Source organism: Corvus moneduloides, chromosome 7 (assembly GCF_009650955.1).
Source record: "Corvus moneduloides isolate bCorMon1 chromosome 7, bCorMon1.pri, whole genome shotgun sequence".
Lineage (NCBI taxonomy): Eukaryota > Metazoa > Chordata > Aves > Passeriformes > Corvidae > Corvus > Corvus moneduloides.
In genome coordinates, this window is record NC_045482.1 from 426982 (window position 1) to 707677 (window position 280696).

Below are 280696 nucleotides of genomic sequence, written 5' to 3' on the forward strand. Positions count from 1 at the left end.
GGTGAGAGCTGCCTGAACACCCCCACCAGTCCTGGCCCCACCGCGCTGACCCGGGGCTGGCAGCCACTAAGAACAAACCCCCCTTAGCCAGGGTGCAGGGGCTCTTCCCTGGGGCAGGACACGAGGCTTTGGGCCTTATCCCAGCCCCTGTGCTGTGTTTGTTCATCCCTCACAGCCGCCTCTCTGGGGCCGGCAGGAGGCTGCAGGAACGCCACCGCACCGCTGTGCGAAATCGCTCTTCTCTCGCGCTGCGCCGCGGCTGAAATTGGTTAAGAGCCTCTGACTGGGAACCAAATTTCCTCTCCATCTCCTCAAGCACCCAGGAAAGATTGCTTGGCAGCCTTTAGCGTGCTTCAAACGCGGGTAAAGAAACGAGGGATGAGTTGTTCGTCGCAGCGCTGGGATCCTGCGATGAGCTTTCCCAAACAGAGCGCAGCCGTGCCGGTGCTGAGCCAGTTTGTCTCGCTGGGCTCCCCGAAGGGCAGCCCTCAGCATGCTGGGCTTTCCCAGCACGCTGGTTCCTGCCTTTTACCAGGGGGTCATCCAAACAGATGTGGGAGAGAAGTGGTTTTGGGACAAAGCTGCGTTCTCCCAGCCGAATCAGTGTCCCTGCAGCGCTCCCGGCCCCTTCTGGTAAGGCGTCCCAGCCGCGGGGCCTGTGGGAGGCTGCAGCATTCCTTGCTCGCAGAGGTTTGGGGCCTGGTTCCACGTGTGCAAAACGAGTTTATTCTTCTGCAGCAGCTCGTGTTCTCCTCCAGCCACACAGGGTTTGTTTGGGTAGGGAACACATCCACCGAGGATGCCGCAGTCGGAGAGCAGGGCAAAGGGAAGAAAAAGCCCTTGTGCGGATGTGGGCAGGCACGGCCCGGCAGCGGGAGCCGAAAGAATTGCGGCACCTGGAGCTGGTAAAACTCCCAGATCCTGTTGTCTTGCCCCAAACCTCTCTCCAGGGGCTTGTGGGCCCCCCTGCCCCACGTTTGGTCCCCCCCTGACAGCATCATTCAGCACAGCAGCACGAGGAGCAGCAAGCTGTAATTTGCCAATGGGCCCATGTCCCTCAATGAACGCTTCCTACGTGTCTCTTGGAAGATTATCCTATCAAATCCCCTCCTGCTCTGAAAGGTACGCATTTAAAGCATGACTAACGCCGAGAGATGCTATTATTCTATTTTATTCTGCAGCTTGTGAGTAATGTCTCATTATAGATGGGGATGCATTCAGAAAAACATCATCTGCCTGCCGGAGCGTGGGCCGCGCGGCACGGGCGGCTTGTGCCGGAGCAGCCAGCGCCCGGCGGCACGTGGACGGCTACGGGACGGGTGGCAGCACCCCGGGAGCCCTGAGCCGGCCTCGGGCTCTGCTTGCTGCCCAGGCTCTGCTTTGGAGTGGTTTTGGCAGCCCACAACATCCCAGTGGCAGCAGGGATAGCGACCCACGAGCCCAGGCTGCGGAGCCAGCGCTGCTGGGAGCTGAGGGCAGTGGCAAAGCCAGCAGAGTCGTGCTGTGGAGGTGTTTGGTGACCTCCATGAGGTCTGTGCTTCCCTGCTAAGTGCTGTTCTCGAAGCACAGCTTTCCCTGTGGCTGAATACCTGGGAAAGTTCACTGTAATGGGATGAATGGGCTCCTGCCAGCTTTCCTGCCTCCCCAGCTGGGGATGTGGGTCTGTGCTGCTCCTCTTGAGGCCACTCAGGTGTAAGACTCCTTGTCTGGGGATGGGCACTGTTACCCGGCTCTAAAGGAATCCTGTGTGTGTGGGAGCCGGCATCCTCTCCCTCATCCCATGGGATATGTCTGCTGTCCTCCACTCGCTGTATTCCCTCTCCTGTGGTGCAAGCCACTTGCATTTTTGGGGTGTTCACCACAAGGTGAATGGCTGGTTCCACTGTGGAGTGGGAAGGTGTCAGGTTCTGCAAGCCCAGCGGGATGTCCCTGGCAGTAGTGCAGCCATCATCACATCCATGGGATCTGCTGGAGCTGCTTGGAACCACCGAGCAGACAAAATGCCTCCTCTCACCCTCACCTGGATAATACGTGTCTGCCTGATTCCCATGCCTGGGCTGGTGTGTCAGCTCTCCAGGGGATACAGTCAGGGAGCAAGCATGCTGCAGGCTGCCCAGGGCAGTGCTGGTGGAGTCACCGTCCTTGGAAGTGCTCAAAAATGAGTGGATGTGGTGCTCTGCAGTTTAGTGGGCATGGTGGTCCTTGGCTGGAAGTCAGACTTGACGACCTTGGAGGTTGTTTCCAACCCTAAGGATTCCCTGCGGCAGAGAGTCTGCCTTTGGAGGTGCCTGTGGGGGTGGGCGCTGCCAGGGCTGGGGGCTGCCACGCTGATGTTGCCCAGCTCTCGGTTCAGCCTCTTCCCAGGTGTCCAACCCTCCTCCTAAAAGGAGCTCCCCAAAGCCCCAGTGCCCGTGGTCAGTGCTGGCTACGTGGCTTGTTTGGTTTAAGTGCCATCCTGCCCACCTCTCTGGGGTTTGGTGGAGTGGGGTGAGGTGGCACTGACCTTCCCCCAGGACTGGTGCAGCCCAATCCCCTTGTCCTGTGCTCAGCATCCCTGGTCCAGGGTCCTACCATCAACCATCTATCCTTAACAAATCGCTTTTTTTAGGAAGGAATCCTTCCCTGGGAGGGTGGGCAGGCCCTGGCACAGGGTGCCCAGAGCAGCTGGGGCTGCCCCTGGATCCCTGGCAGTGCCCAAGGCCAGGCTGGACACTGGGGCTTGGAGCAGCCTGGGACAGTGGGAGGTGTCCCTGCCTGTAGCAGGGGGTAGAACAGGATGAGCTTTCAGCTCCCTCCCAACCCCAACCATTCTGAGATTTATCTGCCTCGTGCAAAAGAAAATGAGATTCAATTATTTATTGATGTATTTTTTTTCCAGGCGTTGTTTTTCCTTCACCTCCTGCTGCGGAGGTTTTGGGGTGGGGTTTTTTGTTGTTTTTTTTTTTTTTTTCTCCCCCTTCCTTTTCAGCTGATATTGTTGGATCATTTATTTCCCCTGCTGTTTTTCTCCGTGCCCCTGAGGTGTTATTAAGCTGAAAGGCTGGGATTTGACTGAGGCACGCTTGCACCTCCCACACCCGTGCAGCCGGTGACGCACGCCAGCATCAATGGAGAGGGGATGAATAAACCCAGCTCTGCTCCCAGAAAGAAGGGGGTGGAGGAGAGAGGGAAAACTGCTCCGGGCACACAGTTTTCAGAGCTGTTTTCCCTACAGCCAAGGGGTGCCAAAGCATCCCCATCCCTTCCCAGGTTCTCTGTCTCATGGGGCTGCTGCAAGTGTGGCTTTGGTGTCCCTCATGCCACCAGGCTCTTTCTGGAGCAGCGGACCCCAAGCCGTGCCAGCCTGGTGCGGGTGGCTTGTGGCTCTCCTCCGCTTCTAGCCGGTGCTGGAAGGATGGGAAAGGGGCTTCCACGTGCTGCACAGCTCCTGGTGATGCCAGCCTGAGAGGCTGAGTTCAATAACTCATCTTTTGGCTGTGCAATGGTCCTCAGCAGCATATCCCAGACTGGAGGGCTCCCCTTCCCTTAATGGGAAGCCAGTCTCAGGGCCCTTGAGGAGTGGAAGTGCACGATCCTGCCTGTGAAAGATGGATGTGCTTAGGCTGGACAGGGTGGAGGTGATGGTCCCACTGATATGAGGGACAGGAGGTGGGGAATGCTGATCTCCAGGATTTGTGCACCTCCTGCCTGCCCCAGAAACAGAACAGGGGACAGGGACCCACCTGGGAGCCTCCATGCTGAATAAATGGCTGAACTGGAATCAGATGCTGGACTCCAGAGGCTTCCCATGGCACTGAGAGGATCAGGCCCTCCTCCTGCTCCTTAGAGTGTTCTCCAGCCCCAGGAGTTCCTCTTTTCTGAGGGGAAAGTAGCTGAAACACTGAATAATTAACCACTGCCACTTGGGTTTTTTTCTTTTTTTCTTTTTTCTTTTTTCTTTTAAATTGTTTTTCTGCCCTGCTCTTGCCTTCCTGCATGTGCATGATTTCCCTGTGTGACCTCGAGCTCTTCCCTGTGGTGCTGGCCCTATAAAATTATGGGCCTGGAGTGGGATGAGAGGAGATCTTTTGCTTCTGGTTCAGATCATGCAATCCACTGTTCAACAGCGCAGCACTTCCCTTTGAAAGATATCAGTCCTTGTTTCTCTCCTCAAGTTCATGGGGATCTGGGCCTAAGGAGGGATGGTGGGATCATCCTCCATCAGCCTTGGATCATGGGCAGGTGATCCAAGAGCTCTGCTGAGGAAACAGAGGGGAGAGTGTGGGATGACCCTGCCTGTAGTCCCCCAGTCAGCTCCTCAGCAGAGTGGGAACGGGCAGCGTGGAGCACGGAAAGTCATCATCTCCAGGCTCGCGTCTCTGCTGGATCTCGCAGCTCCTCATTTCCTGCGGTGTTTGAGCCGGTTTCCAGCTCGTTTGCGTGTGGTTGCTGTCAGGGAAGCTCGTGGGACCACGTGCAGCGCTCTGTTATCCCTTATTGCCAGGTAAGTGATGGCTTCCCTGTCCTGCATCAAACCACAAACATTCTCTGGGCTCCTGCGCTCCCAGCCTTGGCCTCGATCAAACCCTCTGGCAGCGCACCTGGGGCTGGATCTCCTCTGCACTCCGTGGACACCTTCAGGTCGGGCCCTGTTTCCCAGGAGTTCCAGCACTGAAAACACGGTGCTGGCTCCAGCTGAGGCGCTGCCCTCCTTCCACACAGCATCAGTAAGGTTGGGAAAGCCCTCTAAGAACACTGTCCCCCACTAATCCGTGTCCCCAAGCGCCACATCCACGTGGCTCGCTCTGTGCCCTGACCCTTCAACCTGAGGGTTGCTCTTTACCTTGTTCTCCCACCCTATTTCGAGGCATTCCTCTAGAGCTGGGACACCTCTAGGTGTCCATGGCTTTCTCTGTTTGCAGGAATTCTACCCCAAAGCCCACATCTCCAAAGGAATTGTTGCACAGAGTTATCTTTGAGTGTTTCTGTTTTGCTAATCCCCTTCCCACCATGGGCCCAGTAAAGCCCAGCACCCCTGCAGCCCACCCCAGGCTGTTCTCACCACATGGGCTGCCTCAGGTGTATAACCCTGGCGATGGCATCCCACCCCATTCCCTTTGGAAAATACTGCTTTCCATCCCACTCTTGCTTGTAGCCACTTCTGTGTCTACTTCGTGCTCACACCCTCCTGCAGCTTTTGTGGCAATTCTGGGGAACTGGGCTCTCTCTGCTGCTCTTTTCTTCTGGTCCTTTAGCCCCCAGGACTTACAGGTGTGGAAAAGAGGAGCAGAACCTTCATGGACCGCTCTTTGTAGAACCACAGAATGGTTCAGGTTGGAAAAGGCTCCCGGGACCGAGTCCAACCTTTAACCTAACGCAGCGTGTTTTCACAGCCAGAACTGGTGTGCTCTTGGGGAGAAGGGCATCCTGAAGATCCATCTGGGGCCGGGATGCCTCCAGGGACCTGTGGAGACAGCCTCTGCTAGATCACCTCGTGAGAAACCCTTCAGGCAAATGGGGATTCTGACGGGGTTGGGGCAGGAACCCTCTTGTGCTGATACAGAGATGTTTTGTGGGCTCAGTTTGGCAGCAAGGAGCCCAAGGAGGTTTCCCTGGATGCCTACCTGCTTTCTCCCTGCTTTTCTACTCCTGGCTGCCTGTTGGGCAGAGAGGAGGGAAGGGTCCCAGTGTCTGCTTCCTCTGCTGCTGGGCAAGCTGCTTATCCTCAAGCCCACCCTGGCTCAACCCTGGCACTTGCCTGCCTCCCCTTCCACAAAGAAGGTCACAAAAGGAAAATCCAGACCCCAAACCGACCCAAACTCCCTGAAATGAAACTCCATTTCTGGCTGCCCTCTGAAAAGGCAGCGCTTTCCTTTCCATGCAGCTCTCACAATGTCCCTCTTTGCTGTCTGGAGCACTAAACCCTCTCCTCCGATGTCTCGGTGGGTCCCTGCAGGTTTTAGGTACTTTGATGTGTATTTTCAGGCCCTCTCTGCCACCCCCTTGCCAAGGGTATTTTTAAATAGCCGTTCTGTTGGTCGGACACGCAAAAAGCCAAGCTCTCTCTGTTGCTGGCTGTGCCAATGCTGCCCCTGAGGCAGGGCGCGGGCAGCGGTGGGTTTGGCACTGCCCTTGGCAGGGGCAGCCCAGATGTTTGTTTCATCTCTGCTGATGGCGAGGGGCTGGGTGGGAAGGCAGGGATTGGTGTTTGTGACAGGGGGGGCAACAAAAGGAGAAAAATTGACACCATCAGGGTGTTTTGGAGGCACTACAAAGAGCGGGGAGAAACCCTCTGCCACCGACATCTTCTCAACACAGTTCAGCTTCTGCTTCCCTTGGTCTTTCCAGGGACTCCTGCCTTCTCTCCTGAGAACCACAGCAAAATTTCTAGCTGCCTGTGAAGCAGCTGCTGTCCTCACTGTGGAAGAGTGGGTTTATTTAAGGCTGCTGTTGGAACTGGGGAAGGCAACCCGGCTGGTCAGATGGAGAGAGTTTATATCGGGCTCACAGCAAAGTGCGCTTGGCTGTGACAATTTCCTGGGGATGTCGCAGGGGGGTTTTGATTGCAGCTGGAATAACCAGCTGAGAAGTGCCAGTAAGAGGCTGTGGCAACATCCCTGGCAGTGTCCAAGGCCAGGCTGGACGGGGCTTGGCAGCCTGGGATAGTGCAAGGTGTCCCTACCCATGGCAGGGGGGTGGAATGAGATGGATTTTAAGGTTGCTTCCAACCCCAACCATTTCGTGATGGAAGACAGCAGCATTGTGTGATCTGGGTGTTCATAAAGGCCCCATTTCTACCATCTATTTACAAAAACCACCATTACCTGCTGGAAGGTGCTGCGGCTACCACGGACCTGATCAACCGAGCTTGTTTTAAACCATTACAGATGGTTTAACCCCACGTGGTGTCCTAAACACACCCTGAAATGTCAGCATCGCCGATGGCAGCTCCCATCTCCAGGATGTCTTCATGGCAGCCTGCTGGATGTGTTATTTTTCCAAGTGGTTTCAGGTAATAACAGGGTAGGAAGTGTTCTGCTGTCAGTGAAACATCAACACAGGCAGCTCTCAGCAGGTAGCTGGTAATAAAAGAATCAATTGCTGGCAGTTTTAACAATCTACGGATTCAGTGCCGAGCTGCTAAAACCAAAATGCTAATCCTGAACCTGATTTCCCCCCCACCCCCCATATTTTTAGATATCAGTGTATCTCGCTGCAGTTTTAATTAATTTTTTGGGGGGAGGGAGTTCTCAGCAGTAAATTGAATCTTAGGAAATCCGTCTCTTTATTCTTAGCAGGGAGGTCCAGGTCCATCGGGACACGCACAGGTTGTGTCTATTTTCTGCTGTTTGGGCAATCTAGAAATAAATTTATTTTTTCTTTTTTTGAGGTCACAAGTATTTGTGGTCATCAGCTCTGGTAAAGAGCAGCCAGGGCTGGTGGCTACGGGTTAAACAGCTCAGCTGAGCGGGGAGGACAATGCTGCCGTGTGAATCCCCTGATTTATCCCTCTGTTCTTCCCGACTTCCAGAGTGGTGCTGGCCGCACAGGGGACTCCTGTGGCCAAGGCTGCCGTGCAGGCTGCCTGAGGAAGGAGCTGAGCAGCCCTCAGCCCTCTCCTATAATTAACTTGTGAGGGAAAGGCTGTTTCTCAGCCGAGCCGGCTGGGACCGCTGAAGGAGCCCGGTTTCCTATGGCAAGCGGGGAACTGTCAAGGAATAACCGATCACAGGAGAATCCCTCTTAAAAGAAACCAAAAAAACAAAACCAAAACCAACCTGGAAATCAATTAACTGGGAGTGAAGTGCTGCTCTGTAGCTTTCGGCTTTTAAAGAGGTTTCTCTGCCTCGGAGCTCCTGTAGCTCTGAGGGGTGGATTATTTTCCAACCTGGCCTTGGGCACTGCCAGGGATCCAGGGGCAGCCACAGCTGCTCTGGGCACACTGTGCCAGGGCCTCCCTCCCAGGGAACAATTCCTTCCCAAGATCCCATCCAGCCCTGCCCTCTGGCAGTGGGAAGCCATTCCCTGTGTCCTGTCTCTCCATCCCTCATCCCCAGGCCCTCTGCAGCTCTCTTGGAGCCCCTTCAGGCCCTGCAAAATCTCCCTGGATCCTTCCCTTCTCCAGGTGAGCACCCCCAGCTCTCCCAGCCTGTCAAGTTAAAGTCTTGCAGCTCCTTGGTTTTGTCTCAGTCCCATACAAGGGATTGATTTGATTCCTTGTCCCCAAATTCTCAAGCCCTTCTCCCTTCCAGTGTAATTTCCTGAATTCCCACAGGCACTCAGCTGCAGCCACTCTGTGAGGAAATTCTGATTTGAATTAAATTTGGCTTGCTATCTTGCTGAGGATAGAAAGGAGCGATTCTCTCAAGGGTGGATAGCCTTACTTTTAATTTCTGGGATCCTGTGGTTTGTAGAGCAGCATCTCATCCTGTGGGCAGGGATCACAGGGCTCCCTGATAACAGCAATCATCCCATCAGAGCAAAAGGGCTTGGTTTTGGTGTTAGTGCAATGCTATCACCTTTCCATCACCAAGAAATACAGTCCTGTGATTGCTAGCAGAGCCTTCTGGTTGGCAATAACTCAGCTGAGTGCAAACAAATCTCCATAATGCTCCCCAACACGAGGAGTCAGCTCCTTAAGCAGAGCCCAAGGCGCAGCGGTAGATCACCAAAATGTATTGCAGGTATTAGAGCAGCTTCTCACAGGACTCAAACGATCTCCTGGGGCTATTTGGCTCTCTTCAGTTCTTGAGGGAAGTGTTCCCCTAGCTGAGATAATTCCAGCTCTCTGGTCATTGCAGACAAGTGAAGGAATTGCGTTGTGTGGTAAAACATGGAAGGAAAATAATCCAGCCCCTGTGGGAACTTCATACTCGAAGGGGAGAGAGTCTGATCTCGCTCCAGGAAGCTGTGATGCCCCAAAAAGACACAGGTTTTTAAACAGTGCCTGTCCTCTGGAACAGGCTTTTTAGCAAAATCTCTCTTTTGGGCTGAGACTGGTCTGGGGTGGTTGGGCAGGGCTCTGTGTTCCACTCCTGGAGCAGAGACAGAGCCTCCCTGAGCTCAGCCCCAGGGAGTCCCTGAGCCTGCTTCTCCCAAACCCAGGACCCCTCTTTTGCTAAAAGTTCCTCCAGTGCTGGCTGTGATGGCCTTGTCAGAGCACCTCTCCAGCCTGAGACGAGCTGTTTCAGCCTTGCACTTCAGGGCAGGTTTTTCCAAGCTTCCAGTGAGATCTGGGCCTCTTCCCCCGAGAGCTGCTTTCCCAGACGTGCTTTCTGCACTCTCCCAGCTGTGGGCTTGGCAAGGTGCTCTGCTGGTTTTCTGCTCTGCGCATCTCTGAGCGCTGACACGAGCTCTCCCTCTCTCCCTTCAGGTCCCTGTGCAGCCAGGGACTCTGGTTTTGGTCCCCTCTTCCTTGAGCCATGGGCAAGGACCAAAACCTCTGATCCCAAGGCACCTCAGAGCCCCCAGTGAAAAAGACTGGAAATGTTTTTGGAAATCCAGGAAAACCAGAACAACTAATCCAGGTGTCGACTCCTTGACAGGACCACCACGGTTTGGTGAGGGTGGTCCTTTATGGGGATGGGGATGATGCTGATTCTCCAGGGCTGTGCCCCTGTCCATCTGTGTGCCCTCCTTTTTTAAATGTAAAATTTGGGGAGAGGGTGACTGCTTACAAGTTCAATTATTTCATCTTTAATTTCCTTTACAAGGCACAAATGACTTTGTCAATGAGAAGTAATTGATTCCAGTGACTTTATTGTTTGTTTTATCCGTCTAAACTCTTTCCCAGACACTTTAACACACAAGGTTCTCTCCCTGACTGTCCTCCAGCAAGGAAGTCATGGGGGAAAAAAAAAAATCCCCTTGCTCCAAACTGTCCTTTTCCCTACCCTAGCAGCATGCCTTGGAAGTTACATCCATGCCTAAATGGCAGGGTTGGATGGGATATTGGGAAGGAATTGTTCCCTGGGAGGATGGGGAGGCTGTGGCTGCCCCTGGATCCCTGCCAGTGCCCAAAGCCAGGCTGGACAGGGCTTGGAGCAGCCTGGGATAGTGGAAGGCGTCCCTGCCCATAGCAGGGGGTGGCACCGGATGATTTTAGGGTCCCTTCCAGCCCAAACCATTCCATAATTCTGTGAATTCCTTGTGCTCTGTCCATTCCTTTGCTCGCTGCTTGGGAGTGAACTGAGGGTTGCTTTGGATTCTCTCTTTCTTTGGGAATACTGAGGGAGAGGCTGAGGTGAACTCAGCCTGGTTTTGTGTTCCTGCACCTGGGACTCTCTTTTATTGCCATGTCCCACAGTCCTTTGCAGTTTTTTTCTAATTCTCACCAATTTCTGCTGCTTTAAGTCATTATTTTTTTTCTTCTGCAAATGCTCCAATACCCCTTTTCCTGATCCTTTAGGCTCTGAGAACAGCACATGCCACAGCCCAAACTGCTCAGGGATTCCACTGGGATTCCCTCTGCCATGAAAAATCACCATTTATTCCTACCTGTCCCTTTCTGTTTCCTACTGGTTTGGAATTCACCTGAGAACCTTTCTTCTAATCCCAGGGGAGATTAATTTCCAAGGTGCCCCCAGTGAGGGAGCTTTTGAGAAACCAGAGTACATGGTATCAAGTAAATTGCCCCCATTCTGCACACATTGGTGGCCACAAAGGATTCCCCAGGAGCCACGATTCCAGCTACCAAAAGAATGGTTTCCTTCCATCCCAGTTTTCTAATTATCTGTAATGTTGTTGTACAGCCTCAGTGTTGAACTCAGTGATAAGTAGCTCAATTCATTCTTCTTTGGATTTTTTTTTGTGTGGGTTTTTTTTTTTTAATTTGTTTTTGTTGTTGGTTTTATTTAATTTTATTTTTTAAACTGGACACTTCCCTCCTTCTGCAGCTGACAGGCCCAGAGCTGATGCCTCCTTGTTCCTGGGTCATCCCTCGTTTGCCCTGGTGAGGGAAAAGGTGACACCTGGATGTGAAAGTGTGTTTTCTGCAATACTGAGGGAGAATATGTGGGCTACGAATGCTTAAGGTTTACGGGAATCACACAAAACAAGTGCTGGCTACACTTCAAGGTCTCTCAGATGTTTTGGTGTGAGGTGCAGAGGACGAGCACCACGTACACCTGTCCCTCCCTGTGTGTCTGATGCTGCCAAACAATCCTTGATTTTAGGGCTACCTTTGCAGGAAAGCTGGTGCCACCGTAACCAAAGCTGGCTCTGCAGGCCCCAGGAGCTGCACGGAGGTGTTGTCCCAGGATCCCTCCTGCTCCTCTCCCAGCACGAATGGATTTTCAGAGTACACTCCAGCCTGGCTCTGCAAATTCACGTGAAACAGCCCTGTTTAGAGGTGATTTTTTCCCGAGGCAGTGCAGGAATGCTGTTAAGGTTGCTGAGCTATCTCAGCTTGAGGAGCTGAGCTCTCCTTCAGCCTGCAGCGGGCAGCCCGCCAGGCATTTTTCTTATAAATATTTTCAGCATTTCTTTGAAGCCACATATTTTGGGGGGGGGGGGGGGTTTCCACCCCCCTCTCCTCATTCCCATTGTGTCCCCCCCCCCCCCCCCCCAATCTTTTATTTTTCCCCCATGGAGGACATCTTATGGTCTCAGGAGAGATCCCACCGAGGGCTAGAGCCCAGCGTGGAATTCCTGCAGTCCTGAACCACTCTCTCAGTGTTCCCAGGGCTGGATTCAATTGACAAGAGGCTCTGCAGCCAACCCCCTTGGACTGCACATGTGTTTATTTAAATGTCAGTGGCCCACACAAGCTGAATACCTATTAGCTGCAGCATGCCTCAAATCCAAAGCAGAGCTCCAGTTCATATTTATTGTTCAAAGTACAGATCCCTTTATTGTTGTCATTTCAGTCCCCTCGTATTTATGGAATTATTCAGGCAGCTCTGAGAAGTTAACTAGCACTTTGCAGCATTCCTTTACTGCCAGGGTATAATATCTGTCTGTAATAAATATATAGGTAAGGGATTTCAGAAACAAAACAAAACAGCAACAACATACTGCATGTGAAAACTTTACTAAGCAAATAAAACACTCCCTGCCAGAGAGGCAGAAAAAACAACAGCAAGCTGGTACCATCTGAAGCCAGTTAATGCACAGGGGATGGGTAATTCCACTCCATTCTTTTAACTCTGTTGTTTTCTGTCAGTCTCCAGGGTTTCTGTACCCCACTCGCTGCAAAACACCCAGGCAGGCTGGAAATAAATTGCTGAGGGTTGTAACGAGAGGTTTTTTAAGGGCTGGTGGGAGCTGAGGGTTCTGCAACTCCCTGACAGGAGGGGGCAGCCAGGTGGGGGTCGGGCTCTGTTCCCAGGGAACAGGGACAGGAGGAGAGGGAACGGCCCCAAGCTGTGCCAGGGAAGGTTTAGACTGGATTTAAGGGAATATTCCTTCATGGGAAGGGTCGCAAAGAGTTGGCACAGGCTGCCCAAGGCAGTGGTGGAGTCACCAGTCTTGGAAGTGTTCAGCAACTGCGTGGATGTGGTTTGGTGGAGAACGTGGTGGTGGTGCTGGGTTGGCAGCTGGACTCAGCAATCCCAAACGTCTTTTACAACATAAATTATTCTTTTGTGACCTGAAGGCAGCCGGGCTGGGTGTAAGTGTGGCCCTTCTGGCGCTGGGATTTCTGGGCATGAGTAACATTGGAAATGCCACTACCTGGTATGAGCAAAGCAGCAGTGACAGGGAGGGTTTGTTTTTGCCAGCAAAGCTCCTGGTGGCCCTGGGAACGAAGGGAGCACCTGTGGCAAGCGGGGTGTTTTGGGCATGATCACCCCTCCACGACACGAGGAGCTGCAGCATCCTCATTTCTCTAGGCTTGGTTTATCTCTTCTGAAGGAGGAATGCAGACAGAAAACATCTTCTGCACTTGACAGTCTAAAAACCTGCCCCACTTCAGTTCCAACCGTTGGCTCGGTGAAGAGGCATCCAGCAAAAAAAAAAAAAAAAAAAAAAAAAGATGCTTTCTGCTTAAAGCAAAGCTGTCTCAAGACAGTTTTTAATTTCACTGGCAGCATTCACCTGTGATCTTTCTGAGTTTGGAATGAGGAGAATGCTCGCATTTGATTTGAGAGAATAACAGTTTAATTAAAGGGGAAGAAAAAAACAAAAAGAGAGAACTTTGTGTTTGGCTGGGGCTGTTCTGCTGACGTGAATGTGAGTTACTCCAAGCGGGACTTTGGGCTCAAGTCCAGGAGAGCAAAAATGCTCCTTCAAACCCAACTGTCAGGCTGCTGTTCTGCAGCGGGGGCTGTCCCGCTGGCTCATTAAAGCCCACGGAAGATGGGATGCCTCGGGAGCAGGGATGGTTTCTCTGCTGGTTTGAATCCCGTCCAGGCTGGCAGCGAGGGGAAGCTGCGAAGCTCCCGTGTTCCCTGGTGGCCTGGTGCCCGTTCCGGGAGCTCAGGTGTGTGCATCCCAGAAACCAGCACTTCACCTGGCCGTCACACGATTCCGAGAGCTGCAGGTACGTATCCTGCCAAGGGTGTGACCTCACGCTCCGTACAGCTGCATGCTGAAGACTAAGGATGCCTTTGGAGAGGTTTCCAGGTCCGACTTTGTAGGAGAAACCTCAGGAGAGGTTTTTGGAGTGTGACTTCAGAGATGGATTCGTAGACAGTCAGTAACTGAGGCACCCCAAACTGATGGATGCTCTGGGAATTCAGCTTGGGAATATGTAAGAGACCTGCAGAGAACTTCTTTCATGTTGGCACAGGAGTCCACCTTCCAAAATCCTCAGTCCTGTGGCAAGATCCCTGTGGCCAAGCATGGGGGAATGTATCACTGCAGATCCCTGCCACATCCAAACTAGATTCTGGTACCTGTGTTGGACACAGCTCCTTCCTCTGGTCTGGTAATTGCAGTTCCATGAGTTTTCCAACCTTGGGAATCCTTCTTCTGTCATGTGAAGGCTACCCAGCTCCATTTTATTTTTGGCTGGCTGCAGAGCACCAGCATCCGAGCCAAAACTCGATGGTAAATCTGTGACAGTCTCTATCAGGAAAAAGGATAATGATGGCACCCAGGAGTTTTATCAGCCACAGCTGTTGCACTGTTTGCTGGAGAAACTGTTCTTTGAAATATATGACCAAAATAAAGAGCTGAGCATCTGTAGCACTGTGGATAATTTAACAAGTAAACTCCCATGAAAGAGCTGTCTGGGTTTACCGAAAGCAAGGTGATAAAAAGTGTTCTTGTGCCAGAGATGAGACAGGAGACAAGCTGGGAGTGTTCACCTTGGAGAAGGAAGAAGGCTCTGGAGAGAGCTTAGAGCCCATTTTAGTGTCTAAAGGGGCTCCAAGAGAGCGGGAGAGGGACTTTGGGCAAAAGATGGAGGGACAGGACACAGGGAATGGCTTTCACTGAAGTAGGATAGGTTTGGATTAGACATGAGGAAGGAATTGTTCCCTGGCAGGGTGGGCAGGCCCTGGCACAGGGTGCCCAGAGCAGCTGGGGCTGCCCCTGGATCCCTGGCAGTGCCCCAGGCCAGGCTGGACACTGGGGCTTGGAGCAGCCTGGGACAGTGGAAGGTGTCCCTGCCCGTGGCAGGGGGTGGCACTGGATGGGCTTTAAGGTCTCTTCCAACCCAAACCATTTTGGGATTTACGATTCCCTTGACCAGAGAAGCAGGGGAAAAAAGCCCCAACACCTTCTGTCTCCCCAGTTCCACAGAAGCACATCCCAGTTTTGGAGCACTACACTTCCCACCACATGATCGCTGCTCCTTGGGCTCTAGGTATGAGCAGAACACCTCCTGCCCCTCGTCCCGATCCAAGACAAAGGCTCTGCTGATAACCGAGTCTTTAATGTGCAGCAGGCCACCCGATAAGAAGCTCCTGATAAGGATGAATCAAGGTCCATGTGCCTCATCTCCTCGGATCACAGTGTGACCATCCTAAACCAATCCCAGTGCAACGATGCACACACATCCCCTTGGATCTAGTCCAGGCTTCCATGGGTTTTCTGTGATCTGCTGTGTTTCAGAATGGGAAGTCTGCCTTTTTTCTTCCTTTTTTCCCTTGTGGAACCTCCTGGTCTTTCGCAGACCCGATCTTGCCTAGTGATCCTGGAGGAGGGAAGTAGCTCTCCTTTCTGCCCGTGTTTTACAGTCACACACACAGACATTTCCAGGGCTGCAGAGGTTTTGACTCCCCTGACCTCTCATCCCAATACATTCTAAACTTTATTTTTGTCAGTAGTGGGCCAGCACTCACTTCTTACATTTCTATTAAACAACGTATCTGCAAATGAGGGCCGGATTCCAGAGTCCCACCCAGCTCCTTGACAGGGTCTGAGTGCAACCCTTCAATGGCTTTTCAGACATTCCTCTCATGATTTCGATGTCACTGCTGCTATTCCGGACACTTCTGCTGGCACATCCTGCTCTACTGTGATGCTTTTTAAGAACTCGGTGAAGGTGCTCATAAGGAACGTGAGTTTTCAAGATACCACATTTAAGGAGCTTGCATTAGGAAAAAACTCCTTGCTCCTTGATGAGCAGACAGAGAAAATTTGAGGTATTTTAGTGCTTTCTAGTGGATTCCAGTCCAAAGCTGGCTAATTTTGGTTTTGCCATAGGAAAGGGAAAACAGGTCGGCTGAGGTTTTGCCAAATGCAAAGCACAGGTGCCTTTTAATAGATATTGGTATTCAGGAAATGCTGTGACCCACATGAAATGAGATTAAACAGCCCTTAGAGCAACAGAACAGAGGGGAGAAAAACTGGGAAATTGAAAGGTCTGTGCAATTCTGTCCCCACACATCATCTATCAGTGCAACTTCAGTCTCAAGTGCTCAAAACCGTGAGGTCATCTTGGTACCTTATCACGAAGGCAGCAATTCAGTGCTCTCCAGAGCTTGGCTTCTGGAGTGCCGAGCTCTAAACCACCTTGGTGCTCTGCTGCTGGCCCCCTCGAAACCTAAGCTCAGATCATGGGAAGATGATTTAGAAGGAAATTCTTTGTATAAGGGTGGGCAGGCCCTGGCACAGGGTGCCCAGAGCAGCTGGGGCTGCCCCTGGATCCCTGGCAGTGCCCAAGGCCAGGCTGGACAGGGCTCGGAGCAGCCTGGGACAGTGGGAGGTGTCCCCATGGCAGGGGGGTGGGACTGGCTGAGCCTTAGGGTCCCTTCCAACCCAAACCATTCCATGATTCTGTGCTGATACTCCAGAACCCAAACATTCCTCAACCCTCTGTGTATCAGCTAAGCACGTTAACATCCTGCCTGCTCTGTCCTCTCGCGCACCCTGCCCACCCCGCTGCTCAGTGCTCCGTCTCTGCAGCAGGAGGGACACTGTCCTGCTCCACCATGGCCACGGTCCCTCGGGAGGAGGAACCTGTCAGGCAGAAGAGGGATCTTGGCGGGCTTGGGTCCCCCGTTCCGTGGTTGCGTGCTCTGAGCTTGAACGCGCTGCAAGGCCTGGGCATCTCCACAAACAGTGCAGGGACTCTAATTCGGCTCCTGAATAGGAGAGTGGGTGGTGGGTCCCTGGTGGAGGGCAGAACCTCCCCACCCGCAGGCCTTGGTGACAAGCTGTACTGAAGGCTTGCTCCCGTGCCCAGCGCTCCCTGCCTCCGGAACACCCCGAATCCAGGCTGCTCCCTGTGCTGGCCATTGTGGAGCCCATCCTGCCACATCCTGACCGTGCTTGCACGCTCTCCCAGAGAGCCCTGGGCTCCCTTCCGGAGGCTGCCATTGTCGGCTTGGCTTTTTATTCCAGCTTTGGCCCAAAGTGGATTGGACCCGAGACAGGAAAGACTCCAAGCACAAGCTCTGCCAGCTGCTCCTCGTCTGCAAAATCTAAAAGTTGCTGCTCCTTGAAACCAGGCATTTTTATTTGCATGAGAAAGCTGGAGCTGTGTGTAAGATAGTCTGTGATCTGATTTTAAAAGAAAAGGATAAAAATAAGTCTAATTGTGTTCTCGTTCTGCCTCAATTTAGCTGCTGGCCGTTCTCCTTTGTGCTCCCCGCATTTCTGGAGAGCTGGTTGACACTTATTTAGGTTGGCACAAACTAAATATAACCAAGTGTGTGTGAAAGAGCACGGACTGGGTCACAGCTTCCAGAGCAGCAGAAAGAAGCATTTTGCCTTAAAATACGAAAATCCAGCTCTTCCGAGACAGCTCAATGAAACACACACAACCTGAACAAAAAGTAAGCGTTCCATTCAACTCCTGAATGCTGCTGAAATTTTTTTTTTGAATTTTTTTTTTTTTTTTGCCAGCTTTTACAGTCCACAGCCTTCTCATTCAATCTTGAATAATAGCTTTGAATCGAGCTGTAAAAGCTTCCGAAGTTTGAAGTCTTTTGACAAGTTAATTTAGCTGTATGGTAAAAAGTTTTTCCCCCAGATAGAATAAAGCCATCATCTCATGAATGTAGTAGTCAGCCAAGGGAAAGAAAACACCATTAGGATTAGAAATGATGGGCTTTCTGGAGATAGTTTGTGGTTTAGTGTAATCTACTATCAATATTTCAGTAGAAAAATATCCTACTCGTCATTCAGCTGCAAGTCAGAATCTTCATGTAAAACCAACACCCAGGGGCCAGGCTGCAAATATTTTCATTTCTAGCTTGTTTTTTTTTTTTGGTCACGTTTTTCTTACACTTATGTAGATTTTAATTGGTTTTCACCCTGGATGATGTCTTTTTTGGTTGCTTTTTTTTTTTTTTTCTGGGTGAAAGAGACAGAATAGAAAAATGGATCAATATTTCCTCTAAGGTTCCCACTACAGAGAGACACACCCCACATTATTCTCCCAGCAGCTGCCATGGATGAAAATAAATATAATAAATTGATACCCATTTCCCTTGTTTTTACCATTAAGAATAAGAAAATGAGCACTGATAAACGAAGTGTATCCAACAGTTACCCTAGCCTTGACTTCACAAAGATTCCGTATTTATTTTAGACTTACTTCTGCTTTTTATCTAAATTTAAGGCTTAAGCGTGCTACTAAAATTGACTGAACCAAAAAAACAGTTGAGGGGGGAAAAGAGATTTCTGTCATACTCTTAATTCTTCAGTGTAATTTAGAGGGATGATGACACGGTAAGAACTTTTGGGCAGTGGTTTGTAATGGCCCCAGAATAATTTTTCTCTCTGCAGTAGGAATCCTTGTGGATCCCTTCCAAGTCAGGATGTTCCATAACACAGTCGAGAGCATAGCTGCTAAACAAATAGGAAGTTTATACAAATCCAGAAAAATATTAAAAACAAACTTCAGCAAGGAGTTTTATTTTAAAAGCGCATTGCAAAATGACCGCCATAACAACCCAGTGTATCTCCATCAGCAAAAGTAAAGTGTAAATATGGAGAAGAAAGCAAACTTTACATTGTGACCTTCATTTTGAACTTAACTTGCTCTTTTTTCCCCCCAAGTGGGGGACAGGGACTTGCTTTTGCCCAAAACAACAGCAAGAACTTGTTTCTGAGAGTCTGGCTCGTAGTGCTTCAGGATTCCAGCTCTTCAGGCCCTGAGTGCTGCAGACTTGATGAAGTGTCGGGTGTGCAGCCAAGCTGGGGAACGGCTCCTGCAGCCAAACACAGGCGTGGGGGGCTCAGGAGTGGAGGAGAACCCCCTCATTCTGCCTCACAGCTCGCTCTGAGCCACACAGGGCTGCAGCAGGGTAAGGAAGAGGTGTGTATCTCTGAAAGAGTTGTGCAAGGAGAGGAGGAGGAGATCCAGCTGAAGCAAAATTCACCAGGATTAAAAAAACCCCCCAGTAACAACAGAACAAAACTCCACAACAAAAGGTATGTTGGGGCAGAACACAGGAGAGGGGCGATGTAAATGTAACACTGCCTGTCCCATCAGAGCTGCGTTGTGAGTTCGGGGGGCTTGATGGGGTTTTTACTCCAAAAAGGAGTAAAGCAGTGTGCTGTGGGAAAGATGGAGAACAGGGAATGGGAGGTTAAGCACAGAAGGGTGATGGGCGGGGCAGGAAAACCAAGGGAGGTCAGTGATGGCATTTGAATGATCAGGAGGAAGAAGAGGAAGCCATCACCAGGCTGGAAATTGTGTCTAGGCTTGACTTTCTCCACAGAACCAAGTGGCACTGGCACTTCTTTGGTGTCTAGGCTCCAGAGGAAGTTCCTGCTGGCTCTCTTCCTAACTTTATCCTCCTTTTTTTTTAGGCTGTGGAGTGGCAGGATTGGAGTGGAAAGCTGAAGCACCCTATTTTACTTTCACCAGCTCCCTGTGACTAGTGAGGGAAATTAGCTGGAGTGTTGTGATGGCTGTTTCCTGCTTGAGAACAGAAAAAATGGAATCATTCCTGACAAACAAGGAGTTCAGCTAAAGATGAGGTGGAGGTAGGCGGGAAGTTCTGTAATTGCTTTTTATTTAAATCTTTATGAATTAGCTCTGCCAGGGTTGGATTTTTTTTTAGATTTTTATTTTCTGCTTCAACTGGCTTCTGAGTAAGTTCTTCAGCTACAATTACAGTAAAAACAGACTATATACAGCTATAGCCAATATGTTGGGTTTAACTTGTAGCAAGGAGCCTTTCCCTCGTGAATCTCTGAGGTCTAATTCACACGAGCAACGACAAAGGTTTAGTTTTCTGCCATTACGCACAGGTTAGCCTAGACTGGGTATTAACAGAGACATGTACTCACACCCACAGCCACAGGTACGGCATCAATCAAAACCCGAAGGTAAAACTCACACTCCATGGCAACTTTCAGGGCACAGCTTGCTCCTCTCGTTTCCTGTTTCCAAACTGCTCCAGCAGTGCAGAGAGGGAAGGCAGCTGGTGTGGCCAGGAGAGTGCTCTGCACCACAGCCCCCAGCTCGGCTGGGGACACAGGTGGGGCACACCTACAACCTGCAGTGACCACCGGGGCAAAAAAACTGGTTGTAAGCCATGTTTAAAGGGTTTGGGACCAAATCACCCCCCAGCTGCAGCAGAAATGGGGACCACAAGGGAGGGCAGATGCTCACCTGGCTGCTGCAGGCGTGTCCTATGCCAACCTCCAGCAGCAGAGCTGTTGCTGTGGCAAATATTACCTTGCCTTGGTAACCTTCTAACCCCGAAGCCCTTCCACCCACAGGTCTCCTGACACTCAAAAATAATTTGGGAGGTTATTTATACATATATTCCCCCATCCCTCCGAGCACACAAGCTGGCCCCGAATAAAGAGGGCAGAACAACCATGCGAGGAAACCCAAAACCTCACCAGCCAAAGAACAACAAACAAGCCCACGAGCCCAAAGAAGCTGAAAATGAAACAGAAAGGGCTTCAGCTTTAGGCAGAAGTGGCGTTCTTAGTGCCAGTGGTGCTCTCAGGTGTGTATTCCAGGGAAAATAGCCCCAAACTCCCGGCCTGCTCCAGGGCAAGCCATGCTGCTCGTGTGCTCGAGCCTAGACCTGTCAAAGTGTAATGGTGGGAAGCTGGCGGGAATAAATTGTTATCTTAAAATTAAAGTAAGATGGAAAGCTGAAGTTAACGGGATGTTTTTGCTGACGGGACTGTCAGAGTCCACCCCCTGCCACGGGCAGGGACACCTTCCACTATTCCAGGTTGCTCCAAGCCCCAGTGTCCAACCTGGCCTTGGACACTGCCAGGGATGGAGAAATTATTGATGGATCATCCTTGTCCAACCCCCGTCCCTGCACAGACAGCCCACCAATCCCACCCTGGGCATCCCTGAGAGCGGTGTCCAAGCGCTCCTGGAGCTCTGGCAGCCTTGGGGCCGTGCCCATTCCCTGGGGAGCCTGTTCGCTGCATGAAAAAAAAGCAATTTTAAGGGTTGGCTCAATATGCCAGGGATTTTTATAAGGGCAGCCCTTTCAAATGAAAATTTAAATGCTAAATATCTCAAAAAAGGTAAAAGAGAAGAGGAGCGGTGTATATACACTACCACATATATGCAGATTTTGAGAGAGGGACAAAGTTGTTAGCAATTCCCATCAGGTCCCGGAATTTATGTAAATCCAGATGGCTGAACGACACGAGTTCATTTTTTTTTTTTTTTTTTTTGCTTTAAGGAAAATCTGGAAGTTTTAAAAACAATTTAGCCAGAGCCAATTAATCAAGCCCACCAGAAGCGTGCTGGGATGGCTGCCTGCGAATAAGGAATGTCATGTTTCAGCTTGTCTTAGGCAAGGATGGGAAGAAACTCCTTGGAAGCTTAGCAGGAAAGTCTCCTTGCCATCATCCCAGGGTGCTCCAAGCCCCAGTGTCCAGCCTGGCCTCGGACGCTCCCAGGGATGCAGCTCTGGGGATAATGGGATAATGCATCCCAGGCGGGATGTTCCCATCGGATTGTGTCCCACAGGTCCCCCCAGATACACTTGGGCTTCCCCTCATCGGGAATGCTCGGAGCAGGACCCGGGGAGCTCTGGGCAGCGGGCGAATGGAAGGTGAAACAACGAAATATGAGTTTTATGAGACGAAGTGCGTCAGTTCGATGGGGTAATTCCACGTACGGCTGAAAAATCAATTCAATGTTCGATGGTCGCCGCGAAAACACGGCTAGTGGGAAGCGCGCCGGACAACTCCTTTTTGTTTTTATCTGTCTTTATTTATTCCCTCTCGGCAATTCAGGCAAAGACGTTGAGCCGTGCCCTGCCTTTTCTGTCCTTTATCCCTCGCTTCAGCTGTTTGCCGTTGCGGACGACACCTGAGGGATAAAACAAAACAGCCCACTCGGGAGCGGCATCGCGGCTGCGGAAAACCGGAGGGGGGGAAAAAAAAAACCCCGAAGTTTCACGTTTGGCTGCAATACCGTCGACACGGTATGGATCGCATTTGCTGTGGGCTCGCAGCCCGCCTCGGTGGGGCCGGGACCCCGCTCCTGCCACCCCGATCCTCAAGCCCGACCCCGGCGAGGCCGCGGGCTCGGCGCCAACATGGCGGCCCCCGGCCCGCCCCCCGGTCGCCATGGCGACGGGCCGCGCGCCACGGGGCGTGGCCGTGGGCGCGCGGGGCGGGGCCCGATTGGCTCCCTTCCCCCCGCACGGCTATAAATAGCCCGCGCCCGCTGATTGGCCGCGGGGAAAAAATGGTTGCACCATGTGACTCCCCATCTAAAAAAATTTCCAAGATGGCGGAACCCGTCACGGGCTGAGTCCGTCGGTGGCGCGCTCCGCGCCGGGGGGGCCATCGCCGCGCAGCTTCCCCGCCTCGCCCGCCGCTCAGGTCAGTACGCGGCGCTCCGCTGCCCCCGAGCCGCGCCGTCCCCGCCGCCGTGCCCGGGCGGCCCGCGGCGCGGGCCCTTTAAGGCCGCTTGCCTCCCCGCCCGCCGGGCTCGCGGCGCGGCGGGGCCGCTCCCGGGGGCCGCTGGTCCGCGCTGCGCCCCGGCCGTGGGAGGGGGCGATGACGGGCAGCTCCCGCCGCCAATCGGAGGCGCCCGCGCGGCGGTGGCGGGCGGATTTGAGCCGCGCGGCGCCCCAGCCCGCGCGCTGATTGGGCGGCGCGCCGGGCGGGGCGGGGCCGCCGCGCGCCATCAGCCCGGCCCGGGCGTGGCGGGCGGGGTGGGCGGGGCGCGGGGGGCGTGACGGGCAGCGCCGCCGCCCACTCAGCGCGCGGGGCCCGGTTTTTGTGAATGGGGCGGGCGGGGCCGGCGCTGCTTCCAGCCCCGCCCCCTGCGCGCCCGCCCCGCCCCTCCCGGGCGGCCGCGGCTCCGCCTCGTCCCCCCCGGCGGCGGCGGCGGCGCTCGGTCCGTGCGGGGCTCGGCGGGGCGATGCGGGCAGCGGTGAGTGACCGGCGGAGCGAGCGAGCGCCCGGCCGCGGGCAGCGCCGCGCGGGGGCCCGGCCCCGCGGCTCGGCGGGGCGGGCGCGGCCCTGCGGCGGGGGCGACGCCCGCGGCGGGGCCCTGCGGCGCCGGGCGGGCCGCGGCCCGGGGTCGGTTCTTCCATCCTCTCTCCCCCCGTGCCTCCTTCCCTTGTCCTTATCCTGGGAATAACGCGGGACTTGGGGAAAGTTTGTGTCCTCTCGCCGCGCTCCCCGGGGCTGCCGGGCTCGGCCGAGGGCCCCGCGGGACCCATCGCCTCTTAAAAAAAAAAAAAAGCCCCAAAACGGCTTTTTTTTTTTTTGTGCCTGGGAGGAGAAAACAGGGGGTGCTGCCCTCGGCAGCGCGGCGCTCTCGGGGAGCCCGGAGGTGGCGGTGACAGGTCCGAGGCCCAGGGCTGCAGCCTCGCCGCCAGAAGTCCGGTTTTGGGGGGCCGAGGGGGGACAAACCTCGTGTGCCGCCGCGAAACCTCAAGGCTTGGCTCGCACGGGGCGAAACGAAGCAGAAAAAGCTGAGGTTTGGGGCTGGCGGAGGAGCGCGGAGGGAGGTGTTGCCCGGCAGCCGCGTGTGGGTTTTGCTGCAGGGATTTATCAGGGAAGATGCTGCGCGATCCCGGCGCTGCCCCCAAAATGTTGCCCGCGCCCCAGATGTGGTGTGCGGGATGTTGGCCGGCGCCCTGACAGCCCCGCGGAGCAGATGGATTTACATAACAATAATTTGGCGCTGTCAGAGCTCGGCGCTGGGCAGCGTCTGGAGGGGAAGGGAACCTGCCCTTCGCTCAAAGCACTTGCGTAATTGTGTTGTGCGCCCACTCCGCGGTAGTGGAAGGTGCTGCCTTCGGTGGGGTTTTTGCCTGTCAATAGGCTGTTTTGGCAGATTTGCATAAATTAGGCTCGTCACCGCTAACGCCCGTACGAGCGGATTTCATCTTCCAGCCTTGCCTCATATTCCAGGCTGGATTACAGCTCTGAAAACGCTCCCAAGGAGTGGGGATCTGTGTCGGGAAGGTGTGGGTGGATTCAGGGTGTGAAAATGCCTTGTAAAACCCTGGGATGGGGCGTGCGGCGAGGCATTGGCTCTCTCCCGTCTTCCCCACTTCTTTCCCACCAGGCAGCTCGGTGCCGTGCTCGTTTCCCACAGCTGCATCCCGTTGTCCTCATAGCGCTGATTTGAGGCCGGGGAGATGGAGCAAGCATTATTTTGGCCCTGGGAGCCACAGCGAGTGGATAATCCGCTGGCCAACGCGTTTTGATTTACTGGCATTATGCCCTGTCAATAAATGGGACTCGTGCTGCATTATTCCCTGCCCTCAAAGTGCTTCGCTCGGTGCCAAAGCTACCTGGAGTTAATTATCCGAATTGTGCTTTTTTTTTTTTCTTGTTGTTGTTGTAACGGCAATATTTTTTAAAAGCTAAGGAGCTCTGAAGTTTATATAATAATCTGGTTCTTGGCAGGGTTTCGTGGTGGGGTTTTTTCTGTGTGTGTGTGTGTGTGTAATGCTGTCGGTCGCGGCACTGAGTTTTAATCGTTTCTGATGTTTCCAGCACCACTGTTCGGAGTTCTCAGCCTAAAAAGCTGCCGTCGCTGCTCCGCAGCCTCGCTGGAAGAGTTGAGGGCATTGAATTAAAGAAAGCTCAGCTGCTTGTATACAAATATACAGCAATTACAAGGCAACAAAGTTATTGCAGAACCCTGCTGTCGCCATGGCAACACGCTCACTCAATTACATTTGGAAATGTAAAATGCCACCCAGTTAGAAAGAGTAAGTTTTAGCGACTGCAGATTTTCTGGATAAAGTGAAATGTGGAAGATGCAGCTTTCCAGGATTCTCTGCTTTTTCCCTTCGTCCTTGGATGGCATGTTTTAGCATGTGCATCTGACAGATTCCTGGTGTTGATATTAAGCTGTACTCTTGCTGGTCTAAACTTAGGGAAAAAATACATTTAAATTTTCAAAATTTTAACTTTGCCACCCTGGGTTTTTTTTTTTTTTGTTTGTTTGTTTGTTTGTTTTGCTTCAGGACTTAGCTTTAGAAAGGATTAGAAAAAGCATTTTGAAAATCAGCTCAGAAGGCCAGAAGAATTGGTCATTTGCTCAGCGGGATGGAGGCTTGTATTCCCTTGGGAGGAGATGTTTGTTGGGCAGTCTGTGTCTGTGTGCTGCCATCTCCTAAAATCTCCTAAACAGACTATCCTAAAGTAGAGGAACACTACCAGGTGTGAATTACCAAGTTCTTGAGAAGCCCAGGGAGTGTCCAGGGTAGGAGATAACAGGTGGAGGATACCAAGATTCTGCTGTGGGATGCAGGTGAGCTCCTTAGTGTGGAAATTAGTTTCACTTTCTTGCTTGCCTTTTGATAGTGAATCACTAGGAAAATAGAAAAGGGCCAGGTTGGACAAGGCTTGGAGCAACCTGGGATAGGGGAAGGTGTCCCTGCCCATGGCAGGGGGGTGGAACAAGATGGGTTTTAAGGTCCCTTTTCACCCAAACCATTCTATGAGTAGATAAAACCAGTAAAAGTAGTTTCTTGCATAATCTTTGTGCTGGTGAAGATTCAACTCTCTGCTGTGCTTACGTTTCACAGGTAACGTCCTATTAATGCAGGAAAGATAAAAACCAACAGTGCAGTAACAGCAGGAAAAGGTAAATTCAAGAAAAGGTAAATACAAGAATGAGGGACTTTTTAAACTAGCAAGGTGTTTGCCCAAATCTTCAGGGGCTTGAACTCCAGCCTGCCTCCTGAGCCTTGGAGCACCTGGCTGGGGAGGTTTGCAGGTCCCATGGACCTGTGTTAGCTGAGGGATGGTGTTGGGTGGAGGCTTTGCCCAACTGGTGAGGTTGTTCTGCTTGCAGCACCGGCCCGTGATGTGCCAGCCTTGTGGTTTGCCCCCTCCTCGAGAGCAGCAGCTTGAGCACGAGTAACTTCAGCCCCCATGGTCAGTGCCTGTTTTTCTCCCAGCCTTCTGCCATAAAATCATGGAATAGTTGGGGTTGGGAGGGACCTTAAAGCCCATCCAGTGCCACCTCCTGCCATGGGCAGGGACACCTCCCACTGTCCCAGGCTGCTCCCAGCCCCAATGTTAAAACTGCCTGTGGGTTTAGCTGAGTTTGCCCTCTTTATCTCTCTTTCAAATGCTTTGTGCTTTCCAGGGAATAGACCTTTTAAAGCCAGCTTAAGGTGTATCTGTGATCCAGAAACTTGGTGCAGGGACTGAAACTTATCCTCAGGGTTCATTTGCAGGTTTGGAATCAGGGAAGCTGCAGACCAAACACATTGCAGATGAAGTGTTGAGACTAAAACTTGCCCTTAAATACGTAAGATGGGATAGAAGCAAATATTTCAGGACAGTTTTCCTTCATCTTCCAGCGTTCCTCCCATGCTGGTGTGCCACGCTGTACCTCTGTAAGGTCACTGGAACCCGTTGTCCCCACGTTTTGTCGAGGTCACCCTGGGTCTGTGTGGGTTAAGTGATGCTCCCTTCAAGGTTTGAGAACCTGAGTGCTCACTGCCCAGCTGTGCCAGCTTCATCTTGGGGTTAAAGCACTTCTTTGGTGTCCTCCTCCAGCTAAAGAAGTGTTTGTGCGCTCCTTGGCACTGTGTATGTTGTATTTATATATAAAAAATGCAAACCCCAGCCCTCGGGACTGTATTTCCCTCGTCTTGTACCCATGGTTGAGTACACACAGAGGAGTTCATTTGCTCAGTGGGATCTGTTGCTTGCCTGTTCCAAATGGCAGAGCTTGTCCCAAACCACAAGGAAATATTAATTGAAGATGTTATTGGGCCACTGGTAATGACATTTGTTAAATATTTGCCAAGTATTCTTCTTGCTGGCTTCTTTAGCAGTGTCATATTCTACTTTCTTGCTCTGCCAGTTCACCTTTAGCTTGTTTCCAGTTACCCCATCACTTTTCCGTCATCCTTTTCAGTCCTGCTACCTAGTGTACGTGGGTTTAGATTTTATCAGAGTCCTGCTGGAATCCCTTGAGTTTGTGCTTTTGTAAGGCTGTGTTTCACTGGGCAGAGAAGCTGATGGGATGTGTCTTGCCGCTGAATGGACAATTGCTTTTCAGTTTTGAGCCCCCTTCCCTCATGGATAGCTTGTCTTGCATGTACCTTTGCTTCCAGGTTCCCCAGCATGCCAATGCTCCAGAGCAGTGGAAGGAAACAGAGCAGTGCAAGGTTCCCCTCACTTGCTGAGCTTAGAGGTCTGGCTTGGGGGGGAAAAAAAACCCCATGAAAATATGTGTGTTTGCCACAAATAGCTGAAGCTGACAAACAGCAGAAACACGAAAGCTGTCTGCTTTAATAATTAGAAATGTGACAATATTGGAAACCAGTAAAAGGGGTAAATAGTCCTTTAAAATATTAAAGTAAAAGCTGTGTGTGGTGGGGGAGGAAATGGCTGTTAGCATTTTGGTTCGATTTACGTTGCCTCATATATATATATATATAAAACTATATATGTATATATAGCCTATATTGAATCCTTGGATGAGGGAACTCCTCAGAGCCCTCCTGTAATTAATGCCACTTGCATTTTGATTGTGTTATGCACAGCCCCAAAGTGGGCCAGGTTTACTTTCTCCTGCAGTGGACCGTGTTGATAAGGCAATATATAACAGATGATTCATGAAGTGCTGCTTGTCATTGCCAGGGCTGCTTGAATAGCGAGCAGATTTTGGGCAATGCTTCTTCACCGGAAAGATTTGGGCAGTTTAAACTGAGAGGAGGAGGAGGAGGAGAGAAAAATCTGCACTGTATTTCTGGCTGTCTTAAAGGAGCTGCCTCACAGCATTTAGAAGAAGTTTGGGGGGGAGAGAATGGGTGAAATAAAGGGGGGTAGAGAAGCAGGAAAGCACACGGAGGTTGCATAATGATGTTGAAAAAGGGAACAATTAGAAAAAGACTGTAAAAATCTCTTGGAAAGCTTCCGTGGTTTTCCCTTTGCAAGGAATTACAGCTTGGCCTTCCCCTCTGAAAATTCAGGCCTTTTTCATGGCATTCAGTACTGGGCATGTCTTGATCAGCTTCATTTTTTGTAGTTCATTTTCATATTGGATGTTACCTCAGAGAAGTTTGATTAAAATGTGCTTCAAAGAGCCATCTCCCAGTGCAGAGGAATGTGTGTTGGCTCATGGGCCTGGGCACACTCGGCCCTCTGCCCTTCTCCGCAATGGCTGAACCTTTGTTCCTCACATCAGAAGCATTTAAACCCCCAAAAGTTGCAGTTTGAAAACTGGATCTTTGGGTCACGAGAATCTTCTTTTTAGTTTGGCCAAGATTAGGTTGTCTTAATTTAGTTTGGTTTTCTAATAACAAGCCAGTTATATTACCTATTTATCTGTCTATCTGTCTGTATCTGCTGGGTGCAGAATTGTATTTTAAGGGTTTTATTTTCTGCCATCACAGGATAAAATAACGTGCAGAGGCTGAGCATCTCAGCCTGGCTTTTGGCAGCACAGCAGTGTGTTGTTTTAAATGTCTTTTTAAGCATGTCACTCCTTCATTCTGGGGAGCACCGACATCCAGTTGAACTGAACTCCATGTATCTTTCATGAAGAGTGAAAAACCCCGATATTTCACATGTAGGAAATAATTCACTTTATTAATTTTTCTGGAGAAGTGGCGCTTTAATGAGGTGTCTGTCAGCGAGACTTAATTACAGTTAAATTCTGTGAACATTAGCACACTGTGTCTTGTTCCGTGTAAAATGAGCTTCCATTTGTCACGTGAGAGCGTTGGTTTGCTGGTAGAATTGGTGCTGCCTTCACTTTGAGGAATAGTGGTTACTCATAACTGGGCTCTCACCAGTCACTTCACCTCCTTCTCCTGCCTGGAGTTTCCTGATGTGCTGCAACAGCTTATGCTGCCTTTGCTCAGGGAAAATGATGCTCAGGTTAGTTCTGGGGTTCTGCTGGACAAAACTTTATCTCCAAGGGAAGGGTCCTCCTCAATGTGAGCCTGAAGCAAGGAATTCATCCTGGTGTGTGCTGTTCCCAGGAAGTTACATTTTTTTCCCCCGTGGGAGCTACAGTTATCTAGTTCTTGTTACTGTCCGTTGTGGATTCTGGTGAAATCCTCAACGCAGGTGGTTCTCCTGGAGAGCAAAAGTAATTGGGCTGCCTTTTGCTGCAGATTCATGTGCACGTGGAGTGGTGAGATTGGCTTCTCTGCTCAACTAACGTGCACGGAAATGAAGAAGAATGGCATTATTCACAGCTTTATGGCAACGAGGATTCTGCAAACTGGAACAGTGTGTGAGTTTTAGCCTTGGGAGCTCAGGGCAGGGAGAAGGGAGAAGGAACACGGTGGCAGCGGGCAGGTGTTTGAGAACACTGGTTTGGAAGGGGGTGGGATGAGATGGGCTGTTGGTCCCACTTTGGATGCATTGGATCCAACTGCAGACAGATAGGGATGCAAAGATCATGGAGTTCCCAGGGAGCACTGGAAGAGGCAGAGCTGTATGCAGACTATCCCTCAGGAGGGGTCCTGAAGGAAGAATTTGGGAGTAAAACTGAGCTTTCCTGCAGGCTGGGTTATATTCTACAGCTCTGCGTATGTGCAACTCATTTGTTCAAATGAAGAGAGTCGTTTCTCCAGGCAGCAGAGACTTGCAATAAAATAAAATCACTGCCCCTAGTGCTGTGGGTGAGTCAGGAGAGGAGACCTCTCCAAGTCACGGTGTGACCAAGGTCACCAGGACGGTGACACGGAGCTCGGCCTCGTGCGGCACAGCGGGGTGTGCGTCCTGCTGGCAGGCCTGGCTCATTTCTTCAGGCTGCTTGGGGAAAAGGCAGCGCAGAATGCTTTGGAATAACTCAGAGGATACTGGATCATGTTTCTTGGGGAGGTCTTGCTGGAGGGGATGAAGGCTGGCAGCTTTTCTAAAGCTGGAGAGGGCGAGAACACAGTGAAGTGCAGTTTCCTGCTGCCTTCCCGGGGAGATGGCGCAGTCTGAGTGTGGGTTGTGCTGCTGGGGCATCTTCAGGGGCAGGGAAAGAAACAGCTCTGGCTGAGGTAATGGTTGGACTCGATGGTCCTAGAGGGCTTTTCCAACCTTAATGATTCCGTGAATATGAGCAGGATCTCTGTTGGATTGTTGCAAAGCTCAGCCCTTCTTTGCTCCCCGTGCAAAGCAGAAAGCCTGGTCCGACCCTGCTCTTCCTGCTGTTGGTCAGCAAACCAGCCCCTGGATCCTGTGCTCCTGAGCCCTGCTGTGGGTGGGAATTGCTGCATGGATCATCCAAGTTCTCCAGTTTTAGGGCTGCTGCTGCTCCTACTCAGCAGGGCAATGAGGGCCCGGGTGTGTTGGGTGGTGAGAACGCTCAAACTTGGTGTCTTGTCCTTGCTGTGTGCTGAAGAGGAAGGCAAGGCAAGGGAAAGAGGCCACACAGAGTCAGGTGTGTTGGGATGTGGTGTTGGATGTCCTGCTGAGTGACCAGCCCTTCCAGTGGGCTGGGACAGGTACTGGCTACCGTGATCTGCGTTTGCCTCTCCGTTCTTCCTCACCACTTGATGCATGTGAACCTCCCAGAATAAATGACTCTCCATATGGATTCTGTTGTGCATTTCTCCTACCCAAGACAGATTTCCTATTTGAATCAAACAGCAGTGCTTTGGTTGGGAGGAAATGTTCTTTACTTATTTATTTCCACAACTGATACCTGCTGTCAGATCCTGGTGGGGGCTGAAGGGATACATTTGAGTCAGGACTGCCTCTCACAAGATATTGACCTGGAAGCATGATCAAAGGAGGAGGGAGAGGACTAGAAAGGAGTATTTATTCTGATTGTACATGGTAGGTATCTAATGCTTCCTTGGGGGCTGTGTTTGCCTCTCATTGTCAGGCTTTTCTCCATCCCCTTGTTCATCCCTGCTGCCTCATCTGCTCCCTGTGCCTCGGATGGAGCCTTTGAGGATGGGATTAATCATAACAGTGAATGAAATATTCAACATTAGGAAAAACACTTCCTGCTTGAAGCTTTGCAAAAACCACCAGCTCGTGACAGGGAAAAGTAATCTGAGTTTTTATGTTATAAATTATCCAACCTGCAGGAAAGCTGGAGACTTCTGGGTCAGTGGACAAAAAGGCTTGATGTGATTTCAGGGCAAAGTGTGGCTCTGTCCCTGGCTGCTTTATACCTCGGAGAAGATGGCCTTGTCACTGCAGTCTTGTTCACAAGGACATTCCGTGAGCTGTTGAGAGTAGAAAAAACTTTTACTGTGCAATTTTCTGAGCCATGCCTGCAGATTTTGGGTGGATTTGCACAGATTGCACGATCTTGTTCATCTCACTTGCTGTGTCTGGGTGTCTCTGCTGCTGTTGCCTCTACTAGGTTGTGTTGTGTCAACAGGAAAAGGTGGTGGTGGTACCTGGTGGAGCTGATTCTGTTATTCTATAATTGCACCGAAAACAACAAGCTGTAGTAAAAAGAAGGCAAATATTGGTATTTAGAACTCGAAAACCACCTCTGACCCCAGAAAGATGACGATAAAGCTGGGCAGGAGCCTCGCTTTGTATATTGGGGCACTTCTCCTTGTCTGTGTTGGTGGTTAAGGGCTTGTTCCAGCACCTGGTAAAGCCAGCAGGGATCTCCCATTTGCCCTGAGGTGGCTGTGAGTGGTGACCCCAAATTATAAATGTTCACGTGGAGCCAAGGGGGAAGCTCTGGGCTCTCCTGGGCCAGCACAGTTCTCTGTCTGGACTTTCAGGGTGGACATCAGGAGGAATTTCTTCCTTGAAGCAGTTGTCGGGTGTTGGAAGGAGCTGCCCAGGGAGTGGCAGAGTCACCATCCCTGGGGGTGTTCAGGAAACACCTGGATGTGGCACTCGGTGCTCTGAGGTTGGAGTTGATGACCTTGGAGGTCTTTTCCAGCCTCAGTGGTTCTGTAATCTTGCCTGGTTCGTGGCACTGCCGGTGTGAAGAGAGGGGGGATCAGATCCTTCTCCGTGCAGAGGGCTGCACACACACACAGGCAAAAACAGTTCCTTTGCTGGAGAGGGGACTGGTGTGGCAATGCTGGGCTGAGCCTTGTGGCCACCCAGGGCCCGTGGTGCGTGCAGCTGGGAGAGCACTGCAGGAAAAGCCCAGGGGTCAGCAGTGGCCCTGGGTGGCAGCCACGGAGCTGCACCAATATTCTGTGGCCACCAAACCCGAGTGTCCTCCTGTCAGCTGACAGCATTAGAATCGCAGCTGAATTCTGTTTGGCACCGAAAGTGTGCTGCTTCTGGGCTTTGCTCTAAAAATGCTGGTCTAAAAATAAACTGCTGTGCAGGGATGCTGGAAGCAGGGGAGCAAACGGAGAACTTGTGCACGGAACATAAGGCTTGGCTGACTGCAGGGATGGGATCATGGAGCAACACCTGCCCTGGCAGCAGCCAGGCCGAGGCAGGAAAGTTCTGCACGGGGTAGTCATTCCCTGGGAAGGGGAGGAGGAAGTAAGGGAACTGAGAGTGGCAGGTAGACATTGAACTCTTCCATCAGCCCGCCGGTGGCCGGGCTGCCCCACTTCAAAGGGAGCGGGCCATAAAAGCCCAAACAGCAGTTGGGTGAGGAAAATTGCACCTCAGATATGAGATCCTGGAGTTTAACAGCTCAGCCAGGCCGGCCTCATGCTGGTCCTGGTAGAAATGGGAGTTTGGACTGCGCAGGCAGTGCAGCAGGAAAAAGCACTCATGCTGAATGAGGTGGCTACCTGGTCTGGAATGGCAGCAAACCCCAGCAGCCTGAGCCATGGTGGCTACCTGGTCTGGAATGGCAGCAAACCCCAGCAGCCTGAGCCATGGTGGCTACCTGGTCTGGAATGGCAGCAAACCCCAGCAGCCTGAGCCATGGTGGCTACCTGGTCTGGAATGGCAGCAAACCCCAGCAGCCTGAGCCGTGCAGGAATGAGAGCATCTCCTTACCACCCTCCTCGGGACAGGGATATCCAGTCACTGTGCACTCTCCATTCCTCGATCTTCCCAAGTGCCAGTATGAATGACATTCTCCACATTCTTTCCTTAGCTGGAAGGAGCTGCTCAGGCCTGGAGGTTGGGAGTGCTGCTGGAAGCTCTGAGATAGCTCAGGCTTTAGCTGCTGGGCTTCCTCTTCCCTCTGCCGAGGGTATTCCCGGTGTGGGATGCCCCAGTCCAAGGAGTTGGATATGGACATCTGAGCCTCCTTGCTGCCTTTTTGCTCCAGTAAGAAAAATCTTCAGTGTCTGCTTCCGCTAGAGGAATGTCTAAGAGGAGCAACTTAGACTATATTTAAATAAATAAAAAAAAGCAGCATATTCTTGGCAATAATTTAGACTTTTGCTATAAACTGTCTACATTCCCTGGGGGATGAGGTCTCCTTTTGAGAAAATCTGTTCTGGATTCAGCATGTTTGACAATTTCTCTGTGTGACTACCTTCAGGTTTTTGTTTTGGTGGGGTAAATGAGCACAATAACGTGTGTGTGCTTCTAAGTGCTCAGCTTGGGGGTTTCTGTCTAATTTTTTTCTTTTAAATATCAAAACCCTCTCTTTAGGATACCAGGACTGACAAGGTTTGCGTTCCAGTATTGCAACACAAGGTGTTCTCTGTTTCAGACTGTAAATATTTATCTCTTGTCAAAGCAGAGCAGTTACTATTGGGAACTGATCTGGCATGTGAAAAGGTTTTCCTTAAGGAATTTGTTTCCTTTTATTTACAGTGTTATCGTATATTTAAATTCCAGGGCCTCAGCATATAGCTCTGAGGCTCCTTCCTAGCACTGGCAACGAAAATGGGAATTACCGCAGCCTCGGAACAGGGATAAGGGAATTCTGAGCATATGCTGGAGCCAGCCAGCGAGTGTGGCTGTGGATCTGAGGCACACACAGGGACAGCTCCTGGTGTTCTCCTGCCAGGGCGGTGCTGGGGCTGGCTGGGATGGAAGGAGCAGGGATTGAGCTCAGGTGAGCGCAGGTGTTTCCTGGGCTGGGTTATTCCCTCTTCCCGAGGCTCTTCTCTCCTGGAGCAGGCCCTCACAGCCCCTGTCCATGTCTGTGTCTCTCCTCCCTGCCGGCAAACCTGCTTTGTCAGAACCTTCCTGCAGCACTGGGAGCCTTCCCCAGCCATCTCCCATTGGATTGCTCTCTGCTGTGTTTGCCACAGGTTTGGGGATGGGTTCCTGCTCCTGGGAATCCCGGAGGCCTCCCTGCTCCTGGAGAGCTGGAGCCTGCTTTCATGTCCCTGCAGCGCCTGGCATTGCTGGGGAGATCGCTCCTGTTGTAGTCTGCTGCACGTGGGAGGCTTATTCAGCCCCCAGAGGTCTGGTTTTTGTTTTTTACATCTCCCTACCTTCGCTACATGCTTATTTTTTGATGCTGGCGGTTGCTTGAAGTCCTCGATGCTCTTCCCCGCGTGCTGGAATCTCAGAGGAGCGGCCAAGGGCTGTCGAGGAGGGTGCAGGTTGTACTGTTTTCCCTCTGCTAGGGAACAGCCTTGCTGAATGGAGTCAGTTGTGGAGGCCGAGTTCAGTCCCTGCCGTGGCAGGGGGAGAGCTGCTTTTGCTCTTGCTTAGCAGTGTGCAAAGTGTGTGTCTCAGACTGTAGCCAGCACTGGCCTTTGAGCTCATCTCGCTGATTCAGAGGTGGTAGGCAGATAAAATGGAGTGAAAATAAGAAATGCTTTCTTTGCCTCCGGTGCTTGAATATACATCTGTTTATTTCACACGTATATACTTCATATGTATGAAAACAAATCATGTCTATATTTAATATTTTCATCTCTCTCTCTCTCTCTATATATATATATATGTATATATATGTATTTCTGCCCAGTGCGTCTGTCCAAACCCCAGGGGCAACAGATGGATGTCCAGGGAATGCCTTTATCATCTCCTGAGTTTATCATCTCCTATCAGGTCACATCAACTTCAGTTCTTGCTCTGTAATCTCTGTCTCCGGGGATGCACATTCAATCCACCCTTTATTTTCTCCTCTCTGACATCTCGTGTGAAATTTGCTGCTTGTGGCTTCAGGGCAACAAGCCCTTTCCTGGTTTGGGGAAGGATTTGCGGCTGGTACTGGATGCAGCTTTTCCGGGGCGGTTTATGGCTTTGTGGAGAGTTTTTAGTAGTACTTGCAAATCAGACTACGAAAAGGTAAATGGCCAAAGTTATTCATAAACACTGTGATAGTCAGCGTGGAGATTCTTAGAATAGAAAGCTTTGTTCAGGATTCCCTGGAGTGAGAAGTAAAGCTGTCTTGGTCAAAGGGAGCTGCTCTGTGTGGATTCGGTGCTGGGCTTATCTCCCTTGTTTAATGCGATATATTTTAGCAGAATCAAAGTTGGTTCTGAGTGTTACTGGCAGAAATGGCAGCCCATTTGCATATTTACTGGCTTCTGGGAGTCTAGATATGTCAGCAGCCTCTGCTCCTTTTCACTCGATCTTATCTCTCCATTCCATTTCAGGAAAAAATTCCTGCAATCTCCTTCCCCCCCCCCGCCCCAGCCTTGGAGTGTGCTTGGCATGCCGAGTGCTCTGAGGTAATGGGAGTCGCGTTTGCTTTGCAGTGGCCCCGCACTTTGCTTGAATGTAGAACGGGTGCTGAAATGTCAATTTTCAGCCGCCTGACATCCAGAGGAGGTGTCTGTCTGTCGGAGCGTGCCGTGGCTGTGCGTGGTTTCCTTCAGGAAGGGGCTGCACTGGCTGGAGGTGGCTGCAGGCATCGGCTGTCAGGCCATGTTTTTCCCCCTCTGCCATAATGTAACTCGTTCGTCATTATGTTCGCAGAAACACAGGATCGTTTAGGTTGGAGAAGTTCTTTAAGATCATCAAATCCAACCGTTCCCCCCATGTCCCCAGGTGCCGCCTCCACACGGCTTTGGAATCCCTCCATGGACGGGGTCTCCAGCACTGCCCAGGGACTCACAGCTCTCTCCATGCAGAACTTTTTCTAAATATCCCAAGTTAACCTCCCCTGGCACAGCCTGAGGCTGTTTCCTCCTGTCCCGTCACTTGTTACCAGGGAGAAAAGACCAACCCCCACCTCAGTACAGACTCCTGTCAGGTACAAGACGTATCCAGGTTAACGCTTACATGCAAAGCCTTTGGATTTGTTTTGTTTTCACCTTGTATCCTTTCCTGTTCGTTTATTTCAGAGTATCCCAAGCAGCAGGGGATCAGGTGAGAGGGGATTCTGCAGAGCAGAGCTTTGGTGACTAATGGCAGCTTCTCTTGAAAGCCAAGCAATTCCTCCTGGAAGCTGGAGCTGTTAGCGAGAAGTTAAGGGAGGAGATTTAGGAGCATGCAAAGGTGCAAAATCCCAAGCGCCAGGAAAGTGAAAAAAAGACCCCCAAGATTGGGCTTTGATGTTTTAAAAGGCTGAAGAGGGACAAAAGCAGGTGTGAATTACTTTGCTTCATTCCCACCCTGAAAGGGGAGCGAGTTGCAGGGAGGAATATTCTGTCTGTGCTGTGTAGTGTGAAAAGCCATTAAGGGCTTGGAGGTGTTGGTGGATGAGAAGCTCAACATGACCCCAAAGAGCAAAGTGCTCTGCAGCCCAGAAATCCCAAACCCCGTATCCTGAGCTGCATCAAAACAAGTGTGACCAGCAAGGGAGGGGGGATTCTGCCCCTCTGTCCTGCTCAGGTGACATCCCCCTGCAGAGCTGCCCCAGCCCTGGGGCCAAAGCAGAAGGACCTGGAGCTGCTGGAGGGAGTCCAGAGGAGGCACACAGATGCTCCAAGGGCTGGAGCCCCTCTGGATCCAGGCTGGGAGAGCTGGGGAAGAGAAGAGAAGGCTCCAGGAAGACCTCAGAGCCCCTTCCAGAGCCTAAAGGGGCTCCAGGAGAGCTGCAGAGGGACTTGGGGACAAGGGCTGGAGGGACAGGACACAGGGAATGGCTTCCCAGTGCCAGAGGGCAGGGCTAGATGGGATATTGGGAAGGAATTGTTCCCTGTGGCTGCCCCTGGATCCCTGGCAGTGTCCCAGGCCAGGCTGGACACTGGGGCTTGGTGCAGCCTGGGATAGTGGAAGGTGTCCCTGCCCGTGGCAGGGGTGGGATGGGATGGGCTTTGAGGTCCCTCCCAACTCAAACCCTAAGTTAGGGCTCTAAGGCTTCCTTGGGGACACAGAGCTGCAGTCCCTTTCCAGCTGGCGATGAACAGTATTGTAAAACACACCTTAAAAAGCCCCCGTGGCAGGTACTGCGTCAGTCCTTGAAATGTGTCCAGTGTTTTGTGTGGCTTTGCAGTCCAGTTTTCTTATTTCAAAGGACAGTTCCAGTTTGCCTTGCTGTGTTCACGTTGTGCAAACAGGCAGAATGGGCCGCATAAAATGTGGTGTAAATCCTAAAGTAAATGGAGCCCTTCCTTCTCACTGAGTTAAGGAGCCACTGTGGTGTTGGGAGCAGCACCTGGAAAGGAAATTCCCAAAAGTTTGCTGGCATTGTCTATCAGGGTAACCTGCAATTACTTCTTTAAAGGGTTTTGTTCCTTTTTGGCTTTGGTGGTGTTATAAAACATAAATATATAATTAACAACCTGAAACCCCCTGGAGTCTGAGTAGTTCCTTCCTCGCTTTTCTTGCTTGTCAGCTTTTAAGACTGAAATATTTGCCTGAAGATTCTAGATTTTATTAAAGGGTGATGCTGGTCATGAAAAATGTAACCCTGTTCAGAGGGATACAACAGAGGGACTTAGAGGTTTGTGGTGACTGACTTGGTTTTCTATTCTTGCTGTGGATGTGGCTCAAAAATGTTATTTGTGATTTAGAACTGGAAGTCGTGGAACTCCTGTGAATATACAGCCATCTCTTTTATTTCAGCTTCCCGGGGGAATTCCTGCCTGTTCAGTTTTCAGCAGTCTGGGGCTTGGAGTCCCAGCAGCTTTGGCAGAGGAGCTGGGACTGAGCAGGGTGCCTCGACTGCCGTGTGTGCTGAGGGATGATCCTGTGAGTGGGTACAGGTCAGCATGACTTTTTCACATGATGCTGGTGAGAGGAGAACAGGTTTTCCCAACAAATAAAAGCAAATTACGTTGCACTTTAAAGGTGAAGTTGTGATTTCTTGCTTTCTGCTTGGTGCATTATTTATGGTCATATGTAAAATTTGGATTTAGGCGGAGTTCCTTTGAGTAAGGTACACAAATGCACAATGCACCCACTGGCTGTAAGATATTTTTACTGGCTGTAGACCCTTTAAAAGGAGAAGTGGCAGAGTGGCACCACGCGTTGGGGCTGGAATGAGGTGCTCTTTCAGGTCCCTTCCAACCCAAACCATTGTGGTCCATCAGGGCTGGGGTCTGGCCGATGGGGTGGCTGTGGGAAGTGCAGTGTTTTGGTATCGTGACTCGCATGCAGTGCCAGACAGGAGAAATGAAACACACAGAAATGTAAACTTGGGAACCCATGATGGGATCCCAGAGCTTTTGTGGGTGAGGGTGTGCTGTGCCTGAGGAGCTGGGCAGCAGCCAAGGTCGAGGGCGCTCGAGTGAACCGCACATGTTCCTGCAGGGCGGGTTGGGAAGCAGGGCCTGGGTTTGGGGGCAGAGTTAGGGGATACTGGGGGACAGGAGTGACAGAAGCAAAATAGCTTCTTGGAGGTGGACAGTGAGTGAGCCAGTAAGCTCAGTGAGCATGAAGAAATGTAATAAATATCGAGTTCAAGTGGCTCCTCCAGGGAGAGTGGCTGGACCAGGCTCTGTGAGCAGGTGCAGAGAGGGACCCCTCTGCCTGGCAGGAAGGAGAGCTCATGCTGGGGCCAGGAGGTGATCTCAGTGAGCCTCTGAAGCAGGGGGACAGTCCAGGGGCAAGTTGGCATTGCGCTGTGTGGCTCCTGAGTGGTTTTATGTGCTGGCAGCAGATCTGCTGCAGATGAGAACGCACAGACAGCTGTGATCTCTCTGTGTCACTGTTTTGCAGCCGGCAGCAGAGGGCTAAATGTCCACTCCACAGTGATGCAACGTGTTTGTGGAGACCTTGGGGCACGTTTCTTTCCCAGAGCATGGCAAAGGTCAGGACTTCCAGAGCCACGGGGGCAGTAGGTGGGAACGGCATCGTGGTGAGCACGGGGCTCTGGAGAGCAGCACGAAGCTTCTGGATCAAACCGGCCCTTCCAGAAAGGGATTTGGGGAAATGTCTCCTGCACCAGTTATGTGGCAGGGTTGCTTGAGTGTTCAGACTAAGTCATTTTCTCTTGGTAATCAGATAGCATTCAATTAAAAGAAAAAAAAAAAAAAAAAGAACTAGACTGACCTTAAACAATGTTTGTTCTTTAAAAAAAAGTCAATATTCGTTTTCCAAGTTAATGAAGTAATTAACAGTGATTGATGACACATGTACTCAGCTATTTTATGCTGGGAGACCAGATGGGTTAGGCACAGCTAGTGACCAGTAATTCTGATTCTTTGTCAGAAGGAACAAGAAGTTCAGATGTGGCTGGAACAGCTCAAGTACATGAAGAGAAAAGGTAAATGTTTTTCTCTCTGCCTTTGCCTACCTGAGGAGCTGAAAAACAAGAATTGCTTTCAGCCAGTGAGGTGAGCTCCCCGTCTGCTGGCCACACAACCTCTTCCTGGCACTGGAAATGTCGTTGGGGGGATTCTGGATAAAAAGAATATGGAATTACAGGAGGGTTTGGGTCGGAAGGGACCTGAGAGACCATCTAGTCCCACCCCCCTGCCATGGGCAGGGCTGCCCCTCACTGGTTCAGGTTCCAACCCGGCCTCCAGTATTCCATTTTTAATGACTTCTCAGTCAAGCATTTAAAAGGAGTTTTGATTTTTGTGCTCCTGAGTGTGTGTAGTGAGGGTGATCCACAAGGCAGGAATGAAGAATCGGGATAAACTCCCAGTCTGCATTCGCCTTCTGTCAGGCACTACTTTCAGCTATCTGATTTGGACTCCTTCGAATGTGGAAATAGTAGGATGGAGGAAAAACATGGAATCGGGAAAGAAGAGGGCTTCAGAAGAAGCCAAGGCAGTAGATTTTTATAGGTAGCTCTGCCCAATTTGTGCCGACTCCTGCAAGGCTCTGGTAGCAGCTGGAACAGGCTCCCGAGGCAGACTTTTATCCTTTCTCCCTCCCACGCGGATCCATCTGTGAGACTGCTTGTTCTTGCTGCTCTTGCTGAGAAACTGGATCGAGCTCAGAAGCATCCTGCTCTTTCAGACCCTCTGCCAGAGTCTTGCTAGTCAAGGAGGGCTCTGTATTCCTGCAGATTTGCACAGTCCCAGGTTTCAAACAGTCGCCCGTGTTTCTGAATCTGCAGCTCTTCCTGCTTGACTCTGAAAAAATAATTTCCAAGCTGTTGGCCACTCTAAATGGGAGCTCCCACAGAGTGAGCACGAGGTGGTATTTCCAGATTTGCTCGGGGTCTTTTGTTCAGAGTCTTGGGTGATGCACGGGAGGATTTGGGTTCACTCCTCATGCACTCGGTTGTTCCCAAAGTGTTTTTGCTTCTCTGTGTGTCTGGGATACCTGCAGTGGTTTCGACATCAGTACTTGTCGAGGTCTAAAAATGGATGAGAGATCTACCAGTGGTACTGCTGGGAAATCTGTGGAAGAAGAAATCGTGTGGATGCTCTCCTGTACTCCTAGCAAGGAAGGAGAAGGGGCACAAAACTTTCGGGGTTTTGGGTGTCCACCAGAAGATTTTTCTTTTTAGGCTGTGGAGGCACCTTCGGTTTTCAGAGCAGCTCTTGAGTGCTGGTCAGGGTGGTGATTTGCAAAAGTACAAGGTACCATGAGGGATTTCCTCGGTTTCAGACTTAGTGAGGAAAATACTGCCAGGGGCAAGCTCAATAATGTCAGTTTTGTGTTAATTTAACATGGAAATGGGCGTGGGGTGTCTTCACTTCTGCTGAGATACCACATCTTCAGTTTGGGCTGGTGTCTCAGTGCTTGGATTTCCAGAAGTACAGGACTGCCACCAGAGATCAGCGTGAGCACCTGGCTTTGAGACACAGCTGACAAGAGCCTGGGAAAAGCAGCTTTACTCAGGGAACCTGTGTGCCCTGGAAATCAGTTGCGGAGCGTTACTTGACAGTGAGAAGCAAAAGGATGGGAACCTGTAGAAGACGTTTGCCTTGAATTGTTTTTATGGAGAATTTCTGTTGCACGTAGTGAGATTAATAATTTCCATCTAGGTTTGCTGCCTTTAGACAGCTGCGGGTTAGTTCTGCGCTGATGAAGCAGCTCACAGTCAGCTAACAGCGTCCTGCCCTTCGTGGCTCTTGCTCGTTTGGGTTCCTCTGCGAGCCTGACGGTGCCTTCAGCGCAGGGGAAGCACTGCCTGCCCGGGGTACCAGCGGGATCGCTCCAGAGCAGCTCTCGGCGACGGCCCAGGAAGGCACCGCGGCTCCTGGGGGAGCTGTGCAAGTTCACAGCAGGTGCTGGTTACTCCTTGGTTTAGCACAGAGGACGGACATGGCTGGAGGTGCAGTTTGTGTGTGACTGTTCCACCACACAGAGCCTGGCACGGGGTCACAAGAGTGACACAAGCAGTCACTCTTCACCGTGTGTGTGTGCTGGAAGGTTCAGGGGGAGGCGGAAGCACCGTGTTTGCTCGGCTCTGGGCTGTCATGTGAGAGTCTCTTGTGATGGCTGGCGGGGAAATGTCAGCATTTGCTAAACAAATGCACCGGGGGCTGATTCCTTGAAGTGCTGGCTGAACCTTGCTGTGTTTCTGAGGTGCTTCGTGCATTTGAATCACCGTGCTGAGCTTTTGATGTTGAAGGCAGGCACCCCTGGTTCTGGTGCTGCAGGGTTTGGCAAAGATGGGATGTCCTGGCAGAGAGGGCTGGACTGGTCAGTCTGGATCCTCCTCACCCAGGCATGTTTGTACCTGGTATTCCTCTGGAGAGGAGCTGTTGGTAACAGCTGGATTAGGGTGGGTTTCCTGTTTAATTGTTACTTACACAGTTCTAACTGTGGTGAAGGCTTCGGTGGTCACACTGCTTGTGCTCCCTGCCCCTCTTCTGTGAGGATTCCTGAGTTTTGTGTCAGCACTTCCATCTGCCAGTATTTTCCTTTACTTCCTGAGTGCAGGTGTAGAAACTGTAAAGAATCTGATACGTGATTTCAGTGCAATATAGAAAGCTTTGCAGAGCAAACTTTGTGTTTGGTGAGATGAGGCTGTCACTTCTGCATGGGACAAAGCAGAGCTGGGTTGGTTTGGTGACTGTAGGTTGGTGTCCAGGTGAGACTTGAAGGTTTTTCAAGGTCTTTAAAAGTACTTGATTGCCACGTTTGCCAGCAGCATCCAAGAGGGAGGCATTTCACAACAGGATATGCGCTGTCACTGAAGGTGACACTTCTCAAACATGCCTGAGAGCCAGTGACTTGTCCCATGGATTTCCTGGCCTTCCCTGCTGTGTCCACCCAGCTTCCCACCCAGCAAAAGCAGGGGAAAAACTTCTAGCTCTGAAAGAAATAGATGGAAAGCAGAGCGATGAGTGATTTGTCTGTATTAATCATGACTCTGCATCACTGTGATATCTCTAAGTCACCTCTGTCTGGGCCGCAGGTTTATCATCACCTGCATGAGGAATTTGTGCCACACCTCTGGTGGTGTTTTTCTTGCCCTTTTGAAGCTCTTATACAGTGTACTTGGCAAAGGAGGGGGAATGTCCAGGTCTGCACAAAATCTGCGTGGGTTTGGAGGAACTGGGCTAACGCAGCAGCAAATTCGCTGCTCTATTTTTGTTTTCCATTATTCTGTGATATTCTGGTGGCTCTTCTGGCCCCAGCTGAGTGTGAAGCTGATAGTAGATTTTACAGTGTCACCTGTTACTCTCACAGTGTGTGTTTAGAGACAGAAAACTGCTTAGAGACTCCGAACTCTTTGAGGGTCTGATGATATTTGAGGTTTGCAAACGTATTTCCTGGAAGAGGTCTGGTTATTGCTGAAACTGCAGGAAAAGCAGCACGTGTGGAAGTGGGCAGTGCTTGTGAAACCTGCTCTCCTGGGACAGATCCAGTAAAGCTGTATTCTGCTGCAGAGACAGGAATTATGGGGATGCTGTCAGAGGGCTGTGGGGGTCCTGGGGATGGCTGCCACTCTTTTTGTCACCTTGCAAGGTGGTGGCTGGGAGATGTGGTCCCCGGAGGGGAGATCAGCTCGGGAGGCTGTTCCACCCTGGCTCTGCTCTAAACAAAGCAGCCTGGCCTAGTGGAAGGTGTCCCTGCCTGGGTTTGGAATGAGATGGGCTTTGAGGTCCCTTCCAGCCCAAGCCGTTTCATCATTCTAAATAAAGACGCAGTAAATCTTCCTGTGGTCACAGTGAATTGTTTTCAGGCACCTCTAAGCCTCTTCCTTCCCTCTTCTTTTCATGTATGGATCCTGTGCTGGCAGTATTTTATAAACAAACCCTGGAAAGCAAAGGCAGCTTTCCCCTGCTCCGGTTGAAGTGCAGGATCTGTTGTCAGAAGAGAGAGTTAATCAATAAAGCTCTGAGAGAGGCTGTGCCCCCCTTCAGGCTGGCGAGTGCTGAGCACGTGTGTGCTGCAGCGCTGGGCTGTCTGCAGGCTGCCTGCTACGAGCAGGAATCCAAGGAAACATCAGGGTGATGCTGGCATCTTACGTGGAGCACGTGGGATCGAGCTTGGGGCTGTTTGCTTGTGAGTGCAGCGAGGAAGGTAATTTCGGGGGAAAAAATAATGATCTCGCCGTAATCAATCCGTGGCAGGCAGGAGGAGCGGCGCTGACGCCGTCTGGAAGGTGGTGGTGGTGTTTCCATGGCTTTTGGAGAGCAAGCGCCACGGTGCTGGAGTGCTGCTAAAGGAGTGCCAGGATGGGAAGCATCCCTTCTAGCATCGCTTCGTGTCACCCAGGGCTCCGAGGGATCCTGGCTGCTGTGTCTGAGAGAGCCGGGGCATCAGGGCTCCTGGTCCTGGAGCAGCCCGGCTGACTCAGCCCCGAAACCTCAGCCCCAGGCCAAGATTCTTATCTGGGCTGGAGAGCAATTAAAGCTCTGAAAAATGCAGCTCTGTGTAAATAAAGTTCTGTGGTAAGTGTCGTTAGTGGTTCTGCACATCTGGGCTTGTGACTAGCACTGCCAAAGAATCACAGAACCGTGAGGGGGGTTGGAAGGGACCTTAAAGATCATCTTGTTCCACCCCTCTTCCCCTATAGCCAGGTTGCTCCAAGCCCCATCCAGCCTGGCCTTGGACACTTCCAGGGATGGGGCAGCCACAGCTTCTTGGGCAACCTGTGCCAGTGTCTCACCACCCTCACAGTAAAACATTTGTTCCTAATATATAACCTAAACTTCCACTCTTTTCAGTTTGAACCCATTATTCCTTGTCCCCTCACTGCAGTTCCTGGTGCAGAGTCCCTCTCCAGCTTCCTCATAGCCCCTTCAGGCAGTGGAATGTCGCTTTGAGGTCTCCACACAGCCTTCTCTTCTCCAGGCTGAACAGCCCCAGCTTTCTCAGCCTGTCTTTGTAGGGGAGCTGCTCCAGGCCTCCTGTCAACAAACCATCCTTGTGGCAGAACTGTATGATTCTTATGTAAAAGAGAAAAAACCCAAGCTTTCTCTGGGGGTAAGAGGAGAGCTGGAATTACTTTTCATCCAGGGAAGGTGCCTGACAGGAGCTGGTGGTTTGCTGAGACACCAAACCAGTAAGAAACGAGGCGCTTTGGCAGAGGCTGCAGCCCCTCGGTCCTGCTCTGTGCTGGCTGCAGGTAGAGGCTCGCTTGGGGCGGGGACAGGGAGGTGCCAGCGTGCTCAGAGCACGGCCACCCTCTGCTCCAGGGATGTGCTGAGGATGCAGCTGCTGATGCACCAGCCCAGTGGTTTCAGGGAGCCTGCGCTCTCAGGTGTGCCCTGCCAGAAGCAGGCTGAAATAAACAGGTGGTTCCTTGTGCTCCTGTTGCTGAGTTTGTTAAAAATCCAGCAGTGACCAGACTCTGAAAATTCTCCTGCAAGGCAGGAGGCTTGATGATCCCAGTCCTGATCCAATAATGTTTTACACACCTGCTTGTTCGAGCCTGCAGTTGTGCTCGGCAGTGCCCCATGTCCGTGGATGCTCCCCCGAGCCCTCCCTTTGCCCTGTGCCCAGGCAAGTGCCAGCCCTGGCACGGCCACCGTGGCCCCGCGTGCTGTCTGCCAGGACAATTCCCGTAGCCAGCAGTAATCCCGGGGCTCGCGGCGCGCTCCGGTGGCAGCGGCCGTCCGTGCCCGGCTCTGCTCCCAGCAAAGCCTGATGTGCCCCCGACCCCCCAAAACCTGGGGCTGAGCCTTGCTGAGACCCGTCTGGCCAAGGCAGTGGGGTCTGAGGTTCCTCCTGCATGCTGGGATGGCAGCGGGCAGGCGGCCCTGAGCCGGTGCCGGAGGGGAACGTGCCTCTGGAATGATGCTTGGGGTGCACTCGCTGTTCCTCAGGCCAGAGGTGATCGTCCTTGTCCTGGGAGGCACTGGAGTAGAAGTTAAACAAACTCGGGTTTGTTTTTCTTTTTAATCTTTTTTTTTTTTTTTTTTTCCCTACGAGATAATTGGCTTGGAAAACCCTCCAGACCTCCAGAGAGCCGAGGCATAGGGACAGGCAGCGTTTCACTCCTTTCAGTTTAAGGAGCGTGTTCCTTGAGACAGTGGCAAAAGGACACATGTACACGGGAATTGTTGCAGGTGGAGGCCTGGCAGCGGCTCTTTGGTCTGCACTGAGGTCAGTGCAAGGGCTACCTGAAAATTAGAGTTTGGGAGGAGGTCACTTGGGACGTGACTGCTGTGTCCTGGAGAGAATTGTGGAATCACAGAGTGATTGGAAGGGACCTTAAAACCCATCTCATTCCATCTCCTGCCATGGGCAGGGACATTTCCCACTATCCCAGGGTGCTCCAAGCCCCCGGCCTTGAACACTTCCAGGGATGGGGCAGCAGCGGGAATAGATGAAACCATTAAATGGTGCTGTTGAATGGATTTGGTGCTACTGATTGAGTCCATTTCCTTTGGGAAACTTCCCACTGTTCATGCTCACATTTTCATTCTTGTGCTGGGAAAATGAGGACATGGGGATCTGGTAACTCCACTCCAAATCCTTCTTGTCTGCAGCTGAGATGGCTTATGCTACAACAGTACCTGCTGGTTCTAATGGAAATAAATTATGTTAGTGTCTTGCTAATGCCTGGTCTAAGCTGACCCAGCTCTGTTTAGCAGGATGTGCTCATTAATGGGACTGGAACATCTTGAACATTTGGGATGGCAGAGACCTGCAGGGGTTAGAAATGACATTTAAGTGATTTTCTCTTGAATTTGACGCGTACCGTGGAACGCGTTCCAGGTCTCTAAGAATGCAAGATGGGCAGAGAGGAACTTGGAGAGTGGTGATGCTGAGACACTTGGGCTGCAGAGAAACAGCCAATTAAAGAGGGCTTTTAATGAAGCACAGCGAGGAAGGGACTGTGTTCAGCACTGCCTGCCGGGGCGCTTTCCTGCCCTGACCTCAGAAAGCCCATCCTGAGCGACTGTGCTGGTGCTGGAAGGCTCAGACCTGGTTTTGCTTCTTGGAAAGGAGCACACAAACCCGAGCGTGCTAAGAGCTCTTCCAGGAACAGCCAGCACTGCCTGAAACACTGTGGCACAGCCCTGCTGTGGACAGATGCTCCTTGTGCAAGGCAGGAGCAGCTCCCATCGCAGTTCCCATCGCAGTTCCCATCGCAGCCGTCCCCCGCCCCAGCGCTGCTGGAGGGCACCACTCCTTTTGGGATCTGCTGCCAGAGCAGTTTGGGGTGAGCAGAGTCAGCTGGATCCGTAGGGATGGGTTGGAGCTGGCTGCTGACAGCAGGGTGACCTCATCCCAGCGCTGGGTGATGCCTGGCCAGGCAGGAGGAGCTCACCCCGTGCCCCTGGTGCCCAGGAGGGCTGAGCTGCTGGTTCGATGGTGTTTTATGGTGCAAAGAAGGGAAATCACCTGTGGCTGTGGGGTGCTCTGCATGAAGGACACAGCTGGGTTTAAGCTAGGTCAGCTGGCTGGGAGCAGAATCCCTGAGATACTCTGCCTGTGAAACAGGGATGTCCAGGAATCCCAGAATGGTTTGGGTGGAAAGGGATCTCAAAGCCCATCCCACTCCACCCCCTGCCACGGGCAGGGACGCCTTCCACTCGACCAGGTTGCTCCCAGGCCCCTCCATCCTGGCCTGGAACACTTCCTAGGATGGGGAATACTGGATGTAACTTGGTACAGTGCCAAAAAGCCCCTGACCCCACCCAAAACAGAGCTTGAGCAGGTTGTTTCGGTGCAAGGGTGGCTGGCTGGGTCAGCGTGGGTGCGTCAGGTGGGCTTTCTCCAAGCCAGGGTACCTACTGCTTCTACACTTCCAGTTTTTGGGGGGCAGGGGTCAGGGCTTGCTGACTCTGGGGGTTACTTCCCCTCTGTTCTCTCTCCCTCCCTTTAATATACAGCTTCAAAATAATTGGGAATGGTGGATTTTTTTTCCCCTGGGGCAGTATGGAGCTGCTCCTCAGTAATCTGCTGGAGGCTTGGGTAGAGTGGGAGTGGAATTGATTGTGTGGGTTTTTTCCTTCCTGCTCCAAGACCACTTCTTGGCACTGAGGAATTTTTCTTTAGACTTCTTCGGGGAACAGATGCGTGAAGTACAGTTACCACTCATACATATGGCTTTTAAAATATGGAAGCTGTTGGACTGAAGTGGCTTCATATGGTGCTGTTGGAGGATGAGAATTAACATGGAATTTTGGGTTTCTGAGACTTGAATGTGTCGTTGGAAAGTGTTGTTTTTTTTTTATTGTTTTTTTTTCCTAAATAATGTTAAGTATTAATCTGCATCTTTATGGTTATTAATCAAAATAACATTTACAACTCTGAAAATTACTCTCTCTGCAACCCTTAATGCCTAAAATAGCATTGTAGTTTAATCTAGGGGATAAACAGGTTACATAATGTACAATTTAAATGGTTGTTAATCTTAATTTGCTAACGCAGACATCTTTTTCTTTAATTGCAGGTTCCCATTTTAAAAGCCATTGGAAGATACTCTGCCACCCTCTTGGATTACTTCCCATACAACTCAGCATGTCACTGTGCCCTGGATTTTACAAGGTGGCCATGATTTAACCCCCCCTTCCCATTCCTATGTATTGGTGAAGCACTGGAGCTCTTTCGAGCTGCTGTTACTCCCGCGGAAACTGATCCGTCTCGAATCCCTTCTCCCAAGGACTAGACACTGCCAGCAATGAGCTCCCAAAGCCATCCAGGTAAGGGCAGGGCCGCTTGGGATCCCAGCAGCGACCCCAAGGCACAGTTGGCTGCATGGACACGCCTTTTACCGTGCTGAGAGCATCATCCAGCCCCGCTGCCTTCGCTGCTTTTGGTGTGAGGCTGGAAAGCGCTGTTGCTGTTACCACGAGTTAACAGGGAAGCTTTACCATGTCAGGTTTCTATAATCGTGCTAAAATTCGGCTCTCTAATTGTTGCATCAGTGCAAGTTGTTGGTATTTTCTGAGTCATTAGCCAGATGTTTAATTTGTTAAATCAGCGTTAACGATGTGCAGTGTACCTCCCAGGAATGGGCATGGTTCTGCTGCTGCCTTTAGTGATACTTAAGAAAACCCTTTGACTTTTAAAGTACTTTTTAATAGGAAGGAATAGTTTTGCTGGAACAAAAGTCAATTGATCCACCTCAGTGCTGGCTGGGGGATTACCCCTAATGTGTCTTGCAATTGGAGGCGTGATTCATCACTACCAAATGGTGCATTGCTGTCTGTCAGCAGGCTCTGTAGCTACTCGGTTACCTGCTTTTGAGCTTAAAGGTGCCTCATACATTTGTTTTTGGGGAGTTTGGGGCAACTTTTGTGACAGGCAGAGCTTTGTAAGAGGAATTTTAATGGTGCTTGGGCTGTTTGAGTTTATGGTACAGAACTGGCTGCTGGGAAGCAAATAATCCAACAACAACAGGGCACGTGGAAGGACTTACTTAACTCTGCCTCTGAGAGATTACTCTGTGACTTCAGTTTAATCAGGGTTGGGTTAACAAGTAAGGCTGAAGTGCTAAAAGCCGGAGAACAGCTCCTAAGATTTAAGGAACTGCTCATTTGTGGGGGAAGAAATCCTGCAATAAATAGGGGTGCTGGAGTTCACCGGCAGCAGGGGTAGGTCCGACCCTCTCCTCATGGCTGAAAGGAGTTTGTAAGTCTCTAAAATCATCACAATTATCAAAAAGAAAAAAAAGGTGGTCTCTGCTTCCATAATGTAGCAGCCTTAGGTTTTGCAACTTGTTGGCACTATGAGGAATTGGGAAACTGAAGTGTGTTTGCATGAGTTCACCTGGGCCACAAATGCAGAGCGGTGTTTTTCAGGAGCTCTGCTCTTCAGATAGCAGATAATTGTTGTTTCAGTGTTTTCCTGCCTCTGCAGTGAGGCTGGGCAGCTGGGGCCGCCTGCTTTTCTCTCGCCGTGGCGGTGGGACGCCTGAAACATCCACCTGCAGTCCAAACCCAACCATGGCTATTGCTTGGCTCCTTGAGGAGCAGCTCTCCAGAGGTTTGGGAAGTGCTGATGTCCTTCCTGGCTGGGCTGTTACTCAGTGGAAGCCTGCTGCTGGTTTTTCTGGCTTTCCTTTATAATTCATTGCCGAACCCTTGTTTCTCCTGCCTCTTTCTGCTGGGTCTGCTGCTTCGGCTCAGCTCTAAAAACCAATTTGAGCTTCGTTTTCCCAACAACCCTGTCTAGAATGGTGCAGAGAAGGGCGGTCTGACCATAACCCAGGGGTGCAGCAGCTGGGCAGGATGGTGTTGGACATCCGTGTGCCCTTCCTGAGTGCTGGGTTCTGACTCTGGTTGTATTTCCAAGGGCTGGGCTGGAGCTCCGCCGTGTTCCGTGGTGGCTTTTCACCCCCGGTGTTCCTGTCGCTCGTTTCTCTTTCAAGAGTCAGTTGCATAATGAGGAGCAGAAACATTTCCCAACCCTTGCCAAAGATGACATCTGGACTTCTCATGTCAGTTATCGTAGCCACGGTGATTATACAGCTACAGGTAATTATCCCTAATGATGGGCATTGTTTAAGGGAAGGCTCTGGCTTAACTCGAGAGCCTATTAAGCCTTGCTTCAGTGGGTTCAAGCTTTCTTCTCTAATCTTCTCCAAGCCCAGCACTAATGGGATGTTTTAGGAGCTGTGCCATAAAGTTGTTGCGGCGTAGATGAATGGAAGTGGTTTGGGTTGGGTTTCTTTCTGTGCCTTTTTGATTTTTCATTTCACTCTGCAAAGCTTGTGTGAGAAGTGTCGGGCACTGAGGGCTTCTCGCCCTCAGGTGAAAGAATTCGGAGGAGATTTAAGTTGTCTAAGAAAAGTGTGGCTTCTTCCCCCCTCACTGCCTCCTCTCTCGTTGTGGTTTGGAGTAAGATTCCTCAGGGAACAAGAAACAGCTTTTGGAGAAGAATACCCAGGTGGGAGAAAACTTCCAGTGGCTAAATCAGTGTGAGCCCTGGACACAGGGTAAAGACCTCGAGCTTTGTTTTCTGGGCTCTCCCCACGGCCTCCCTTCTTGAGTCTGGGCTTGGGACCAGCAGCTCTTGTGCGCACGCGGAGCAGGAGAAGCCGGTGGGCTGCCGGTGCCCCTCGTGCCGCGGGCACCATGCTGGTGTGGTCCAGAGGAACAAGCAGCTCCCTGCAGCTGGCTGGAGGTGGGGAAGGGGGCTGGATCTGGCTTCTGCCCGCGGTGATGGGAGCAGGAGGCTGTGCAGATCCAGTCAGGACCGAGCTGGGAGGCGTCACGCGCCCTTTGGCTCCTGGCAGAGGAGTCGCCGCCTCTTCCAGCGCTGGAGCAAAGCTGGAGAAAAGCGCTGGGATTGTGCTGCGAAGGCTCAAGTTGCTGTGAAGTATAATTAAGAAAATTAGGCTAATTAAGATAACATTTAGGATTATGACAAAGCTTGGGGGGGCGGGGGAAAGCGTGTTTAGTTTCACTCCTTAGCCTGGTAACGTTGGCCACAATTTAAACTTGCCTCACGTAACCTGTGGTGCTCACCTTACCCAGGCTGACTGCGTTGTGAGTAGTGTGGGGTTTTTTTATAGGGGTTTTTTTGTGTTTTGGGTTTTTTCCCCTCTCTTATTGACCTTAAATGATTCCTTGCAGTCTCCTTCTACCTCCCTCCTTAATATTCAGTGGCTTGAGTTTCACTGTCGTTCGCTTCTTTAATCAGTAAAGATTGTTCTGCTGATACTAGTTATACATAAAGATTAGTTTTAAAAAACCAAAACACTTAAAGTTAATCACTCAACTGATTTGTATTTGTTTAAAGTTCACTTTCCTTTGTAAAAGCTGAAAACCTCCATGTTCAATGAAGCATTTTGTTTATGAAATGTTATCTTGCAGGAATTAACCAGTCTGAATGCAAATGCTCCATCCTTTCTTCAGAGCCACTCTTGCAGAGATGCAAATTTCAGCTACATTTTGCAGGGCTGAATGTTCGATAATTAGGAATATTGAAGTTTTAAGAATGAGCTGCCTGGCTGATAGGGGAAAATCTGCAGCAGGGATCATTAAGGCTGAGAGGAGCTCCTGGAGGAAGCAGAAAGCTCCAGGATCACATGGCACTGGGAGAACGAGTTAGGGAGTCACGTACTGTGATTTGCTGGGCAGATAAGGACTTTTGTACGGGGCTTTATCTGCACCCAGCCACTCTCCTCCCCTACTCCAGGGCTCGGTGAGGCATGGAAAGCCATTTCATGCAGCACACAGAAGAGCTCTCCCCGTGAGCGTCTCCCAGCGTTTTGCACCGCCCAATAAATATTTGATGCGTTCTCTTTTTAAAGATTAAGAAGTTTCTGTGGAGATGCATTTCAAGCCGGCTTTAAATGACACTGACCTACTTTCCGGCAGTAATGAGGCTGTCTGGGGAAGTTATCTGGGGGCAAGAGCATCATTTCAAATAAACACAGGGGCTGTGGGGGTAGATTCCAGCCCGCCTGCAGCAGGGCCAGGGCGGGTATTGGCTGTGGAAGAGCATCCGGACGTGGTGTATCACAGAGTCGTGGAGTGGTGTGGGTGGGAAGGGGCCTTAAAGCCCATCCCATCCCACCCCCTGCCATGGGCAGGGACACCTCCCACTATCCCAGGTTGGCCTGGAACATTTCCAAGGAGCCCTGCTTCCCCTTACCAGTCTGGTGCTCTGCTTTTACTGGATTATTCTAGACTGGGAATTCAGAGGCTGTTCCCCTGAGCAGTCTGGTCCCCCAGTTTTGGGGAGGCCTTCGGGGTTGTCTGTGGAGTAAACTCAGTTAGAAGAGCTGAGAACTCCAGCAGATGGGAACTGGCCATGCCTCCATTCCCTTTTCTTTCCCCAGCCCACAACAGAACACCTATTCCAGCTGCTTTCCTGTTCGTACCTACGTGGGAGCTGAGCCTGTCCTGGATTTCCTCTAGGAACAGTGTTATTCTGAGGTCCTTGAAAGTTTTCAGTCTGCCCACACTAAACCTGTGAAGTTTTTCCTTTCTGGAGCATCAAATAGCTGGGACTTTCTGTGCAAGGGTTTTACTGTACCCTCAAAAGAGAAGAATTGTTTTGTGCTTCAACTTGGGGTTCAAGTTGAAGTTCCTGCTAGGTCAGTGTCCCTGCCAAGTGCATTCCTCTCATTTCTGCTTTTTCTTTAAATGCAGTTCTCACACTTAGGAATTCTTTAAAAGCCTGTTTCTAAAGTAAGTTTTTTAGCCTGTGATGTTTCCTGCAGTGCGAAGATGAGAAGCACGTACTTGTGATGAGAGGCAGAGAACTCTGGATTATTTTGAATGAAGTACAGGGTAGGAAAAGGATATATAAAAAGGTCGTACTTTTAAAGTCAGGAGATTCTGTAATAATGGTTGAGATAGTCCTTGGGATCTTGTGTCTCACTTGGAAAGGAGACAAACCTTTTTCTACGAGGTGTTACTACATTTTTGTTACTCACTTTTGGTCAACCCCTGTTTGCCCTGTTTGCCCATGCTTCCCCAAATTAAGTTAACAAGGAGTGTTTTCTCAGGGTTTGTTTTAAATTATTCAGCTTATCACCTTTGGGGCCAGGCTCTCACAGCAGTGAGGCTTGTTGGGGTGTCCTGGATGTGCATAACTGGGACAGAGCTGATGGCAAAGGACTGTCTCAGTCACCCCGCTGATTCTGAAAGTGATTTGAGAGCAGGGGCAGAAAATCCACTTATTCCCAGAGGGATGTCAGCCAGACAGGGCACTCTGCATCCTTTAAGTCTAGGACTGGCTACCTGTGCTTGGCAGGTGCTGCTCACACTTGCTGCAAAAGGGAAAACAGGGCTTTATTTTTGAGAGCTCTTGGTCAAACTCTTTTGGAGATTTATTTTTATTTGAAGATGTTTCCACGTAGGACCCAAGGGAGTGGCTGGAGCTGTGCCAGGGCAGGCTCAGGCTGAGATCAGGGAAAGGCTCTTCCCCCCGAGGGTGCTGGGCACTGCCCAGGCTCCCCAGGGAGTGGGCACGGCCCCGAGGCTGCCAGAGCTCCAGGAGCGTTTGGACAGCGCTGCCAGGGATGTCCAGGGTGGGATTGGTGGGGTGCAGGGCCTGGAGCTGGATCAGTGATCCCCGTGGGTCCCTTCCAGCTCTGGAGATTCTGTGGTTCTCTGATTCTGTGCTGCTGGGTCAGGAAGAAGAGTGGAGAGACAATTGCAATGACGTTTCTTATTTTAGTGTAGTTTTTAGCATGTTTTTTTCATCCCCTAACAGCTGTAGAAACTGCCTTCACAGTCAGAGGATAGCCAGGAGTGAGGGAACGTGGAGTAGCAGGTGCCTGGCTGGAGAATGAACAATTGTGGAGTTGGTAACTCTCCCATCCTTCAGGAAAGGCTTTGCAAGTCCCTTTCTCCCCGTAGCTTGCCATATACCAGGAATTTCCTCCTTCCCCCTCCCTCCCCTTTATTTATTCATTTTATTATTTCTATTTAGGCCATTAAGCAAGAAAGGCCTTGACACCTGCAAGGTGTCAGGTGGGGTGGTCAAACTACAGGGAAATGGGGCACACAATTTATTCTTCCCTTAAGAAAGCTAAAATTAATACATCAGCAGGTCTTCTAAAGCTTTTGTTTCCATAACCAAAACCAAAATCCTGTTGTTTCATCAGTTCCTGGGAAAATCATTGCTTTACCTGCAGTGCCCTGGTTTGCTTTGAGATGCTCAGCAGCTCTTGGGGTTGCCCCTGGGGATTGCTGTCACCCTTTGGCTTGATGGACTGATTTGCTCAGGTGTGGGAGCAGATTTTTAGCCTCTCAGAAGGATGAGGCTGATATTAAATTTCAGCCCTATTGAAAGCTGAATTCCATGCAGGAATAACCCCAGGGGGGCTTTTCTGAGATCCTCCTCTCTCAGCTCAGTTCTTGCGGGAGTTTTCGGGAGCCCTGGAGTGTGTTTGGGGTTCAGTGGGGCACTGCTGATCCTGCTTTGAACCCTGTTGACCCGGGCTTTTCCAGGGAATCCGCAGGCCAGGCTTAATCAGTGTTTGTAGCTGCCCTGCTGCACTTTGATGTAGCAACATCAGCTTTGTTTTGAAGGCTGGAATTGCCAGGCGTGAGGAGGTTCTGCCAGGATGGCTGGGCAAGGTCAGCCTGGGGAGACGGGAGCCTGACCACAGCCACCTGTGGATGCCTGGGGAAGGGGGGAAGGACAGGCAGGATTGTGCCAACAGCCATTAGCACACCCTCTCAACCTCTGGTCGCGTGTGATGTGGATTTTTGTGGGGGGGCTGATAAAGTGAATTCTACTTTTGTTAGTTGTTTTGTTGTTTTTTGTTGTTTTTTTTTTTCCCCGTCATTTTGGTTGTACCAAGAGCTGAATAATCCCAGCACTGAAAAACAACTTCCTTTGTTGACTTGCCCGTGAACAAGTGGCATTTTGCCAGTGCCACCCTCTCCTCCAGGAGAAACCTCCAGCCATGGAGGCATGGAGCCATGGGCAAGGCAGAGTTGCTTGCAGTGGAGGGGACTGCTGGAAACCCCCTGTGCTCTGTGGCAAGGCTGGCATCAGGGTGCTGGAGAAATTACAGTCGAATTCAAAGAAATCACTTGTTTGGAAAAAAAAAAAAAATCAATCCTGACCCTTTCACTGTCCCGGAATCTGTGGACTCACGTTGTTTGTAGCTGCTGTGCTGCCAAACGGCATAAATAGCTTTATGGGGCAGACTGTAATGGGGGCGAGGTCTGCTGTGGGAGCTCTGAGCTACCAGCCTTGGCTTCAGGTACCCTTTGTGCCCTCCAAGGCGCTGCTGTGGCCGTGTGACCCCACCAGGATCGGAGGCGCGGGGCGAGGGCCGTGGGCCCTGTGCTCGCCGTGCTGGGCCTTGGGACTTCTCCTTCCCCAGCTGCTGCTGTCCCTGAGCTCCTGTGTGATGCCTTTGTGCCGCCAGGCTTCAGCCCGTGATCAATAGCCCCAGATCAATGGGGCTGCGGGGCTGCAGCCAGCCGGCAAATTGGGGGCAGCTGGGAGATGGGGAGCGCTCCCTCGGCTGGGTTATTTGCTCCGAGATCTGAGGGCAGGTGGTTTTTTTGTCTGCTGCTGGAAAAGGTGGCTTCAGTAGTTCTGATCAACGGACAATTCTTCAGGCAGGAAACCCTTAAAGCCTGCTGATGTTAAAATAATCCATTGGGAATTATATTTTGCTCTTCTGTTTCAGCATTCAAAACTTACACTTTCTACTCAAACAGACTTAACCCCCTCTGTTAACTGTGACCTTTATTTTATGCTGCCTATAAAGAGAAACAGTTTTAAACTTTTTTTTCCACTCCTGATCTACAAAATGCTTGAGCTGCTCCTGTGGGAAGACATAAAAGCCTGAACTAGACCAACCATCCCTTCTCTGGTCATAAAATCATCCAAAACAGTAAAAAGACCATACACCAAACTCCACAAGTCCATCCAAGTACTGAATCCTTCACGTCTGTCACTTCAGGAAAAACCTCTGAAACTTCCAAGAACTCGCTTTATTCTAACTAAGGTGCCACTGGTCTCACAGAACCTCTGCCAGGGGGAAGCATGTGATCCTCACAGCTTACCAAACCCAGGAGAAGGGCTCTGGCATCTCTTCCCTGCCAGCAGCAAGAATCTGATTGGCATTAGATGGCTTTTTCCCTTCCTTTTTTTTTTTCCTTTCCAGCAGGTGCAAGGCCTGTTCTGCAGGCTCGTAACTCTTGACAGGTTTATCGTGATGTCTTCTTGGCAGGTAGGGCTGATGCTGTTCCTTCAGTCTGCATTAAGGATTCTTTTCCTTTTTATTTTTTGCCTTCAAAGTGGAGCTCTGTGCAGCAGCTCTTTCAAGGAGGTGATGGGACTGTTGCCTCTGCTTTCCTTCTTTTTGTCCGGAATTGCAGCAGGTAGAGCCAACTCACAGGGTCATCCCACCTCCACCACCACCTCCACCTCCCCCAAATATACTTGAGACCCGTTGATCTGGACAAACACAGCCCCAGGTTGTGTTGACAGAGGTTTGGGAAAGCTCTGATTTATTCCTCTCATGTATTTTCTTTCTCACAAGGAAAGTTACGCAGGGCAGTTCTGCTCAGGCACTGCCTGATTCCTGAGTCTTTCTAAAGAAGCTGCTGGGTGAAAGTTGCCCTTTTAATTTTTTTTTTTTTTTTCTTTCTCTCTCTTTTTGATGGTGTTTGCCATGGGAGACCTCAGCCTGTTGTTTTTAGCAGCTCACCAAAGCGCTTAAAGAGAATTCCTCCTCCTCCACTGATTAATTTCTGGCATGGAGCACAAAATAGCTCTTGCGTCAATAAATCGTCACAACCTTTGCTTGTCTCTGTCAGCGTAAATACAGTTGGACTCTAACATGCCCCAAAGTAGGCCAGAGGTTGCCAATTTTGCAGCTGCAGAGTGGTCAAGTCCAAGAGTGCCTGCTTGGGGCGTCAGAGCTGCTGCAGTTTGTATTGCAAGCCCCTCTGGCCCCCTCCTTAACCCCTCCTTTGGGCTCTGCTCAGGGACTCCCAGCCCTCCTTTCACCGCTTCACCTCCCGGCACCTGAGGGGCTCCTTTTCGAGCTGCTTGCTCAGACTCCTTTTATTTTTATTTTTTATTTTTTACTGGTAGTCCCAGTGTTTGCTTTTGTCGGGGAGACCGCGGATGGCAGTTGCACAAAAGAACGTGATGTTTTGGGAAGGATTGCCCAAACCGTTGGGCAACAGGGACTTGATCTTTAGATGTTCCAGCCGCCAGATGAAAGAAACTTTCTGCAAAAGCCATTTGCTGGAACAACTGTTGTGCAAAGCGGGTGCTGAATGCTGCTGGAAATGGTGGGGGGTGAGAAAACCTGGGAAATGGGTGATCCTTCTGCACTGGGGTTCTTGCAGGGAAGCTTGAGGGAGCTGCTGGCGAGGCTGGGATGATCCACTGGCAGCTTCTGAGTCAGAGAGTGGGATGGAACCTGCTGGTTCTCCCAGGCTCCAGAGGTTTCTCCCTGGAGAATGCCCTGATGAAACTGCTCATCTGGGCTTTCCTGGAGCACGTTCTTCCTCCCACTGGCATCGCTGCCCCCACAGCTGCCCTGCCTCTAAATGGAGCAGTTGAGCAGACTTGAGAATAAGAATGATTTAGAAATGTTTCTAAAATTTAGATTTTTTGTTGTTGTTTATTATTCTCTCAATCTATATCTAAATCCAAACACAAAACTGCTGGTGGAGGGGTGGGGGCAAATTCCTCCATATCCCACCCGTGGATGAAAGTAGCAGTTATTTTGGCCAGTTTTGAGAGACTGGCTGTAGCTGCTCTAAACCAAACTGTTTGTTTCGTCACAAACTTCTGCACGTATTCCTTCTGTCCCTGGAAAAACAGCCAGCCTGTGGATGCCAATGGGTCAACTCTGGAGGCCCCTGGAAGGGCAGGCCTCGATGTGATTTGGGTCTGGAAGTACTTCCAGAGGTAGAACACCTATTTTGACGAGGAAACTGTCTGCTCAGAGTTGACTTGCCTTGCCAGAAAGGAGAGCATGGCTTGCTCTCATCCTGATGCGGGGATTTGATAAACTCTGTATTTTCTAGGGTTTTTCATCTTGTTCCCTTGGCCTTCCCCCTCCTCCTCTCTGGAGCTGTGAGCTAATATTCACTAATAGATGTACGTGTTTTGGCCAAAACGCAGAATGTGTGCAAAGAATACCCCCCCTGCCCTTTGTCCCCCCTCGAGCTCGAGGCGGAGTGAAAATACAGGTTTGGAAATGTTTCCCTGTCGGTGTGTTCACTGCCCGTCCGCGATGCGCGGGGCGGTGCCGGAGGAGCGCGAGGCTGCAGGAAAGGCAGTGCTGGTTGTGTCACCGGGCCTTTCTGGCAGCTGCCTGCCCGTGCCTGTGTCGGGGTGCAGGCTGCGTGGGCTTTTCCCTCTTCTCCCTGCCAGGCAGGCGTTGCTGCTGATGCCAGGGCGGTGTTTTGGCTCTGCAGCGGGCGCACAGCAGCTCCCGCTCCCCTGACGTGGCTGCGCTGCCGCTCAGCCGTGCGTCTGTCCAGGCTCCTCCTGTCTGAACTGGCCAGAGGTTATTCCTTAGGGCCGTGCTTTTCCCCAGCCTGGTGTAGGCTCGGGGTGTTGGAGCCTGCTGATCACACTCGCACACTCATTTCCCCGTCTCTCGGGTGTCTGTTGTGCAGGGAGTGATGTGGGGGTGAAGACAGACCTGCAGCTGCCGAGTGAAGCTGTGCCAGCTCAGGGTGTGCTTGGCTTCTCCTTCTCCCCAGGACCTGGGCGCTGCAGAGCTGGAGATCCCCTACCCCCACTGATCCGGCTGGGGCATGGGGTGCTGAGGGCTGGTTTGGGGAGCTCTCTGGGCTGCCTGTCACACACTGAGGAGTCTTTGACTTCCTTTGTGCCTGAGGTCAAATATTTTCCTTGTAAAGCACTGGAACAGGCTGCTCAATGGAGTCGCCATCCCTGGAAGTGTTTGAAGAAACGTGTGGACTCTAAAATTCCTAACTTCCTTCCCGTTTTGGTTTGTACTTGACTGTTGGAGCTGCTTTCCTCAGGAGAGGCAGGCAGGAGAATCCCTTCAGGAGCCACCAGTCCCTAAAGCTGGGTTCTGTAGTGGCAGCAGCCACAACTGGCTCTGCTGTGGGATGAGCCCTCCCTCCCAGGGAAGGTGAGCTGGGATAAAGGAGCGTGGCTGTGGTGTCTCGTTTGGCTTTTCAGGCTGCTGAAGCCAGGGAGCTCTGCAGAAGGAGTTTGTTTTTATTCAGAAATAGTGATGTAGTGGCTGGTTTAGGCACATCAACATTTCTGGCTTGAGCAGGCAGAGGTATGAGACACACTTGTGCTGGGAGATTAGTCCCATCACGCTAGAAACTCCTTTTCCTCTTGCAAGAAACACCTGGGGGACTCTTTCTTTTGGGCTGCAGTGGGTTTTTCACCACCCCCCCCCCCCCCCCAAAAACCTTCAACTGGTTTTATTTTGCAGTAAGAAGCAGTAGGTAGTGTTTAGGAACCGTTGTTGGTGAGATTGTATCTGGCAAAGATACCATCTCACCGACAGCTTTCAGAGATTCTGAAAGAGGCAGAATGCTCCGTATTCGCTCCTCTAATATTTTTTCTTGCTGTTTCCCACCAAGCCGGTGTTTTCATCGTGTCTGCGAGCTTCACTGCTTTTGTCACATTTGCAAGTTGTTAATAACATCTCGGTTTGTTAATATATTCTCGGTATTGGCAAATTCTCCGTGATTTATCTGCTTAGATCCGCGTTATTTACCGCTCTGCCTCTTCCAAGTTAATGATTCCCCTGACTAAGGATACCTTTGTGCACAGGGGAGATGCAGGGAGGAAAAATTTGCCCGGGATATTTCTCCTCCCAAACCGAAACTAGGGGAGACTGCTGGTCACTTCCACTGAGTCCTTTAATTGGAACATTTCTGACTCGGAGCTTCCACATCTCCTGGCTCAGGCCTTGCATGCAGTCAGAGGCATTTCAGCTGCGCTGTCTCTGGTCTCCAAATTGTAATTTCAGCTCAAGCCCCCTTTTTAGATGCTGGGAAAATGGAATTGAGCTGTGTGAGGTGTTTTACCCCTCTGTCCTGGGCTCAGAAATGCTGCTGTGGGTGCAGGGTGACAAACGCTGCGACGCCTAATGACGGATCACCCCGAGCATGCCATGCCTTGATTCACTGTGCAGCTTCTTGGAGCTGCTGACCTCGGCCGAGTGCCCTTGGCTGTGCCAGCCCAGCCTCGTGCTGGCAGCTGGGTGATGTTTTGTCTGGCAGAAGGGAAAACTTGGTGCTGGTGGGAAGAGCTGAGAGGGCAGAACGAGGGCGTGCGCTGGGTTTGGGATGGCCGGCGGTGCCTGGCGCGGCCGTGGCGGCTCGTCCCTGGTGGCAGCTCGTCCCTGGTGGCCAGAGGTGCCATCAGTGCCAAAAGCTCAGGGGGTGCAGCACACATGGCACCGGGGCTCGCTGGCCACGTGTGGCTCTGGATTGATTGGCCCGTGCTCTGAATGAGTGGTTGTATACGGAGCGGGCGCGTGGCACGGCTCCGCTCTCAGCAGGTGAAGGCACGGCAGGAAAACACCTCCGGCTCGGGAAGACACAATGGCAGAGCGCAGGGAGCTGGGGTGAGGCATGTGAAGGATGTGGGATTTGTGATACCGGAGGCTCAAAGGCAAAAATAGCACCATTTATAATAGTAAAAGAGAAGGCTCCTGCGCTACGCCTTTGCATTCTGCCAGTCTGTAGTGAATGGAGGAGTAGTTTGCTTACAGATGACAAGCAGGGATGAATAAGCACTTAAAATTTTTTGGTGCTGGAGGAACAGCTTTTCCATCTTGGCCTCTGAGCGAGTCGGAGTCTTGCAGTCCCTTTCCTCGCAGTGCTGCTTGCTGCTCCAAAGACAGGCGTTGGGAAGCATGGAACTAAAACTCTTCTCCGCATCCCTCGGCCTCGCCGTGGGGTTCCCTCTTCTGCTCTTGGCATGCTCTGGGACCTGTTCTGACTGCGCTGTGTGCTGATTTTGGAGAGGACCCCTGTGCCACCCGGGTTGCCCCCCAGCAGCTGGAGGAGGTATCTGAAGCACAGTCCACGAACTCCTTCACCAGCTGTGAACATCCCGGCAGCACGGACTAGATAGATCCTGATGTGTTTCAGTGGATGGCCGCCTGAGGATCTCCTGGAGGTGAAATGGCAGAGCAAACACGTTAATTTGGATGCTTGAAGAAGAGCAGCAAAGTGTGGGTAGCTGTAAGGTTACCTCCTGGAGTAAGGAACTGCCCTCCCTTGAGGTGTCAGTGCTGGGGCTGTTGGCTACAGCAACTCTGCCTCTGCTCCTTGCTCTTGTCCTCTGTGCTTAGTTTCCATGGGATTTCCTTGGGACACCTGAAGTATTTTAGTTGTTGGAGTTTTGTAATGGGAGGTGGCATTGTTTGGTTGGAGTTTTTTCCTTTATTTTTTTGCTTTTCCCTTCTTTCTTCCCCTAAGCTGCTCCTTTGTGGGCTTTCTAGGAACCTAGTCCAGGGTGGAAACAGAGGGAAAACCACCTCCTGGTAAGGAAGGGAATGCAGGTAGTGCTGTGTGTTCCTTCTAAGTTAATACTGTTAATTTCTTTCTTGGTGCTTAATTGTTAAGACGTGTCCAGAAGGGGTTCTCTGACCAGGAAAATGTCCTTTTTTTGCTGTTGTGTTCGCCCGAGCTGGCAGCAGAGAGACACGTGTAGTACCTGAGGAGCAGGCCTCCTGAAAACTGGTGTTTTGGAACGTTCTTCCACTTGCCTGTCCATGACTACCACCTGCACCACTTCTGGTGCCGTCCTCACACCACGGCGCGTGGCTGCGTGCAGATTTGTGTGGGGATAATGTGAGGAGAAAAGCCAGCCACAGGCCTTTGGATATCGGCAGGCATTGCAGCAATGTCCATCAGGGCTTTTATTATTTTCATATTTGGCTCCAGCTGAAATGTCAGTGACCTCCTGCTCGGAGAGGTCCCGTCCGCAGGGAGCCTTGGCAGGCGTTTCCCAAACACAGCACGGGGATCTTGCCCCCTCTTACAGGACACATTTTACACCCTTGAGGTGTAGCTGGGAGAGGGTCCCCTGTTTGCTTCCTTCAAAAATAACCTGCAGTGGTGAGGTTGGCAAGTCCCCGTGGGAATTGGTCTCTCCTGAAGGTATAAATCCAGTCCTAGACTGGGCTGTACCTGAGGAAGCTGAATGTTGACCTGGACCAGTGTCCTGCCTGACAGTGACGAGCACGAGGTGTTTATGGCCTCTAAGAAGCAAAACAGGGAGCCCAAAATGAGTATAGAATATAGAGTAATATGTGAAATGAGTTTATAATTCTGGCAGTTTTGGTGCTTGATAATCCGGTGCTTTTGCTGGCCCAAGAAGTGAAGGTAAAGAAGGCCAAGCTGGCAATTAAAGGTGCAAGGAGAAGCTTGGGGGTGACTTAAAGTTTGGGGACACTTGCTGTTTGTGTGAACCATAGAAAATCCTTTGTGAATGAAATTTCCCGTTAATACTGGACTCCAGAATAATTCAGGATTATTCCAGATCGAACTGGAGAGAGAAGCGCTGGAGCATCATGGGCTCCACGATTTTCCAGCTCTTGCTGCGATCATTGCTGCGTGCCGGTGTTTCGGGGAGGGAAGAGGGATTCTGTGGCACCTGTGCTCAGCTGAGTCAGCTTTATTAGCACTGCACGGCTTCCTGAATTGCTGCCGAGGAAGGATGTGCTGTTGACTCAGAAGAAAGCCTGCGATGTCTGGGGACAGGGTCAGTGGAGTGGATGCCTGAGTTCCAGAGCTGGCCACGCACTCTCGAGGCTGTGAATCACCGTGACAGCAGAAGTGAGTGAAAGGTGCCATTTTCTTCAGAAAAAAACCAAACCCCCGGTGAGAAGGTGGAGGAAGGCCCCGGAGGTTGCACTCGGTTAGATAACAGGGCAGGGTGGAATTTGTGTTTGCATCATTAAATTTGGCACTGGCTTCACCCGAGCGTTTCACCCGGCTGTAAGCTCGGTGTGTTCCCTGTGGCTCGCTCCTATAAACTCCGTCTGCACAGCTGCAAGTGCAGACTCAATTCCCGAACTGGATTGGGACAGCGGAGGATTTTCTGCACAGAATCTGCTCTGAAAAACACGCCCACACTCCCCAATCAGCCTCACTTTTCCTCTGCAGGCGCTCGTTTGTCTCCGAGCGCTCTGTCTGCCTCGAACATGCCCATGTGTGTGGCATAGCTTGAATTTTTATGCCGAGGAATGTAAACACCAAATCCGCACAAGACTTGCCGAAGAACTCCGGGGCTCTGGTGCATCATCTGTTTGTTATGTAACCTGATAGAATGGGAGCGAAATAGAAACCAGATGTCAAGGCAGAGCAATTACAATTTTTCATCCGCGAGTGTTACAGTAAATGCACTTTGTGTTCCTTCTCCCCCTCCCCGAATGGGGTGTTTTATTTGGGAAAGTGCTGTGGGGGACCTCGGAGCACTCAGCATGGCTCTTGCTTAAAGACTTTGTTATTCTGTACTTGTGTTCTTTTATGTAATTAGAGCCTGTGTGCTACTCCAGATCCACGAGCCAGCGTGTTCCCAACTTGAAATGAGCTGGACACAAGTGCCGAGTCCCGGGAGAGCCCCTCCGCGTGTCCGGCTCTGTGGGTTACACGGTCAAGCTGCACTAAATTTAGCATTCCAAGGGAAGCTGCTTTGCTTGTCATGTTTAAATTTGGCAAGAGAATCCCGTCAGGACAGGTTTGGTGCGGGCTCTGCCGGGGATTCCGGAGCTGGAGGAACATCTGGGAGGGGAGCAGATGGGAGCTGCAGTTAGCTCGTTTGCTCCGATTCGCCGTGCGACGAGGAGGATAAAAGGGAAAATGGATAATCATTGATTCTCTCTGGTGGGGAAATGGATTCTTCCACCGCTGGTTTATCCCGGAGGTTTATCTCTGCTGTATCCCATTAAATAAGGCAAGCCCTGGGTTGAGAGAGGGATCGATGCACATCTATCTTGGTCTTCATGTGCATCTTCACGAGTCGAGGCGTGTGTGTGATCTCACCGAGTGGGAGCTGACGGGAATTTTCCTCTTCCCTTCCCTCGTGTTTTTCATCCTCCTGCGCTCGTGTTTGTGCTTTTGCTGCTGAAGATGAATTTCCTTCTGTCTGGTGAAGCTCGGAAGCCCAGCAGAACCTTGCTGGTGGAGTTTGGGCTTGGATAAGGCTGCAGGGGCTGGAGATCCAGTTTTTCTGTGGGAGCAGAACCTGTTTCAGGCACCCCCTTGTTAAGTACAGATAACTTCAAGAAACTCTTAAATCAGTTGCACGTTCCAGATGAAGGAAGAATTAAAGATTCTTGCTCCTCCTAAACAGCAAGTTTCTTCCTCTAAAACCAGCAAACAAGTGGAAGAAATCAGTGTGAGCCCTTGCTGCCAGCCATTCCCAACAGCATCCAACCCGTGCCACCTCTCCTTTCACGGACAGCATGGAAAGAGGACTTGGGCTCATTGTATGTGGTCACTGCTCAGCTCTGCTGACACCCAGGAGTGACTTCTGCAAGTTCCCTGTGGAGCCTGAGCTTAAACTGAGGATTTAACTGTTGGAGGCACTTTTCCCCCCACATGAAGCATTTGTAGAATGCTTTACAACTGCAAGGAAGGAGCGGAGCCTCTTGCACCTCTGAAGTCCAGAATCAGGTGTTCCCAGTTGGAATTGCTTCCTTTTCAACTCCCATTCTGGAGAAGAAGAGGCTCAAGGGGGGACCTCATCGCTGTCTACAAGTACCTGACAAGAGGTTGTAGTGAAGTGGAGGTCAGGCTCTTCTGCTGTGCCTCAAGTGAAAGGATGAGAGGAGGTGGCCTCAAGTTGCACCAGGGGAGGTTCAGGTTGGATATTAGAAAAGGAAAAAAAGCCACTGAAAGAGTAGTCAGGCACTGCAATAAGTTGCCCAGGGATGTGGTGGAGTCTCTGGAAGCATTCTGGAAACACTTGGGGATATCACTGGGGGGGATTAGGGTGGTGCTGTGTGGGTGTTTGGACTGGGTGATCTTGAAGGCCTCTTCTAACCTTGAGGATTCTGTGGTTTTCTTCTAAATGGAGACTGTGGAGAGCCCAGACATGGTCACCATGGAGAACATCCCCTCAGGCTGGTCATGGTGGATGTTTGACCAGCTCTCCTGCAAAGGTGTGGGCGCTCCTCTCTCCTCACTGAGCTCTGCAAGGCCTGAAGGTTGGAGCTCTGTGCTGAGCTCTGTGGGAACACTGCCGTGTTACTGACACCGGGCCCTGCTGCAGTGGGCCTTAAAGCCATGGGAATGCAGGATGGGAGTGTTGGCCAGCGGGCAGGAACGACTCCTTTCAGTGTCAGTCACGGAGGACTGGTTTTGAGGAGGAGAACAGGTCCATCGAGGAAGTGCTGGGCTCGGCCTGTGTGCCGTGGCACTGCTGCCTTGGTCCTGAGCAGCCTCCGTGAGCCAGCGGATCCCGGCGTGTGCTGGGACACAAATCCTGGCAATGGCAGTCAAGTGTCACCGGCAGCTCCTACTACAAAAACAGCAGCTCCGCCGAGAGCGACCTTCAGCATGGCTCCCAACGTTCCCCGTGTTATTTTTAACCTGTCTGGGTAAATTTCCAATACAAAGGCCAGTGCCAATCTGATGTGTTCGCTTTCCCAAATCCTTATCTTCTGCTTTCTAGTGCACTGACGCATCAGATGGAACAGCGAGTTTCGGGCTCGGGTCAAGCTTTGCTTGTATGGCCACAGCACGGGAGAGAAAGAAATATTTCAGCTCTGTTTTAGTGCTAAATACATTTATTTTTCAAGGGGGTTTTTTGTTTCTTTTTTTTTTTTTCTAAGATGGGTTTTAACAATATTTCTTTTTTTTTTTTTCTCTTTTTAAAGAAAAATACTTTAACTGGGGTTTAAAAATAGCTGAAGGCTGTACTTTGATTAGGTTGCTGTGGCACTGACGTCAGCGGGTGACATTTATCTCTGTACGGATTTGTCGCCCTGTTGACTAAGGCTGTATTTACACAAATGGGGATATTTCTGTCCCCTGTGGGGGGAGCCAGCAGCAGCTCTGCCCCAGCCATGTCCTTGCCCTCAGTATTCCTGAACTCTGCCTCTCTCCCATGCAGCAGCAGCAGCAGGGGTTTTTTTGAAGTGTTGGAGAGGCCTTTTAGGTATTTACGTTGTCGTGATGGTCCAGGCGTGATGATGATGGTGATGGCTCGGTGGAGAAGGACGCTGGCAGAGAGATGCTGAACTTGACTTGGACTTGGGAAAGCATCAGGTACGAGCCTGGGTGGGTCCTGGCTGGATGGCTTCGTGAATAGACAGGTAATGGATGTTCTCCAACCAGGAATTATAGAAAATAGGCCCTAAACAAGTGAAATAAATGGGAAAAAGGAAGGAAGAGCAGTGAGCAGTTTCAGACCAGCATGGCTTTGAGAGCAGTGTATTTCTCTGTCACTTATCTAATGTTTTCATCCAGCATAGCTGCTGTAATTCACTTTTTTTTTAAGCTTTAATTATTGCTCTTGGGGTTTCCCTGGTCCCAAATCCCACTGTTCCAACAGCAGCAGAGAGCAGTGATAGCTTCCTACAAGCACTCTTGTCTAAAATCCGATTCCTGGAGCATAAGGTTTCCCAAAAGGAGGTTTCCACAGATTCCCAGAATGGTTTGGGCTCCAAAGGACCTCAAAGCCCATCGAGTTCCATGGGCAGGGACACCTTCCGCTATCCCAGAGTGCTCCAGGCCCTGTCCAGCCTGGCCTTGGACACTGCCAGGGATCCAGGGGCAGCCCCAGCTGCTCTGGGTAAGTGCTCTCAAAGCTGTGCCTGTTATTAGGGGGATGCACTTGGAATAACTTTCAAGTTATCCTTGACACCGAGACAGCAAGAAAGGGAAACCTCCAGAAAGGAGCGTAATTAAAGGCTGATACAGATGAACTTGCAGACCTTTTCAATTTATCATACTATTCCAGTCTGCTTTGCAAGGAATCGTGGGTTTCAGTCCTGAGCCTTGTCAGCTCTGCGGGGAGGAGGCAGCTGATGCCGGCTGGCTTCAGGAAGGCATGAAATGTGTTTGTGTCTTCTGGAGCTGTGAATTAACTGTGTGACTCCTCTGTGATGGGCAGCCAATCACAGATTTGGCAGGTTAATCACAGTGACTTGTGCAGAGCTTTTAGCTGGCCCTCATCCCGTGGCAGGAGGGAAAGGAGCACTAATTAACATCCTGGACACAGAGCCTGCTGGCCCAGGAGGAAATTTTGGTGCTGGTTTCAGGCAGCAGGTAGTGTACGTGTGGAATATATTTTCTCCAGATTTCACAGTGGATGAGACCTGCGGGGTGAAATGCCATTATCTCCGCTGCTAAGCCGTCTGTATTTGGGGGCTTTTTTCCCAAACAGCAATTCTTTGGGCTGCACTCACCTGCAGGCTCGCTGCCACTGCTGCAAATGATGTTTTCTCTGCGAGCCGGAGCATGGCACGGAGTCAAGCTGGTTGTTTCACATCTCACCCCAAGGCAGCTGCTGCTTTCTAAACCTTCGTAATCTTCCCTTAAAAAGACAAGGGAGCTCGGGGGAGCTGCTGTCTGGTGGCATCCATGCTGGGAGGGAGGGCTTGCTTCCACCCCCTTGCCACCTTCCCCCCACATTCCAGCTTTTCCAGCGTCTTGCCTTGTAAGTGTCCGGATGCAGACTGCAAGGTCAGTGCAGCATTTTGTGGGCATGAGGAGAATTAGCACCGGGTAAATCTTTACCTTGTTGAAGAAGGGGTTGGGTCCACACATTCCAGACGGCTGTTAGGGATACCAGGCTTCCCATACTGTGGATGGGACCTTAGAGCTCATCCCATCCCACCCCTGCCATGGGCAGGGACACCTTCCACTGTCCCAGGCTGCTCCAAGGCCCAATGTCCAGCCTGGCCTTGGGCACTGCCAGGGATCCAGGGGCAGTCCCAGCTTCTCTGGGCACCCTGTGCCAGGGCCTGCCCACCCTCCCAGGGAACAATTCCTTCCCAATATCCCATCCATCCCTGCCCTCTGGCAGTGGGAAGCCTTTCCCCCTTATCCCAGCTCTCCAGGGAGCTGGGATAAGCACAGGGATCTGTCTGAGTGGAAGCAGCAGCGGTGGCTAATGGGGTTTCCATGATAAATGGGAATTTCTGCTGGGGTGAGATATGCTTGTACGTGCAAAGCACACTTTGGATATGGATACATGCACATCTGTAGCCATGCATATGAGCATCTCCCGTGCAGAAACCAGCATCTGGGTGACGTCCCTGTCCACGGCAGGAGGGTTGGAATGAGGTGATCCTAAAGGTCCCTTCCAACCCAAACCATTCTATGATTCCATGATCTTGTTTTCCATCCCCAGAGAGGGGCAGCAGCCATCAGGGAGGACAACACTGGTTAAACACAACATTTTGCATTCGTTCGGCCAGGGCTGACTTGAGCTTGCCTTTTTAGTGTCTAAAGGAACGAAGAAAGGTCTTCTGGGCCCTTCTTGTTAAGGTGTGAGGAGGGAAATGCCTTCTCACCTGCTGAGGCTGCAGCAGAACGTGTGTGGGGTGTGTTAGCCTGGAGGCCAAAGGGTTTCTGACTCTTTGGGAAGGCTCTTCCAGGCTCGGAGGGTGTAGGAATGGGTGTTTAGGGATTTCTGTCGGGGTGGGTCTGCTGTTTTGGTGCTGGCTGGTCAGCTGAGCTCCTCTGGGTTTCAAAGCAGCTGCTCAGGTGCAACCTTGGGATCCCTAATGTGATGCACTGCTGCCTCAGCTGGAGGAGATGGATTTTCTCCAGCAGGGCTCAGAATTAACTTCTGCAGTTGCGACAGAGGTCGGAGAGCATTGCTCAACAGCCCGGCAGCCCTTCAGGTGAGCGCTGCTTTTGCAATGCACAGCCAGCAGAGTTAACCTGGGCACATCACTGAGGGGAAAACGAAGGCTTGCTGGTGGTTTTTCGCCTCTTTTCCAGTGGCTTCTGCCGTAGATGAAAGCGAGTTTCAGGGCCTCGAGCTCTGAGTGTACAGTAACCAGGCTGCAGCCTTGGCTCTCTGCTCCAGTTTGTCATTAAATTTTAAAATGGAGAAGCGATAAGGAATCTCTGTGCAGGGAACATTCCTCATACCGTGGAGTTAAACTGCAGCTTTTGGGCCCTGCTCTGAAAATCTGATTAACCTGAAAGAGATGAGGTGTGCCCCGGATGATGCCAGATAAAGCAGAGCGCTCACACGGGTGGTTATTGCTTCTCTACCTGTTTATAGCAGCTCCCCAGCCTTTATTTGCTCTGATAGAATCATTGGAGAGTGCTGTGGGGCAGGAGCAAATAACTATTGAAGTAGAAGGAGTAGCCTTCAAAGAAATTGGACTGGCTTTCCCCAAAACAGAAGCTGGATGCGGAGCTTCCCATCGACATCGTCCAAAAGACTCGTGCAGATAGGCTTAAATGAGGATTTATGGTGAGCGAAATGGAGAAAATTGGCTTTGGGGGTTTTTAAACAGCAGCAGAATCGCGTGGAAGGAGATGATGGCTCTCCTCTGCCTGCATCCAGCTTGTGACGTGACGGCTTCGCAGCTGTATTTTTGGAACATCTTTCCCGAACTCACCTAGAGCTCCCGGCTCGAGGCGCCGCAGCTGCTGCCAGCTCTGCTGCCTGCGAGCAGCTGCTGTATTGACAGGCACGTTTTTACCCCGGGAGATGCCGGCGGTGTGGAAATGAGCAAGAAACAACTGTTTATATAATCCGCCCGTGCAGATCAATTCCTGGGAAAACAAGCTGCTCCCTGTCTGCAGCAGCGGCGGCAGCACACACCTTGAGCTGCTATAAATAGCTCCAGAGCCTCTTCCCAGGGCCAGCTCCGGGCCCTTTGTGTTCTTCCCGGGCTGGAAAACTGCTCAGCAAACCGGCAGTGATTCCCACCGCGGGCAAGGCAAAGCAGGGCCTGAGAGTCTCCCTGCTCCTCGGGGGATTCTTTGGGAAAGTGCTCCTTCCTCACCTGCATCTCTGCTCTACTGAATTTCAGGGAATTATGGAATAGCCTGGGTGGGAAGGGACATTGAACCCATCTCATTCCTCACCCTGCTGTGGGCAGGGACACCTCCCACTGTCCCAGGCTGCTCCAAGCCCCAATGTCTAGCCTGGCCTTGGGCACTGCCAGGGATCCAGGGGCAGCCCCAGCTGCTCTGGGCACCCTGTGCCAGGGCCTGCCCACCCTCCCAGGGAACAATTCCTGCCCAATATCCCATCTAAAACTACCCTCTTTCAGCTTAAAGCCATTCCTTGTGTCCTGTCCCTCCATGCCTTGTCCCCAGTCCCTCTGCAGCTCTCCTGGAGCCCCTTTAGGGCCTGGAAGAGGCTCTGAGCTCTCCCTGGATTGTTTTCTTCTCCATGTGAGCACCCCCAGCTCTCCCTCCTTCCCCTAAATGCCAAATTGGTACCCAAGTGATGTAAATGACTGATCAGCCAAAGCTCTTCAGGAATCATGTCCCTGACGTGTCTAGAAAATTCTTTGCAGTTTTACAGTAAATATTTGGAGTTGGTGGTTCTTTGAGTGGCAGTCAAAGCCCCACGTGTCAGGAACATCACTGGGGTCAGCTCTGCAGACAGTTCCTGCTCGCTGGTGGCAATATTTGCTTTATTTGGGTGACTGACACATTTTTAATCAGCCAGAGCAGGCACAAAACAAACAAACCAGTACCGAGGGTTTCAGCCACACGAAGCAGAGCAGAGTCGAGGAACTGCAGCCTTGAGCCACGGCACTTGTGGTGATCTCTGGCTTCTAATGGCTTCACCCTGTGTTCGCCTCGTGGGCTGGTCGCTCACTACGCGGGCAGGGGAGTCCTGTTCGTCGATCGTGCCCTGAGCTGGACTTCCAGGAGAAGCTCCTTGGAGCCAGGGGAAAACGCTGCTGACCACGGCAGGGACTCTGCTCTTGCTGACCTCCTGTAAATTAGGATTTGGGTTTTTTACCATAATGGGTTTTTTCCTGTGAGTGTTTCAGCTGGAGGTGGACTGGGGAGTCCTGGGCAGGGTTTGCTGTGCTGCAGGATCACTTCCTTGGGTAACTTCTCTGTGCAGCAGGGCTCTGACAGCTTAGCAAAACCAAATTTTCTTTCCACAATCATAATTCCTTACCCTTTCTCTCTTCCCTCTCCTTTCTCTTCTCTAATGCTGGACAGAGGGGCTCAAGCAAAATCCTTTTGGTTTGTTTTTTTTCTTTTTTTCTGAAGCTTTTCAACCATTGCTCCTGCTTAAAATTTCTAAAAGAAAGCAAAATCCAACCCATATTTCTGCTGCAGATTGGATTATTATTGGAAATTACCCACGTGACAAGAATGATAAAAACCAGATATGGCAATCCCAGACTGGGTTGGGTGGGAAGGGATCCTAAAGCCCATCCCATTCCACCCTTTCTGTGGGCAGGGACACCTTCCACTATCTCAGGGTGCTCCAAATCCCATCCAGCCTGGCCTTGGATGCTTCCAGGGATGGAGCAGCCACGGTTTCCCTGGGAAGCCTCTGACAGTGCCTCACCACCCAATCCCATTGGGCAACACAGAGCCTGAATTGGCTCAGTATTTTTAGGATTTCACACAGTCCCAAGTCCTATCATTAGAAGAAGCTTCTGAATAGATGAAAGATTCTTGTAAGAACATTTTTTTAGGGAACATTGTGTGCAGGAAGATTTTAAAAGCCACACGAGGTTTAAGGGATGCCTGGCAGGATGAAGCCTTTGGGAGCTGCTGCTTCCACTTGGAAAATCGTGGAAGGATTATTGGGTACCAAACAGCAAACTGGTTCAGTGGCCTAAAACTGCTTAACTTTTAAAACCTTTGCTTTTTTAAAATTCTTTTTAAGTGACTTGATTCTTTTTTAACAGAATGTAATTTGAGGTGATTCCTCAAGGATTTGAAGTTTTTGAACGCTGTCATCACAAGGTTTAACACAGTAGAAGAATACAGGATACATAAAATATTGATAGGGAAGGGGTAAGGATTTAAGCTAAAAGAGGATTGATTCAGATCAGATTTTAAAAAAGCAGGGTTTTTTACATTGAGGGTGGGCAGGCCCTGGCACAGGGTGCCCAGGGAAGCTGTGGCTGCCTCTGGATCCCTGGCAGTGTCCAAGGCCAGGCTGGACAGGGCTGGGAGCAGCCTGGGATAGTGGGAGGTGTCCCTGCCCATGGAACAAGAGGAACTTTGAGGTCCCTTCCAACCCAAATGATTCTGGGATTCCATGAAAACCAGTTGGACAGTGGTTATTCTTGATGATGAAAAGTCTACGGTTGTGGTTGTGCAAAGTGCAAAACTTCTGATGTAAAGTACCAGGAAAAGCTGGAGTATAAAAAGGTGATGGAATTGCTTTGAAATAATTTTTTTGGTCTCTTTTCTTGAGGTGTCAGTGTGTGCATTAAGCATTCTGTGCAGCTGGGAAAAATGTTTTGTTTTTAATTTTAGCCCTGCTAACAAAGTCTTGTCATGTATGTCAATGAAGCAGAAAGAAAATGACTCCAGAGCTAACTGTAGGTTGTCATTAAAGCTGATTTCCTGCTTTAAGCCAAAAACAAGGCAAGATTTCATTTCTGGACTTCCTAAAGATGTTAGTCACGCTGACGGCTTCCTAAGCCCCAAACGCTGAGAGCTATAGAAATTTATCCTATAAATGAAAGTGTTTGCTCTTGTGTGTCTCCTTGTCCTGTTCTTCACATGTTGATCTCCTGCTGCCCTCTCTATTTTTAAAATAATTTGCCTCAGCTTCCAGCTGTTGACTCTTGCAGGCAGCTGCTTGTAGGGTCCTGCCTGCAGAATCCCTTCCTCTCCCCGTTTGGCCGGTGGAACAAGAAGTGATCTGTTGTTGGGAGAGCACAGCTGAAGGCACATCCTGCCAGATTCCTGGGCAGCAGTGCCGGGGGGAAAACTCCTGCCATGACTGCCAGGGCACTGCTAAACTTCGGGAGGGTTTTGAGTCGTGTTTGGGTTTGTTTTCAACGATGACTAAGCCGGAACCTGAGGAGCGGTCACAACTGCAGTGCTGAGGGATTAAACTTCGTGTACTTCACTCTTCCATGGTAATGTGTTTCTGAGAAATCTCTCCTGGTGTTCTGCTCCCTCTCTCTCTATTTTCACCCTCAGGAGTTAGTTCTGATATGCTGGAGCTGTTGGAATGACTTCTCCTTAGGCTGCTCCAGCTGCAGCAGTGCAGAGGTGCTGAAGCAATTTTTGACTTCTCTTTGGAAGCTCAGGTGCAAACATGAGCTTGTTCTGGCAAAGCCAGCTCAGGATCCAGAGGCTTTGGCATGGATTGCTGTGCTAGCAGAGCTGAAGGCTGAGGAGCAGAGGTTTGGTGCAGGCCACTGGGCAGATCCTGACACTTTTCTCCAGCCCCGATCCACTGAAAGCCACTTTTCCACCCCAAGGTGCTCCTTGGATTGATGAGTGACCTCAGAAGTCATGGCTGTTGGAATTTTCTTACCTACAGTCACGTTTGTCTTGAAATGGTTTATGAGAAAATTAGTATGAAACAATGTCTTCAGTTTATTTTGTGGTGTTGGCAGGATCTTTGTACATTCTCTTTTGTCTCCTAATTGTTTGCAGGAACATAATGGTGGCATTTTCATGAGTTAATTATGGTAGAAGTTTGTTTGCTCTCTTTGTGTGTGGTGGGAGAGCTGCAGCAGCACAGCACCAGCCTGCTGCTGGTGGCAGGGACCCTCCTGTGACCCAGCAGCTCTTTCCCTAATTCCCACTCCTTTCCAGCTAGGAGAACTAGGTATTTGTGATCTGTGCTGACAAATTCTGACAAATTTGCAGGTCTTTAATTAAGTTGGACTGAGATCCACGGGGAGCATGGAAGGATCCTTGTGCAGCATGCTCCAGGACGATCCTGCTTTCCAGCCTGACCCACTCTGTGATCCCAGCTTTATCTACATCCGTGGCTACCCTGTGCAGAGCTTCCTGCAGTGCAAGGAAAGTGGGACCAGTTCAGGGTCAGCACAAGAGCCGCGGTTTGGGGCTCTTTCCGAAGGCTCCCCTCATGGAATGGGGGAAGACATTTGTGTCTCAGCCCCAAACCAGCCTGGCCCTGCTCTCGAGAAGCTCGTGGTATAGGAAAGAGGAGGGAAAGCGTCTTTAGTGTGGAGAGAGAGGGAATAGGCTGGGGTTGGGCACAGAAAGGTCAGAACACGTCCGTCAAACAGCAGGAATTCGGTGGGGTGCGGCCATGGGTTATCCCTCAGCTCCGCTGGGATTACGCCTTCACTTTATTTGACACACTGATCCTCCCTGCCAAGCTGCGGGGAGGTGCAGCAAGCTGCTAATTACACATTCGTGTCCCGAGACTTATTACAACCTGGGAAAATGCAGAATGTCTTTGGGAGGGGGGCAGAGAGGGGGGAACGAGCGCTCCCCTCCCGCTGAGGGGGCCCTGTGTTTGTGCCGGCCGCGCTGCCCATGGCGCCGGGTGTTGGAGCGCATCGGCGGCTCCGTCCCCGCGCTGGTTCTGCGCGAGTGCTGCGCTCTGACAGCGATGAATCACCCGCTCAGCTCTTGATTTGCGTCAATCAAACCACATTTAAGGGCGCCTTTGTTCGCAGCTTGGAACGCCAGGCCCGGGCGGGTGCGCGAGCGCTGCTCCCAGCGGCTCCTCTCCGAGCCGGGTCCGGCAGTCCGCGCTCCAGCTCTGGGGGGAGAGCCTGTGCTTTGAGGGAGAGGTGGGAAGTTGCTGCTCTTTTTCTTCCAGCCCTCTCCCGCTGGATGCTGGGTGTATAAATTCATCTCGGAATGCACAGCATTGGGCTTGTCTTCGAGGGACTGATCTGTGAGGTTTCGGCGTGGCAGCATGGGGTTTCTGCCCAGGGTTGCTGTGGATAAGCGTTCCTATGTGAAGGGACGCAGGCTTATCTTTGCATTTAATTATTTGTGAGTTTTAGTTTCTTGTTTTTTCTTAGTAAGAATTTCAGTCGAATTAAAATTTTTCCAGGAGCGTTCAGGGATGCACGGGGTGGGATTCTTGGGGTTGTCCTGTGCAGGGCCAGGTGCCGGACTGGATGATCCTTGTGGGTGTCTTCCAACTCGATAAATCCTGTGATTGTTACAGAAGCCTCTTTCTGACCTAGAAACTGTGACTGCCGTGGGATCACGAGCCAGGGAAAGGCAGTGCCGAAACGCAACTCCCAGCTCGAGGGGGATTGCAAGCCCAGAAATAAATCCTGTTGGCAAACCCAGCCCTGGGGCGGGACACAACTTGCTGCTCCTGCTGCTGTGCAGGAAGGCTTTTGGAGAGGTGGTAAAAAACCCAAAGAACAGCCAAACCCCACAAGTCTTGTCTGCTCTTCACTTCAAGTCTCTGGTGCCTTAGAGAGGTCTCCAAGCTGGATACAGAGCTGGTCCTGGGAGCTGGCTGAGGTTTGTGGGTTCCTGGTAAGGGCTACCTCGGGCGGATGGTGCTTCTCGTGTTGCGTGCGAAGTCCACTGTAAATCCTTCTCCTTTCCTCCTCTAAGAACCCTCCTTTCACTTGTAGGTGAGAGCCACTACATTCCCTCCTCTCATCTTTCCTCCCAGCCTTCAGGGCTGGTGGCTGAGGTCCCACCAGCTCCCGTGTCCCTGTCCAGGCATTCCCTGCTCTCCCTTGTCCTAAACGCACCCCTGACCTAATTCATTCCCAAACCACTTCCCTGCCTCTTCCTCTCTCCATGCTTTCAGCCCATTGAAGTCTCCTCTCCTGCTTCCCGTCCCCCTCTGGCACAAGTCCTTGTGCTCATCAAAACATTGATCTCATGGGCTGTAGCCTTGCCAGCATAATAAGGCCACTGCTCGTCCAAGCAGTTCTCCCCCCCTCCCCCCCTTTTACAAATGCAGAAACAATTTTTATTTTTATTTTCTTCGTTGGGCTTGCTCTCACTATTTTTCAGGCTGAAGTGAGAGGATTAATTCCTGCTTTCCTGCTGACAGTTGTGAAAACGAGCTAATTTCCAAGTGTCAGGATGCTGTTCCTTCTCCCATTCAGTTCCCAAAGAAGGTAATAAAAGAACTATAAGAATAAATCGCTGTAGCAGATGCAGCACGTGGGCATGTGGTGGTCTATTAATTCCCTGTGTTCCACCCAGCTTTTAAAATAAATCAATAAATGTTAATAAAACACGAGAGAGCATGCAGGGTTTTCCCCCTCCACCCATCTTTTCCTGCTCTGGACTCTCCGATCGTTAATTTTGGCGGGTTTCGGACGACCTCAGAGTTTCCCCATGGAAATGAACACTCCCAGGTCTGCCTGCCTCCTTCTCCACACTTGGGGATTGTGTTTTCCTCCTCGGAGGCAGACTAGCCGGGAGGGAGCTGTTTCCATAGAGTATCCTGAGTTGGGAGGGACCCACAGGGATCATCCAGTCCAACCCCTGTCCCTGCCCAGGACACCCCAACAATCCCACCCTGGGCATCCCTGAGAGCGGTGTCCAGACTCTCCCTGGACTCTGGCAGCCTTGGGGCTGTGACCATTCCCTGGGGAGCCTCTTCCAGTGCCTGACCACCCTCAGGGGGAAGAACCTTTTCCTTTTTGTCAGTTCATTGCATCACCTGTTTGCAGGGTGGGAGTTCATGGCAGACCCGAAACAACTGGGAGCTGGAGAGCAACCAGCCTTCCTGAACGCTGCAGAGGACCCTCATGTGCCCAGCTGGCTTTTATTCCTCACACAAATCCCTTTTTCTGAGTTGTTCCAGCAGTTAATCCCCAGCTCTTCCACAGATGGGCTCCTCTTGGATTCAGGTTGCACAGGGTGGGTTTAGGTTGGGTATTAGGGAAAATTTCTTCATGGAAAAGGTGGTCAATCCCTGGCACATCTGTCCAGGGCGGTGGTGGAATGCCCATCCCTGGAGGGATTTAAAAGACGAGTGGATGTGGCACCTGGGGACATGATTTAGTGGCAGCCTTGGCAGTGCTGGGGGAACAGTTGGATCTGATGATGGCAGAGGGCTGTTTTTGATTTTGTGGTTCTATCAAAAAGGTCTTTTCTTTGGAATCTTGTGCTGATCCCTTGTCCCCGTTTGCAGGTGTGTCAGAGGAGGTGTTTGGGGTGTGTGTAGAAACTGCACCTGCCCTTTCTTGGGGCTTGTAGGAGACAGCATCTTGTTCTCCCTAGCTTAAAGAAGGGACCTGTTCTCTCGTCGTGTTTTGTCACCCACACCCCCCTGCACACGTGGCTTTTGTGCGAGGCAAAAGAAGCTCTTTGCAAGCTGCAATGTTACTCCCACCTCCGTGTTCAGGAGCCCCTCAGGGAGCTGCCCTTCCTCAGCCTGGCTGGGGTGGGAGACAGGACAGAGGAGTCCTCTGGAATCAGGTGGATCCCTGTGGCACCTTTGTGGGTTATTTAACAAGTTCTAATTGCTTAATGAAGCACCCAAGTGGATTTCTAGCATCTTCTGGCTCACCTTGTCGTGCAGGACAAGTGGCTGCTTAATCCCCCAGTGCTTTCATGGATCCTTGGCCACCTAACCCTGCTTCTCCAGGCTACCCAACCCTCAGGAATACAGCCTGAAGCCAGAGAGGAGCTGGGGACCTGCTCAGACTGATGCTGCTGCTCCCCTGCCCAGAGTTCCAGAGCTGTAAAGCTCAATGGCCACAGCTACAGGGAGAGGATTGTTGTGGAGGCCCTGCTGACCTTTGGTTTGTGAACAAGTGCATTTCGAAATTGGGTATGGCTGCAGTTAAGGCTCAGGAGTGAGGAAAAGAGCAGCCTGTCACAAAAAGGCAGGGACACCTCCCACTGTCCCAGGCTGCTCCAAGCCCCAGTGTCCAGCCTGGCCTTGGGCACTGCCAGGGATCCAGGGGCAGCCACAGCTGCTCTGGGCACCCTGTGCCAGGGCCTCACCTCCCTCACAGCCAGGAGTTCCTTCCCAATATCCCATCTGACCCTGCCCTCCTTCAGCTTAAGGCCATTCCTGTTGTCCTGTCGCTCCATGCCCTTGTGCAGATCTCCTTTCCTTGCTGTCTATCCTGAACAAGCTGAAAAAGCAGGAGGGAGAATGCTTTTTCCATCCTCAACTAAAGGAAAGCTTTTGGCAGTAATTCAGTGGAAATTAAAGTTCAATCTTTCTATTAGCTTGACTTAAGTGGAAATTGTTAAATGCTCCAGGATGCTGTCATTCTGGAACCTAAGACTGCACTTACAAGTTTTTTTGGGATGTTTCTGCTTTTTTCACCATTTTCTGACTCTTTGATTTACTCCTCAACTTTTTCGAGCTCTTCACAACAAAAAGTCTTCATGTTGGGTTTTTCTTTATTCTTTCACTCTTCTCAGTGATACTTCTGAGCTCCAGCCTGTCAATATTAACACAGAATCCATAGGCCAGGGCCTCCTGTTTTGTGCTGGTTTAGTGAGTGACGTTCCCTTTGATTGGAGAACTGCAGATGCTTCAAGAGCCCTTTTACCCTTTGGCAGCAGAGCTGCTGGAGTGCTCTTGGAGTGCAGGCTGGAGCCTGGCTCCTTATACTTCCCAGGGTTAGGCAGACAGAAACTGGCGAAAAATTGAATCATGAAATCTCAGAATCTCCTGAGCTGGAAGGAACCCACAGGGATCATCCAGTCCAGCTCCTGGCCCTTCACAGGACTCCCCAACAACTCCACCCTGTGCATCCCTGAGAGTGTTTCCCAAATGCTCCTTGAACTCTGGGTAGTGTGTGTACGACCAGAATTTCTAGCTGGGACTTTGACTTGAAATGAAGATGGTTTATTTCTGAGAAGTTGTACAAAGGCTCTCTGTCCTTTGGAAATATAAACTTAGCTTTGATTGACTTTAAAGTGTGGGTCTTAATTTGTATTAAGAGGCTATTGTGTGGAGGGGGGTTGTTTATTGTTACTTTGTTTTAATTAATCCTCTTGCTGGTCTGCAAGCACAGTTGTTTTGCTTCAGTCAAAAAGTTATGGCAGAGGCAGAAATGAGATGCAGGAGCAAGATGGGGAAAGGAAGGATTCTCACAAGAAAGCTGGAGAGGGATTTTCACAAAGCCATAGACTGATGGGATGAGGGGGATTGGCCTTAAGCTGGAGCAGGGCAGGTTTTGATGAGATACTGGGGAGCAATTGTTCCCTGGGAGGGTGGGGAGGCCCCTGGATCCCTGGCAGTGCCCAAGGCCAGGCTGGACATTGGGGCTTGGAGCAGCCTGGGACAGTGGAAGGTGTCCCTGCCCATGGCAGGGGATGGAACAGCAGCGCCACACTGAGATCCCTAAACCGTGGGCAAACAAGAGCCCTGTGGGTCTGTGTGTTTCCAAACTGCACGTTCAAAGTCCTTTCTGGTGGTTTCCATACAGAGCATCTACTTGTGAGGACAGAAGATAATTCCGTGTGTGCAGAATAAAACCCACCAGCTTGTGTTTCCAGTGGAGCCCGTGAAGTAAAACCAGCTTTGCCTCAGGGGGTCTGTGCCCCCATCCTGGTGTGTTTTTGTTTTTCCTGGTGTGTTTTTCCCCTGTTAGCTGGGGCAAAGTGCAGGGCTGGTGTCTCCAGCACTCGTGGCTGTGGAGCTGCCTGTGTGGTCACAGCTTTGTATCCTGTGAAGCTGATCCTACCTGTGAACAGTTGGGGTTTGTTTGAGTGGAACTGAACTGAATCAAGGACAGACCAGGCTGGAGGACACCAAACAAACTCAAAAAAGCCACCCCAAACTCCTGTCTCTTCCACATCTCCTTCCAAGCGTGGAGGGAATAATTCCAACTGTCTGAACTAATCTCTGATCCCACATATCTCTTTGGAGCTCCACTTAGCCCCAGATGATGGAATTGGTGGTGGTAATCACGAGTTAAGGAGTAAAACAACCTGGCAGCCTGTTGATAATTTGCTCTCTTCTTGGCGCACTACAGCTTTTAATTTCTTGGGGTGAAAAAATCAGCCACCCTTTGGAGACTTTGAGGAGCTGCTTCTGCCTACTGCGGTGTTTGTTGAGCACATGGCACTGGGATGGAGAGAACTGTGTGCCCAGCATAGCCCAAACTGCCAGAGAAACCCCCACCCAGGCCCTGCCCTGCTGCCTGGTTTTTGGAAGGGCAGGGGTGTGTAGGACCAGCCGGTCCCGGGGTGATCCCCCCTGCTTGGGACAAAGCTCTGTTGAGGCTCTCACTCCTTCGGCTGCTTTGCTCAAAAGCTTGTGGATGCTGCGAAGTCTCCCTTTCACAGGCAGAGCTTCCCAAGCAATGCTGAAATGCAGCTCTTAGCCCCAAGCAGGACTAGGTGTTGTTTTAACCACCTGTGTCCTATTTTCCTACTTCTTTTCCCCTTTCCTAGAGTTCGTGCTGCCCATCTCCCTTCTGACAGTAATCCTCTGCCCCGGGAGCTGCCTTCTTTGCAGTGAGCTCTCAATTCCTCATCCTCTCTTTACCTTTCTGCTGGGTTTTGGTGGCTGACACTGATCAATGGATCTTATTGATGGTGGACAAGATGGATAGAGTGTACACAGCAGGAGTATTACAGGGAAAAAATTGCTGAAAGCAGAGGCAGATGCTCCTGGTCTGTAACAATGTTGTACAAGCACACTGGTGTCTTGTGCTGGAAATACTCACAGGTGGTGAAATAGAAAATGTTCTGGGTCTCACCCATTCATTGTAAATGGCAGATGAATTTGTTCTGAGGTTATTGGAGACTCTGGATGTGGCACTTGGGGACACAGTTTAGTGGTGGAGCTGGCAGTGCTGGGGGAATACTTGGGCGTGGTCTGAGAGGTCTTTTCCAGCTGTAAGGATTCCATGATTTGGTAGGAGACCAGTGACTGGCAGGGTGGTGGGTCTGGGGTAGGGCATCTGGAAAAGTGGCTTGGGGAATGCTGCCATTCCTTGAGCTTAGCCTTTCCTCTTCGTGCCCTTGATTTTCCCTGTTAAAAAATGAGACACATCAAAAGGCTTAATTGGGCACGGTGTTTTGTGGCACTGAAGGGCATTTAGGGCTGGGGAAGCCAAAGTTTGTGGTACCTTTACAAGCCAAGCCCAGGAATTGGTGTGTCTGAGGAGGACCGTGGTTATCCAGAGCTGATCGTCCTTATCCAAGAGCCTGTTTCTGCTCTCATGTGGTCTCATAGCATGGGAGTGCTGGAAAATCACAGAATCATGGAATAGTTTGGGTTGGAAGGGACCTTAAAGCCCATCCCATTCCACCCCTGCCACAGGCAGGGACACCTCCCACTGTCCCAGGCTGCTCCAAGCCCCAGTGTCCAGCCTGGCCTTGGGCACTGCCAGGGATCCAGGGGCAGCCCCAGCTGCTCTGGGCACCCTGTGCCAGGGCCTCCCCACGCTCACAATTTCCTCCCAACATCCCATCCAGCCCTGCCCTCTGTCAGAGGGAAGCCATTCCCTGTGTCCTGTCCCTCCAAGCCTTGTTAAAATCCAGAGCTTTGGGGTTTGTGTGTGTGTTGTGAGCGATGGATGCGTTAGGAAAAGCGTGCCTGCCTCCCTCTGGGGGCTGGATGGGAGAGGAAGCTCTGCTCCAGGCTGGGGGAACACACTGAGGCTCTGTGTGGTGCAGAGACAGCTGGGTGGAAGGGATCCACATAAATTAGGGACACCAGGAAAACAAGCATGGCATCTGCAGCACAAAGGGAAGGGAGAAGCGGGAGGCTGGGTGCGTGGTGGGACACTTTTGGAAGTGCCTGGCTTTCCTTCCTTCGGTTGGAAATCCAGCTGCTGGGCTGCATTTTTTTGTTCCTGCCGCATTCTTCATTTGGAGCATTGTTTGTGCTACCCTTGAACAGTGACTGCCGAAGCGTCTTCGCTTGTGTGGGCAGCCCTGGAAGTCTGTTTTCCATCTTTCAGAAGATTCCAGCTAGTTAGGGTTCCTTTGTCATTCAATTTTCTCTTGTTTACCAGGATATTAGGAAGCTGGAATAGAAGCAGTGTGTGTTTTGCCTTAGGAAACATCAGCAGTCCAGTCACCATTCCAGAAATTCCTCTCAATTCATTTTTTTTCCTGTCTGTAGTGAAGCTCACAAGGATTGTGAACGCTGTAAATGTAAATCTGAAAAGGTCAAACCTCATGTATGCCAGAGACAGGAGTACAGGATGACAGCAATGCAGGGCCACAGTGAATTTTAAACCGTGGCTCGAGAACAATATGTTCAAAAAAACCTGTCCAAGGACATGCCTTGGGTATTGAGGAGGAGTTTGAGGGAAAGCAGCGAGGATTTACTTGCATTACTCAATGGTTTAACGTGCAGCAGAGAGGGATCAAACCACAGGGTGAGGCTGGAGACCAGGGAAGGGTTCTTTCCCCAGAGGGTGCTGGGCACTGCCCAGGCTCCCCAGGGAATGGGCACGGCCCCGAGGCTGCCAGAGCTCCAGGAGCGTTTGGACAGCGCTGCCAGGGATGCCCAGGGTGGGATTGGTGGGGTGTCTGTGCAGGGCCAGGGGTTGGACTCCATGGTCCTGGTGGGTTCCATTCAGGATATGCTCTGGTTTTGGGTTGGATGAGTCCTTGTGCAGAGCTGCAGTGATGCCGGGATCAGCTCTGCCCTGCTGCATTTCCAATTCCAGGAGCGAGCACCCCTACCCAGCGCCGAGGGAACCTCATCCAGATTGACACATGTCAAGTGTTTTCAGCTGCTCCTTTGCTCATGGTGCACAAAGGATCAACAATTCCTGCTGGCTGGGTGCTGGGGGGGATTGAAATGTGGGCCAGGATTGATTTTTTTGGGGAGGCCATTGATTGGCGCTGCTGGCTGGACGGGATTGTCAGCAGGGCCAGCAAAAGGCAGCACTGCAGTGTGTGATTCCACGGACAGCGATGGATTCTCCATCAGTGGCTGGGGCAAGGCAACCCCAAAGTAGCTGTTGGTGTAAAGCACTGGAGGATGCAGCCAAAACTGATGGAGGTGTTTGCTGTTTAGCAGATTTGTAGTCACTGTGGTTTGTTATTGTAAATAACATCCAGGTGGGATAATAGGTTCAGGCTCGCCGTGTGCACTGGTTCTGGGGAATGGGGAACTAAGCCTCCTGTTCTCCAGGCCCAGCACATTCTGATTTATTATGTGGGGCCCACTCCCCCATTTGCTGATCACCTTGTTTGCCATGTTTTTCCCCTCCCATGATAAGCAGGGACCTCTTGGCTGCAGAAGCTCTAAAGGAATTCTGATGGATTTCTGGGAGGTGGCAGCTGGTTTTCAGTTGGGGCACACAGAAGGCTAGGGGAGGAATGGCTTTAAGTGAGAAATGGGAGAGAAATAACTCCAGGTTAAGAAAAAACCCATAGAAACAATAAGAAAGCAAAACCTGAAATCATCCCTTTTTTGTCTGACTACTTCTGAGTAAATGGTGCCTTAAGGAGCAACTTAAGTAGTAAACCCAAGTGTCTTAATTTACGCTTTTCTACTTGCAGTGATGAAGCAAAAACCAACATAATGACACAGAAATGAGTTAAAATGAAAAATCAAGGCTTTTTCTTTGTAGTTTCCCATCTATTTTTTGCTTACCAAGAACAGTGGCACTTCTTGGCACTGCTGTTGGTACAGGTGCGCTGGTGGTGCTGCCTGTAACTCTCAGCCTTCGCTGTGTTTACCTGTGGGGTTTAATTCCCTGCTTGTGCTGGGGTATGGGATTGTCAAGTGCTCCCAGGGCTGGAGCCCCCCTGCCCTGGAGCCAGGCTGGGAGAGCTGGGGGTGCTCACCTGGAGAAGGGGAGGCTCCAGGGAGAGCTCAGAGCCCCTTGCAGGGCCTAAAGGGGCTCCAGGAGAGCTGCAGAGGGACTGGGGACAAGGCATGGAGGGACAGGAGGCAGGGAATGGCTTCCCAGTGCCAGAGGGCAGGGCTGGATGGGATATGGGGAAGGAATTGCTCCCTGTGAGGGTGGGAAAGGGCTGGGATGGATTTCCCAGCTGTGGCTGCCCCTGGATCCCTGGCAGTGTCCAAGGCCAGGTTGGACATTGGGGCTTGGTGCAGCCTGGGATGGTGGAAGGTGTCCCTGCCCGTGGCAGGGGTGGGACGGGATGAGCTCTAAGGTCCCTTCCCACCCAAATCACCTATTCACAATTCCATCGGGAGACCTCTGCCCAGTACTTTCTAGAACATTTGTTTCCTTTTGTAACACACAAAAAGTATTTCATCATGCTGATGGTTCACTCAGGGAGATCCTCAGGGACTCCGAGGTCCCCCGGGTGTTGCAGCTCCTGAGATTCCTGATTCCCTGTGAAGGCTGTCTCCAGACAGACCCGGAGCAATCCGGGCTGCCATGCCATTATCAAAGTGCAGCCCATGAGGTGTTTGGTGCTGCTTAGCCCCCTGTGAAGGCTGCACCTTGTGGATAAAAGTTCTGTGCCCTAAAGGAGCAGGCAATAATACTCATTAAAATGCTTTTCAGTTTCTTTTCTCCTCTTTGTCACATTATTTCGAGCATACACAAAGTCCAGCGTTGGGGCTGCGCCTTGGATCCGGTGGGTTCAGTTTTGGTCCCTCACAAAAAGAGGGACCCTGAGGGGCTGGAGCGGGGCCAGGGCAGGGAACGGAGCTGGGGAGGGGCTGGAGCCCCAGGAGCGGCTGAGGGAGCTGGGAAGGGGCTCAGCCTGGAGCAAAGGAGGCTCAGGGGGGACCTTGTGGCTCTGCACAAGTCCCTGACAGGAGGGGGCAGCCGGGGGGGAAATCGGGCTCTGCTGCCAGGGAACAGGGACAGGAGGAGAGGGAACGGCCTCAGGCTGGGCCAGGGGAGGCTCAGGGTGGATATTGGGGAAAATGTCTTGCCTGAAATGAAGGCATCATGTCCAGGGCACCATCCCTGGAAGAGTGCAAACGCACGTGGGATGCAGCACTCGGGATGCAGCACTCGGGGACGAGGTTTAGCGGTGCTGCTGAGCTGATGGTGGGACTCTGTGATCTTGGAGGGCCTCTCCAGCCTTTTCTGTGATTCCATGATTTTGGATCAGCCTCGTGGTAAGACAGACTTGCTTCTCCTTGGCTTGGAAACAGGAGCGGCTCCTCTACACACCGGGAATTAGAAATATCCGTTTCAAAACGTGCCATTCTCGTGTTGCTGTGTTTAATGCAATTTCAAATGCTTTTACTAAAGCAAATCCATATTACTGGTATTATCTACTATTACTGTATTAGATTGCCATGCAATAATGATCCATTGTGGTAAGGAAAACCCATTATGCGTTGCATGAGCATTTCAGCTTGTGTTAACCCCTTATGTGGCACAGAACTGGAATAAAGGGGATTTTTGAGCGCGAGGGAGTTGTGGATTGTGCCTTTCCAGTGGCATTGGTGAGATTCTCTTCTCTTGGAGCTTTCTGCTGTCTTCCATCATCAGGATGAAACAGAGAAGGTGCTGAGGGTAGGTGCTGGGAGCTGTCCTTTGGGTTGGGATTTGGTGGTCTCCATCCAGAGTTCTCTGTAGGAAGTGTCCAACTTCTTCATGGCTTTAATTTAAGGGCAGTAATTCTCACAGAAATACTTAGTGTGAGTATTTTAAAGCAAAACAGTCTTTTTGATGAATGACTTCACGTTCTTATCTTCAGTTAAAAGTAACCTCTGGTGCTTGGCACTTTTGGGGGGTTTGTTTCTTTTGAGGGTGAAGAGCCAGTGTTGGAAGTTTGGAATATGGGCACTCTGGACATGACTAGTTTTAATTGCGTGATTGGTTTAATTGCTGTTTGTTTGTGTGCTTCCAGGATTGTTGAACTGATGATTTTGGTTTTGACCAAGCACTATCTCCAGTTTTGTTTTGAGCACCCTGAATTAGCGTGTTGGGACAGGATCTGCATTTCTGGGTGCCAGCAATTTCTGGTCCAAGCTTTGTACACAAACTTACTCAATTTTTACCTGCGCCTGCTTGAAATCTGGGCAAAGCAAGGAGAAACCTTGTCCTCCTCCCTGTCTGAGGGTGAGGGTGGCACTCAAACATGTTGTTGTCACCTTCAACAGGCGTAGGGTGACTTGCAGTTCAGGCTGCTCGCAAGCACGGTCAGCTGGCCTGTGGTCCTTAAAATGTTAGACCAAAAGGCTTTTTCCCTGATGAGCCACAGATTTGCTGCTGTTACAGGCTTGGATGTGGTATTGCATGTGAGGATGAGTTTTCCACCCTGAGACATGGGGAGTGTAGCAGGAAGGATGATGGGGCACTGGGAAGGGTTGGGGCTGGAAGCCTTTGGAGCCTGGCAGGCACCTGGGACCCGCAGCCCCATCAAACCCAAGGCCTGATCTGTTTGCTGACCCTCCTGTCTCCATGTCTCCGTATTTATTTCCCTCGATGAAAAATTCCCCCTTTTTTCCCCTCTGCTCTTTCCAGTTCTGCCATGTGCTCAGGGAGCTCCTAAGGCCAGCAGGCATCTGCTTACTCATGAAATCCTGGATGGTTCCCATTGCTAGCAGTGCCCAGGGAGGGCTCCAAGCCTCAGTTTCCTTTGCCTCTGTTCTCCCTGCCCTCTGCTGCATCCAGGAGTTTCTTCTGGGTTAGTGTGAGTGTAATGGGTTGCTGAGTAAGTGTCCTCGCTTCCCTTTCCTGCACTGGAAAGGATTGGAACCTTTGGATGCAGCCTGCATTGGAAATAGTTCATAGAATCATGGAATCTCCAGAGCTGGAAGGGACCCACAAGGATCGCAAAGTCCTGCTGCTGGCCCTGCACAGACACCCCACCAGTCCCACCCTGGGCATCCCTGGCAGCGCTGTCCAAACGCTCCTGGAGCTCTGGCAGCCTCGGGGCCGTGCCCATTCCCTGGGGAGCCTGGGCAGTGCCCAGCACCCTCTGGGGGAAGAACCTTTCCCTGCTCTCCAGCCTGATACCCAAGCTGACCCTGCCCAGAATCATCACTTGTGTGGATCAGTCTCATTTAGCACGTGTGCTAGCCGGCCACGGGGCTGGAAGGCAATCCATGCTCTTTGCTTCCCATCACAGACAGTTTGTTCCCTCCTGGAAGGAAGGAAGCCTCTTTTTCCCATGGCATCTCGTTAGCTCGAACATCGCGTCCTGTGAGTGCGTGGGCAGGAGCTGGAGCCTCGTTCGAAGCTGTGGAAGAGCCAGGCTATCTTTCAGCTGGATTTCTTCCTGACAGTTTATTCATCCGGAGAGAAGGGAAAATTAAGCAGGTTATTGACCCTTCTCTCCTGCCTCGAAGATGTGCTTCGCCTCCCTCCTGCTGCTGACAATCGCAGATAATTTCAAGGTGCTTCTTTCCCCACCCCCCCCCCCTTCCCTTCCTTCGTTCTTGTACCAGCAATCAGTTTTGAAGAACCTGCTGGAATATTGCTTTGGATCCAAGGGGCGCTCTGTCTGCGGATTCGTGGCGCTGCAGTGGGGATTCACGTGCTGTGAATAGCAGGTGATTGGGGAATGGCCGGCTGCCAGCAGCACCTCTCCTGCTCAACGCCCAGGCAGTCCTGGGGAGTTGGCTTTTTTTACTGTGCTCAAGTTCACGGGACCTGTCTCAGCAGATTGAACACCTCACTTTGATAACGCCGATCTCCCGCAGAAACATTTAACTGGGAGGGTGGTGGAATCCTGCCTTTACCCCGTTCGCCTCCCAAGGAGGATGGAAAATTTTATCCACTTCTGTTAAAAGGCTGCGTTAAAACTTAAAAAAACCCCCAAACCCAGCACCGTGCAGGGAGCAGGAACATTCTGCAGAATGGCTCTGGAAAGAGCCTGTTGGTTGAACATAATATTCCAGAGCGAAGTTAAATGCTTGGACTATGCTAATTTCTTGAGGACAGTCACCTTTTCAGATGGATTGCACCCTGCAGATGGTGGCAGATTGTGCCCTCCTCCACTCCTGCCAGGAGCGTGTGCTCACTGACAGAATCAAAGCAGCAAAAGGATGAAGCTCTCCAGAAGAGTTGATGAATCTCTTGCCTTTAAAATTGAAGTGCTTTGTGCCAGGGAAAATATCTATGAATATATTTATAGTCATGAGCAGCGGAGTCTCGGCTCCTTCGTCGCAAGTGGGGAAATTGCTGTTCCACCAAGTCTGTGAAAGTGGAATCTACTTTTAGATGCTTTGAAATGGGAGTCTGTTTTTTTTTTTATCTGAGATTTAAAAATATCTGAAGTCCAAATTTTAGAAATCTGTACATAATTGACACGAAGATGATGTATACAGACAGCCTAAAGCTGGCGGGTAGCGGCAGGTATTATGGAATCACAGACTCCCAGGGTGGGTTGGGTTGGGAGGGACCTTAAATCTCATCCCATTCCACCTCCTGCCATGGGCAGGGACGCCTCCCACTATCCCAGGCTGCTCCAAGCCCTGTTTAACCTGGCCTTGGGCACTGCCAGGGATCCAGGGGCAGCCCCAGCTGCTCTGGGCACCCTGTGCCAGGGCCTGCCCACCCTCCCAGGGAACAATTCCTTCCCAATATCCCATCCATCCCTGCCCTCTGGCAGTGGGAAGCCATTCCTGTTGTCCTGTCCCTCCATGTCTTGTCCCCAGTCCCTCTGCAGCTCTCCTGGAGCCCCTTTAGGCCCTCCCTGGAGCTCTCCTTGGAGCCTTCCCTTCTCTTCCCCAGCTCTACCAGCCTGGCTCCAGGGCAGAGGGGCTCCAGCCTTGTGATAAGGAAATTATGTCAGGAACAGGTAGACAGGGGTGCTTTTCCTGCTGCCTGGTGTTGATCCCGGCTGGCTCTCTATGGGATAAGGCTGGGATAGCGGGGAGGTGCTGTGCAGAGTGCCAGGCTGATCCTGCACCATCTATCACCGGGGACCGATGGTGCATCCTGCAGATCCCACCCCGAGTCTCCCAGCGCCCTGGGAACACCGGGAATGCTGGCAGCAGAAGCCCTGAGCTGTGCGTTGGGGTTTGCTTTGCGCTGGCCAGCGGGAGGGGTGGGGTGGCCACCAGCAGAGGACTTCTGGCCTTGGCCACAGCAGAGACACTGCGGGACACGGCTCGGCCTGAAACAGAGCCGGGTCCGGGCCAGGGCTCCGTGCCTGGGAATGTCACTCCGTGGGCGGCGCCTGCGAGGGGAAAGCAGAGCTCAGCCTTTCCTGACAGCGGAGAGGCCGGCCGGGCTGAGGCTGGCCGGCAGCAGAGCGCCCGGGGCCGGGATCCCGCTGCTGTGGGAATGGTCGGGACGCCGCTGCTCCCCGGGCCCGCGCAGCTCTGTGGGAGGCTGTGCCTGCCAGGTGCGTGTGGGGGCTGCGCGGGGACACGCGGCTGCCTGGGCTCTTCGTCCTTCCTGGGCCGTCCTCAGGGTCCGGGTGCCAAGGGGGAGCAGGGCGGTGTTGCTTCAGGTGTGTGCTTGAGCTCAGCCCTAATATTACCCGACTCTCCGTGGTTGTTTCCGAATGAGCTGGTTTTGAAACCAGTTACAGAAAAATGGACTGAAAACCAGCATGAAATACGTGAGTTTTTTTCGCTTGGAAGGGAAAATAGACGTGAAATGTGTAGTGCACATTCTCTCCCTTTAACGTGTTTTATTCCTCCTCCCCTGCGTGCTTTGTTGGGGGGCAGTGGGAAGGCTAGCTGGGGGGAGGTTTCTGGCTTTCCTTGTCCGCAGGGGAAGGGAATCAAATATCCTGGAATGGGCAGCTCCTCCTTCTGGCTGTCTTCGGTGGAGTGGATGGGTTACTCCCAGCCTCTGCTCACTCGCGTTTAGACGTAAAGGATTATTTTGTTCCCGTGGATCTCCAGAGTGACACATCTCCTCAGCTGTGTGCGGATGAAGTCATCGGAGTCTGCTGAGGAGGCTGAAGATTGTCATGTTTGGTGGGAGTTGCTTCGTCCTCCCACCGCAGGGAATTAAGGAAAATAATGGCATAGGAAGTGGAACACAATGCTTCCAGGGAAAAGTGGTGTCTTGTCATTTGGATATCAGCCTGTCAACACCTTGAGGACCGCAGCTTCCTGTTTAAATGCTTCTTAGGTATTTTGGCTTCTAGGATCACTTCCTAGTAATAAATTAAGTGTTGCTTTTTGTGTTAGCAGCTGCTGAGCATTAGAAGCCCAGGAGGGTTTGGGTTGGAAGGGACCTTGAAGACCATCCAGTTCCAAGCCCCTGCCGTGGCCAGGGGTGCCTCTCACTGGATCGGGTTGCTCAGAGCTCCATCCAACCCAGCCTCGAACTTTTTTATGTTTCCTTTAATACTTTTACCTTGATGTTAACCAAACTGTGACCTGCAGGATTTACCTTTACAGGGTCCAGGGTAGGAGAGCAGTACCAAGCTCTTGTAAATGTTATACCTGAGTACCTTCAGATTCTTGTGAGGTATTTGTGTGGATTCTAATGCAAAAGAAAGCTTGGGCCCCATCCTGGTTCTCACTAGCGAGGTGCTGAGTGCTGGGGTGGGCTCCTGGCTTCAGTGGAACTGACATCTGGATATCTGGACTCTGGAATGTCTCTGGAGCAGTCAGGATTGTCAAGGGCACGAGGGGGTTTGCTATTCCAGGTGTGCCAGCCTCCTCCAGAGCTGAGGAAGCCACCAGCCTGACCTACTTTCTACTGCATCCACAGCAAGCAGTCAGAATGAAGGCAAATTAGATACATATATATATATATATATATATATATACACCAGGCCATCCTGGTGATGGTGATCCGATGTCACTCCCTGGCAAGGCGAGGCAGCTCACTTCAGTATTAGCTGTAGTTGTAGTTAAAAAATTCCCCCAAAGAACCCCACACGGACGGGGTTGGGTTAACTCTCCTCTAAACGGGCGTTCTGGTAACTCCAACAGACCCATCTCTTTTTCACTTGTCTCCCCTCCTCCCATGCCCCGTTCTGCCCGTGCGTGGCTGCAGCGCTTTTATTTTTACCATCCACCTTTAAGGGATGAGTAAACAGTGCTTAAATCCCAGGTTTGTCTGCGCGGAGTTCCGCGGGCCGGGGCGGCGCGCTGGGTTTTTATAGCAGTCGCAGTCGGTTCCAGCCGAAGCCATAATTGGTATTTGGGCTTGATGGCTGCTGTAAATCTCCGAGAAGGGAAGGGAAAGGATGCTCTCATTTTGTTAGGCTGCTTCTCTTTCGGATGCAGAGTGCATCTTCCAGCTCTCTGGGCTAATTAAAATGCCATTACAGTACATGTGGTGCTACAATACAGTCTAGGGAGACTTCCAAAAATAGCTCCTTGAGTGCAGACAAATTAGAGAGGAAATATGCACTGAGCATTTTCTCATAGGTTTAAAGAGAAATAATCCATTTGCTGCCCTAATTGCTTTCTTGTAAACGTTGAAGGATTTTTTTTCGTCTCTTTTTCTCCCCCCTCTGTAAATTTCGCATGAGCAGACAAATAAATAACGCGCCCATGGTAATTAGCGTTCTCATTGCTAATATTGTAACTTGTCACACACGCTTGATATGCAAGTCAGGGTGTTCCAGTGGCCTGTGCTTAACGGTCAGGGGTGGAGGCTTTTTAATTCCTCAGCCAGCCTGTTTTAGCTGCCTGGCATCCCAAGGCTCCAAGGGTAGTTAGTGCATGATCTGGTTTTTAAATTCAGCCAAACGTTCGAGCAGAGCCACCCACGGACCCTCCCCAGATCCTGCCCGGAAGGAACGCAGAGAAACCTTCTGTGTGCACGTTGTGCCCCCCGGCCCGGCTCGGGGACAGAATGCAAGGTGCTTTTTATAGCCTGGCTCTGGTGCGTGGATACTGATAGCAGGGGGAAGGACACCCCACGTTCCTGTGCCTGGAGGAGATCCATGGAATTGCTGTGGGCTGACACGTGTAATGGAGACAGCGCGGAGCTGCTGGGCACTGCCAGGGCTCTCGTGTGGCACAGCCTGGGCCTCTCTGTGAACAGCCTGGTGACAAGGGATGAGGCTTGTGCTGGCTTGTGGAGCACTGGGCAGCCTTGCTTAGGGGCAAGGAGCATGATCTGGGGCCTCAAGGCTCATCTGCTTTCCCCCCCTGCCAAGGGCAGGGACACCTTCCACTGTCCCAGGCTGCTCCAAGCCCCAGTGTCCAGCCTGGCCGTGGACACCGCCAGGGATCCAGGGGCAGCCCCAGCTGCTCTGGGCACCCTGTGCCAGGGCCTGCCCACCCTCACAGTGAATTGCCTGCTCAGAGGCCCCTGATTGCTGTTGTGCAGTGAGGTGCTGTCCAGAAGATTTATGAGCAAAGGAGACAGAAGTTGGTCAAGAGGTCTCAAACTCGCAGCGTTAGCAGAAAACTGCTCCTCCTGAAAATGCCTCTGGACCACTCTGTTGCCATCCCTCAATGGAGAACCAGGCTGATGCTGGCAAAACTGAGTTCTGCAGCGCCTCTGTCCCATTTAATAAAAAATCTTCTCTCTGAGGTTTCTCTCTTGGTTGCCCATAATTCATCTTCAGGTGTTGAACCTGAAGCCGTGGCCGCCAAGGCTGCCGCGTCCCCGAGGGGTGACCTTGCACGTGCCCCTGTTCATGCGTCCAGGAGGGAGCTTGGATCCTCTGCATCACTGCTGAGTGGGGACTGCTTGGTTTGGGGAAATCCTTTGGCTTTTCCTTCTTCTGGCCTTGCTTGGCCAGCTATTTCCCGTTGGTAGTTGTACTTTTTTCTGTCGCCATCACCATGGGAAGGTTTTACTCTTCTGTCACTGCATCTCCCATCCATCTATTTTTCATCTTGGATTCTGCATGTAAAGCTCCAAAGGGAGCAAATCCGAGTCACTAATGCTGATTTTCTCTACCCTTTGCTCCTGCCTTTCTCCCTGTCTTCCCTAAAGTTTTACTTCGGCACCTCTGTAGAATTTTTCCTCTACTGCAGGTATCCTTTAAAGATAATTTTTAGTTGCTCATCACTTCCCTCCAGGAATTCAGGTAGGCCAGGGTGATTTGCATCAGGTCGAAAGATCTGAATACATGGAAAACTATTTAAATAACCTCTTCGTTCCCAGTTCTGCCCTACATTTTGAAGCTCATCAGAGTTAATTATAGTCAGGCTGCTTGCAGTTTTCTTTAAGACCTCATTGAATGTTTCAGCCTTCTATTCCTCTTCATTTCTTGTCTTTTTTAAGCGGTGAAGTTGTATTTCCTTGTCCTCATCTGGTTTGGTTTTGCCCTGGATGGACTTGATGATCTCAGCGGTCTTTTCCAACCTTGACAATTCTCTGATTCTGTGAAATCGTTCATTTTGCTGCTTCATCTTTTCTGAGGGTTTTTATCTGTCATGTTTCTGGTTTGTTCTGGAGCGAACTCGTAAATATTTTGCCTTTGTTTTGCTATTTTCAACATCTTTAAATCCTGCAAGCTCAGCTACTTCCAAACCTGTCCTGGCTATATTTTCTGAATAACTTAAACAACTCTTTGGAACAGATTAAGATTAAAAACAACGTGTTCGAGTTTCCATCAATGAATTATGGCTTCATTTTGTTAATTAATGAGTAGAAATACCCATCTGGAAATTAAGCTCCACTAAATGTTCCCTGACTCGAGCCATGAATCAGACAGGCTGGTGTCTGCCTCCCTCCAGGCTCGGTGGACAGAGTACTTTGTTGCAGAGTTTTGGGGAAATCATCAGCCTGATTCACACAGAGCCAATTTGGGAGGATGTTTTCTGGCCAGTTCTTTTTAGTAGCTTAGGACCAATTTGGCCAGCAGAGAGCTGGGGAATATTTCGTAGCTTGTCTGGGTTGTTTCAGTATTCAAACCAGGGTCTGTGGCTTGTAAGAAGAGTCAAACCCTGATTATGTGGCTTGACCTCTCTGCACTGCTCCAGCAGCTCCACATCCTTGTGCTGAGGGAGGACTCCAGAGATTCAGAGCTTTATTTCTTATTTTATACTTAATATTTTATTTTATAGAGCATTATTTGGACGGCAAAGACAGAACCTCAGTCTCGCATCGTTCGGTTTTGCTTCGAGTCTTTCAGGTGTCAGTGCTTTAAAAGATGTTCCTAAATGTTCTGCTGTGATTAATCTAATCCTCGTTTTGAAACAAGGTGGCAAAGCGTTGGTTTTTGGGTTTGGGTTTTTATAAATGAGTGGAAAGGAATTCTTTTTTTTAATCAGTGGAAAAAATTCTTTATTTCTTAGAATTAAACAGGTCTTAAAAGTCCCTGAAATTGACCTGGATTTGTCTCACAGAGCACCTGGGTGCTGCTGCAGGGCTCTGCTTTGTCCATGGGTTCTTCTCCTCTGAAGGCTCGTCTTCATCTGAAACTGCCCAGCAGAGAAGCTGAAAATACTCTGCTCCCCAGGAAAACTGGGAATTTTCCTGGGCTGTGCTCTCCACTGACTCTGATGGCTCAATTGTATTTGAAATAGTGATGTTTTGCTCTTCCCCTTCAATCTGTGGTCAGTGGAGGTGAACCCAGGCAAGACATGGAGAAATCCCCGACTGTGCCTTCTCTCCAGAAAAATGGAGAAAACAGGGAGAAGAAAACAAATCTTAACGTTTTTCTAGCACTGTCCTTTGCCTGAGAGAGATGGAGTGGCTTCTTTGATGTCTCCAGACAGGGTTTGGCTTGATCCTATCAGAGCTGCAGCACAGAAAGGGGTTGGAGGGGAAAAGTGAGACAGACTGGCAGAGGTGGAACAAATGGGTTTGAGATAAATTTTCTGTATCCCAGTGTTCATAATTGCACTGAAAACATAATTTAGCATTTTTTGCTTCAGCTTTCCTGGGAGGGGAATGGGTGACTAGAAACTCAGGTGTGGCAGTCTCCAACACTGGTTGTTCTGTTTAACTCTACCTGGATGCAAGATACGATCTTGGAAATATTTTAAATAGGGAACTGCTTCAGCAAGATGGATTTGTGCATCTCATTTACAAAGTATGTTTTTAATGCCTTTCTGAGATCCAAACTTATGCAAAATGGGGCTTGTTATGCATGTCTCTGCATTTTAATCTCCTGCAGTGATTTGTCAGTTTTCCTTAACATCTCCCTGGCATATTCCAGCCATTCCTCAACTTTGCTCTGTGGGGCTGTGTCTCTGTCTTAACTCAGTTCTCCCAGCAAGGAAGGAGTGGCAGTTTAGCTGTTCTCTGGTAAGGTTTGTGAGCTGACATCCCCATTTCCTCAGGTTGGGTTCAGCACCAGCTGCCGGCTTAAAGACCAGGAAAACCTGGGCGTAATTTGGGGTAGAGCCTCCTTTATTTCCTGCTTTAGCTGTCCTGGGAATGTTCTTGTTTCCATTGATTCATGCTACTTGTGTTTCTGCTCTGCATCGATAATTGGTTGCTGATTATTTTTTCTGCTTGGAATGGCTAAAAATAGCTCGGCTACCCAAAGTGTTGATGTGATTTTACTTTTTTTTTTCCCTCCCCTCTTTCCAGATGGGCTTTCTGGCAGAGACCAGCCAGTGGAGCTGTTGAATCCACCTCGAGTGAACCACATGCCCAGCTCTGGTAAGGAAAAAGCTTCCTATTAAGCCTCGTTCCTGTGCTGGGGGTGCAGGAAAACGCTCTGCAGCTCTGCCTTGCGAGTGGGAGAGCAGAATGCAAATGCAGAGTGCTGGAACAAAGTCTGTTAGGACTTGCACACCTCTGCTTTCCCAGGCTGGGAGAGTGGGATTTGGGAATGGAGCACAGCAGCCCTGGGAGTCTTGCAGGGTGCTGAGGGGAGCCCAGCCTGGTGGGGGGTGCTTGGTTTGCCTTGGAAAGGAGAGGATGGGAGCACAAAGCAGCATCTGAACGAGTCCTTCCCCAGCCCAGAAGGAGCACTGGGGAGCCGAGGAGGTTTTGGAGCTGCTGCTCTCGTTAGGGAGAAGGGACAGGGAGCCAAGGCCGGGCTGATCAAAGTGTGTCACGCCGGGCTCCGGGCTGTTTGCTGTTCTCCCTCTCATAATGATCCTGCCACAGCATCTCCTGGGGCTTGTCCTCCTGCTCCTCGTCCTGGCTGCTCCTCACCGGGCTGGGGGAGCTCTTAAAGGCTCGTGGCTGCAGCTCTGTGAGTGATGGAGACCAAAGTTCTGCTCCCAGCACATGGAATTCTGTGGGAAACAATCTGCTGCTGGCTGTTGTGTTTCCCCCTTCTGTCTTCCAGGTACAAGCAGATATTTGTACTAGGGGTGATAGGATACAGGAGACTTTATCTGCTCTGCAGGGAGCAGCTCAGATCTTCCAAACCTCCAACTTTCCCTTCTCTGTTGCCTCCCAAAATTCCCTCAGGCCCTTTTCTCTTAAGGATGAGATCTCGCAGAAGATCTGAGCACTTCTGGTAGTGCCAGTTGGAAAGATGTAAACGAAGTTTATTCAAAACAACTTCGCTGCATTGGGAGGGGGAGAAGAAAGTGGGCTGTGACCTAACCTAGATTTTTGTGGCCTCAAATGCATATCTGGGGAAGGAAACTTTCAAGGAGGTAGAGTTGTAGCATTGGGGGGAAAAAGGAAGAGATGGTTGTTCACCAGGCACGGGCGTTTGGCTTCGGACTGTGAGAAATCCCTGTCCCCTCCGCGTGCTCCCAGACGTGTCCGTCAGGTAAGGGAGGTTCTGTTGTCCTAACCCTCACAGGCATTCTCCTTTTAACATCCCTGTGGTAGCACAGGTCAACTTACAGGTTTTACTGCCCTCACCTCGCTCGTGAGCCGGGGTGGATTTTGTGGCTCTGTGGATCATCGGCCAGGATTGGGAAAGGGATGGGTTGGAATCTTCAATCCCCTTTATTTTGGTATTGGTTTTGATTGCTGGCTAAATTTAATGTTTCTTTCTGAGGTTGAGAGCTTGGGGAACCTGATGGTAGAGTCTGTTCTGGCTGGTTTTGCCCAGGTGAAGTGAGGCTGTTTAATGGAGCCATGCAGGATTTGGGGAGTTCTTGCTGTTTGGACTCCATTTTGACAATTTCTAATAGCTCACCTCTGTGCTTTTGGAAGAACATCGAGGCAGGGATCCCTGGGGAGCTGTGCTGGTGCAAAGTGGGTGGAGTGAGAGGTGGGAAGGCCCATCTCTTTGGCAGATGGTTCTCCCAGTATTTGGGCTGTGGGAATGGAACTTAGGCTGGGAGAGCTGGGGGTGCTCACCTGGAGAAGGGAAGGCTCCAGGGAGAGCTCAGAGCCCCTTGCAGGGCCTAAAGGGGCTCCAGGAGAGCTGCAGAGGGACTGGGGACAAGGCATGGAGGGACAGGACACAGGGAATGGCTTCCCACTGCCAGAGGGCAGGGCTGGATGGGATCTTGGGAAGGAATTGTTCCCTGGCAGGGTGGGCAGGCCCTGGCACAGGGTGCCCAGAGCAGCTGGGGCTGCCCCTGGATCCCTGGCAGTGCCCAAGGCCGGGCTGGACATTGGGGCTTGGAGCAGCCTGGGACAGTGGGAGGTGTCCCTGCCTGTGGCAGGGGTGGGATGGGATGGGCTTTAAGGTCCTTCTCAACCCAAACCATCCTGGGATTGCCGTATCTGGTTTTTATCATTCTTGTCTTTAGGAGTTTGCTGCAGATCTTTGTGAGAGAAGAAAGGAGAAGCAACACCAAGCATTGCTCTGGAAAAACGAGTTGTGTGTGGGATTGTGGGGTGGTGTTCCAAGTCTCAGGCATGACTGAAATAATGGTGTTAAAAAACAGCTTAAAGAGGAAAAAAAAAAGGCTTGATTGTGTCCTGGGATATTTTGATTAAAACATTCTCCTGCCCAGGTCACGGTAAGGTTGAATGAACTTGAGTGGTCCTTGAGCTTTTATGCTGCATTTCTATTTCAGATAAAATCACTGTGGTGTGCTTGTAGGAAACCAAAATGTTTTTCTCTTCACCACGAACCAAGTGAAGGAGAGGTTTGACCCTTGTTAGTTGTTTTTCTCTGATGTGAAATGGTGAGAAAGTTCTAAAAATCCTCCATCCTGCAGGGCATTTCAGCTACAAACCGAGAAATGTTTACAGCAGTTTTATGAGATGGTTTTTAGGAGCGAATTTGGTTGAGTAGAACTGAGTTCAGTCATCAGCAGTGAAAATTATTTCTATCTTCTTTTCTGTATAAATTAAGGATTAATTGGAGGAAGGGAAACATTTTCCCTTTTCAAAGGCGCATCAGCCGTAATTGGTGCTTCTGAATTTCTGAGGTGCTCGCAGAAGTACAACAAGACAAAGCCCCCACAGCCCACATCCTGCTCAGGAGTGCAATCATCATCTGTCTGATAGCGCTGCCTCTCTGCCTCGGGCTCCGAGGATCGCTGCGCCTTTGGCCCGGGGGAGGAAAAGGAATAAATTAACTTTATTCAGCAACGTTGCTTCCCTTCATTCTTTTTTTTTTTAAGTCAGAGGCTGGTGAGGCCCTGGTACATATTTCCCAGAGCAGCTGTGGCTGCCTCTGCATCCCTGGAAATGTCCAAGGCCAGGCTGGACATTGGGGCTTGGAGCAGCCTGGGACAGTGGGAGGTGTCCCTGCCTGTGGAAAGGGATGAGGTCCCTTCCAGTGCAGAGAATTAAGTGGGAGATTTCAGCTCCCTGCTGCTTTCTCCTCCTTGCTAGATCTAATTATCCACTCTGACTTCCACAGCCATTCGCAAAAATAATGTTGATGTATGTGGGAATAAATGGTTGGTACGAGCCTCTGGACTGATGTTGTCGCCTGGTTTTGCAGCCAGAGATGAATCCCTGTCTGTGAGGGGAAGGAGGGGTGTTCCAGCTGCTCCGGGCTGTTGTTAATTCCCCCTCTCAGAGGAAGGGGATGCCCTCACAGCTCCCCACCTCCAGACTCTCCTTCAGCACCTCCTCCAGAAAGGCACCAAACAGCTCTGAAGCAGGTCCAGGGAGCTGCCCAGGCAGCAGGGACTTGGGCTCCTGGCAGGATCCCGTCCTGGTTCACACTGGGACGTGTCAGCTCGGGAGCAACATGAGCATTTGTTGTGCCCCAGAAGTAGCTCCCCCTCAGAAAGGCTTTCCTTCAGTGTTCAAAATATCCTGATGTATAGTATGGATATACACATGAAGCCCAGGATGGGGGACAAACCCATCCAAACCTCCCAAATTATCATCAAAAGTGAGTTCTAGGAAGAATCATTTTAATGTCACGCCTGGACACTAAGCAGGTTCAACCCTGTCCTCTCGTTGGGTTATTGAAAAGCTGCAGTTCCTTTTGGCAGCAGCCTTGGTCTGGTAATTTTGCCACCACTTTAGATGCTCTGGTGTAAGATAAGATTCCCAGAGAAGCTGTGGCTGCCCCTGGATCCCTGGAAGTGTCCAAGGCCAGGCTTGGAGCAGCCTGGGACTGTGGAAGGTGTCCCTGCCCGTGGCAGGGGGTGGCACTGGATGGGCTTTAAGGTCCCTTCCCACCCAAACCATTCTGGGATTCCAAGGAAGCAGAGAAACTGCAGGTTAGTGCAGCTTAAAGCCTTGAGAGTTAAAATCAGCTCAGCACTACATTTCCTGTGATACTTATGATTTATTAGTATTTGTCTTTCATTTCTAGCCCTAAGCCAAATGGACAAACCACAGCCCCTGCAATGAGAAAAGGAGTGTTCCACCTGCTAGAGGCTCTCCTGAAGTGTGCCTAGCTTCAGAGCCATTCCTCAGCAAGGAAGGCCCTGCACAGCCCTTCAGCCAGCTCCCAGGTTTCCACAGGGGATTTGCTGAACTGCTGTGCTTCTATTAAAAGCCCTTTGCATTCAGTGAATTTGGGGTTATTTGTACAGGAGAGGGGAGGGAACTGCCACATCCAGAGGCCCTGGGCAGCTCCCTGCAGAGGAGCAGGGAAGTTCAAGCTTCAGAACCTCTTTTCTGGACTACTACTGTCCCCAAAGTCATATTTTGTTGGTCACAGGATAATTTAGGGACCCTCTAACTCTGCCTCAGTGCTTTGTGCATGTGCAGGGCTGTATGGAAGAGGGATGAACTTTTTGGCCACCTCTGCCTCAGCTTCAGTGTCCATGTTCCACATGGAATGAAACCACTCCTCTGGCCAGGCTGGAAATCGGAGAATCACAGACTGGTTTGGGTTGGGATGGACCTTGGAGCCCATCTTGTCCCGTGGGCAGGGACACCTTCCACTATCCCAGGCTGCTCCAAGCCCTTTCCAGCCTGGCCTTGGACACTTCCAGGGATGGGCAGTCTTGAACTGATCTTACTTCTGGAGCCCAGAAAGTGCATATCCTGATCCCCGTGGGTTGGGAAGAGCAGGAGCCCACAGCTCCTCAGCTCTGGTTTTGTTGTCTTTTGTCTCAGAAAACGTATTTATCTGTCATGATTTATCTGTCTCCTTTTCTTACCCACGAGGAAATGGTTATCAGTTGGAGGAGCTGGGATGAATTATTAATGATTATCCCTCTTTTAACAGCTGAAAGCAGCACTTAAATGTGAAGCTCGTGAATGCAGTGCTGCTTTCCTGGATGAAAGGCAGGAAAGTTTGCTCTGCTGCAAGCCCCAACTTGCTATTTTTCTTTCTTCTTCCCTCACCTTGCTTAGTTCATGAATTCACACTGAGCAGCTCCGGAATTCACTGGGTTCTCTCAGTCCTGACTCTCCACCAAGTGTAATTTTCAAAAATAAGAATTCTCACCGATTCCCTGCCACAGGAAAGGCTGTTTTGTGCTTTTGATTTATATAAAAGCAGGTGGTGAAGGGAAGAGCCTTTGAATGCTGAAACTTTGTGGCTTCTTCGGGAAGGAGGAGATGGCAGGATACGAGCAGGCAGGCGTGGAAAGGCTCCCTTGAATGGTTATTCAGGAATTTGTTCCCGTTGCCTCTGGCTTTGCTAAAAATAACAGCACTGTGAGGTGAATGAGGAGTGATAAATGTTTCATGGAAATCGATCATGGGTTGAGGCGTTTCTTGGGGAAGAATTTCCGTGTCTCAGACGGGATCCTGGAGGCGACGCTGCCATGGCTTGTGTGCCGTGTGTGTTTGCACCCCGGCTGTTCCACCTGGATTTGCAAGCTCAAGGAGGTAATCGGGGTGAAACCTTTGTAGTGCTGGTTTTATTTCATTTTTATTCCCTTCTGTTTTTTGAGGTAACGCTTGTCCTGGGGCTGTAGTGGTCCCACACAGCGGTGCTCGATTCCTCTTTTCCATCAGCTTCTCCTGACAGATGGATGCCAGCATTGGCTGGAGGATGAGGATGGGCTGTTCTTTATTTCCAGGGGTTGTGTTTCCTTTGTCTGCCTGCCCTTTTCGTGGCTGTGCCCTGCACTGCAGAGCTCCCCAGGGTGCTTTCTGCCAAAATTAACTGGGGGTACTTTATTGCAGGGGGGGGAAGTGCAGCCACCTGCGTTCCCAGGATTTTAGGAATTCCTCCTCTAGCATGACACGCATTTATCAAGATCCTGGAGGCTCTTCCCCAGTGTATATTGATTTTCAGGGCTATATTTGGCTCTGCTTTGTCTTTGGGCAGTGGAGGGAATATCAGGTGAATGCTTTGTGCAGCGATGCCTAAAATACAGCAGCAGTCTCCAGATGCTTCCCTGGGGAATTGCTGATGGTTCATTAAAGAGACCTTTCCTCGTTGCCCAGAGAAGCTGTGGATTCCCCATCCCTGGAAGTGCCCAGGGTCAGGTTGGATGGGGCTTGGAGCACCCTGGGATAGTGGGAGGTGTCCTTGCCCATGGCAGGGAGTGGAATGGGATGAGCTTTAAGGTCCCTTCCAACCCAAACCATTCCATGATTCTGTGATTAAATATCTCCTCCTTTGGCCTAACTAATACCTTGTGATCTAAACCACTTAATCATCACTACTTTTCCATCTGTTTCTCATTCAAGGAATTGTGTCATATCAGATGATTCATTCATATTTGATTAGGGATTTCATTATAAGCTGGCCTGAAGTTTTTTATGATCTAATGAAAGGCTTTGGATCACTGATTTGGAACTGCAGTTGTAATATGCAGAATAAATGTACTGCACATTCTAATGATACTTTTCCTAGGTGTTTTTTAAAGCTCTGGCAGTTCTTGCCAGTGAATTGTGTACATTGAATTTTTTTAAAAGTTTCTGATGAAATGCAGTGATCTTTTCCATTGCAGAGAGGAACTCCCAAGCTACTACCGGACTTCTTCAGGTTGCACTGATTGACCAAACAGAGAAATTTAGATCAAAACTTGCTTTTTTTGACCCATTTGTAGTCCTACTCATAGACAGTCACACTGTAATGATACTAACGATCTTGAGGATCCTGAGTTGTCAGGGCACTGCTTAAGTGACACATGGGAGGATTTTTATTTTCACTGCGGAGTCATCTGCCACCTGTGTGCAAATTACTCCTCAGATTAAGGAAATTACTACAATTTTTTTTCATTTTTTTTCTAAAGCCAGATGAAATGGTTGCAATAATGTGTTTTTTAAAATATTAACGGGGCAGAGTTGGAGGCGTTTGCCCAGGGGGTGCTGGGCCTCCAACGATACGGATCAGGCCAGGCTCAGCTGGGGTTTTGTCCCTGTGTCTCTGAAGCCCTTCTCTGACGAGCAGTGGGATTCTCTGTTTGTTTTCTGCTGGCAGAAGGGGCTGAGAAGATGAGCTCTGGGGCTCAGCAGCAGCTTTGGGAAGGTGTTTGTGACGCACTGAGAAGGGGCAGGGAGCGCAGCCAATTCCTGCCCTTCCGCAGGGATCCCGGGAGCTGCTGTGCCTGTCACTTAAGTGGGGACTTTCTGAGGGTGCCATCAGACCTGCCCTGTGCCTCAGCCCGGCGTGGGTCGCAGGGGTTTTGCTGAACTGAGCAGCAGAGTTTCGCTGGTAGAGCTCAGCTCAGAGAGCAGCAGGAATTCCCTTCACGGAATGTGCTGAGCCCTCGGACAGGTTCCCCTCACAGACGTGGCTGGCTGAGTCCTGGGCTCCAGCAGCACATGGGCTGGATACCTCCAACTCCTCAGCAGTCACGGAATCCCAGCATGGCTTGGGTTGGGAGGGACCTCAAACCCATCCATCCCATTCCACCGCCTGCCATGGGCAGGGACACCTCCCACTGTCCCAGGCTGCTCCAAGCCCCAATGTCCAGCCTGGCCTTGGGCACTGCCAGGGATCCAGGGGCAGCCGCAGCTGCTCTGGGCACCCTGTGCCAGGGCCTCACCTCCCTCACTGGTAACAATTCCTTCCCAGTATCCCATCTAACCCTGCCCCTCCTTCTGCTTGATGGCTTTATAGTGGGAGCAGGATCTTGGGAGCAGCACCCAGCTCTGTCCCTGGAACTCAGCCAGACCATGGTGTCCAGGTTGCCTCTCCAGTGGAATTTTGTGTGTGTGTGAGGGCATTTTACCTCACAAATCATGTTTAGGGCTGTAAATCCAGTTCAGATGTTCCAGGGGGAACGGCTCCTTGTCTCCCTGTCCTGCCTTTGATAGTCCATAGGGTCTAAAAAGCTGCCAGTTTTTCCTGGTGGGAAACACCAGGCTCGACCTTCAACCAAATGTTGTGCTGGCACACTACAAGTGGAATATTATCAAAAAAATACCCCTAACCATGGTATCAAATGTCTGATACCGTGCTTGGAGGTATCAAACGTTTTTATAGATGGAAAAAATGAAATTCCTTTCACGTTCTGTGTAAATCCCTGATCCAGGGATTTGTGTGTACTTGTATATGTACATATATGTGTATATATTTGTATTACGCCTGTATAATCCCTGTCCCAGGGATTTATCATGTCTTGAACTAGTGCTCAGCAGAACTCAGATCTCTCTCCTCCATCCCTGGCTGTGCCTGTAACAAAGTCTCTAAAGCCTCAGGAGTTCAAAGCCCATCGGAGCTGCTGAGTTAGGAGATAACACTGTGGAAAAGGCAGAAGGAAAGGCTGTTGCTAACAAATAAGTAAATAGATGTAAAAAAAAAAAAAAAATCCCTTTGGGGAACTTGAGGACTTTACCTTGGTGTCCCCACACTGGCATGGAATAATCCTTAAAACTGCAGAGAAGGAAATTCTAGAATTCTCTGGCGTTTTGTTTCCAGCGTGGCAGCACAGGGGAAGGTTAAACACCTGTTGAGAGCCTCGATACACGATCTGGCCGTGTCCCACCGCTGATGAGGGATGGGAATGACACGGCAGGGAAGGTGCTGGCTGTGCTGACACGAGTGTCAGGTGTCCTGGGTGAGCAGCCAAGAGACTTCATCTGCTTGCACGTGCAGCCACACGTGCAGCGTGTCCGTAAGGAGCCGCTGCACCTCCATCCGTACGCCGGCCATTAGGGGAACCACCCCCAAAACTGGCACTTTTTCTGGGTCTGGGAACACGTGGATGAATCCACCCTGCTTTTAACCATCCTCTGCTGTCCCAGGCTGCTCCAAGCCCCAGTGTCCAGCCTGGCCTTGGACACTTGCAGGGATCCAGGGGCAGCCCCAGCTGCTCTGGGCACCCTGTGCCAGGGCCTGCCCACCCTGCCAGGGAACAATTCCTTCCCAATATCCCACCTAACCCTTCCCTTTATTTCAGGAAGGCACAGGCAGGTGAAGCTGCTCTTCTGCCCTAATCTGAAGGGGATTTTGGTCATTCAAGACACCATTCCCCCCTGCCTTTCCCAAATATTCCCTCGCAGGTGCCAGCCGTACACTGTCAGGGTCAATGACGTGGGGTTTACTCATATCCCGAGCCCCCCCATTTGTTGGATAATCTCTGTTTTCCCTTTAGTTTCAGCAGGAATTGTGTTCCTTGGTACAGAGGGGCAGCTTTGGAGTTGGGCTGCTGTTTGCTGGGTTGGAAAAGGCTCGTTGCAGCAGAGAAGAAGAAAATGCAGTTCCTTGGCGACTTCTCTGCACATCATTGAACCCCCAACAAGTTCCTGCAGCTTGTAAATACTCATATACTCAAATATTCATGGACTTTTGCCAAGCAAAAGGGTTTTTTTGCACTGTTTCTTCAAGCAATACATTCAAGCAGTACATTCAAGCAATGTATACTTTTCCTTGTTGCTTTGGTTTTTTTTTTTTCATTTTTAATTTTATTATTTCTTTATTATTATTTTGAAATCATTTGGGCTTCAATGTAGAGATCTGGCTATGTGTTCTAACAAAGTTACTGCTGCTGGGCAGGATGCTGGTGCAGGAACTGCACCACGGTTCTGTTCCACAAGAGAAAAATGACTTTTTAAGTGAGGTGCATGAGGTGACAAGTAAGTATTAACAGGTGATTTAAAAATCACCATAACATCAAGACAAATTCTAGTCCTTTCAAAGCAGCTTTAACAGGGGTTTCAGACAGTCCTGGAGCACGGTGGATATTAAGTTTCTGTGCAGTTTAGAATGTGCTTTACTCTTTATCCCATAAAAGAAGTTCTTGCACAGGATGGGAATTTCAGCCTCTGAGGAGCTGTTCCATAATGCAGGGTGCTGTTTACATCTTGGAATTAAGTACTAACTGCTGGTTGCTATCCAAATGCTGCTTTACACCCGAAATCCCCAGCTGTGCATCTCTGAGTGGATATGGCAGGTATTGAGGACAGGTTTCTGACTTGGAATGAGCAGGTTAAACCCAGCTTAAAGGTGTCAGCTGCTTCATGGATTCAGCACCATCAACACCAGCATGGGTTCCAAGTGCCCAAGGCCATTTTGGACACGGCTGGAGCAGCCTGGGATAGTGGGAGGTGTCCCTGGGGGTGGAATGGGATGGGCTTTAAGGTCCCTTCCAAGCCAAACCATTCCAGGATCCTTTGCAGTCCATCGCTCCAGGTTCTCCTTTGGCTGTAAACAGATTTAGCCTCCCTGGGCACAGCAGTCTGAAGGAGTGCAGCATTTTAGGGGAAGCTGAACTTGATTGTTCTTTGAGCCACTGCAAACGCTGATTTTTGAGACGCTGATCTCCACAAGCAGCAGATACTTTGTCTTACACGCGCTGGCATCGCTCGTGAGATTATAGTCAAGACAAGGACAAGTCCGCTACAAAATTCCAAGACCTTACTGAAGAATTTCGTGTTTGCCTTCCCAAGGATCAGCTAGTTGTCACAGTGCTTTCTTTTGTCGCTGTCAGGGTGGCTGGTAAAGCTTCTTCAGGCATCTGAGATGGGCTGGCAGTGAGGGGAGAGGCCTTGCAGTGAAGGATCTCTCCCAGCCCAGGTTTCATTTCCTAATAAACTTCACATTCTTTTTATATTTACTAAGGTCATTGTAGAATATTGCCAAACTTTTGGGCCTGCAGGAGAGCTGGAGAGGGACTTTTTACAAGGACACTGAGTGGCAGGACAAGGGGGAATGGCTTCTCACTGAGCACCCCCAAGATTTTGCTGCACCCTTTTTCATGATCCAGGAGTATCCCACGCTTCCACTGGGGTGATACAAACCCAAGCTGCTGCTGGTTCCGACGTCTTCCAGCGCGTGTAGGGCCCCGGGGATTTCAGAGACAGCACTTTCCTTAAGCAGAAATCAAGGCAGATGGTAGAACCGAGTGACCTACAAAATATAACCGGTTTTCTCACCACGAATGTACAGTACAAACAAGTGTACTGTCACCTAAAAATACCGAGATGGCGTTTCTGACAGAGTGATGATCGTACGGGGAAGTCAAAGTTTGGGTGAGGTCAGGAATGAATCCTGCATCCTCCAAGAACACACTGGTGATCAAACTGACTGCAGCGAGCTTCAGCCTTTTGTTTCCTCCTCCTTGGGGCTTGGTTTGCTCGGGTTTGTCTGGTTCTGTTGGATCTGTGAATTCAGTTATTGCCTAAAGCTGCCTGTGCTGATGTGAACACCTCACTGTCTTGTGGCCAACAGCACTGGCTGGGACAGTTTGTGTCCTTTTCCTCTGAAAATGTGGCCCAACTTCCTTTCTAAATAACGCTCTTCATCTGCCAGCCGTGGGCTTTTCTATCTGTCCCTCATGGATCCATCCTCACAAAGGACAGAATCATGGAATCAGCTAGACTGGGAAAGACCTCCTGAGTCCAGGAGGTCCAGCACTGCCACCACTAAGCCGTGGCCCCAAGTGCCACATCCACACGGCTCTGGAACGCTTCCAGGGGTGGTGGCTCCACCACTGCCCTGGGCAGCCCATTCCAAGGCCTGACCATCCTTTCAGGGAAGAAATTTCTCCTAATTCCTCCCCTGAAGGCTGTTCCCTCTCCTCCTGTCCCTGTTCCTGGCAGCAGAGCCCGGTTTCCCCCCCGGCTGCCCCCTCCTGTCTGGGACTTGTGCAGAGCCACAAGGTCCCCCCTGAGCCTCCTTTGCTCCAGCCTGAGCCCCTTTCCAGCTCCCTCAGGAATTCTCCAGCCCCTTCCCAGCTCCGTTCCCTGCCCTGGCCATGCTCCAGCCCCTCATGGTCCAGCTCCTGCAGCTTCATCCCTCCCTCATTTTTCAAGCATCGCTTCTGGACCCTGAATCCTTATGAAATCTCCCAGGGCTTGGGATCAGTGGCCAGGAGCTGGTGCTGTCTCACGGTCCCCGCCAAAGCCGGGCTCTCTGCAGCTGAAGGCCACTGCCATGAGCGAAGCAAACTTGAGGCAAATGGGCTGTGAAGTGGAAACATGGGAACGAAACCAGGCGAAATCAGGGGAGGATTAGGCTGTGGTGGTTTAAGGCAGCTTTATTTCGGGATGGAAACACTGACGCAGGATTTAACGCACTTGGAGTTTGGCTCGTTATCTCCCTCGTTCAGAGGGCTGGTCTGACACAGGCGTGTGCAGGAATCCATCTCCCTGCAGACCTTTCTATATGCAAAAAAATGGTAATAATGGCATTTTGGAAATGCTGTTCCCCGTGTTGGCTCCTTGGGCTGACCAGCTGGGAGAGCAGGGGGGCTCTCGTAGGCGTCGCGTCCCGTGGGCTTCTGGAATGTTGGGAGATGCTCTGGCATTCATGTAACATGGATACAGCAACCTGGGCTAGTGCAAGGTGTCCCTGCCCACGGGACAAGCCCCATCCAATCCTGGACACTGCCAGTGATCCAGGGGCAGCCACAGCTGCTCTGGGCAGCATTGTCACTCATGGTGTTCTGTTCTACGTGTGTTTCAGCTGGTCTGGCTTTCCCTGCAAGGACTTGTTTCTGGAACCTTTAGGAGGAATGGGCTCCCAAACTTGAGGGATGAACCTGTAGAGCGCAGAGCTTCATTAAAGTGGCCTGAAAATCAAATGCAGTTAATGCTGTTAAGCTGTGGTTTGCTCGGTGGAGGAGGGATTATCTGTGTGTTGGGATCAAGCAGGAGTTTTGTCTAAAGAAGGTTTTGGTAGTGATTATCTGTTTTCTTTGGCGCCTCTTTACACAGTGTCTTAGCCAGGAATGTTGAAGCGAATCTGAATGTCCCATTTCCATCACTTATTGCTAATACCCAGGGTGTGCAGTGCTTCAGGGAGGCAGCAGATAAGCCACTGCCATCTCTGCTTGCCTCCAGATACCACTGAACCAGATTTAACCTCCTTAGACTTGCTTTCAGATGCCTTCCTCTCCAGCTTGCCTCCTGCAGTTGTCCCTCAGCTGCTGCCTGGATGTCCTTTTTATCTCTTCCTTCCAACCTTCCGAATGCCTTTTGTCCGGGGCATCCTCCTAAGCCTGGCTTGGCTGAGTCCCTGAACCCTCTTCAGCTCCTTCCCCGAGTCGTTTCTCTTTTTCCGAGTGCTCTGAAAAGTGAGTCACTGTTATTTTGGGTACGTATAGGAGCTCCGTCCTTATATAGATATTTTATGTCTCTCACCTTCGGGCTCCTCACAGCATCCTGTTTCTTTTTGTGGAAGGACCAGGCTGCAGTCAACTCCTTGGCAGGGGAGTTTGGTGCCTGAACGTAGCTGGAGCAGAGTTGTAGCCTCCCACTGAAAGAGGCAGGCACCATTTAATTTGCCAGCATCCCTAAACCCTGTATTAGGTCCAAGTTTCACAGCTGAAATGGCATTTTTAAGCCAGATAATCCAGAATTTATCGGAATTTCTGAGGGAGGACTTGCTCCCCTCTTGCTGTGGTTGTAATAGACGCAGTGTAGGTGTATCGTGGTTTGGGAAGCTGCTTGACACTCTCAGCAGGCGACCACCCAGCTCAGAGCTTTTAGTGAAAGAAACGAGAGCTTTGAGTCCAGAAGCTTCTGGGGACAAAAGGAAGCTTTTTGTCCATTCACAGAGGTGTTCATCGCTGCGCTGTTCCTTCCTTGGGAAGGCCAGTTTAAAATGAGTTGGAAAACAGCATTCAGAGAGGCATGGGATCACGGAATGGGCTGGGTTGGAACGGACCTTAAAGAGCATCTGGTGCCTCTCCCTTGCCATGGGCAGGGACACCTCCCACTGTCCCAGGCTGCTCCAAGCCCCAATGTCCAGCCTGGCCTTGGGCACTGCCAGGGATCCAGGGGCAGCCCCAGCTGCTCTGGGCACCCTGTGCCAGGGCCTGCCCACCCTGCCAGGGGACAATTCCTTCCCAATATCCCATCTAAAACTACCCTCTTTCAGCTTAAAGCCATTCCCTGTGTCCTGTCCCTCCATGCCTTGTCCCCAGTCCCTCTGCAGCTCTCCTGGAGCCCCTTTAGGCCCTGCAAGGGGCTCTGAGCTCTCCCTGGAGCCTTCCCTTCTCCAGGTGAGCACCCCCAGCTCTCCCAGCCTGGCTCCAGGGCATCCTCTGCACTTGTTCCAGCAGCTTCACATCCTTCTTATGCTGGGGTTTCCAGGGCTGGAGGCAGCTCTGCAGGTGGGCTCTCGCCAGAGCAGGGTAGAGATGGAGAATCCCTGTGAGATTCCTTGTGGGAAATACCTAAATCTCTTTACAACCACACCTGGATTTAACCTGTTGTCATGTTAAAACTCACCTTAAAGCCGATCCCTGGGTGGCTCTGGCTCTGTTGGAGGAGCAGCACCTGGCTGGCTCTGCTGAAGGAAAAAGCAGTTCCCTGGCCACAGGCTGGGCAGACACTCAGCAGAAGCAGCACTGGGGTTTTGTGCCGTGTCTAAAAGGCCACCTGATGTCAGTGGTTTGGGCACGAATGCCAAGGGAGAGCTCGGTTTGAGGAGAGCCGTGACGTGGGGAAGCCTTGTCATGCGTGGATCACTGCTGGCACGGGGAATGCAGGGAACATCTGCCCTGTCCTTCAGGATTTGGGTAGCAGGATTGTGGGTTTTCATGTGCTCAGTTCCTCTGGTGGGTCTTGGGAAAAAATAAAGGAAAATTTTTTAAGGAAAAAGGGAAGTTTTTAAAGAGAAGTCTTAACTCAGCTGTGTGTTTTGGTGTGTGCATCCAGGCACGGCAAGCCCTGCCTGTTCCTCCAGAATAAAAAGGTGCTTTAGTGCCATTTCTCTGTGCTGTCCTGGGGTTTGAGTGGCTGGAGGTTACTTGAATTTCTCTGGGAAACTGCCTATGTTTGACAGTCTCTTAAAAGACTTTTTTTTGTATTTTCATGTGTGTCTTCATTGCACTGAATGGACACCAAGTAGCATCCTGGTCCTAGCACAGCTGATACCTGAGAACACCCATTATCTGGAAGTAAAGCCCTTCCAGAGGGGGCTACAGGAAGCTGTGGGCTACTTGCCCATGTGGATGGGCTTCTCTTTCACCAGTCTGGATTTCTACTCAAAACTGCAGCCTTTGAGCAATCTACGAGTTCTCAAGAGCTGTGGAATAGCTTTCCTGTTACAATTTGCTGTTTAGCTGCTCCTTTTGCTGCTTTTACTTTATTTCTGCCGTGATGGAGGATGTGGCATTGCACATTTTGGGGCTTCTTGGACAGCTGGGAGTCCCTTGGCTGGTGACAGAAGGTAGCTCACTGTCCTGGTAGTAATAACCATTTATTTGCTGTATTTGAAATACAGTGGGACAGGTAATTCCTCAGAATTTTTTTCACCTTCTCTTTTGACAAAGGGGAATGGCCTTAACCTGAGGCAGGGCAGGGCTGGATGGGATATTGGGAAGGAATCGTTCCCTGGGAGGGTGGGCAGGCCCTGGCACAGGGTGCCCAGAGCAGCTGGGGCTGCCCCTGGATCCCTGGCAGTGCCCAAGGCCAGGCTGGACATTGGGGCTTGGAGCAGCCTGGGACAGTGGAAGGTGTCCCGTGGTGGGGGGTTGGAATAGGATGAGCTTTAAGAACCCAAACCATGCTGTGCCACTGGCTCATCAGTGGCTTTATTCCTGCTATTGCAGGGGTCACCCCTTTGGAGGCTCCAGGGAAAACTCCCGAAGACTTGGTGAGAATGTCCAGGTGTTTGTCCAACCCCACCTTCCCTGGGCATCCCTCAACTCCCCCATGCTGATCCAACACGGTGGATTATTTGTTTTTCTCATGGGAGGTTTTTCATGTATAATCTTGGGATGAGACTTTCTGGCTCCTGCTGGATCTCTTCCATGTTTAATTCTCTTCTCCAAAGCGTCATTTTCCCTTGAAGGAAGCTCAGAGTGAGTTTAGAGAGAGGCATGTGGGAAGTCCACGTGGATTTGGCTCTACAGAAGTGCAGCTGAGCTTCCTTCAACTCTGCTTTTTGTCCTGGGGATGTGCTGAGGGGAGAAGTTTCCTGTTCTGAAACCAAGACAGATCCATCAAAGAGGTTTAGTTGCTGGGTAATGCCTGAGGCAAAGAGGCAGGTGAAATCACATTCCCCGGAATCACAGAATCCCGGGATGGTTGGGGTTGGAAGGAACTTTAAACATCATCCAGTGCCACCCGTGCCGTGGGCAGGGACACCTCCCACTGTCCCAGGCTGCTCCAAGCCCCAATGTCCCACCTGGCCTTGGACACTGCCAGGGATCCAGGGGCAGCCACAGCTTCCTGAGCCTTTTGAGAAGAGCTATACATTTATTTTTGTTGTTTTCTGGTTTATTATTTATTACTTATTTAGCACCTTTTTTTTTTAACGGAAACTCAAGTGGGTTTTGCTTACCCACTCCGTGCAAGGAAACTGTGGCAGGAGAGGTTTCCCACAATTGTATGAAGTTTGAAATGAGAAATAGTCCGAGCCGACTCCTTCCATTCCATTATCTTTAATTTCACAGAAAGCTCTGGCTCCATCCAAGACACTCATTTGTTAGAGATGTCACTGATGAAACCAGCAAGGAGATGAAGTGGGATAATGGTTGAAAAGGAGGTGGAGAAGCTGGTGTGTCTCCTTTGGAGCTGCTCTGTCCTGCACAGGCTCATCTGCTGGAGACATCTCTGTTGGAGGCGTCTGTGCCATCAAGGGTTTGGAGCTGGCCTTGAACTCTCCACATTCTCATTAAGGAAATACCCCTGGATATTTATCCATGGAAGTTTATAATTTTCCAAACTCTGATGTCCTGCTCTGAGGCGAGAGGGGCTGGAACGAGATCCCTTCCAGCCCAAACCGTTCTGGGATTCCTTGCAAACTCTGGAAAATGTGGTTTTCTGTCTGTTGTGTTTGTAGCTTGGTGGGTGTTCTTTTTCTTCAAGAGAAGAGACTTTTTTTTTAATGCTTCAGATCTAAGATGGAGACAGTAGGATAAGTGGTCTGCTCTTCAAGTTTTGGCTTCCTTGTCATCATGACCAAAATCTCCATGCAGGTTCCTGATAAACTCTAATGAGGTCCGTTCAGGGGAGGAATTGGGCTCGGAAAAGCCGGGGACGATGGAAATCCCGAATCTCTGCGCCCTTATTGTGTCTGCAGGTCTCGGTAGTAATCAGGGAGAAGTTTTCCTTGCGATGAATGAGAGAGTGACATTTAAAGCTCCATCTGTTGCCTGCGGAGCGCTGCCTCGCGACGTGTTTCCATGGCTGATGGGATGATTAATTTCGGTTCCCATTCACAGAGCAGGGAACACTCCCCGAGCAGGGAGTGACTCCAGCTCGCTGAACTGCAGCGTGCGTGGAGCTCGTAGGAAACCTCCGCTGCTGTTTACTCCCAGTCTGTGCTCCCAGACAGGATCCAGGCTGCCTTCGCAGCCACCCACCTGGGCTGTCCAAACATTCCTAGGGTGCTGACCTGCCTTTGGCTCTAGCTGGGCTGCGGTGCTCAAGCTTGTTGGCTGATTCCAGCCCAGAATACCCTCCCCTGGTCCTTGGAAATGGCATAACAGAGATAGGAATTCAGTGGGACAGAAGTAACCACTTCCTCCTGCTGTCCCACCTGGCAGGGGTTTGGAACCGGGTGATTTTAAGGTTCCTTCCAACCCAGGCCATCCCATAATTCTGTGACAGTCCTTTAGTTTGCCCTGGCGTGGTGTGGATCCGCGGAGGAGCAGGGCGGGAGTCTGCCCTCATCCTGGCCCTGCATGGTGCTCGGGATGTGCTCCAGAGGATGTTGGTGTCCTGCCGTGACCTGCTCCCACCACCTGCTCTGGGACAAGCCCAGCTTGGCACAGTCTTGTCCGGAGAATAAATGGAGTGAAGCTGGTAATGCCTTGTTTCCCCCCTCCTGTATTAATTTCTCCCTGTGTGTGGGACATGCCCCGTGCTGGAGATGGAACCAGCTCCGGGGGTGCTGTGCCGCGGCTTCGTTCCGCTTCCCCACCGAGGCTGCTGCTTTTATCCCGGCACTGCAGTCACATACTGCAGTAGCTCCGTGCTATTTATAGCTCTGATCTCACCGTCTCACAGTGTTTTGGGGAGTTTTGACAATTTGGGAAAGGGGAGCCCCGCTGGAAAAGGATCCCTGGGTCGGCCGGGTGGCGGAGGGGATCCCGGTGTTCCGGCCACTGCTGGGGGGGATGGATTTAATTCACAGTAATCCAGTGATGCTCGACTGACACACATCTTCCTGCCAGAATAAACCACCTCAAGTGCTCCCTTGGCTGTGCTCGGAGTCAGCAGTAGCCGCTCGCCTCCCTTTCCAGGCTGATTCCGAGCAAAACTGGGGTGGTGGGCTATAGGAACGGTGTTCCGAGGATTCGGAGCCAGCGTCACTCTCCCCACATGCCCAAGTCATTCCTGCAGGCAGCAGCTTGGTGTTTAAATGTCTTTAAACTGTTGCTGGACACCAAGGACAGCCCTGAAGAATAAAGTCAGGGAATAAACACACGATTTTCTTGCTTTTCCCCGGGGATGGAAGAGCTGGGAATAATGCTGAGAGGGGGAGATCTGTGCACATGCTTCCCCAGCGTCCCGCTGGGTGGTTCAGTGGGATGGGCATGATCCGATGGCAGCAGCCAAGAGTTTGGGATACTGAGCACATCCTCTGGCTTTGTGTTTGCTTTCTGTGGGTGCCCAAAGGCTGACGTGCTGCTCCTGGCAGAGCCTGGCCTGAGGGCACGGCTGGCACAGCAGTAATTAAGCAGCAAACTCATTAGCTGGGAATAAAGCCCCGGCCTGGAAAGGATGGGAAAGGTGGAGAAACTGAGTCCACGGGCTCTGGAAAGCCCTGGCTGGGGAAGGTCAGCCACAGCCAGCCCCAGGAACATCTCATTCCTGGTGGGCAGCAATCTGGGAGGGCACCAGGCACTGGAGAGTCACCAGAGGAGCTGGAATGCTCTTTCCTTGGGATTTTGGGAATCTCCCAGGCTCGCTCTGTCATGGGCAGGTGGGATGTGTCCTGGAGAGGGAGCTGCTTTCTTCCTCCAGCCTTGCCCTGACTCTCATCCCCAGGGTTTTGCAGCAGATTTGGGGAGGTTGATGGGATTTTTTCCCTTCTCCAAAGGGAATTGCCAGAGGAAGAAGAGCTGGGAAGGAGCTGTTTGTGTTCAGCGGGACTCGCTCTGTGCCGGAGGGAGGGAGAGCTCAGGGAAAGCATTTCCTGCACTTTCCCTTTGAAGGTGATGTTGGGTTTCAAATGTGAGAGGCAGTTTTCTGTGCTGCTTAAATTTAAATTATTAAAAAAAAAAAAAAGAAGAACAAGTTAAAAAAAAAAAAGGAAAGGAAAGAGTAATTTTGGCAACAGCATTTGGTTTAAAAAAACTCCAGTTTGATGTCTAGTGGAAAGTGTCCCTGCCCATGGCAGGGGGCTGGAATGTGATGGTCTCTAAGGTCCCTTCCAACAAAACCCCTCTGTGGTTCTGTGATTCTGTGAATATTTTTTGGATTAACCTTAAGTGAATGTTATGCTGAAACAAGGTTTGAATTTAAACACTCGTTTGGTGCCTCTCATACTGAATTTTTGGTTTAACATTTTAGTGTATTCCAGGACTCAGTCCTGTATTTCCATCCTTTAAAGACCAGCATGAAAAGGCTGTATCAGAGAAGGGGAAGGAAATTCAATTATAGATGTTAGTTTTATTGAAAAGTCTGTTCACAGGTTTAGTGTCACCTTCCCCTAATCCCTTCCAAAACACTCAGGATTTACGGAGAAGTTTATTTCCATTTTGGAGCGTGGAAGAATCTCAAGGTACAACTTCCCTGATAATGTCTTATCTACAGCCTTCGTGTGAAACGTTTTTGATTTTTCCAGTGGAGCCAGGCTGGGACAGCTGGGAATGTTCACCAGGAGAGGAGAAGGCTCCAGGGAGAGCTCAGAGCCCCTTCCAGGGCCTAAAGGGGCTCCAGGAGAGCTGCAGAGGAACTGGGGATGGAGGGACAGGACACAGGGAATGGCTTCCCAGTGCCAGAGGGCAGGGCTGGATGGGATCTTGGGAAGGAATTTCCCTGGGAGGGTGGGAAGGGGCTGGGATGGATTTCCCAGAGCAGCTGTGGCTGCTCCTGGATCCCTGGCAGTGTCCAAGGCCAGGCTGGACATTGGGGCTTGGAGCAGCCTGGGACAGTGGAACCCCCATGGCAGGGGTGGCACTGGAGGGGCTTTAAGATCCCTTCCAGCCCAGACCATTCTGATTCCATGATTAAATACTTTTGTGGGACGTGCACTTTGCTTGCAGGTCGGGGATTGTCGCTTCATTTCCCCGTTTTGGGTTATTCCCCTCAGTGTGTCACAGACAAGCTGGGAGGTGTCGAATTTCCGAGGGGGACTGAAGTGCTTTAGGTCTTAATTAACGTGCAGCATGCAAGCAGGCTTTGATGTACAGCCATGTTTTATTTATTTGGGAAGGGAAACACCAGCAGAGTGGTTCCAACTCAGTATAAAAAATCATTGTAACATGACCGTGGAATCAAAATCAGGCTAACTTGACCACGGGGAAGAAATAATTCCCTATATGCCAAGGGTGGCGGGGGGGGGGAAATTAAAAAATTAACGTTTCTCTGTTCCTGCAGGGAAGAAAAAGAAGCAGGGAGAGACCGTGAGATAGTTTATTATTCATAATCGGGATCTTGTCTCCTAATTCCTAGCTTTGGCATTTCTCGTCCCGGCCCTGAATGTCGTCTTTGTGCCCTGGCTCACGTCACGGCTGCGATTGTGCTGGTGCAGAGCCTGGAGCAGCGATTCCGAGTGTCCCGGCAAGCGCTGCCCGCAGCCCAGGCCGTGTTTGTTGTGGGGCACGGAGGGCTGGCTGCTCCCGGCGGGCCAAAGAGGGGCTTGTTTGAGCCTGAAATAGTCGGGAATCAGGGATGACGCAGCTCTGCCGGAGCCCTGAATGGGAATTGTGCTCCCCGTCCCTGCGGCTGTGGGGGGATGAGTCCCTTTGGATGGGAAATGGGAGGTTGGTCAAGTTCTCTCAGGAGTGTTTTCTGGCGGGGAACAGCAACTTCAGGCTCTTCTTAGGGAGTAAAGCAGGAGGAATGGATCTCAGGGCACGCTCACGAGCGGCGGGGTGTTCCTTCTGCCTGAAACTGGACTGATTTTTGCACGCTTGGGAGGGTTGGGGGTGTTCACTTGGAGAAGAGAAGGATTCGGGGACACCTTAGAGCCTCTTCCAGGGCCTAAAGGGGCTCCAGGAGAGCTGGAGAGGGACTGGGGACAAGGCATGGAGGGACAGGACAAGGGGAACACATGGGGTCCCAGAATGGTTTGGGTTGGAAGGGACCTTAAAGCCCATCCCATTCCATCCCCTGCCATGGGTAGGGACACTTTCCACTGTCCCAGGCTGCTCCAAGCCCCAATGTCCAGCCTGGCCTTGGACACTGCCAGGGATCCAGGGGCAGCCACAGCTGCTCTGGGCACCCTGTGCCAGGGCCTGCCCACCCTGGCAGGGAACAATTCCTTCCCAAGATCCCATCCAGCCCTGCCCTCTGGCAGTGGGAAGCCATTCCTGTTGTCCTGTCCCTCCATGCCTTGTCCCCAGTCCCTCTGCAGCTCTCCTGGAGCCCCTTTAGGCCCTGCAAGGGGCTCTGAGCTCTCCCTGGAGCCCTCAAACACACTGTTGAGGTGGGTTAGAGCAGTTATCTGTAGGTGAGAGTGTGCTGCTCTGCCCAGAATCCCTGGCTGTGGCTCGGGAATCCATGGCAAGGAATCCTTGCTCTGGTCCTGCGGGGGAGAGAGGGGAGCAGAGAAAAGGCCACAGGAAGGAAAACAATAGGGAAGTGGAGGGAAGAGCTTGTGGGTTGAAAAATAGCAACACTTCCAGTAATGTGACCTTTTGCTGAAAATGTTTCCATCAAAAAAAGAAAGTCTCCTCCTCCTCCTCCTCCCTGGCCGAGCCGGGTGCAGGGAGGGGTGAACACGCTCCTGGACCTCTGCTCCACGAGAGTGTTTGGGAAAAACCCTATGAAAACTCTTTCCCCTGGGATGGGTAAGATTAATGTCCTGATGGAGGATGTGGAGAAAAAAACCCCCACCTTTATTTTCCAGTTGTGCTGAAGCCCAGCGTTTCTGAGGGATTAGCCTCTGTTACCCTGTAACTGGTGTTCATTCAGAGCTCTCAGCAGAGTTATTGAGGGATTGCCCCGGAGAGAGACAGCAAATGTTGCAAATACAGAATACCTGTGAAAGGCAGAACTGTGATGCAGGTGAAATTTAGATTTTTAGTCATTCATGGGGTAGGAGTAATTTCATTTTTTAGGAGATACAAGCTGAGTTCAAGTTGTTGCAAAGGGGGAATGGCTTCCCACTGCCAGAGGGCAGGGTTACATTGGGTATTGGGATTGGGAGGGAATTCTTCCCTGTGAGGGTGGGCAGGCCCTGGCACAGGGTGCCCAGAGCAGCTGGGGCTGCCCCTGGATCCCTGGCAGTGCCCAAGGCCAGGCTGGACACTGGGGCTTGGAGCAGCCTGGGACAGTGGGAGGTGTCCCTGCCCATGGCAGGGGTGGGGCTGGATGGGCTTTAAGATCCTTCCCAAACTAAACCAGTTTGGGATTTATCACCCAACACATCGTGGTTTTCTGCATAAATTTCTTGAAGTGAGAGCCTCATGTTCCTGACCAGGGAAGTCCATCAGCTCATCCATCACGAGTCAAGATGAATCCTTTCTGTGAAGTCTTGGAATAATCTTCATCCTCCTTATTTCCAGTGGTGCTGGACGGGTGGAACGGAGGTGTGTGTGTGTTTTGAAGGCACAGATGGGTCACACGCAATGCTCTTTGCTTGTAGCAAACACACGGGTTTGTGGGAAGTAGTGCCTGGAGGAAAACTCGTTGATCCCTGAATTCCTGTAGGCCTTGGCTACCAGTAAAGGAGCGGTGTGAGTTTCATGGTGCTGCCCTTGGTTCAGTCCATGGTTCCTCGGGGCTGGGTGAGGACCCCACTGAGCCGTGCCCTTGTTTCCCCCGTAGCTGATGCGAGCACAGCGCTGTCCTTGGTTCAGCCCATGGTTCCTCAAGGTTCCTTTGCTGGATGAGGACCCCACTGAGCCCTGCCCTTGTGTTCTCCCCGCAGTTGACGTGAGCACAGCGCTGCCCTTGCAAGTGGCGCCGAGCTCGGTGCCCATGGACCTGCGGCTGGACCACCAGTTCTCCATGCCGGTGACGGAGCCCACGCTGCGCGAGCAGCAGCTGCAGCAGGAGCTGCTGGCCCTCAAGCAGAAGCAGCAGATCCAGAGGCAGATCCTGATCGCCGAGTTCCAGCGGCAGCACGAGCAGCTCTCCCGGCAGCACGAGGCGCAGCTGCACGAGCACATCAAGGTAAGGGCGGCCGGGGACCAGGATGCTGTGGGATTGTTGAGGTTGGAAAAGTGCTCCAAGATCGTGGAGCCCAGCCACCACCCCAGCACCACCACCACGCTGCATCCCGCACACCTTCGGAGCAATTCCAGGTGGTGACTCCACCACTGCCCTGAGGAACCTGTTCCAATGCCTGGCCACCGTTTCAGGGAAGATGTTTTCCCTGATCTCCAACCTAGACTTTCCCCGGCACAGCTCGACGCCGTTTCCTCTTGTCCTGTCCCTTGCTCTCCACCCTCCTGTCAGGGAGTTGTGCAGAGCCACAAGGTCCCCCCTGAGCCTTCTTTTCTCCAGGCTGAGGCCCTTTCCCTGCTCAGCTGCTCCTGGTGCTCCAGACCCTTCCCCAGCTCCGTTCCCTTCCCTGGACACAAAAAAATGCCCCAAGCTGGGAAGTTCCAGCGGAACTGAGCCCTGCAGGAGGTTACCTGTTCCTGTGGCCACACATTTGGGAGTGGAGTGGCACGGGAACTCCTCGCTGCACATTTGCCATCAGCACAAGGTGCACAGCGAGCGTGTGGACCGTGGTGGGAGTGCGGGGCAGGGAATGCAGAGGCAGTGCCTGAGGGTGGGTCTGCACGCACAGAGTTAGGCGCCAAGCAGGTGCTGTGCCCTGCGTGGGACAGGGAGGCAACACCAGGCAGGGTCAGCAGGCAGTCCAGTTTGGAAGATGGCTGTGGCAGAGTGAAAACAGGAGACATTATATAAATATTTCCCAGTGCTGGACTATTGCTATGGCAACGTAAGCTTTCCGAATTGCTAATAGGCTCCTTTTTTCAAAGGGGGATTAGTGCTGCACATGGTAAATAGCCTTAATGTAATATTGAAAAGCAACCTCGATTCAACCTTATATAACTTTCATTTTAATACAAAAAGCATGTCAGAGTGGGGAAGATGGGATTAAAAGTTAATGGGGTGTTATTTACAGACTTCTCAGTACAGAGAGGAGCTGGGGTTTGTCAGAGGTGCCCCTGTTTGAGGCTGGATTAGCAGCAAACGCCCCTGTCCCTGGGTGAGTCCTCTGTGCTGTCACCAGGGCAGAGGTGAGGAGGTGCCTGGGTGTAGCTGTGTTTATACATGGATGCATAATGTGGGCATCTCTGGGGGCATGTGTGGAATGTTGGTGTATCCCCACGTTCATCCACAGCTGGTGCAAGCACTCGGGGTGAGGGGGGGAAGGATGGGGAACTCCTGTGGCAAATATTTGCATTCTTCCCTTCTAATTGCCCGTGCCTGTAGTTATTTGTCTATGAAAAATCAGGCCGGCCCATTCCCATTTAATGGCCAGGCTCAAAGCTGATAGGAACATATTTACCCTCATTTGTGGTAAAGCTCTGACTGCCTCTGCTCAAAATCTGTGTTAGGAGGAAGCTGGGCTCTAATTTTGAGAGGCCACAGTGTATCCAGCCCATTAGGTAATGAAGCTCTTCATCTCGTGTGTAAGCCTGGCTAAACGAGAGCCTTAAAATAGGGATGATATAATCCTGTGCAGAAGGGTGGCCTGCAAGGTGATCTCTGAGAGTAGGAAGTGTGTCCGTGGGACCCGAGTTGCTTTAAAAATCAAACAGCCCCTTGTTGAAATAAACACTGCGATGCCTCACAGAGGAAATAACCCCACGCCCTGCCCCAGCGTGTGGCTGTGGTGTGTTTTCTCTGGGGAAACGTCCTGCCTGTCTCCGTGTGAAGAAGCCAACCCACATTTAGGTGGCTCTTACAACTGGCAGCTGTGTTAAGTCCAGTGGCTCTGAGTGCAGGGAAGCGATTATTGTGCCCAGAGAATTAAAATATATAACTTTAAATTTGGGCTTGGAGCTGCCCAGCTCCTTTATGGCTCATGAAGAAAGCAGGGTGGGGATGTTAAAGCAAATAAAACCCATTTATCTTCTTCAGAAGAAGCGCTTGAGCTGTGAAACCTGGTATAGAAATAGTCCTGAGTGAAGATGCAGAGCTCTTTCTGGAGAAATTTAGTCGGTTTTTTGGGGTTTTTTAATCGCATGTCCACACAGGCGTGAACACCCCCATGGCAGGGGTTGGGAATGGGATGAGCTTTAGGCTCCCTCCCAGTCCAAACCATTCTGTGATTCTATGGTAATGTTAAACCTGCAATTGCTTTGGAAACTGCTTCTGTGAAGGAGGAAGAATTTCTGCATTTTACTCTGTTCTGTGTATCTGCTGCTGTCTAGAATTGATTAATTTGGCTTTTTCCATTCCAGCCTAGCATCCACCATTTTACTCAACAAGTGCAAAGCTTTCATGGAATCCCCAAATGCTTTGGGTTGGAAAGGACCCTGAGGATCATCTAATTCCCACCCCTGCTGTGGGCAGGGACACCTCCCACTGTCCCAGGCTGCTCCAAGTCCCAGTGTCCAGCCTGGCCTTGGGCACTGCCAGGGATCCAGGGGCAGCCCCAGCTGCTCTGGGCACCCTGTGCCAGGGCCTGCCCACCCTCCCAGGGAACAATTCCTTCCCAATCTCCCATCCAGCCCTGCCCTCTGGCAGTGGGAAGCCATTCCCTGTGTCCTGTCCCTCCATGCCTTGTCCCCAGTCCCTCTGCAGCTCTCCTGGAGCCCCTTTAGGCCCTGCAAGGGGCTCTGAGCTCTCCCTGGAGCCTTCCCTTGTCCAGGTGAGCACCCCCAGCTCTCCCAGGTGGTGAAGCTTTCAAACAGCTCCTTTGTTTCCAGTGCTGATTCCTGTGCTGGTACAGGAGAAATCGTGGTTTGGGGTCGTTTTATTTCCTTTTATTGCTGTGGTTTTGGTGGGAACAGAGGAACTGGTCTGACTTGACAGGAAGTGAGAAGGGGGGAACATTCCTCCATCCCACCCCCCAAACAAAGCAGGAGTGTGAAGAACGCTTAAGTGAGCGAAGTTTGGCCTGGAAAATGCTGGCATGACTTGCCTGTTTTTCTATCCCAGTAGATAACTTTTTCCTATTGAGAGCTGAAGTTTTGGCTTTTTCCAGAGCTTGGAATTGCTTCCATCAGCTCAGTTTTAATCATCTGACCTAGTGCAGGAGGAGAAGACGATGACTGCCTGAGCATGTGATCCTTTCCCTGGTGTGTCCCAGTGCTTGCTGTTAGAGATGCTGTGTTTTGGCCTTCACATGAAAGTGCCAAATTCCCCAAGCTGGTGCAATTTGGAGAGAGGCAGGAAACGAGTGAAAAAATATTTGTGGAAGGGCTCTATAATGGACACAGAGCTTGGCACAGGAGGGTTAGGAGAAAACAGGGTCGTGGAGAGAGAGATGGGAGAAGGGGGAATGGCTTTAAACTGAAAGAGAGGTAAGTTTAGATTGGATCTTCAGAAGAAATTAGTGAGGAGGGATGGGGCTTGGAGCAAACTGGTCTAGTGGGAGGTGTCCCTGCCACAGCAGGGGGTTGGAGTGGGATGAGCTTTAAGGTCCCTTCCAACCCAAACCGTTCTGTGGCGATTCTGTGAAAAGCCTGACGTGTTTAGGGAAAGTAAGCGGAGCCTTTTGAAGGCTTCACACCATACGGAGCAGGGCAGGCTGCTTCTTCCACAGCTCCAGAGCAGCTCTGCGGATTGCCCAGGCCTGACTCCGGAGAGCGCCGGGGGCTGGAGGCACCAGCAGTGGCTGCTCTCTCCTGTAGCCACTCACCTTCAGCCAGATGGATTTTCCACTCCTCTCTGCCTCGCCAGATGTGGGACAGACAATATTTATGGCCTTCAAATCTGCCTTCCTAAACAAAACCAAGGATGGAACAAGGAGCCTGGCTCTCGGGTGAGATGGTGGAAAGCCTCTCCGCAGGTCCCGCTGTGAGCTCTGCCTGACCTTTGGTTGTGGAGGAACCGGCGGGGAATTTTTTCCTTTGTGAGTCACTCATTCCCAGCCAAGATCAGCTGGAAGTTACCAAAAGCTTTTCCGTTCGCCCTTCTGGTCAAGGGCTGGAGCGGGGCGATGGAAGAGGGGCAGGATGGGCGCTTTGGCAGGGCCAGAGGCACCTCGGGCGCTGTGAGCTCAGCGGGAAGGGAAGGATGTCGTGGGGAATGTGGTTCATCTCCTCTGTCCGAGCTTGGAGCAGGGCTCTTCCCAGCTCTGGCTGTTTTATAGCCACAGCCGGAAACTTCTGGGGGATGCTGACGCACGTCGGCGGGAGGGATAACAGCGCAGGGAAGCAGCTGAGCCTCCCAGCTCCTCGTGGGCCTGAAATCCTCACCCGCGGGTGTGCAACCCCATTCCCAGGTTCCCCACCATTGGAGAAAGGACTGTGTGCAGAGGGAGTGCTGGGCTGTGCATCCAGCATGGACGGGATGGGCAGGGAAGCAGCAGCAGGGAAAGGAGCTTTGAGAGGACGTTTGCTGTGCAGTGATCCTGAAATTGTTCTCTTTCCCTTGACAGAATGGATTCCTGCATTGAGTGAGGGGTGGTAACACCTCCGAGGGATCAGCCTCTTGTTCAGAGACACGGGTTGAAACTCTCGAGCCATTCCTTTGGTTACAGAGAGAGAAAATCTTGCAGGGAATCTTCCAGACGGATTTTGCTGTGCTGTAAAGAAATGTAATTCTTCCCCAAAGATGTCTAGACTTGATAGTTGTCATGCTGATGCTGAGGGGAGAAACTGCTCCTTGCTTTCATGTGGAGCCACCTGCCCGTGGAATGGCAGGTGTGCCTGCAGGATACCCCTGGAGCTGCTCAAGGCCAGGCTGGATGGGGTTGTGGTGGAAGGTGTCCCTGCCCCGGGCAGGGTGTGGAACTGGATCATCTCTAAGGTCCCTCCCAACCCACCCCAATGCATTCCATGATTCCGTGGTAGCTCACCGGGCCCAAATAACATCGTCCTTTAGTGGGGCTGCTCTCAGCGTAGCCCTGACGGTGCCCAGAGCTTCTCTTTGGTGGCCTCTCCATGTTGATTCCCGCTCAGCAGGGAAGGCTGGGCATGTTCCAGTTCTGCTGCTGGGACCGGTGTCACCTGCTGATCCCCTGTGGCACCTCCCCCGTGTCCCCGGCAGGGACGGTGCCAGCAGCACCGTGGCTCCCACAAAGCACCCGCTTCCCTCGGACTCCAGAAGGGCAGGCTCCCGTCTCACCCCCCGATATCCCAGCTCCCGATCCCGGGCCTGTCTGCTCCGTGCTCTCTTCCTGCAGCAGCCAGCGTGGAGGGGCTCCCTCTGCTCATTTTTGCGCGGCTCTTCCGCAGCGCGCCCGTTGCTCGCGGCCTGCGTCCTTTTCAAGAGGAACTTTAAAAGCCTGGAGATACCAGGTGTCTGCCTCTGTCTGGATTCCGGGATGATAGAATTATTCATCTTAGGAAGCTGCAGCTGGGTACAGTCGGTGGTAAAAGACCAGACTGAACATTTTGTGCCTCGTTACCACTCAAGCGCTTTGGAACTCACGCTATTTCCAGACGGCTTCCTGTTCTCTCTCAGTGACCTTGCCTCGCTTTTCTGGCACACCGAGCCGGCTCCAAAACTTACACCTTAGATCCTGCAAAACTTAACTTCTGATGGAAGCAACCCTGGGGAAGACCTTTGGAAGATCAGAGCGTTTGCTGCCTTTGAAGGGGGTGGGTGGTGACTTCTCCTCAGCCTCAAAGTCGGGATCTTTTCTGAGAGCGGTGAGGACAAAGCTGCACAGGGAGAGCTGGGTTCTGTCAACAAATCCATGGAGCAGCTTGGACACCTTTTACCCCATCTCTCGGCTGAAGGAGTCCTGCGGCAGGCTGGGATAACTCAGGCATCTTGCTGCCATCCAGGCACTGTTGGTGGTGTCAGGAGTGAAGCTGGAGTGCTCATCCAGGGGAGTTTGTCTGCTCTGGTCCTTACAGAGCCACTGGAAATCGATGAAAGAAACGTTTCCTGGTGGTTTCTTCTGAGATGGGCCACGGTTGCTTGGCTGGAAGGAGCACAAGGAGAACTTCAGCCCTGCCTGGAGTAAAATACGTGAGGGGCACCTTGATTGTTTCTTTGCCAGCTTGGAATTCCAAAGTAAATGGCAGCAGAAGGGATATTCTGGCAGTTCCCACACCTGAATGTTCGACTCCAGTTTTATCTTATTTTTGAACTTACAAAACATTTGGAAATAGTCAAAGACAACACAAAGAATCAGGGCAGGGATGAGGAAATATGCCACTATGCCACTGGATCCTGCTGTTATGCCAGGAATACTGACCTGTTAATGTAGACCACTGCTGATCCAGAAACTTGGAGTTCCTGTAATACCCAAAATACCCCAAAACAATTCACAGAGGATGTAACTGCTCCTCCAAGGACCCAGGTCTCATCTCTTATTTAGCATTAAACATCTGGGGCTCCTCCTTTACGTGGTTTTTTTATGTGGTCCTTTGGTTTGCAGGGCTTTGGTCTAAGTTGAATTTTCTGATTTACTTATTGCCATCCATGCTGGGAGGGGCATTCCCTGCTCCTGATTGCCTCCCCTTCAACAATAACCACGTAAAGCCCAGCAGAGGCAGACTCAAAGGAGTTTTCCTCACCTTTAAAGGGGAAAGTTGGAGAAGGAGCTGAATGTGCTGGATACTACAAACGGAGCTTGCTGCTTTCTGAAAAGGCTGTTGGATATTCTGCTTCCGGAGAGAGGGAAAAGTTAGGCTGGAATGGGAATCAGGGAGCAAGAGGCTCATACAAAAACATTCCCAGTGCTGAACCTTTGCAGGTATTCAGGACCCAGAGGGCTTCTGGCCTTTTAGGAGAGGTAATGGCATGGGAAGGAGTCTGGGATACAAGATTCCATATCCACATATGAGCTGCCAAAGTAAAAGCACGGGATCTTATCACCATCATTCCTGGTCCTGGAGATGGTTTAGCCTCATAAACCTGAACACCAGACGTTCTCAGTAGGACGCGTCTGACCGAGATCAGCCTCTTGCCCAGGGAGCTGTCGGCCGGGAGAGATCGTTTCCCTGTGGAAAATTCCCTGCCCATGGGAATTTCTGGCACGGGACCGCCGGCTGTCAGCTGCCCGATGGCGGGAAGGGGGCACGCGGGATGTGTGTCCCGGAAAAGAGATGAGAGGTGCTCGCTCTCCCAGATCTTTGTGTCCTGGCTGCTGCTGGAAGCCACAATGATCCCCCCTCCCCGTGTCCCAGCACAGCTGATTTGTTCTGCCCGGCCTCTGGTGCTCCAGGAGATATCCCAAACACGCCGCCACGGAGCCAAGAGAGCGGATCCTGAAACCGGAGCCACAGCCCGAGGCTTCAGTAAACAGGATGGGGGAACACGAAGCAGAGAGTCCAGCCAGCGCTGGGATCACTGTAAAACAACCCAGCAGAGCAGTGCTCCCAGAAATCCACCTCCCAGAAATCCCAGTGTCTGTGCTTTGCTTCCACCTGTAACCACGGATTTTTCGGGGGGTGGTTTGATGTGTACGTTCTTGGCCAGTTTTTCTTCATCCTCACCTATGACTTGACTTTATTTTTAAAGAACCTGAGCTCAAGATCCCTTTAAATACCTGATTTAAGCTCCCCAAACTGTAGAATTTGGCCAGAACCGGTGGCAGAAGATCCCTTCCCTGGTATCAGCTCCGTGCTGGAGCTGATCTCAGGTATGGGTTGAGGCGCAAGTTGGGAGCTGGACACAGCAACTTTGGGTGCCAGGGAATATTTGTCAGCCAGAAGTGTTCCAGCTGCCGTTCACCCAGGCTCGTGCTTATCTCCACAAGCTGTCTGGGCACAGATTATTTTGCTCTCCCTTCCACTAATTGCTGCTATTCAAAATAATCTCTTATAAACACCCAGGAGCCAGTCTGAGCTCGGGGGGGGGGGCAGGAAGGATCTCTGTGCTCGGCTTCTTGTTTGGCAGCTGGAGGAGTGGTTGTGAAAGTCTCCATGAAATGCATCCCGGTTCTCTCTGGGAAATGGGATCTTGGTGTCAGCACCCCACTCTTCCTGGGAGGGCACTGCCTGGCTGCTGGAGGATTTTGGAACATGACCTTTCCACCTCTGATGACTGAAGGGAGCCATTTTAGCTGCGTTTCCCTTAAAAAGAGGTTTCTCTGTGACAGTTTCCCCACTGATAAGGTGTCGGTCCCCCTCCCAGGCTGACAAGCTGGAGCACTGAAGACAATTGAGGAGTGTGATGGCAAAATCCTCTGGATCGCTGAGTGCTCACGGCAGGCTGGCAGTTGATAAATACCTGGAAATGCTCTGCATTCTCCCTGTTACCTCTATTAATATTAATATATGCTAAAGGAGCACCAGCAGCACTAACTGCAGGTACAGTTGAACATTTGTGCAGTTTTCAGAAATAGTGGGAGCAGTGACATTAAACATATGCAGGAATCCCCATAGTTATGAATATTTACAAATATTGATTTTGGCAGGAGCACCTAATTCAGATGTTCTGAGCTCCCTGATGCAGCGTGTGCGTCTGTCACACGGTGCTCCTCAAACTCAGGGCTGAGTTAGTCTCGGATCCTGAGGGATTTCCCTCAGTGAATGAACTTTGTGATGACATTTCAGTGTTTGGGAAATACAGTTGGGGAATAAACCCCCTGCCCCAGCTGCCTGTGATGAACACACAGGGTCCGAGTGGGCAGTGCCTGTTCAAATTGGCCTCGGTTGCTTTAAATGAACCAGAAACTGATGTTTTTCTGATGCTTTTTTCTGACACCCTGTCACTCCTGGAGCTCTGGCAGCCTCGAGGCCGTGCCCATTCCCTGGGGAGCCTGGGCAGTGCCCAGCAGCCTCTGGGGCAAGAACCTTTCCCTGATACCCAACCTAAATTTCTGTTTCCCCATAACATTCTTGGTAAGTGTGGAGAAATATTCATGCTCTGAGAAGACACGCGGATGGGTTTTCTTCTCTCGTTTTCCCAGGCTACAGCAGACACCAACGGTGATTTCTTCTCATTTTTCATGGATACAATCGGAGACATGGCTTCATTATTTTATTTTTTAAATTTTTTCTTTTTTCAACTTCGAAATGATTCGAAAAACTATATTAAGAATAGGCTTTGTGGAAACTGGGGTCAAAACGAGCAGAGACAATACATCCCTAATGAAACTTCCCTAAACCATCCAGCTACAAATTGGGCTTTTCATTCCCATTTCGCTCCAGATGTCAGTGAAAGCACAGCTCCTCCTAAAGCAGCCTAATGTATGTAAACCATCGCAGGAAGCAGAGCCTGCGGAGCCTAGGAGACTGCAGATGGAGAGAAAAGGCTCCTGATTCCATAAAAATAACAAAACCTGTTTTACCATATTGTGCATTAAATATTGTTCATTTGCATACTTTCCATGGCGAGGTTCTCAAAGCCCACCATGTGGTGGACTTGTTGGAAGTCAGAAAAGAGACTCTTTCCCCAAATGGAGACGTGTTAGTAGAAGCTGCTGCTTAATTAGAAAACAAAAATAGCTGGTTTCCTCTATTTTTTTCCTCCTTTTCTAGGTTTTTTTTTGAGTGTGGATTTTCGGTTGTTTACACATAATTCAATAGAATTAGGAGGGGAGGCATAGGTGCAGTCGCTGCAAATAACTGGATTTTCGGTGTTTTACAACAGCCTGCCTGCTTGGAACAGGCAGCAGCAGGGATTCCTCCATGGAGAGTTTCCAGCAGATAGCCAGGCAGATTGTAAATACTTCTTAGATTGTGGGTTTTTGCATCTTTATATAGAATGGTGTGATTTTATTTGTATCTGTGGTGCATCCGTGGCTCAAGCATTGAGTGGGGCAAGTGTGCAATGCCACAGGTTAATCAGAGGATCCTAGAATATCCACAGCTGGAAGGGACTCACGAGGGTCATCAAGTCCAGCTCCTGGCCCTGCACAGGACGCCCCAAGAATCACAGTTAAAGGGATGAAAAGGAAGATGAGCTCAAGGAGAAGGAAAACCTGTGGGGTGGGAGTCTTGTGTCTGCAGGAGCTGGCAGGGTCTGGAGAAGGATGGATTGAGAGAGCTTGGAGAGAGCAGGTTCCCTGTCCCAGCAGCCGTGGCTTGGACCCTGCCCACAGCAGGGGCTTGGAACGAGGTGATCCTTCAGGCCCCTTCCAACCCAAACCATTCCGTGCTCCCGATCCCTCTCCGCCACGGGCATTTCTCGGGAGCGGTGGGTGGTATCCGAGCACAGGCCCCCATTAAGTGCAGCCCTGGAGAGCTCGGGGCTCTGAGGCTGGAGGCTGCCAGCTCCCAGTCAATCCCTCGGTTTATAAGCTGCCAACGTAAAGAGTGCCGGGTGGGCGCCGTGCTCCGGAGGGCTCCGGAGGGCTCCGGCATTCCGGCCCTTGGCGGGAGGCCGAGGAGCGGCCCACGTGCTTGGCTGCGGCCTGCGCCTTGCCAGGGAGGGTGCAAATCAAGCGGGCAGCTGCGGACTCCAACGGAGCAAAGCTCCGGCTCGGCTTTTGTAGGGAAAAGCAGTTTTAGATCCCCACGGAGATCCCTCCACAGCTCTGCAGGCCGCCGGGCCGCGCCGCTCGTCACCTGCCTTTCCACAGCCTCGTGCGCTCCCGGCCGGCGCTCGGGACACGGGGCGCTCCCTCACGCACCCGGGACACGGGGCGCTCCCTCACGCACCCGGGACACGGGGCGCTCCCTCACACCATCCCGGGGCACAGCGCATCCACCTGCTGCCCTCCGTCCCGTGGGAATGCCCTCTGCGCCCAAACAGGGGGCATGCACCCCAAATTGCCCAGGAGCCTGGTGGGGACGCTGACGCCTTCCAGCTGCTGGGACTTGGGGACCCATGGCGGGACTTGCGCTGGGGTAGGAGCCTCTGGTGCTTCCAGCCTTGAAGGTCCCGTTTGATGGGAGCTTTGCAAATAATTACCTTAATTAGACATCATGTCTCCTGATTATTCCCATGGATGTGGGCGAATCGAGAGGCTCAGGGTAAATCCTTCCTGGAGAAGTTAGTGGAGGACTTATTTTTTTTATATATTGAGGAAATCATTTTATAATTAATCACAGAATCTCAGCGTGGTTGGAGTTAGGTGGGACATTAAATTCCACCTTGTTCCACACCTTCCACTATCCCAGGTTGCTCCAAGCCCCATCCAGCCTGGCTTGAAACACTTCCAGCGATCCAGGGGCAGCCACAATTTCCACAACTTCCCCGTCCAACAAATAATACTGAAGGTGCCCTAGTGGGTATTTATCTAAAACAGGTGATGGAGATAAAAGGAAGGCCCGTGCTTGTCCTTATTTCCATGAATTAAGCCCTGTCCTTGGCACCTGCCTGCAGCCTCTGCTTTGGCCCTGGGAAGGCTGATGGTGTTAATTTGGTCCTTTTCCCCGTTCCCTTCTCCGCAGCAGCAGCAGGAGATGCTGGCCATGAAGCATCAGCAGGAGCTGCTGGAGCACCAGAGGAAGCTGGAGCAGCACCGACAGGAGCAGGAGCTGGAGAAGCAGCACCGGGAGCAGAAACTGCAGCAGCTGAAAAACAAAGAGAAAGGGAAAGAGAGTAAGTGGCCAAAGCTCCCTCGTTTGGGTGGTGACAGGTGGATGGGAGCCATGGAGCAGCCTCAGAAAGCTGGAGGAACCTCCTTGAGGGCACCGGGAGCTTGTGAGGGGACTCATCAGGGGGATTGAGGGGAAGAGAGAAATGTATTTCTCTGCTTTATCTTCATTTTCGTCTCGCTAAATGCCATTTTAGCGTTTTTCAAAAGGAAGCGTATCCTCTCTTCCCTTGATTTTACATTTTTTGAAGTATTTTTGGCAGCATTCCTAATGGAGGCAGAATATTAAGCCCATGAAATACACCAGATGCACGCTGCACTCCTTTTCTCTTTCTGCTGCTCTGAATTCCACTCCTTTTAACACGTAGCCTGAGTTCTCAGCTCTCCCCTTTTTGAAGCGCATTTCCATTCAGCAGGAGCTTTTTTTTCAGGAGGTGACAGCTTGTGGGTGCCTTCCCCACTATGTGTCATTATGCACTTGAGGAGATCATTGTGGCCTCACAATGTCCCTTATCAGAGATGATCGGGGCTGCTTGTTAGGGCTTCTTTTGCAAGTGAATGGGGGGAAAAAAATACCTCCCCGAGTTGTGCCATCAACTCCTCGGGTCTGGTTTCGTGATGGGAGGAGTGGTGGAAGGAGGATGGGATGCTGGCTGGAAACTGGGAATAAGATAAAGCTCCGAGAACTTTTTTAGTAGGGAAAGACTGGGGTCTGGGAGACCTTTCTAAATCCTAGAAAGACCAGAGGTCCAGAATCTCTAAGTGTTTCCCCTTCCCCCTGCTGCTCCCATCAGCTGTTGATGTTTGATCCATGTTTTGCTGGGCCTCTCCTCAGAATTGATACCTGCCCATCCTCATTAAAGTAATCTGGAAAGGAATTTAAATGCCCGAATCTCTGGAAAATAGGAGCAAAGCAGCTTTTGGGTGAAACACAGAGGTGTGGAGGAAAAAACCCCGAATTTGGGGATGTGAAGTTGAAGATCCTGTTCCCATGGCTACAGGTTTATTTTTAAATTACTTTTTGTTTAAGAAGTGCTGTGGTGTAGAATCATTATCGCACCTCGGCTCTTAAGGACACTTAAGTTATTTTTCTCACATCACAGAATTTGGTGAAGAGAAGCTAAAATTGTCCTGATCTGAAATATGAAGAGAGTGTGAGAGAGGTAGAGTTTGTTCTTCCTCCTTATTAACACCTCTGCTCTGGAGCCAGGCTGGGAGAGCTGGGGGTGTTCACCTGGAGAAGAGAGCAATCCAGGGAGAGCTCAGAGCCCCTTGCAGAGCCTAAAGGGGCTCCAGGAGAGCTGCAGAGGGACTGGGGACAAGGCATGGAGGGACAGGACACAGGGAATGGCTTCCCAGTGCCAGAGGGCAGGGCTGGATGGGATATTGGGAATTGGGAATTGTTCCCTGGGAGGGTGCTGAGGCCCTGAATGACCCCAGCTGCCCCTGGATCCCTGGCAGTGTCCCAGGCCAGGCTGGATGGGGCTTGGAGCAGCCTGGGATAGTGGAAGGTGTCCCTGCCCATGGCAGGGAGTTGGAATTAGAGGATCCTCAGGGTCCCTCCCAACCCAAAGCACTCTGAGGTTCCATGGTATCTTTCAGCTTCCAGTAAAGGAGGAGGACCTTCCAGGGGAGCCTTCGTAAACCTTCCAGTCCAAAAATGTTGAGCTTCAAGTCTTCGAAGCACCGGGTTTATCCCAAACTGCCAGAACACAGCCAGGTTTGGTTGTTGTGAGGATGCTAATGGATTAAGGGTGACACATTCTGCAGAGAGAAGGCTTTTAAGCATGCATTTGTCGCCTCTTCTGCCACTCAGGGGTTTATCTCCAGCTCTTTGCTTGAACTTTCCGCCAAGCCTGTGTTTGTAGAGCTGGTGAGAAATGCAGGGCTCCAAAAAAAGGGAATTTTCTCGCTTTGGTGTTGGAGCAATTTTACACCTTCAGGCAGTGCCTTGTGGGAATGCTGCAGCCCCCTGCTCCCGGGGAGAGCCCAGGGCTTGTTCCCCCAGCGTGTCAGATGTCACCACGTCGTCGAGCATGGCGCGGGAGACGAGAACTCGGCGGGGTGATCTTTTAGTTCTCATTCCCAGCAGAGCAGGCAGCTTCCCTGCCCTTTTCTTTTCGTCCCAGCCCGGATATTTTCCGTTGGAGCTCCTGCCTTACGCCACGGTGTGGATGAACCATCATTTTCCACGTGTCCCCTGCCAAACTTTGGCTGCATCGCTCCGTCAGGAGCCCTGCCTGGGAGCCTGGGCTGTCATCCTGATGATCACTGGGATCCATCATGGCAGGGAAGCAGCCTGCTCTCCATTGTGCAGGGAATCATGAGCGGGGATTACGCAGTTGACATTTTAGCTCTGCAGAATCACTGACTCCCTTATTTTTTGTTTTATTTTTTGTTCAGCGTTAGGTTTTCCATTTGCAGCGAGAGATTTGCGCGCCCGTAAACGAAGCGAAATCCTGCGTCGGTCGGGGTGTACACAGAGACTTGGGAACAAAGAGGTCCCTGTTTACAGGAGTTTGCAAGACAAAACCTACATATGAGCCATTGGGCTCATTCCCCTCCTGCTTTCAGATGTGACATTTAACAACTTGAGGGTGCACAAGACCCCTTTTCTTAAATAACTGTGGTTCAAAGAGAGCTGGGATACCCCGGACAAGTGCTTTATTCTGAGCGTGCTTCTATGCAAGTGTAACATCCTCTTCTAGTGTAATAAACGCGATTTCATCTGTGTTTTCAAGCATAACTTGTGAATATATGCCAAGCTAAAGGGATGAAAAGGGAGAGCTCCTTTCTGGAGGCACTTTGTTCTTCTCTCTTTGAAAGCAAAGTTCCTTTTTTTCAGGCTGGCAATGAAAGATTTGATTCGGAATCTTTTTTAGAAATCTAAAATTCCTTCAAATGCGTGAGCTGGTTTAATAGCCTTTCTAATGCATTTCTTTTTTTTTAATCCCAGGTGCAGTGGCAAGCACAGAAGTGAAGATGAAGCTGCAGGAATTTGTGTTAAACAAGAAGAAGGCTCTGGCCCACCGGAATCTCAACCACTGCATATCCAGCGACCCTCGCTTCTGGTACGGGTAAGTGGTGCTGGGCTTCCTGCAGGGTTCAGCCGGTGCCACCTTTGTCCCCCATTCCCTGAGGGAACAGACCTGGTGTGCTTGTGGGATGAGCCAGAGCGGTGACAGGAGTGCTGTGCATTCCCAAAATGCATTTTCCAGAGGGTCCCAGTGCGAGTGGTTTTTGTGTCCGCTGTGATGGTCACGGTGTGTGTACAGAGAGGTCTTTGCTGTCTTCCTGAATCCACAATGATTCAAGCTCACAAGTTCTACAGTCAGAGATCAGTTTTTGTAAGTCCTCCAGCTTTTCACCCAGGATTTGATCCTGCCTGGTGTTACAAAACTCGAACTTGAGTCAAATGAGGAGTCATTTTTTCTGTTCAGGAGTTGGAATTAGATGATTCTTGTGAGTCCCTTCCAGCTCAGGATGTTCTGTGATTCAGTGAATTCCTGCAACTCAGGATGGGCAAGCTTTGCATTTTAAAGCCTTTAACACTCATTGCTCTTCTGAATCTCTCAAAGTTGGAAGTGTTGTTTTCTTGGCTCTTACTGGAAACATCCAGTGGGTCCAGTCTGCACTTCCAATCACAACTGTCCCAACATCTCTGTTTTCAACTGAAAATATTCAACTGCTGGTCTCCAGTTTCAATTTCAGAAATTAACTTCTTCATTGTACAAAAGACAATCAGAAAATTTGATGTGCCTTGAAAGTTTCCGCTGCTATGGCTTTGTCACTGTCTACGTTAAATAAAAAACCAAAGTGCTTTGGATGTTGGCTTTAGTGACCTTAAAATTCGTGAGATTTTGAGCTGCAAAAGTCATTTCATTTTGCCATGAAACTTGTGTTCAAGCTGAGGCACTGACAGTGTTTTAAGTCTTAAGAAATGAACGTGTGTACAGGGAGGATGAGGTTATAGCCAGAAGATGTTTCCAAATTCCAGAAACTAAGCTGAAATGAAATTTGAAAGCTGTCCCAGCTCTGAGCCAGGACAGAAATGCTGAAGGGGAGTTGGCAGAAGAATTCAGATGTTACTGGAGGCAAAGTGAGATTGAGCAGTTTTAATACATCTCTGAAAATCTAATCTGAGGCTTGGGGATTTCATTAAAGGTGGTTGAAGGCTCTGAGGCCCCATTTCTTTCAAAGTTGGTTAAAATAGCAGTTAATGCAGGAGTGGTACAAGGTCAGTTAGAATTCAGGTTGCCCAGAGCAGCTGGGGCTGCCCCTGGATCCCTGGCAGTGCCCAAGGCCAGGCTGGACATTGGGGCTGGGAGCAACCTGGGGCAGTGGAAGGTGTCCCTGCCCTTGGCAGGGGTGGAATGGGATGGGATTTAAGGACTAAATCCCACCCAAACCATCTGGGATCCTGCGATGCAAGGCCAGGGGTGCTGCAGGTTTTTGGCCATGTCGTGTTTGGGGTTTCAGGATGGTCTGGGTTTGTTGTGGCACTTAATAATCCAAGCACCCCTTTCCTGTGATGCTGCGGGGTGCCAGCAGGCAGAGACAGCGCCCAAAGCATCACACAAGGGCTTAAGGTCATGCCATCCCCTCATTTTCCATCCGTTTTGGGGTGGGGTGAGGGTTGGTATTCTGGATTCCAACCCGAGATGGACAAAGCCTTGGGGCCTCACACAGATCTTTCTCGCTGCTGAGTTGTCCTGCTGAGCCCTCAAAGGAGGGCAGCAGTGCAGGATTTTTTACATGCACCCTTCACTTGTTAAAGCAGAAGTTGAGGATTTTTCTCTTTCCATCCTATTATTAAAAAAAAAAAATCTTTTTTCTTTTTTTTTTTCCCCTCAAGAAGAGAAACAACCTTAAAATTGCCGACATGTTAGTATTTATTTATATGGCATCTCATAGGTTACCAGCTGAGCTCTGGAGGCATTCCTGTCCCCACATAGCTGTGATGTGATGCAGTTGGGTGGTGGTTGGGTTGAGCACACACGAGCGGGGCTTGCAGGAGATCCACTCCACGCTCCCACTGTGAGCAGGCGAGGCAATTAAGTGGGAACAGATGCTGGAAGAGCCTCTCGAAGCACCACGCCTGCTTTTAAGCACTTCCCTCGGTCTTAGTAAGGTTTGTGAATTCCTTTTTTTTTAAAAAAAATGGAAAGCATTGCTTGGAAAAAAAAAACCCCAAAAACGTCTCCTGAGGGTATTGAACACCATGATGGTCTGACGTCAGTGGCTGTGGCAGCAAAAATGTTGTGCTGACATGGAATCACAGAGGTGTTAGAGTTGGAAAAGACCTCTAGGATGGTGTCCCATCCCTGGAAATACTCAAGGCCGGGTTGGACAGGGCTTGGAGCAACCTGGGAGAGTGGAAGGGGGTGAGTAAGGTGGTCTTTAATGTCCCTTCCAGCCCAAACCACTCTGGGATTTTGTGCTAGGCAACAGCAGAAGAGGTTCTCTGGAGCTGCATTGTCAGACTGTGCCTCCCGTGGGTCCTGATCCCACTGGGCAGTGCAGCTCCCAGGAATTTCTGCTCCCTGTGATTTCCCTGGGCAGTTGTCAGCAGTGCTTGGGAAGCAGCCGCTCCGTGTGCAAACAGCCGTGAGTGGAGTTCTGCTGTTTGCGTGGTGAGGAGGTAGAGAGGTACAATTACACTTGGAATTACACATCCAGTTACCCACTGAACGGTCCCAGCATCCACAGGTGCGGGCACAGAGCATCCCAGCACGAGTACACGTGTCTGCATGTGTGTCCAGTGCACCTTGGTGAGCATGTTGGAGGGAGGGTCTAGCAAGTCATGGAATCGTCAAGGTTGGAAGAGACCTCCAAGATCATCCCTCCAACCTTTCTATCTGTGCACGTGGGTGTCTGAAGGAGCTCAGGGGACAGGGCATGCCTCGAATGAAGGGATGTGCTTTCAGGAATGCCTGCAAGCTCCGTGGAGTGTCCAATTTCCTCTTGTTCCAGAGCTCTGAAATTCCTGAAGGGGCACGCAGAGCAGTGCATGCTGCTGGGAGCAGCGTCAGCTCCCAGTCCTGGAGCCAGGGAATGTGTTCCTGTTTGCAGAGCTCAATATCTGTCATTCAGCAGTCCCGGAGCACATCTAAACAGGCCCTTTGAATTCCTGCACATTCCCTAACAAAGTGGTGAAAATAGCTTCAATGTACTTGATTGTGCTGCTTAGGTCATGGTTTGAAAAAAAAAAAAAGAAAGAAAAAGGAAGGGGGAGGGGAAAAAAAAAGGTCTGTTGCTCATAAAGAGCCAAAAATGTCATTGTGTGGCTCGATGGGGCTCAGGGCTCTTGGATCACAGCGTCCAGGATTCCTGGGAGTGAAACATCTCCGCGTGCTGCCTTCCCACGGAATGAGCGGATCCCGGCAGGAAAAGCCACGTCTCCTTCCAGGAGGGACTCAAACATTTTTCTGTTTGTGGCTGTTTTGATTGCAGGTGAAGATTGAAGTGCGAGTGGGGCATTCAGGGGCGGGTGTGGGTGGCAGTGGGAAACACAGCCCTGCAAGAGCCCCAAAAGTCATTTATGTTCAGAGAAATCTGGGATATGAACGGGGAGCATTGGGGAACCATGGTCATTCATACTTCCAGAGAATCCCAGAATGGTTTGGGTTGACGGGACCCTAAAGCCCATCCCCTTCCAAGCCCTGCCATGGGCAGGGACACCTCCCACAAGAAGGTCTGTGGGAGTAGAAAATGTTGAAGTAGGTGTTGGAATAAAGATTTCAGAGGTTTTTTTTCTTTTTGTAGTAAAATTATGTAGAAAATTCAATGCGTTTTCCTGGTATTTCATTAGCCCCTTATTTTTTGAAGGCTTTGACTTGCAGTGGAATTGATGCTCTGGATCTCAGCAAAGAGCCAACTTGTGAGCTGAGCTTGCACTCCAGGGGTTGGTACTGCTCGAGAAGTCGCAGGAACTTGTGCAATTTTCAGCTGCGAATGGCTCATTTTGGTTCCTTGAAGAGCCTTTTGTAGGAGAACATTTTCAGCTTGATTTTTACGCAATATAAAATTGCAAATATTCACCTTTATTTTCTTTTTTTTTTCTCCACAAAATGCTTGCTTTCTGTTTTCCCAAATCCTTCAGTTTTTAGAAGAAATACAGGGTTGAAATTCTGTTTATTTAAAGTTAAGTTGAGAGAGCCCAGTGAGTGCCACCTGCACGGCTAAATCAGTCATTCTGCTGATGGAGCTGCTCTGCTGACTGGAGACTTCTCCCAGGCTGGTGGAGCTCCTGAGAAACAGCAAAGCTGGGCACAAGTCATTAAGCAGGAAAGATGAAGCCAACAAACTGGTAGGAGGCTGAGAAAACTCATTCATTATTTAATATCCTCAGCAAACAGACTGTAATTTACTTCCAGCAGCCTGCTCAAACAAAGCCATAAATTATCAGCTCGGTGAAGTTCAGCTGGAAAGGTGCTGAGTGCTTTGGCCCCATCTCTGCTGAGCTCCTGGGATGGGAGGACAGGCAGGAGGAGAGGCAGGAGCCACCTGTGTGGCCTTGGACTTTGTCTGCTAAGCCTGGAGTTTATTTTAGGGAGGGAAGTGGTTCACTCGCTCTGGAGTTGAGGGGGGTAACACCACCTGTGCTGAGATTCAGGGACATGACTTAGCAAAACCCAGCCCAGGTTACAGGCTTAGAATTTGTACTCGTGGTTCAGTACCTGCATGAGCTGAGCCAAGGTGGAGCCTTACACTGAAAACTAAGTTGATTCCTTCCCGTAGATTGGATTTTAGTGGGGTTTTTTGTAGGAGCACCAGGAGGAGAAAGCCTTTGCCTTTGCCTGTGCCCCGTTCCCCGCTCCCTGAGGCAGCAGGCACTGTGCTCATCCCCTCTGTGTGTCACCGGTGTAAAGCTTGTCCCTTCTCTTTCCTTCCGTGCAGGAAGACCCAGCACAGCTCTCTGGACCAGAGCTCCCCACCCCAAAGCGGCGTCTCCGGCACCTACAACCACCCAGTCCTGGGGATGTACGATTCCAAAGACGACTTCCCACTCAGAAAAACAGGTAGGGCTGCCCTTCCCTCGCCGTGCCGCTGCTCTCCCCGCCCTCACGCTCAGCCCGCTGATCTGATTTTCCTGAAAAACAAGGGCTGTTGCCAAAAACCCGGATTCCAGGCCACGCTTCATTTACCAAGCCCCCTCTCCATCTGCTCCCCCTTCACCTGCCCCTGCGCTCCCAGGGTTCCAGGGAGCCTGGGGCTGCTGCGGGCTGTGCGAGGAGCGCGGGAGACAGCGGAGCCGTGTGTCTAAGCTTGGGATGTTTTCCCAGCTCCAAAGCTCACACAGAGATCCGCGTGTCTCCAGCCCAAGCGTGTTCTGCTGAGTGAGAAAAAGTGCATTTCTTGGGGGATTTGCGTTTTATGTACGAGTTTGTACCTGAGGTAAATAAGGAGGTTTGTGCCAGGGCGAGCGCCGGGGCTTCCTGCGAGGGTTTGGTTCACACCTAGACAGTTCTCTCTCAGTTTGGCTTCTCCCTGCACGGTGGCCGAGCAGGTCAGTCACTCCTTAAGCCTGCATTATGTAAACCAGGTTGTTTGGGTTGGCTGTGCTCCTCAGCTCTGTATCCATGCCTGAGCCAGCGCAGCCTGGGCTCCCGACCCGGCCAGCTCGGGGCTGCTGCCTTCGGGGAACGGCTCAGCTCGGAGAGCTCAGCCTCTCCCAGGGAGCAGTTCTGCTGGGAATCACTTCAGGACAGCAAAAAAAGCTGCTCTGGAAAGATCACCCAATCATTAAGGTTGGAAAAGCCCTCTAAGATCATCCAGCCTTTAACCAGCACTGCCAAGGCCACTGCTAACCCATGGCCCCAGGTGCCACATCCACAGGTGTTTTAAACACTTCCGGTGATGGTGACTCCAGCACTGCCCTGGGCAGCCTGTTCCAGTGCCTGACCATCCCTTCTTGGGAGCTTCTCATTATGGACCATAGCACCTGGCCTGCTGGATGGATTCCCTCAGTGCAGTTGTCTCTGTTCCCCCTTGGGCTGACGAGTAACAAACACTTCAGCTGCACCCAGGAACCCAGTCAAAAACTGGCTCCAAGATGTGGGTTTCCCCTGGGAAAGGTGCCCCTGTGGCTCTGGGGATGGTACTTCTGATTGTGCCCTTTCGGGAGGACTCCAAAAGCCTGGATTTGCTGAAGGACAGGGCATCCTCTCCTCTGTGCTTCCAGATAATGGAAGAGCTTCCAGGCTGCCCTGGGGAACCACAGCGTTTCCATGCAGGGAAGCATCCCTTGGCACCAAACCCTGCGCTCAGGGCCTGTGGGCAGCCTGATTCCAAGAGATTTTTAGCTCTTTCCTATGCCTTGTGATGCCAGGTGATCCGTTCCTACCCCGTTAGTGTTCCCACAGTAGAAATGGGCTTTGCCATGCTCCCAAACCCGCCTGGCTCATCACCTCGAGGCACCTTGTCAGAGTGGCTTGGAGGAGCGGTCGCCCTTCCTGCTCCCAGTGTCCTGGAAGGGAATTTCTGCAGGGGAAGGAAGACATCTGCACATCTCACCCTGCGCCGCTTCCCAAACTGGGATCTCACCAAGGCTCCTGCTGAACAGGCTCCTGCTGTCAGACAGGGAGAATTAAGGATGATAAATGGAGCTAATCACGTTATTAAAGAGTGGAAGCAACCAAGGCATTGTTGTTTTCCAACAGGAGGACGTTCAGCTGATTTGGGTTTTCCAGAACGCTGGCGCTCGTTCTTTTTGGGCGCCAGCATTAATCTCCTGGGCGCTGCTGTGGGATACAAACGAGTTCACTTCTGTAAGGTTCAGGGGAGAAATTTTTTTTTTCTTTTTCTTTTCATTGTTTTCTTTTATTTTCCTTTCAACGCAACAGCATGTCAGGCTCTGGCACAGCAATATCCTGCAGAATTCCCAGTGCCAAGAATGTTAAGTTGCTTGGAGAGGAAAGGCTCCTGAACAGTCTGGTGTAAACAAAAGGCAGGGAAGGCTGGAGCCCATCCTAAATAAAGTTCTTTATTACGGGTGAGCTTTTCGGATTTTTGGCACCAGGCAGCGCTCTGGCTTTGTGCTGGTAATTTAAAACCGCCATATCGTGTAGTCCAATTTTATTAAATTTGATTAAATATTTGCAGCTCAAATAACAGAGCCCATCACAATACAGCTCTGATTACCAGGGCTGGAATCCAACCAGCACCGTTGCTGGGGAGAGGGCGGCTCAGGGGGCGGTGGGAAGGCAGTTGGAATGATCATCTCTCCCAGTTTGCAGAGCTGGGAGCGTGTCCCGCAGGTTGAGACATTTTTGGGAAGGATAAATATTCCCCTGGATCCCTGGAAGTGTTCCAGGCCAGGTTGAACAGGGCTTGGAGCAGCCTAGGCTAGTGGAAGGTGTCCCTGCCCATGGCAGGGGGTTGGAACAAGGTGAGCTCTAAGGTCCCTCCCAGCCCAAACCATTCTGGGATTCCACGGAATTTGTCATTTCACTGCCTTTTACCAATACTCCGTGTTTTTACTCTGATTTCAAGCATCCTGATGGTCACAGGTTATGGTGGAGGGAGGATGTGCAGGAATGATCTCGTAGGAGTGCTTGAAAGCCTTCAGCAGGGGGGTCAGCTCTGCAGCGTGCTCCTGATGCCTCCCGTGCCCCGACATCCAACTCCCTCTGATTTGTTTTCCTAAATTATGTTCCAGTTTCTTGGCTGTTCGGTTTCAGTGTGAAATTGTTTTCCTGGTGCAGTTACTAATTGCTTGAATCCTGTTCTTAGCCTGGCTGGGGGATTAATTTCGCTCTGCTCCCTCTCTCCAAGCACTTTGGGCTCTTCCTTTTTTTTTTTTCACTGAACTAAGACTGGTTTGGTTGGTGCTGCTCCTGCCTTTGCTGTTAAATACCTGGATTAGCACAAGGATTTTTATTTCCCCTTTTGGGGAGTTTCCTTTGTTCTGTTTAGGATTTAGTGTCAGAGTTTTATTGACAGCTTTTGAGAGGGGAGATTCTAAGTGACCTTTTCTGCTCCCAGATCAGGGTTGGTGCCTCCCAAATTTAATAACATTTGTTAAGTGCTGCACCGGGGTCCTCTAAGGAGAATCTCTGGAGAATCCTTATGGAGTGATTTTAGACTCTGCATTGGGACAGCCTGTTTAGATAACCCCAAGAGTTGTTTGTCAACACCTTGCCTGGAGCTGCTGAAGTGGGTTTTAGCAGAGCTTGTCAGTTTTGCATTTCTAAGGAATCCTGTCCTGGTTTTCTCCCCGGGAACAAGGTTGTTGGTGGCATTCCCTGCTCTCTGAAGCTCGAGTGGTGGATGCATTAAAACATGCTGTTCCTTGGAAAGCTGACACTGCCACCATCATGTAGATCACTTCTTGACATGCTTTTCCTCTTGGGGTTTTTGGCTGTTTTGGGGTTGTTTTAAATCCGGTGGAGAGCTGGACCGTGTCGCAGAATCCTGGAATGGTTTGGGTTGGAAGGGACCTCAAAGCTCATCTGCTTCCACCCCCTGCCCTGGGCAGGGACACACACCTCACACACCTTCCACTGTCCCAGGCTGCTCAGGGCCCTGTTTTGTGAAGCATTACTGAGGATCTGGATCCTGGCTTTTCCTTCCCCTCCAGTAGCACAGCTGGGTGGAACTGGATGAGCTTTAACGTTCCTTCCAGCCCAACTTGTTCTGGGATTCTCCACTAATGCCGGAGTGGGAGCTTACAGGGACACCTTTGGCCGGTGCATCTCTGGATTTCCTGCCTAGACAGTCACTGTGGATGTGCCTGTGGGATGTTTTTGGGGGAGAAATGGGTTCATGGTGAGTTTGGCAGTGCTGGGTTAATGACTGCGCTCAATCTTAGAGGGTTTTTCCAACCTAAACGATTCTGTGACTCCATGATTCTTTTTCCGTGCAAAAGAGAGGAGCCTGAGAGAGGAAAGCATCCTGTGATGATGTTGCTATTGCAGAAACCTGGAGCTGTTTGGGTATTGTTTGCAGCTAAGCAGATGAAACTGGTGTGTTTAAAAAGAAATAAAAGGGAAAATGAAAGGATTTGTCAACAATTACAGCGCTGCATTTGTCAAGGAAAGTGTAATATCCCTCTGAGCTGGTTCTGATTACTGGAGTGTTTGGAGCAGTTTGTTTTAGGACAAAAGGTTGTTTGGAGGAAAATAGACCAGTGAGAAACCCTGGTGTAACGTGGGAGTGTAATCCAGAGGAAACCTCGGAGCTCTGTGTGGCATGGAGTGTCACTGTGGTTCGAGGCAGCACGGTTGGAAGCCTGGCTTCCCACAGACCCACGCATGCAGAGGAGGCCCTGACCCGCCGGAGAAATCCCTGCTGGAAATACCCTGTCCTGCTCCAAGTGGAGGACGTCAGTCTGTCTGGTCCAAAAATAACATTTCGCTTGGATATTTGGGAAAATTTCTTCACTGGAAGGGTGGTCAGGCGCTGGCACAGGCTGCCGGGGGCAGAGGTGGAGTCTCCGTCCCTGGAAGTGATCAGAAAACGGGATGTGGCACTGGGGGACACGGTTTGTGGTGGTGCTGGACTGATGGTTGCACTCGGTCATCTCAGAGGTCTCCTCCAGCCTGAACAGTTGTGGGATCATGAAGACACTTCTTGAGGGGTGCTGTCAGTGGTGCTCCAAGAGAGAAACCCCTTCCAGTAGGAGACCAAACAAAATCTTGTGGTTTAGTGTCACCTCTGGGGGACCTCAGTCACTCAGGGAACCCCACCCTCCTCCTCGGTCCTCCCAGCTCCATCTCTGCTTCCCAGGGGCCTGCACTGCTCATAGAGTCCCAGGACTGGGCTGGAGGGGACCTCAAAGCCCATCCCATCCCAGCCCTGCCATGGACAGGGACACCTCCCACTGTCCCAAGTTACTCCAAGCCCCAGTGTCCAGCCTGGCCTTGGGCACTGCCAGGGATCCAGGGGCAGCCCCAGCTGCTCTGGGCACCCTGTGCCAGGGCCTGCCCACCCTCACAGGGAATATATCCCATTTCACCTTTCCCTCCTTCAGCTTAAGCTCCCTCTGCTCATGGGGTTTTCTCATGGATGTTAGAAGGGAGACAAGAGAATTCTGTTGGCTTTTGCCTGACTGGTAAAGCTTAGTCTGAAGCTTAATAATAACAACAATGACAATAATAATAATAAAAATAATAACATCCCTTAATAATAATAATAAATGAATGGAGTCCCCACCTGCCGAAATGAAGGTGTTCAAGGGCTGGGGGCAGGGCTTTCATGCTGCATTGTTTGCTTTTATCCCCCAAATGTGGACAGGCAGTGGGAACAGGGCAAACTCTGCCCAGGACGTGGTGGGGTTTTGACTTGCACAAGCTTAATGTCCGATTAGTTCAGCAGCTCAGGGGCTGCAGTTCTAGGAAAAAAAACAATGGGAATGACACAAATGTTGGAAGAATTGGATTACATGGGTCCTGCTGCACTCAGTGACGTATGAGAGGGGTAAGTTGGGCTGGAGCCTGTGAAAATGAGGGAAGCTTTTGGCTTATGTTCTGGTTATTAATTTACTTGGAGGAAAACAAAATATTCTTTGTATAAATCCTTGTTATAGGCCAAATTAAGTATGGCAGTGCTTAAGAAATCCCACTGGCTTTGTGGGAGCTGACTCACATTTGGACATGGGCTTCTTGTGTTTGCTGGAGGGGAATTTAGATAATTTCACGGCATTAGTTTTAAATGTTTCACCTGGAGACGTAGAGGAGCAGTAATTTTTTAACTTAGGTTTTGTAATTTAGTCTCCAGTTTTTAGATTTACTCTAGTTAGCAAGGCTTTGTTTGGGCATACTGCCTGGCAGGGTGAATTTGGGGAGATTTCCAGTGGAATCGGTGTTCCTAGAACAGCACTGAACCTGCACTGACTGCCAGGTATTGATGCTTCTGTGTTGTTTAAATTCCTGTTTTACACTTGTGAAAGACAGCTCTCCTCAGATTAAAAATATTTTCATTATATAATCGTTTAAAAACCATCTGAATAAGCCCAAATTCCTGGTCGGAGCTTTGGAAATGCCTCTGCTGGAAGCTCCCATCTTTTACTATAAAGTAGGTTTTATGTAAATTCTGTGAGTCTGAGGCTGTGCTGCGCTGCTCGCGCTGAATTTTAATTCCCCTGCTTTGGGCTCCGGAGCACCCAATTAAATCCGTGGAGGGATTATGTTCTCGGGGGTCCTGATGCCATGTTAGATTTGGGATTATATCTGAGGGATAAAGAGCAAAATCAGAGCGGGGCTTTAAATAGACCTTTTGGTGCTTCGAGACTCCACCCCCCAGCTGAGGGAGCAGAAGGGGAAAACACGGAGTGATTTTGCCTTAAAATAGTTTAATCTGACAAATTCCAATGCGTTGCTTTGGCAATCACTTGTGCTGGAGGTATTTTCTCTTTTAAGGCTGTCATTTTCTATGTTTGTTCACCTCTTGTTATATGGAAGGAGGTTTTTATTGTGGCTTTAAATATGGGATGTGTTGGGTGATCTGTGACCCCAAATCATTCGTTTCCCTGCCCATTTTTAAGGTGTTTCAAACCCATTCCTTCTCTGTGTTTGAAAGCTACCTAATTATTTGTGTGTTCCCAACAGAAGCCATCCTTCAGCTGAACACCAAGAATGAAACTTGGGCTGAAGTACAGTTTTTATTGCCATGTTTTCCTCTGTCAGAGGACAGATCCTTCCAAGAGCTGTGGCACAGGCTTGGATTTCCTTGATTTAAAATGGATATATCAGCATCCAGCTGTGACACCTTCCCCTTCCACAGAATCCCAGAGTGGTTTTGTTGGAAGGGACCTTGAAGATCGTCTCGTTCCAGCCATGAGTGTGGCATCCAGGCAGCTACTAACGCTCAGAAATTGGGAGGAATGAAAGCTGTGAATGTAAGGATGTGGGAGGAGGTGTGTACCCAAAGACTGCTCTTAAAATCGTACGTCAGCTGCTGTTTCGAAGAGAACTTGGACAAGTTGCTGCTTGGAGCCTGGGCTTGTATTTGAACTGGTCCACTCTTCAGTACTGCCCTGGGAGCAGATTTGCATTCAGTCCCCTGCCATTTTATATGCAAATTCTCTCTCTCTAAGATAATTCTCCCCTTGCTAATGCACTTCATTCAGCATTTGAAGCATCATCTTGAGGAAGCACTTTTTTTTTTAAGTGCGCCCTTTATCTCTTGCTGGCGTTTTTCTGTCCAAAGCATTCATGAAAAAGCTCTTTCCTTTCTTTTTTTTTCCTCCTCCCAAAAATTCCATCAAAGCACTGTTTTGATGGCTTAACTTCAAGCATTTGATCTTGAATTCATCAGCCTTCTGATTTTTTGAGCCCTGCAATTAACGTCGACAGGCTTGATCTTTGATGTGACCCGATGGTCAAAGCCAACTGTAGGGAAATACAGCTGCAGCCAGACTGAGTTAATTCAAATCAGTTTGTAAACCCTGTTGTAATTCTTCTGGAGAAGCGTAGATTATTGGCCCTGGAGTGTGTTGGTTGGTAACGGACTGAGCACTGCTGGTTCAGAAGGATGGAGCGGCGGAGTTGTTGGGAGGTTGGGGAAGGGAAAGGATGGGGCTGGTTTATGCATCTCGGCTCTGTTGGGAGCCCTCAAACCCCAGAGCAGCTGTTTCTCTCAGGACTCAGGAGGTCAGAAAGCATCCAGAGGAAGTCACCTCACAGGAGGAGTCTTGAATTAAAGCTTCATGACTCTATGGAGACTCGATAATGCGTGCGCTGTCACTGGCTGTCCTGGCCCCAGGGGCGCTGGGGCTTCCCAGGAGCTCTGCCTTGCTTTCTGGGATCTCAGGATTTGGGATCTGGAGGGAGTCTCTCGAAAGCGTGCTGTACACAAGGCTGTGGTCACAGGAGATGCATCCACACCTGCCCTGGGCAGCCCGGACCTTCCCAAGTGTCTGATGTGCTCTTCGATAGGGTTGAGCTGTGGGGCTGTGATGATGTAACCCAGGTTGCTTCCCAAATAAACAAACAAACCTCCTCCTCCTCCCTGGCCTTGGCTTTCCTTGGCCACGCTCTCATGCCCTTTCCCTTGAGTTGACACTGGCTCCAGCTGACAGAGGTTCAGCTGTCTGCAAGTTGAGGGTGACCCAGCAGGGAGACAATCACCTGCTTTGCTTGTGGGGTTTGATTTTGGCGTTTTCTTTCCCCCTGCCCTGGCGTCCCTCCCTCAGCCAGCTCTCCCTGGGGTTGGATGACTCCAAGGGTGTGGAGCTGCCCGTTCTGGCCGCACGTCGGAGATAACCAACAGCAGCCTCTCAGCTGGCTCACCCATTCCTCTGCTGATTCCCTGGATCCCATCGGTTGGGTTTGCCGCTGGCTTGGGAGCAGGTCGGGCAGAGGTGGGAAGCCCTGCACTAATCCTGGTGAGCTGTCAGCAGTTTGTGCCTCTGTGTCCTCGTTCAGGGCAGACTTTGCAGGAGGTTATTACATTGTCAATTCAAATGCCTGCCGTGGTTGTTGAGTTCAGATGTTGCATGGGCTGGGACCTGGTTGTTACGTTAAAAAGTCTGCATTCCAAATATTTGTTAGCAAATGGCCTCACTTAATTTAGCCTCCTGCAAATGCTCAGCTGCAGCCAACTCAACTCAGCTCAGCTGCAGTCTGAGTAAAACACTGCTGAGACACTCTTAACCCAAACACTGTTTCCTTGTCCTGCCCAGCCTCTGAGCCCAACCTGAAGCTGCGCTCCAGACTAAAGCAGAAGGTTGCTGAGAGGAGGAGCAGCCCCCTCCTGCGCAGGAAGGACGGGCCCGTGGTGACGGCGCTCAAGAAGCGCCCGCTGGACGTCACAGGTACGGCGGGTAAGCGACATTTCCTCAGTTCCTCACCCCTTTCTCCTCTTCCAGAACGCATTCCTGGCTCCTTCGTGTGCCTCAGTGGAACCAAGCTGAGGGCACTGGGCTTGTCCAGCCTGGGGGAGGCTGAGGTCAGGCCTCGTCCGGATCCGCAGCTTCCTCACGAGGGGCAGCTCTGATCTCTGCCCCTGTGACCCGACACACACCTGGAGCTGTGTCAGCTAGGATGGAAAACAGGAAGAGGTTCTTGACACAAGGGGTCTAAACATGCAGCTGATACTTTGACTACTCACTTGGTAGTTTCTTGTTGAAAAGTCCTGTTCTTCCAGGAATAAAGTTTGTAAGTGAGATCAGAGTAGAGAACATGAGGAGATTACCATAAAGTTAATTCTTAGCACCATCTAGGGATGTCTCTGGGTAAGTACCACCCAGGGACAGCTTTGCCAGGCTTGTCTCGCTCCGAGGCACACGTTCATCACTCCATCAAACTCAAAGGGAGCTCCCTTTAGACAGCGGAGTGGGATTGGGAGACCCTGGGGTGGCTCAGCGCTTCTCTGTGTCAGAGCCTCTCTGTTTGCAGAGGGGAAGGATGATTTCAAGAGCTAAGAATGGTGGAATCATAGAACATCCTGAGTTGGAAGGCAGCCACAAGGATAATCCAGTCCAAACCCTGGCCCTGCACAGGACACCCCAACAATCCCAGCCTGTGCCTGAGAGCGTTGTCCAAACCTTCCATGAGTTCTGGCAGGCTTTCAGACCCGAAAATCCAATTTCCTTCACTCACACAATGCTATGTGGCACGTGGCTCCTGGGATAAGTCAGCCTCTGCTGGCTGACCATTTCTCTCAGCAGTGCCTTCAGAAATGGCAGTGGAAGCTCCCATTTCTCACTGGCGTGGACATGGTTCAAGAAGCCAGCCTGGAGCCTGCTAGAAAAGTGTCTGAGTTCTCATGGTAAGAGGGGACTTCTAAATGGAAAATAGGTTTTTAAAACAGTCCCACTTGAGGGAGTAGAAATTATGTTTAATCCCTGAAGAATGCAGGGGGTTCTGGTGGGACACCTTCCACTTGACCAGGTTGTTCCAGCCTGGCCTTGGACACTTGCAGGGATCCAGGGGCAGCCCCAGCTGCTCTGGGCACCCTGTGCCAGGGCCTGCCCACCCTCCCAGGGAACAATTCCTTCCCAATATCCCATCCAATCCTGCCCTCTGGCAGTGGGAAGCCATTCCCTGTGTCCTGTCCCTCCAGGCCCTTGTAATAATTAGCTTTTATTCCTCCTGGAGCAAGGAGGAGCCTGCTGCAGCCTGAGCCACTGCAGCTGCTGGGAGATTCTCCTGCTGCAAATGCTTGGGGACAGGGAAAGCTCAAAAGAAAAGGTTTTAATCTTATTAACCTTCCCAAAGAAAAGGAGGAGCACTGGCAGCTGTGCCATACAGCAGGTGAGAGACCTTCTGAGGGAAGTCTGATGCAAGGAGGTGTCTTTAGGATTAGAGGGAAAGAGGGTGAGAGAGGCACTTTTAGAAAAATGAAGCAGAACAGCTCCTGCGTCCTCCAGTCTGACCTCTTCAAACCTTCCATGTCTTATATCATCTTTCAATCATATTTCAAGTTATTAATACACTCTAAGAGAAATCCCCGTGGGGAGAAGACTTAAATAAGCTGAGTAGGTACTTGGATGAACCATCTGAAAGTGTTTGTTGGTATTTTAAGAGCCCTGGGAAGATTTAGGGGGAAGAAGGGGAGGAGGAGGAGGGCTGCTTTCGTCCAAAACGAAACTTGAGGGGTTGTTATCTGTCTAAATCCCATCAGAGAGATGGTTTCTAATGTTCAGAGTTGGTTTTGGATGTGTTTTTCAGACTCGGCATGCAACAGTGCTCCTGGATCTGGTCCCAGCTCTCCGAACAACAGCTCCAACAACATCAGCACCGAGAACGGAATTGCAGGATCAGTCACGAGTATCCAAGCAGAGGTACAGAGCCCTCCTTCCCTCTGCTTTTTAACACTCATCAGCTTCGGGAGGGTTTCAGGGCTAAACCACACGAAAGGAAAACCCTGGCTTGTGACTTGGAGCAGACTTTGGGAATTACCTCTCAGCCTGGGCTGACAGGATGCCTTATCTGTTTATTAAATCTGGCTTGAACCAGCTCACAGGCAGCTTGTGGTAACTTGCAGTGGTTTTGTAGTGAGGAGAAAGTAAAAATACAGGGATCCAGCAAGGTCAGATGCAAGTATTTTAATGTTTGGGGAATTTTTTCTTGTATATGGGGTGGATTTATTGTGTGCAGTAGGCTGGTCTAAATATGACCAAACCAGAACCGGATTAAAGGGAATGGGTTTAAACTTTTCCTCCCCAGCTGGGGATCTGAAAGCTTGGTGCCATGTGCTGGTTTATAATCCCATAAACTTTCACCATCGCTCCAGGCATCGATGGATGTCCAGGGCAGGGTGTTGGACTGGGTGAGTGGGGTTGGATTGAGCACAGCAGCTCCTGTGTTCAGGAATCCTGGATCCCTGCTTTTCCAAGGGGTCTGGGCCATGTGAGCTGGCTCCCACTATGAACTGTGCCTGGAGAAAACCCGTGTGGTTGTCTGATGTTACTGGTGCATTTCTTGTTATCCAGTAGCTGTTCTCCCCATGAATATAGAGTCTGTCTGAACACCAGGGCTCCACAAACAGGCTTGGGCTTGTTCTCCACAAATATTCCTTTAGGGTTGAAAAGGCCTTCTGATGGTGGAAATGTCAGCCCTTATTGCTTTCTAGTTTTGTACAGATTCTCACTTTATTTTTATTTCTAATGTGGTGTAACAGTATTTAATATGGGGGACCATGCCTCCTTCTCCACCCTCTGCCCTGCCAAATTATCCAGCACACATTCCAGCCCCTCTAGTCCGTGGTAAACCTTACAGATTCGGGTAATTGGTGTGAAGATAAAGATGGTGTGAGGTGGAGGCTTCACTTGCCCCAGGAGGACGAGCACTGAGTTTTGGTTTTGCTGATCCAGGAGCTGTCAGTCTTGTCTGTCCTTAGCAAACTGCAAATCCCCATTTTCCATCATGCTGCTGATGGAAAAACCAGTGGATTTGACAGCTTTTTGTGACATAAACAGAGCAGGCAACTTCCCACAAGTCCCTGTCCAGGGCAGGGGGTTGGAACCTGTTGGTCTTTAAGGTCCCTTCCAGCCCAAACCGTTCCATGAAGTCGGAGTGAGCTCCTGCAGGTGAATGTGAAGCTGGAGCATTCTCCTCCTCCATTTGACTTTTCAGCTAAATAACTGGAGCTGATCATCTGGGACTAGACCACCAACACCTAATCAAATGGACACTGACCACAAGAAAAAGCCTTTCCATCAACTGCTTGTAGTGCTGCAGTTTTGTGACTTAGGCTGAGGCACAAGCACCACAAATGATTTGGAAAAAACCACCCTGTCCTGCCCAAGCCTTTCCCTTTCCCAAAGAAAAATAACTCTGCATTTTATTTCAACATTCATGTCATGTGATCCCAGCTGATCCGTTGGTCTGCATTTGGGAAAAAATCAGTGGGGTTTGGTGTCTTTAAAACCTTCTTCTTCAGTAGGAGCTGTATGACCTGGGAGCTCAAGTGTTGGAGGTTTCTTTAATACCAGTTGACCAGGATTTCCCATGTTCCCACCATTAAATGTTTAGAAACGTTTGAATGTTCCTGAAAAGATGAAGCTGTGTTTCGTTCTTGGCTTCATGTTTTGTTTCAAGTGAGAAATGTATCTCGCTGCTGCTCAGTTCGCTGCATCAGCCCTTGGAGCAGGTATGTGGGGAGATGGTGTCCACGGTCCTCATCTGAGTGCCTTCAGTGGGGAAAGGCTGCAGCCCTGCCTCCTTCAAAACAGGCCCTTTCTGTTCAGAAATGCTGCTTTTAAAGGCTTTTCCCTCTCTGAAAGGCACACAGCATTCACTGCCAGTGCAGTTGGTACAAGCCTCTAGAAACTGCTTGAGTACAGCTGCAAATTGTGCATTCAGCAATGGCTGTGTGCAATTCAGGCCCATTTGTGCACAGCCCAGAGACGGGAGCTGTGTGTTTAAAGTGATGATAATGCTGCCAAATCCCATATGCTGAGAGCATCAAGCTGCTGTGTTCTTCTCTCCTCTGTTTTCTGTATCAAATCCCCAGGAGAGGCTTTGAGGCACAACTCCAGAGTATTGATTGTTCAAAGGGAAAATGGATGTAGTTTTGTTTCATTTATGATATCAGTAAAATATTTCATTCCTCTGCTGACAATAAGTATCTTATTTTCAATGGCACACTGACATTGTGTAACTTAAATTAAAGCAAAATTGCCAGGAGTGCTCAAAAATCACTTGGAAGGAGAAGTGTGTGGGTACAAATAATCACATGGAGAGTCACTTTAGATTAGAGAGAAAAATGAAGATTTTTTTTTTTTACAACAAGGCTGTTAAAAAAAATGGCACAGGCTGCCCAGAGAAGCTGTGGCTGCCTCATCCCTGGAAGTGCCCATGGTGAGGCTGGATTTTGGGTTTGGAGCACCCTGGGATAGTGGAAGGTGTCCCTGCCCATGGCAGGGGGTGGAACAACCTGGCCATGAACAATCCCAGGGATGGGACAGCCACGACTTAGGTACAGATTGCCCCATAATAGAATACTGAGTCAAACAAAATCCCCTTTTTCACAACAGCACCTGAGTTTAACAGACTTTTGCAGAAGTCTTCTTGAAGTCTAAATTCTATTTACGTTGGAAAATCACCTGCAGAGACTTCAGGATGATCAGAACACTGCCTTCCTAACAGGAAAATCAGGCACTTTATTGTAATTTTTATAATGGGTTTTCTCGTGCGTATTTCAAATCAGTCTTGTTTGGAAATTAAAGGTATTTTTGCTAAAGTGTTCTTGCTTCAAATGCCCGTAAGACAACTGAGCAAATCTTGCATTTCACCCTGAAAATCAGGAAATAGCTCTGTAAATGCAACCTTAAGGGTTTTGGATGAGATCTTGAAGTCTGATTTGTGCTAACACACGCTAGTAAATAACATAAATTGTCTGTTATTTGCTGAAGAGAAAAACACCAATTGTAAAGCTTTTTTTTTTTAAGATAACCTGTTTTACCTTTAAAAAAGGGCAAGTGCTTGAGGAGGACAAGTACCAAGGGAACAGCACGTAGCTGTTCCAGGGGAGGGTTAGATTGGATGCTAGGAGAAGATTCTTCCTCCAGAGGGTGCTGGGCACTGCCCAGGCTCCCCAGGGAATGGGCACGGCCCCGAGGCTGCCAGAGCTCCAGGAGCGTTTGGGCAGCGCTGCCAGGGATGCCCAGGCTGGGGTTGGTGGGGTGTCTGTGCAGGGCCAGGGGCTGGATTTGATGATCCTCGTGGGTCCTCTCCGGCTCTGGAGACTCTGTGTCTCCTCCTGTTGTGTTGTCCTGGTGATTGTGCCGTGTCCTGGTGGGCTCTGGGGATGGGGTCTCACCAGGGCCCCGTTCTCGCTCTCCTTTCCAGACCAGCCTGGCTCACAGACTCGTGAACCGCGAGGGCTCCGTGACGCAGCTCCCGCTCTACACCTCGCCCTCCCTGCCCAACATCACGCTAGGACTGCCTGCCACCGGCCCTTCCAGCGTAAGTGGAGTTGGGCCCAGCCTCTGGGATGTCAGTGGGGATGGGATCAGCCTCTGGGATGTCAGTGGGGTGGGGACCAGCCTCTGGGATGTCCCTTAACCCCCTGTGCCGTGGTGCGTTTGCAGGCGGGACAAGCCCAGCAGGACGCGGAGAGGCTCGCAATCCCAGCCTTACAGCAGCGGATCTCCTTATTCCCTGGCACTCACCTCACTCCCTACCTGAGCACTACAACGTTGGAGAGGGATGGGGGAACTGCACATAACCCTCTCCTGCAGCACATGGTCTTACTGGAACAGCCAACTGCACAAACGCCTCTGGTCACAGGTGAGCGCTCCGGGGGCAGCACTCGGGCACCTGGGAAAGAGAGGGAACCAGCTGGGATCTGTTGGGTTGTTGTCAAGGCAGCCTCTAGGTCCTGCATCCCCTCTACCCCCTGCAGGTAGAACATAAAACCTTCGGGATGTGTTTGCTGATTCATTGATTAGTGGTGGTTTTTCCAAAACCAGATCTCCCACCTCATTTTGGTGAGATGAAAATAAATGCTGTTATTCCATCAGGACAGCAAAAGTTGGTAGGTAAAAGTTGAAAACTCTTTGTTTGTTGGAGTTCTGACCAGTTCAGATCAAAGCGAGGGCAAAAACATTGCATCTTAACAATTCCTGTTTTCCATGGACACTTTCTATTCCATGAGGGTAGGAAAGGCACGCACTTAGAAAATGACGGATCAAAGCACTTCCTCTCCACCATTAATATAAATAGCAAAACCGTGGCAGAATCAGCTGCCTCCCAGCAGATTGGGTTTGTTTGTGTGCGTTCCCTCTCCAGGACGTTAATTGCCGTGAGTCACTCCCGGTGCTGGAGTTTCAGAATGAGCTACCTGTGGGAAGGCCTGTGGCAATGAATAGGCTGGATTCAAAGCAATAATTCCCACTGGGATGCGTTCCTGGTTTCCTGTGTGTGGTGCTGGGACAAAGGATGTTCTGCCTCAGTTACAGGCGTGTTGGTTTTCCTTCCCTTCCTTCCATTTCTCATGGAAGTTCTCGGGAGGTGTCAGCCCCTGAAGCATTGCAGCTCGTGGCTGCTTGTGCATCCAGATCCCAGGAACACCCACGGGGTTGGGATAAGCTTAGGAGCACGTAGATGTGGGGAAGCCGAAGCAGAGAAGTGTGTTCGCTTCCCTCGGTTTCCAGTGTGCCGTGTTGGTTTCCAAGCGAATTCCTTCTACTCCGCCTGCTCCATGCGGTGTTTCCCGAGCGAGTACAACGTGTTACAGCCCTACACTCAGGAGAAGGAGTCAGGACACAGCAACAAGGAGAAACACACGTTCCAGAGGCAGCAGCTGAGAGGCAGCGAGCTCACACGTGCTCCCCAAAGCCTTGAGTGCACCGGCTGCCAAGCTGCAGTTAATACTTGGCTATTCCTTGGAAACAAAGTGGAGTTTATTAGGATTCTGCTGGAGAGCCTTGAGCTCTGGAGATGGTCCCCTGACAGCTGCAGAATTATCCAGCTGTGATGGCTCTCTCTGTGCTGGAGGGTAGACATGGCCAGCTTGGGAAGCTAGACCAGAATTCCTTAGTTGTGGCATTCCTTTTGGGACCGGTTACTCCGGGTAGTATCCTTCATGTTGTGGCACATGTCCTGGTGTTCCATAGTCCTCATGGAACGTATTCAGGGCTTGGAGCAACCTGAGATAATGGAAGGTGTCCCTGCCTGTGGCAGGGGGTGGGATGAGTTGAGTTTTAAGGTCCCTCCCAAGCCCAGCCATTCCAGGATTCCATGAACTTGGTGTCTCCTGGAAAGCTTTCCCAGGAGCACCTTGGCCATTGCCTTGGAGGAAGGTAGTCTTCCATAATATCCTGTGCAAGCTCTGCTGTCTGATTCGAGCTTTTGGGAGGAGGAGCTGTGCTCTCAGGGAAAAGGAGCACATCTCTGCCGATGATCCGTGTGTTGGTGCGCAGACCCGTGTGTGTACACACCGACATCTGTGGAGACACGCATTTATAAAATCAAATACCCTTTCACATGATTGCTTTCAGAAAAAAGCAGAGAGTGGGAGAAACTCCTTAAGTCTTCCGAGAAAAGAGGCTTCCACATGAGTCAGCTCCTTCCACGTAGGGCAGTTCTGCGAATCGCTGGGAAAGGAGGTCACATCCTGAGACACAAATGTCAAGGTGTTTCTAATCCTCAGCATAGAGCTGGCTGCAGACTTCTGGCAGCTTGACTCTGTCCTAAACCAAAGCCTGAGGAGAGCAGAGGGCTTCTTGCCCAAAAAAAAGTGACTGCAGCCCTACCCCTGTTAGCGAGGCAGCAATTCCCAGCCGTGCCTTTCTATCCCAAGGTGTAACCAAAGTAAACGTGTATCCTCAGCTCCTCCCGCCTTGGGCTGGGCTTTGGTGGGCGTAGCTGGTGTCCCAGCTTTCTCAGAAGAGTGGGAAGGAGTGTTTTCCGAGAGCTGGGCAGGAACTGGCTCACCCCAAGAACTGCTGAGGAAAGAGGACACTTCCTAAAGATGTGTCCTTCCCAGAGCTCAGGGGATATTTCACACGGCAGCCATCAGTGACACCCAAATCTCCAAGGGCGTGTCAGTAACCCCAATTATCCCAAAATAACCTTTTGAGTTTTGTTAACTCACTGGCATGTCTGCACAGGACAGTGATGGAAACAATTCCAGCTCTTTGTCACCTTGGCCTCTAACTTACCTTCTTGCTGCAGAAGCTCTGAGGCCTGACAGCTCCCATGTTCCTGAAACAGTCCCTTTCCCAGCTCAGAGCCGGCCAGGGGCTTATCACAGGGATTTTCCATCCCTGTGTGTGGAGCAGAGCACAGCCAAGGGCAGCCGTGCACTCCTTGATCGTCATCAAGGGAGTATCCAGGGAGCCCCCATGAGGGATAACTGCTGGTTCCTGCAGCTTGAACCTGGGATCAGTCCCTGGACCGAGGCAAGCTGTGAGGTTTAAACTCCTCCAGACTTCTGTGGTCTCGGAAGGGTCTGTGAGGTGTTGCTGGTTTCAAGAAATTAAATGTTTCTAGAGGGTCTCTGAGTCACCAGGCAGACACAGAGCTCAAACCAAGCAAAGCATCGCTCCGTGCAGTGGTAATTAATTTATCTGCTCTCTCTTAAGGCAGCTCCAGCTGTAGGTGGCGAGGTGGCTGGGTTTGACATGGTATCACTGTCACCATCAGCGTTACTCAACAGCCGTTTTCTCCCTTCCTTTCTTCTTCCTCTTGTTTCTCCTCTGCTGTTTTTTCCTCCATATTATCTTCAGACTGGTATCTTTCAGGACTGCCCCTGCACGCACAGCCCCTGGTGGGTGGAGAGAGGGTCTCCCCTTCGATCCACAAGCTGCGGCAGCACCGCCCGCTCGGGCGCACCCAGTCTGCTCCCCTGCCCCAGAACGCCCAGGCCCTCCAGCAGCTGGTGATCCAGCAGCAGCACCAGCAGTTCCTGGAGAAACACAAACAGCAATTCCAGCAGCAGCAGCTGCACATCAACAAGGTAGGCACGAAGCTTGCAATGCCTTTCTTCCTCCCTAGCAGCTCCAAGCGCGCGATTTTGGGGTCCCTAGTGCGAGTGTGTGTGTGGGCTCCACCTCCAGCATCCCTGGGCCTCTCATCCCTGGACCTCTCACCCTTGGACCTCTCTAAGGCATGACAACACCAGGAAGTATTTGTGAGGGAAGTTACTCAGATTTATTGAAGTGTTTGCTGGAAGGCTGAGAGACTTAAGGGAGTTCAGCCTGGAGGAGAGAAGGCTCCAGGGAGAGCTCAGAGCCTCTTGCAGGCCCTAAAGGGGCTCCAGGAGAGCTGCAGAGGGACTGGGGACAAGGCATGGAGGGACAGGACACAGGGAATGGCTTCCCAGTGCCAGAGGGCAGGGCTGGATGGGATCTTGGGAAGGAATTGTTCCCTGGGAGGGCGGGCAGGCCCTGGCACAGGGTGCCCAGAGCAGCTGTGGCTGCCCCTGGATCCCTGGCAGTGTCCAAGGCCAGGCTGGACACTGGGGCTTGGAGCAGCCTGGGACAGTGGAAGGTGTCCTGTCCATGGCAGGAGGGTGGAACTGCATCATCTTTAAGGTCCCTTCCCACCCAACCCATTCTGGGATTTGTCCTGCTTTGAGGCTTTCAGAACACTCCTCCCAAGGAGTCCCAGGGAAAGCAGCAATTCCAGGAGCAGGAAGTTTGGGGCTCAGGACCAGCCCATGGCAGGCGGCCGTTCGGATCGCGGCGGTTTCATTTACAGCAGAGCTTCCTCCAAATGTTTCCACTGTTCCAGTCCTGTGAGAAAACACAACCACCGAGGGCTGGATCAAAGAGTGGAAGAAGCCGCAACCCCCCCCACACACAACCACCCCCAAAGCCTCGTTTATGGGCTGGGCTGGGGCAGGATGGTTACACAAGCCACTGACGTCAATGCTGTCCTCCTGGAGAGCTGCCACCGCGGGTGCCAGCCCTGGCCCTGGGTCAGCCCCGCACACGGGGCCCTGGGGAGCCGCTGCTCCAGAGGGATCCCATTTCCTCCCCCCTCCACACACTCCTCAGGACCAGGGCCGTGGGATGCGGGGCAGTGAGTTGGGGTTCTTTGTTCAGGCCAGTGTCAGCTGGAGGGATTTGTCGCATCAAGGTTTTTAAAGCTTTTCCAAAGCCTCGGCCGTGACGTATCCACTGAGCTCATTCAGACTTTCTCCCGGACCTCCCAGGAGCTGGAGAGCCACTGGAGCACTCTGAATTCCAGCTTTGTCAGAGCTGGGACCCATCGCTCTCCACAGCAGAAGCAGAGAGGGTTTAATTGAACTGATGGCAGAGGGGCAGCTTCCCAGAGTTTGATTTATAGGAGTCACGAGTTAAAATCACTTCGGTGCTAGCGCTGCATGCGTGTGGCGGATTTATCCCGTGGGACAGCATCCAAGTGCTGACATGGAAGAAGACTTTTCCCAGATGTGGGGATATTTTAGGACCCTCGTGTGTAGGAGAGTTAAGGGCACGGCTAAAAATAAAAGAAAAGAATATTTAATTATTAACAGGACCAATGGCAGTGCCTGTTAATTTTTTTATTTGTGGATTTCCCGTAAATAATACTCCTGAAGTCTTTTATATATTTATATACTCTGAAATAAGGCTCTTCTTAATTCCATATGATTTTTCCAAACTTTGAGATTTTGGCCCTAAATGTTCCCTGTTAGGTGTCTGCAGCAGATGAAATTTTTGAGGGGACTGCAGCCAAAACAAGTCTTGCTGTTTCCAGGAAGGCAACCGAGAAAAAATACACTGTTTTACTTAAAAATAGTAAGAATAATCATCAGAGAAGCTGTGGCTGCCCCATGATCCCTGGAAGTGTCCAAGGCCAGGTTGGACTGAGCTTGGAGCACCCTGGGATAGTGGAAGGTGTCCCTGCCCATGGTAGGGAGGGAATGGGATGAGCTTTAAGATCCCTTCTAGCCTAAACCATTCTGTTTTTCTCAGTGAGCTGAAATTCCACCGTCACCCTGTGCTTCTATATCCCACCTCTTTTGCAGGTTTAATGTGCAAACCTGGGAGGTTTAGGTTGGATTATCAGGAAATATTTCTCCACTGAAAGGGTGGTCAGGCACTGGCACAGGCTGCTGGGGGCAGTGGTGGAGTCTCCATCCCTGGAAGTGATCAGACAACGTGTGGATGTGGCACTGGGAGACACGGTTTGGGGGTGGGTTTGGCAGTGCTGGGGGAATGGTTGGACTTGATGGTCTGAGAGGGCTTTTCCAGCCTTAAGGATTCTGTGATTTGTAACATCAGAAGAGTTTTCTCTCCAAGCCCCATCCAGCCTTGCAGGTGGGTTGTTCCCTCCACGCACAGCAGCTCCACAGTCTCCTGGTCCTTCCAGCAGCAGGACTGAGGCTGCCTCAGACAGTTGTTTTTCCCCTGCTGTCTCATCACTTCAGGGGGAAAAAAAACCAGATCAAGAGATTTCTGTAGGCTTTGGCTGCTGCAGAAGGCTCTGCCAGCTCCCTACATGGCTGGTGCCCAAGTCAGCCTCTCCCCGTCATCCCTTATCATCTCTCGTTTCCCCTTAGTCTGGAAAAGTTAAAAATTAGAACCCAAAGGGAACGTGGGAAGAGTGATGTCGAGTTAAATGAGTTCAGCCTTTATAATCTCTTTTTTTTTTTCTCTTTTTTCCTCATTTTCATCAAAGCTGTGTCTCCAGCTGTCCAGAGTTGTTCTGTTTCTTCCTTGAGTTTGTCCTTTGACTCCAGAGGGAGGAAAAGGAGGTTTCTACTGCCTTCTGCACATCATGGCATGGCCGGGGCTGAGCTAGTGTGACATCCTCCTTTGCTTCCTGCCTCCTCTCTTCCTCTGGTTTTCCTCCTGTGCCACCCACCAGTGGGGATCAGAGTCCCATCCAGCCCAAGCCATTCTGGGATTCCATGATTTTTGTGCTGGGGGCTCCTCATTGGTCTCTGATGTGTAAATAGCTGTCCCTAACCTGTTTAGTAGGACCTTCAAGGTCTTCAGTGTCCCAGGAACTTGCCACTGTAGAGAAAGGTGTCCCCTGGAGCAGCTGGTATGGATTGATGGGCCTGGTGGTACTCAGAGGCTGGGTTTGGTGGTCTTGGAGGTCTTTTCCAACCTTAATGAATCTGTGAGTCTATTTATCACATCTGCTGGACAAATCCAATGGCAGCTGAAATGTCACTAGTAAAAAATGCAGCTTTTTCCCCCTCATGAAACATTCCACAGAAAAATGACGAACTCTTTGGTTTTCCCTGTATTTATGACGTGGCTTTGCTATGTGGTGTTTCTTTGTTGTTTTGTGGGTTTTGTTTAATTTCTGTTCTTTATATCTCGAAGCTGTGGAGGAGAACTCTTGCCAGCTGCGTGGAGCCTTTTAAAAATGCTTGTGACTAGAGAGCTGTAATTTATTCCGGAGTGAAGTCGTTCTCTGCCCGAGGCTGGAGAGGCAGTGCCTTTACCAGAGGCTCATGGTGGTGGCACTTTGTGACAGCCAGAGGCCACTGGGTATGAAAACAGAGGAGTAACCTCGTGGCAGAGGAAGCCAGAGAGCTAATTAAGGGAGGGAGGAGTTATTTACAGTGCTCTGTGTTTACTATTCCAGAAACATTTACAAGCAGCTTCAGTGCTACCTTTACAGCCAGCCCCTTGCACTTTGATTCCCTCCAGTTTTCAACTGCACGAGCACGTGCTCGTAAAACTGCACAAATGGAAGATTTTTAGGGAGTTTTAATGGGCCTGGGATGCAGATAGTCAGTGCATTATGTGGAATGTGTTGGGAACAAAGTGTCTTCTCTGCAAAATCGTCCTCTGAGGGCAGGGTTGCTGCAGCTGGAGCTGGTGACAGACCAGGAGATTCCCTCTGCAAAGGGAGAGCAGACGGAATGTCTGAAATGTCCTTGTCATTGACCACTTGGTCTTTTCAACCTTCACTGTGCTTTTCAATTAATTCTCACATTTTTAAGGAGCAGGAATAATTTAAAACTTCTAGGGGCTTACACGGCCTCTCATTCCCATTGGGTATGACAGTGGCATTGTGAGTTATTTTTCCCAGCAATTACCTTGTGCAGTTCAGAAGTTCAAAAGGTATTAAGTTCAAAAGCTTGAGACCTTCGATCCAAGCAGGGAAAAAAAACCACAAGTAGCAGATGGTTTGTGATGATTTAATTATCTTTAAAACAGATTATATTCATCAAGCCTAAGAGGGCTTAAAGAAAATTGGTGGAAGAAGTTTTAGCTTAATGTGGTTTGGATATTCAGTGTGTGTTGTAAGGAATGAAACTGGGGGGGCAGGGGGAACCTCACAAAAATCCTTGAGGGGTTTTGATCCCTGAATCTTTGCAGGGACCTCCTGAGGTCACTGAGGGCAGTGTCCCTGCGTGAGCAGGTTGCCCGAGGATCTCCAAGGATGGAGACTCCAGAACTTGTCTGAAAAACTTGTTCAAGTGTTTGACCACCCTCACAGGAAAAAAAAAGTGTTTTATTGTGTTCAGAAGGAATTTCAAGGGTTTGAATTTGTGCCCATGGCCTCTTGTCCCATCACCTGTGAGTGCAGCCCATAAGAGTCCATGGACTTAAGTATATCCAAGTTTTCTTAAGTGTTGCCTAAACCTGGTAGTTCCTGCAGCGAGGGAAGTTTTCCTTGTTCCAGACTTTTCCTCTGGTGTCAGAGTCCTGGGATTCCTGAAGGATGGTCTTAAATAGGGCATTAAGTGCTGTGGCCTTTTCTGTGCCACATGCCACCGGGTGCCTTCCCTCATTCAGCAGTGGGACCAGGATCTCTCTGGTCTTCCTCTTTTCTTTCTTCATGCCCTTCCTGTCCCTTGCCAGATTTAACTCCATTCCTGCCCCTATGCCTTGCTTAAGTTGTATGGCAGAACCTTCCTTCCTACTTTTGGGGAGGAAAAAAGGCTTAATTCCAGGTTGCAGCCACTGTTCTTCAAAGAGCAAGTTACTGACAAACAGTCCCTCCTCCTGCATGTGTTCAATAACCATGTTTTGATTTAGCTTTATTAGATTTAAAATCAATATTGCTTTCCATACCAATGACCTAATCCTCATTAAACCTTGCCCTGACAACTTTCAAAGTGCAGCAGTTTCTTTTTAAGCCTGTGGAGCAGGGGCAGCCTGAGCTCTTTGAAAGGGAGGAAATGGATTGGTTTTCCCATGCTGGTGTTAAAAACAGGTCACATTTGGGGGGTTTTTTTTATATCCCAAATAAAAATCATAAGCAGTCTGAGACAGAGGACCGTGAATTTTATCTTGCCAATGAACTTAAAAAAGTCTGAGTGAATTACAGTGAAAATTAAATTGTTCCTTTTGGTTTAGGAGCAGCTCTCAGAGGAGTTTACTGAGTCTGGTTAGGGAGGTCAGGTTAGAACAGTGCTGCTTTGAGGTTTGCTCTCAGCTGTGTGTCCTGAGTTTCCTCTTAAGAGTGCAGGTTTTCAAGTAATCTTTATTTCAGCCTCACAGATGAAATGCAGGGGGTGATTCGAGGTGAGATTGGACAAACAGGCAGCAAAACCCCGCTCGGAGGCTTTGTGTCCCTCGTATTCTTTCAGAATTTAATTGCCAAACATCTCGATGGCTGCTCTGCGGGTTTGTGAATGGAGCAGCATCTGGAGGCGCGCAGGAACAAGAGGCCCTTACTCCTTCAGAGGGAAAGTTGAGTGGAAAATGAGGGGGTGTCATTACCTGGGCCACGGGATTTCAGAGCCCTTCATGCCGAGGTTGCCCTGACCTTTCCCTGGATTGTTCCGGGCCTGGATTGTGAGGCGGAACCACCCAGAAGTGCTCTTTCCCGTGAGTCTGGAGGACAGGGCGAGCTTCCCCTGTGGTGAGTTGCGCTTCGCTGATGGGCTCTCTGCTTTCAGATCATATCCAAACCCACGGAGCCGGCGCGGCAGCACGAGAGCCACCCCGAGGAGACGGAGGAGGAGCTGCGCGAGCACCAGGCCCTGCTGGAGGAGCCCTATGGCGACAGGGCCGCGGGCCAGAAGGAGGCCCCAGCACTGGCCAGCGTGGTGCAGGTGAAGCAGGAGCCCATCGAGAGCGACGAGGAGGAGGCAGAGCCGCAGCAGGAGCTGGAGTCCGGGCAGAGGCAGGCGGAGCAGGAGCTGCTCTTCCGCCAGGTGAGCTCACGGAGCGCCGAGTCCAGCGCTTGGGTTGTGGTGTAGAACGTGGATTTGAGCTTGGAAGTCACCTTGTGCTGCTCTGAGGGGGAGACTCCGAGGGGAACCAGCTCCTGAGGGTTGGCTGGGTAGAGGAACCCGGTGTAAAATCAGTGATTCCTTCCCTGGGAGGAGAGTCTGGCTCACCTGCGCAAAACACAGTCACTGTGGCTGTTTCTTTGGGAAGACAAAGTGTATCCTAACATTCCGGAGCACTAGCCACCAGCAGAGGATTTTATTTTGGTTTAATGATTTAAAATTAATTTCTCCAGAAAAAGACTGTGCAAGGAAGCAGGGGACAAGCGGAGGGTGTTCCTGCTTCAGAATTAGAGATCCTAGAGCCTCCAGCCAGGCTCATTTCTGGGGGAAAACACCGGAGGCTTGTGGATTGCAGGTGATAAATCCAGTAACAAGGTAGCACAGTGTAATGGAGCTCATCCATGTCCTCCAGGAATGTCAGGAACTACATTTGCCCAGAGCAGCTGTGGCTGCCCCTGGATCCTTGGAAGTGTCCAAGGCCAGGCTGGATGGGATGGTGGAAGGTGTCCCTGCCCACGGGGCTGGGGCTCCGTGTGCTGTGCCTGCCTGACTTGGCCCTAGAAACACCACATTCATTTGCTGCATGTGAGGAAAAGGAGTCCAAGCCCACCAGCCTTGAGAAACCCTTTTGGGAAGGCCCTTTCAGCAGCTGCCTGCTTCTTTTCCCCACAGCAAGCCCTGCTCCTGGAGCAGCAGCGGATCCACCAGCTGAGGAACTACCAGGCATCGCTGGAGGCGGCCGGCATGCCCGTGTCCTTCGGGGGACACCGGCCCCTGTCCCGGGCACAGTCCTCCCCCGCCTCGGCCACCTTCCCCATGTCCGTGCAGGAGCCACCCACTAAGCCAAGGTTCACAACAGGTGAGGTTTGGGGGGGCTGGGGATGACTGGTGTGCCTTCCACTGAGCTTTTCTGCAAGGGCATGGAGTGACAGGAAAAGGAGGAATAGCTTTAGACTGGGAGGAGGGTTAGATGGGTTGTTGGAAGGAAGTCCTTCCCTGTGAGGGTGATAAGGTTCCCCAGAGCAGCTGTGGCTGCCCCTGGATCCCTGGAAGTGTCCAAGGCCAGGTTGGATGGGGCTTGAAGCAGCCTGGGGAAGTGGAAGGTGTCCCAGCCCTGCCCACAAGATGAGCTTTAAGGTCCTTTCCTACCCAAACCATTCCATGATGACGATGCTAAGATTTTCTTCCCCGTCCCTGCCAATCCATAAGCGTGGGCTCCGCGTCTCATCCCCGTTTGGGTGCTCCGTAACGTCCTGCCTTCTTCAAGGAGCAGACTGAGTCATCCCTGTTGTCCTGCATGTCCCTTCCCCGGAGCAAAAACAACCTGCCCACACCAGCAGCAGCACAGCCCTGGAGTTCTGTGTCTCCAGGCAGACAGAGCGAGTCCCAGGCTGTGGCAGAGCTGATTTAGAGGCAAGGCAGGGAGAGCCAGTGCCCCTGAGGGACAGAGTGCAATGCTGGCTCTGCTTCCTCCACCTTCTCCAGCCCCTCCATAATCTCGTGCCATAAGTTATCCACTCCGGGCTCCCTGCCAGCCTTGCCTCCTCCTGTAACACAGGAGTCCGTGCCCGCAGGTCAGGAAAAATGAGGTGAGTTGGTGATTTCGTGTTGTCTTGAAGAGACAGAGACCAAAGAGTGTTTGCTTACCTGTGAAGGAAAACAGTAAGTGCAGTCCTGCATTTGTCTGGTGGAAAGCATGAGTGCAAAATAAGTGTTGATCCCCATCCCGGGAAGTGTTCACAGCCAGCTTGGAGCACCATGGGACAGTGGAAGGTGTCCCTGCCCATGGCAGGGGGTGGAACAAGATGGGCTTTGAGGTCCCATCCAACCCAAACCTTCCTGGGATTCTGTGAGCTCCCCACCAAGATTAAAAGCAAAAAGCAAATTGTTCTTCCTGTATCCTGACAACCAGCTTTTCTCCCCAAAATCCTTTCTGCCTCTTCAGTACCCTTAGCAACTGCTGGAAGTTGCTTTCCCGTGTGACTTCTCAAGCCCCGTGCTGGGTGATGGGGACTGATTTCGAAGTCCTCCTTCTCCCCCAAATGTCAGGCTCTTATTTTGTGAATGAACAGTTTGCAACGTGATGTGTTCCCTGGGAAAAGGAAAAGGAGGGGGGAGAAAAATCCACAACGCCCAAATAAGAGCGACTCATGATGTTGTTTCCCTTTCACTTCTGCTTTTATTCCATTTTTAACCTACACTTCTTGCATCACTCAGCTCAGTGCTGTGAATCGGGTTTATTTTCAGGCCCTGCTGGTGTAGTAATAGTGGCATGTTCAGTGTGACTTTGTTCCTCAGCTCCTGGCTGCAGGCAGGCTGGGAAGCGTGTGCTGTCAGCTCTGGAAAAACCCAGGGAACGGCTCCGTTTTCCCCTTTAAAGTCTCTTATTCATTGTTGTTGATGTTGAACCCCAGAATTTCAGCAGAGCTGCATTTCTAACGCCATCAGTTCTCACAAAATTAATAGATTTTGGCTTTTGCCAAGGGTGCAAGGAAAATTCCCCTGTCTCAGGGTCAGAGCAGATGAAATTTGAGCTCCTAATACACTTAACCCCAAACCTTGGGGCTTTCAAAACAAGGAAGCCTGGCCCTGCTTGAAAGGATTATTCATTCCTTCCCTTTCTTCCCTCCTCCTCCACCAGTGTTGAAGCTGCCCAATCAATCACATGCAAGACTCTGGACATACAATAAATAACATTTCCTACCAGAGGATCTATGTTTGACTCAGATCCGTGACCCTGAATTTCGTTTAAAATTGCAGGCAACAGTAAGAGTGCAGGTTTGAGAGCTGTGCTGCTTGGAAAAGGTGCTGTTCCAGTGTCAGGGTTTATTTTCCTCGGAGGCAGGGTTTGAAAAACTAAGAAAGTGGCTGGAAATAAGAGGTGGAATATCACACTGCTTCTATCCAGCACTGCACACAGTGATGAGGTGCAGAATGCTTCGGGTAGTTCACCTGTAAAATACCATTTTCATGGTGTTTACCCAGGTTAAGATTCCAAGGGCTTGACTTTTCTTTTCCCTTCCATCTCTGCATTTATGCTGGGTGAGTGGAGGAGGAAGCACAATAAAATCAGGCATTCACTGTCACTAATTAAGGTGCAAAGCATAAAGACCTCTGTGCTGGACCTAAAGCTAGTCCTAGGTCTCATAAGAGGTTTGGTTTAATTAACCAGCACTGTCTGCTTAAGAGAGGCAGGGAAGAACACCCACTGCCATGGGCATGGAAGCAGGAGAAAGGGAAGGAAAGGCATTTCAGCTGCTGAGCATGTGTGTGAGTGAAATTGCCTCATGTTTTGCTGGAGTTGTCCACGGCGGCGTGTCGGAGATTGTTTCTGGAGGTGGATGCTGAAGCTTAATCACCGGGATTGAGCTGTTCTTTGGAAGGCAGGAAATGAAAGTCTTGGGTATTTTTCAAAAGCAAGCAGTGCTGAAGTGCATCAGGCTTCTTTTTCCTGAGGAAAATCCATCTGGCTGATAAGCGGCTGCTTTGGAGACTGATCCTAAGGCAGAGGACTGAGGGTTGGAATTGGTGTGATGGGTTGGTGAGAGGGCTGCAGGGAGCAAAGCTCGCTGAATGGCCCTAATCAGGCCAACCGTGATCACTCTGGATGTGGATGTGGCCCTTAAGAGATCAGTCCTTGTCCAACAGACAGGGGAATTGTTCCTCCCTTTCATGTGTGGGATATTATATAGAAATAACACAGAAAGCTGATGCTTTCCCTGGACCGAGTTAGCTGCAGACAGCTGGAAGTTCTGGGGCTGATGTATATTTTATTTTCCTGTCTCTCTCGGTGACCAACACCTGAGACTTCAAAGGTGCAGGGGAAGGAGCCACATACTGCAGCTCTCAAACATGATGTCCATTACTCCACATCAAAGTGAAAGCCGTGCCTTTCCTGAATCCTTCCAGCAATCAGTTTGATGTCCCGAAGCATGACATTTAATTTTCCTTCCTCCCAGAAAGCCAGTCCTTGAACTTGCCCTCTCTAGCTCGAGCAGCCCCCATGACTTTAATGAATACTTGTGCTTGCCCTGTTCTACACACTTGAATAAGGATCTTCAGGTTAGGCCATTAATTTGCATAGCTCCAATTATCCAGTCTCTGATCTCCTGCAAAAATGGGTCCACAAATTATTCTGATGTTCTGCATTAAAGGGTTTTTCCTTTCTGATGAAGGCATTTATTCTCTCCCGTGCAGAGCAATATAATTATCTGAACCTCAGATCATATGTTTGTTCTGCCAAGAAAAGCCAGTTGGTTTTGCTTTAGTGCTGACCTTTAAAAATGATTGTTCTTATGTCTGAAGAGAGTCTTGCTTCCAGCACCACTTCAATTAACTTGTGACAGCCAGTGTAGTTTTGTATTTTAAGCTTAAATTGCCGAGCTTCCCTCTGTGTGTGTGTGTGTGAGTGTGCATGTGTGTCCCCAGCCACAGGAAGGAACTGGGAACAGCTCCCTTTTCCACTGGGCTGGTTTCTAGGAAAGAGAAATGATGAGTGACGTGTGGTTGCAGCACAGAAGGACTTCGCTGAGACACTGCTGTTATCACTGAACCCTTGGGAGAGGAGAACCAGTGATGAACCAGATTCTGCAAACGCCAGGTTTGGAGTGGGAGAGAATCCTTGAGTGGTTTGAGTTGGAAGGGACCTTGAAGGTGATCCAGTTCCATGGGCAGGGACACCTTCCACTATCCCAGGTTGCTCCAAGCCCTGTCCAACCCGACCCTGGACATTTCCAGGGATGGGACAGCCAGGGCCTCACCACCCTCACAGCCGAGAATTTCCTCCGTAAATCCAATCTAAATTTCTTCTAGTTTAAGACCTTGCACTCGTTCAGTTAAACTCAGGCTGGGGTGAAAGCTTCTCCTCAGGTGAATTCCGAGCTTGCCTTGGCCCAGCAGCTCCTGGTGGTGTTTGATGCTGTGCATCAAACATGGGAGACCTCGAGAGAGCTTTGCAGCACAGCCTCCTCCGAGTGAACTTTGGCTGACCCGAGGGCAGCCAATTACCAGGGCTCTGTTCTCTCCCTTGAACCCAGCGTGGTTTGGCTTTTGGGGGGTGTTTTTTCCCTCTGCACTCACCTACAGCAGAGCGAGGAGCTGCCAGACACCTCCCCTGACGCTGGAGTCCTGCGGGTGCCGGGGCCAGGGCAGGGAGCCAAGATTCCCGGTGGCACAACGTGCCCACACCCAGCCAGGAGGTGGGACTGCAGCTGGAGCCAGGCTTGGGAGCGTGCAGGGGCACAGCCTCAGCTCCAGCTGCGTGTCCAGGGCTGCTCCTAGATCCCTGCAAGCCCCTTGGAGCTCCCAGATTGAGCTGGGACCGGCTCCTGCCGCTGCTGCCTCAGAGGCTTTGGATTCTCGTCAAGACCTTTGGAGTCCATAGAAATCATGGAAAACCTTGGGTTGGAAAGGACCTGAAAGATTATCTGGTTTTAAATCTCTGCCATGGCAGGGACACCTCCCACTGTCCCAGGCTGCTCCCAGCCCCAATGTCCAGCCTGGCCTTGGGCACTGCCAGGGATCCAGGGGCAGCCGCAGCTGCTCTGGGCACCCTGTGCCAGGGCCTCACCTCCCTCCCAGGGAACAATTCCCAATTCCCAATCTCCCATCCAGCCCTGCCCTCTGGCAGTGGGAAGCCATTCCCTGTGTCCTGTCCCTCCATGCCTTGTCCCCAGTCCCTCTGCAGCTCTCCTGGAGCCTCTTTAGGCCCTGCAAGGGGCTCTGAGCTCTCCTTGGAGCCTTCCCTTCTCCAGGTGAGCACCCCCAGCTCTCCCAGCAGAGGGGCTCCAGCCCTTGGACCAACTTTCATACAGACATTTCCTGCAAGAAACCTTTCTCTTGGGAAAAAAAGCCCCAAACTGACCACTTTTCTTCTGTTTTCTGGAGTCTCATATCCCTTGAGGATTTCCACAGGAAGGGCTGGATGCAGGTTTGGATTTTCAGTTCTCTGTGGCTCCTGCTCGAACACGCAATTCTGGCCTAGAGCCGTTGACTCCAAAGTGCAAAATACGCCCTTTTTTGCCCTGAAAGTGGCAGTTTTTTGGTGTTTGTTTTAAGCTGAGAGCAATTGTGTCCCCTGTGCCGCAGGCCTCGTGTACGACACGTTGATGCTGAAGCACCAGTGCACCTGTGGAAACACCAACAGCCACCCTGAGCACGCGGGCAGGATCCAGAGCATCTGGTCCAGGCTCCAGGAGACGGGGCTGCGGGGCAAGTGTGAGGTGAGGAAAACATCAGCAAAGGCCACATGATGGCTTTTAGGATTACTAATAATGTTATTATTGCTTTATTATTGTTGTTGCTATTTTTAATTATTATTATTATTACTATATTATTATTGCTGTTATATTATTTTTATGCCAAAGAAAAGAGCAAGACATGATGTAACCCTCTCATTTGTTATCCTTCCAATGATTCCAGCAAAAGCAACAACTTTTCTGTGGTTTAATAACTTTTTTGTGCTCTGTAATGAGTAATGGTCAATGCTGTAAAAGGAATGGGGGTAGGAGGATGGCACTGAGCACCACTCCATCACAAGAGGTTAAATTAGATTTATTTGATACATTTTTAAGAGCAAGCAGACGAAGGGAAAAGCTTAGATATGAAATGGAAAGAATGGAGATTAATAATCAAAATTAATGAGTAATTGTTAGATGTAACTAACAGCAGTGGTGATAAATGGGAGTCTAAGTGTGTGTTCATCAATTCTTGGAGCATCTGAGGGGGCTGAATCCCAGAGTATAAATATTCCAGCAGTGTCAGGATCTGGCTGGGAATGTTCCCGAGCCATCAGATAAGACATCCACGTGGTGGCAGCATTGCCATTGCCTAAATGTCCCTGTCCTGCCCTCATTTATCCCTTTCAAACCTGGTTCTGTCTGTGGATACCCATTTAATCGAATTTTGGGATTATTTGGGACCAAAAGAACCTCATTGCTAATTGCCTGGCCTCCTCAATGGGTGTTACAGATGTTCTCTAATGTCTGAGTTCCTCGCTGTAGGATCCCAGGGAACTATTACTGTCCTTAATTCCCTGCTGATTTCCTTAAGGAACATTTATTTTCCTTGATTTCCGTGCTTAACTTGGCACTTTTGGTTGCTCTCACGACGGGAGCTGTTGTTGATCTTCACCTGCTTTCCAGCTGTGTTTCCCTCCTGGCCACCGGTGACTTTCAGCCTCGCCAGACTCTTCTTTTTGTCCAAAAATGCTAAATTTCGGCCTTAATTCCCTGCTGGCTTGCTTCAAGCTCTGCCCTGCCATTGCAGGGTGTACTCCCTTATCTCTCTGGCCACCTTTCCTTCATCCCCACCAGCTCCTGCCAGCACCTGTCTCAAAGTTTCCTTCTTTATCTTGAACGAGTCTGAGGATGACTTTCTATGTCGAGCAAATAAATGTTGTGAGTCAGGAATTAACCCAAAACCCAAATTTTTCCACCTGAGGAGCCGTTTCAGTGTTGTACTGTCCATCTTGCTGGCTTGCTAAGGAAGCAGGAAAGCTCTTTGATGAGAGCTGAGCAGTTCAGCAGTGATTTCACCACCCTTCTCCTTCCCCTTCCAGTGCATCCGTGGCAGGAAGGCGACGCTGGAGGAGCTGCAGACGGTTCACTCGGAAGCCCACACGCTGCTCTACGGCACAAACCCTCTGAACAGGCAGAAACTGGACAGCAAGAAGCTCCTAGGTATCATTCCCTGGGGGGAAATCCCCCTTCCTGACCCCTGGCACCCACAGTGCTGACTGAGCAGCGTGGAGGGTTGAGATGCTGGGCCTCCCTCCATCCTTAGCCCTGTGCAGCTCCAAGAGGATTGTTCCCAGCTCCATCTGTCTCCACAAAATCCATCTCCCTCTCTTCAGGCAGATCCCTAAACCCTGGATAGCTTAAACCTCCTTCCTTTGATGTCTTCAGAACCTAAAAGGATGTTTTCCTGAGGAGGAAAGATAGTTCAGGCAGTTTGTTTTATCCTTGGACACTCTGTGTGTTAGGAAGTTATCCATGGCTGAGGAGGAGCTGGAACTCCCTCCCAAGGGTTTGGATCTGCAGCCCCCCAGCCAGCTGCACAGGCACCAACAAATCCCTGTCAGGTTTGTATGGACAGTCAGCAAGAGAGATGCAGGGGCCTCTGCATTTGTTTAATCTGGGGTGAGATTGTTTATCCTTTTCACTGGAGACTGAATCTTCCTGAAACAGGGCCGTGTCTGTGGTAAAATACAGACAAAAATATCCAAAAAATGGTATTTTCCCAGCAAAAATCCTAAAGGGTGGATTTTGAGATAACCAACCCCCCCAAAGCAACCAAACCACACGGATTTTAGCACCTCCGTGGAGTCATCATCACCTCCCTTTACTTCCTGCCTTTTTGCAGCAGTCGGCTGGTGGGGCAGTTTGGGAAGTTCTCACGTGGGGATCAGCAGGAAAAAAAAAATAAAAAAAGAGACAGTTCAGGAGCCTAGACGTTGAGAAAGTTTATTTTGGGATTAGCCTGAGTTTGGATGATATAAAAAGAGGATTAACTCCATGGCCTGCATGATGTAGTGGCCACAGCAAAGGAGCTGGAAACATTTTGCTCAGTGTGTCCATGAGCTCCCAGAGAGGGAAGCCATTAGCCAGTAGTTAAACACGCAATTAGCACCGTATTTATAGCTCACTTCCCACCTCTTTAAAGCCAGAGAACCCAAAAGTAGACACCTCCAGCTGAATGATAGCTCCATCAGGACGTAAACTTCCAGGAATTTATGATGTCATGTGCTTGGGAGTGGAAAACCGTCAGCCCGAAGGAAGGCACGGTAAATCTTCCCTGGGGGATCTGAGAAGATTCTCTTGGGATACTTTTCCACTCCCTCCTTGGCTCTGGGCACGATCTGTCTCAACAGTTCCACAGATGCCTTTGGAGATACCGTGTCTTTGGGGGGACACCCAAATTGCTGGACCATTCCTCACGGTTTGTGTAGAGAACCTGTGGGGGAAGCAGCTCTTGCTCTGCCTCTGCTCCTGTAGCTCTGTGCCCCCCATGGCTTTAATCACTCATTTTAAAGTGCCTGTAGAGATCAAGTTTAATCCTGTAGAGAGGAGAAATTCTAACACCTGAGGGCTTTCCAGGACAGAACATTCCCTGTTTGGATATAACTTCCAGAAAAGCCCTGGAGCTGCGAGTCTGCTCCCCAAGGATCTCCAGTAGAAGGGGATGTCCAGTAGCTCTTAACTGGGCTTTCCTAAGCCCATGTGGCACCGTTTTAGCCTCGAGATGGTGACAGTGGCACTGGCTGCCAGCCCACATGACCCCCTTCTTTCCTGATGGCTTCCACAGGGCAGGACCTGAGCGAAGATATCAGGGAAGAGCTCTGTGGGGAGAGGGGAAACTCCTCCTTCAGCCATCCTCTCCCGCTGGGGGGTTTAAAAGGCTTCCAAATTTACAAACCAGCTCTTTAAACGTTAGAGGGTGGATTAAGGGCAGGTTTGAAGGCTGGGGGCAAAGCTTTGTGTGAGGTTTAGGGATGCAAATGGGAGTTTGTTAGGGCTGAGTGTCTTGGCAGGTGCCTGATGGCTCCGTGTAAACTCTTCCCCTTTGATAGGTCTGTGAGGAGGAAAAAAGCCTGAGAAACCTCAGCCTAAAAGGGAAAAAGCTTGTAAGGCTTTTCAGGACACAGGATGTTTCCTGTTAAGCTTCTGCAAATGAAAAGGGGCGTGTGCCTTCATGGAATCACAGAATCCCAGAACGGTTTGGGTGGGAAGGGACCTTAAAGCCCATCCCATCCCACCCCTGCCATTGGCAGGGACACCTCCCACTGTCCCAGGCTGCTCCAAGCCCCAGTGTCCAGCCTGGCCTTGGACACTGCCAGGGATCCAGGGGCAGCCCCAGCTGCTCTGGGCACCCTGTGCCAGGGCCTGCCCGCCCTCCCAGGGAACAATTCCTTCCCAATATCCCATCCATCCCTGCCCTCTTTCAGTTTAAAGCCATTCACCCTTGTCCTCTCAAGGATACAAGATACAAACCCATCTTTCCTTGGACAGTGGAAAGACTTGGAACCTGCTGGACAAGTCGAAACTTAGGCAAATAAGGCTGCTTTTAATTTGTGGGGAGCAATCCTAAATTGTTGTCAAGAAGGTAAATATGGAAATAACAGGTGGATTATCAGTGAGAGATGTGACAGGAGGTCCGAGGCAGGATGATCCAGCAACTTCCATGTGGGTCTGATCAAAGAATGGATCTCACTTGGAGCTCAGATGAGTCCAGATGCATTAATTCCTCTTCCAGCAACAGAATCCCAAATGGTTTGGGTGGGAATGGACCTTAGAGGCCATCCCATTCCACCTCCTGCATGGGCAGGGACACCTCCCACCAGACCAGGTTGCTCAGGGGCCCCGCAGAATTTTGAATGGGGTGTTTTTATGGTTTCCTGTCCTGCCTCGGTGGGAAGGGGTTAAAGTGCTCCTCGGAGAAGACACGCTGAGCGATCGTTGGTGGCATCTTCATCATGTATAGTCTTGAAACATCGGACGGCACCCAAACTTTGCATAAAGATGAGTGAATTACAGACAGCTTTTGCAGGAGCCCAGGCGTGCGCATTGTGTGTGTGTGTGTGTCTGTCTGTCTGTCCGTCTGTCTGCTGTAACAGGGCTGGCTGAAAACTGGAAGCAAACCCCCAGTCTGTTGTTTCTGTGCTCACAAAGACGGCGGCATGGCCACAAAATTGGCCCCAGAATCTGGTGACCTCTGACTTTATGACTCACGGGGTGCGTTCTTTTGTCCCCCCCGCAGGTTCCCTAACGTCGATGTTTGTCAGGCTGCCTTGCGGTGGTGTCGGGGTGAGTAACTCCCTTTAATGTGTAAATAATGTCCTGTTTGTTCTCCCGGTCCCCTCAGCAACAGGAATTGTTGCTTTGCATTCCATCGAGTGGGTAATTGCAGCCAGATGCTGCCCACAAACAGGGGCTGCCTGGGGCGCGGGGTGCCTCGGCCTCACGTGCCTTCCTTCAAAAGCAGCATGAGGCTTTCGGAGCCCTTTCGGAGAGCCCGAGCGTGTGTGTGACATCCAGAGGTGTGTTTGGGCTCTGCCTTTGGGGAGGAAAAACCTCATTTCCCAGGCAGGGATGTTTGATGGAGTAGGGGTTGCCGCGTTTGGAAGCAGCCCTTGCATCCCAAAGTGCTTTTCTCTGTGGAAAGCAAGGCGTGCTCGTGCTGTGGAGGTGTTTTGTCTTCAGTCCTGGGACTTCAGAGCTGCCTGCCTCCCACGGCAGGTGGAAAACGTGGCCCTGAAGTAGTGATGGTGAAGGACGTATTGCTGTAAACAGCAAGCTTGCTACGTCGCTGCCCTGGAACGAAACAGCACTTGGCATCTTTTACTCTGCAGCTCCAGGATAATCCACGTGGATTCTCCAGGAGGTGACTGAAATACCCCTCCATCCCTCGTGGAAAAGCTGAATGTTACTTTTCAGCTGTTACATTTCCATATAATCAGACTTTTTGTTGTTGTTTGTTCCCATAAAGCCAAAAAAACCCCCAAATACCTTGTTTTGAAGGTTCTCTTTTTTCCCTTTGAAGCCTGAGAGCTTAAAAGTTTCCCTTTCAAGTTAGACTTTCTGCTCCAGAGTTTCTGTGGAGGGTGACAGAACAGAAAATCGTGGAGAACAGGAAGGGGAAAAGAATGAGAAGAGACAATAAAAGGCATTGTGTTTGAAAATTCACAGTGGTAGTTCTGCTGCATAATTGTAGCTCGTGAGGTTGAATTTTCAAGGTCTGGATTCTGTTATGGAAATGAAACAAAATTGTTTTCTTCCTGAGTCTTTGCAAAATCGCTGCTTTGAAAATTACCCGTCAGAAAAAAAAAAAAAAAGAGAAGGGAAAAAAAAAAAAGAGAATAATCGTCGTTTATTCGTACCGCCACTCGTGGAGATATTTTATTTTGTATTGTAAATATGCTGCAGTCGCCTAATTCATGGCAAATTTTTGGCTAGAGCTTAAAAGGTTTGGATTTACTCTGCCCTGCAGTCAGGCATGCCATTCAAAGCAAAAAAGGAAAAAAAAAATTATCATTTGCAAATGAAGACTGAATGGTAACAAGTAGAGACGGTGTCTGAGCCCAGCACGGGCCCAGAAGTCTTGCATTGAATCCCAGATCAGGGCAGGAAGCGCCTCAGTGCTGGTATTCCTGATACGCTCCCAATAAAGATGGTGCTGGCAGTGAATTGCTGCTTGGTTGTCTCCACAGACCCTTGGTACTGAGTATTTGCTGACTTTGGTGCAGTGTTTTAGCAATCCTATCAGCAAAACCTGTGCCAGGGCCTCTCTACCCTCACAGGGGTGAATTCCTTCCCAGTATCCCACCTCGCCCTGCCCTCTCTCCATGGGAAGCCATTCCCCCCTGCTTGTTCCCCCCCAGGTATTTTTCAGGGGGCAAACATGATGCCATAAAGTCAAAAGGAAAGGGAAAAAAAAGCCCCAAACAAATTAAAAGATCAGTAGAGTAATGTGGGACAGGTCCTGTCCTGGATTTATACTGGAGCAGGATAAAGCTGAATGATGGCTGATGGTTGGAATTCGGGAGCTGAGGGTGTCATATTTGAAATTAGGGGCTGGAAAGCTTTGAAACCAGGTTCTTTCCCTGCAAGCAGTCAAGTGTGGTTCTCTTCCTTAGGGGATGTGGTGTAGATGAGAAGGAAGGATGGGTCTGGAGGGGGGTGCAGGGCAGTTTTGGGGGGGAGAAGCTGTTTTGCCTCAGGATGGAGGATGGAGCTTGGGCAGCCATGAGTTCTCCTCAACAACGAGCGAGGTGAAGGACAGGCAGGAGAGTGAATCAGAGAATATCCAGAGCTGGAAGAAACCCACAAGGATCATTGATCCAACCCCTGGCCCTGCACAGACAGCCCAACAATCCCACCCTGTCCCTGAGAGTGTTGTCTGCACGCTCCTGGAGCTCTTGGAGTGAAGCAGCAGGAAAACAGCTTAGAGCAAATGCCTTCATCTTATAACACCTTTCAAACTCTCTCTTTCAATTAAAAATTCATTGACAGTGACTTGAAATCAAGGAGAAAAAGACTAAATTTGTTCCCAGGTGCTTCCTCGTCGGTTTATCCCAAGAAGCCTTCCCAAGGCTGACAAACCTCCTCCCTTCCGCAGCTGTCTGGTCCTAGCAGGAAAGGAAGAAAGAAAGCACAGAAGCACTGAAATCAACAGATGTGAGCTCTGATTGAAACACCACTCATTTATTTCTGCTGATCACTTGGGAATTTTGCTCAGCTTCACTCCTCTGCAGCTCACACCCCTTTCCGACATCCAACTTCCACGCGCCACGGCCTTGCCTAATCCAGGATAATCAGAAGAAGGTTTTGGAGAAAGGAGTTTAAGCTTTGAAAATCTGCAAGACCATCCCAGCACACTTGCATCCAGATTCTTCAAAGCACTCCAAAGCTTGATTTTGGGATAGCTGATAAAACGTGTTTTCTTTCCTGTGTAGCATTTTGCTGCACGCATTCTAAAAAGATCCGAAGATCTGCCTCATTTTTCTGCACGAGTTCTAAAAATATCTAAAGATCTCCATCTCTAAGAGGTGTTTGTGTTGTTGATCTTCTCCGGAGTGGGTGATTCTATTTTTGGGTGCAAGGGCTTTGATGAGAGTGTATCAACGATTTTAAACTGTGCCAGCAGAGTAAGTTCTTGCAGAGCAGAGACCACGGGAAGGACTTCCCGTGGAATGGAGATGAGGAGGAACTAATTAGCAAGTCAGAGGGAACAGAATGTGAGGATTATTTAATTGAGAGCAGGAGGAGACACGGTGGGGTGTCTTCCACTGTGAGGGAAGAGCAGAATTCCTTCACTTTGCAGGGTCTGGAGCTCTGGTACAACCTGTGTCAGCCTGTCCTGGTGCTCGATTTCTTACCTGTGTAGTTTTTCAGCTAAATTAAATGGTAGAATAATGGAAATCTTTTGTAAGGTGCTCATTTAATTCTGAGATAGCTGCACATTAGTGGATAGGAGAGTTTACAGTGTGAGTAGGAGGAATTTACAGTGTGAGTAGGAGGAATTTACACTGTGAGTAGGAGCCTCATCGTGGATATTAATTAAAAAAACCCTCGAGTTTTTGTTAAAGGAAGGAAATAATTGTAAGGAAATTGTAATTTTTTATTATGAGGAAGGAAAAACTCTTTGGGTTTCGTTGTGGACATTCCTTGTAGAAGGTTTTTTTCCTAAGTACTCAATTTCTTCCTGCAGAAATAATAGCACTGCAAATCCTCTCTGCCTTGCTCTCCTTGTTTCTTCCTGGAATGCTGCTGGCATAAGCCTGCTTTCTGCAGGGGCCTGAACGTGGCAGTGCTTGGCTCTGGCACTGCTGAATCCTGTCTGTTTTGTGGGAAAACCTGTCCCCAGCAGCCATCTGAGGGCCTGCTGGCCCCTTAGGACTCGTGAATTTGGGTGTTTTGTATTTCCGTTCCCCTGGTGCCTCACAGGGAGCGAAGAGAGCCCTCAGCAATCCTGCATGCATGGAAGGAGCCCTGAACTCGCTGCGCCCAGGCAGGAAGGGGAGCTCTTCCCTGCTGGTGTCCTGAGGCATTTTCTTCCAAAGACCAAGAAGAATGGGTTGGATTTGCTCGAAGATGGGTTAGATGTGCCCAAAGATGGGGTAGATACACTCGTGGATGGTCAGATCCAGTGACAGGAGCCCAAAGATGGACCCTCACAGAGCTTTATCGCGCTGGTCAGTGGGGAGGAGAAGCAGCTTGGTCTTCTTGCCACTTTTTGAGAGCTTTTGGAGAGACCTGCTCAGGTCAGTCCCCTCCCCTGCAGATTCCTGGAGCTGGCGTGTGTAACTCAAACTCCATCATGCTTCTGTTCCCCTGTTACTGCCCAAACTTAGAGGGGTCCAGAGGAGCCCTGGGGCCACCAGTAGTCACTGTAGGGCTTTCCCACAACGCAGTGGCATTCCCCAGAGGCGTTTTGGTGTTCTCCAAGTGCTTTCTTAGGTTATTGTGGCTTCCGAAGCATCCTGAGGGTGGATGCTCCCAGAAACCATCCATGATCACAGAGCTGGAATCATTTCCAGTCATGGCTTCAGCCTGGCTGGGAAGGAGGTGGATCAGTCCTCTGTGGGGCCACTTGTGTCTCCTCACGGCTCAGTGAGCCAGACACAACAAACAATCCCTTTCTTCCCATCTCTGCCTTTTGCCATTGTTTTCACAAGTACACTCAGGGCAGACTAAAATGTGAAGAACAGCTGGTGATCCTTCCCGGTGAGGAATGTCCCATTTATCTGGGACATGGTCTGCAATAACAACAGCACGGGCATGCCTGCGGGGTGCCTTGCCTTGCCCATGGCCTGTCTGCACATTTTCGGGGGGGAAGTAGGGTGGTTCTGTCAGCTATTCGGCGTTGAAGCAAATCTGTGTAGTCAGCACTGGTACTGAAGGTTGGGTGAGCTTGTGGTTGCCCTGGGAAGCTGCTGTCAGTCCTGGGCTGTTGTCTTTTAAATGCCCATCACTGAACATCCTTCTTTATTTTTCTTAGTTTTAAAGAATCGCTGAATTATTTCGTAGACCTTTCCATTTCGTCTGGGATTGGTTTCTTGCAGAAGTTAAAGAGAAGTGCTGGTCCCATGGTCACAGAGCCGTAGAATCACGGAATGGTTTGGTTGGAAGGGATCTGAGAGAACATCTCATTCCATCCCCTGCTGTGGGCAGGGACACCTTCCACTGTCCCAGGCTGCTCCAGCCTGGCCTTGGGCACTTCTGGGGATCCAGGGGCAGCCACAGCTGCTCTGGGCACCCTGTGCCAGGGCCTGCCCACCCTCACAGGGAGGAATTCCTTCCCAATATCCAAAATAAACCCATTCCCTTTCAGTTTAAATCCATTCCCCTTGTGCTGTCGCTCCATGTGAGCGATGTCTTTATCAAACAGGGGTTAACCTCTCGGTTCCTGGCTGCCCTCCCTGCTCCTCACCTGGTTCCTGTGTGTCCCCCCCAGGTCGACAGTGACACCATTTGGAACGAGGTGCACTCGTCCGGCGCCGCTCGCCTGGCCGTGGGCTGTGTCATCGAGCTGGTGTTCAAGGTGGCCACGGGAGAACTGAAGGTATGAAAACAACCCTCAGCTGTGCTCTGTGCAGGGCTCTGCTCGGGGCTGTGCCATGTCCAGCACCTTTTCCCCCCTCCACAACGAGGGAAAGCGTCACCCAGCACCATGGCCTTGTGAGGAATCCATCAGCAGCAACTCCAGAGTTCCCAAGCAGGATTAAGGCTTCTGGCTGCAATCCCTGCATCCATCCTTGTCCCTCTGACCTTTTCCTTCCCTTATTTTTTGTGTGCAGAATGGGTTTGCTGTTGTCCGGCCCCCGGGTCACCACGCGGAGGAGAGCACACCCATGTGAGTATCTCTGCTCCAGTGCTCCTTCCATGGGGGATCCGGAGCTGGAAATTCCAAAGGAGTTCCGTTCGGTTATGGCTATGCAATTCCTGTTTGTTGCTTGATGAGATGTATGGTACTCAAAGCTTCCCAAATTCTCTGGAGCAGGGTAAGATCCTGCTCAGTGCTTTCAGGGGGATGTTTTCTAGCAGGAATCAGCATTGCAGCCTCTTCTTGCAGTGGGTTTGGGCAAGAGTGGGACATTCCCTGTTTCCCTAGAGCCTGCTGCTGGAATTCAGCACTTCCAGTGGGAAATGGATCTGCTGGAAGCTGTCCCTACCCGTGGTAGGGGGTTGGAACGAGATGAGCTTTAAGGTCCCTTCCAACCCAAACCATTTCATGATTCCAGGGAGGAAAGAAGAGCGAGAGCAGAAGGAATTCCTTCCTCCTGCGTTCCAGCTAGGTGATGGATGCACTGGGACCATGGGAATCTGTAATTAACACCTCTCTTTTCCTCTTGTCTCCCCTCTCCAGGGGTTTCTGCTATTTTAACTCGGTGGCAATTGCAGCCAAGCTGCTCCAGCAAAGGCTCAACGTGAGCAAGATCCTCATAGTGGACTGGGTGAGTCAATGCCCCTTTCTTTCCCTTTGGGAGAGCAGGTGGAAATTGTTCTGGGTGGGTTTCTTCTAGCAAGGGCAAACGTTGTAAGTCAGTGAAGAACTTGTTGCCTGTGGTCTGCAAGCCAAAATTTGGGGGTTTAACTGAGTAAAAGTGTTTTAATCAGCGAAAAAGTTCTTAAGGGGACCACGATTTTCAAATAAAAAGAAAGGGCTTCTTTGGGATTCTGCTGTGGCAATGTATAGATGTTTATTTTTTAATAGATTTGTGTGGCTGGGAAGGCATTGGAGCAACTGAATATCAGCCAAGAGTTTTGGTTCTGTTGCCACGAATCGCCCACAGGTTAAACTCACAAGTTAAAATGGATTTATTTTTCCTTTTGGACCTACTGGGTGGACATTTTCTTCCTCACTTCCCACCTGTTTTTCATGTCAGGGAGGGGCATTTTGAATACCTGTCCTGTCACAGGCTGTGTCTGTGCACCACACAGCAGCTCAATAGGGGATCTCTCATGGGTCGTGCTGTTTAACCTGGGCCCAGCAGAGCTTTATTTGTACCAGTGCTCACCCCACAGACTGACTAAAGATTGGGGCACCAAATATCCCACTATCCTGGTGTCTCCATCCCCCAAGACTGGTGTGAATCCAGTTCTTTCCATCCAGGTGAATTGCCCCTGTCTCAGTTTGGCAGACACTTAGGACTGTGTTCATAAACAAGGAGTGTAACCTGAAGCCGGGTGTGCAAAGCGGGTTATTCCCATTCCGCAGAAACTGCTTCAGCCGGGTTGGAGAAAACCAAGCACAACAGCAAGGAAAACCCCTCCAAATCCCAAACTGCTGCCTTTAATCCATGTTTTACTGAGGGATTAACCTCCCTCCTGTGATCCTCCCGTCCCTGCAGGATGTCCACCACGGGAATGGTACTCAGCAGGCCTTCTACAACGATCCCAATGTTCTCTATATCTCACTACATCGCTACGACGACGGCAACTTCTTCCCAGGCAGCGGTGCTCCCGACGAGGTGAGCACATGGGTCCCAGAATCCTGGGGAACCCCTGCCAGACTTGGAGAGAGCTCTTCCCACCTCATAGGGGTCCTCTGGGTTTGTGTGTTGCCATCCAAGGCCGCGCCACGTCCGTGTGATCCAGCAGCCGCGGGCACTGTGTCCCGGCCGGAGCTGGCAGGACAGCTTGGCTAACTAGCAGCAAATGAGTCACTGCAATTAAGCTCTCCAGCCCTTGTGGGACAACCTGTTCCAGCTGTCCCAGCACTCCGTGTCCCGTTCAGGATTTCCCCTCCCTCGGCAGAAGTTGTTTCTTAGATGCAGAAGGAACAGATTGTCCATGGCTGCACCGCCCGCAGTCGGTTTTTCTGGCACAGCCATGGAGCCTGTCCACCCCCCCTTCTCCACCTCCCCTTCTCCACCTCCCCTTCTCCACCTCCCCTTCTCCACCTCCCCTTCTTTCTCCTGGCCCTGCCCAGGCATCACTCACCACCACCACCACAGCATCACCTCCACCCCAGGTTTGTGGGATTTGAGGACCGGTCATGGATGCTGCTGGAGCAAATCCACCTTTCCTGGTGGTGTCCTCAGAGCCTACAGCAGGAGGGCTGGGCCACTGAAGCCGGGAGCTGAGCTCTGGATGGATGCATCCTTCCTCTCCCTCTGGGCTGGCAGGAAATGTGGTCCTTCAGAGTGATTTAGCAAAGGGAAATTTTATGGAATACACAGAGTGCTCTGAGACACTCCAGGTGACACCTGAGAACTTCTTCCCCTGTCAGTTTTGCATTTTCTGTTTGAGAAAACCTCAGTGTTTCCATTTCAACCTCTAAAGAAACTTAAATGTGACGTGGTGCCACTCCATCACTGTTGTAGTGAAGGAACAGCCCTTTGTATCAGCCTTAATTCCTGCTTTTTAGTAATCTGGTTTACTAAAAGAGTAAGATGTGTTTTTAGATGTGTTGTTTTAGACCAAATAAAAGGAAGGATACAAAATAAGTTTGATTTGAGCCAACAGTGAATAAATAACCCACTGTGGACAGATGAACACCCACCCCTGTGCCTTCCTAGCAAAAATATTTGCACCAGTACAAGGAATAATTTGCAATGAAAGCCATGCAGTTTTATGCAGCTGTGCAACACATTCATTTTCACTTCTTAATTCTCTATTTTCATATGCAAAGACCTTCTTGGCAAAAAAACAAAAAAAAAATCGCTGGAAACACCTGGTTTATTTTTCAGTTTTCCCTCCCTCTCAGGTGGTTGCAGGCAGGGCAGATGGGGACATTTGCAGTACAAGCAAGGAGAGGGATACATTTACATCTCCCACCCACGTGTCCCTCAAGCAGCCAAAATCCCTTCTCTGTGAATTCTATTTTCCTCCAGCAGAGGGGGAGCTCACTCTGATTAAAATATGCTTTTTCCCTCAGTTGCAACTGTAGTGAAATATAAGATGTGCTCCTGAATCAAGCTGAAAATGAATTATGAAAAGGTATTACATGCAGCACTCTGCTGCAAAAATATCAAGAGGGTCCAGTTGATGATGGGGGTTTTTTTTGGGTGAGCAGCAGTCAAACACCACTGGTCCTCAGCTCCCATAAAGCTCTGAGCATGGAGGAGCTTTGTTCTCCCTCTTGTTTCGGGGACCAGGGAAAAATCGACCTCATTACCACCTCACTACTGAATCCAAATCCAAATTCAACTGGGGGAACATCAAGACAGCAAAGATGTGTTGCCAGAATTCGCTCATTAAGAGTCCCATTTCCCTTTTCCAGGTGGGCACAGGAGCAGGAGTTGGTTTCAATGTGAACATGGCATTTACTGGTGGCCTGGATCCGCCCATGGGAGATACGGAATATTTAACTGCTTTCAGGTACTATTGAATTTCCCCTCTCACAAATGTATTTTTCACCTCAGCTGGGTTTCTTTCTCCTCATGCCATCCTCCTTAATTTGGCTTTTGGTAAGCTTTAGATTTTAGTATTATTCACCCAAGAGAGGCCCTGGCACAGGGTGCCCAGAGCAGCTGGGGCTGCCCCTGGATCCCTGGCAGTGCCCAAGGCCGGGCTGGACATTGGGGCTTGGAGCAGCCTGGGACAGTGGGAGGTGTCCCTGCCCCTGGCAGGGGGTGGGATGGGATGGGATGGGCTTTAAGTCTCCTTCCAGCCCAAAGCATTCCATGACTTTTCTTAGACACTGTCCTGTCCCATTGTCTGCCTCCCCTGTGCCATGGCTCCAGCTGGCCTCTCCTTTAACAACCTGAGGTGCTTTTCTGTCCTCACACCAGGTTCAGTGCACCTCTTGTGCCCTAAATTCAGGCAGACACACACTTGCCAGAACATGGGGTGTGAATTTCTGGAATATCCCCTTCATGGAACAGCCCTAAATCCAGGAGCACTATTTCCTGCTCTTCCCTGTTACATCGCGTTACACTGAGCAGAAAGAGCCTTTCCTCCCTCTTCGTTCTGCCATTAAAAAGCCCTCACACAATTCAAAATGCCATCAAATCACTGCCATTTGTGTCACTGCTGGCCCAGGAAGGCAGCACTTTGCTCCAGAGTGGAGCCTGGCTGTCCCAGCAGCCACCAGGATGGATCTCTCCAACAGCCGGAGCGCCCGGAGCTGGGGGAAGCAGGGACATTTATTAAATACTGAGTTTCCAGCTCCTGGGAAAGGCACAGGGCTGCACGGTGAGGCCTTTGCCGGCCATTCCTGGGGTCTGCTTGCCTGGACACTGCAGCTATTTGGGTCACAGCCCTTATTTTGGGGAGTTTTTGGGAAGCTGAGGGATGCTCCTCCCGGAGCCTGCCCCATGTGCACACCTTCAGTTTAACCATAAGTTAAACGAGAAGCTTTTTTTTATCCCATGCCAAGTTTGGCCATGATAATACATTATCAAGTGACCTTTTTAAATCTTAACCGGCTCCTTTGAAAAACAATTTCCCCACCCCCCGAATCTTTCTATTGATTTTAATGTAAAATAACGCTTTGAAGTTTGCAATTTATGGTCCCCCGAGAGTTAGAAAGTGAAGGGAATGGGTCATATATCCTATTTTTTCCCCCCTTCTTTTCTTGCTTTAGCCCCTTGAGACAATACATGCCTTCAAGGCAGCACCTTGTTATTCCACCCCGTCGAATGCCACGTTGCATTTGCTGGGGATCAAACCGAAGATGAAGAAAAGATAAGAAAATTGGCCATAATGAACTCCAGAAGCAGGAGGCATTTTCACCATGAACTTGGAAACTCGCAGTGGAGAACTGAGCTTTAATTCAAACCAGTCCGAATGCCAAACTGTGAGGCTTTGAAGTCTGGAGAGGAATCAGTGGAAATCCTTTGAGCTAGGCAAAGATACTGATAGACTTTTTCTTTTTCTTTTTTTTTTTTTTTTTAAGCCTTAACTCTTCACACACCCGCCTGTTTTAAGGGAGAAAAGTCCTTTTTCTGTGTAAAAGGAGCAGATTTAAATAAGCAACGTGCTCCTCAATTTTTGTTGTTGCATTTCAGGATGAGCCGGTGTGTGGATTTGAGAAATGAAAATAACTGGGATAATTTCCTTCTAAAGGAGAGAAATGAGGGAATAAATAAATCCCAGTGAAACCACTCATCCCCACGCTGAAAACCTGTCTCAGTGTGGGTTTGCTCCATCCAAAAACCAGAAGGGAACTCACATCAGTGCTTTTCATCCTGTCTCCAGATACTATCTCCCCAGTCTTGCAGGCCAGTGTTGGGGTGCCCAGGCTCTCCTGACCTCTGGGTGGTCCATGATGCCAGCGAGATGTATCAGAAGTGAGAGCAAGAGTTAAAAATGTGCCTTTCCCCGCACTTTGTCCCTCATTACCTTCCTAACCTGGGGCTGAAATCACTGGCTGCCCTGGCTCCAGGGCTTTGGGGAGTTTTCTGGGAGCCTGGAGCTCCTGCACCCTGTGCTAGCAGCGGCTGTGTCGGGTCAGCTCCACATCCCAGCTCAGGCGAGCGGGCGCGGATCCCGTGCCTGAGCTCACCCCCCGAGCGTGTGGGCAATCCCAGATTTCCCAGCTCCGCCAGAAATGTGTTCAGTGTAATGGGAAGAATGCAGGGCACGTCGTTCCCAAAGTCCTGAACTCCGCAGAACGTTCCCGGTCTCTCCGCTGTTGTTCCGTTGTTACAGAAACAAACACTGTAAAATTCGGAGGGGTTTTTTTGGACCACGATGTGTCCTTCCCTAGTGTTTTACACGAGCAGAAATCCCATTTGCCTCTCTCAGTCCTCCTGCTCCGGGTGCAAACCCGGCTAAGAGACCTGCAGGAAAAACGGGAAGGCTCCGCTGGTTCCTTGTTACACAGGAACAGCAATTAGTGAAATTAAAATGTTTTACCCACAGGAGTTTCCCTCCGAATTTACTGCAAGGAAGTTTTCCTGATGATTCCAGCAGTTGTGTGGTGTCTGAGAAACTTTTCCCCTGTCCCGAGGTCTCCTCTACAGCCAGAATTCCATGTGCAGCTCGATGCCACGCTCGTTTTTATTTAAAACACCTCAACCAGAAGGAGAAGCCGGGGCTGTGCTTCCCCCTCCTCCTGCCGCTTTCAAAAAAGTTCAGGAACCAGTTTTGGGGGGATGTGGATTTTTTCCCTCGATCCATAAACCATTTCAGGAGCGGGGAGGAGGAGGAGGAGGAGATGATGATGTTTTGCCTGGAATGGTTGTTGCTGTATTTTCAATTTCATGCTCTCCCCATGCCGATTTCATCCCCAAATTCCTAATGCCTTCTGACACGGTAAATGACCATGGAGAAGCAAAGACCAGAATTTTCGGGAAGCTGGTTAGCCTGAAGAGCAGTGAACAACATTTTTAGTTTCTATATATAAAATATATAATGTGTATGAAACCATATATACATAACACATATAGAAATATATACCTGATAGATACAAAATGTAAAATAAATCAGTATGTATAAACATATGCATAATATAAATATATCCACTTAACATACATAAATACATGCATAGCATATATAAAAATACATACAAAACATAGACATGGCCAAGAGTGGGGAAAATGTCTCTGAAAAAGTGCTCAGCCTTTTAAGTTTCACCAATTTACTCGCTGCAATTGAGCATTTAAAGCCCAAAATAATCCTCTGTAGGATTGTTTCATGTGCCTGCGGTTTATTAGGCATTTAATTGGGGAATTGGCTAATGCCAGGCTAAAAATTGTTCATTCAGCCTTCTGGAAAATAGATCTAAAATTGCATTTATTTTTTTTTCCTCTCTCCCAAGCGATTGCAGAACACAATGGGGAGGTTTTGCTGGTTGCAGCCATCAGTTTGCTCTTGTGTAGAGCTGTTCAGCTCAGCTGTAACCAGGCAAATAAAAGGATTCAATTTGTTTTAAGCACGCAAAACAAGCCTCTGAAATTTGGGAAATTTCAGTTTCCTTGGTTTTTTTTTAAAAACTGTGCATGGATTGAATGAACATTCAGTGTCAGGAATATTCATCCCTCAGTGAATGACTTTACAGCCACCTCAGCCATTCCTTAAAAGACCCAGTTCCAGGCAGAGCTGCTTATCTCCTGGGTAATAACTTGAATTTCTGGCTTTTTTATAGTCTCATCAGCAGGGCAGAGCCACGGGGTTGTTTGCAGTTTAATCCTCGTTTCCTCTGGAGGGTTTGGCTTTACTGGGATGGATCTGAGCGACGGGGCTGGCTTTATCTGTGGACAAGGGAAAATTAAAAAGCAGAAAGCTGGATGAGATGTGTCCAAAATGTTGTCCACAGATGGCATCTCGGAAACACACCGGATTTCTGTCCTTTTTTTTTTTTTAACAATTAAAAAGGCAAAATGAGGGAGTGCTGGCTTTGATCCTTCTGGCTCAAGTTTTACATCCATGGAGAGCATCAAACAGAGCTGGGGCTGTGGCTTTGGAATGCCGGTGTTACTGGATTTAGGAGCAGGGCAGAAGCAGGAGCAGCCCTCGAGAGGTTGGGTGGGAGCCATGGGGAAAAGAAAAGGATTCAAGTCCGGGTTGGGATTTGGGATTTGTTTGGGTGGTCAAGGTCCCGAAAGCCTCACGGACACAGGCTGGGCCTCTTGGAGAGGGAGCCAGGGGATGTGGAACTCCTTCCTTAAACCTCTGAGGGAGCTGACAGCCACACCCAGCACATACAGCACTGCTTGTCACTGCTCCCAGCTGGAGATTGGTGCTGGAGTCACCAGTGGTGGCTGTGGGGTCACCCTGGCCTGCACAGGGAAACTCTGGACATCCTCACAGCAGCTCCTCCTGACTCCTGTCAAGGAGCAACGGATTTACCTCTGGCCAGCAGCTGCTGCTTTTTCTCTCCTCAAACTCCCCCTGACAGCGTTCAGGGTTAGCCCTGGGGCCGTGTGGCTGGGCAGCAGGAGGCCACCTCTGAGCCACTGTCACCCACAGCCACCTCCGGCCGAGGCTCACCAGCTGCCCCGCTCCTCAGGAGCCTCTGTGCTTGGCATCACTGGACACCCCTGCCAGGAGCTGGAACCAGATGCTCTTCAGGGTCCTTCCCAACCACTCTGTGCTTCCATGAGCTGTTCCATGGCCGAGAATCCCTACGGATCCCTGATCCCATGGGTTGCTCAGTGCTGATGGACCATGCCCACATGACACTGAACTGTGCCACAAATCAAGTCCTGCCGGATGGGAGAGAATTTTCTAAAAGTCCATGCAAGGAGTTTCAAAGATAAACAGAGACTTTTCCTGGAGTTTCAGTGCTTTCAGATAGTTGTTTATTAAGTCTTATCAGAGGAACAGAGCCACCAGCGTGACCCAGGTACAGCACAGAGCACAGAAAAGCAGGAGTGAAGCCTCTCTATCAAGATTTACACAGCCTTTTAAAGATATTTTAACCAATAGTTACTAAAAACGTGCATTATTTTCACTTTCCTACCAATTGTTCAGTAACACGGGCAGGAACTGCGGAGTTCTCTATCCAATCAATCCAAACTACTTTTACTGCAGAATGTGGAGTAGTAGAAGAAGGAGAAGAAGGTTTAGAGAACAGCAACAATCCTCCATTTTGATATTTTTTACTCTTATCTATTTACTACAAAGAGAAGCCCAAAACCTCTAAATTTTTCACCCTGTGACAATCTTACTCTGGGTTCCTACGCCCACACCTTGGGGGTGCAGGTTTGGTGATACCACACTTCCATTGAGATCCTAGCAGCTCCCATGGCATCATAACTTGGGGAGGGGGGGAAATAAATCTGATGATTTGGGCAGTTTTCCTTGGGTTACGAATGAAAGAGCTCAGCAGCACTTCAAAGCTCAGGGAAAATAAACCCTCGGCCGCTGCACTTGCTCTGGAATTGCTGCTTCAGGCCTTGCTGAGGGAGGTGGTTTCTCCTAAAAATGCCTGTGGCTTCCACCAAACTGTAAAGTCACCAGCCAGAACTGTGCCCTTTTGTCTTCCTGACAGAATCATCCCCCAGGGACAACATGGAGAGGGCAGTCACGTCGTTAGAGGAGAGAATTCAGATTCCTTGTTGGGATTTTGTGTGGATTAAGGGAAAATCAGATCCCTTTTTTCTTGCAGAGCTTTCTGCGTCTGCGCGCGGAGACCGGCAGCAGGGAGGCTCTGGGGTTGCTGTGGCAAACAGTTGGGGAAATAATAACACTGGGAGGTGTGAGGGGGTTTGGTTTTGGTGTCTGGGTGCCTGTCCCTGCTCCGTGGTGGCAGTGGAACGTCGGGGATGGGTTTGCTCAGTGCCTGGCAGGGGTTAATGCCCCGTTAAAAATAAACTCTGCGGAGGGCGGTGGCACGAGCTCAGCGGGATGTCACAAGCTGCTGACTCTGGCAGATGCCTCGTGGCTGTTTAATATCCTTGTGGCAAAAACTGGGAGCTTTTATGAGCGCCCCGAGAGCACTTGAGCTGTCTCAGCACGGAACAGGTCCCCCTGGGCTCTGTTTTTAGAGCATCACATAAAGACTCGACTCAATAAAGGGAGGTTCTCGTGTGTGCAAAGATATTTACAGGTCCGTGCTTTGGGATGTGGGTAAAATAACCTCAGTTCCTGCTGCAGAAAGTTATCCTGGCTGGGGGCTGTTCCTAGGATGGGGAAGTGGGAAAATTAGAGGTCAGGTTGCCCTGGGGATACGTCCAGCATTCAGTAGGTGCAGCTGCAATGGAAAAAAGCTGATTTGGGAAGTGCGTCTTGATGTGGGGAATGGGGTGTTTGCAAATGGCGGAGTTCGGAGAGACAGAAACCAGAGGGCAAAAAGGTCTTTCAGTGAGCAACCAGAGGAACAGACCCCTTGTTTCACTTAAATGCAACTTTAACAATCAACAGCATACAGATGCTGAGCAATTCATCCATTTTTCGGTGTCAGAGGAGGAGGACCTGGCATTGGGAGAGGTGGATTTGTGTGGGATATTTGCATTTAAAGCTGTTTTGCCCCATGGGACACTCCCAGCCTTTCACTGTGGGAAATGAGAAGTGCAGCAAGGGAGAAACGAATCACTTTGCAAACCTAAAGGAGATGTTTTGAAGGGGGGGCATGGAGATAATGCCTTGGAGTGAGGTTTCCCAGGTGGTTTTGCAGCCTGTGCCAGCTGCCCTCTTATTTTACCCATATTCCCATGTATATAAAGCAGGATTTGATCCCAAATGGGAAACACAAGGTGTGACAGCTCATTTCCCTGCTCCAAACACGAGGGTGTTGGTGGAGGAAATCACAGAGAGTGCGAGTGAGGAGTTCTTCCAGCCAGGCTCTCACCTTGTGGGGAAATAGATGGGCTTTGCTGCCATGGAATAAGGGTTTGGTGAGAGGGTTTAAACGTCCCTGCCTGTGTTCAGGAGCCACCCTAACGTGTGTGCCGTGGATATTCTGTGTTGCAGGACAGTAGTGATGCCCATTGCCAACGAGTTTGCCCCCGATGTTGTGCTGGTGTCATCTGGTTTCGATGCTGTGGAAGGGCACCCCACACCTCTCGGAGGATATAATCTGTCAGCAAAATGTAAGTGGGGGCTTTGCTGCTGCTGCTGCTGTCCTCAGGATTAAAGGACGGCATTCCCAGATTTCACTTTTCATGGTATTTCACTTTCCTATTTCAGATTTTCATTTCAATGGCAAAGCTTCCATCCTTTTCCTTTGAATTCTCATGGCATTTATCTCTTCATAATGCATATTCTGGCCTGGCTGAAGCCTTAATAACTTTTCTTTTTTTGAAGCATTGCTTATTTCAACTTTGAAATATTCAATATGGAATATTGTGTAATTTATTTGTAGCCACACATCTGCTGAATTAGAGAGTTCTGCTGGCTTTAATATAAAATTGCAGAAAAAGGCAATACCAGCTGTAAACACTCTCATTGCTACCAAAAGTCCATTTCTTCCTCCAGGATACCTTATTAAAATTTTGAGCTGAATATTTTTGCTCTCCACCTTTGAATTAATTACAGAGACCCACAAAAATCTCCTTTTTGCTTTGGGTCTGGGAAGTTTTTGGGAGATGCACTGAAATCACCCTCCCCCCCACCAAGGTTATGTGGAGTTTACCTGGCTCTGTTTCATTCAAATTCATCCAGAGGACAGTTTTTCTTGCAAAAAAAGGTTTTATTACTATTTTTTAAGAGTTTGCTCCAGCCAGGAAAGTTGTTCTCTACAGTGAACTTTAAAACCTCGTAAGGGAGCTGAACCTATAAACTTTATATAAGAATAAAGCGCAGTAGATTTACAAGAGACAAGTTCCTTGAGATATCCAGAAACACTTGGGAAAGGGAAGGTCTTGTTTACCTGCTGGTTGAATTTGCTGTGCTCTGCTCCTCTCACAAAACCACTTGTGGGATCAGCAGTGCGTGTTTCTCTCTGCCTGTTAATTTGTTAATTTGCCGATTCGCAAAGCGGGGAGCGGGGATGGAGGGTAGAAATTCCCCGACTTTTCCTTGGTTGGCTCTTTTTTTATTTTTTATTTAATTCTTCCTAGAGGGGGGAAGGTTGCTTTGAGGACACGTTTTTTAAATCCTGCCCGCTCGGTTCTGTTTTGTTTAAAGGGGGCAGAAATGTATTGTGTGTCATCTGATCAAAGTGCCGGGTGCCCCTGGAATTTTTATAGCGTATTATAGCCGGGAAGAGCCGTCTGCTGAGAACGAGATGTCAAACCTAAATCTCTCTGGGGCACTGCACTGCTGCTCTCCCGACCCAAACTGTGCCGACTGCCCTTCCTCCCCCGCCGCAGCTCCCAAAGCAGCGCAGAAATCCACCCCTTTCCCTGCTTCCAAAGGGAACCTTGGCTGCTGGGTTTAATTTGGGGTGCCGAGGGAGGGGTGGCAAGGGGAGGATGGTGGTGCTCTCACTGGGGAGAGCACCCCACAGCTCCATCTCAGGGCAGCCACGGCTGGAGTCGAGCGGCGAGCGCGTCGAAGCCCAACCTGGCTCGTGTTATGCGCTGAGCCCTTTCAAATCCCCGGTGGGTTTTTAATATGATGTAATTCCTCTCCCTAATTCTTTGATCCTTCGCCAGGAGCCCGATTCCAGCCACCACCTTTGCCCTTCTCCTGCATTTCCTCTGTTCCCTCGTTGCAGGCTTCGGGTACCTGACGAAGCAGCTGATGGGCCTGGCCGGGGGCCGCGTCGTGCTGGCCCTCGAGGGTGGCCACGACCTCACTGCCATCTGTGACGCCTCGGAGGCCTGTGTGTCTGCCCTGCTGGGAAACGAGGTACAGGCACCCCCAAAACCTCCTCCCCCCTGGGGTTTGGGCGTCTCATCCTCCCGTCTGCCAGGGTTCTGTCATTGTTTTGTGTCCTTCGGACACTTGGTGCTTTAAAGAGTGTTTGTTTCGTGCTTAAAAACCACCTGTGCTTTGCAGTCCCTGCGATGAGTGAAACAGCTAGGAATGGTTTTTTTGGGTTTGTTCTTGCTCCAAGTAATTTGCTTTGTGCTCTTTGAAAAACAAGCCTTTTAATTAATTTCTGAACTCGTTGTGCAAGCCTTCCCTTCTCTTTGCTCCCCTCTCTCGTCCTACAGCCCGTGCCTGCTGCATGAGGCAGCTTGCTTGGCATGGTTTGCAGTTGGATTTTTTTCCCTGCAGTTACATTTTCTGTTTTCTGCACGTTGCTGTGTGGGAAAAGCCTCGGCTGTGTCAGAGGAATTGGCCAGAAAGGTTAGGGGGGGTGGTTGCAAGATGAGAGCAAGACAGAGAAGTACAGCAAGATTTTGGGTTCTGGAGAGCTCAGGGTATTTTCCTACAGAGAAAACTTTGGATACTCCATCTTTTCCGCCTTTTCTCCCCACTTTTAGTGTCAGTGGGATGAAAGATGCTACGTCTACACATCTTTGAAATCCCTGCAGGGATGGTGACTCCACCACTGCCCTGAGCAGCCTGATTCAATGCCTGAGCACACTTCCAGTGCAGGAGTTTTCCCTAATATCCAACCTAAACCTCCTCTGGTGCAACTTGAAACCACGTTTGTGGGTACGGTTAGTTTGGGCCAAGGTGCAGCACCAGAGAAGCTGGGTCTGTCTCCAGTGGGAGCTGGTTTCTGGGGAGGGTTGTAGTTCAGTGACCACCAGGTGTCTGGGAAGGTGGAGAGGGAGCTCGGGTCTGCGTGGACGTGTGGAGCAGTTTGACTTCCAGCCTGTTGCAGAAGTGCTCTGAAAGGGGAGGCCGGAGTAGCCAGGCCAAGAGAGAAACCAGCTGGGATTCATCAGAAGCATCTGCTTCCATCATCCAGCATCCCAGCTCCCCGTGTCCAGGGAGCATCCTGCTCCTTGTGCTTGGCCAGGCAGCTCTCCTAAGGCTCTGGGCACGGGGAATGGCTCCAGCCTGCACTCAGCCCTCGGGAGGCAGCATGGAGACAGGGGGGTTCCAGTGGTGGGGCACTGGCACAGGTTTCATAGAGAAGCTGTGGCTGCCCCTGGATCCCTGGAAGTGTCCAAGGCCAGTTTGGATGAGATTTGGTTCAACCCAGGGTAGTGGAAAGTGTCCTTGCCCATGGCAGGGGGTGGGACTGGATGAGCTCTAAGGTCCCTTCCAACCCAAACCATGCTGGGATTCTGTGAGGTGTTTATTGCAGCAGCCATCTGCTTTAAGCTGTCACCACAGACAATTCCTCTGGCTCCATCCACTTCTGGGTGCAGGATGCACTTTGAAAGGGAAGCAGTGGGAATTACGCCTGGAGGATGTCATTCCTCCTGCTCAACGTGCTTCTAGGTAAATAAGTGCTTGATCCAAGCCATGGATGTGTTTGGGAGTGTGAGGGTGTGGGGAGAGCTCAACGCTCAGGGTACCTTGGGTGTTGTGAGCTGCCCGAGTGGTTTCATTGAGCAGAGGGAATATTGATCCTTAAAGGTAAAACCCACTGATTATTTCAATCACAGCTACAAGGCACTTTAGGACACCTGAACCCAGACCTGTTCTCACTTGTCCTAGGTGGGCTGTGCAGATAGGATTTGATTCCCTGGCTTACCCACACATCAGAAAGCAGGAAGCACTCGTTTTATCCAGGTCTTTCCTCGAACCTTTTGAAGGCAGGGAAGTCGGGGGGCACGGCCGCAGCTCTGTGCCGCGGCCCTTTGATGCGGTTTGATGTACGGCGTGCCGGAGGATCCCGCCTGCACACACATGGACAGGCAGCTGCGGCCAGGGCGGCCTGCAGGGAGCTGGGCTGGCTCAGGAGCCGCCCGGAGCTGCACCGGGGCCGGTAGGAAATGAGGGGAACGGTGCCAGTCCCCCGAGCGTCAGCGCAGATCAAACCTCGCGCGAGCGCAGGAGCCGCCTCCTTTCCTTTCCAACTGCCGGGAAATTGCCCCAGAGCTGGGCTGTGCAGCCGGTGGCTGCGCTGGGGAGGGGCTCAGGGCTGCCTGCACTGCTGTGGTGGCAGAACGCTGCAAAGCTCACGGGGCTTCAGTGGAAATCAGAGCTGGGTTTGGTGCCGGGAGAGACGCTCCTATGCAGTCTGAGAGAGTTTGGGTTGTCCAGCCTGGAGAAGGCTCCAGGGAGAAGTCGTCCAGTGCCCAAAGGGGCTTCAAGAGAGCTGGACAGGAACTTTGGACAAGGTCCTGAAGGGACAGGAAAAGGGGGAATGGTTTTAATCCATTTTAACCACAGAGGGCAGCATCAGGTGGGATATTGGGAAGGAATTGTTCCCTGGGGGGGTGGGGAGGCCCTGGCACAGGGTGCCCAGAGCAGCTGGGGCTGCCCCTGGATCCCAGGCAGTGTCCAAGGCCAGGTTGGACAGGGCTTGGAGCAGCCTGGGACAGTGGGAGGTGTCCCTGCCATGGCAGGGGTGGGATGGGCTCTAAGATCCCTTCCAACCCCCATCATTCCATGACTCCATGATTCTGAGGCCTGCTGATGGCAATCCAGACCAGTAAGCCACCATTCCTCTCCCATTACCCTGCAGAGCTGCTCAGTCCATCGTGGGCATCACCAGCCTCTGCCCTTCAAACAAGAAGGGAATAACAACCAGGTGCCTCATGCCCAGAGGGTTTTGCTCCCTTTTCCGCAGGCTGAGGCTGTTTGGAAGTGTTGTTTCAGGAGGAGGAGTGTGCTCTGGAATCAGGAACGTGCTTTGTCTCAGTGTCAACCAAGAGGCCTTGGAAAGCTCTTGCTTAAAGGCTCATCCAGGAATTGCTTTTGCCTTCACTTAATGTCATGCAGAAACCAGTTTGGAGCAGAACTATTTTTAGAGCGGAGAATTAATAAGAAGTGCAGTCCATAATTACTAAATCTGGAATGCAGCATCCCGTGAAGTACCTATGGAATGGCTACCATGTGCTCATAAGAGCAGTCTTGGCTGCAGCTTCTCTTGGCTTTGAGCAGAAGTTAAACTTTGCCATAGATATTTTTAACTATTGAACTCTGGCTGTTCTTTGCTGGGGAACATCCCTGGTTGGGCCTTGAGTGCTGCTTTCAGCACAGTTAACAGCGGTGGACATCTCTTGTTCTGGACAGCCCACCTTGGAGGTTTGGGATGAATTCATTCACTCGTGGAGAACCTGGGAGGGCAGAGGTGTCTCCTCTTCTTGGCTTTTTCTAAAGGAAATCAAATAAATCCTAGAACATCCTTCCAGCAGTGCTGTCAGGCCTTTCCCTGGGATGGCACAGGCACGTTCCCACTGCAAAACTGACCCGTGGAAGATGGAATGGGATGAGCTTTAATGTCCCTTCCCACCCAAACCATTCTGGGATTCAATGGTAACATTTCTCTGGTGTTCCTCTCTCTCTCCCCCCAGCTTGACCCTCTTCCAGAGAAGGTTTTCCAGCAGAGAGCAAATGCTAACGCGGTGCATTCCATGGAGAAAGTCATCGAGATCCACAGTGAGTGCAGCCCCACCGACCCAGCTGGTTCCCTGGGGGGCACCCTGTGGGCTTCTCCATCGCTCTGCCAGCTCCATGTTCCCGTTCCCTGGCGGTCACTGCACCCTGAACTGGGTTTGTGCAGCCACAAACTGGTGTTGCTGGGGATGGAGCCATGCCCAGCAAGGCTTTAGTCCTTGAGGGGGAATTACAGAATGAGAGCACGGCTTAGGTTGGGAAAGACCTTCAGGATGGTCCAGTCCAACTATTAACCCAACACTGATTAAAGCTCTCCAATCTCTGCTAAGGACAGACCGTGCTGTCATTAGAGGGTGTATTATTTCTTCAAAAGCAATTAAGTATCTCTGAATAACACCAGTCTCATTGGGTGTTGTGGCACCCATTAATTAAGAGTAGATAGGCATGGAAGTGAAACAGGCTCTCAGGCACAGGCTGGGATTCTTGGGACGTCCTGAGCAGGGCCAGGAGCTGGACTCGATGATCCCTCTAGGTCCCTTCCAAGGATATTCTATGAACGTTGCTGGAAGTTGTTGATATTTTAGGTTTATTTAGCCAAGAAAGTTAAAATCATTGTATCGAAACTTCTTTAGGAAATTCTTTCCTCTGGAGCCTTCCCTGTGGTATTCCCCAAGCAAAAGGGTGTCAAACTGCTGACATAAAAAATACATTGGAGGTTGAAGCTTGGAGGTGATCTTGGAGGTCTTTTCCAACCTTAATGCTTCTAAATACACCTTGGACTTCTTTAGTCTTCGGTGATTTGCTCACTGAAAGCACGTGGCAGGATCCACGTGATCAGTAGCTGGATCCAGATCTGGACTGCATCCTTCCCTGTCCCACAGTTTTGGTAGAGAGACACTTCCAGGCGCATTTGTCCTTAGGTCTGGAAGTTTCTGAGGGATTCGAGGTGGGAAAGGAGTTACTTTGTGAGCACCTAAGGCCCTTGGAGTGAGAGTCGGGATCAGACGAGTCTTCCCTGGGCAGTTCCGAGCCGGCGGCTGGGTTTGGGAAAGCAGGAGCAGTCATGGTGCCCTGATGGCCCTGTTGTCACCTCTCCCCCAGGCAAGTACTGGCATTCCCTGCAGCGTTTCGCCTCCACGGTGGGATATTCCCTGGTGGAGGCCCAGAAGTGTGAGAACGAGGAGGCGGAGACGGTGACGGCCATGGCATCGCTGTCGGTGGGCGTGAAGCCAGCGGAGAAGAGGTCAGTGGTTTTCCATCCATCTGTCCATCCTCACATTTCCGGCTCTGCTCAGGCACGAGGAGCCGCCTTCCTGGTTAATCCTGTCCCTTCAGCTACTGCTGCTGCGTTCCCCACATCCCCTGGCCTCTGTGGATTCCCAGAAGTCCTCCTGGGCTGCAGGAGAGCAGCAGAGCCATGAGCTCTGTGGCTGAGCCTTCTGCTCCGAGCGTGGCTTTGGACCACGAGAGGGAATTTATTTTGCTGTGGAAAATGTTAACGTTGCCCAAGTGCAAACAGATTGTCCAAAACCCCTTTGTGGTGGCAAGTTTAATTCCAGGTGAGCCAGCTGATCCGAGCTGGCGGGGTGGGAAGGTGATGGGAACATGAGGAGTGAGACTTGGCACCACACATTGTCCAACTATGTCATGCCCAACCCTCTTTTCTCTCTCCCCACCCTCTCCCACCCTGCCTGGCTGTGCAATCCCTCAGACCTGAGGACGAGCCCATGGAAGAGGAGCCTCCCCTGTAGCATCCACCTTCGAGCTGGAGTTCTCCTGTCTGTTCGTCTTCGTCTTGAAGCTCTGCCAAGAAGCTTTCTCTTGTTACTCCTGCGTCCTGTCGCGGTTATTTCCCGAACACGGAAGGACAGCCAGGTGTAAAGCAAAGCAAGCGACACAAAAATCAAATCTCTCCGCATCTTTGAGTCTCTTTTTGCCGAAAAACCGCTGGTGAAGAGCAGCAAAGGACTGACACGTTGGGCACTCTTCCTCTGGTCCTCACCGGGAGCGGAAAGAGGAACGACGCCCGGGAAGTCTTTGGCAGAGTTGCCAAACAAAAACAAACAAACAAACAAACAAAACACGAGAATAATAAAGAAATCAAAGATTCAGCAACACAAATCAAACAAACCTTAACGTAAAACTGGTGCTTACAAAGTTGATCACCCACAACTGAGCAATCTCCGCTTGAACCACTCGACCCATCGTGTACTTTCATTTCTTGGATATTTGGAAATGGCTCTTGCCTGCCTGTGAGTCAACGACAGCTCTTGTCGGAACGGGAACGTTGGGAGATGATGGTGAATTTTTAACGGGGAGGGACAGGGAACAAGGGACTCATCTGACACCTAAAGGAAAGGGAAGGAGAAGGGGGGGGAACGGTAGCCCGGATGGAGTCGGCTTTATTGTCTCCAAAGCCATCTGAAGATGAGTTTGTGCCTTTTTTTTTAATTGATGGATTTGGTGCAGCTGGATTTTCTGAAGTTTGAGGAACAATGCCTTAAGTAAAAATTAATTTAAAAATAAAAAACAACAAAACACACACACACAAAAAAAAAAAAAAAGGAAAAAAAAAGGAAAAAAAAATAGAAAAATAAACCACAAAGAACACAGCAGTTCCTGAATATTTTTCCTCTGGTTGGGAAAGCCAAGGACTGCCATCAGGAAGGAAGACTTTTTGGCTTGTGCTGGCATGATGGTGGGAAGCAGGCATCAGCTGAACAGAGCGTCTCCAAAAACTGTCGACAAGTTTGGATTTGTTTTGTTTTCTTTCATTGCTGTTTCAGAGAAAAAAAAAAAAGGAAAAAAGGAAAAAAAAAAAAGGAAAAAAAAAAATTAAGGTAGTTGCCAAAAAAAGTGGCAAATACTGTTGGGTCTTTGAAATTCAACCATTTTTAACAACCAATTTTCAAATGTTTTCTCTCTCTTCTACATTATCTAGTAATTGAACTTATCAATTTGGTTGTCGAAGCATGTATTAGACACAAATGCAGGTTTTAAGACTGGAATGCTTTTTATGAAAAGCAACTAGCATGAGATATTGCTTAAATTGTTAGGTATAAATATATATGTGTGTATAATGTATATTCCAAATGTATTCCAAGCTTAGAAACCGGATTCCTATGAATTATTGAGAAAAATATTTATGATGCATTTATAGAAAACCAGAAAAAACTATATGTAATAAATGCATACTCTAACAGTAGCCATTGGAAGCTCCCTAGGGACAGATTTGGGAATTGGAACGTCAAAGGTGCTTTTGGAAAAGGATCCAGGTTGAAACTCGAGGACTTTTCAGGCGACAGGTTGGGAAGTTTTTCAGAAAGCCAACACTTTAGCCACTGGGCAACTACCCTAAACATTTGTATTTTAATTTAAGGTTTTTAGTTGTGATCCTTTTCTAACAAAAACAAGAAAAAAAAGAGTTTTTTATAGCAAAGACGCTGAATTTGCTGTTAATTTTTATATGGATATTTCCTGAAACCCTCCGGAAGCCTTGTTTGTGTGACTCTGACATTTCTTTTCCATTTGGCAGGTTTCCTTTCCGAACGGCAATAGCATCTAAACCTTTCTTCCTCCCTCTTTTCTTGCTTGTACATGGATTTTCCTTTTTTTTTTTTATTTTCCTTAATTTTTTTTTTTTTTTAATTTTTTAATTTTCCGTATGATTTTCTCTCCTTTTTCCTCAACTCTTTTGTACAGTGAGCAGCTTTCTGCAGGTGTAAGGAACTGTGGGCAGACCGACAGAGTTTATTTTTTTCTGGGAAAGGGGGCGGTTTTTTACCGAGGAGGAGGAGGAGGGACCGTGATGGGCTCTTTTGTGTGCCGATTCCCACTGTATATTTCCTCAGCTCTCTTGTCGTAGCTCTGTAAAGAAAATAAGGAATTTTCTTACCTGGTAGCACTCGGTGGACGATGCCTTTGTCCGGCCGTGGCTCCTGGCGCTGCCTGCCCTCGGCAAGGCCCGTTGGACACTCCGGGACCGCTGGCGTTTTCTCTCCGCCGGACACGCCCGCAAACTCCCCACCTCCTCTCTCCCTCTTTTTCTCTCCTCTTCTTCTTCTTCTTCCCGGCGCTGGGAGGGGTTTTGGAGGTCTTTTTTTTCTGCCCCCCACCCCGAGGAGGTCGTTGCCTCCCGGGAAGGCCGCGAGCCCTGCCACGGAGAGCGGAGCGTCTTGGGTGCCCGCTCCCAGCAGTGTAGGACAGCACGTCCCTCTTCCCAGCGCAGCTTCCCCCTAACCACCCTGCTTTCATCCTCTTCCCACGGTGACTGGCGGGGCCGCTTCCAGTAACTTCTCTTCTTTCCAGTTCTCGAAGCAGCTGCTTTCATTCCGTTCAGGACTCGCTGGCAGGAGGAATCGAGAGCGTAACCCCACGCGTGAGCGAATGCAGGAGGCTTTTGTTTCCTTCCTCGATTTCTAGCGCAGTTTCAAAACCAGACACTACAGTATTTGAGTTGTGCAGACCCAAGTACATCCTAGAACCCCAAAAGCCCCGGTTGCAAGGCTCGTCCTCAGCATATCCTAACCCTCCCCCCCCCCATCCTGGGGATATTGTGGTTTGGGGTCTTTGTCCATCCGACCACGCTGCTGCTGTGATCCCAAATCCATCCGGCTGCCGAACCTGGTGACTGGCGTGGGGTTTTGCTCCCTGTGCCGTGGGCAGTGCCCCTGTTTACACCTCCCTTTGTGTTGTCAGCTCTTCCCCGGAAGGTTTTTGACATTTCTCCTCCCGGTTCGTGGCAAAGCTTTTTCCTTCCTTTTTGCGTTCCCGGGAGCCACCGGCCACCGGCCACCGGCCGACCGTGCTGAGCTGGTTCCTTTGGAAAATCCGGAGGAGCTTGTCGGGATGCCACCTTCCTTCCTTCCTTCCTTTCCATCCTTGACCTCAGCTTTTTTGCCGGGGTGGAAAGATTTTTCCCGAGCCGTCAGAGCTCGTCTCCTCCAGACTCCCGGCGACGTGGATTTTGTTTCGCAGCATCCCCCTCTTCCCTGGGAACGCTCTGCCCTGGGGCGTGACCTTCCCTGGGGATGCTCTTCCCTGGGGATGCTTTCTGGGGCCGGCGCAGGCACAGAGAGAGGGGAGGGAGCCGTCGTTTTGAGGCTCTCCAGGGGTTTTTTCACCTTTTTGAGCCATTAAAGCTTCTTCATTTCAGATGACTTTGCCACGGGGCGGCCGTGCCAGCGGGGCGGGAGCCCGGGATGCTCCCGCACCCAGCACGTGCTGCCCAGGGCATCCTTTGTACCTGCTTGGGAAGAACAGGAACATCTTTCAGTCCTCTTTACAGTGAAGTGAGGCCCAGTTTGCAGTACACAAGTAACCATTGGGGGGGGGGGGGGTTTGTTGGGGTTTTTTTTTGGGGGGGGGTTTTGTTGGTTTGGTTTTTTTTTTTTGTTGTTACTTTCGATACAAAACATTCCTTTTTTTATTAGTGACGGTCATGTATTCATTCCATTCTTCCTTTTGTAAACTTTTTTGGGCCCACGTTCTTTTACGGGCATTGATATATATAAATATATATATATAAATATATATGAATATATTTTTTTAAGTTTCCTACACCTTGAGGTTGCATGGTCTGTAAGGTTGGCATGTCTTTATATTGTATACAGATTTTGCACGCCAAACTGGCAGCTTTGAAAACAATAACAAGAAAAAAAACAAAAACAAAAACAAACAAAAAAAATTATAAGAGGTGGTTTGGGGGTTTTTTTGGGTTGGTTTTTGTTTTGTTTTGTTTTTATATTGGTTTTTTTTTTCCTCTCGTGGCATTTGCGGAGACTAAAGGTTGGGATGTTGTTGTCACACACACACACACTCACCCACGCAGCGACACACAAAGGAAGGAGAGTGGGAATTCTTTTTATTTTTTTTTGGAGTCTTACTGAACTTAATAAGAAGAAATTGTGCTTTTTATTGTTAAAAAGAGTAAATAAAGGAAAAAAAAAGGACTACTTAAACATTTCTCATTTTAAGAAGAAAAGAAAAAAACTAAGACGTTTATCTAGCACTTGTGACTTACCAATAATAGAGTTTATTGTATTTATGTGGAAACAGTGTTTTTAGGGAAACTACGCCGAACACACCAAGTAAACTGCCTGTGTCATTATTATTATTATTATTATTATTATTGTTATTATTATTATTTCCCTTTGGGTTGGTGTTTTTGCTTTGATTTCTCGGCTGGGTGGGGAGGTTGGATGCATCCCTTGTGTCAACACACGGAGTCGTTCATTCCGAGGAGCCGGACGGACGGACGGACAGGGAGGACTTTAAGGAGTTAACTCTTCAGCACAGCTGCGTTAACTTTTTCAAGAAATTACTTTTACATGATGTATTATTGCTCGGTTTCACTTTAAGCAGTCGTGTACTGTGCAACACTGTGGTTTAAAAACGAGACTTTACAGCAAAAGGCAAAACGTGTTTCTTCATTGTCACGAAGTTGGGCTCGTTCTCAGCTCATCTTCACTTTGTCTTTGATATTGATGATGAAAAAAGAAAAAAAAAGGTATCCTATTGAAAGAAAATAAATTAACACTTTTTCTGTGCTCCATAGTGGAGGCGCTATTTTCCAATTTATGAGGATGACAAACTTATATATATAATATATATATAAAAGTGGGGGCGGGGAGGGGGGGGGAAGGGGTTGAAACATTATTCACCCGAGAGCTTATTACAGATATGTAGTATCAAAAAGTTGTAACTATATTATATTCTACTTTATACCTATACATGCTCAGTATGACGTCACCATTGGTAGCAGCTACCGGTTTACGCTGTAATTTAGACACAATTTCACTCTTATTGTATGGACCCTACTTTCAGTGATGGTAGCATTCTTTGTGCTCGATTTCCCGATGGTCCTTTCTTTTAAATCGGTGGAGTTGGAATATTTTTTCTCATTCTTGTTTTTTCTTTCTTTGGTTTTCTTTTGTTTTTATTTCATTTTCCTCTTTTTATTTCGTTTTACCTTTTTTTTCTTTTTTTTTTTTTTTTACTGGCCAATGGTGTCTTTCTCTGACAGTACCGACTTCAATTTCAACTTTATTAGGAGTCCAGTATTTTGTACCACATTATGACAACTTGTTATTCTTGTGGTGTAAATAAAAGAAAAAAGTTAATTATAGTACCACCCAGGTTTCTGCTGCTGATCTTCTTTCCTTCCTTTTCTGGAATGGGACGTTTCATCTGCTGGGTTCTTGGTGTCCTGGAGGGGGGTCTCGGTGCCAGAGTGGCTTTTTTGAGCAAAATACACCCGTGTCTACCTCGGGGTGTTCGTGGAAAAGTTCCCAGAGCTTCCCAGTTCCTTGTGGCTCCCAGGTGCGTGTTGAAAAGTGCCTGCAAAACAAAAATTGAGTTTCCAGGTGAAGCAGCTCCACCTTTATACCTTTCATGGCCTTTTTCAGAGTGTTTTCCCTCTAATTGGCTTCCTGGTTGTCCCTGGAGCCCCCTGAACCCTCCAAAATCCAGCTGCCCCATGTGCATCGCCTGGAATTGTCCTCTGCTCGCGGGGGAAGAGGCCACACTCCAGTTCTGGGCTCCTTCCAGTGACTCCCAGGAGAAGCAGCCAGGTTGGTGTTCACGGGCTCTGCAGGGCTCCTCGTGGGAGGGGCAGGGGGGAACTCGCAGGGAGAACTTGGGATCATCACAATTCCCTCAGCAGTGAAGCTGCTTCAGCACGATTCATGGGAATCATGGAATGGTTTGGGTTGGAAGGATCCAGGATGTCCCATCCCATCCCGTCCCATCCCATCCCATCCCATCCCACCCCCTGCCATGGGCAGGGACACCTCCCACTGTCCCAGGCTGCTCCCAGCCCCAATGTCCAGCCCAGCCTTGGGCACTGCCAGGGATCCAGGGGCAGCCCCAGCTGCTCTGGGCACCCTGTGCCAGGGCCTGCCCACCCTCCCAGGGAAGGATTCCTTCCCAATATCCCATCCAGCCCTGCCCTCTGGCAGTGGGAAGCCATTCCCTGTGTCCTGTCCTTCCATCCCAAGTCCCTCTGCAGCTCTCCTGGAGCCCCCTTAGGCTCTGAGGTCTCCCTGGAGCCTGTATTTGTGGCAGATGTGGGTGTGGTGATTGTTTTAGGACCATGATCTGGGGCTTCCTCCAAGCCTGGCTGGGAGGGCACCTGCAGCTCCCTTGAGCAGAGCCAGGGGGGCTCCTCTGGGCAGAAGGCTGGGAAGGGGCTCGCGGGAGCTGGGGGAGCTCCTTTCTGGGAGTGAAATCCCACTGCTGGGTGATCCAGCTGAGGCAGAGGCCTGGTTTTGAGGGGTGGGGGCTGTTTCAGACATGATCCCAGTCCCTGTGCCAGGCATAATCTCACCTGGAATGCTCTGAGCTCACTGTGGGCACAGGGACACAAACCTGAGGGGAGGGAGGGTTGAACTCGATGCTATGGCACCTGCTGCTTTAGCCATGGGGATTTTTACAGCCAGAAATCTGTTAATCCCAAGGAAAACAGCATCGTCCTGCAATGAATGTGATCCAACGCCATTCTGAGGTGGTTCCCTCTTGGCTCCTCCGATGTGTGCCCGTGGCTGGGTGTGAGGGATGGATGCCTGGCCTGGCACTGGGGTGAGTGATGCCCCACACCCTTCCCAGGGTTCTCCCAGGGTTTCATTTTCTTCATTTCACTTGTTTTCCTAATATTTTTAAAGGAGGAAGAGGCAGCTTCTCCCTCTGGGCAGCAAGTCAAGGCTCTGTGCTTTAGATGGATGTCTGTGGCAGTGGGAGCCCTGCAGGGGGAAGAGCAGGGTCCAATATTAAATGTACAACCCGAGCACACGGTGGGCAGGAGTTCAGTCTGTGCCAGCAAAATGTCCTGGATTTATGATGGGATTTGGATCTGTGTGGAGTGGAAACTTTTTCCTAAAAAGTGCTGGTGCACGGTTCATCTCTTAGGGGGTTCTCTGAAGCTCTCTGAGGGACCTGGGAACTCATTTGTTTCCCCTGCCTGGATCTGATGTGTCGGTGTCACTGCAACTTTGTCTCTGCAAAGTTGTCCTGGGATAGAGAAAATGCTTGGAAAAATAGCATGTGGGGTGAAATTCCAGGGGACGTCAAAGGGACTGGGAGTTCCTGGCAGGGAGAGGCTGGGAAGTGCTTCCCACTGCTTCCCTGGAGGAAAAACCTGTGATAATTGATGGAAAGGTGCAGTAACAGGGTCACGTCCAGGAATTTAAGAGCTTTCTGTCTGGGTATGGGAGGAAAAGCCAAAGCTGGCCCAAGGAAGGAGAAAGTTCATGACAAGAGGGACACGGAGGGGCTGGAGCGTGTCCAGAGAAGGGAACAGAGCTGGGAAAGGGGCTCAGCCTGGAGCAAAGGAGGCTCAGGGGGGACCTTGTGGCTCTGCACAAGTCCCTGACAGGAGGGGGCAGCCGGGGGGGAAATCGGGCTCTGCTCCCAGGGAACAGGGACAGGAGGAGAGGGAACGGCCTCAAATTGCACCAGGCGAGGAATTAGGGAAAATGTCTTCCCTGAAATGGTGGCCAGACCTTGGAATGGGCTGTCCAGGGCAGCCACCACCCCTGGAAGGGTTCCAAAAGCGGGCAGGTTGTAGCCAGGCCCTCACTCACTCCCTGCAGCAGGATGGGAGAGGAAAGGAGAGGAGAGGGAGAAGTGAGAAAGCTCGTGGGTCAGATGAGGACGGGTTAGAAAGTGCAAGGGCCGGGGGGTCGAGCAGGAAGAAAAATCCAAGGGAAGGGCTGGCAAACCATCCCTGAATGGAAAGCGGCTGCTGCAGGAGCTGCTCAGAGAACAAACCTCTGGAGGCACCTGAAATCCAGGGCTCCCCAGCAGGGCTGTTCGCAGAGCAGGAGAGGATGAGTTTTCAGGACTGTGGGAGTGCTAAAAACGCAGCTCCCCGGGCTGTGGGGAAGGCACAGTCTGCCTTTTTTCCAGCAGCACAAGCTGGCAAAGCCAATTCCTGCTGAGGATGGGGAATAGATTCCCGTTTCACAGCTGTGCTAATGGAAGGCCTCAGCAGGAACAGAGCAAATGCCGCACTAATTACGGGCTCTGAGGGAAAGGATCCTGCCTGGGGGACACACAGAGGTGTCTTCTGGATGGCCACGAGGGAAGAGCAAACCTCTGCCCACGTTTACAGCAAATTGAATGATTCAGTGGCAGAGGGAAATGTTTTGGGCCAGGCCTTGAGGGAAGGTGGTGGCGCAGGCTGCTCTCTCCAGGGCTTCTCTGCCTGGCCAAGCTGCTGCTCCTTGGAAGGGAGTGTAGGAGGTTGAAACAAAAGCACCCCAAAATCTCACTCCTGCACAGCAAAAGTGGGGAAAACACTTCCTGTGTAGGTTGGATCGCACAGCCGGAGCATCAGTGTGCACCAGCCACAGACAGGTGCCCTTTATCTGATTTATTACCCGTCTTCTGAGCCTTTTGCATCTATTTTTTTTATCAATTCATTCCCCTGCCCCAAGGAGGAAGGTTTGGAATCACAGAATCACAGAAAGGGACTTTAAAGATCATCTTGTTCCACCCCCCGCCATGGCCAGGGACTCCAAATTCAGTGCAATTAAAGAGGGGAAAAAAAAGGCTTTTTACTGTATTTAGGAGGATGAGGGTGCAGACAGAACTGTGCATTTGTGCTGTATCAAGGCACAATTATCCAATGGTCACCAGCTTCAGAGCGCCTGCAGGAACAAGAAACCTGTTTTCCATTAAATCAGGCAGGAGACGGGGAGCAATTCCTGGGCTTTAAAGGTGATTAAATACCCAGAGTCCTCGAGCGAGCTTTCAGAATTTCACTCTTCAATTACAGGTTCGAGTTTGAAAGGGGGGGGAAAAAAAAAATTAAAGAAAAAAGAAGAATTCCCTCCTTCCCCACCAGCACAGAGCAATTCCTGCAATCCTCCCCCAATCCCCGTGGATAACGCAGCCAGCCCAGGCTTAGCAGCTGCCTTTGAGCCGGCTGGGTTCAGCCGCTGGTGAGCGGCAGGAATTTCTGGAGCCCGTTTATCCAGGAGGAGGTCCCGGCCCCCAGCCCAGCCCAGCCCAGCCCAGCCCAGCCCTGCCCAGCCCAGCCCAGCCCAGCCCAGCCCTGCCCAGCCCAGCCCAGCCCAGCCCTGCCCAGCCCAGCCCGGCCCTGCCCAGCCCAGCCCAGCCCAGCCCTGCCCAGCCCAGCCCAGCCCAGCCCAGCCCAGCCCTGCCCAGCCCTGCCCAGCCCAGCCCTGCCCAGCCCGGCCCTGCCCAGCCCAGCCCAGCCCAGCCCAGCCCAGCCCTGCCCAGCCCAGCCCAGCCCAGCCCAGCCCAGCCCAGCCCAGCCCAGCCCTGCCCAGCCCTGCCCAGCCCAGCCCAGCCCGGCCCTGCCCAGCCCAGCCCAGCCCGGCCCTGCCCAGCCCAGCCCAGCCCTGCCCAGCCCAGCCCAGCCCAGCCCAGCCCAGCCCGGCCCTGCCCAGCCCAGCCCAGCCCTGCCCAGCCCAGCCCAGCCCGGCCCTGCCCAGCCCAGCCCAGCCCTGCCCAGCCCTGCCCAGCCCAGCCCAGCCCGGCCCTGCCCAGCCCAGCCCAGCCCTGCCCAGCCCTGCCCAGCCCAGCCCAGCCCGGCCCTGCCCAGCCCAGCCCAGCCCGGCCCAGCCCAGCCCAGCCCAGCCCAGCCCTGCCCAGCCCAGCCCGGCCCTGCCCAGCCCAGCCCAGCCCAGCCCAGCCCAGCCCAGCCCAGCCCATCCCTGGCAGTGCTGCCCCGGGGCTGCTCCCGAATCGTTCTGTGCTGCAGCAGGAGGAACAGCGGGACCGAAAGGGATGGGAAAAGTGGCTTTGGGAAAGGTGGAGAGAACTCCGTCTGGGAAAGGGAGGGAAGCTGAAGCGGAGACGGGGTGGGGGAAAACTCCGCTGGGAGCATCCCGAGCGCATCGCGAACCCTGCCAAGCCTGGGGAGCGGAGGGAAGAGGGGCTGCACCCCCCAGCTGTTTTTAGGGGATGTCTGCAGGATGGGGCAGCCAGGTGCCCAATCGCAGCTCCGAGGGATGCAGCCTGGGAGGAGGATGAGGAGGAGGAGGCTGTGGAATACCTGCACACCCAAGCCACAGAGCGGCTTCCTGTAGCTCTGGCTGGAAGCTCAGCCAGGCCTGCCTGGTTCCCCCTGGGCTGGTGGATGGTGGCCCCTGACTCACTGGGACGCTTTCCCTGGTTCCAGGGGACAGGGGATGCTCAGCCTGTGGCTGGTGAGGCGGCTCCGTGCTGGGGATAACAAATTGCCTTGGCCAGGTGGATCTGCTGGGCTCCAGCAGGGCCCTGTGCTGTGCCAGATCCCGGGAGTGCTGAAAACGAGACTGGAATTGAGTTATTCCGGGCGAGCTGCAGGCTAATTCCTCTTTCATCTAAAGCCTTCTTGTGTTTGACCTCTCTGCCCTTTATCTGCGACGGGAAATTTGATTTGCACTGTTATTCCAAAACAATTCCTCTCGCTCCCCTTTGTGAGGCAAGAAAGGCAGGACTTAGGGCTTAAGTATCCAGGGCTGCTTCCCAGCTCTGTGGTGGGGAGGCTTGGAGGGGGATGGAAGGGAGAGGAATCCAAGCAGGGCAGGGAAGTGTCTGCAGGTTCCACCTGGGCTCCTCCAGAGCGCATCTCGGATCCGCTCTGGAGACAGCTGGAGCGGGCCCTCGTTCCCAAGGATCCTGGCTCCCCGTGCTGGTGCTGCCGGGCCGCTCAGCCCGTCCTTCCCGGGGCAGGGCCATGCAGCTCCCCGAGCTGAACCCTGCTGGCCTTCTGTCTGGAGGCGGGGAAGTCACTCAGGAACACGGAACTTGGCGGCTCCCAGCAGTCGGAAGACACGGTGCCTTGGATTTATCGTGGAATCATAAAGGTTGGAAAAGCCCTCTGAGAGGCCTGAGTCCAAGCATTCCCCCAGCACTGCCAAGCCCACCACTGACCCATGTCCCCACGTGCCACATCCACGTGGCTTTTAAATCCCTCCAGGGATGGGGACTCCACCACTGCCCTGGGCAGCTGCGCCAGTGCCTGGCCTCCCTTTTTAGGGAAGAGATTTTTCCCAATATCCAACCTAAGCCTTCCCTGAGGGACTGAAGTGGCAGTGGCCTGTGTCGACCATGGGTGCAGGACAAGCAGAGGTCATGCCAAAACCCTGAGGGCTTGCAGGAGAGGTGGAGATGGATTTTATTCCTGCCATGTGGAGCCCCATCCTTCTTCCCAGTGAGGGTGGGCAGGCCCTGGCACAGGGTGCCCAGAGCAGCTGGGCTGCCCCTGGATCCCTGGCAGTGTCCAAGGCCAGGCTGGACATTGGGGCTTGGAGCAGCCTGGAACAGTGGGAGGTGTCCCTGCCCATGGCAGGGGTGGGATGGGATGGGCTTTGAGGTCCCTTCCAACCCAAACCTTTCTGGGATTCTCTGATCCTCCTAGGCAGAGCTGAACCATGTGGACAACCTGGATTAAGGTACCTCTGGAGATGTCCAGGTGAGTTTTTGCTCTTCCCCCTTCTCCTACTGCAGGACAGGTTTCTCCTCCTCCCTTGCCCTATCTGAAAGAGGTTTTGCCTCGCTCATCCTCAGCTCTGGGATTTTGGGGAGTTGGGAGATTCACAGCAGAGCAACTTCCAAAACGAGGAAATGAGAAGTTGTGGCAGAAATGCTCTGAAAGATGCCTTGGCTGGCAGTGCTCAGGGGCAGCTCTCAAAGCAACATCTTTCTAAAGAAGCTTAAAAATAATCTCCCAGCTGTGCTTTGGGTTGGGTTTTTTTTAATTCTCTTGCCCCTTGGGCACGATCAAAGCTGTGAGCTCAAAGGAACATGTCGTATTTTGGCTGGTTGCTGGAAAAGCCAAGAGCAGCAGGAAGAGACACCCTGGCTGCCACCAAACCCATCTGTTGGCTGAGCAGCACCACACTCGTCCTGCTGGGTGCCTGGGGAGAGCCAGCTGGAGGCTCAAGTGCTTTCCCAATTTTTAGCTGGATTTTCTTCCTTTCCAGACAACTCGGACTGTGCTTGGAACCTGTCTGGCAGCGTTTGGCTTCCTGCCTGCTTGGAGCCAGGGCCTGTGGAGATTAATGACATGGAAAATGAGGAATGCTGGCCGTAAAACTCTGTGGGGAAAAGGCAGCTTAGGGAGGCAGCCTCTGGTGAGGTGTGTGGCTGCTTCAGGGCTGGGGTTTGGGGAGGCAAAGGCTCTGGCAGCTCTTCTAACAGGATTATTGTCCCCATCCCTGGCAGTGCCCAAGGCCAGGCTGGACATTGGGGCTTGGAGCAGCCTGGGACAGTGGAAGGTGTCCCTACCCATGGCAGGGGGTGGAATGGGATGGGCTTTAAGGTCCCTTCCAACCCAAACCATTGTGGGATTCTGGGATCTTTTAAAAAAAAAAATCAACTCATGAAGGGGCTGGAGCGCCTTGGGTACAGCAAATCCTTCCCTTCCCCTCCCCTCCTGAAGGAAATGATCCGGGTTTCTGCAGGTGAGGACCTGTTTGGGATATCTGAAGGGGCGGGCTGTGGCCTGGCCGTGTTCAATCAGCTGGAGAGCAGGGGTGCTGGGTGAGGCAGCCCCTCCAGACTGGCCCCACCAGCTCTCCCAGCGAGGAAAGGGAATCCCATTCCTGGCACAGCAGGAAGGCTCAGGTCCAAATCACCTCGTGCAGTGCTGACAGGGCAGGGTGATCAGGCTGGGAAGGGCCGCTCTCACACCAGTGAGAAACCAGCGCCTCGGGAAGCTGCAGCCACGATGTCAGTGCTGCTTCTCCTCGAGGCTGAAAGAGGAGAGCTGCTGAAATGCAGCTTCCCAGGCCTGTTTGTGCCCAGACAAACCTCCTCTCCAAGGGGAAAATCCCCTGGGTGCAGGGGCATCCCTCCAGCAGGCAGCTACGGTTCATTCCCAGCAGGGGAGAGGAAACCCGTGAGGACTGTATCCGGAATTTTCCGTGAGCTCTGTTCCCGTGAGGGTCCCCCTGGACCTCCCTGCACCCTGGGACACCCCCCTTCACGTGTGCATGGGCTTCACCTCCTCCTGGATTCTGCCTGCAATCCGTGCAGCACGGGAATTCTGGGTCATGAAAAGGGGTGGCCTATGGGAAGGATCCCTAAATCACGCTGGAACTGGCATCCTAAAGCCTTCAGGCAGCAGGGGCAATGCCAGCACCCCCTGACTCCTGCCAGAGCTCTGGCTAAAGAAGAGGAGAGAGCCCTTCAAGAGTGGCCGTGCCAGGAGCCCTTATTCATTACAAAATTCACCTAGGAACGTTCTATTCATTACGAAATTCACCTAGGAACACATTTGAGGCCTTGTTGTCCTAAAAGAAGGGGCCTGGTCGCCTCTTGCTGCAGCAGGGCAGCTTGGCCATGGCCAGGGAAGGAGGATTTGAGGCGGGGGCAGCAAAGCTGGAGGAGGGATCCATGGTTTGGACACGGGAAGAGGGAAAAGGGGATTTCCAGCTGTTTGTGCTGCCTCTCTCCAGCGGGATGGGTGAAACGGGGCTGCAAAGCCACGTGTCTGATCTGGAGGGGAAGGAGCAGCAGTGCCACAGCTCAGGGTGGGGCCAACTGGGTTCTCCTGGTGTTCCCACCCCCCTTTATCCAAAGGGAGAGACAAACACTGCCTTCCCCCCTTTCTCCCTGTCTTAGGCACAGCTCCCAGCCTGTGCAGCGGTGGCAGGCAGCAGGCCCAGCCCCTGGCTCAGAAGAAAAGGTTTTCCACGTTCCTCCTGCAGTTTTACCTCTCTGCTGGTCCCTAAAGGCTGTCCCTGCGCAGCTCCAGCCCGGAGCATCCCTTGGAGCAGGGGCAGGTACGTGATTTTGGGGACCCTCCACACCTCCTGCCTGTGCTTCCCAGCATCCTGCTGGGGCGGTGGATACAGGGATGAGCCGCAGCAGCGCTGGAGGAGCTCAGGGGGCAGGGATTTAGGATGCTGGGGCACTTTCTGATCGTGACCCTGTGAAGGTGTGGGAGGAGGGACGGGGCGGTTTGAAGTCTTCCCTTTCCAGCCCCTTGAGCCGAGGCTGAGCTTGATGAAATCAGCATTTTCTGGCTGGAAGCGGGGTGAGGACAGGCTCGGTGCTCCTGTGGCACCCACGGCAAGCAGCAGCGTGCAGCATCCCCACCCTGCAGGGCATGGATGTGGGCTTTGGCCCTCGGATTATTTCCTTCAGCCCAGCCCAGGGCAACAGGACAAAACCCGGTGGGGAGGGAAGATGAGGCTGAATGAGTCTTTAGGTGGGGAAAGGTGGCAATCACCTGGAAAGAAGGAAAATAGACACGTGTATTTATAGATGTATGTATTTAATATACATAAATATAAATAAAATCTGACCCAGCCCTGAATTTTTCTGGCAGGGAAGCAAAATTCGTGGGGAAATACAGCCCAGGCTGCAATTCCTCATTATATCAGTGAGAGCCACGTTGCTGGGGCCAGTAAATCTGCCAGATGGCAACAGGGGGGGATTAGGTGGGAAGGTGGGGCCCTCAGGAGGGTGCTGTGCGTGCCCTCCCCCAGCCCCTGGGCACCCCACCTTCCTCATTAAGGAATGTTAATCACCCCAAAGTGCTCCCAGAGGTTTGTTTATAATAAAACCTTTATGGTGCTCAGAGGTTTGGGGTTTATTTTTCCTTTCCCTGTTGCATGGGAAGGGTTGGGAGGGATGGCAGCTCCAAGGAATGTGGCTGCCCCATCCCAGACAGGCTGGATGGGGCTTGGAGCAACCTGGGGTAGTGGAAGGTGTCCCTGCCCCTTTTCCAGAGATGTTCAGAAATTTGTTCTTTCCAGGATCGCTGCCCTTGCTGAGCAGGGTGGGCAGGGAATGGGCTCAGGAGTTATCTGGGACCCAGACAGATCCATGCCTCTTTAATCCCCGAAATCTCGTTTGCTTGAGTAACCAGCCAGAGGCTGCCAGGCCAGACTCAGTCCCAGCTGGGTGTTGGCTGCCCCGTGCTCTGCAGAACTCATGACACATCAAGGAGAAGCCTTTTCAACGAGCAGAGCTAAACAGAAGACTGAAAAAAAAAAAAAAGAAAAAAAATCAAGTGACTGGCAGAGAACGCAGCTGGCTCCTTCCTCCTCCCCAGGTTTGTTTGTTTTCCGTAGTCACCGAGGTCATCCTGGAAAAGCCACGGGGTGCTTCTCCATCCCCAGCCTGCGCTTCCTCCTCTCCCTCCCCGGAGTCCTGCGTGAAGGAAGAAGGATGAGCTACGAAGGATGAAGGATGAAGGACGAAGGATGAAGGATGAAGGATGGGCTGTTTCTCCGGAGAGGAGGAGGAGGAGAGAAGTGCATTTCCCTCGGGAGCCCTGCAGTTCCTGGTGAGTGTTGACAGGACCCATGCTGGCAGCAGGCAAGCAGGCAGGGGCTGTGCCAATGGATGATATCACGGGGCTGACGGACTCCAGAGCTGCTCGGACAGATCCGGGAGAGATAAAAGGGGGAACTGTCTGCCCAGGACAGAGCCCAGCCCATCACCTTCGGGAGATAAACAGAGCCGTTTTCATTTGGGAGGGGGAAGGAGATAATAAATGAAATGCTGCAGTGACCTCAGGGGGATCCCAGAATTGTTTGGGTGGGAAGGGACCTTAAATCTCCTCCAATTGCACCCCCTCCCTGCCATGGGCAGGGACACCTTCCACTATCCCAGGCTGCTCTGAGCCCCACCCAGCCTTAAACGGATGCATGGATGGATGGACACAAGCGAAATGTTGACCTGTTTCCTAGTGGAGAAAAGAAGATGCCCCAGGGGGAACTCCCCGCATTTCCCATTGCCACAAAAATACCAAATTAATGGGATAACTCTCCCTGCCCACCACCTTTCTGCAAAGGGAACTGTTAAATTTGCTTTATATGTTAATGTTATAGCTCTTTAATAATGGCCTCGTCGTGGGCTGGGGACTCAGGGCAGTAAAATGTAAAATGTGGGTTTTCCCAATGGCAAAGCCAGAAATATCCCTGGTGTCCCAGGCCTGGCACTGAATTCCCTGTACACAATGTCCATCTCCGCCATCCCCAGCATCTCCTGATGACTCGAGCTTGGGCTGGCTCGGACACACTGAGACACACACAAAATTGTTTGGAGAGGAGAAATAAAAACACCTCAAGGGCTTCCAGACTGCAGGAAGAAAGAGTGCTCAGCCTTTTCTCCGTGTTTCCTCCACATGGGAATTGGCTCCAATCAGCACAAGCCCTGGAACCCTTTTACTGATTTATTTCTCCGATGCCAACAGGACAAGGAGCCCAAGCTCTGCCTTGGGGAATACACTGGGCAAAACCTCGCTCGGTGAACCCCACGGTCAGAGGAGTTCTTGGGTGGCCCCGTGGCTTTCTGTCCCCTCTGATGAGGGACCTGGGACCCTGAAGAAGCCAAGGCTGACCACAGTGAACTCTGTGGTGCCTGTGCCATTGGACAGCACCAGGGAAAAGGTGAGCTAAGGGACTGGAAAAGGGGGAGATGGCCTCTCACAGCTCCTGAGTAACCCTTTCCCTGTTGGGGGAAAGAGCCATTCTCTCCTGGGGTTGTGGTGCTTTCCTCTTGCCTGGAGGATCATTTCCTCCCATCCAGGGGTTGCTCCACGTCCATGGCCTCCTGGAAAACAGGAGTTTTGAGGGGCAGCTTGATGCTTATCTCCAGGGGATGCCTGGGCCTGCAGCTCGTGGGGTGTTGCCAGCTCCCTTCCCTGGAAGGGCGCCGAGGCACGGGAGTCAGACACAGCTTGGATCGGGATGCCTTCAGCCCCAGTGACCACACACAGCTGGATTGGGCTGCCTTTAACCCCTTCCCTGGCTGTGCTGTCCCACCTTCGCATCTCGGAGCCGTTCCTGCAGCTCTCCAGACTTGCCTTGGTGCATTTTCCCTCCGCAAGGGGGAGGGCAATAAAGGAATGAATGAAAGAAAGAACGAACGAACCCCAAGGGGTTCTGTTCCCCACCCAGCATCCCAAAGCTCTCTCTGGACAGCAATTTTCACCTCCCACCTGGCTCCTCCATGCTGAAGGTTACTCCAGCATCCTGCTGGTGCCGTGGGGTTATGGGGAAAACCTTCTCGTGTGGATGCTGTGAACTTTGGGTGTGCTGGACACCCAGAGCTGCAGAACCTCCCAAGCCACCGATGTTGTGCTTCCCTGGAGGACACAACCATCTCCTCAACTCGTTACCTTCCACTCCCCTCTAGTGGTTATGGAGCCAGGGAGGCAGAGAGGAGCACGGTGGTGCAGGGAAGTGGCTTTTTAATCATCACTGATGCCATCTGAAGGGCTCGGATGGGTTCCTGCTTAGGGCCAGAGAGGCGTGCGCCTGTGTGACACACCCCAGGCTGAGCCAGGGTGGTGGAGATGGGGGTCTCACCCTGCACCTCACTTTCTTTAAAAAAAATAGAAATAAATTAAAGACCAAAAAAATTAGTTCCTCTCCCTAAAAAGAGAAACTAAAAAAAAAAAGTAACTACAAGTGGCCACAGGGCATTAATCCTGCTGTCCCCATCTCCCCCACCTCTGTCTCCAGCCCGTGAGATTCCGGGGTGTCGGTCCCGTTCGCGGGCTGAGCCGGCCCAAACACGTGGCCAAGAGCCTGGAGAAGAAAGATGTTGTGAATCTGATGCTCTGGCCTCAGTTGCTGGTGCTGTCAGCTACCCGGAGAGTTAAAAATGAGCAGATGAGAAGGGAGCTGAGATGGGATGATAAACATCAGGCGAGGACCCCCCTCACTTTCTCCGCTGCCATCCCACGGGGTTTTCTCGGAGCTGGCGCTGATCCTTGCTGAGCAAACATCTCTGGGTGTGCATCTCCTCCTGGCTGAGCACTCCCCAAGCACAGGGGAGGCAGCAGGGCGCCTGGGGCTCGGCTCTGCCTTGGTTTGTCCCTCTGTGATCCAGCAGACCGGCCTGTGAGGCACCCTGGAGCTGGGGGGCTCCAGCCAAGAGCCAGACCGTGGTGCCAGCCCTCCAGCTGGTTCAGGTGGGTGCTGACAGGGCGGTGGTGGAGGGACGCAGAGTGATCCCACAGCTCCTGCCCTCCTGTTTCTCCGCCTGGCAGCAGGTTTTTGGTGTATTCCCAAGGGCATCTCTGCTGGGATGGCAGATCCCTGCCTGCAGGGATGGGAAAACAGCTGGCCTGCCTGCACAAGGAGGTGCTGGGACAAACCCAGCCCTGGAGATGGAACCCCCGTCTCTCTCCACGCCCCCCACCCCCTCTCGGGATGGCTCCTCTGCCAGCCCTCCTTGGGACCATCCCCTCCAAGGCACCTTCAGTGCCACCACGCCGGCCCCGACCTTTCTCCCAGCACGGGTCCGGGGACCTTCGTGTTTGCTTGCGAACTGAAATTCCTCTTCTTTCTTTTCCCTTTTCCCCCTTTGGAAGTCGGGAAGTTTCCAGCATGAGTCACTGCCCGCCTCTCCTCCGTAATTAGCGCGCTGGGAGTTGCGAGGATGACTTGGGGGTAGTCTCCTCAAATTAATCAAAGTGTGTCTTCCACACTGCAGTGCAGTAAAACCATCATCCGGCCAAATCCCTCCTGACTGGCACAGCCCTATCCCAGTCCTTTCTCCCTCTGCTCTTTCCTCCTCTTTTTTTTTTTTTTTTTTTTTTGTTCTTGATCTCTTTTATCCTTCCCCTCTTCGCGGCGTTTCCCACAAGTGCTCATAACCTCTCTTCCCCTTGAATTTGGCAGAGCCCTTCTCAGGGAGGTTTGTTTGTTTTGTGCTTGCAGCCCTTTTCCTGGTGTCCATCAATGTGTCGCTGCGGTCGGATGTTGGGAAGTTTGGGCTTTGTTTGTTTGGTTCACAGGCTTTTGACATGTTAAATAGCAGGATGGCTTCGCCTCTTGACAATAGGAACAAACCCCGAGTGACCCTACTGCTGCTTTCAGCTCCCCATTAAAACCTCCCCAGTTTTAATTGTTTTCAGGATTAAACGAACTTCTTAAGGATCAAAAAAAAAAAAAAAAAAAAGTGATTTTGAGCATTTTCCCCCTCTCTGTTGGTCACCTTGCTCTGTGAGAGCCGTGTGGGTGGAAGAGCTCTGGTTGCTTTGTCAGTGTGAGCTCTGTGCACGGAATCCCAAATGGTTTGGGTTGGAAGAGACCTTAAAGCTCAGCCCAGGTGGGCAGGGACACCTTTCACTAATCCAGGTTGCTCCAAGCCCTGTCCAGCCTGGCCTTGGACACTTCCAAGGATGGGGCAGGAGAGAGGGAATGAGACAGATCAGATAGGGGAGGTTCACCAAATTAATTTGTTTGACCCTTGCCTTGCTGAGCTAAAACCTTTAGGTTTAATTCCCATGAAATCCAGCACCGCCTTTCCTCTGGAATTTGCATTTGAGGGCAGTGCTTGTCCAGGGAGAGGGAGCCGGAGCTGCGGCCACCACGGAGTGGTTCTGGTGCTGCCTGTCCCCTGTGACAGCAAATAACCAGGAGCACAATCTGGCAAACCCGGGGGGAATGTGCCATGGGAATTTCGGCTTAGAGGGATGGGACAGAGGATAAAGCCCGGACTAGAGCCCGGGAGGCTGGGATGGGGGAAGCTGCTAGAGCAGAACACAGGTTTTCCTCCACACTGAGAGCCGTGCTGCTGAGATAAAAGGCACGCTGCAGAAAAGGCTGGATTTGGGGATTTAGCAGTGCAGGCAGGAATGCTGAAAGCTCCGAGGGGGCTGGTTGCCATCCGGTATTTTTCCTTGTCATCGTGGAATGTTTCTTTCCTGGAACTGGAGCACAGATTCCAGTGTCCTTTGATACCTGTGGTATCTTGAATTCCTCCTGGGTGACTGGCAAGTCCTTAAAGACAAACTTGGGAGCCGGAATTTTGCATTGCCTCTTCATTTATCCAGCTCTGTTTTCAGTTCTCGGAGTATATTTAGATATACAGGCCTTAACTTTTCCAGCAGCAAAGCTCCAAAGACTTGAAATAATGATTTGGGGTGAAAAATGAAACGATGGAAATTTCTGGCAAACCAAAATTGGAAAAAAAAAAAAAAGAAGAAAGAAAAGGAAAGAAAGAAGACACATTCTTTGGAAAGAGGTGTTTGCGTCAGCTTGAAGTTAGAGATTTTACTTGAGCCATGGTTTATACTGTAAATTTTTTTTAAAATCAGAGTTTTCATTTATAAGCAGTTGAAATATGCCTTCCTAATTTTTTTCCCTGATTTTGCTGTTGTTAATCACTCCGTGAAATTTCTGCAATTCGCTGTGATTTTAGAAACATGCTTTTAAAAAAAGCATCACCCACCTCTACTTCCTCAGGCTTTCCCACATCTTCCCAAAGCTGCAGGCAGCATTCCCCGAAAAACGAGCGGCTCCCTGCAATCCAGGAGCTGCACATCTGCCAGCCAAATTTCACCTGTAGCTGAGCAAAGCCGAGGACAGAATCGGAGAGTTGATGAAGAGGAAGATGATTTTTGGCACCAGTTTGGGCAAACAGCAGGCCTGTAAGATGTGCTCGGACACGAGTGTGCGCCTAAGTCCTACTTGGCACGTGCTGGGAGCGCTTTCCTGAGCTGAGGCCTCGAATTTTAACCTCCTAAAAAGCCTTGGCAAGCCATGAAATGTGCTTAAAGACCAGAAATGAAAACACGTCGTTGCTGGCAATAACCTTTTGGTTCTGAGGGATGCTCGTTTTATAGGTTGAAGACATATGGGAAAAATTCATACGTTTCCCAAAGAACAATGGGAACCACTTAATCTGAAACAGCACCGTGGGGCTGTGTCGCTCGTGGGGTTTGGATGCAGATGCTGCCAAACCTGGCTGGGACAGGGCGCCGGCTCGCTGAGAGCGGCTGTGCCCTGATGGATCACCAAAGGAGATCCAGGGGGATCCCACCGGCACCTGCAGGTGCTCCAATCCCGTGACTGCCAGCACAGAGCCGCTGAGGGCTCGTGATCGAGCCCTGTGACCGCCTGGTGCATCCCTTGTGCCACTTCCAGAGCTGCTCCAGAGCCATCCTGGCAGAGCCAGCGGGACTTTGAGGGGGAAGTCACTCTGCAAGGGCTCTGCAAAGGCCTTGGCAGTGGGAATTTGGGGGGAGCCAAAACCGTGGCGGGGGTGGGGAGGCCTGCAGTGCGTGTGGGAGGCACAGGGGTTGGAGAGAGGGAGGCTGGGCAGTGCCTGGACAGGGCCCTCAAGGAATTCCTGCCCTTCCTGTGGGAGCCAAGCTCATCCCCTCCGTCCACGTGTCCAAAGGAGTCGGGGCAGGTTGCTCTCCATCGCAGCCGAGGGGGTTTGGGAAGGAGCCCATGAGAGTCCGCCCTGCAGGATAATGGGAACATCCCAGCCAGCAGGGCTTGGCTTGGGATTTTGACTGCCCAAAGGAAACCCCGGGCTCCTGATCCGTTATCCCCCCTGCTTGTCATGTGGCTCCTGTTCAGCTCCAGGCTGTAAAAGGCAGTGGAAAAATGACACGAAGGAACTTGACTGCACTGTGTCAGCTGGTCCCTGAGTGGCAGGGCCCTGTGGACCCTTTATTTTTATCCTGGGCTGGGTTTGCTCCTCAGTTTTGCAAGAGAGTTGGAGGCTGGGGACTCTGTGACTTCCAGGACAGGATGCAAGCCCAGAGTGGAGAACCCACCCTCTGCCAGCAGCCAAAATCCACAGCCTGATTCTCCTCCAGGTTCAAGACTGTGTTTGTGTTGGTCGAGCAGACAGTTCTGGAGATCCTGGAGGGGATGACACATGCACGGGTTGTGTTCCAGCCCCGTTTCCAGCAGGAAAGCAGAGCAAGGTACAGTGGTTTCAGCTTCTGAGCCTTTGGCAGGGATCTAAATCTCAACCACTGCTGCTTTCCTTAGGGAAAACTCCCTCTGGGGATCTGCTGTGGCACCAGGAGATGCTGTAGGGTACGAGTGGTGCAGGTGGTGCGTCCTTGTGCTGTTCTTCACCTGCTGGAGGAAGCAGCACTTAAGCCCACCGGTTTCTCTAGGAGGGAACCGGGTTCAGACCCTGACTTGGACAATGCCGGATTTGTCCTTTTCCCAGCATTCTGCCTCCCACCTCTCCTCCTCCTCCTCCTCCTCCTCCTCCTCCTCCTCTTCATTGCAGCTGTATCCACACGATGGCACCAGCCCCCAGGCACTGTCCTTCATGCTGAGCTGGGATGGGGAGGTGGGGATGATCCCGTGTGGGGGGAAATTTTCCTTGACAGCAATCCAAGAGGGCTGGAAAAGCAGAGCCAAAGCAACCCTGGCCAGGCTGATGCAGGAAGATGACCAAATGGTTTGGGTTTGGGTTGGAAGGGACCTTAAAGCCCATCTCATTCCAGCCCCTGCCATGGGCAGGGACACCTTCCACTATCCTATGTTGCTCCAAGCCCCGTCCAACCTGGCCTTGGACATGAACCTCACAGCTCAGGAATCACCCACTGGCAGGATTTGAGCAGCCAAATCTCAACCTGCTGTGAGGTGATCTAAATCACCAAATTCTTTCCCCATGCCAGCTGAGCTCTGAGACTTCCCTGGAAAGAGGAGAGGAGGGCAGAGCCCTGAGAACCACTGCTGGAAAAGTTCTGGAAGAGATTTCAGGATCAGTGAAACAGTATCAGGGCTGAACTTTTTGGTAGTGTCGGGGATGTCCACAGAAACAGAGGGCTCCAGGACAAGGAGAAACACAGATGATGCTTTGCATTTTGTCTCGCACATTTTGGGTTGCTCTTCCCTAGGACATGAATGAGTGCAGGCAGCCAGCCTGGAAGCCAGCTGCATCTCCTGCTTTTTTCCCCTTGTTTTCTCTCCAAAGCAAAGCAACCACATGTGTTTCAGACAGTGGGGTTTGGTTTGGCACTTCCCAGCCTCTGGCACGTCAAACAGGGCCCTGATCCTGTGGGAACACAGGTGGCAGAGCCATTAAAACCAGAGGCAGTGGGACCAAGAGACAACTGTGGGGTTTCCCATCTCTGCCACCTTTATTTTTCCAGCAGTCCTGACTGGCACTTGGTAAGTTGAGGCATGGGGCAGGATCCTGGCCAAAGCTTCCCAAAAACATTGGGACTCGGGGTAAGAAGGAGCTGGTTTTGGGGAATGAAATACCCCTCTTGTTAAAGAGAATGTAAAGCCGGGGGGAAGTCATCCAGGTGGTACTAAATGAAAATTTATGGGCCAAGCCCTTTGAGGAGGGAGGTGGAGGAGACGGAGGTTTTGTTTAGAAGCGAAATCATCGGCTCCGAGCCTGACCTTTGGCTCCCCCGACCCCAGCACCAGTGAAGGGGAAAGGGTCTGGCTGTGTAAACATGTCACAGCACGAGGTTCAGGGGGCTGAGGTCTGCTTACAGAGCTGTGCCAGGGCCGGCTGCTCCCAGCCCGTGCTGGGGCTGGACGTGCCCATCCTGCCGCTGACAGGGCTGGGGTGTGTCCTGCAGGCACCTCTCACATCCGAGCTGCTGCCTTGGTGCTCCGCTCGTCCCAGAAGGTTGCGGAGTGCGTGGAGTGAGGGCTCTGCAGATCTGATGGACATTTTCAGGAATGTTGAGGAGTTTGCCCAGAGCAGCTGTGGCTGCCTCATGCCTGGCAGTGCCCAAGGCCAGGCTGGGCACTGGGGCTTGGAGCAGCCTGGGATAGTGGAAGGTGTCTCTGCCCGTGGCAGGGGTGGGATGAGATGAGCTTTAAAGTCCCTTCCTGCCTGAACTGTGCCGTGATTGTAAGAATTTCTAGCAGGAAAGAGCAGCTTTTAATAACATTAAATACCTTCTCCCCAGCATGGTGCTCCTGCAGTGTGTGCAACCAAAATGTTGCCCTCATTGATTTAATTCTGTTTTAACGCAGCGCTAACAAACAGGGCCTTAGCAAGGCACTGCTGAAGTCCTGGCGCAGAGCAGCAGAGTCCAGCAGGAATGAAACGACCACCTGACACATGGATACGTGGAAAATGACTCGGAGCCTGTAGGAGCCGCCCGTCTCCAGCCTGAGGTCCGCATGGGTGGTCTGGAAGAGGCAGGTCCTTGCCTCCCTTCCTGTCTGTGCTTCATGCTAATCCCCTTCTTCCCCTGCACCTCTCTCTTCCTTCACACTCCTGCTTCTTCTGCTTCTTTATTTTTTTTTTTGTGGTGTGACTCCAGGAGGGACAAACCTCACCTCACCCCAGCCCTTATGTGAGAAGGTTTGGGGCTTAAGATTTGATGGGTATTTATTTTTCTGCTCACTTTTACCTGGCCCAGGTTGCCCCAGCAGCTCTGTCTCCTCAGGCCAGGATGCTCTGTGGTGGCAACTGGTGAATGAAGCACAAGACCAAACCCTGGCAGGAGGGGCCCATGGGCCACCAGGCATCCCCAGAGATGGTGGGGGCACACAGGAAGCTTGGACGTCTCTGATGGTGATGATGATGACGATGCCTGCAGGGACAGTGGCCCAGGCAGTAACTCATGGGAACACGCTCATGCTCCAGCCAGCCCCTCTGACTTCCTGTATCCCAGGGAAAAAAAAAAAAAAGGAGAAATAGAAATCAGTTGACAGAATCCCACATCGGGGGCTTGGGACCACCTTGGATGGATCTAAAGGGCAGCCAAGGTTGGCCTGTGTGCCACTCACCCTGGGTGTGGTGGGTGCATCTCTGGCCCCATGCGGGGGCTCTGCCAGCTTTGGGACATGGTGTGGTGTCCCAGGACAGTCCCTGTGGCTGCCCCTGGATCCCTGGCAGTGTCCAAGGCCAGGCTGGACACTGGGGCTCGGGGCAGCCTGGGATAGTGGAAGGTGCCCATGGCAGGGGTGGCACTGGATGAGCTCTAAGGCCACTTCCAGCCCAAACCATTCCATGCTTTTATGGCAAGAAGAACTGTGGCCACGGAGGTCCCTGCCCAGCATTTTGGGTCCATCACCCCCCCAGGACTGCCCTGCCTGACTCGTGGATGGACATTCCCCACCTGCCGTGAGCCGCTGTCCCGCGCGGCACCGGGGCTGTGCCAGCTGGTCCCTGGCCCAGTTCCTGCTGCGTTCCCACCCCATCACTGATTTGGGAAAGCAAGCCACGGGCGGGCAGGGCCCCTCCTGAACGAGGGTTTCTGCAATGAGGGATGTTAGGAAATCCCATTACGGATCTCCCGGCCGTGTGTGAAGCAGGGATGGTTTTTTTTCCAGCGAAGTGCCCAGATAACTCCAAAGACGTGATGAACTGCGAATGACCCACGGAGCCCATTGTCTCTAGGAGCTGGTGAAAAAGCCACAGCGACCAGGCAGGGGTGTCACACCCGGCTGCAAAACAATGATGCTTGAAGTGGTGGCGTGAAGCCGGGAATGGGGACAGTCCCCTTCCGGAGCGCGGAGCCGGGAGAACACGCTGGTGACAATGAGGGACACCCAGAGTGAGCCACGCACGTCCCCAGCCTCAAACCACCTTTGCATGGGAGCAAATCCACTGGTGAGCCGCAGCCCTCAACTGGAAGCACATGCTCCGGCTGTATCCATCGTCCAGGCTGGAGCAGGGAGGAGGGAGGCGAACCCTTTTGTAAGTGTTGGCCGGGAGAAATGTGGCTTATCTTCGAGAAATGAATCATGTTTCAGCAAATGCTTCCTGCAGAAATATTTTTCTCACAGCCTTTGTTCGGGGTTTTGGCAGATCTGGAGTTGCTGGCGTTAGCAAAAGCCGTCCCTCCCGCCCACTGTTCCTGGGGCTGGAGTAGGAAGTCAGGAATCAAGGCAGAGGGGACGTGGAAGGCTAAATCCATCAGCGCTCCTGCTCCGCGCTGCAGCAGGATGTGGAGCTTAGAGGAGAATTTCAGAGGAGAGCCCCGGATAAAGTCCAGGAGAGCTGAGTGCTTGGCTGCTCTTGCAGAGGTACCTGTGCTGGGCAGTCAGCTTGGAATTCTGACACCGGGACAAATCCCTGGCAGGTGCTGCGGCCCGGTGGATGCCAGCCCTTAGCTCCTCCTTCCTCTCCTGGAAACCAGCATTTTAGGAGGGGGAAAGGGCAATATCTCCCGTTCCCATGTGTGGTTGGGCCCAGAACATGGAAAGAAAATGAAAGAAAAATCCGTGCTATGACACGCGAATCAATGCCGAGCTCCTCGTCTGCCTCTCCAAAGGCTTTGACAGGGATCCTGTCTGCCTTCCCACCAGTCACAAACATTGCTCTGGGTCTCAGCTCAGGAGGGCAGGGAGGAAAAATGTGCATCTTGGTTCTGGAGAACTTCAAGGATTTTTCTTCCCAGTGGCAGGGAATTTTTCCTGGGAAGGCAATTTCGTTCCTGGGCCTGGTAGGCTCCCTGATCATTTTAAAGCAGACCCCTGGGGGGAATAAGGCCTTTAAAAGCTCCATTTGCTCCCAGTCATTTTACACAGTAACCCAACCTGAAGTGAAGGATCTTTATTTAAATATGAATTAAGCCCCAGCCTTCTCCTTTACTGCGTTATTTTCCTTTGAGGTTTACTTTGATATTATTTCAAAGTCTTGAAGCTAACAAAACGCTGGCCCATATTTAAAGTGACAGGAGAGTTCTGGAAAAAGATTTAGGAGGCAACTGAAGTCTTTCAGTGCAGGGCTCCGAAACAGGACAGGAAATCATAAAAGGGCTGAGTGCACTTTACCATGCTCCAAACAAATTCTGAGACTACAAAGGCGAGGGGAATGGCGTCAAAACCACAAAAAGCATCAAGGTGCAGCTGGAAAACCTGGAATTATTCTGTTAAAACACGGGCAAAATGCTGGCAGTGATGGAATCACTGAACCATGGAACGGTTCGGGTTGGAAGGGTGGTTGAAGATCATCTCATCCCACCCCCTGCCACGGGCAGGGACGCCTTCCACTATCCCAGGCTGCTCCAAACCCTGTGCAACCTGGCCCTGGACACTGCCAGGGATTCCAGCCACAGCTTCCCTGGGCACCCAGTGCCAGGGCCTCATCTGCGGTATTTGCTTCTTCTTGGGGCTTAGCTGAGCAGCTTATGCCCAGCTTTGGTGCTCCAAGGCTTAAAGATGAGACATAAATTCGTGATACTTTGATGTAAAGCAGAGAGAACACGTCTGAGTGATAGAGGATGGGCTGTGTCTCCTGCTGGGACTGGCCTCTCCTTTTGCTTTCCATCGCTTCCCAGCCACCCACCTGCTGCTGGAGCAGCTGCTGGGAGAGGTTTTGTCTGTTTTCTATCCTTCAGGCTGGAGAAGCCCTCTAAGGCCAGAGTCCAACCATTCCCCCAGCACTGCCAAGGCCACCACCAACCCTTGTCCCCAGGCACCACATCCAAGAGGGTTTTACATCCACATCACTTCTGCTTTCAGTTTTTGTCTTTCTGCCTCACCCTGATTCAGGTGCCATTGCCACTGTGCTTCACAAGAGCAGGAAACAGAGGATTTATCCTCGTTCTGCCCATGCAGCTGCACGTGGGTCGTCCCCTGGCTCGCAGGCTCCCTCCTCTCCCAGGTTTGTGTGGGATGCAGCTTCCCCTAGCCAAGATCTCCGTGCTGAGGTGACACCGACCTCTCTTTGCTGTCACCCTGTGAGGGGAGGCTGAGTTTGCCATCCCAGAAACGGTGCCTGGGTGGTCCCAGCCAAACCAGAGCTTCCAAGTTTACAAGGATCCCTGGGGAAAATGGTCAGCGCTGCCCCCTTTCCCGATCCCTCCTCGCTGTCAGCACGCCTTGGCTGTGTGAAAACGGGGTGGCCTTGGGGGAAGCCAGGAGAACAGAGATCCCGAGGGGTGGGACTTGGGGGTTGGATTTGTTTGGGGTTTTTTTATCATGATTATTATTTTTTCGTGTGGACTTTGGCTGAAAATGCAAAAGCCTTTTTATCCCCCCTTTTGAAAATGGAGGGGTTGGAGGTGCTAAGCTGAGCTGAGACTGAGTAAAAAATTATTTTAAAAAACCCCCCCAAATCAGTGCATTTTACATCCTCACCTCAGTGCTTGGCCTCTTTTCAGCAGATATTTCACTTTGTGGTTTGCTGGAATAGTTTGTGCTGAGGTTTTTTTTTTTTTTTTTAGCCTTTCAGGCGCACAGAGACCAAGCAATCCAGGACCAATATTTAGCCAGGCTCCCACGTGTGTGTGTGCGCTGCCACGGAGGAGAAATCCCATTGCTGGGACCCATCTGATCCTGCTGCTTTTAGGGATTTCTTGCTTTCATCCTCTTCTGCACAAGCCACCCTGTCCCTGCCCTTGGTGACATCCCTTAATCTCTCACAGGGCGTTGTGGTATCAGAGGTGGGATTGGGAAGGACAAATCCAATCCCCTTGGGAATGAGGGGTGATAAACGCCGTGGGAAAAGACTCCCATGTATGGAAAAAAACCCACAGAAATATATTCATGTGCTGCCCATGAGGACACAGCCGCAGTTTTTGGGGTTTTTTTGGGTTTCCTGACTGCCCAGCTCACGCCAGACAAACTCCAAGCACACAAAAAGCCTTCCCAGCAGCTGATGGAATTGTCTGCCTGCCTGTTCATGGAGCCAGAGGTGTTTGCTGTTAAACATCTGTCACCTGGAGAGTTCACAGCTCCCAAACTTTTTGGAGCATTTTAAGGCCTTGGTTCTCCCCTCAGGAGCTGAATCCACCCATCCGAACCCCACGGCACGGCTCTTTCCTGACCATTTGAACACTTACTACTTTTTCTGTCTAAAAAGAAATGTTGTATCCTAATTCCAGGCTCCAAATTGACCTTTCCAAGGCCATCTACCCACAGGAGCCTCGGCTGACCCCCCAGAATTCATGGAAGAGGTTCCAAAGGTGCTTGTGGGCAGTGATTTTTGTTAGGAGTGGCAGGGGGAGGTCAAATGCTTTGATCTACCATGATAGACCCTTAAATCCCTGACACTGGAGGATGGAGGGAGCAGCCCTGACCCTCTGCAGCAGTGGGGAAGGCACAGGGCACAGATCCTGGGGAAAATCCAACCGTGTCCTCCTGCTCCTGGGCACCTCATGGCACAGCAGAGCAGCACCACCAGCTCTCTGACAAGCCCTCAAAAGAAAGCTGGGTTTGGATTGCAGTGGAAAAACATCACTGCTTGTGGTGAGAGCACAACCTGGAGCACCCTCATGCATTTCATGGATGAAATGGCAGCAACTGATGCAGAAGCAGGCATTCCTGGGAGCGGGGGAAGCCATTCCGTGCGCCGCATCGCCTGGCACCTGCCAAATGCACCTTCTCAAGGTGGCTGTGGCTCTGCTGGCACCCAGAGCCCGCACTGAGATGTCATTTTCTTTCAAGCAAGAGCTTCTAATGGATGTGATGGGTTTTCCTCCACGCAGCCAGGCTTGTTTTGACATAAACACTCAACATCGGGGCTCGGAAACCTAGCAGGGAATTCATGCATCCGATGCACACATGGAGGGTCGGGATTTGGCGTCTTAAAATGTTTTCCCCCCAAGCTGCTTTGGATGGAATGACATGATTTATTTTTTAATGGCCCTGGACACGACAGCAGGGAGCTTTTTCCCTACAAATTTTTTGGGTTTTTTTTTTCTTCCCGTAGTGGATGGGGAGAAAAGGTCATTTGGGATAATTTAGCCCCATGTTTACAGATCCCGGTCTAGTGGAAGGTGTTGGGTTTTAAGGTCCATTCCAAGCCAAATCGTCCTGCAGGACGTCAGCCCGGACAAGTGAGGCTCACACTCATCACCCACTCCCTGGGAAAGAAATTTTTAGCCAAAATTCTGAGTGTCAAAACATTGTGGGGTGCAAGGAAGAGTCTCAGCCTCTGCTGGGGGCCATGGAGTCGAGAACATAAATCTCAAAGCCCCGGTAGCTGCATGACATCTTTATTTTTATTGGCAAGAGAAGCAGTATACACAGCGACATTGCAGTCTCTTAGCTCGTTAAAAATATCTCAATAAATAAAACAAATAAGCAACATATACACTGGAACAGAAAATGAAAACAAAAAAAAAATTAAAAAAAAAAAAGGGGGGGGGAAGGGGATGAGCGGTAGCAAATCATGGAGCAATAAGGGAGAGGTGGCAGAGTGTGGAGGGCAGTCTGTAACCCAGGCTGTACTTGAAACAAATCATGCAGGGAGCTGGGGCATGGTGGGCTTTTCTCCTCCTTGTCCTGTTTTTTTCTGAGAGCCTTGGTCCAGTTTTGCCATGACTGTACAAGAAATCAGGTTTGGAACTTAAAAAAAAAAAAAAAAAAAAAAAAAGAGAAGAATACAGCTAAGGGGAAGTAAAACTCGAACCCAAAGATGCCTCATAAATGTGTTTCCTGAATTAAGGTTTTTTCCTCAGAAATAAAAATATAAACCAAAAAAATCAGCGATAAAAACACCAAACGCACAGACAGACAGACACAAAATCCCAACAACAATGAACAACCAGGAATGTTGCTTCTCCTTCTCTCTTTGGTCAGTCGTTCTGGGGAGAGATGCTGCGAAGTCTCAGCCCCTTCTCTTCGGTGCCGTTTTGCTGCTCAGTCTAAAATGCTCCGCAAGAGTTCAGAGCGAGGGAGGTCAAGAGGGGTCTTTTGGAGCAGTTTTCTTGAGGTTTTTAAGGTTTCAGAAGCTACAAACTTGGATAAATCCCAATTCCACTTCAGTTGCAGACACTGGACAGTCTGGAGAGAAGGGGGGAAAAAAAAAAAGGAGAAGAAAAATAAATACACCAAATCCAGGACATCTTTGTGAGACAGGTTGTGTGGGAAGGGCTTTTTCCCTACAAATCCAGGCTGTGGTCTGAAACCATGTGTTGGATCCTGCCCCTGGTTCCAGCAGCGTGGAGTTAATCCAGGCACAGGGCAAGATCCAGTCTGCCAGGAGCAAGTGGAAGCACAATTCCTTAGACTTTTGGATAGATAGCCTAAATTCAGAGTCTGGCAGGGACAGACAGGGACACCTCCCACTATCCCAGGTCGCTCCAACGTGGCCCCGAACACCTCCAGGAACAGGGAACATTTTGTGGGACAAACTCCATGACCCCGCAGTGCCCACAGGATCCCCCATCCTGCTCGGGGCAGGGCGAGATGCTGCTCCTGCCTTCAGCAAAGCCACCTCAGCTCAGATATCAAAAAGCAGATATAATTATTTCCTCCCACCGAGGAAAGCTTCCATTTAGCTGATTTCCTTTCCTTTCCCTCTCCAAGTTATTAATTATCTAATTACAACCACATTCTGCAGGCGAGCTCAGGGACTTGTCAGGCTGCCCAGGACCACTTAGGAAAGCTCCACCTCTCCCAGTGGTTTGGGGATGCCCACGTCTGACAGATGACAGGCTGGTCCTTTCCCTGTCCAGGGAGGGCTCCAGGAAAGAAAAATGAAGTCCAGGGAGGAGGAAGATACCACGGAGCAATTTTCTGGGTTTTTTTTAATTATTATTTTTTCCAGCGAGCAGGAGAAGGGGGTGGAGGATGGTCACAAGGTTTCGCTGTGCCCTGCTCTTCTCTGAATGTGGCTGACAGGAAAACAAGGTAAAACCAGATAAAAAGCTGGTCTAGTTCCAGGGATTTTTAAAATCCCACCCAAGAGTGGAGAGCTCAGCACAAAGCTGCTCCCAGGGCAGAGCTGACGTCTTCAACCCCGGCTGAGACCCCCTGCTCTGGCTGCTGCTGCCCTGAGGCACCTCATTCCCGCTGGCTCTTTCTGGTTTCCAGCACCAGCTGGAGAACTGGGAATTTCACAGCAGCTCGGTGCTAACGGGGTGATTTTCTTCCCTGTGGATCGTAGATGTTCCAGAGCTCTGGAATGGCTCTGCCACATCCCATCCTGTGCTCCCGAGGGATTGGAACTAGACTGGCTTTGAGGCGCCTTCCAGCCCAAACCGTGCTGTGATTCTGTGAAATCAGACTTTGATACCAGACTCTGAATCTGGCTTGTGACCCTCATGTCAGCAACCTGGCCCCTGCTTGCTGCAGTATGAGTCTTGCAGGGGGAAGGAAGGGCTGAGGAAGAGGGAAAATGCCCCCCAAAACCTCAGCAGGCTGCTCTTTTCTCCTCTCCTACCTGGTGTGTGGAGGCTGCCCTTGGCATCCAGTGCCACCCCAGCCGTGGCCAGGGACACCTTCCACCAGACCAGCTTGCTCAGAGCTCCATCCAAGCTGGCCTTGAGCACTTCCAGGGATGGCAACTGCTTTCTCCTGGGATTTCCAAGCTTTTCTCAGGCATTTCCAAGCTTTTCTCAGGCATTTCCAAGCGTTTCTCTTACCCTGGCACAGAGCACAGCTGTGATGCGCTGCCCCAGTGCAGACCCAGCGCAGCTTCCTCTGGCTGAGGCCTTGCTGATCCGCTTTTCCCTGCTTTAGGAGCATTTCCCAGCCCATCATGGAAATCACAGGAGCAGAGAGCTGCTGGCCTGATGGAAGGTGGCAGCAAGAGCACGGCCCAGCTTGCAGGAAATTTCGCAACAGGTCCCCCAGGCCTTTGCTTATATAGGATTGGGGCGGGTTTGGTTACAAAAGGATTGAAATCATTTCCATGGCATGGCCAAGAGTGCAAATGAAATGGGAAATGCAGGAAAACCGTTGGGAGTTTGTTTGGTTTTGCTGGGTTTTGCTGTTTTTTTTTTTTAAAGGCAGCTTTTCCAACTTCTTTTAAAGCTGAGGATGTAGAAAAAAGGCTCTGCCTCCAGGGCCCAGCCTCTCTCTCCCTCCATGTGGGCTTCTGCCAGCCTGAGTCCCTGCCAGGAAGGTGCTGCCCCACCTTCCTGCCCTGTGTTTGGCACTGGGAAGGGGGTGAGAGGGGTGAGAGGGGTGAGGGGTGCAGCTCACACCAGCTGCCCCCGATTTTGCCCATCACCAGGAATTTTATGGGTTGTTTTCTCCCCACTTTCCCTTCAGCCTGGGGAAGTAAAAAGCAGCGTGGGTCCAAGCTGAGAGCCCAGCACTGCTCAGTGCTGCCTTTGGGCTCCGACCAAGCATCCTTTGCTGGAAGGAGCTGGAATTGCAACAACCGTTGAGATCGCTGCTCCTCATCCACGCTGTTAATTAAGGATTTAATGCTCAGGTGCTGCACCATAGCTGGGAAGATGTCCCAGGCACATTTCAGGGTGCTTCTGCTTGGAGGTAAGGCCTGAATGAGATGGGACAGAGCAAACACGGCAAGGTGAGGAAGATGTGGCATTCATAGAATCCCAGCGCGGTTTGGGTTGGGAGGGAACCTCAAAGCTCATCCTGTTCCACCCCTGCCACAGGCAGGGACACCTCTCACTAGACCAGGTTGCTCCAAGCCCCACCCTTAAATGCTTCCAGGGATGGGGCAGCCACAGCTTCTTTGGGTAACCTGTGCCAGGACCTCCCCACCCTCAGAGTGAGGAATTTCTTCCTCCCTTAATCTCCTCTTTTTAGTGTAAAAAATTACTCTGGAATAGCCCCACCAGTGGCTTCAAGCAACGCTGGGTTACAGCACAAAAGGCAACGCTCCTGCTTTAGAAAATCACTAAAATCCCATTCCTGAGCTCAGGGACCATCATTCCCAGCTGTTTTGGGAATAATCCCTCTAAAAAGCCCTATGGCACAGATCAATCAGAGCATCCATGGTCAGGTCTGGACACTTTGCCTCCCAGCATCCCATCTGCTCGAAAACCTCCCGAAATTTAGACCTATTGAGCTGAAAATTTTCCACACCCGACGGTGATTCCTCTTTCTCGCCGCTGTTTTTGTTTTCTGGGCAAGAAAAATGGCCCAGCTGTTTCAGGCTACAGGGGGAGTGGAAAACAGCCGTGCTCCAAAAATGCTTCCCCATGCCTGGGAGGTGTTGCAGGCTGGAAAAGCTGGAAGGCAACACGCAAACTGCCCGGCTTGCAGAGCTCCATCCCACCTGGAGCTCGGGGACACGGGGCTCGTTTGGCCCCAGCTCCGAGCCTCCCCACATCGCCTTCCCAGCCGTGCCTGGGGCTGAGTGCTCCTGCGAGACCAAAGGCAGGGAGCACACGGAGATATTTTGGAGATATTTTGGCTCGGGTTCCTCTCTGTTGCCGGGCTGGAGGCACGGTGGTGGCTGGCAGGAGCTGGACTCGGAATCACGGACTCACGGAATCATGGAGTCACAGGATGGTTTGAGACCGTAAGGATCATCCAGTTTCAACCCCCCCTGGCAAAAACCAAGCTACAACACACGGAGAGCTTCAGCTGGGTGGGAATTCAGGTGGGGTGACGGGGGGGTGACGGGAACATCACACAGGGCTCTGCTGTGGCTGAGCATGGGGAAAGCTCTCTCCCCATGTGTTTCGTCCCTGTTTTTGCACGGTTTAATACATTCTCTGGTATTTTTAGAGCAAAGCTGATGGAAGAAGGGCAGCACCGGCCAATGGATTGCCTACACAAAGCTACACTCGCTGCAGGATCACTGCTGAAGGGATCTTCCCAAATTATTTCAGGGAGTTGTCAACTGTCCCTGGATGTAAAAGTGATGGTAGCCACTTCACAGAGTGGTTTGGACTGGAAGGGAGCTTAAAGCTCATCTCATTCCATGGGCAGGGACGCCTTCCACCAGACCAGGTTGCTCAGAGCCTCGTCCAACCTGGCCTTGTTTAAATTCAAATTGTTCAAAATTAATTTAAATTTATTTTCATCTAAGCATCATTTAAATTTAAGTTTATTCATTTAAATTTAAGCCTGTTTAATTTAAGGGATTTTTTCACCTCACAGGTGAACAAGGACCACGCAGAGCCCTTGGAAAGGTTGATTCCCATCCCTCTGGATCTCTGTGCCCCAGATTCTGCATGGAAAAACCCCATTTTAACATCTTAGAATTATAAATCATTATTTTATAATCATTTATAAAAATTTAAATTTAAGCTGGTTGAATTTAAATATAAACCTGTTTCAACTTAAGCCCGTCCTTGTTTAAATATAAAACCTTTCCAGGATTTGGATGGTGCAGAAAAAAATGCACCTTAAACCAGCAGAATTCCCTTGTGTTTTGGGTTTAGCCTTTCCCACCAAGAAAGGCTAAACCCAGCAGAAATCCCTTGATTTTGGGGGTGTTTCTCACCAGGGAAGGCTACAAAAGATGGGGTTGGGGATAAATTTCCAGCCTCGTGGTTGTTTTCCGCTGTCTGGGGGGTGCCGGTCCCCGTGGCCCTGGCACAGACCCCTCCACAGGCCAGGAAAGGAGGGAGCCCCGGAAAAGGCAGCAGGGCCAGGCTGCGGGGCTTCAGAGGGGAGGAAGCAGCGGAGAAAGGAATTCAGATAATTGTGTCCGTGCGAGAGGGCGGAGAGAGGGCCAAAATCAGATCTAATGCTGCGGGTATGGACAGACTGAAACCAGATCCCCTGGCTCGGGCTGCTCTGCCTTTGCTGCTCTGAACCCTTATCACCCATCTGCTCTTGAAGTCTCCCAGATGAAGGGAAAGCCACAGTTATGTGCATCTCACAGCTGGGAAAATGTTTCAAAACACATCCCCGGCAGAGAGGTTCATTCCTGAGCCGCGGGGCCCCCCTCGGACCCTTCCTCAGCCAGGGAGAAACCTCTCCTCTCTCTGATTCACCTTTTCAGAGCTTGGGGCATTTATCTGCCCGTGGCTGGCTGGAGGTGAAACATCCTCCTTGTGCTCTGCAGCCCCCAGTTTGTTATCAGGAGCAGTTTGATGGGGGTGTGGCATGAGGAAATGGAGATTGAAGCCTTTTCTCCTCCCCCTGAGGCTGTTTCTCCCTTTCCAGACCCTCTTGCGCATCACCGAGGAATGCCCATGGTTTGCTAACACCTCGCTGTCTGGGGAAAGCTGAGGATCCTAAAGGGATGATGCCACAAGAAGAAGCCCTGGTCTCTCCTGCCTGGGTCTGCTCCCAGCCATTGGAGCAGGATGGAGCACGGCCACGAGGCTGGGACTGGCTAAAAAGCTCCTCACCCATGGTTGAAAGAAATTTGGGGCAGTTGTGAGTGCTGCTCTCGCATATTGCCAGAAATTACTCCATAGTTTTGCTTAAAATATTTTTTCTCTCCTCATGCTGCTGCAGGAAAGGTTATTGGTCTCCACAGAATCCCAGAATGGTCTGGGATGGAAGGGAGCTTAAAGCCCACCTTGTTCCACCCCCTGCCATGGGCAGGGACACCTTCCACAATCCCAGGTTGCTCCAAGCCCCGTCCAGCCTGGCCTTGAATGGAATGAACCCCTCAAGAAGAAGAGAGGGATGCTCACCAAGGAGAGGAATTCAGTGGCTGCTACCTGTGGGCTCAACAACTCCCCGTGGAAAAAGCTGTCCTTTGGGGCCCGAAACACCTCGAAAAAGCCAATTCTTCAGCATTTCAGGTTGTAGCCCAGCTGAAATCAATCTCCTGGGGCTGTGCTCACCACAGGGAGGAGAAGGGAATGCTGAACAACGAAGCATTTTGCTGCTGGGATGCTCAAAGTTGCTATGTTATGTCCTTCCTCCCTGCAGCAACCTCTGGGCATTCAGGAATGTGTTGCCCCAAGGTGCCGTGTCCCTCCCTGGCCAGAAAATTAAAGCAAATATAAAAACAGCTTTAAACCAACAACAACAACAACAAAAAGGAGCTTTAAACAGGAAGAACCCCCCTTGCCAAAGGCCTGCACTCCTCCACAGGCTGAGTGGGGCTGGTGGCAGCTGGAGGAGGAGGAGGAGGCAGGTTTGTGGGAGCCCCTCGTTAAAACCTTGGCAGCCCATCACTGGAATGGCAGCTCGGAGCTGCCGAGGGGCGGAAGCTGCTAATGAGCAGCCGAAGCAGGGAAAAGCAGAGCTGCCCCGGCGTTTGGGAGAACCATCGGAGCTGCCTCGTGGGTGGCTCAGAGGAACAAGCACTGAGGGACACCAGAGGCATCTCCCAAGGCAGGGAAGGGTGTGTGGGCAGGGATGGGGGACAAAGAGGGGCAGGAGATGGCCCCCACCAGCCCTCCTGGCTAGCAGAGCTCACCAGGGCTTGCTGCGGCTTGGATCTACTGCCCCGAGTCCCTCACTCACAAGCCACAGGAGAAAGGTGTGGAACCAAGCGGGGAAAAGGCAGGGAAGGAGGTGTTCTCCCGGTGCAGCTCTAGGGAAATACCCAGGGCTGGGGAGGAGAACCTGCCCAGACACCGACGTGTCCCGAAGGAGCAGCTCCGAGGCTCACGCCAAGGCTGAGAGCAGCCACATCCCACCTTCCTCTGCTGCCGGAGTCCCACATCCTGCGGCCTTCTCGGGTCCGGATGGGCTCCAGCTGCCCGAGCACCGGCAATCCTGGGCAGGCACTGCCTCAAATGCCCACCCAAAACGGGGCCAAAGCGGTGGGAACGGGCGGAAATCAGGGAAGGAGGGTGGAGTTGCCAGAGGTGGCCCCTCCGCTTCTGCTGAGACACATCCCACCCTGCACAGACACAACTCGCAGGCTAAGGGGGAATTTAATTTAGGACCAAGCTCCCTGGGACATGGTCTCTGGACCCAGGGATAAACACAACTGAGATACCAACGGGGCTGTGAGAACACCCTTCTGCCTCCACCCCGTTTTAGGAGAGCAGATATTATTGGCCAAAGGGAAACCTTTCCTCCTCCCCCTCGGCGTTCCTGCCAAAATAATACAGATCCTAGGAAAAACACCTTCTCTAAAAATAAACATATACATCTGTGGCTTTCTTCTTTTTCCAAGGGAACTCTCTGGGTCTGGCCCGCTCAGCCAGCATCTCCTCTGCTCTCACAGTTTTCCTGCGTGCAGCTGCAGTTCCCAAACCTCAGGAGCGGCAGCATCCCTGTGGGATGCTCTGGGATTTTCCTACCCCATGGACGAGACTTTTCCTACCCGTTTCCCCACTTTACCTGCCCTTGCATAGATTAAATATTTTGGGGGCGAGTCTGGCTCTGTCTGTGGCTGAGCACAAGGAGGAACAGCCTCAGTTTTTTTCATCAGTGCAGCACAAAGGCTCTGTAGTAACATCTACTCCTAGGAGTAAATCAGGGAAAGGATGATAAACATCCACTGTGTCTGACTCAGCTGCGTGGATTGATGCCAGTGGAATTAATAACAACAAACCCCCCCTGTTTTAAAAGCATCTAGGGTTTAAACTCCTTCTTTTAAATAAAACAGTAACAGGAAAACAAGCAAAAAAAAAAAAAAATTTGGGGCCACCCACTGAAAGGCAGAGACATGAAATCCACGGAATCCTGGGGGCTTCTGGGAACAATCCACGGGACAGGTACAATTGCCCCGGGAACTCGGGGTGCTTTTTCATGGCCCTGACAAAGAGCAGCTGAGACACCTGCGGGCCAGATGTGCACAGCTGTACGTGTGCTGCTGCCCATCAGTCCTCGGGTTCCGTCCCGCTCCAGACGCCGGCCCTCACAAACACAGCTCGGAAGGCCGGGCTGGAGCAGGGGAACGGCGAGCCCAGGCATTTCCCTCTTCCCAGCAGTGCTGCCGAGTCTCGTCCGCACGCAGAGCCCAGCCCTCGGAGCCCGCCTGGCCTGCACGATGCAAACGTGGGGCAGAGACCCTCAAGGGAAATGTGGGGAGAGACACTGGCATCCTATAGCCAGGAGTTTTTAATGCCCCTGCATGAGGGACCTGGCGGGGTAGGTGCCACCCACACTGCGTTTCAGACCCAAGAACCCATCAACACCCTCCCTGGAACTGGTTTGTCCTGGTGTTTATCGCCACGTGGCACAGTTTTGCCACCTCTCCACGGGCACACGTGTAAAGGATTTTAGTTTTTCCTGCAAAAAGTATGGCACTCACGCCCACAACTCTGGGAAGAGAAACCTCGCCTTGTCCTGAGTTAGCCTTGGAGGCGATTGCTGAAAAAAGAGCTGAAAAAAGACCCTTTTCCTTGGCATCTGGAGCAGGAATGAAGCTGTGTTTGCTCCTCAAAACTGCCAAAGAGATGCTCGGGCAGCTTCCCTGAAGCGTGGATGGATTTAATCTTGGTTTTACTCTTACGGATCCTTACAGAGCACCACAAAAAGCCCTTGGTGGGAAGGAGACAAGGAAGATTCCCCATCTCCTTGCCCGCTGTGCTCAGTGCCCAGGTTTTGGCCTCCCATCCCAGGTGCCGTTCCCAGATGTTTGCAGGAGAAAGGTTGCTACTCTGGCATCTTCCCCGCCGCTACAAGGCACATGCCGAAGGTCCCTGAATTCCTCAATCCCAACTCCCTGGCCCTATCCTCAATGTTTCCCTCATGGCAGGTGCTGTTCCTCGTTCCTTGATAACCACCCAGGCTCTGAGCAACGGAGGTGATTCAGTCCCAGGACTTTGGGAAGGGATTGTACCCGGCCAGGTCTGCATCTGGGATTAATCAGCACGGCTTCCTTGAAGTCAAGGGGCCAAATTCTCACTCGGAATAAAGCGGCTTAACCCTGCTGCAGTCAATAAAGCCTCTCTGATCTTTTTTTTATGTCAAGAATCGCTCAGCTCTTTAAAATACCTGGGGTTACAGGGCGCTGCCCTCTTGAAGGGGGAGCTATATTTTTATATGACAAACAATCCTGCCGGGGGAAGGAGTCCTTGGCACGGCATGAGGCGCTCTGGATTTTGTGGGGCTGGGGTGAGTCGTTGGGATTGGCATTTTGGGCACCCTGGGAATGGTGACAGTGACTTGGAATTTGAATGGGTGTCATAAGCTCGGCATTCCTTATCTCCTACTGCCCCGGGGCTCTTTCTGTCCCTTTTCCTTGGCCTGGCAGCTGCATCAGCAGGGCACAAGCCTGGCAAAAGCCACCCTTGGTCCTGCATCTCTCCTCGGTCCCACTGTTTCTCCCAGCCCTTAAATGCAAGCACCACGCAGTGCACTCGTTTTCCTAAACTTTACAGCTGCTGCCTTCCATGCAGATGGCGTTGCCCATGCTTGGAATCACAGAATATCCCGTTAAACCAGGTTTAAAACCCTTAGACCAGGCTTCTTAAACCAAGCCCTCTAGATTGCAGCCCGCTTAAGTACCGTTCGAGGTACGGAGCCCGTTCCCTGCCCTGGTGTTGACAATCCCCTCTACCCCTCTCTTTCCTCTTCCTCCTCCTCTCCTTGCCAGCCTCTTTCCACGGCTGCCTCTGCTTCCCGGGGGTGCCCAGCTCCTTGGGGTGTCCTGTGCAGGGCCAGCAGTTGGACTCGATGATCCCCGTGGGTCCCTTCCAGCTCTGGAGATGTCCTGGACGCAGCATTGCGTGAGGGCCAGGTAAGGCTGCTGCTGTGGCCTGAAGGGGTTTGGGGGTGTGCAGAGGACTTTTGTTGTTGTTTTGTCGGAATATGCTGCACTTCAGCGTGGTTTTGTCTGGCTCTGCCTGAACGAGGGGTCGGATGTTGTTTGCCAGCTCCGGTTGGGCACCCGGGGCTGTGGTGGCTCCTGAGAGGACAGGGCTTTCTGCAGGCAACGGCAGAGTGGCTGTGAGTCTCCCTCGGGGCTGCTCGGGGGGGATATTTTATCTCTAATTCTGCGGGTTTGGATGCTGCCATCCACCTTCAGCAGCGTGGGCAGCGCATCCCCCCGCGCCCTGTCCGGGCTCTGAGCACCCATGAATCATTTTTCCAAGGCTCTCAGGAGCAGCATCACTCCTCGCACTGGGCGTGGGGCTGGTCCCTGCTTTATGGGCTTCCCTGAAACTGCTCGGCGGGCCAGGCCGGGCAGGCAAACCACGGGAAGGGGACGGGGAGCCAGATCTTACTCACAGCCTCTTTAGCAACGCGCTTCCAGCCCGGATAGCGCCGGGAGCTTCCCAACCCCCTGCTCTGCTCCCAGAGCCTCCAGTCCCACAAAAGAACACCCCGAGGGATTTAATTCTCGGTGCCACGACTGACTAATCATTTCTAAAATCTTGCTTTATTCTGCTCGCTCTCTGCGCCGCTGCTTCGTGTTTCTTTCCTATCAATAAATTATCCGCTTCAGAGCTCTCGGGTCGCCTTTTCACCGCACTTCTGGGTTTTATGGCTTCGCGAGAGGTAAAGCGAAGTTATCGCTCCCTTGCTGCTGTTTCTCAAAGGGAACAAACAGTCTTGTTCAAATTTTTGGGGGAAGGAGCGGGCAGAGATGGAACCTCTCTGCTCGAGGAGCAAACAAGTCGGCTTGTCTGTGTCTGGTGGAGGATTTAATCACATGTTTAATATTGAAATGCGTGCTGTTCGCCCCGATGGCTGGGGTGGGGTGTAGCACATGCCCTGCTGACTCAGAGCAGCCCGGCTCCCAGCAACATGATTTGTGTGCAGCACGCACTCCGCAGCCTAGGAAAAAAAGCCCTGGAAAATCGGTTTCCACGGTCTCTCCTAGCCGGTCGTGCTGCAAAAGGCAGATGTGCGTTTCGCTGTCTGCAGTTGTCAGGTTTTTGGGGTTTGGGTGATTAAGTGAACGGGTTAAGTGGACGCTTTCAGGCGGACGAGTGCGGCTGACTCAGCTCGGCAGCAGCTGGCTGGTCTTGTTTAGGTTTGCCAGCTGCAAAAGCTGGACTTGTTTGAACCTCGGAGAGTGACCCCTGCGAGGTTCCCGCTGGGATAATAACCTGTGTCACCGCGGCTCTGATGCAATCCCCGCTCTGGGGGGGAGCAGGACGAGCTCCCCGCAGCATCTGCTCCGAACAAAGGCTCCGTGCTCCGGCTCTGGCAGTGCCGCTCCCCTCTGGGTTTCACGAGCGGTCTGGGATGGGCAGGGACACCTTCCGCTAGACCAGGTTGTTCCAAGGGCCCCATCCAAGCTGGCCTTGGATGTTCCCAGGGGTGATGGGAGCCTCTGGTTGATGCTGAACAGCTTTTCTGCTCTGTACAACCGAGTTTTACCCACGATTTGTGTTTGCAGTACAAGATGTTTCTTTAAGTTTCGTATTCTCCAGGTGAAATCTGCATGTGATGCTTGTGAAGCGGGAGGGAGGCTGGGTGCTACCTTCGGTGATTGAAATGAGGGTTCAGAGGCTTATGAGGGAATCAGATTGAATGCAGGGAGAGAAGAGGGAAGCTTGGATCTGCCTCTGTCTGGAGAACTGTGCTCGTGCTTCTGCACACAACACACAGATCATCTGTGAGCCCGGATTTAATTAACTACGCCGTGGGTGTGGAGGATGGCTGGGGTGACTTAATTTAAGAACTTTTCACTCCTCTGTGTGCTTTTTGCCTGTTAAAAATGCTTTGGGTCTCCTTTTGAAATTTCTCTTTGCCATTCTTCTACAGGCACAGATGGGCCTCGTCGTATCATAAAATCACAGAATGGTTTTGGCTGGAAGGGACCTTAAAGCTCATCCCATGGGCAGGAACACCTCCCACTGTCCCAGGCTGCTCCAAGCCCCGTCCAGCCTGGCCTTGGACACTTCCAGGGATGGGGAAGATCCGTGTCTGTCTGTGCACTGCACATTTCACCTCGAATGCAGCACTTCCCCATCAGTAAATGTCGGTGTGAATGTACATTCCAATTAAAGGCTCCCTAAAAGCAGCGGGGATTGAAATCAACACCAATAAACGAGTGAAATGAAGCTTTTTTTCAGGGAGACTGGCTGGTTCCCGTGGCACACGGTTTTCCCTGGAGATGGCAGAAGAAATGCAAATGCTGGGCCACGCTCCCCTCCTGGAAGTGCATGGATGCACCCGACAGGAAACTTAACCTGACATCCCACACGGTTTGGCTGAGCAAAGTGATCTCTGCCCTTTCCATACTTATTTATATTTTCAGTTGACTGCATAATCTGGCCCTCTAGAAAGTCCCTTCAGGAGGTCACGCAGCTGAAATAATAGCTAATGAATTTGTAACAAATTATTTCAGACTTATTAAACACTTTCTTCCTTCCCTTCCAAGTGTTTGCATGCTGCTCCCAAACTAGGTAGGGCTGGAATAAGGAGGGTGGCAGGACCGTGCCAGCTCCAGAGACCTAAGGAGAACTGCTGGCATTGCTTTTCCTTCCAGAGATAGCCTCATTCTGCTCCCATCACCTCATTTGGCTGTTCCACCTCTGCTTTTGGGAAGGTTTTAAGGCCAGGGGATGAGGCTCTTGGACTTCTCCAGTGTTGCACCATCCAACTGATTTCCATCTCTGCTCCATTAATCAGGGATTGGTTTGGGTTGGAAGGGACCTTAAAGATCTTTGAGCGTGAAAGGACCTGGGTTTATTCTTTCCAGTGCTTGGTTACACAAGCCAGGCCCTGACAGCAGGAATTGGTGATTGGTATCTGCTCTGAGGGGATCTGCTCCCCTTTTCCATGGATGCAAAGATCCTCCTGCGTGCATGGGCTGGGGCTGAATTTTTGGGGACTCACTGCCTGGCCCCCTGCTGAGATCCAGCCAAGTCATCCTGTTGGCTGAGCAAGGGAATGCCTGTGGGCTGCCTTCCCAGGACAAGGAGCTGTCTGGTCCAGGGACCAGACACATCTGTGGAGACAGCCCAGGACATGTAGGGACAGCTCTGAACCAACTTGTGCCTTCACCTGGACTTGAGCTGTGTATTCCAAACCTGACAGTGCTGCTTCATCCTGACTTAGGTTGGTCTTGTATGTTAGGGGTTTTAGTTTTCCCAAGAGATCCAAGGAGTAACTAAATGATAAAGGCTGTTGGATACAAGTTTAGGCTGGAATTCTCAAAAGGATGAAGGAAGCTTTCAAGAAAACTTGGTATCTATCAAAAAACTCCCAGCTCTGGAAGGGCCCTAAATCTCTTTGGCTTCAGTCTGCTCGTCAGCCCCTGTCCCTTCCCCAAAAATGGGTCAGAGGAAGGTGGCCCTGGCTGTTTGAAGCTGTGCTGGGGAGTGGGCAGTGCCACAGAGAGGGTTCAATCATTTTGTGATGCTTCAGCTCTGGGGTTTGACCCTGTTAGTGCTGCTCAGACAGAGCATCCTGGCTGGGTGGGCAGCTCTGAGACCACCAGGAGGAATTTTAACCTCCCACATCCCTCAGCTTTGTGCTGTGCCTTCCCCTGGTTTGGGGCTCCTCGCTGTGTGCCAGGCTCGGCTCAGTGCCAGCAAGGACAGGCTGACCTGTGTGAGCACTCCTGGAAGCTCCCAAAATACCCCTTATCTCACTGATTAAGGCTCCGCCCTCACACAAGGCCCCAACAGATTATGTAATGTCTTCATTTAGCAATTAATGTAGAAGTTTTAGTGGGGTAAAGTTCCAGCCTTTGGGTTTTAGGTGGAAAAGCTTGAGCACGTAATCTTTGAAGAGTTCAAAACTAGCAAAAAAGAGCTTAAAGTAAAATGCATTTTCTGGAATCCTGTCCCAATTCACGTCTGATTAGGGCCCCTTTGGAATGGGGAGGAAAATTACTCCAAGAGGTATTTGGGTCTGAATTATCCATCAGCACTACTCAGGCAGTTTTCCCTGCCCTGAGTTTTGCATCTGTGTACTGACCAGAATGGTGACTTGTATTTTTATTTAAAGCATCCCCATCCCTACAGAAACCTCTGGTGGTTTGTGAACCACAGCGCTGCCGATTTCAATCATGCCTAAATATCGAAGGCGAGCCTGATTTGTGCTGGAAGTGCTTGCTCATCAGCTTTCCCTTTAATCAGTGGGGTTGTTGGGACTCTCCAGCCCCCCTTGGCTGCCCTGGTCGCTTTGCAGGATCCTGCTCGAACCGGAGGCCTCGGGATGGCTCCGGCCCAAGTGACCTCCTCAGGATCCTGGTGCAGAATTCTCCTGGTGGTACCCTGAGATCAGCAGATGCTGGCCTTTCTCTCAACTCCCACTCAGTGCCTCAAATCCCAGGGAAAGCTCTCCTTCCGCTGCTACACCCTCTGCTTTGAAGACAAGAGATGATTCAACAAGATATTGGAGGGGGGTGTGGGGGTGTTGGATGGTTCAGTTGCCTTCCAAAACTCACAGGGCTTTCCAAAGCTGGAACTAGGACATTTCCAAAGCTGGAATTAGGATGTTTCCATGCACAGCCTGCCCTCTCCAGAGCTTCCCTGGCACTGATGCACAGCAAGACCTGCAGCAAAGCTAATTCTCCTACTCGCAATTCTTCTCCCAGCCCTTCCCCAGTTACCCAGCTGAGATGTCCTTTGCCTCCCAGCCCCAAAAAAGCAGCCTGTGGATAAATGATTTGGGATCATAAGGGATATGACGAGTCTTTGCAGCTCCAAGGAGAGTCTGGGTGCACCCAGTGGGTGCCTATGGAACCAGAGTCCTGCTATTGGTTTGAGCTGTATTTTATTTTATTCATGGCACAGCCTCTCTCTGCTTGTTTGGGAAGTTATTCCCTGCCTTTGCTGCCTGGAGCAGATCCCAGAGAGCAGCACAGCCTGCTCTTTTTATTATCTGCCCCACTAATGCCTCCTTTTTATTTTTTATTTTTGCCCTCCCTCCTTAGGTCGCTTGTTTTGGGTCACTTTATTCTCAGTACTGACCCCACGGCAGGGTTTTCCAGCTCTGTTGCTTCTGTGACTCAGGAGGGATGTTTTGCTCTCATTTATTAGTTTTTCTGGCCAGAATACAAGAGGTTAAACACTTTGGAGAAGCTTATTCTGTATTTACGGCCGAGGTAGGTTTCTAAATCAACAGTAGGTCGTGTATTGGAGTGACTCACAGAGCTGCTTAACCTTTTTCCTTCCGTTTTTGTCCCTCTCCAAATCCGAGGAACATCTGCAGTTTAGATCTCTGCGATGAGGAGCTGCGAAACGAATAGAAACGGCCGAACGTAAATCCAGCCTGGTGGCACGTGAATGCCTTCTGTGCTGGCAAGGTCCTGCCTGCTGGGGACGTGCCAAGGTGGGCACTGCAAGTGTTGACATCTGCTTTTTGGGGGGGAAATGGAGGCAAAATTGCAGGGCAAGGTGGGCATGGGCTGGGAGTACGTTCAGCCTGGCCCCTCCAGTTTAGAGAGATGAGCCCAGGGTGGGCTGTGGGTGCAAGGAGAGCAAAACCCACCGGTGCCATCCCATCAAATGGTCACGAAAGAGGTGTCACCCTCTCACTTAGCCCAGAGGCTCTGGTGGAAAGTGTCCATCAGAGGAAAGGGCCCCAAAATCCCGCGGCACTTTTGCTCCCTGCCAGAAACAGTGGGAAACGGGCTGGAGGTGGACAGAGCAGATGGGAGCAAGCTGGGGGCTCCTTCCTCAGCCATCACCTCTGCAGTTTGCTGTGCTTCAAACCCCCTTTTCCCATGGATATTTACAGACCCCCCCCTTTTTCCTGAGCAGCAGAGCAGGCCTGAGACATTTTCACTCCCAAATCGCAGCCAAACCCCTGCCCAGCAGCATTCAGTGACTCTCTTCTAAGGAATGTGTGGAATCTCTCAGATTTTGGGGTTCGTCCCTCTCCTCTCCCTGCCCCAGGAGCTTTCAGGATGGTCCTGCCAGCTCTGTGTGCAGTTTTTGGGGGTCTCTGCTGGGTCTAGGCCTGTGCAGGAGCCCTGTGGGCACAGCATCTCTCTGGGGTCCAGATGCTCCTCATGCACCCCAATCTTTAAAGGAATTCAGTCCCTCAGGGAAGGGCAGATGCTTTCTGTGGGTACCAGCAGCTCTGGGGGATGCTTGTCCTGCAGGATTTGGGCTGACCTGGGAGGCCTGAGAGGTTTCTTTTCTTGCGTTTAGACCACAAATTGCCTTGCTCTCAATGCCTGCCAGCTCTCTGGGGTTTTCCCCCATGAAAGGACTGCGCTGCCCAACCCTCTTGGAGTCATCTTTTAAAATTTGGGTTGTTTATTGAAGTGGCTGTTGGTAAAGGAATGGAGTAGACCTGTGCTTGTTGTGTTTGGAGCTAATTTAAAATCTCCTGTTAAGAGGAGGACAGGGCAGGTTTAATCACATTCTCAGGAAAACAGAGCAGAGCAATGGCATTTTTTTATAAAAAAGAATTTTTCTATCAGAAAGGCAGCTGTGGCTGCAAGGTGGAAGCACCTCTGATGCCGCACTCTGACCCTAAATTAAATAACCTGGGAGTCTGTTCTCCTGATGATCTGATGCGGGATGTGCCCAGTGCAAAATTTGGTTCCTCCTTTTCTTGGGCAGTGAGACAGCTCCTGGCTGCTCCCAGGTATTCCATGTGCTCCCTGTTAGGCACACAGGGGATGTTCCCCTTGGCTGCAACCCCAACCCCACCTTATTCTTCATTTAATGCCGTTTATCCTGCCCTCTAGTGCCAGCAGGTGCTGAGTCAGCAGCTGCTGCGGTTTTCCACCTTTTCCATCTCCCAGCCTGGGAATCTGCTGCTGCTGCTGAGGCTGCCAGGGCGGGGAGAGCTGCCAGAAATGTTTGTGCACCGCTGGGATGTGTTGGGAATGGGTACCTCAGAGCAGCTTTGGAGCGAGCATGGTTGCTTGGAAGGACCTTTTGGAGATGTTTGCAAGGAAAACGAGCCTTGCGAGGGAAATGGGAATACACGTGGCAGGCTGTGTGAAGGGAGCCTTTGGAGTTCAGGAGGTTGTTTCAGTGATGAACTTAAAATGAAATCTTCAAGCCTGGGAAGTGCTTGGAGATGCTGGGGACAGGCAGGGCTGGGATAACACCTGGAAACGGATGTCTTGCTTTTCTCTTGAAGAAAAGGGGGAATAATTTCCTGTTTGAGGAGACATCTGAGAGCCTTTTGTCACCCACTCTGCTGGGAGGGGAGGAGAGGGGAGGCTCCCCCAGCCACATCCTGGGGTCTGCAGGCACATCAGTGCTCCCCAGATCTCCCCCAAGCCCATCACACACCTCCCTCCTTCCTACTGCTGCGACCCTCCTGCTGTTTTGAAGACCCCAGCAGACAGAAGCTTTAGGGTTTAGAGTGCAGGGACACCAAGGCTGCCGAGCTGGGTGTCCATGCAGCCGGGCAGGACGGGACCCGCCGCAGCTTTTGCACAATTTCCTGGGTTATTTCAAGCTGTGGGGAAGGTCCAGCCGTGCATGGGAGGGGCAGGCAGGGCTGTGGTACGCAAGCAAGGCTGCAGAAAATGGAAAAACAGCCTTGGATAAGTCTCCTCCTCCCCTGTCCCCTGGTCTTGGATCTGAAACTGGGGAAAGGCGGGTGGGGGGAACACCACAACAACACCCCAAGCCTGTGAGGTGACCCCTGGTTTTGCTGTGCTGACGCTGGCGGAGCTGTTAGGGTGGGTTTGTTTCTTTAAGGTGTCTCCCAGAGGGAGGATCAGCCAAATGCGATGTGGCAGCTCTGGTAACTCCTCTTGGCTCTCAGCACGGCCCTCGCTGATCACACAACTTGCTAGTGAAGAAGGTACAGCTGTCCAGGCCTTGGCAGGCGTCCCCACCCTCCGCTTGCTGCCAAATCCTCGCTCGCTTTTTTATAAAAATTCTTAGTTTCCTCAGAGAATGGAAATGGAGCAGCCTCATCTGCCTCCCAGCCCCTTCCAACGCCTCCTGGACCTGCTGGAGTAAAGCCCGGTGTCCCTGCATCCCTCCGTGGTGCTGGGATGTTGGCAGCCAGGGAGAGCCCCGGTTCCAGGGCTCCTGCCCTGCTCTGAGGGGCTGGGGGGGGACCAGGGTGAAAGGTTGGGGTCCCAGCAGTGCCTGCACATGGCTGGAGCTGTGCTGGGGGTGGTTTGGCATTCCTGGCATGGGCATTCCCAGCTCTCATAGACACCTGGGAGAAGGGAACCAGTGGGAGGTGGGGGTAAGAGCAAGCTCACCACGGGGCCAGCAACTCTCCTGAGGCCCTTCCCTGGCTGTGCCACAGCTGCAGAGCTGGAAGTGCCTCATTATCCCTGTTTGCACCTCGATGGAGCAGCTCCAATCACCCAGGTCCCGAATTGTCCCAGCAGCCAGATCCCCTGAAAAGCTTCAGGCATTGATTCCTGGACTGGGCTCCCTGCAAGAGCTCCAGGAAACCTTCACCTTCTCCTCTCCCTCCTTCAGAAATGACCCAAACCCCCCTGGTTTTGGAACATTTTAGCAATTTTAAGGATGTGCCTGATCTACAGAAGAGCTGCAAGGCAGCCTGAGCAGTGCAGCGGATGAGTAATTCAAGGAAGGGGGGAGCCTATGGATTTCCTCTCCAGAAAGCGCTTTTGGATCTTCAAACAACGCAAATGTGGCTGGAGCCGTCGAGAGGCTGTGCAGTAGCATTTTAGAGAAAGATTAAGGAAAAACAGCACTGGGGAACAAAAGGACTTTTCACAGCTGGTGAGATGATGGCATTAGGAAGCTCCCAACATGCCCTGAACAGGAGGTTTATTTTCTGGAGGAGCAGGGATGAGTGGGCAGATCTAAGAATTGTCCTTGGGACTTGTACATGTGCCTCGGGCTCTGCAGTGGGCATGAAAACCTTGCTAATTGCAGCAGAAAATGAGCCGGTAATGGCAAATACGAGAACAATAAACCAGTATGAAAAAGGGGGAATGGATTTGCAAGTACTCCTGTATTTAAGGCCAGGTGTTCTTCTCTCTGGTTCTGACACGATAATCCTGAAAAATCATATGATTCCGTGAGTTGATAATGACATTTTAGCCTGAAAAACCCTATGATTCCATGAATTGATTCTGGCATGATTAGCCTGAAAAACCTTATGATTCCATGAATTGATTCTGGCATGATTAGCCTGAAAAATAATATGATTCTGTGAATTGATACTGACATTTTTAGCCTGAAAAATCTTACGATTCTACGAATATGCACAGCTAAAGAATAGCTACAATTTCCAGAGCCGGGTCTGTGTCCCTCGACAGCTTTAAAATATTTACCTTTTGCCACTCATCGAGAGTGAAAGTATTGCCCGGTTTACAAAATAACGGCGCTTAGGAGGAAAGCTTTCGGATTAACTCGGTCCTGTTGAAAATCGGCATGTTTTGAGCTCCCAGTTCCGTATCCTCAGCCCTCTGGGCACATGGCAAAGCCCTGGGGGTGCCTGGAATTGTATTTTTGGTGTGACAGGGTCTTTTTGGAGGTGCTTTCCACTACCAATTTCCCTGGCATGAACAGGGAAAGCAGCGGTGAGTTACTCCTTTGCGCGCGTTATAACGAGAAATATTGATCATTAGGCTGTTTGATTTTAAAGTTTCCAAGGGGATCACTTGAAAAGGATCTCTGATCTCCGCTGTTCTTGAGGTACAAGCTGATTTAAACATTTCAAAAGCCTGAGCCTCTTCTCTGTCCCAAAACCCAAGTGCAAACTCATCACATCGCGATTGAGGTGAGAGCGCTGCGCTCCAGCTCCCTTCCAACAGCAAAGATTTCAGGCCCAGCTGGTATAAAACAGATTATTTAGTGCTGGCAATCCCTGGAATCTATTAAACAGCCCCTTTCGTGGCCAGGGATGAAAAAGCCCTTGTAAAATGCTGGGTTGTTCCGTGCACAAACCCCCACGGAGCTGGGAGGGAGCTTTGGAGATCGCGGGGCCGTGCCTGGAGCGTCGCGCTCGCAACCAGTGCAGCAAAAAGGGCTTGGTGCTAGCAGAAATTTCCTGGGCTCATCAGGCAAAATAATTAAGCAAAACAAATTAAAATATGCAGGATAGCCATCCTATCTAATGTGTAAGAATACAGGTTAATATGCTGTGTGCAGAGTGCTTGTGTAAAAGCCGATATTACCTCATCCGGCCTGTTTTTATCATGTGGTTTTATGCCCTGGTTTCTCACTGGGAAATTTCCATGGGGACAATTCCCGGATGTTCCTGCACAGGCTCAATTCCTGCCACCCATCCCATGCTCTGGAGCCCACTGAGGCAAGCTCACCTGTGTGTTTGGGGGAAGAAAGCCTCAAACTCATGAGAATCGGCAAAAAAGTGCCTGTGGCATGAATTTTGTGGGGTTGTGGCATGGAGGTGGTGCTGGGCATCCCAGTGGGACACATGAAAAGGACAGAGGGAGGCAGCTGCTCAGCTGGAGCAAACTGGAAACCTATTTTCCCCATCCAAAGCCCTTTAATTAATGGGTTGTTAATAAATTTCGTTGCGTCTCTGTCCTGGCCATATTCAGGGTGGGATTTTTTGTGCTGCAAGCGTGGTCCTGACAGAATCCATAGGGCCATGGCACCGGAGTTTCTGGTGGGCCCAGGTGGGTTTTGCACAGCTGGACTGAACTATAAACTCCTTTCTTGTCCTCAGCAAGGTGGTTTATCTTCAGCTTCCAATGCCAAGCTGTTTGCTGGGAAGCATCTCTCTGTTCACCTTCCTCCGGGGTCCACAATTCTATTTGGTTTTTTCCTCACCTTTCTCAGCTTCCCCTCCCAGACAGGAATTCTGCCTAAGGAGCCACATCACACAGAGAAGTTCCACCGTGATGTGCATAAAATTCGCCACAGGGTCAGCCACGAATGTGCATTTTTGTGTCTCTGGCAGGTTAATTTTGTTGAGGAGCTTGGTTTTGGGCACACTGAGCGTGGATGCCATGGGGACCCCCCCCAGCCACCCAAAATACTGGTTTTTCTATGAAAGCCTCTCCCTGGCTCCATCCCACCCTAGTGAAATTTCCAAGCTGGATTAACTAATTTTTTTTAATAGGAAGCTCAGCACAGCCGTGATTCCCCCATTTCAGCAGAGCAATTGGGTTTATTTACATTTAAGCACAAACATATGACTTTTAAAGGAGGCCCGAACAGCTAAAACCGAGGGCATAATCAGATAAATGACTGCATGAGGATTTCTGGTGGCTAAACTCACCCCAAACCCACTTCATACATTTTAAAGCACGACTTTGGCAGGTCTAATATCTCTTAAGGAAATGCTTCTTGGGGGTGGCAGCTAACAAGGCAAAACTCTCTTATTAGGAATTCAATTAAAGCTAGGCCAGGCTTACTGGACCTCTTCCAGTAAATATACATCAAGCTGAACCCGTAGACATCTGTCTCTTCTCTCGCCCCCAGCTCCTCCTTTTGCTGTTTTCCAAGCTGTGGTTAAAAGGTGGGGAGGAGATGGGAGGAAGAGGAGGGACTGTCGCTCGCCCTAGAGTGCAGGGCACAAGGATTATTTTCTGGTTTGGTGTCCGACCGCTTTTGTGATCTGGGGGAGAACGGATCTGCCTCAATCCCATCCCTTGCCGAAACACAGGTGTAAAAAAAAAAAAAACAATTAAAAATCCTAAATCACATAATTATAACAAAGAGAGGTTGGATCCAGGTGGATCCCGGCCCCCGGGTGCTGGTTTGGCAATGAAGAATCCACGCTGCCTTTCCTGCGCTCGTTTAGGAGTAGTAGAGCAAAACACCTTTTCCACCCAAAAGGCTCAGAGCTCGGGAGAGGCGCCCGGAGAAGTCGGGGATCTAATCCGGAGAATTCAGGGATCTAATCCGGAGAATTCAGGGGTCCAATGGTCACTCTGAGCCCGCTGTTACCAGCAGGGTTTAGGAGTTGTTGCCGCTTATTTAACGTTTTTATGGCAGTGGTAACCAAACCTCCCTGTCCCGTTTGCACCCTCCTCCTGCAAGGAACCTGTCTCCAAATTCCTGCTGCTGCGTCCCTTGGTGGGATAGAGAAAGACTGGTTTATTTTTTCCCCTCCTTCCCGAGGGAAAACCCTCCTTACTGCTGAACAGTGAAAACCTTGGGCTCTAAGGGTGACAGACCACGAATAAAATTCAGAGAGGGACCCTCTATTTTACCCCCCAAATCCCCGCTCTAAGGCAGGAGGAAAAATACATCCCAAAGGGTCCCAGAGCCCTGATTCCCATGTTTTGCTGCACAGGAGAAGGATGAGGGCACTGGGGTTGGGGGGACTGGCTGGGGCTGGCGTGGAAATGGTTAAAGGGATGGGTCTGAGGGCAAGGGCTGCCTCGCCTTGATTTATGGGCTGGCTGAGTTAATTTGCTCTTTTGTGTGTGATTAGTTGTTGTTGCTGAGTGGTCATCTTCCACAACTACAAATCTAATTAATGCCGGGGTGCCAAGTGTTGGTTTGGTGTTTTGTTTTGGGGTCTTTTTAAATCCCTGGCAAATATTGCTACTGTTGCAATTCTTGAGAACTGATCATTAATTAGTATGAGTCTGCTAATACCCAGCTAGAGGGTTGCTTGGCTTTCCTCACTTCCAAATTTGCCTGAAGAAGGAAATCGGGAGCTGTGGTGACTCTCCGAGCAACCCACCGAGGTGTCTGGTGGGATCGGCAGCTTGCAAGGAGCGATCTGCTTTTTTTCCCCCTTCCCAATTTTCTGCAAAACCTGGGAAGAGGGGTGAAAAAGCTCCCCGAAATGTCTGCTTTCCCCAAGCAGCTCTAAGTGCCTGGCGGCATTTCGAGCTCGCTCTGTGCTTCGGGCTTGTGGCGCCGTCCCTTTCCATGTTCGTGGCCTCGTCAAACCATTGCTGCAGCTCTCCAGCAAGACATAAATTCTGGAGGGCTTGGGCTCGGAGATTTCAAAGTCGTGCTGAAGCACATGGAAATGATTCTCAGGGCTGCGGCTATAAAAATAATTATATTGCCGGGGGAAAGAGTGACATGAAATGTCCCCAAAAGAGATCTCAGCGGTGGTTACAGGATCTGTCCCGGCTCTGTAAGAGCCCGCTGTGATCTCCAAGGCTCATTTATCACTGCTACCTACAACTGCAGGAAATATGCCCCCAAAAAGCACCGAAGGAAGGAATGCGAGGGGAGAAGCGTTTCGGTCTCCCCCTTTGTTTTAATGAGGATGCTTTGAAAATTAGCGCTGCTCTGCCGAGCTGCGCGGTGTGAGGATGACTAATTTGGAGACAAATTAGGTCTACTTAGCCGAAATGTCTGCCTCGATTGTTCCCTTAATGACCCTTCAACGCACATCTCTCCCGATAGGACTTTTACCGCAGCTCTGCCTCCAGCAGATTAAGTAATAACATGTTTTTACCACTTTTCTAAGCGCTCCTTCGGACCCGATCCAACATTTCCCCTCCGCCATGCGTGTCCCCAGCTCTTTCTGATGGGTAATTCATTTATTTGCGTCTAGCCCCTGGCAGATTTGTCTCTTCGCATGTCTCCTTCTCCGGAGCGTTTCCCTCGCACCCTCTTTTTCAAAGCTCCCTGAGCCTGAGCGATTTTTGGCTGACTGCAGCGTGTTTGGTGTCTGCTGGGTAACAGATTTATCCTTTCCCAAGGAAAGACACGAACGTAAACAGAGGATCCAAAATGCATTTTGCTGGGCTTTTTAAATGCGCTGAGATGAAACCCCCGCCCCTCCCCGCCGCTACAAGGCTATTAATGTAAATACCAAACTTTACAATCCTTCCTGTCAAGGAAACTTATTTACATTTTTTGAAGGATGCGTATAAAAAAAATGGGGCTTTTGGGACAAAAAGGGCTTCGTTCCAGTGTCGCTACACCCCCAGTTCACTGTGCTGCTCTCATACACTATAGAATTAGGTTTTGTTCCCAGGGCCAGCAGAGATAACATCTGTTTGCTTCTTTAAGGAGAAAATGAAATAGGATGCTGGTGTTTTATACTGGGAACAGCCCTGCGAGTCTGAAGGGGCGATGGAATGAGGGCTGTGGATCGAACACACGCGTTAAACGGGGCTTCTCCAGCATGAGAAAGGTGGGGAAGGGGTTACCAGCGCCAGTGCCAGCCCAGGGGAGGCAAAGGGCTCATCCCCCGTGAGTGGGAAGAAGGGGCAGACTGGTCTTACTGGTGCGGGGCTCAAGGCTGTGTTGTCCTTTACACTTTGTGCTGGTCCTGCCATCCCGGCTGGACAGGTTTTTTCCCTGCTAAAAGGCGTATCAGCAAACATACTGCCTTTTTCCCCCGATTTATTCTTTTCAGTGTAGAGCCTGTGGAACATTCCGAAAGCAAAAGGGAAAGGCGGCTGCAAGGGAAGGGGCGCAGGTGGCGGCCGTGAGGATGGGGAGATGTAGGGGGGAGGAAGGCTCGGCTGAAACATCCCATTGCAGCCCTAGAGGTGCACAAGCTGCGCCTGTTTCTCCTGAAACTCCCAGAGTCAGTTGTCTGGAATTCCGTGGAGCTGAACAGGAAAAGCTCTCGTGGCCAGGGGAGCGAGCAGCAGTGACCTGCTGGCGTTCGCAGGGGCCAGGTGGCATTTTCCCAGTTCCCAAGGCTCTGATTTTCTAATCAGACTGCTCCTCCGATTTCTATTTTGCTTGCAGCCAGAGGGGAACGAGCGTCCCTCCAAGGAGAAAGCCTTTCCTTGCTTCTCTCTCCCCAAAACCTGGGGAAAAGGGAGGACGGCAGCCCAGCCTGAGCAGCGCTCACCCCACGCCTGCAGCTCCTACTCCCTAAGAAAGGCAGGAGCTGATCCCAAATCCACACAGCTATTTCTTGGGGATTGTTTTGTCCATTGAGGCAGCACAGGCTGCTCCCCACTCATCCATAAAATGTCCCACCACCCAACTGTATTTGCCCGTTTTCGAGGGTTTCTTGAGGATCTTGGTGTAGTTTCTTTTTTATTTCTGGCAGCCGTAATTTCTGTCGCCATAAACGATCGAATTTGACACCGCACCGCACCAGGCCATTTGTCAACAACCTTTTCAACAGTCCAACCACACGCGTGTTCCTGCACACACAGGCACAGGGAAAGGGGGGAAGGTTTGGGATCCTCCTCTGCAAGAGCCGCCCCAGAGCACCGGGTTGGAAGTTGGGTTACGGCGAAGGCACCGGATTCCGATTCATTCCCAATCAAACCAAAACGTGACGGGGTTTGGTTCTGCATCGTGGTTTTTCTGTAATGTCCTCACAATTTTTTGGGGGGTAGGGACAATCTGAGCACCTACCTATAAAATCTGCCTCATCAGAGCAACATTAATAATAATTTAATCGACGTGGGGTTTAAAACGTGGTTTTAAAAAGGCAGGTTTTGCCCCGAACTGTGTGCTAGGAGTGGTTGTGTGTTAGATAACAGATTCCCAACCATCCTTGGCTAATGGCAACACATCATTTGGGAAACAACAGAATCAATGCATTGTTCCAACCCAGCACTTTCCTATTCGGCCAATCTAAACTGCTGAAGAAATATGTGTTCGGGACATTTTACATCTGGTTTTGACAAGAAGCCTGGGGTTTTTTGTGCGTGGGGCTTTTTTTTTTTTTTTTTTAATCTGTTTGCTGCAGTTTTTTAGCCAGATTAGCATGGGAAAAGGCTCTCTGTTTTATAAACGGAAGGTTTATCTTTTGAAAAACCCACTCAGCTTTGGATTTTTGCAGTTGAAATCAGGGCAAGGCGTGCAAAAATTAGGAATGCCAGCAATGGCCATAAACCCCACAACAACAGTGTTACCTATTTAAATAAAGCTAAACAACAGGCAGCTTGTGCAATCGGTAGAATAACCAATTTTGGGACATTTTTCATACTTCGGGGACTCACTAGAAGAGCGCGTGGACACGTTAATTGCAGCAAATTCCAAACTATTTCAGGATGCAAGTGAAACATTTACATCTGAAATGGTTTTAAGTCTGTTTTACACTGCTAGTAAGTCCTGGTTTCACATTTTTTAGCTTTTTGAAACGAGGCACTGCAGTTGCATCACGTTTTTGCCTGGTTCTGTATTTTATTTATTCCAACGGGCTGCTCATTGCTGCCCGAACAAAGATGGATTTGCCTCTTTAAACAAACCCGGCCAATGGGCTGGGATAAACTTTCCTCTTCAGTCCTGCACATGATGAAATTATTTCATTTTTACATCACAGGGGTGGCGGGGAAAATGTCCCTTCAGTGTGTTTGCCTGGTGAAACGGGTTCATGGGCTCTGTTTTATGTACGGAGCCCCAGACAGCGCCCAGCCAGACCCAAACTCCGGCTGACACAACGCAGAGCTGCTCTGCTTAATTAGCTGGAGATGAGGGTGTTATTAAAAGCCTTTTTCCCCCTCCTTTCTGACTGTTTATTCCTCCCTCCCTGAATATTACAAATGCAGCTGAAGAGGAAGTAGTTTCCTGCTAATGGAAAGCGATGAGGAAGGGTTTAGTGAGGAGAGTAAATAAGAAACTGCGCCCAACGCCAGCCGCTGCTTCACCGGCTCTTTGGGGAAGGGAAACTGGACAAACCCCCCAAAATTCAGCAGAGTTTCTCCTGTCTCTGTTTGCTTTTTGCTGTGTGAGGGGGAAGGGGCACAGCCCGGGACTGCAGCCGACATCTGCTGCTCGTTTCTTTTAAGAGAAACACAACCTGGGGCGAACCCGTCGCCGAGCCCCGCGTGGGTCCTGCCGACCCCCTGGCCCCCAGCTGGGAGGGGATGTGGCCATCACGGGTCTCAGCGCTGGGGTTTTTGGGGTGCAGACGCCCAGGGAGTGGGGCAGCAGCTGGTTTGGATCCCCATGTCAGCCTGTTGTGGCCATCACCTTTTCCTCTCCAAGCCCTTCTCCGGAGCCGCGCTTTCTGGCAAATCTCACGCGGTGACGGTTTCCCCTCTGTCCCTCATCATCCAGCTCTCAACACCAACCCCCTCTTTCTCTCCCCCGTTCCCACAGAGCAGAAGCATGCTGATTATTACTTTTCCCCCCTCAAAATTTGGGGCACATCTCATTTTTGCCTTCCTGGAAGCTCCATGTATTTGAATTTCTGCTGGCGCGGGGGGAGCGGGAGGAACTGGACGTGCCTACGCTGCCCTCCGCGTCGGTGACCCCAAACCCATCAGCGTCCCTGGCATTCCACACCACCTCTCCCCGGGCAAAGGGAAGCAAACAGACCCGGAGCATCGTCCAGGAGAAGAGAAACGGGTACCTACCCCTTGGGCTGGCCCGGCCTGGGCGGTGGCTAGTGGGAGGCCGACATGGACCACGCTCCCTCCATCCTCCACACGGAGAAGGCATAACTGAGCCTCTCGTGAGCCACGTAACTGCAGCTCGTCATCTTACTGTCCATCTCGTCGCTCTGTAGCACCTGGTAGAGGAAGTCTATGTACCGCGCCGCCAGCTTGAGTGTCTGGATTTTACTCAGTTTGTCAGAGGGCAGCGTGGGGATGATTTTCCTCAGGGCGGCAAAAGCTTCGTTGAGCGACTGAGTCCTCTGCCTCTCTCTGACATTGGCCAGGATCCTCTGGCTCTGCAGTTCTTCGTAAGATTGGGAGCTGGGACTGGACTTTTTCCCCCTCTTCCCTGGGTTGGGGCTGCCATCTTCGCTGGACTTCTTACTGTATCTTCTCTTCCTGCCAAATCTCTTTGGCTGCCTTTCCAGCTCCTCTTCACTGGTCCCCAAGCTATCCACAGGGGAAACAGGAGAACTGGAGCTTTCTTCCATGCTTTCTGCAAGAAGGGGAGGGGAAGAGCCTTTCCCCCCCTCCTTATGTTATGTGAGTGTGTGTGTCTTAAATGTGCTTTAAATTCCTGAGACAGATCCTTTGGAAAAACAGGAGGACTCCTTTTTTCTTTTTTTTTCCTTTTTTTTTTTTTTTTGCTGACCAAACGTTTTCCAGGTTGCTTGAAGGGCTCTTATTTCAAGGACCGAGGTTGTGTAAAAAAATTGAGGTCTTGGAGAGAGGAAGTTATTCTAACTTTTTGGAAACTTTAGCTGAGCTCAGTTGCTAAATAGTTGTCAGAAGTGAGGGAGGTGCGGGGCTCCCTCCTGATTGGCCGGCCAGGTCGGTGGGAGGAAGGCTTTTCCCCTGCTAAACTTTCACAGTTTTATGTTACACTTAACTAAAATCTTGGGAATGCACCTCGAATCAAAGATAGCTGGCGAACGCCACCCCCTGCCCCCGGGGATGCTGCGTTTGCAGCACCCCTCCAGGATAACCCCCCGCACCCACCCCGGGGGTTTTTGGGGTGCTGCCTGGGGTCCCGTTCCCAGCTCCGTGGCCAGGCTGCAGAGGTTCCGTGCCCAGACCAGGGGGAGAAGGAGCGAGCCCCATTTTTATGGAATGGGGCCCTATTTTGCAGCCCCCAGTGCTGGGGGTCTTGCGAACCCCCTGTCCTGCAGGGATGGGGTGGGGACCTGCCTCCCCATCCCATAGGGTGACCTCGGAGCAGCAGAAGTTCCCTGGGGCACGCTGAGCTATGGGAATGGTGGAGATTTGGGGGCAGAGGGGCTAAACCCCTACTTGTGGGGGGCATGGAGAAAACGGTCCTGGACAAACCCAAAATATGGATGAGCTGGGAAGCAGTTTGTGGAAAACCCCATGGAAATGACCCCAGAGAGGCAACACTGGGCATGCACCGCCATTTTCTCGCTGCTTTCCCCCCTTCCATGAAATGCTAAGCAGTACATTTAAGGGAATCTGCAGCCAAGGTAGGTAGGAGGACATATTTTCCTCCTCCAGAATATGCTCCTGCTGAATTTGTGGTATCCCAGCACACAAAAACTGTGATAACAGGATTTTTGATCTAGCCAGCAGAAGACAACAGGTCTCTTTTTCTCTCTCCATCACAGCGTGGGGGAAAATGTGGGAAAACTCCGCGTGCTTCTGTGCAGCTAAGGCAGGAAAAAATCAGATTTGGACCTCTGATGTCAGTCACAGCCCAAATTGCAGGAACAGATGCATTCCTGAGCAGCAAAGATCATGTTTTCAATACGGAGCAGGGAAATAAAATAGAACAATGATAATAACAAAAAGAAATAAGACAAAAGCAACTCGTAAAACGCCGATGTTGTATCAGAAGAATTAGTTTGGAGTGGATTTCTTTGCAAAGTTTTCCAGTAGGCATCAACACTCATTAATGGAAAAAATAATGTCTGGTTTGATTGGAAAGTGTTCCTTGGTAGGAGAAGGAATTTTTGGCTGGCCTGGGGCTGGCTGCACTGCTGGTAGGTAATGTTTATAGTGGAAAGCCTTCCCCAGGCAGCCCCTGGGGACAGCCTGTGTTTGCTTTCCAAAGGAAAGGTTCTCAGGTGCAGCACAGAAGTCGGAAAGCGAGGCCGTTCTGCAAATAGATTTTTAATCCAATTTAAGACCCCGGTGAGCTCCCGCTCACACCCCAAATCCAGGTTTCCAGAAGGGTTCGGGGCTGGATCCGAGAGTTGATCCAGCATCTGAAACCTGGAGTTCCACAAGTGCAATGGGGTGGTGCCCACCAGCCCCACGGACCTCAAAGCAGATGCCACCCCTTGTGAGGGATATTTGGTTCGTGCTGGGGTTATTTAGGAGTCTCCTGAGTGCCTGGAATTGCTTCCAAGTATTCAGGGAAGCCATAATGGAAGGCTGGAGAGGCACCATTCCTGGTATTCCCAGCAAACAGGTTCCCGGCTCACGGCACCGCGTTTGTGGGGTGAGGCGCCGGGGGTTTGCAGGGATTCCTGGAGCATGGGAGGACAGGTAGGATGCAGGGATTCAGGGAGCACGGGAGGACAGGTGGGATGCAGGGATTCCTGGAGCATGGGAGGACAGGTGGGATGCAGGAATTCAGGGAGCACGGGAGGACAGGTGGGATGCAGGCCTGAGCTCTCAGAGCGCCCTGCCCAAAAGGGCTGCAGGTGCCTGTGAAAAGCTGCTCGAGGAGGGAGTGGGGATGTTTTGGGCTGTATTTGAGAGCACCAGGAGCAAGATCCCAGCTTGTGAGGGTGAGTGGAGCTGCTGGTTGTGCCTCTCCTCTCCCCCTGCCCTGCCAATATTTATTTCCCAGCTTTTTATGGCCCTGCCATCACCACCGAAAGCAGGGCTTGATCTTCCAGAGTGTGAGGGGTTTCCATGGAGTGGGACTTGATCCGAGGGGTTCTCGGGGTGGACTGTGTGGGTGGATCTCAACATGCCCCGTTCTCAGCTGGCACAGGGAGTTTGCCTTCAGGGTAATCCCGCACAGGCATGGCCACAGCTCCTGGGCATCCCACTGGGAAAAAGCTGCGGCCACGTGGCGTGATCCCGGCCCAGCCGAGCGGCTGCTGCTCCTGGCACTGTGGGATGTGCCTCTCCGGCTGCACGGCGGCAGCAGCAGAGCGGCCCCGCGCTCCTCCGGATTAAAGAGCTAATATTAAGTAAATAAATTAAATAAAAACCCGCCTCGCTTCAGCAAACGAGAGCGAAGGAGTGTTTGCAGGATCGGGGCACGATTTCTCCCTAAGGGAATGGCTGCTGTGCATAACCTCTAAACGTGCAAAGCCTTTTAGTATCAGGCAGGCTTCATTAGGGGAAATTTATGGTGGGATTTGGCCCTGGGATAATTACGGAGTCTCTGAGCCGGGCTCCAGCGAGCATCGCTCCGGAGCTGCCGTGAGTTGTGTGGACCCTCCACTGCTGCAGTACTTGGTGCCAGGGCTGAGACCGGTGGTGACAATCCTGCAAATATCTGCCCTGGAGCACAGCAAAGGCACGGGACCAGCCCCGGCTGAAACGTGATCCGGCTCTCCTGGAGGAAAAGGGGAGTTTGGGGAGGTTTGTGGGGGAAGCAGCGCGAAGGTGCCGCTGGCAAGGCGGGCTGGGCTGGATCCGTCCTTCCTGCTGCCCCGGCAGGGTGGGAGGCAGGTTAGGAAACAAAACCTGTCACATTAAAAAAGTAGTTTTGGTGGAAGTTGAACGCCCTGTTTGAATGTGACGCTCACGATGGTGCTGCTCCTCTGCCTTTACCAGGCTCCTTGACTTTTTTGTTAGAGGGCGATGATGAATGTGGATTGGGATTTGGGGTCAGTGCTTGCTCTCCGTAGGAAGCCTGTGGGCCAGTTGTCCCCTTGGAAGTGTTTGGCCAGAAAATCTAACCCCTCTGTGCTGAAGAGGAGAAGGTTTGGATTTCTGTGTCCTGCCGCCCCTCCCTCTGCTTGTCGTGGGAAGCGGGAAAAGACTGTGCAGGTAACATCCTTTCAGTGCATCCAGGCTGCTCTTCCAGCTCTCTTCTGCCAGGGGAGCTGCCAGGGATGCCAATTTTCGGAGCAAACTGGAGGAAAACCAGACGCTGTCGTTCTTTTTGCCTTCCTCCTCCTTGCTACCTCCTGCTACAGAGGAGAGCATCACTTCTCCTTCAGAGACATCCCGCTCCCAAACTGCACCCAGCATCGAACCACCTCCACTACAGCCAGTAATTAAGCTGATTCCTTTTTTTCCCTCCCTTTTTAAGGGGTAGTTCCTTAGTGCTTGTGCAGCACCCACCGGGAGCGATCCTTTGTGGGCACCTTCCCCGTGCTGCCGGGTTTGTCCCTGCTCCTCCTGCTGCCTGGGCTTTGTTCCCCCATCCCTCGTGTGGCAGGCGGACGTCCCCCAGAGCACTCCCCCTGCGGTGACAAGTTCATAATCAAAAGCAAAGGAGCGGCGCAGATAAGGGGCGGGAGGTGCGGGGAGCGGGGCTTTAGGGATGAGACGCTTGGAGCGGAGCGCCCTTCCAAAGTAATTGGATACGCTCGGGCCGGAGTTCTGCGCAAGAATGTACATCTGTTTCTGAACTGTTACCAGCTGATGTGCCCGCTCTTCCTGTCTGCTTCCTCCCCTTCCAAACCCCCGCAGCAGCGCGACCAGCAAGGAGAGGCTGACCCGGGGCAGCGCTTCCCACTGCGGGATGATCCCGGCCATAAGCGCAGCAAGGTGTGCTTTGGATGTCCCCGTGAGGAGCGAGGTGGTGGCAGCTCTCTCCTTGTTCTGGTGGATTCACCTGGAGCCCTCGGCTTGGTGCTTGAGGAGGCTGGAAATAGGGATCCTTCTAGGCAAGACTTTGCAGGAGGCTGACAGGAAAAAAAAGATAAGGGAAGGACTTTGAGATTTTCCCAGTGGATGTCCCTTTCTCCCAGGATTATGCCCACAGGCCCTTTGTCCATCTCCTTTATGAACGTGGCAGCTCCATCCAAGCTTTGACCAAGCAAGGCGGGAATTTCAAGGGTCATCCTGTTGTTCATCCTGGAGGAGAAAAGGCTCCAGGGAGACGTCAGAGGCCCTTCCAGTGCCTAAAGGGGCTCCAGGAGAGCTGCAGAGGGACTGGGGACAAGGCATGGAAGGACAGGACATAGGGAATGGCTTTAAGCTGAAAGAGGGTAGTTTTAGATGGGATATTGGGAAGGAATTGTTCCCTTGGAGGGTGGGGAGGCCCAGAGAAGCCGTGGCTGCCCCACTGGAGCACGTCTTGGAGAGGAGAGGTGCTTCTGAGCCCTTTTAACTCCTGTAGGACATGGACAGGTGTTTAAGGTGATGGATGTGTTAAAATCAGGCCTGAATTTCTTCCCCTCTGGAACAAGAAGGGAGATCTTTAGTGGCTTCAACAGGTTTTGGGTTGGGATCTCAAGCGTGAAGCTGTTGAGGACCCATTCACATCTGCACCACAGTCAGTCGGACAAGGATTATTTAGGCCAGACCCAGTTCTGCCTCAAACATCGTGTGCAGTATTTCAGATCTGATCACTGATTTGTGGCAGGATGAGAACTCCATGTAGTTTCTCCTGTTGGCAGCGCTGGAATGGCAGAGGAGGAAAGGAGCCCAAAGGCAGCGGCGTCGCAGTTGTGGGTTCTATTTTTAACGACAGCAGAAGGAACGGGTGTTCTGGGGAGTAAAAACTGGTGGCTATCGTGGTTCCAAAAATAACATTTCTATTTTAGATCACTTGCTTGAGGCCACCACTAATTGCAGATCCGGGTGGAATGTCTCCCTGGGAATCCACGGGCAAGAAATTGTTTCTTCTTTTCCCCTCTTTTCTGGAAGGTGGAATATTAATTGTGGCTGCAGCAGTAGCAACTGTAGCTTAAAAACCTGGGCTAGGAGAAATGAAAATATTGTTTCATGAACTGGAAAATCAAAGCATGGGAAATATTTTGTTCTCCTCACCTTTTCCTGCCCCGTTTCCGGCCTTGTTAAATTGGGAAAGAAGGGCTTCCCACTAATGTAAAGGTGAATCCAAAGCCAGCCTGGGTGTTCCAACAGCATCCAGGCATGGCTGCAAGGGTCAGGCTTCTCTTAAATTCTTTGGGATTGCAGCGCCAGCTTACAAGGGGTTGTTGCACCTTTGACTAGACCAGGTTGCTCCAAGTCTGTTGTTCATATTCCTGCATTCCAGTATTTTTGAGGATTAACCAGAATCCTGGAGGTGGAGCAGCCTTTTAGCTGACAGCACTGGGAGGTGAAAAGATGGAAACGAGGTATTGGGAGAAACAAAGCAAAGCCCTGGAGTCATTTCACTGCCGTTGCAATAAGTGGTTTTCCTCATGGGTCCAGGGAAGGACCTCTCTCCAAGCAAAGTTTTAGTTGCTGGGGATGGAACGGAACCATTGCCTCTGGAATTTAAGCATGGAGGTGCAGCATTTGGCAGGTCAGATGGGGAGAGGGGAGCCAAAACAATGAACCTGACATGGTAACTCTGCCTGCAGAGGGAAAACTGCTCCCAGGAGCTGGGCACACCTGCTGGAGCACACCGGGATTTTGGGAATTGTCACGATTTGGAAAAGTCGCAATTTTGAACGCCAGGGTAAAACAAGGAAAAATTTGTTAGGGCTTCTCAGGTGAGAAAAACGGAGTTTTCCAGGAGGAGAGGATGGGGTCAGTTAAAATCAGTCGTTTGCAGGTTCTTTGGCCAGCTCTGAAGCTCCCCTTGGCTTTTGGATACTGGAGCTACTCACGGTTTGCAAACCCTGGAGCTCTCCTTTGCCTGGATAACACCAGGCAACCTCTGTCCTCGTTTCTCATCCCACAGCACTGCAATTCCCCTATGATTTCATCCTTCCCTTGCCTTTGGAGCATTCCCATGCCCAGCAGCCGGACTGTGGGATCACAGAGACAGGACCTTGGAAAGGAAGAGTTCTGCTGGTTTGGCAGTTGGGTTCATCCTCCCTGAGTATTCATCCGCTTGAACGGGGGAGCTCCACCTTCTGCCTCAAGGTTTGGGTCCTTTGGGCCTTGCTTTCCTGGATTTAAGTGGCCTGGAAGAGGGAAGGGATAATGAAGAACCCCCTGGGTGACTGGTGAGTTTCTCTCCAAGGAGACAAAGGAGAACCTGTTACTGAGGGGAAAAAATGTTCGTTTTCTAAATAGAACAACATTTTGTGAAATGTGCCAGCATTCCTAGGGAAATATGATTTATTTTGGAAAACGAGGCACCCTGAATCCTTCACCTCCACGTGTTGCAGTTTAGGTATCTGCTGCAGCAATGGGCTGGTGCCTTCTGATCAAATTTCTTGGCTACCAGCTGATTTGGTTTCACTTTGGTGTTTAATTTGATGCTGAAAGGTTGAAATCTTCCATTTAATGAAGAAAAAAATAATAATTACTGAGTAAACTACACTCACAACATCAGAAGGGAGAGCCAGCTCTGCTCAGCTGAGAGAGGAAATTATTTTTCTTAGACTGATTAAAACTTCTGCTTTTTTCTTTGTCTTTACCAACACCTGTTTAACTCAGGCACCTGAATAAACTTTGAAGAGAAAAGATAGTTTTGTTAAAGGCTCAACCAGACCCCCAAAAGCTCGAGTTCCACTTCTGGGACCCTCAACAAGTCCAGGGGAAACCAGGCTTGACATTCCTAGCGAGATCTGGGGAGGAAAAAGCAGGAAAGGCCCATTACTTCTTTCAAAAACAATTAGGTGGAAAAGCCCCGAGCCAAACAAACAAGTCCTCAAAACTGAAGGCTGGTTGAATTTAAAAGAGGCAGCCATAAAAATTCATAAATGAGTGTAATTGGGTTTGGGCTGTTGTTGCAGAAGTGTTGAGTGGACTGGCTGTTTTCTCAGGAGCAACAGCCCTGTTTGGTGGGACGTCATGAGCACAAAGACTCCCGGATGAAGCTGTGGCTGTAGACACACGGCCTATGGCCACCACCCTGCCATGAAGGAACGTGTGTGCAGTAGCCCAAGTGCTGGAAATGAAACAATCAGGGAAACAGCTGCACCCCTCAGAGGCACAGGAAGAGCATTCCTGCAAAACATCTGTGGATTTGCATGTGTAGAGTCAGGGAAGATGTTTGGATGAGGCAGCAGGTATGAACCTGCCAGGCCTGCTGCTCCTGGGGTCCTGGGCATCCTTCACCCTTTCCATGGCATCCCTGCTGTGCTTGGCTGGGCAAGGGTGACCTGCTCATTATTGTCATTGAATCCCAGAATGGTTTGGCTTGGAAGGATCTTGGAGGTCCCAATCCACACCTCCCACTGTCCCAGGCTGCTCCAAGCCCCAATGTCCAGCCTGGCCTTGGACACTGCCAGGGATCCAGGGGCAGCCCCAGCTGCTCTGGGCACCCTGTGCCAGGCCCTCTCCACCCTCCCAGGGAACAATTCCTTCCCAATATCCTATCTATGCCTTTCCTGTCTCAGTGGGAAGCCATTCCCCCTGTCCTGTCACACCAGGCCCTTGTCCAAATTTCCTCTCCAGATTTCTTACTGGTCTCCTTCAGGTATCCTGAGCCTCAGTGGGATTGGCCAGTGGGGAGCAGTGCTCCAGCAGAATTCCTGGGCTCTTAATTCCTGTCCCAGCTGCCCACACCTTGCCTTGCAGCATCTCCCAGTAGAGGTGGCCTTGAGAAACATTCCTTTGGCTGAAGCCACAAGGTGCATTCCCGTGCTTGGATGTATCCTCGTGACGGGGCAGGTTTTGGTCTCAGCAGGAGAGAAGAACACCCTGTATGGGCATCTTCAAGTGTAAAAATTATTGCACGAAGTTAAGGGGGCGATGCACGTGCTCAGACCTTCTCCAGGAGGTGACCTGGGCGGCAGCTGCGGCCTGTGCATACGGCCCAGCCTCCACGTTATCCAACCCTGGAATTAAATACCGCTGCCTCTCTGCCAGGAGGACGAGCAGCACAACCTGTGGCGGATTGCAATGCCCTGCATTTTTGTGTCTTTTAGCTCAAAACGCCTTTTAAGTCGCTGCTGGAGGAGGAGGAGAGCTGTAAAACATACCTGTCCTCGGCCTGAACCTCCCCCAGCTTTTTCATTATCAGTTGAGCTCTGCGATTTGTTTTTTTTCTGGCATCAATACGGCTGTGAGGTTTCATTTCCTCCTCCTTGGCGCTTTTGGCAAAGCTCGAGTTTGCTGTCGGTTCCACTCGAGGCCCTGTCAGGTGACTCGGAGTCTGATCCACAACTTGCAGCGTCAGCACAAAATTTTATGTTGCTCTCAGCAGGCTTTGCAGCGACCTTTAATAATTCCCTCCTCCCAAGGGGGCTGGAGCAGGGATCCAGTAGGCATTTGTCGTGCCTCGCTCTCCTCAAGGGCCAATAATTTCGTGCAATATTTTCGTAGGCCTTTGATCCATCACTGTTGCTCGATGGTGCTTTGAAGCCTTAATAGCGCCCCATATCCCGCACTTATTAAATTCAAATTCTCCCGTCGCATTTCCCTGGAAGATACATAAAAATAACACATGGAGGAAATAGAGCTGGAAGATCCTTTGTGTGAGCTGGCTTACGTCTCCTGTGTGGGGAAGACACCGAGAGTGTTGCCTCAGCACTCGTGACAGAGCCATCTGCACAGTTTTGACGAAGTGGGGAGTATCTGAAAAAGCAATAATAGGGCCGGGGAGCTGCAAGCCGGCTTCAAAGCCTGATTTTCAGGATGCTGCTGGGCAGCCTTTCATTTAGAGGGAATTAGTGTTGGAGGCACCTCGCTGCACAGGATGCCCTGGGCTCTGGAAATGGATGTGTCTGGTGGGCTTTAACTAGGCTCCTCTGGAGTTCTTCGTGGCAGATATTTTGGGGTTGGGATAAAGGTGCCATTGAGGGGCCTGGATGATCTTGAGGCCTTTTCCAAGTTACATGGTTCTGTCTCATTGGGGAGGGAAGAGTAAAGCAGTGGGATGAGCCATTTGCCTGAGGGTGGTAGAGAATGAAGTGGGAGATGCAAGAGATTTTGGGTGGAAGCTCAGGTCCAAACAGGAGGAGAGACCATCCATTAACTACTGGAAGGACTGGGGGGTAAAAACAGGAGTGTCTCAAGGATCCACAGTTTACAAGATCCCTTTACCATCCTGCTCAAGAGTGACACCCTGGGAACAGCACAAGTCCACAGTGAATCAGGGAAACACTTGTCCCTCTCGATTTTTTGGGGTCTCACCAGTGGGGCAGGGGGAAATTTCTGCTGAATTCCAGCAGAACCACCCAATTTCCATGCAAAGGCCTTCATGGGGACCAAGAGACCCGCAGGCACGTGGGCAGCCACTTCCTCAGAGCTCACCTCCATAAAACCATGTTTTCCCTGGAAAAATCTTCTCCCTGCCTAAGCAGGGAAAGCAGCCTGAGGAGAACAGAGAGAACTTGGCTGCACCAAAAATAAAAAGGGGGATGAGCAGCTTTGGACAGGGTGTGGTGCTTCCTTCGACTCCAGTGTATCCCAGGCTGGCATCGCCTCGGGAGCTGCAAGATTTGGGTGGCTGATGAAGATTCAGGGTCTCCAGTTCATCGCCACGCAGGCACGAACAGCACTTCCCAAACCTTTGGTGTGGCTGGTGGGACAAATACCTTCTGGCTTACGAGGCAAAGCCCAAATTAACAGCCAGAAACGTCAGCGTCTCACGGCATGTTGTGCAACCGGGGCTCTGATATTTTGAAATTAGTGTTGCTCCCTGGCTTTTTTTCCCTTTTCTTAAAGCAGGATCTGATTTTTTCCCTGGGAGCATACGCTGAAAAACTGGTTCAGAAAGCAAGTAGTAAAACAAAAAAAATATTGGTTGCAAAGAGACACCTTGTTTTCAAGGAAGCTGAGAACTTCCTAAAGGAAGTTTTCACAAGCGCGGAAATTTCTCTTTGGTGGAAAGCAGAAGTTTGATGTGGCAGGGCTGCTGCAAGTGTTACAAAAGATCAATCTTCAGCCTGACCTTGCTGACACGAGAGTTTTGAAAGCCCCAAAGTGTGACTGCTCTTCTTTGTGCAGAAACACTACTGGGGATGAGGACTGAGGGAGTTTTAACCCGAAATCCTTGCGAGGTTGGTGGTGCCTTAGCAAACACAGGAACATAACGTGCGTTTGAGGATGTGTGGGCCGCTGGGGGAGATGGCTTTCATGTGCTGTCTTGTGATGACTGCTGGTGGAAAAATGGGCTTTTAAGTGGCAATTCTGGGTCAGCCAGCCAGATGTGCTCAGTGTGTGGGTGCTGAACCCCGACACCCCCAGACCTTGGGCACATCTCAGCGCCGGCACCTTTGTCCTGCTGTGTGACAGTGAATGCAGAAGATTGAGATCGGATGGGGTTTTTTCAATCCTGGTGTGCGCTCCCAGCGTAGTTCCCATTCCCATTCCCATGGGTGCTGCTCCCCATGAGGAGTGGGGCAACACCAGCTCCTGGTGAGCGCGGCAGGAGCGAGGCGAGGCCCGTGCAGAGCGATTTGCAAGCAAACATCTGCCGGGCACTGAGCACAGATAAATCCCCAAATCGGAGTGGAGCAGACATGTGATGAAATCCTTCCAGGCGGAGGGGAGGGGGAGGGGGCCAGCAATCCAACGTGTCCTAATATTTTCATTATAAAACTCAGCGTATCAGTAACACGCACACGTGAAGCTATGGAAATGCCGAGCCCGTCGTCGTGCCATATGTTTTAAATATCATCAAGTAGGACGGTTTTGGGGTATATTTGATATTCTGGCTGTTGTCACTAGGACTGGACCAACCGATTCATATGGAATATGAATTGGTCTTGAGCTCGGTCTAATCGCTGACCCAAGGAGAGTTTTGCAAAAGGCATTTCTAACCTGAGGAACCATAGGCTCGGTCTTGCGCCGGGGGAGGAGGGCGGGCGGACTCTTGACCTAGATACAAATCTCTGGGGTTAAAAATCAAGAGGCTGTTGGATAGCCGGGACCAAAACATGCCACTGATAAGATTTGTTCTCTCGCTCTCTCTTTTTGTTTTTTTTATCTTTTTCTTTAAATGTTTTTGCTGGAAAACACACCTCGCACAAAAATCATGATTGCTGTTTCTTGCACGTTGCTGTTTTCAGTATTTTCCCTTCAGTGTTTCTCACCACGAGGAAGTAATGAACTATGCTTTTAATTTGGAAACTAGTGTCAAACTCACAGATCCTTTCAGATCCCCCACATTTTTTTCAGGCAACAATTAAATATGGAAGAAATCTTACTTCTTGTATTCTTATGTCTTCTTAAAAAGAGGGGAACCCCATCCAAATCTTCATTTTGAAATATTCACATGAAAGACTCCCCTGTTCAGTAGAAAAGCAGAGAAATATTTCTGGGGACAAATTCTTTCATTCCTTTACTTAGTTCCCTTTTGCTTTTCCTTTGGGAGGGTCTCCCTGTCAGCAGAAAGGGGATAAAGCAGAGAAAATCAGGGAGTGCAAAAAAATAAAGATACTTTAATTATATTATCGAGCAATTCCCAGTTCTCTCCCTTTTTCCTTTTTGAGGAAAAGAAGGATGAATGATCTTGTGAGAGGGGTAGTGCATGACAGATCCTTTCCCCTCTTACCCCCACTCTTGGCAAGGAAATGGAGTTCATGGCAAGTTGCAAAGGAAAGCACCGTTCTAGGGGAATTTTTGGGGTGGGAAAATTTGGCTCCCTTGTCTGGGCAGCCCTGGTGTCTCTTTGCAAGACGTGGGCTGGGACCCGAACATCTCGCAGGGCTCCTTCCTGTTCCCACGTCCGTGCCAGGAATCGGACTCGGCAGGAGGATTTCGGATAACGTGTCCTGGGAAGACGGGAACCGGGGGGGATGGAGCTCCCTCTCGCAGAGCCGGCCTGGATCTGCAGCTCCAGCACAAATCCAGGCTGATTTTGCTGCTGGAGTTGGCAGATTTGTGTGTGAGGAACAGCCAAGGACTCGCAAGGTGCTGTTTTTACACTTTGCTGGCTACGAAACCACTTGGAGAGTTCGGGTTCACCCTGCAAATCCTGGATGTTAAAAACGTTGTTTCCCCCCGTTTGCTCTCAGGTTTGCTTTGCTTTGGTGCCATTGGGACAGGCAGGATTCTCTCATGGGTGAAGTCTAACACAGATGTGAAGATTTGCTGTTTCCCTGAGCCTTTCCTTCCTTTCTTATCAGCTTCTGCTCAGGGGAATCAGTGCAAGGGAGTGGATGGGGTGGATTTGTGTGACTGTAGCTCAGTCTGCAGAAATTGGTGTTGCCAGTGATGCAGAACCAAAAGGGAGAAAAAAATCACCCCTCACCCAGATTTTTAACCTCTGTATTGATCAGTTGTGGTCATTTGCTGCCAGCTCTCTTTGCTGTCACATCTTGCATTTCATTTCAACGGGTTCCTGTTGGGTGCAGGGGCAGAATCTGTGGGCACTTCTCTGTACAGCTGAGGGAATCTGGGATTGGCCAAACCGTGCTGATCTGGTGAAAATTCAGGCTTGGCCTGCTGGGAGCCATTAGAGCTCCTCACTGATTTAATCAAGAAGTTTAATGCCAAAAGGGACAGTTTGATCTCTTGGACCGGGGCTGGAGACACCTGGGTAGAGTTCGCTGAGGTGTTTGCCTAAAATTTTCTCTCCCTACCTCTTCCTTTTCATCTTTATCTGCTTTCTTTTATTTCCCCCTGTGTTATTTTTCCTTTCAATCCTTTAAACAAGGTCCCTGGCAAATGACACCATCCCTGCCACAATGGACGTGTCTCACCCAGCCCCATCTCGAGCCACTCAGTCCGTGACAGCCTTTCAGTCCACTTCTCCAATGTGACAAGAGCAATCCTGGCTCCTTCCCTGCAGTGACTCATAAGGACAAGTTATTAAGATATTAAGTCCCAGGATGGGGGCCAAGAGGGTTCAGACACAGCCTGCACCACTGTTGCTGTCTCCATCCTTCTCCAGGGCGTGTTTACAGATCAGCTGGAAATTTCCTAAATAAGTTGATTCTATCCATCAACAAATCCCCTTCGGGTAATGCACATTTCATGGCAGTTCCCAGTGTTCTGCCTACAGGAGGATATAAAAACTCCTTTTGTTATAATATAGCCTCCTTGGCAGCTTGTAACTCAGTGGGAAAGGCTCTGGATTCCTGGAGGAGCGCACTGTGTCAGCGATTTTGGGGATTTCAGGGAGAGGGAGGGAGGCCTCACCGGGGAAAAAAAAGGAAAGCCTGAGCAAAACTGTGCTCTCCTTTTAAGAAGAATGGGTAAAAATTAGTTTGAAGATAAAAAGAGTGCAAGTAAGGGGTGTGAAAAGATGATCTTATCTCGGCAAAGGAGGTGGGATTTTGCGGGAAGAGGGAGCACTGGGTGTGTGTTGGTCAGATTTCACTCCAAAATGAAAATTTGAGGGAGCTTCCATGCACACTTTTCCCAGGGATTTTGTCACCTTAGCAAGGCGGTGGCAGAGGTTCCTCCATCCCTGACTGGGTGCATCCCAAAGGGGGATGCTGAGGAGCCTCCAGAACTTGGGGTGTGAGGACACTTTGGAGACTTCCACAGTCTCCTCCTCTCTGCCACACACTTAAAGGTGTCCCCAGCCAGGATTTCTTCCATCCAGGGGTTTTCCATTCTTCATTTTCCTGAAGAACATTTACATTTCCAATGGAGGGGTTTTCTCTGAATTCTGCTGATCCCACCCAATGGAACGTTCAAATAGGGATAAGTCTCCTGGTGAAGTTAATTCCCCTCATCCCACTGATTTTTTTTTTTGCATTATCCCAAGTGTTATTTCTTGAAGGGGCCTCTTTTCCTTAGAAATTTGGATTCACCTGGAAAAATACCTCCAAAGGTGGGCAGAGGAGGTTAAAACATAAAAAATTTAAAACCTTTCCTTGCCAATTCATAATTTTCAATGGAAATCTAACCCTCACAAACTGTGGGTTTGGGGAAGAAAATTTTGACTGGGGGCAGTTCTGTGGCTTTCCATTTTTCTTTTTCTTTTTCTTTTTCTTTTTCTTTTTCTTTTTCTTTTTTTTTTCTCTTTCTCTTTCTCTTTCTCTTTCTCTTTCTCTTTTTCTTTCTCTTTTCATTTTCCTTTTTCTTTTCCTTTTCTCTTTCTCTTTCCCTTTCTTCTTTCCTTTCTCTTTATTTTTTTCAATTTGAAATTTTAAATCCACACAGAGCCCTGCTCTCCGCCTTCTTCTCTCTGCCCACCTCCCTAAAAACCCAGAGAGTTCATGCAACCATCCATAACTTGCATTGCATCCTTTTCCTATTGATTTTTCAAAGGAATGGCCTAAATTTTAGTACCTCAAGGGAAAAAAAGAAATTAAAACACAATGATGCAATGATTTCTTCATCTTCCTCCTTTTTCCCTCTGCTGATCCGCACACAAAAAGGATCTTTTCAGACCAATGCTGGAGGTGTTGTGAGTGCCCACCAAAGAAAATACTGCCGAAGTAGGAGAACTTCCATAAACATTGAATCTGGCAATGTTTTATTTTTTAATGTCTTTTGTGTTTTTCTTGAGCCTGTGGCTTGTGGGATGGGTGAACCTTGGATGCTCTCAGATGTTTAGTAGCTCTTCCCCGTGATGCTTTTAAGTGTGAAAGGGGCAGGTGATCCCTGCTCTGAATATCAACTTGACAAGGAACTTGAAATGGCATTAAAAGGTGGGAGAAAACACTGGGAGATGAATTTTGGATGGGCCTTCCCAGCCCCCTGCTCAGGGAAGCACTGCAAAAAGCGGAACTCCTTGGGAAAGTGTTCTTACAAGTGGTTGTTGTTTTTTAGCTGCCATATTAACAATGAAAGAGAAAGATCCTCCAAAATATTTCTTTTCCATGAAGGGCCTTCTGTCAACAACAAAAAAAGATAATTCAAAGGAATATTTCAGGCAGCTGCTTTTAATTAGCTCACATGACTGGCTGGTGGAAGAATTCAATTAGAGTTGGTCGATTTTCTTCTGGACCAACAAAGGTGAGAGGCAGAGCGGGGCCTGATCCAGGCGTGGGGAGCCTCTCTCAGACTCCCAGCATCTCCCAACTGGTCCCACTGGTCATTTGCCATCTGCCTCGCCATTGATCAGCCCCATACCTTGAGCTGGGTTTTCTCTACACGGATTTACTTCCAGCCTTGGTGTGCTGGGCCGCCTGGCAGAGGAGCTTTACGGCCCCACCGCGAAAGCTTTTTTGGGGAGATAATTGCCCAAGTTCAAAGCCCTCTCAGCCAATCCTGTTCTGCTATTCATGCAAGCTGTTTCATAATGCTGTTTTGAACCCTGTTGGTGGCATAATTAAGATTTAATTAAATACAGGAATAGAAACATGTTGTTCATTTGACCATCTGTGAGGCAATGGCTGCGGTGGTTTTCGGAGTTTCTACGCTACATGCTGTTAGTGAGTGTTTCATATTATTTTCCATCTCCCCAACCATACTTGCACGTTTTCAGAGCCACCGAAGAGCCAGAGCAGATATTATGATGTTGTTACAGCCTTGTGTGGGTGATCATCTCTTTCTGCTGCTCTTTGCTATTGATCCTATCCCTCAAACCAGGCCCCAAGTGTAGCCGGAGCTGCTGGGACCATGGGGAATGGGGATGCCAAAGGAAGGATGGCTCAATCCAAAGATAAAAAGGAAAAGGAGAGGGATTTTGTTGATTTGTTTTGTTGGTGAAATGTTCAAACCAGAAGCACACTAGTAATAATAATAATAATAATAACAATAACAACAACAATAATAATAATATTAAATAAATAAATTTCTTCGTGTCTTCTACAGCACCTGGCACAAAAGCAGCCTAGGACAGACAGACCTGGCAATAATCAAGTACCCAAAGTGCACATCAGGGCCACAGAGTGGCTCCTCCTCCAAGCAAAGCCCAGGAAATGTTGAGCTGATGTGCCCAAATTGCGCATTTTTTTCATATGACAAAAACTCTTTGTGAGCTGGTGTTGAATATAAGTTACATCTAAATGAAAAGGGTGGGGTTTCCCCTAATTAAAACTGGTCTATTTCTGAAACTTTAGACGGGAAATATTTTGATTTCAACAAGATATTATGAGGCTAAATTTGGTTAAATGTTGTGTTTTTAAATAGTGTAAAATTCACCCCCAAGCCAAAACTGAAACATTTTGTCTCAGCTACAATGAAATGTCATGTTTGATCAGAACATTTCTTTCCCTACTGTTTGCTGGCCTAAGGGATGAAAGAACAAGAAGTTTAACTCAGACAACATTGATGCCTTCTTGGATTTTTCTTGGGGAGGAAGAAAGAGGTGGGGTCAACCACCCAACCCCAAAATAAATGCTTTACAAAGCTCTTGCTGAAGCACCTAGGAAAGCATGGATGAATTTTGCCTTTGCTCCTGCTGGCTCCCTGATTTACACTGCCAAAATAAACTACGCTTTTTTTTGGTGACAATAGTGCTTTAAAAATCAGAATTTTAATAAATTCAATGGATCCTTTTTCTGCTTTTTGTTTCGTTTCATTCTGGTTTTGTTTTCACTCACTTTTTTTGGGTTTCTGCTTCAGGGCACAGATGAGGGTGACCAGTCAGGTTAGCAGCAGTAATAGTTTACTTCCAAAAACTTGAAAAAAGTGTTTTGGAAAATGACCATTTTCTGGAATTGGGAGGGAAATAAGTGGGGAAAATACTGGTGGTTTATTTCAGCCTCCACGGGAGTGGGTCCATGTTCTCTCTTCACAGAGAAGCTTGATGTTTTATGGTGATGTTCTTCCTAACGACGCTCCGTGAGCACGTAAAGCACAGAATGTGACATCTCCTCTGCCTCTTAATTTATCTCAGTTCCGTGAATTCCCAGAGCTCCAGGAATCGTTGTTAGTTGCCATCTTCCTCCACCTTATTCCAGCCTCTTCCTACATGGGAAGTGGAGAGGGATCCTGGTGTTCCAAAGGGATATTTTGGTCCCCACCATCACCAAGTGGCAACAACTGCCCGGTGATCCCAACTTCCAAACCAATCCTCCTTCTCTCCTGCCATCTCTTCCAACCATCTCTGGCTCTGCTGCTGTTCTTTGTGCCTTTCTCAACACCCAGGACATATCGTGGATGGCTCGTGGCTTCCAGGGCATCAGCAGGTTTTGGGAAAAGATGATAGGATGTTCCAGGGAGCTGCGGGAAGGGACTGAGAGAAGGCTCTAATGCAGCAAGGAATTGGTTTCATTCTTGTAGATCATCTCATCCCAATTTTAATGGTGTTTGGAAGTCCCTGCTGGGTTCGGCCTCACTCTGTGGCAAGCCCTGAGATTTGGCAGGTGTCGGGACAGCAGGAGTTTCAAAATGTTTTGCAATCTGTCTCTGCTCCTGTCAAAATCACTGCCTTGGAAAAATCCCACTTTTGTTTCAACTGGTTGCCCTAAAAATGAGCGGAAAGGGCTCGTTTTGCCCCCATTGAGTGGCCCTGGCCGATGGGAGGATGATGGGACCATGATGGGACATTGCTCCTCTCCAACCTTGATTTCCAACAGCCGGGAATTTGGCTCGGCACCGGAGCCGAATGGAGCCACTGGCCCCATGCTGGGACTGGGATGGACGCCATCCAAGGGGCTGTGACCTTCCCAGCCCTACAGGCCTTTTCTCTGCTCCAAAACACCCCAGGAATGAGCCAGACTCTGGGAAATGCAGAAGAGGCCCATAAACACCTGAAATCCTCTTCAAAGGGCACAGAGAGAAATTTATTGCTCAGTGAGAGCTGTAATTTATTCCAAGTGCTCAGCCTATGATTTGAATATTATTTGACTTTGGAATAGCTTTCCCTTCAAAAAAAAAGCAAACCCACTCAGTGCCTGGATGTTTCTTGTCCTCAAAGTGGAGCTGAGCTGCGTCTGGTTCTTGCCATCCCTTTAACTCATCCCTGACACGATGCATTTGCAACAAGAAACACACACCCAGCACGTGTGGCTGTGAAACAGAATTCCCTCTGGAAGAATTTGCCTCTGGACAGATGTGGCTCAGGTCACCTTTCCGTCTGGCAGAGCAGATGAGCTCCGGGAGTCAGACTTCCATAGGCAAGGAATGGTGAGAGGCAGAAACGGGACCTGCGTGGTTCAGATTTTCTCCCCGTTGCTCTTAGAAATGGCCATTTTTAAAGATTTCTATTTTTCCCAACAAAACAAAATTTTCTGTGTAAAAGGCCATTTGCTCAGGTCTTTTCCCTGCATTTTGATTCCAGAATTAGGATGGGAAAATCATAAAAACACCGTTGCTTAGAAGCAGAAGTCGGCTCAGTTTTTATGGAACATTTTTAGCGTGCTGTAAAATCAGTGTTTGGCTTCTAAAAACACCGATATTGTGGAGGAAAACTTTGCATTAATATTGGGATGAGTCTATCTAATTTTATTTTTCAGAGGCAGGATTAGAAATCTAATTAGACTTAAAAGAAGAATTCACAACTAGGCTTAGAATTATAATTAGACTTAGAATTATCATTAGGCTTGGGCATAGAGTTTTAAGTGTATTTGGACTTAGAATTATAATTAGAATTATGATAAGACTTGGACTTAGAATTACAATTGTACTTGGACCTAGATTTGGAGTTCTAATTAGACTTAAAATTCTGATAAGGCTTGGACATAGAATTATATTTATACTTGGACTTACAGTTCTGATTAGACTTGGACATAGAACAAAAACAAGACTTGGACTTAGGATTGTAATTAGATTCAGAATTCTGATTAGACTTGGACGTAGAATTATAATTATAATAGGACTCACAATTCTGATTAGACTAGGACTTAGAATTCTGATTAGGCCTGGACTTTGAATTAACATTCTAACCAGCCACTGGAATAGGAAAGCTGCTGGACATTTCCCTTGCAAAAGCTGCAGTTTTGAAGCATTTCTGAAGTTGTGACTTCATGTCTGACCTAGTGGAGGGAAGTGTTTGAACCTGGCTTTATTTAGGGTCCCACTTAATCCCTCTCTGAGCGTGGAGGGTGTAAAGACCCCGTGAGCTCCGTTTCTGAGGTGGCAGGGACCTCGCTGAGGTTTTTCTCTCTCTGCACTGAGATTCCCTGAGCTCGGGGAGCTGCTCAGAGGGAATAAAATGGTGCATTATCAAATAATCCCTGGGAATTGGGCTCAGTCGCAGCAGTAACGCTTCCCAGGCTCGTGTCTCAGCTACCACCTATCCACAGAGCATCTTCTGAACCTGCTTTGGCTCCTGCACTGCTTCCAAAATGCAGGATTTGGGGAGGAATATTCCCTTGCCGATGTTTTTCTCCTCCCTAAGTGGAAATGTCGGTGTTTATTTGTGAGCGGGTGAAGAATGCTGTGGGGTTATCGCTTCTCTGTTTTCCCTCAGGTGTTTTTTTGGCACAGCTATGATGTGATTTAAGATAAATAAATTAAAAAAAAAAAAAATAGCCACAACTGTTGGAAAGCCCGGCGATGTGATTGTCAGGGGGACCCCTCCCGACTGCACCCCCGCTCTGCTCCGTTACCGTGACGCTCTCCCAATTTCCCTCACTCCACGCTCCAGGAGACTGGCACAAAAAGTGCCTTTATTCCGAGGGGAGGCCGGTGGGTCAGGTAGCTCCCATCCTGAATCAATAAAGGTGCCGGCAGGGCCGGCTGCCCCTGCCCCGGCATCGCTGCGGGGTCTGGTGTTAGAGGTCGACGCAGGATCCCGAGGGCTGCTTTGCGGTGGAGGTAGGAAAGCAGCGAGGGAGCCTTGGCCGTCCGTGGTGTGTGCAAGGAGATGTGTGCAAGGAGATGTGTGCAAGGAGATGTGTGCAGGGAGATGTGTGCAGGGAGATGTGTGCAAGGAGATGTGTGCAAGGAGATGTGTGCAGGGAGATGTGTGCAGGGAGATGTGTGCAAGGAGATGTGTGCAGGGAGATGTGTGCAGGGAGATGTGTGCAAGGAGATGTGTGCAGGGAGATGTGTGCAGGGAGATGTGTGCAAGGAGAGGTGTGCAAGGAGATGTGTGCAGGGAGATGTGTGCAGGGAGATGTGTGCAGGGAGATGTGTGCAGGGAGTTGTGCTCGCATCCCAGCAGGTTTGGAGCCACGTGCCTGTGTTTATCCAGGCTTTCTCCTGCGAATGTGAAGCGGGGGTCGCAGCGCGCTGCGCGTTAAAGCCTCCTGCCGCTATCTCTGCTGATAAGAGCGTTTCCTGTGTTTGGGCACGGTTTGAACGGAGCTTCCCGGGTGGAATAAAGGGTTATTTCGTGGGGGAACGAGCCCTGGGTGTTATGCTGAAGCTCATTTTCAGAATATCCCGTCCCGTGTCCAAGCGGGCAAACGCCAGTTCCAGATTCGGGCGTTTTCTGGGGTCGAAGCAGGTCCAGCCGCGCTCATTACAACAATGCACGGACTGAACATTTGGGAACACCGATTGCTGTGCTTGAAACCTGGTTTTATACCTAACATCTCGTTTGGGATAAATGTCAGAGCAGCAGGTGTGTTAGTCCAAGCCTATCTTTAACTTGATGCGCAGTTAAACATTTTCAAGCGCTCGGATGTCCTGTAGGGAAAGATGCCATGAGAGAGCAAAGTGCTTGCATCGGATAGGAAATCTGAATAAAGGGGGTTTTATTTTGCCTCTGTCTTAGGGAAGCAGGGAAAGGAGAGGTCTCCTCCCAAGGCAAGTATTTTTATGTTAAAAATAATTTGCCACGCAGAAGTAAAATGATGCTCCGCAGCAGCGGAACAAAACAGAATTCCTCGGCGAGCTTCCCAGTAGAATATATATTTTTTTAACTTAATGGAGTTAATCCTTGTTTGTTTACCTTCTTGATTATATTAACCAGCAAGGTAGTGATTAAAGGCAGGAGTGTAGCTCATACTAATTATATTTAAAGCCCCTGAACGTGTTTCTTTTTAGTCAGAGATGATTACAATAAACACACCTGCACTATTTTATGAGCAGGCTCGGCCCTGGCTTGGGGTGCCAGGAAAGGCCAGGATTTAACCCTGCTTGGGGGTGCCTTGATACAAAGTGGGGTTTTTTCCCAAGGAATTCCGGAGTTGCAACGTGGAGGGACTGGAGCAAACAGCTGGGCAGGTCTTGGTTGAAAATAGAAATGGATGAAACACTGACTAAATTCATTGTATCCCTCAGCAGGTAAAGCAAAGGCTAAATGTGCTCCTGTGTGAAGGTTCGTGGCTGTGTTGGTCAACAGCCAGTGGCTCTGCACGACCCGTTCTGGTCTTAGCCCAAACCAGTACAAACCATTGCCCCTACTGGTTTATACAGGAGCTGGCTGCCTTCATCGTGGAGCACAGAAATATTCTCACAGAGAGTGAATTTCCCCTTTAGAGTGCCGGCTTTGGGTTGATACGTGGGGGTTTCAAGAAAAAATAAGACTCGCAGAAGTTAATTCGCCGCGGCAGAGCGGTTTGGGGAGATAACATCTTCTCGTCCTGCTGTTTAATTAAACCCAGATTTTTATTTGCTATACCTTTTAATTAAAGAGGAATAAGATATTTGCCCTCCTAAGGCATCTGGTTGATTTTATGAAATGTGGGGTTTGGGGTTTTTTTGTTGTTTTACTTTCTAGTTTGAGATTGAAATGCACCACTCTGCTCCAGCACATTTTTTATTGAAGGGAGGTTAGGCAGCTTTTCCTCAGCTCTGGAGGCTCGGAGACAGCCACAACCATGAAATTCCCCTCCGGATTCGAGCTGATCTGCTCACAAAGCAAGGAGGAATAAAAAAAAAGCCCTCCCTGCAGCTGTGAACTTGAGCTAGGAATAAGTAGCAAGGTAACAGATATCACAAAGCAAAAGAAGTGGAAAAAAAAATTCAAGTAAGGCAAAAAAACCACTTGCCTTGCTATTTATTCAGGGGCTTAAATTTATTTAAGCAGTGAGAGTATTTCCAAAAGTACTTATTTTGCATTCATATGGTAGTGAGGAATTAAAACAAATTCCCTGAATGCTTTCTTAATGTGGTTCTTTAACTGCTTTTTGCTGCTTGGAAAAGATCAGTATTTATATTGTTACGAATTTGATCTCGCTGTTTGTGCTAAGCACCTTTAGAAGAGAGGCTGCTCGGCTCTTCCATGTTTAGTTTTATGAAATCTCCCAAAAGTTAAGGGCAGCACGTTTCAACCTCAAAATAAAATCAGATCTCTTCAGATTCCCCTTGAATGTTCCAGGCTATTTTTGTAGGGTGCAATTCTTCCTCCACATTATTTAAGATACCTTGAAAGTCGATAATTTCTGATTATTTTTTTTTTCCCAAGGCTTTGCCAGCTTCTTCCACTGAATTAATTTCGCAGTTTTGTGGGATTGCTAAGTTATTATTGATTTTTAACACAGGGAATTCACTGGGAAGGTACCAACCCCATATTACTTTCATTTTGCAGAGCGGTTGAGTTCCAGCCCTGGCTCGGAGTCTCGTGTTTTCCCGATGTTTTACCCCAAGGAGAACGGCTTGGCTGCGGAAGAGCAGCGCCGGGAATGCTTCACAAAGATGTAAGAGCTGGGAGAAAAATATAACGTGGAAAAAGGAAAATCGAGTTATCGAAAGGGCTTTTTCTTTTTCCTGGTTTTTGTTTGGCTCGGGGGCTTTTCACCCCCTGGAAGCAGATCCGTCATTCTGCTGGGGCCGTGTAATGTTTCTGAGCCTGAAATTCCTGTCACGACGCGGCAGAAATCCTACCCCGTGGTGTGAGAAGGAGAGTTGGATAGTGTCTGTTGGAAACATACTGATAATATGGAATTACCTTCCTGGGAAAGGCTGATTTCAGGGAGCAGCATGTAGTCCAGAAAGGAAAACTGAGAAGCTGCTCCGTGTAAGGTGTTGATCCATCCCAACACAGGAGTTTATCCTCTGTGCTAATTGCACCCTCATGTCAGCTCGGCCTAATTTAAATGTAAGCCAGGCTTATATTTAAACATGGGCTTTGGTGTTTCCCTGGCCTGATAAAAGTGGGATTAAAGGCTGCAAATCTGCCTGCTGGATGTGCAAAAATCAGTGCAAGGGCCCCTTCCAGCTGGGAAATTCTGCCTTGTCTTGCTGCGTCACCCAAAATGCTTGAATACGGCGGTGGCTCGGGGTGGGTTGGTGTGCACCTCCTCAGGAGGGGGAAATCGTGGGATGGGGGGAATAAACACAGTACTAGAGGGGTCTGTGGTGCTTCAAACAGCACCAGGAGAGAGGCACTCGCCACAGGGGGCCTGGGAGCCAAAAACCTTGGGAGCGCGGGCCCGAATTCCCGGTACCCAAACAACGGGAAAGTTTGATGCTTGTTGGAAAGCAGCTCTGGGATTAACTCCCTGGCTGGCCCCGGTGCTGTAACCTCCAACAATGGCTGTTCCAGTTCATCTACGTTTATTGTCCCCTGGGGAGCCGCGGGAGCGCGGGCTGGGGAAGCCTCTCCCGCACACTCCACGGGATGCGCGCGGCCCAGCGCGGGGGGATTGGGAACACGCTCCCTTCTGAGCAGCTCTGTGGGCTGCTGTTTAGCAAAATGCCCTCTCTGGGACTGCCAGCTGCATCCCTGAGCTGGGAAACAGGGTTTTGATAAGCCTCATCTGCGACTGGGGCTTGTCGCTGGGAAAGCGGGAGCCAGGGAAACCCGCCGGGCAGCGGAGCGCTGTGGAGAGGCTGCAAGGAAAGGCCCACCAGGCTGATGTCTCTTCATGACTGATAATAATTCCTGATCTCCGTGTGGGAGGTTTTATTACCCCCTCTTTTCCTACCCCACATTTCCAGGAGACAGGGACGCAGAGGTGAGCGTGCCCAGATAGCCAAAACCTGGGATCGCCCTCCCCATTGCTCCATCTGTGCTCAGCAGTGTCTGATGGCAATGGCCTGGGCTAAAACTTTCCATGCTCGGTGTCTGCCTCAGCCTCAGATTATTTTTGGAAAGGGCTTTTGGAGGAGATGGCGTAGCCATGCCCGGGACTGGGATCAGAGAAAGAGGCATCTCGCCGCGGCGTGGGTGCTTCCAGGATGAGAGCAGGATGCAGAGGGAATGCTGTGCTGCTTCCTGAGGGTGTTCGGGATCAGTGGATGCTCTGCCTGGAGGTTTTTGTGCCAGCTCATGTCATCTCGGCTCCTCAGGGAAGTATTTCCCTGGTATTTCAGAGCATTCAGGTGCTGCAGAGGCAGGCACTGGAAGGGTAAATTATATTTCAGGCTCTTTCTCTATGCAAGGTGTGTAAACAGGACATGGAAAGCTGCATAAAAACGGCTTCAGGAGGATAAAACCCAAGGATTTGGGGTGAAGAGGCATAAAACATGATCTAAGTGCAGGGACGGAGAGCTGTGCGTACCCTTTACATGCAGTGTTCGCAGCAGATGTTTCTGCTCGCTCTGCTCCCCGAGGCGATGATCCGCTTTCCCGGGGCTGGGCTGGAGCAGGGATGCTGGCAGGAGTCATCCTCCGCTTTGGGAAAAGCGAGATTTTAATCGCGCACCACGAGAGGGCAGTGCCTGCAGCTGGATTCCCCTCAGCTCAAACACCCTCCTGCTAACGCGCTTGGACTGCGAATCCAAAACAACATTATCTGCTTTTATTCCCGTCCCCCTCTCCCCCTTTCCTGGCAAGGGATTCTTTTTGAGATTGGAATCGCTTTGGCGCTGGAGTTTCCCTGTTCAGATGCACTCGGACTTCAGCAAGCAGACTGGGTGGGAGTCATCTAAAATTAGCCATCGTGGTGGAAATTACACTTTTTTCCCACAGAAGGAGCTGATGTGGCTTGGAAGGCTCATCCCAGGGTCGGGGCTTGCGGGTCACCCCCACGGCAACACCCTGGTTGCCCACACATGGATTTATTGAGGGGCTGCAGTCGGAAAGCAGAGCTGGCTTGTTGCAAGGAGACTCCTACAAGGCATTCAGGGTGCTGGAGCAGCTCTGGAAAGCCGCCCAGTGCCTGTTTGCCTCTTTTCCCACCTGTGCAAAGGGGCTGTCCTGTTCGGGGTGCAGTTTTGAGTACAGGGATGGCCGGATCCATGCAGGGACAGCAGCCCTCAGGCTGCTTCGAGCTCCTCCTGCTGATTGATTCCCTGGGCAAGCTTCCTGGGATGTATCCCGTGCCCATGGAGAGCATGGCCCACAGCCCAGGAAATCCTGCCCAAAGTCTGTCACTGGGTTTGAAGGCGAATGCAGGTCTGCTGAAGTCCCAGCCATCCCACCTGAGGGCACACCATGGTGGTAGCCCTCTCCAGGCGAGGGATGTGGGGCATGAGAGGTACAGAGAAATGTCATTCTTCTCTGCAGGAAGGAAATGGAGGAAACAATACCTGGGAGCTGCAATTTTCCCAAGTTTTCCCATTCCATCCCTTCCCTGGGAGGGTGCTGAGGCCCTGGCACAGGGTGCCCAGTGAAGTTGTGGCTGCCCCTGGATCCCTGGCAGTGTCCAAGGCCAGGCTGGACATTGGGGCTTGGAGCAGCCTGGGACAGTGGGAGGTGTCCCTGCCCATGGCAGGGGTGGCACTGGATGGGCTTTAACCCAACCCCCTGCCATGGGCAGGGACACCTCCCACTACCCCAGGTGGCTCAGGAATGAAAACTTGCTGCTGTGGGTCTGTGGCCAAAAAAAATAAATTAAAAAACCAAATTGTCCTTTCACCCCCAAATTGTCCTTGAAACTACCAACACCTTCTCAAAAAAACTGCTCACAGTGGGGATGGGATTCCTTTTGTTCCAGGGTTTCCATGCTGATGGAGGAGCACAGAGCGTTGTTCCAGAAAGGGTTAGCAGTTTACTTGTGGAAGAAGGAAGGTGTAACAAGTAATTCTCACTTCTCTTGGCAGGGCGAGCGGTGGGCTGGAAGCAGGGGCTGTGTTTGGAATGAGCAATTCTCCTGCTGCTCTTGGGCCCCTGAGCTGCCCCCCCTCAGGGGCTGGAGCACAAGAGTACCACTGCTCAGAACCTCCTGGCACCCTTCCACGGGAGGTAGGGCCGTGGGACTCCTGGTGAGAGGATCCTGCTGCTTTGTGAGGTGACGAGGAAAAGCAGAGCTGATCTGTGCCCTGCCGCTGAGGGAGACCAGGAAGGTGGAGCCTGAGCCTCAAACCAGGGATTCCCTCTTTGGGCATGTGCTGCTGGACTGAGGAGCCTTGGATAGGTCTTCACAAAGCCAGCTTGGGGTCTTGGTCTGCACAAGGGTGTATGGGCTGCTGTACAAGCAGGCTGTGTGTGTGCATCATAGGGTCTGTGTAACTTAATCCTGGAATAAAATGTCAGGGTTCAGGACGCGAGATGAAGAAACCGAAAAATGAGGGGAGCTATCAGTTCCCTGCCAGAGAGTCTCACTGTGCTGCCAGGTAAGCCTGTTGACAGGAGAGCACAAATCTGCTATCAGCTGTGACCCAGGGAATGAGCGTGAGCTGCCAGGGGAGAGGAGCGGTGGGCACGGAGCATGTCCACAAAATCCACACTCAGCACTTGCCCTGCGTTGGCACGGAGTGCAAATGTCCTGCACAGAGATCATTTCCCCCTCATCTTTCTGCCTCCTAGCCCACATCCAGGAGCTGAAGTTCAGTCAGAAAAAGGCAGGGTTGTTCAAGAACAAACCTGTGCCCAGCCCTGGAGCTATTCAGGAATGGCTTTCCTGGAAAAAATCCCTGAAGAGCCAATTTGCTTTTGCTCTGTTTAGCAGGAAGAGAGCCACAGCACCAACTTGGCTTCCCTTAGCCACAGAGAGTGATTGCCCTCTTAATTTGCTTTTATTTACATGAAGTTAATGGGACCATCAGAGGCTGACCTGACTCTGTGACACCTTCACCGTTTCAGCAGCCAGTTGTCTCCAAAGGATTTAACAACACACCACCCACAAAGCATCCTTTGCTTTAGCAGCTTTGGCTGGAGCATCAGCTGGAAGGGCCTGGCAGACTCCAGGTAGCCTGGGGAGGGCAGGCAGAGGTGGACTGTCCCCTGCAGGCAGCATCAATCAGCAGAAATCAAGCTGAAGGTGGTGGAATGACACTGGTGTCAATCAGGAGAAACAGCTTCATCAATTCTAGCGGTGGCAATAAATGCATCGACTCCTAATTGATTCAAGAGCCCAAGATCGGGGTTTCAGCTCCCAAAAGGAACAT

The 280696-nt window shown here is 50.9% G+C and overlaps 2 protein-coding genes, 2 long non-coding RNA genes and 1 pseudogene across 14 annotated transcripts; 4 read left to right on the forward strand and 1 right to left on the reverse strand.

The window, feature by feature from the left end:
* The first annotated feature begins 16112 nt into the window (after nt 1-16112).
* LOC116446660 lies at nt 16113-20438 on the forward strand. The gene is made up of 2 exons (XR_004241302.1): nt 16113-19305; nt 20047-20438. It is a non-coding gene; the product is annotated as an uncharacterized LOC116446660 (long non-coding RNA).
* A 1588-nt stretch (nt 20439-22026) lies between these two features.
* Nucleotides 22027-196534, forward strand: HDAC4 (histone deacetylase 4). Of its 11 annotated transcripts, none has more exons than XM_032114823.1 (27): nt 22027-22137; nt 47651-47900; nt 94727-94798; nt 117765-118009; nt 129262-129412; nt 132364-132484; nt 137307-137428; nt 146032-146172; nt 148022-148134; nt 151646-151762; nt 151888-152086; nt 155029-155258; nt 161118-161375; nt 162126-162312; nt 167541-167674; nt 169012-169132; nt 172209-172255; nt 177405-177512; nt 177748-177803; nt 178317-178404; nt 179302-179421; nt 181176-181273; nt 188255-188373; nt 189942-190075; nt 193594-193678; nt 194738-194879; nt 195348-196534. In XM_032114823.1, the coding sequence occupies exons 2-27, from the start codon at nt 47879-47881 to the stop codon at nt 195385-195387; spliced, it is 3270 nt and encodes a 1089-aa protein (XP_031970714.1). In that variant the 5' UTR covers nt 22027-22137; nt 47651-47878; the 3' UTR covers nt 195388-196534. The 11 variants fall into 11 exon arrangements, with proteins under 11 accessions (XP_031970714.1, XP_031970716.1, XP_031970706.1 ...); XM_032114825.1 differs by lacking the exon at nt 22027-22137 and adding an exon at nt 22654-22693; XM_032114815.1 differs by lacking the exons at nt 22027-22137; nt 47651-47900 and adding an exon at nt 88583-88658.
* Nucleotides 196535-199363: 2829 nt separating this feature from the next.
* LOC116446542 lies at nt 199364-201782 on the forward strand (annotated as a pseudogene).
* An 8714-nt stretch (nt 201783-210496) lies between these two features.
* On the forward strand, nt 210497-225610 carry LOC116446661. Its single transcript, XR_004241303.1, has 3 exons — nt 210497-210884; nt 211797-211992; nt 219310-225610. It is a non-coding gene; the product is annotated as an uncharacterized LOC116446661 (long non-coding RNA).
* Nucleotides 225214-253562, reverse strand: TWIST2 (twist family bHLH transcription factor 2). Its single transcript, XM_032114845.1, has 2 exons — nt 252785-253562; nt 225214-226020 (listed from the first exon to the last, which is right to left on the reverse strand). The coding sequence occupies exon 1, from the start codon at nt 253294-253296 to the stop codon at nt 252814-252816; it is 483 nt and encodes a 160-aa protein (XP_031970736.1). The 5' UTR covers nt 253297-253562; the 3' UTR covers nt 225214-226020; nt 252785-252813.
* Between the last annotated feature and the right edge of the window lie 27134 nt (nt 253563-280696).

What these genes read in the sequence shown, in the direction of transcription:
- HDAC4 (XM_032114815.1), top strand. Translation starts at nt 88,598, where the DNA reads ATGGTCGGGACGCCGCTGCTCCCCGGGCCCGCGCAGCTCTGTGGGAGG. An exon ending in CAAAGAGAAAGGGAAAGAGA is followed by an intron (nt 129,413 to 132,363) that starts GTAAGTGGCCAA and finishes TTTTAATCCCAG; the next exon opens with GTGCAGTGGCAAGCACAGAA. An exon ending in AGGAGCTGCTCTTCCGCCAG is followed by an intron (nt 161,376 to 162,125) that starts GTGAGCTCACGG and finishes TTTTCCCCACAG; the next exon opens with CAAGCCCTGCTCCTGGAGCA.
- TWIST2 (XM_032114845.1), bottom strand. Translation starts at nt 253,296, where the DNA reads ATGGAAGAAAGCTCCAGTTCTCCTGTTTCCCCTGTGGATAGCTTGGGG.